Source organism: Rhinolophus hipposideros (assembly GCF_964194185.1).
Source record: "Rhinolophus hipposideros genome assembly, chromosome: X".
NCBI classification, from domain to species: Eukaryota; Metazoa; Chordata; class Mammalia; order Chiroptera; family Rhinolophidae; genus Rhinolophus; species Rhinolophus hipposideros.
In genome coordinates, this window is record NC_138046.1 from 38,664,703 (window position 1) to 38,953,060 (window position 288,358).

At 37.3% G+C, this 288,358-nt stretch overlaps 1 protein-coding gene across 7 annotated transcripts; it reads left to right on the forward strand.

Annotated features, from left to right (window-relative positions):
* The first annotated feature begins 44,872 nt into the window (after positions 1-44,872).
* On the forward strand, positions 44,873-233,217 carry LRCH2 (leucine rich repeats and calponin homology domain containing 2). Of its 7 annotated transcripts, none has more exons than XR_013992931.1 (21): positions 44,873-45,227; positions 104,583-104,727; positions 108,502-108,628; positions 111,752-111,857; positions 111,941-112,077; positions 124,628-124,761; positions 129,571-129,658; positions 130,515-130,626; positions 130,807-130,904; positions 131,001-131,059; positions 132,751-132,852; positions 184,003-184,051; positions 184,130-184,246; positions 200,259-200,303; positions 209,083-209,133; positions 211,410-211,467; positions 212,228-212,340; positions 212,512-212,649; positions 212,803-212,880; positions 221,084-221,162; positions 228,425-228,536. XR_013992931.1 is itself a non-coding variant. In XM_081042437.1 (21 exons), exons 1-21 carry the CDS (start codon positions 44,888-44,890, stop codon positions 228,542-228,544), a joined length of 2,283 nt encoding a protein of 760 aa, XP_080898563.1. In that variant the 5' UTR covers positions 44,873-44,887; the 3' UTR covers positions 228,545-233,217. The 7 variants fall into 7 exon arrangements, 4 of the variants coding, with proteins under 4 accessions (XP_080898563.1, XP_080898564.1, XP_080898561.1 ...); XM_081042437.1 differs by lacking the exon at positions 221,084-221,162 and adding an exon at positions 174,057-174,122 and having other exon boundaries at positions 228,425-233,217; XM_081042438.1 differs by lacking the exons at positions 209,083-209,133; positions 221,084-221,162 and adding an exon at positions 174,057-174,122 and having other exon boundaries at positions 228,425-233,217.
* The last annotated feature ends 55,141 nt before the right edge of the window (positions 233,218-288,358 follow it).

The following is a 288,358-nucleotide window of genomic DNA, read 5'->3' on the forward strand; positions in this document are numbered from 1 at the left end:
TATGGACCTTGACACCTTATGACAAACTCCCCTGAGAGCTGACCCAATCATACAAAGTGAACGTTGCTTATCAGATCCACAGCCTATTCGTCTGTTCTTTAGATGCACTCTGGTAATGCCGTCTGGTTGGCAGAATCCAGCAAGAATATTCTCACTGGTCATAAAACCAAGCTCTCAGGACATAGAACGAGACGAGAGGAAAACCTCATCTAGTTTTTCTTTTCTATGTGCACATTAACAGCTTTAGCTAAGCCTTGGGTGTCTCAGAAGCAAATTAATACTTTAAGAAGGATGTGCTGCTGTGTTGCAGATTGAGTGATGTTTTGCAGTGCACCTTGTTGCATGGAAATTTTCTTGAGGTTGGTGGGTGACCTAGTATCAATCTAATGGGTTCCACGACCAACTTATTCTAACACAAGAGTCTTAGAATTAGGTGACAAATGCTATAACAGCTTTTAAGTACTTGACATAGGTCCAGCAATTTTGTGGCTTTTGGCTTCTGAGATTCCCGTTGCCAATAGCCTTCACCTCATGTATACATTAACCCACAGCAATGTTTGTTAAATAGTTGCCAGTGTGGTGAGAACTGTGAATTCACCAGTCTATGAGGCTGGCTTGAATGACAGGCTTATAGAACCTATCTCTGCATCCTACCCTATGGTTTTCCTCCTTATCACAAACAACACAAAAGACAATGGCAAAGAAAAAACCAATGACCTCTCTTTCTGGGAGGAAAGAGATCAATAGAAAACAAGAGTACTCATAACAAATCTTTACCAGAATCATTATTCCCAAGGAACTAGTTCACACAAATATTATCTCCTGCTAATCTAAATTTAGAAAAAGAAAAGGACTCTCACCACTCTCTCCTCCACCAGACCCTGCAGGCAAAGATCTGAGAGACTGTTGTGGTGATAATTCTTACCTTCCACCAGTTTTTGTCAGAGGTCCAATATCTCTCAGCTGCAGTACCCCTGGTGCAAGTAGTGTACAGTTGGTGAATTTTATCCTGCCAAGTACCCCAACTATGGGGAGGAAAATTTTTCCTTCTACCCTTCTAGGTTCTTTGGCTGGTCTAATAATCAAATTACAGAACACAGATTAACCGGAGAAAAACGAATTTAATTGCATACAGACAGGAGCCCCACAAAGACAATGAGACCCAAGGAGGAGTTTGGCAATTGAAGTATATATGCTACCCTAAGCTAAGGAATGGGATAAGAGCCTAGAGTTTCAAAAGGGAGGAGGGCAATTCACAGGATAATAAGAAATGCAGATGTTTAATAATTAGATGCTTGTCCTGAATGGGTAGGTCATTCAGATAAAAATTTATTTCTCTTTTTCTTAATAGCTCTTTTTCTGGGCCCAGCCCCTATCTAAATTCTTTTAGGTAATTAAGGGAGAGGTAAAACGATTTTTTTTTCTGTTTTTTTTTTTTTTTTTAAGTTTGCTGGGTCTTGATTTTCATCATCTCAAAACAATCCACATGTCAAAGTGGGACATTTTGGGGAGGCTCATTCTGAACCCCTTTAGTGGAAAAGCAATTCTGCATCAAATAGTGATACAGATAAATATCACATTTGCCATCTAAATGTTTTCAACAGTGTTTTGTACTTGTAAAAGAAGGGGCCGTTTAATGAAAAAATTTTAAATCTTCCTCAAAATGGAAGCATTCTGAATATTATCAATGGCATTACAAAATAATGTAATTATACACTACAAAGTGAAAGGAAGTTCAAGAAATTATATCTCTTATGTGCATTTATGTATATTTGGATAATTCAAGCCTACAATGTATTTTCCTGACCTAAATTGTGTTAGGTTAGCTACAGGCATGGTCAAAGCGGCCAGGAGCCAAGTCATATCCCTCTGCCAAGTCAGACCCTTCCTCGCATAACAGAAACTGGGGCCCCTGGCATTTCCCAGAAAAGGCAGCAGACCACTGGTGCGATAAGCAACTCCGGACACAGCCACTGGTGCCCGATCTGCTCTGGGGGGCCTGCTCATCTGCCACCTCACTCAGCCAACCCCCACCCCAAAAATCGCATATATGCCTCCCTCCCTCTACCCTGGGAGTGATTTCACCGGCCCCTGTCTTCGGACCGGTGAACCTCGCCCGGAGCACAGAATAAAGCTCTCACTTTTCTCAACCAACCTGACTCTCTTAGCTTCATTATCTCGCCGCACGCCTTACATCTGGTGCCGAAACCTGGGAAGGAGCAGCCGACTTACTGACCGTCCTCCTTTCCTCCCTTGCGGCTTAGGACCTATGACCTTCTGTCTCTTGGCCCCAGTATGATTTGGAAAACAGGTCAAAGTGCCTAAAACCGGGACTTTCGATTTCAATATTCTCACCGACCTCGATAATTTCTGCCAATGAACTGGGAAGTGGTCTGAAGTCCCCTATGTTCAGGCTTTCTGGGACCTGCGCTCCTGTCCCTCCCTCTATTCCACTTGTTCCACAATCCAAATCCTCATAGCCTGCGAAAAACTGAAACCCACTGTCTCTATCACTCGTCCTCTCCCCTCTCCTCTCTCTGAGCATCCTGAAAACCTGTGTTGCCCCCCTTCCCCTCCTCCGCCATACCCAGGGCTCGCAACACCTCCACCCCCACTCCTCCTGTGTTACCCTTACCTCCCTCTCCTACTCCATCCCCACCTCCTTCCCTGCTCGCGTCGCCTGTCAGTAGCCATACCCGTTCTCACGATCTTCCTCCTACCACCTCTGAGCACCCACTTGTCTGCCCACTCCGTGAAGTTGCAGGGGCTAAAGGGGTAGTCCGAGTTCATGTCCCCTTTTCTCTCACCGACCGGTCACAAATTGAAAAGCGCTTGGGGTCCTTTTCCTCAAACCCCACTGCCTTTACCAAAGAATTCTGATATATAACCCAGGCATATGATCTTACCTGGCAAGATATTCACATCATCTGCTCCTCTACCCTAACTGCAGATGAGAGAGAATCTTTGAGGCAGCCACCCATTATGCAGACCAGGTCCATCTCACAGATGGTACCATGCCCGTTGGGGCCCAGGCAGTCCCCCGCCAAGAGCCAGGCTGGACCTATCAAATAGGTACCACTGAAGGTTGAGATGGGCGTCATCATAGGGATCAGATGCTCCAATGTCTCCTGGTAGGCATGCAGGCAGTATTCCACAAAGTTGTCAATTTTGACAAGTTTAGGGAGATTACCCAGAGTCCAGACGAGAATCATGCAGTCTTCCTTAATCAGCTGACTGAGGCCCTTATTCAGTATACCCATCTGGACCCTGGGTCCCCTGCAGGCACCACAGTACTGGCCACCCATTTCATTAAGCAGTCAGCCCCTGACATCCAAAAGAAATTAAAAAAGGCAGAAGATGGCCCTCAGACCCCAGTCCGAGATCTAATGAATATGGCTTTTAATTGTTTTTTAATTATTATTATTTTTAATTTATTGCATAAGACCTGACACAATAAACTGCATAGAAGAAAACATAGGTACTAAACTTATGGACCTTGGGTTCAAAGAGCATTTTACGAAGTGGAAGTAAAAGCTAAAATAAACAAATGGGACTATATGAAACTTAAAAGCTTCTGCACAACAAAAGAAACCATCGACAAAATAAAGAGGCAACCAACTAAATGGGAGAAGATTTTTGCAAACAGTGCCTCTGATAAGGGGCTAATATCCAAAATATACAAGGAACTCATGAAACTCAACAACAAAAAAACAGACAACCCAATTGAAAAATGGGCAGAAGACCTGAAGAGACATTTCTCCAAAGAGGATATAGAAATGGCAAATAGACATATGAAAAAATGCTCAACATCACCAATCATCAGAGAAATGCAAATGAAAACCACAATGAGATATCACCTCACCCCAGTCAGAATGGCTATCATCAACAGGACAAATAGTAACAAGTGTTGGAGAGGTTGTAGAGAAAAAAGAACGTGTGCTCCAATGTTCATTGCAGCTTTGTTTACGGTGGCCAAGACATGGAAACAACCAGTGTCCTTCGATAGATGAATGGATAAAGAAGTTGTGGTATATATACACAATGGAATACTATTCGGCAGTAAGAAAAGATGATATAGGAACATTCGTGACAACATGGATGGATCTTGAGAGTATAATGCTAAGCGAAATAAGTCAGACAGAAAAAGCAGAGAACACTATGATTTCACTGATATGTGGTATATAAACCAAAAACAACAAAAGAACAAGACAAACAAATGAGAAACAAAAACTCATAGACACAGACAATAGTTTAGTGGTTACCAGAGGGTAAGGGGGGTGGGGGGAGGGAGATGAGTGTAAGGGGGATCAAATATATGGTGATGGAAGGAGAACTGACTCTGGGTGGTGAACACGCAATGGGATTTATAGATGATGTAATACAGAATTGTACACCTGAAATCTATGTAATTTCACTAACAATTGTCACCCCAATAAACTTTTTAAAAAATTACGAACCCAAGCCTTGGTAGCAGCCCTGCCCCTAAAGGCAGCCGTGCGCAACCCCAGGGGACCTATGCATGGTGGGGGTTCACCGGGGGGACAAACATCACCAGGAGCCTGCTTCAAATGCAGAAAAGATGGTCACTGGGCGAGGCAATACCCCCAGCCTTGGGCCCCCACGAGGCCCTGCCCGGCGTGTGGTCAGAGCAGCCACTGGAAAAGTGACTGCCTCTGGAAGAATGATGGACTCTCCGCACCTCAACGCAGAGGGACCATTCTTCCAGGGAACGACCTGCCGTTGGCCCTGCTGGGATTGGCTGAAGACTGAGGGTGCCCTGACTCGACGACCCCCATCACCCTCGCCGAGCCCAGGGTAATGCTCCAGGTAGGGTGTAAGTCAATCTCCTTCCTGGTTGACACAGGGGCTACCTAGTCTGTCCTGCCCTCCTTTTCAGGCCCCCTTTCTCCTTCCATGATCTTGGTCATGGGTATTGACAGCAAGCTCACTTGCCCGCTAGCCACTGCACCCCTTACTTTTCTCCTAGAAGGCAAGTCCTTAACCCACTCATTCCTAGTTCTCCCTTCATGCCCAGTCCCCGTCTTAGGCCAAGACCTCCTTACCAAGGTTGAGGCCACGCTGCAGTTTCCCCTCGACTTCCCTACTCCTTACTCTCCTCCCCTCCCCTTCTCCCCACAGAAATCCTGACCCCCCTCTCTCTCCATCTTTAGTTGCCCCGGCAGTCTGGGACACCTCTACTCCTATAGTAGCAAGACATCATGTCCCTGTAAAAGTTACTCTTAAAGACCCAACTTCCTTCCTCTCTCGTCCTCAGTTCCCCGTCTCTCTTACACACCACCAAGGGCTCAAGCCCCTCATCATCCGGCTACTTAGTCAAGGACTCCTAATACCCACGAACTCCCCTGCAACACCCCAATCCTCCCAGTCAAGAAACCAGACGGGACCTATAGGCTAGTTCAAGACCTCCGACTAATCAATGAGGCTGTCATTCCTATCCACCCAGTGGTTCCAAAACCCCTACACCCTCCTTTCACGTGTCCTGCCTGGTACCACCCACTTTCACGGTGTTAGATCTCAAGGACGCCTTCTTTACCATCCCTCTCAATCCAGACTCCTACCACCTTTTTGCCTTTATCTGGGAAGACCCTGACACGCAGACTTCCCAACAATTGGCCTGGACAGTTTTGTCTCAAGGCTTTAGAGACAGCCCTCACCTATTTGGCCAGGCCGTGGCAAAAGCCCTTCTGCAATGCCCCTTAGCTCCCAGCACCCTCCTTCAATAAGTAGATGATCTCCTCCTTTGTAGCCCTTCGCTGGACATATCCAAAAGGCACACAGCAGCCCTCCTTAATTTCCTAGGGGACAAAGGGTACCGTGTTTCCCCTGTCAAGGCAACTGTCCAAGCCCACTGTCACCTACCTAGGAATCTGTCTCACTCCCCATTCCTGAGTTCTAACGGTAGACCGGACACAGGCATTACGGGACCTTCAGCCTCCCACCTGTGCTGAACAGATATTGTCCTTTTTAGGACTTGTTGGATTTTTCCGGCATTAGATTCCAAATTTTGCCCTACTGGCAAATTCTCTTTACCAAGCCGCTAAAGAGACGCCTGTCGGCCCTCTTTCACCCCCCTCTACTGTCTCTAAAGAGTTTTCCCAACTCCGGGACACCCTCCTAAATTCACTCCCCCTCTCTCTGCCCAATATCAACAAACCTTTTCATTTATATACTGATGAAAAACAAGGTAATGCTTCGGGGGTCATTACCCAACCCTACCTTAACCCCAGTAGCTTACCTGTCCAAACAACTCGATCCCACTGTCCAGGGGTGGCAGCCTTGCCTCTGTGCCCTGGCTGCAGCAGCTGTTCTCACCAAGGAGGTCCAAAAATCAGCCTCCAACAACCATTGCAGGTATTTTCCACCCATTGGCTACAGGACTTGCTGTCCCACCGCTCTCTCTCTCTCATTGCCTCCCCCCGGACACAAGAGTTCCACCTCCTATTTCTGGAGAATCCTGATATTACCCTCACCCAATCTCCCTCTCTTAATCCGGCTACCGTGCTTCCCACTACCCCTACAACTACGCTTCCCTCGCACTCTTGCACTGAAATAGTTGAAGCCTTCACTCAGCCCCGAGAAGGACTCTCAGACCAACCACTTTCAGCACTAGACCTAACGCTCTTTGTCAATGGAAGTTCTTACCTTGATCCCCAAGGCCGCCGGAGAGCCTCCTATGCAGTAGTTACCCATGAGCAGACTCTAGAAGCTGCCCGACTCCCAGAAGGGACCACCTCCCAAAAGGCTGAGCTCATCGCCCTCACCTGTGCCTTACACTTAGCACAGGGAAAAAGGGTAAACATCTACACAAACTCCAAATACTCCTTTCTTATCGCACACTGCCATGCAGCTATTTGGAGAGAGAGAGACTTTCTTTCTACCAAGGCCTCCCCTATCATCAACGTCACCCTCATCACTCGCTTACTTGAAGCTCTACAGCTCCCAGCCCAGGTAGCCATCATACATTGCAGGGGTCACCAAACTGATTCCTCCCTTATCACGTAAGGGAACATCAAGGCTGACGCAGTAGCCAGAAGCCTAACCCAAGGTATTAAATCCCCAGCCCCAGTCCTCTTCTTGTCCATTCCCTCCCTCAAACCACAATACACTGAAGCTGGAAAGAACAAGTTATTACAGTTTGGTAGTACCCCAGGCCCTGACGGATGGATTTTCTTAAATAACAAAATTGTTCTGCCTCAAAGTCAGGTCAGAACGATAGTACAACAGGTCCATCAGTCACTCCATATCGGAGCTCTCCCTCTTTACAGGTTTCTCACCCCGCTTTTTACCTCAGCAGCTTTGCGAGAAACGGTCAACACCGTCTGCTCTTCCTGCCATACCTGTGCTGCCGTCTCACCCCAAGGGGGACTACGCCCCACCTTCCCTACCCATCAGATGAGAGGCCACCTCCCTGGCCAAGACTGGCAAGTAAACTTTACTCACATGCCTACCCACAAAAAGACCAGATATCTGCTTACCTTGGTTGACACACTGACAGGGTGGGTCGAAGCTTTCCCAACCTGCTATGAGACCTCAGCAGTAGTAGCTGAGGTCCTTCTGACGCACATTCTTCCCCGGTTCGAACTCCCCAACTCGCTACAATCAGACAATGGTCCTGCCTTTATCTCAAATATTGTCCAACAAGTCAGCTCTTCCCTAGGCATTGCCTAGAAACTCCATATTCCCTACCGCCCCCAATCTTCCGATAAGGTTGTGAGAGCTAACGGCCTCCTCAAAGATCACTTAACCAAATTGTCCTTAGAAATCTGGAAATCATGGCCTGAGCTCCTGCCCATCGCCCTGGCCAGGATTCAGGCCACCCCCAGAAGCCCTACCTTCCTAAGTCCCTTCGAACTGTTATATGGGAGACCCTTTCTGCTTAATCACCATCTTCCCACAAATCCTCCACCATTGGCCGACTACCTCCCTTACCTGTTGCTGCTCAGGCAACTTCTCCACGAACACGCTGACAGGTATTTACCCAAGCCAGGAACAACACAACACGGAGCCCAAGGACTGACTCTACAACCAGGAGACTCGGTCCCCCTCAAGAATCTACACCCCAAGACCTTAGAGCCTCAGTGGACAGGGCCCCATACAGTCATCCTTACAACTCCCACTGCAACCAAGTTGCTCGGCGATCCTTCTTGGCACCACTTATCCAGACTAAAGAGAACCCCAGAGCAGTATGACCTCTACACCTGTAAGATGCTGGGCCACACCAAGGTTCACCTTAGTCGCCCTAACCCTAACCCTACCGTCCTCCCAAGAGCCCCGTTCTCCCATTAACCCATATGTATGGTGGTTTTATATAACAGAATCATACCATAACAATAATAAAGCCTCCACCCACATTCTGGGAACCGGGGATTGCAAGCCTGAAGGATGCCAGCAACAGGTATCCATTATCATTCCACCCAACACCTTCAAATCTATCACTTGTTGGTCTTCTGACCCGGCTGTTTGCTTTCTCCATAACCAAATCCACGACTACTGCCACCAGTGGGAAGACACATATGGTGGATGCCCCTACACTTCTTGCTACATAAATACCGTCAACCGGAAATCGGGGTTCTTTTTTGGTAACGGCAAAGGCCAATACACATTCAGGAATAAAGACCCCTAGGATCAAAGGTGGGCATCAGGAGTTAAAGGAAAGCTCTACCCATGGGCTCTCTTCAAAGCCCGTAGCAACACTATGTTTACCGGGCGTACATCTGAGTTATCCCTCTACAACTTCAACAATTAAAAGACATGTCCCAAAACATCCTCCAGCAGGAACAGGCTATAAAAACCCAACTACAGCCTGCAGGACAGATCAAGAGCTCAGATCCACCCACCCCATTCGCCTGGCTAAAAATAATACAAGAAGCTGCCTCCTTCCTTAATATCTCTGGGGTTCCTAACATAACTGATTGTTTTCTCTGTGCATCTCTGCAACGCGCCCTTTTGGCAGCTATACCTTTAACACAGTTCACTCCTAGTGACAACTCAGGACAGTGCCCTTCCCCCATCGCCAAGATACCATTATACCTTCCCCCACCTAACCTCATCTTACCCATATGCTACGGTGGTTCTAACCAGTCCTTTTGCAATACAACCCGACTGCTCTCGACCACTCTTCAGGCTCCCTCTGGCACATTCTTCTGGTGCAACAAGACACTCACCAAGTGTATAAATACCTCTTCCCCTACCCCCTGCATTCCGACAACCGTAGCCCCCCAACTAATGCTCTACAGCCAAGCTGAATTCACAGAACTGCAGCCTCACTATGAGAAAATTTCCACTCCTGTTCAAAAGAGGGCTGCTTTCCTACCCCTTATCCTAGGGGTTTCCCTAGCCTCCTCCTTTGTAGCTGCCAGTTTAGGCGCTGGTGCTCTCGGGCAGTGTTCACTCTGCCCAGGGCTTGGAGACACGCCTACAGGTTGCCATAGAGGCCTCCTCAACCTCCATCACATCGCTCCAGTGACAACTAACCTCTGTAGCCCAAGTTGCCTTGCAGAACGGACGGGCTCTGGACTGCTAACCACTGAGAAAGGAGGAACCTGCCTCTTCCTCCAGGAAGAATGCTGTTACTACATCAACGAGTCCGGATTGGTCGAGGAAAACGTGCAGACTCTGAATAAGTTACAAGAGGAGCTCCAGCACCGAAGAGGGTCTACCAACCCTCTCTCAGATTGGTGGCAATCACCACTGACTACATGGGTAATGCCACTAATAGGCCCACTCGTCCTAATCAGTCTCCTGTTTCTAATGGCCCCCTGTTTTTTAAAATTTCTACAGAACTGCCTCCATGAGATGTCCAGAGTTACAGTGAACCAGCTTCTACTCCACCCATACTCCCGGCTGCCCACGAGCCCTCCCGTCGCTGACCAGGCCTACTACCCCTCTCCGCCCCATTGTCAGCAGGAAGCAGTAAGATTGACCTTTTATAACCAAAAAGGCTGGAATGTTAGGTCAACGACGGGCATGGTCAAAGCGGCCGGGAGCCAAGTCATATCCCTCTGCCTGGTCAGACACCTCCTCGCATAACAGAAACTGGGGCCCCTGGTGTTTCCCAGAAAAATAAGCAACTCCGGACACAGCCACTCAGGCCCGATCTGCGCTGGGGGGGCCTGCTCATCTGCCACCTCACTCAGCCAACCCCCAACCCAAAAATCGCATATATGCCTCCCTCCTTCTACCCTGGGCGCAACTTCACCGGCCCCTGTCTGTGGACCGGTGAACCTCGTCCAGGAGCGCAGAATAAAGCACTCACTTTTCTCAACCAGCCTGACTCTCTTAGCTTCATTTTCTCACCGCAAAGCCTTACAAATTGTTGATGTTTTAACTCATTTTCTTCCAACTCTTTCTTTTGTTCTATACCAAGTAAGTGCAGCTCAAAAACAGAAAAGAAGTATAGAATTTTACATGGAAAAAGAGATCTGAGGATGGTCTAGTCCAAACCTGTCATTTGAGAGACAAAGAAACTTAGCCCCAGAGAGGTTAGCTATTTGTCCTACAAAACACAGGAATTAGCCGAGCAAGACTCGAGAACTAGTTTTTCTGACTTGCATTATGTTGCCTACAAAGGTAACTGGGCAAGAAGAAGGTAGTGAGGTATTTTAATTTTTAATTGTCAAAACATCTTAAAATTTAGAAACTTGGCTAAGAAGTTCAAATTTGGGATTATAGTTTTGCTATCATATTGAAACACCTACTCTCAAATAAGTAGAAGGTAAAAGAGCATCCAAACAATGAAATTGGGCAAACAATCAGTTAAACTTGTTCCCTTTCTTATCCCTTGTGTTTTATTCTGTGGCATTAAAAAATATACATTTCATAATCATATTTGCTAAATCAATTCACAAATCTTCACGATGTCACCATAAGGTTTTTAATAAGCAACATGCTTCACATGTTCTTATCTATTTAAAGCTATTGTATTTGCCTCTTTTCTCTTTCCACTACATTGGACATGTTGCCTCTCCTCCCATGCCCCCTGCCTTTTTTCTTTTTCTTTTTGTGTAATCTCATTTAGGATTGCAGGTTTATGAGTTCCAACATGTAAGCTCAAACAGAGACAAGAGATGTAACTGAGGTCCTTCCTAAAGAGTAGAGCCCAGAAACTGCATTTTCTTTTCTTTTCTTTTTTTTTTTTTTTTTTTGGTTTTGGTTCTTCATCTTTCCCATGAAATGAGTAGGAATAGTTTGTGGCTGATTCCCCGTGCTCACACACTCTGATACACAGCTGGTGAATTGTTTAGCGCTCAGCATGTAGCCTGACCTATACCAACACCCAGAGATGTGGCCAGAGCACAGAGCTTCTGTCACAGCTGCATGAAAAAAATGCACAATTCTAAATTATGAAAGTGAGAAAAAGAATAAAAATGTCTAAGTATCAAATATTTGAATCCCTTTCTGTTGATCCACTTTCATTATATATGGGAAATCTTACATTCTTATTAGTCACTTAACTACAACTTCCAGTTCATCAACCAGGGTATTTGGCTGTCTTCCACTTGGAATCAAAAATGAAACATCACGATAAACCTGTTGTCAGAGATTTGTTTTTCTTTTTGTTGATAAAACAAGTAAACAAACACACAAATTCACGTTCTATATCTAGACTACTGGAGAATGATTATTGTTCAAAATGATAATCCAAACATGCACCACATGTTCAAGTATAAAAAAAGCTTAAATTGTGTTTTTTATTAATCCAATTCAATTGAATTTTGTTTTATATATTCAACAGAAAAATAATATCCTTTAGAATATTTCTATTGAACAAAAATTAGAACAAAAATGAATTTAGCTATATTTCATCAGAAAATTGATTTGGTCAAGACAGCTTATTCCTTGAATAAGCATTTTTGTTCAGGTTCCATACATTTATATCTATCCCTGAAGCTATCTTTCAGACATGGTGTTTAAAAAAACTTCATTTCTATAAAATGTAAAGAAACATATATTTTTTCAAACAGAAAATATATTTTTCGGGCCGGCCCGGTGGCTCAGGCGGTTGGAGCTCCGTGCTCCTAACTCCGAGGGCTGCCAGTGTTGCAGAATCCAAGACTGGAAAGAACCCAAGCGGCACTCAGAGATTTAGGAGAGTCAACTTTATTATGCCAGCGGGCTCAGGAGGATCCTTCCCAAAATACTGAGCCTCTAGGAAGGTTTTGAGCAGGTTTTTATGGGTTGGAGACTTCCTTGAGTTGGGGAAGGGGTAGGTGTCATCTGGTGATTGGATCAAGGTGTGGCTTGGAGGGGGTTATGCGGAAATGGGCTGGGGCTTACGCTGGGGACTTCTCTCTCCGCTGGGGCCACCATTTAACTCAGTTCCACGTGGCAGGGAACCATTCTAAGGTCAGTTTCCCCATCACTGGTTCGAGTCCCACATGGACCGGTGGACTCTCAACCACAAGGTTGCCAGTTCTACTCCCTCAAGGGATGGTGGGCTGCGCCCCCTGCAACTAGCAATGGCAACTGGACCTGGAGCTGAGCTATGCCCTCCACAACTAAGACTGAAAGGACAACAACTTGAAGCTGAACGGCACCCTGCACAACTAAGATTGAAAGGACAACTTGACTTGGAAAAAAATTCTGGAAGTACACACTGTTCCCCAATAAAGTCCTATTTCCCTTCCCCAATAAAATCTTTAAAAAATATATTTTTCAGTTTTGCCATATTTTTCAACTGTGATATCAAACATCTTATATTTTCTTGGTAAAAAAAATGCATTTAGTAAGAGATCTATACCTCTCATTAATGTGACTGCTTTACTTTCTGGGCTGAATCCTGTCTGTTGCTCTTCTGTATTCAGATATTCAGACAAATCATCTACTTTCACAACTTAGTGAAGTATTACTGAAACAGATTAGTTAGCATGTTGCTAGGTAGACAGGGTGAAATAAACAAAAAGCAGCCATATACTGAAATGCCAGGTTCTGGAATGTCTCCTTCACTCCAGGCCAAAGATATGAATGCGCCTTGAGGTTAGTAGATAATCTCAAATCCCTTCTGGCCGGACAAAGGATCAGATCTAGTAGATAGGAATGGGTTAGTTCGTTAATCCCTTCAGGATGGGCAAACACGACGAACCTGATAGATGAATTCAATTAGAAGGCTCCCCAGGCCCCTTCCCTAAACAGGCAAGGGAAGGTATAAAAGAGCTTTTGCCTCAGTCACTTGGCTTCCCAGTTTTGGGTACCACCCTCCCACTAGAGAGCTGCAACCTCTTCTCCTGCCTCTAATAAACTATCTTCCTTTACAACTTTTTTGCCTCTCCCTGGTCCGTGTGCCCATTCTTGGGCTTCGATCCTGGCCCACACCCAGAAACTGTCAACAGATCCAACATCATTTACATCATTTGGGGACTCACAGAGAAATATTCCTACTTTATTACTAGCTATGTACTTAGGCATGTTCAGCAACTCTGAAATTTTCTTAGGAATATATGAACTCTTTGTTAAGAACCTTCTGCAAATGAATAGGAGGGAACATTTTGCAGTTTCTCTGCTATTATATAAAATACCACATAATAATTACATTTAGTTTTTTCTTTTATTAAACATTTCACTGAAAATCCATTCATTCTCAAGTACTCTGTTAAGTAGCATTCACCATTATTTTTTCTGATTTTTAATACAAAAAGTGTTTGCCATAATTGCAACCTTACATACCAAAGTGATGTTTTAAGATAGTTGCAAGGTCTTCTGGTTTTCTTATTTCACAACACAGAAACAGGTAAAAAATAAAGGAACTGCACCACCTTTAAAAGATATCAAATCGACACCTTCACCTTTAGCTTTTGTATTTAGCTTTAAAGTCCCTTGGGCTTATTCTTTTGTGGACGGAAAAGGGGCCACATATTAAACCTGTCAAGTTCAGGAGACTGAAAATAACAACATAAGATGGCGTGAGCATAAAAAATTTCAAAACTAAGTGGACCATGGCGGGAAGTCACATCTTTAGCTTCCTTCACAAAGTTAATCTATGCCTTTAAGTGGGCCTGTCTGTTGTCTTTTTGCACCTAAGAAAACATCTTTGGAATGTCAGTAATCCTTTTTCCTGACCAGAGCTGGAAACTGCAAAATTCCTCATTATTATGCTTGTCTCCTGGTTACCATTCTATGTGCTGTAAAAACCGAACTGTTAACTATCCAGCACCCACCTATATAAAAGAAGTACTTGTCTCTCCAATTTACTTTTATCCAATCCCAGAGATCTCCCTGCTTTGCTTTCTCCCACCCCCTTAATCTATCACCAATGGATTTCATGTAACCTTCCTCCTTTGATTTTATGTATAAAATAATCTGTAAACCACCATTTCGTGGAGTATTTTCCCTGCAATTGTTGATAGGTTGGCTCAATTAAACTCATTAGCTTTCTCTTAGGCTGGATGTTTTTCATCGACACTTTGGTATTGATACGAGCCAGTGCTTGCTTTTCAGATGTTGCTATTGCTTTACATTCATGACTCATAATTGCAGTGACATTCGTAATGCTATTTGTGCACATACTTTGGTAATAGTACAACCTAACTGGTAAATGAGAATGCAGTTTCTAGGACATAGCAAAATACTACCAAGTCCCCATCACCTGCAAAGGTTCTTATAGACTTGCCTTTTCCCCTAAAAACAGTAGAATGTTTACAGCTACTACAGGGGAGGAAAAACAATTTTCCCTCTACTTTTCTGATTTCTTGGCTGAGAACCCCTGTAATAAAAAACACATGAACAGGAAGAGAAAAACAAACAACTTTATTAACAGCTTGTTATGCAGATTTAAGTCATTGCTAGAGTCACCCTTCTCTTCCTGGTACAGAGAGACATCCTTACAAATGGAGATTTCCTTTATAAATGTAAATTTCCCTTACAAAAGGGCAACTTTGTTTTCAGAGTTTCTCCTGTGTCTGCTGTTTCTAAGAATAATTAGCTTAAAATAATCCTTAGGCCAAAGAGGCCTACTTGGGGTATGGATGGAAAAGGGGCCACATGTTAAACCTGACAAGTTCAAGAGACTGAAAGTAACCACACAGGATGGCGTGAACATAAAAATTCATGACTAAGGTGGGCCATGGCAGGAAGTCACATCCTTGGCCTGTGGCTTCCTTGACAGAGGTCAATCTTAACCTTAAATGAGGCTGTCTGTTGTCGTTTTGCCTCTAAGGTAACATACCCTTGGAATGTCAGAGTAATTTCTTTTTCCGGACCCCCCAGCAGGCACACCCACCACACCAGAGCAGGAAACTACAAAATCCCTCATTGTTATCTTGTTCCCCAAATATCATCTCTATATGCTGTAAAATGCTATTATCTATCCTGTACCCACCAAAGTAAAAGAAGTGTGTGTCTCTCCATTTTGCTTTTTATCCAATCCTAGAGAGTTCCCCGCTTTGCTTCCTCCCACCCCCTTAATCTACAAGCAATGGATTTCAGGTAACCTTCCTCCTTTAATTCTAATGTATAAAATAAGTTGCAAAACGGCCATTTTGCGGAGCATTTTCTCAACGCGTTGAGACTTTGTTTCCCGACAATTGTCGTCAATTTGGCAAAGATAAACTCTTCTAAGCTTCCTCTTAGGCTGGATGTTTCTTCATCGACAGGGGTGGCACGTTCTGGTACGCTAAACTATGTTAGTTCAGTTTGTGTGGTAGAATGTGGACTATATTTAACTCTGTATGAGTTTGACTACCTTATGTGATCCGTATATCAATTTTAAATATGTAACTGTAAATGTTTATTTGAATATTTTGCATTCAAATGAAAAGCCTGTACACACAGAATCACTATATGTATACCAGTTTTTTCAGCAAACAAAAAGAAAAAAATAGTCAGTGAGTGATTGAACTGTACCCCTTGAACAGGAATTCAGCTCCCAGAAGTCTCCATTGCTCTGTATCCGGAAGTAATAGAGAACAGAGTCTCTGGGTGTATATACTTCAAAATGAGAGGGAATCAGTGGTACAGAATCTCTTAGAGATGGTACAGTTGTAAAACTACAATTGCACATTTTATTTGTTAATATTAATATAGGAAGACAAAATACAGAACCACTTAGTACTATAATGAAAGTGAGGATCCTGATTTAATGTATGATTTTGATTTAACATGTAGCTTCTGCACTCTAATTCAGTATCTTTACAGAATTCCCTCATCCCTTCCCCTTACATTTATTAACTCCCTAAGGCAGCAAGAAATGATGGCCAGGCCCTGACTAATGGTCACAAGGTGTGGGTTTTGTTAAGCTTGAAGATAACATCATGCCCTAAGTTGTACTTCAGCTCCTGAGCCCTAAAGCCAAATGACCCCCTGACCACATCCCCATGAAACCAGACTGAGGGATGCCACAGCTGACCTTAAACCTGAAATCAGGATTTACTGCCCTTACTTCACTCTTGACCAATCAGTTTCACCCATGAACCCAAATCCCTTACTCATAATGACTTATGATTTTTTTTTGTTAATTTTTATTGTGTAACTGTTTTTTCCAGGAGCCATCCCATGCGGGAATCCAACCAGCAACCCTGTCACTAAGAGCACCTGCTCTAACCAACTGAGCCGTCAGGCTGCCCACCTGCAGCTCAGCAGCAGCTCAGCTCAAGTCATTGTCTTCAATCTAGTTGTGGAGGGCACAGCTCATTGGCCCATGTGGGAATCCAACCAGCAGCCCTGTTGTTAAAAGCACGCGCTTCAATCAACTGAGGTAACCAGCCGCCCAACTTATCATTTTTGCTTCATAAAACCTCTTGTCTGTAAAACATCGGAGAGTTCATATTTTCCAGCACAAGCTGCGCATTCTCCACTGTGTAGCACTATACAATCAACACCATTTTCTTTCACTGCACCCGGGTGTCAGCTTAATTGGGTATCTGTAGCATCAGGTGAACAAAGTGTTTGGTTACAATAGAGACAGAAGTTAGCAGCTTGGATTGCCATCAGAAGCAAATATGTAAACAAAGTACACTATAGTTCACAGTTGTTAGATGCTCCACATAGTCAATGTCTAAAAGCAATCAAGGTGCTGTGTCTGGTCTTACTAAACTTTTGGATGATTTTCAGAAATATGCTTAAGAATAATGCCTAGTGGTAAAGGGAAAGAAGAACCTACAGAATGTTATTTCCATACTAAGATATATAGAAAGGAATGTTCTCAGCCAAAAACATTGTTTCATGTGCTTCATTCATTCATTTATTCATTCAACAAATACATATTCAGCCAGATACTGTTATAGGTTGTGTGGATACAGCAGTGAATAAAGAACAAAAAATCCCTACCCTCATGGAGCTTACATTCAAGTGAGGACAGATGGGCTATAGGCAAAACAAGTAAGTAAAATACATTTGTAAGTGATAAATGCTATGGGGAAAAATATATATAATGAGGAAGTATAGGAAGCTGTGTGTGTGTGGGAGGTTGTAGTATTAAACAGGGTGGTTACGAAACACCTTGATGAGAAGTGACATTTGAACAAAGGCCTGAAAGAGAAGAAGGCATCAGCTATGGAGGAATCTGATGGACAAGTGTCACAGGGAAAGTAAATAACCAAAGACAAAGGCCCTGAGGTTGGGAGAGTAGCTAGTGCATTTAGGGAACAGATTAAAGTAGACTGAGTAGAGTGAGAGAGAGGGGAAAGTAAAGGAACATGGCATCAGAGTAGAAGAGCAGAAAATAGAAACTTGTTTATGGGTCTGAAGGAGCCATCATCAAATTTTTGGCTTTTTATGTGACTAAGATGGGAAACCATTTTCAGGGTTTTGAACAGAGGAGTAAAGTGGTGATTTGAGTTATGTTTTAAATATGAATCACTCTGGATGCTATGTTGACAAAGGACTATAGGGGGAAAAACTGGAAATAGGAAATAGGGAGACCTATTATGTGCTATTGCAATAATCTAGGTCAGAGATGATGGTAGCTTGGAACAAGATAGTGGAACGTGGTTGAATTTGGAGTAAATTTTGAAGGAACAAAATTAGATGTAGAGTGTGAGAAAATGGAGATACCAAGATTGTCAAATGTTCTACATATTTTTACGTTATTCCTCACTTTAAGTATTAGAAACATCTTTTAAAAGTTGTGTATGTAACTAGTTCACTTTTAAAATCTATTAGAGTAATTTATTATTTGCAAGAAACATACAATGAATCTATTACATTTGGCATTATACTTGGTATATAGTTATCCCTTTTAGTACTAACAACAGTGGATGCCTGTGGGGAGCCATAATTTCTTGTTTCCCTGGAAACTTGTGGCCTGGCTCATGATTAACTTGTTTCAGGTCCCGAGGCATTGTTCTACCTGTGCCTCTGGGGAGTTTGCAAGTTGCTGAGGAATGAGGTGGGAGTGGCCATTTTCCCGGACACAGATAACTGGTGGCTATCAGGACATTTGGTAGTCTCTTTCATATGATAATTACTTTGGGGAATTTTGTAGTGACTTTGTAGTTTCTTTGAAGTTAGAAATTTACTTTCTGTAAGATAACACATGCCAGTGAGTGTTAAACTGCACGTACTCAAAGGATATAAAATGGTGAAGGAAAATAAACCGGGCGCTTCAGCATCCCTGGAGACCGGCCGCATCATCATTTGTGTGAGTGTCTCTTTTTCATTCCCACTCCCCCCTTCGGGAACCGTTCGACTCGTGGCGGCTGGCCCGCCACAGATGCCAGAGACCCCATTTTATGGATTCACTATTCAATTAACAAATATTAAAGATAGCTGTGAGTTAGTAATCAGAAAGCAGGTGGTAGTCATAAGAAACTGCACCAGAGATCAAAGCTAGTTGGACACTAGATAAGCAAGTAGGGTTACAGGACATTGCTGCTGAAAGTCAGAGCAAGAGACTGTTCTGTTTACTAAGTAAATTATCAGAAAACCAATTAGTCAAATGGGATGAGTGCATCTTAATGTACACTTTATCATTATTACAATTCATTGGTTCACAAAAAATATATAAAACAACACAAACAAATGAATAAAATATCTGAACATTTTCAGTATTCTTTGCAGGCACTTTTTTTCTCATCTGGTAGGTTAGTTGTTTGTTTTCGCAGGGATTCGTCCTAGATTCTCTTCTCACTTAATGTATAGTTGGCCCTCTGTATTCACAGGTTTCACAATCATGGATTCAACCAACCATAGATCAATAATATTCAGGAAAAAAAATCCCAGAAAGTTCCCAAAACCAAAATTTGAGTTTGCCATTGTATCTCTACAGACTAGCACAGTGTTCAGCATACACCAGTTGCTCACAAATGAATGTTAACTAAAGGAATGATCAGAGACCAGGTTATCAACTTTGGAGGCCATGGCATAATCTTAATTGTTTTAAAGCTTGCTGTATAAATTCATTATATGTACTAGCTAGAACTCTAGGGACTCAAGAAATCACTTTGTTCAAACTTCCACTCAATGTAAGAATCCCCACTAGGTTATCCTTTAATGAGAGCCCTCTATCCTTTCTAAATGAACACTTCCAGGGATGGAAAATTAGTTATTTTGCAAGACAGTGACGCTTACTGATTGCTACTATGTCTTATTGTTTACAAAATATCTTCCTCATATTTGAACACTTTCTGCTATAGCTTTCATATATAGTTTAAATTCTGCTTTCTTGAGCAACACGAAACAATTTTTTTCCTTTTTTGAGCAACTCAAAATTACCCTTTTCCTTTTTCCCTTTAAAAGCCCTTCCAAACAGTTGAAGGCCATTATTATGTACTTTCTGAATAATTAGTTCCTAACCTTTACTGTGCAACAGAATTGTCTAGAGCACATGTTAAAAATGTAGATCTCCTGGTTCCATACCCAGAGACTCTGATTCAATAAGTCTGAGATGGAACTTAGGAATCAGATTTTAACATGCATCCCAAAAAATTCTGGTGCAGATAAACTATAGATTATTTTTCAAGAAGCACTGCACAGGAAAATATATATATACAAATATATATATAAAAGATATATATACTATATATATGTGTGTGTGTGTGTGTATATATATATATATATATATATATATATATATATATATTAGTTTATTGGGGTGACAATTGTTAGTAAAATTACATAGATTTCAGGTGTACAATTCTGTATTACATCATCCATAAATCCCATTGTGTGTCCACCACCCAGAGTCAGTTCAACTTCCATCACCATATATTTGATCCCTCTTACCCTTATCTCCCATCTCCCACACCACTTACCCTCTTGTAACCACTAAACAATTGCCTGTGTCTATGAATTTTTGTTTCTCGTTTGTTTGTCTTGTTTTTTGTTGTTTTTAGTTTACATACCACACATCAGTGAAATCATATGGTTCTCTGCTTTTTCTGTCTGACTTTTTTTGCTTAGCATTATACTCTCAAGATCCATCCATGTTGTAACAATTGTTCCTATATCATCTTTTCTTACGCCTAACAGTATTCCATTGTGTATATATACCACAACTTCTTTATTCATTCAACTATCGAAGGACATTTTGGTTGTTTCCATGTCTTGGCCACCTTAAATAAAGCTGCAATGAACATTGGAGCACACGTGTCTTTATGTATAAATATTTTCAGATTTTTTTGGTAGATACCCAGGAGAGGGATTGCTGGGTCATACAGCAATTCTATTCGTAATTTTTTGAGGAACCTCCACACTGCCTTCCATAGTGGCTGCACCAATCTGCACTCCCACCAACATGTGTGAGGGTTCCTTTTTCTCCACAGCCTCTCCAACACTTGTGACTATTACTCTTGTTGATGACAGCCATTCTGACTGGGGTGAGGTGACACCTCACTGAGGTTTTTATTTTCATTTCTCTGATGATTAGTGATGTTGAGCATTTTTTCATATGTCTATTTGCCATTTGTATGTCGTCTTTGGAGAAATGTCTCTTCAGGTCATCTGCACATTTTTCAATTGAGTTGTTTGTTTTTATGTTGTAGAATTTCATGAGTTCCTTGTACATTTTTAATATTAGCCCCTTATCAGAGGCACTGTTGGCAAAAATCTTCTCCCATTCAGTTGGTTGCCTCTTTATTTTTCCATGGTTTCTTTTCCTGTGCGGAAGCTTTTAAGTTTCACATAGTCTCATTCGTTTATTTTACATTTTACTTCCCTTGCCTTTGAAGTCAAATTCATAAAATGCTCTTTGAACCTAACATCCATAAGTTTAGTACCTATGTTTTCTTCAATGAAGTTTATTGTGTCAGGTCTTATACTTAAGTCTTTGATCATTTTGATTTAAGGTTGGTACATGGTGACAGACAGCAGTGCAGTTTAATTATTTTGCACGGGGCTATCCAATTCTACCAACACCATTTATTGAAGAGGCTGTCTTTCCTCCATTGTATGTTTTTTGCTTCTTTGTCAAAAACTTTCTGTCCATATTTATGCGGTTTTATTTCTGGGTTCTCAATTCTATTCCATTGGTCTATGTGTATGTTTTTCTGCCAAACCATGCTGTAGCCATGTAGTACAAGCTAACGTCAGGGAGTGTGATACTTCCAGTATTGTTCTTTTTACTTAAGATTGCTTTGGCTATTCGGGGTCTTTTGTGGTTCCAAACAAATCTGGTGATTTTTTGTTCTATTACTTTAAAAAATGCCACTGGGATTTTGATGGGGATTGCATTAAGTCTGTATATTGCTTTGGGAAATATGGCCACTTTAACTATGTTGATTCTTCCAATCCATGAACATGGAATGTCTTTCTATTTCTTTGTGTCTTCTTCAATTTCTTTTAAAAATGTCTTATAGTTTTCAGCACATATGTCTTTCACATCCTTGGTTAAGTTTATTCCTAGGTATTTTATTCTTTTTGCTGCAATTGCAAAAGGAATTGTTTTTTCTATTTCTTTATCTGGGATTTCATTGTTAGTATATAGGAATGCAATGGACTTTTCTACATTGATTTTGTAGCCAGCAACGTTACTGTACTCGTTGATTGTTTCTAATAGCTTTTTGGTAAAGTCTTTATGGTTTTCTATATATAGCTTCATGTCATCTGCAAAAAGATACAATTTAACTTCTTCATTCCTAATTTAGATGCATTTTATTTCTTTATCTTGCCTGATGGCTCTCCCAAGGACTTCCAACACTATGTTGAAAAGCAGAGGTGATAGGGGACAGCCCTGTCATGTTCCTGAACGCAGAGACAGAAGCTTCAGTTTTTCACCGTTAATTATGAGATTAGCTTAGGGTTTGTCATATACAGCCTTTATTATGTTAAGGTATTTTCCTTCTGTACCTATTTTATTAAGTGTTTTAATCATAAATGGATGTTGTATCTTGTCAAATGCTTTTTCTGCATCAATTGATATAATCATATGATTTTTGTCTTTTATTTTGTTTATGTGATGTATCACAATGATGGATTTGCGGATGTTGAACCATCCTTGTGCCCCCGGGGATGAACCCCACTTGGTCATGGTGAATAATTTTTTTAATGCATTGTTGTATTCGATTTGCTACAATTTTGTTTAGGATTTTTGCATCTGTATTTATCAAAGATATTGGTTGGTAGTTTTCTTTTTTTTGTGTTGTCCTTACCAGGTTTTGGAATCAGGGTAATGTTGGCTTCAGAAAATAAGTTAGGGAGTACTGTCTCTTCTTCAATATTTTCGAAGTATTTGAGCAGGATTGGTATTAGATCCTCTTTGAATGTTTGGTAGAATTCACTAGTGAAGCCATCTGGTCCCGGACTTTTGCTTTTGGGAAGGTTTTGGATGACTGATTCAATTTCGTTACTGGTGATCGGTCTGTTTAGATTTTCCAGTTCTTCATGATTCAGCCTTGGAAGGCTATGTTTCTAAGAACTCGTCCATTTCTTCTAGGTTATTGAATTTGGTGGCATATAGTCCTTCATAGTATTCTTGGACGATCCTTTGTATTTCTGTGGTGTCCATGATAACTTCCCAATTTCGTTTCTGATTTTGTTAATTAGTGTCTTCTCTCTTTTTATCTTAGTGAGTCTAGCCAAAGGTTTATCAATTTGGTTAATCTTTTCAAAGAACCAGCTCTTTGTCACATTAATATTTTCTATTGTCTTTTTGTGCTCTATTTCATTTAGTTCTGCTCTGATTTTTGTTATTTCCTTTCTTCTTCTGACCTTGGGTTTCGCTTGTTCTTCTTTTTCTAGTTCTTTAAGGTGTAACATGAGGCTATTTATTTGCGATTTTTCTTGTTTCTTGAGATAGGTCTGTAATTACATAAATTTCCCTCTTAAAACTGCTTTCGCTGTATCCCAAAAATTTTGGTACGATGCATTTTCATTGTCATTTCTTTCTATGTATCTTTTGATCTTTTCCCTAATTTCTCCTTTGACCAAGTCGTTATTTAAAAGTACGTTGTTTAATCTCCATGTATTGGTGTTTTTTCCTGCTTTCTTTTTGCAGTTGATATCCAATTTCAAAGCCTTGTGATCAGAGAATATGCTTGGTATGATTTCAATCTTCTTACATTTGCTGACGCTGATTTTATGTCCCAATATATGGTCTATCCTTGAGAATGTTCCATGTACACTTGAAAATAATATATACTCTGATGCTTTAGGATGAAGTGCTCTATATATGTCAATTATGTCCAATTCATCTAATGTGTCATCTAGGGCTGCTATTTCGTTATTTATTTTCTGTTTGGATGATCTATCCACAGCTGTCAATGATGTATTTAAGTCCCCTAATGTAATTGTGTTTTGGTCAATTTCTCCCTTTAGTTCTGTTAGTAGTTGCTTGGTATATTTCGGTGCTCCCTGATTGGGGGCATAGATATTGATGACTGTTATGTCTTCTTGTTGTATAGTGCCCTTTACCATAATGAAATATCCATCTTTGTTTCTTGTTATCTTTTTCACCCTGAAGTCAGTTTCACCTGATATCATTATGGCTACACCTGATTTTCTCTGGGTACCATTTGCTTGGAGTGTCATTTTCCACCCTTTCACTTTGTGTCTATGCTTGTCCTTGTAGATGAGATGTGTCTCTTGGAGACAGCATATGGTTGGGTTTAGTTTTTTGATCCAATCTGCTACTCTGTGCCTTTTTATTGGTGAGTTCAGTCCATTTACATTTAGGGTGATTGTTGATATGTGAGGATTTCCTGTCATTCTATCTTTAGTTTTCTGGTAAGGCTGTGTCTCCATTGTTTCTTTGCATTTTTGTTGTAGTCTATTATTTCTGTGTGGTGGTATTCTATGATGTTTCCCTCTGTTTCTTCTTTTATTACAGTACACATTTCAGTTCTGGATTTTTTTTGAGTGGTTACCCTTAAGTTTATGTAAGTAAGTTTGATATTTAGAGTATTCCATTTTCTTCAGTACGTTTAGTTTCTCCATTCCCATATTCCGGTTCAGGTCTTTACTCTCCCTCTTTTTATATTTGTTTGCCACAAATTTTCCCTGTTGATGGTGGTTGAATAGCCTCCTTTAGTATTTCTTGTACTGCATATCATGCATTAGAAAGTTCCCTCAGCTTCTGTATGTCTGGAAAGGTCTTTATTCCTCCTTCATATGTAAAGGAGATCTTTGCTGGATATATTATACTTGGCTCATAATTTCTCTCTTTCAATAGTTTGAATATTTGTTTCCACTCCCTCTGGCTTGTAGAGTTTCTGCTGAAAAATCTGATGATAATCTAATGGGCTTTCCTTTGTAGGTTACTGTCTTCTTTTCCCTGGCTGCCTTGAGGATTCTTTCTTTGTCGTTGATTTTAGACAGCTTCAATACAATGTGCTTTGGAGAAGGCCTGTTGGGATTGAGGTAATTAGGTGTTCTATTTGCTTCTTGGATTCGAGGATCCAGTTCTTTCCACGAGTTTGAGAAGTTCTCATCGACAATTTGTTTGAATATATTCTCTGTTCCCTTCTCTCTGTTCTCCTTCTGGTATGCCCATTATTCTTATTTTGCTCTTTCTGATGGAGTCAGAAAGTTCTTGTAGAGTTCTTTCATTCCTCTTAAGTCTGATGTCTCTTTCTTTTTCCATCTGTGTAATTTCCAGGTTTCTATCTTCGATATCATTGATTCTTTCCTCCATCTCGTCAACTCATCTACCTAAGCTGGTTATTTCATTCTTAATTTCTTCTATTGAGTTCCTAATCTCCAGAAATTCTATTTGGTTCTTTTTTAAAATTTCAATCTCTTTCGTAAAATGCTCATGGTGTTCTTTATTTGTGTTTCTGAGTTCATTAAAGTGTTTTTCTGTGTTTTCTTGCATCTCATTGAGTATTTTCTGAACTGCAATTTGAATTCTCTGTCATTTAAATCACATATTTCCATATCTTTAAGTTCCTTTTCTGGAGACTTTTCACTTTCTTTCTGAGCTGTCTTGTTGCCTTGGTTATTCATGGCAATTCCTGATTTATTATTTCTCTTCCTAGACATCTATAGGAGTGGCTTCTGCAATAGGTTGATAGGAAAATGCCTTTCTTTTGTTTTCCAGTACTTGTTGGTAGGATGTTTTATTTTTTCTCTGACTGCAGTGTTTTTTTTTTCTCTCTCTCGCACGGTAGTGCTGTTTTCTTTGCACTATTCCAGCTTCTCACACAATGGGGGGATTCCCTGGGAGATGGGCTTCGCCTCTGTTAATAGTTCGCCTATGTCACAGGGCGCAGTGTCTGTGTTGGTGTGCGGAGAGCTTTTGAAGTTCCAAAGCTCTTCCTGCACCAGATTCAGAGCCCGTATGTTTCAGCTGTTCTGTTTACTCCTGCAGGGATCCGTCCAGATTGGTAGGGTTAGGGGCGGGGTGAGTTGTGAGAGGTGGCCCAGAGCTATGGAGGTGACCACTACCATAGGTGGTCCTGCTTCCACAGCTCCCTCCCCTTTGCCGGAACTAGTTGTGCTGCGAATCTGTGTCTGCGGTCCACAGTTCTCAGAATAGCAGATATTTTGTCCTTTTGATCAGACACTGCTACTGTTCCATTTCTAGCACCAGGCAGGTGGTGGCGGGGCCAGCTCTGGGAGGGTAGGGATGGGTGGCTAGTTTCAGTTCCTAAGACTTCCGTTCTCTGCTTGGCAGTGAGCGCTTAAATCGCTGTTTTCAGCCTTCTTCCCTCAGTCTTTTCTCTGAGGTCTCTGCCGTGAACGTTGGGTTCAGCCATATTATATGCTGACCCCTCAGCCCTGTCGGCCATAAGCAGAGCCTTAGCAGTCTGAGTTCTTCCCTTCCCGCAGCTCCAGTATTTCCGGGATGCAGCGAGCTCAGAGCACTGTGGTAGGTCTGCGTCCTGCTCTGGGGCATCCCCGTCTACGCACTTCTCCTCTCCCTCCTCCCCTGCACGGGTGATTCTCCCACCTGGAGGTGAATTTAGCAGTGGGCCTCTTCCTGTTGCCTGTTTGCTGTGCAGGGAGTCCTTTGTGGAGTTATTGTTGTTCGATTAGTTGTAAATTCCATGGGAGCTTTACAGAGGCTCACCTCATGCCGCCATTTTGATGACGTCTCTATAGACCCTTTTTTATTCTAACATTTTGACATGTTTTGGTAGAGTAGATATTTGAACCTTAAGGATATATTGATTTCTTGCTTATATGTACAAACATTACATTTGAATTATATTTCACTGATTATTTTTTTTATTGTTATTTTTTTTCATTTGCTTTTTGGGTGAGGATATTGTATTTTTTTTTTTATTAGTTTCAGGTGTACAAGACAAGGTAATACTTAGATGTTCATCATTTATATCCTTGGGGAACTTATTCACTGATTATTTTTGTTGAGAAAGTATATTAAGTGTAATCTCAACTCACCCAATATAATTATCTGATTGATTTCCTACTAAATGATTTTAAAACATTTAAATATTTTCTGTATTAATTTTTTTTACTGAAATTTTAATCTTAAACAATCTTCTCCATGTTCATTTTACAATGAATATTTATCAATTTTAACAATTTTATAGTGGAATAATTGACATACAATAAACTGCACACTTTGAAAGTGCACAATTTGATAAATTTTGGCATGTGGAGACACCCATGCAACCATCACCACAATTTAAATAGTGAAGATACCCTTCAGCTTCAAAAGTTTCCTTGTGCCTCTTTGTAATTTCTCTCCCCACATGACCCCCAGAAAACCACTAATCTGTCTTCTGTCTGTAGAGATTAATTTGGATTTTTTTAGAGTTTTTTGTAAATGGAATCATACACTATGTACCTTTTTTATGTCTTTTTTCACTCAGCGTGTTTATTTTGAAATACATCCACATTGTTACATTATCATCAATAGGTCATTCCTTTTATTACTTAAAGGTATTCCATTGTATGGACATAGCTAATTTGTCCACTCTGCTACTGATGGATATTTAGCTTGTTTTCAGTTTTTGGATATTCCAAATAAGTATGCTATTAACATTCATGGTTAAGTCTTTTTATATACATGAGCTTGCATTTCTCTTGAGTAAATACAGTAAATCCTCACTTAACATTGTCAGTAGGTTCTAGGAAACTGCCACTTTAAGCAAAATTGTGTTATAACGAAACAAATTTTACTACAGGCTAATTGATAGAAATAGGAGTTAAGATCCTATGGCATATTTCTGGTCACAAAAACATCGCTAAATTTCTAAATAAAGACCCCAAAACACTTCTAATATTAAATATTGAAGTAAATGTGAGTAATACATACATTACTCACAGGGAAAAAAGGGGTTAATAAAAGTGAGCCTGAAGGGGGACTGCCAAGGCCTGCATCCCCTTCCCAAGCACTGCCCAGGCTCATCCCCTAGAAATAAATCTAAGATGTCTAAACCCTCATAAAAAGAGGAGATAAGACCCAACTGGTTTTAACCGGTTCTTCAGACATGCGTAAACTGCCAAAACCTGTCCGTTGGTTGAACTCTAGCCTAATTATAATGCAATTAGAATGGAATGAACATTAAGGCTTGGCCTCCCCATGGGTTTTTCTGTGTACATTCTGGGTAAGAGCATGCGCAGAAAGAAACTAGTTATATAACCAACATATGTCAATCAAATGACCTCAGTCTATAAGTCACATCTCCTGCCATAAGGAAATTTATCTACACTTTCCTATATAAGAAAAAGCTAACCTAAAGTTAGGTGCAGTCCTCTGCCCTGGCAACGTCTAGGCTGGCTTCTTTCTTCTTGAATGAATTTACTTTCTTGCTCTCCTCATTTCAGGTTGAGTCTGTGAATTCTTTTCACCTTTTGCGAACGACCAGGGGTTAATGCTAATGACATACCATTTTGCACATTTTTTATTGGGTTGTTTGTTTTCTTATTATTACTTGTAACTCATAACTCTGTAAAGTTATATACACAGTATAGATACAGGTCTTTATCACATATATATGACTGGCAAATATTTTTTCTCATTCTGTGGTTTGTCTTTTCATCCCCTTAACAGTGTCTTTCAAAGAAGCAGAGGTTTATAATTTTGATGAAGTCCAACTTACCAATTTTCCTTTTATGGATTGTGCTATTGGTGTCATACGTAAGAAATCTTTGCTTAACTCAAGGCCACAGATACTTCCTCCTGTGTTTTATTTTAAGCTTTAGGTTTACATTTAAGTCTATGATGCATTACTGGTTAATTTTTATATGTCATGTGAGGTATGGATATAGATATTCAACTGCACTAGCAGCATTTGTTGAAACTCTTTTTTTCACTGGCTTGTATTTACACCTTTGTCAAAAGCCATTTGTCATGTGTATCAGTTTATTTCTAGACTTTCTCTTTTGTGCCATCGATTTATTTCTCTATCTTTACACCAGTACCACACTGTCTTGAATAGTGTAGCTTTGTAGTAAGTCTTGCATTTTGGTAGTCTTAGTCTTCCAACTTCATTTTCTTTTTCCAAATTGTTTTCACTATTCTAGACCCTTTGCATTTTCATATGAATTTGAAAATTAGCTTGTTAGTTTCTACAAAAATGCCTGCTGTGGCTTTAAGAGAACTGACATCATAACCGTAATACCTTCTAACCCATGAAGATGATATATCTCTCCATTTTTTAATGTTTTATTTAATTTCTTTTAGCAATGGTTTACAGTTTTCAATGCACAGTTCTTTCACATCTTTGTCAGATTTTCTATCCTGCAACTTTGTCAAATTCACTTATTTATTCCTGTAGCTTTTCGTTGTTGTTCTATTGTATTTTGTGCATAGATGATCACACATATGACCTTGAACAAGTTACTTTATTTCTCTGAACCTTGGTTTCCTCAGTTGTAAAATAAAGGTAATAATAATGCCTACCTCACAGAACTCTTGTTCAATTAAAAGATAATTTACCTTTCAGTGCTAAATATTACTAGCAAGTAGAGTATGTTAATGATAATGACAATGAGAATGATACCAACTAATAATGTTCTTTGAGTACTTACTATGTGCTAGATACTCTTCTAGGTGCTCTACATATATATCATGAAATTCTAATCCTCACGAAATCATTATAAGGTAGTTAGTATTAGCATTCCTATTTTTCAGATAAGAAAATTGAGGCACTAAGAGGCTCAAGGCTACATAATTATTAAGTGGTAGAGTAGTAGAAGCAGAAAGGCCAGTTAGGAGGCTACTGTAGTAGTTCAGACAAAATAGGGACTTGAATTAAGGTTATGGAGTGGGGATGATGCTAGTAGACAAACAGTATGGTACATTTGTGTCTAGTTTTGCCAAACTATCAAAAGGCTACTGCCTATGACCAGTAGGAGAAGCCATCGTCAGCTAAGAATGTTTTAAAGTCCTCTGGAACTATATGCATGTATACTGAAAAAAAAGTTTTAATGTAAGTAGAGGTACTAAATAAAGATTTTAAGGAATGTTTAAGACATACAAAATGGAAGTGATGAAGTCACCAAGGATAACCTAGTTGTTTACTAATTAGTACCTTTGATTTATCTCTTCCATTATTTAATGACTGTGGTTAGCTGTCTTAATAAACAGACTTTTAAAATTACAAAAGAGTGAGAAAGTATGTTATTTCCTACACTAACTACACCTGTTAGAGCCTGGAAGTATGAAACATGAGGTCATTACAACCCACATATTTTCTCCTGCTTTGTGGAATCATACCATAAATGTAGACAAAATACTTAAGCAGAAATAAATATGTTCCTGAGGGTTAGCATTGCCAACCTAAACCTATAATGTAAGTGAAAGCTGAAATTTCTGACTGCCTCACCAAAACAAAACACATCTAAAATATCTTACAATATTTGATCACACAGTCTCTTGTTTAGGGAACAAAGCTTTGAACCTTTATTCTAACAACCTACAAATAGGCTGACTGAGGCCATGATCATGATCATGGTCAAGAAGAAACAGTCCTGTTGCCACAAAGAGAGAAAAATTGGACTTTAGGATCATGTGTGACCTAGTTATCACTTTAGAGCTTTAGATTTAAAGAGTCAGTTCTTTAAAAAAAATTTCATCGTCAATCAATCCCCACCCTAAAAAAAAAAAAACCCAAAAACCAACTTGTAATTTGGTTACACTGCTACCTGGTCCACAGAGTCATCTCAGTCACAGACCCACGGAGACATATGTAGTACGTTTATTTGATTGGGAGAAAGAAACCAAAAAAACTTCAACCTGTAAACCAGTCACACTTTACATGAAATAAATTATATATAATGATGATTTGCGGCAAAATTTAAGGCAAACAAATATAATTAGACATTGGTAGCCGCCCAACTTGATTATTCATTATTGCTTTCCAACCTCCATTTTGTATACAGATTGTGGTCCAAATGTTTTTATGTCATTTCTTTTTAAGGTAATACCGAATCTAAACCCTCTGGGACTTGTGTTTTCTCTGGGGTTTTTAATCTAGCTTGATTGTCATAATTCCTTTAATATGCTTTCTTGAAATGCCATTAATGTCTGTTTTTCTCTCTTAAAGGTATAGCTTGTTTAAGGTAGCATATAGTGGCTTAGGTTTTCCTTTTAGGAATTTGGATTTTGTTTGAAAAGGTCCTATTTCATCATTCTCTCTCATATACTGCTAGAATAGGAAGATAATTAATTATACAAGACAAGCTTACCCAAAAGGCAAAAGGCATGTTTCCATGTTTATATATAAAGAGGAGGCTTTCCAAAGTAATACTAAAGACTAAAAAATCTTTCTCAACATTATGGTTTCTAGCTGGACATAACAGGTTTAATAATTTTATGTGATGTTTTATTTACTTTCTTTTGGTTAAACTAGCAAAATTCAGCAATCTGTAGCTTTTACAAACTTCACTGTATTCGTTTATGTATTTGTTTTCTAATAAGAAAGCTCTTCAGAATTTTTAATTGTCCTTTGTCACTTACACAGACCAAACCATTTAAGATCTATTTTTAAGGAGGATTTGGAACAGATATTTAAATGGATTTCATGATATCAGGTAAACAGTCCAGAAACACAGAGGTCAAAATCTGGGATTGCATTAGAGACAGTACACAGGAATTGAAATCAGGTGATTGGATCAGAGTGAAAAGAGTGAAAAGTTAGGAGAGGTAGAAACTTGGGGAAAGTTAATAAGAATGTAACTTCAACAATAGCACAGAGGAAAATATCTATTAGCACTGGTAGCACAATAGTGCACAGGAATTTAAAAATCGACATGCTGATAATTCATGGTTCACTCAGCTCATTGTTCTATAGGCAAAGTAAACCTAGAAAAAAGTAATAATGAGCATTATAATATGCTAGGTGTTTTGTATAATTATCTCATGTAATCCTCACTACAATCCTATGAGATAGCTAATAATGTTATGATCTCAGGTTTATAGATGAGGAATCTGAGAGTTTGAGAAGTTAAATGACTTGTCCATCTCGTATCTTGTAAGTGACATGGCAGAATTCTAACCAAGATAGAATATAATAGTGCTTGTTGACATCAACATTAAAGATTAGATATGTGAGAATATTCACATCGGGAAAAAAAAATGGCGGCGTGAGGTGAGCCTCTGTAACGCTCCCCTGGAATTTACAACGAATCGGACAACAATAACTCCACAAAGGACTCCTTGCACAGCAGACAGGCAAGACAAAGAGGCCGACTACTGAATTCACCTCCAGGTGGGTGAATCGCGCGAGCAGGGGAGGAGGGAGAGGAGAAGTGCGGAGACGGAGCCGCGCGGGCGCAGGACACAGACCTAGCTCAGTGCTCGGAGCCCGCTGCGCCCGGATCTTCCGCACCTGTGGGAGAGAAAAGGACTCGGACTGCTAAGGCTCCGCTTACGGCCCACAGGGCTGAGGGGACAGCATACTAAACCGCTGAACCCAACGCTCGCTCACGGCAGACCTCGGAGCAAAGACTGAGGGAAGAGGGCTGAAATCGGTGGTTTAAGCCCTCACTGCCGAGCGGAGAACGGAAACCCTAGGCACGGAGACTAGCCGCCCCCTCCCTACCCTCCCAGAGCTCGCCCCGCCCCCACCTGCCTGGTGCTAGAAGCGATAAAGTAGCAGTGTCGGATCAAAGGTCAGAATATTTGCTGCTCTGAGAACTGTGGACCGCAGACACAGATTCGCAGCTCAACTAGTTCCCGCAAAGGGGAGGGAGCTGTGGAAGCAGGACTGGCTGTGGTGGTGGTCGCCGCCATTGCTCTGGGCCACCTCTCACAACTCACCCCGGCCCTGGCCCCACCTATCTGGGCGGATCCCTGCAGGAGTAAACAGAACTGCTGAAACAAACGGGCTCTGAATCTGGTGCAGAAAGAGCTTTGGAACTCCAAAAGCTCTTCACATACCTATCAACCTGTTGCAGAAGACACTCCTGTAGATGTCTAGGAAGAGAAATAGTAAATCAGTGATTGCCATGAATAACCAAGGCAACAAGATAGCTCAGAAAGAAAGTGAAAAGTCTCCAGAAAAGGAACTTAGAGATATGGACCTTTGTGATTTAAATGACAGAGAATTCAAGATCGCAATTCTGAAAAAACTGAACGAGATGCAAGAAAACACAGAAAGGCAGTTTAATGAACTCAGAAACACAATCAAAGAACACCATGAACATTTTACAAAAGAGATTGAAATCTTGAAAAAGAACCAAATAGAATTTCTTGAGATTAAGAACTCAATAGAAGAAATTAACAATAAAATATCCAGCTTAGGTAGTAGAGTTGACCAGATGGAGGAAAGAATCAGTGACATCGAAGATAGGAACCTGGAATTTACACAGAGGGAAGAAGAAAGAGACTTGAGACTTAAAAGAAATGAAACAACTCTACAAGAACTTTCTGACTCCATCAGAAAGAGCATTATAAGAATAATGGGCATACCAGAAGGAGAAGAAAGAGGGAAGGGAACAGAGAATATATTCAAACAAATCGTCGATGAGAACTTCCCAAACTTGTGGAAAGAACTGGATCCTCGAATCCAAGAAGCAAATAGAACACCTAATTACCTCAATCCCAACAGGCCTTCACCAAGGCACATTGTATTGAAGCTGTCTAAAATCAATGACAAAGAAAGAATCCTCAAGGCAGCCAGGGAAAAGAAGACGGTAACTTACAAAGGAAAGCCCATTAGATTATCATCAGATTTTTCAGCAGAAACTCTACAAGCTAGGAGGGAATGGAACCAAATATTCAAACTATTGAAAGAGAGAAATCATGAGCCAAGAATAATATATCCAGCAAAGATCTCCTTTAGATATGAAGGAGGAATAAAGACCTTTCCAGACATCCAGAAGCTGAGGGAATTTTCTAATACACGACCTGCACTACAAGAAATACTAAAGGAGGCTATTAGACCACCATCAACAGGGACAACTTGTGGCAACCGAAACATAAAAAGGGGGAGCGTAAAGGCCTGAACTGGAATATGGGAATAGAGAAAGTAAGCGTACTGAAGAAACTGGAATACTCTAAATATCAAACTTTCTTTTACATAAACTCAAGGGTAACCACTCAAAAAACATCCAAATCTGAAATATATACTGTAATAAAAGAAGAAACAGAGGGAAACATCATAGAATACTGCCACACAGAAATAACAGACAACAACAAAAAGGCAAAGAAACAATGGAGACACAGCCTTACCAGAAAACTAAAGACAGAATGACAGGAAAACCTCACATATCAATAATCACCCTAAATGTAAATGGACTGAACTCACCAATAAAGAGACACAGAGTAGCAGATTGGATCAAAAAACTAAACCCAACCATATGCTGCCTACAAGAGACACATCTCAGCTACAAGGACAAGCATAGACTCAAAGTGAAAGGGTGGAAATTGACACTTCAAGCAAATGGTACCCAGAGAAAATCAGGTGTGGCCATAATGATTTCCGATGAAACAGACTTCAGGGTGAAAAAGATAACAAGAGACAAAGATGGACATTTCATAATGGTAAAGGGGACTATACAACAAGAAGACATAACAGTCATCAATATTTATGCCCCCAATCAGGGAGCACCGAAATATACCAAGCAACTACTAACAGAACTAAAGGGAGAAATTGACCAAAACACAATTATACTAGGGGACTTAAATACATCATTGACAGCTATGGATAGATCATCCAAACAGAAGATAAATAACGAAATCGCAGCCCTAAATGACACATTAGATGAATTGGACATAATTGACATATATAGAGCACTTCATCCTAAAACATCAGACTATACATTCTTTTCTAGTGTACATGGAACATTCTCAAGGATAGACCATATATTGGGACACAAAATCAGCCTCAGCAAATTTAAGAAGATTGAAATCATACCAAGCATATTCTCTGATCACAAAGCTTTGAAATTGGATATCAACTGCAAAAAGAAAGCAGGAAAAAACACAAATACATGGAGATTAAACAACATACTTTTAAAGAACGACTGGGTCAAAGAAGAAATTAGAAGAGAGCTCAAAAGATACATAGAAACAAATGACAATGAAAATACATCCTACCAAAATTTTTGGGATGCCGCGAAAGCAGTTTTAAGAGGGAAATTTAGATCATTACAGGCCTATCTCAAGAAACAAGAAAAATCCCAAATAAATAACCTCATGTTACACCTTAAAAAACCAGAAAAAGAAGAACAAGCGAAACCCAAGGTCAGCAGAAGAAAGGAAATAACAAAAATCAGAGCAGAACTAAATGAAATAGAGAACAAAAAGACAATAGAAAAAATTAATGTGACAAAAAGCTGGTTCTTTGAAAAGATTAACAAAATCGACAAACCCTTGGCTAGACTCACTAAGATAAAAAGAGAGAAGACACTAATTAACAAAATCAGAAATGAAAAAGGGGAAGTTATCACGGACACCACAGAAATACAAAGGATTATCCAAGAATACTATGAAGGACTATATGCCACCAAATTTAATAACTTAGAAGAAATGGACAAGTTCTTAGAAACATATACCCTTCCAAGGCTGAATCATGAAGAACTGGAAAATCTTAACAGGCCGATCACCAGTAATGAAATTGAATCAGTCATCAAAAACCTTCCCAAAATCAAAAGTCCTGGACCAGATGGCTTCACCAGTGAATTCTACCAAACCTTCAAAGAGGATCTAATACCAATCCTGCTCAAACTCTTCCAAAAAATTGAAGAAGAGTCAGTACTCCCTAACTCATTTTATGAGGCCAACATTACCCTGATACCAAAACCTGGTAAGGACAACACAAAAAAAGAAAACTACAGACCTATATCTCTGATGAATACAGATGCTAAAATCCTAAACAAAATTCTAGCAAATCGAATACAACAATGCATTAAAAAGATTATTCATCACGACCAAGTGGGGTTCATCCCCGGGGCACAAGGATGGTTCAACATTCGCAAATCCATCAATGTGATACATCACATAAACAAAATAAAGGACAAAAATCATATGATTCTATCAATTGATGCAGAAAAAGCATTTGATAAGATACAACATCCATTTATGATTAAAACACTTACTAAAATTGGTATAGAAGGAAAATACCTCAACATAATAAAGGCCATATACGACAAGCCCTCAGCTAATCTCATAATTAATGGTGAAAAGCTGAAGCCCTTTGCTCTACGTTCAGGAACACGACAAGGTTGTCCCCTATCACCTCTGCTTTTCAACATAGTGTTGGAAGTCCTCGCGAGAGCTATCAGGCAAGAGAAAGAAATAAAAGGCATCCAAATTGGGAATGAAGAAGTTAAATTGTCACTCTTTGCAGATGACATGATGCTATATATAGAAAACCCTAAAGACTCCACCAAAAAGCTATTAGAAACAATCAATGAATATAGTAAAGTTGCTGGCTACAAAATCAACGTACAAAAGTCCATTGCTTTCCTATATACCAACAATGAAATCTCAGAAAAAGAGATAGAAAAAACAATTCCTTTTGCAATTGCAGCAAAAAGAATAAAATACCTAGGAATAAACTTAACCAAGGATGTGAAGGATTTATATGCTGAAAACTATAAGACATTTTTGAAAGAAATTGAAGAAGACACAAAGAAATGGAAAGACATTCCGTGCTCATGGATTGGAAGAATCAACATAGTTAAAATGGCCATATTACCCAAAGCCATATACAGATTTAATGCAATCCCCATTAAAATCCCAATGGCATTTTTTAAAGAAATAGAACAAAAAATCATCAGATTTGTTTGGAACCACAAAAGACCCCGAATAGCCAAAGCAATATTAAAAAAAAAGAACAATACTGGAGGTATCACACTCCCTGATTTTTCCTTGTACTACAGGGCTACAATAATCAAAACAGCTTGGTATTGGTGGAAAAACAGACACATAGACCAATGGAATAGAATTGAGAACCCAGAAATAAAACCACATAAATATAAACAGATAATTTTTGACAAAGAAGCTAAAAACATACAATGGAAGAAAGACAGTCTCTTCAATAAATGGTGCTGGCAGAATTGGATAGCTACGTGCAAAAGAATGAAACTGGACTGCTATCTGTCACCATGTACCAAAATTAATTCAAAATGGATCAAAGACTTAAGTATAAGACCTGACACAATAAACTGCTTTGAAGAAAACATAGGTACTAAACTTATGGACGTTGGGTTCAAAGAGCATTTTATGAATTTGACTCCAAAGGCAATGGAAGTAAAAACTAAAATAAACAAATGGGATTATATTAAACTGAAAAGCTTCTGCACAGCAAAAGAAACTATTGACAAAATAATGAGACAACCAACTGAATGGGAGAAGATTTTCGCAACCAGTTCCTCTGATAAGGGGCTAATATCCAAAATATACAAGGAACTCATGAAACTCAACAACAAAAAAACAAACAACCCAATTGAAAAATGGACAGAGGACCTGAAGAGACATTTCTCCAAAGAGGATATACAAATGGCAAATAGACATATGAAAAAATGCTCAACATCGCTAATCATCAGAGAAATGCAAATGAAAACCACAATGAGATATCACCTCACCCCAGTCAGAATGGCTTTCATCAACAAAACAAATAGTAACAAGTGTTGGAGAGGCTGTGGAGAAAAAGGAACTCTCATACACTGTTGTTGGGAATGCAGACTGGTGCAGCCACTATGGAAGGCAGTGTGGAGGTTCCTCAAGAAATTACGAATAGAATTACCATATGACCCAGCAATCGCTCTCCTGGGTATCTACCCCAAAAATATAAAAGCATTTCTCTATAGAGATACGTGTACGCCAATGTTCATTGCAGCTTTGTTTACGGTGGCCAAGACATGGAAACAACCAAAATGTCCTTCGATAGATGAATGGATAAAGAAGTTGTGGTACATATGCACAATGGAATACTATTCGGCGTTAAGGAAAGATGATATAGGAACATTTGTGACAACATGGATGGATCTCGAGAGAATAATGCTAAGTGAAACAAGTCAGACAGAAAAAGCAGAGAACCCTATGATTTCACTGATATGTGGTATATAGACCAAAATGAACAAGACAAACAAATGAGAAACAAAAACTCATAGACACAGACAATAATTTAGTGGTTACCAGAGGGTAAGGGGGTGGGGGGTGGGTGATGAGGGTAAAGGGGATCAAATATATGGTGATGGAAGGAGAACTGACTCTGGGTGGTGAACACACAATGGGATTTATAGACGATGTAATACAGAATTGTACACCTGAAATCTATGTAAATTTACTAACAATTGTCACCCCAATAAAATTAATTAAAAAAAAAAAAGATTAGATATGTAATCGCTACTTTTAAGTAATAGTGATCACTCATACATTTGTCCAAATCCCTTTTGTGTTAATACATATTAACCTTAGGGTTAATGAGTTTGTTAGGATTAGTCAAAGCGGTGCAAATAATTATCTGTAGAGGTAGATCCAAGGACAAAAAAGGGAAGGAGGATCAAGGCTGTCACATACAGTGTGCTATAAATTATGCTAAAATAACTTAATGTATAGTCCTCTGAAGTTCCCATGCCAGAACAGGGATTTTGGAAGCGACTGAAGATGAAGTTACTAGAGAAATGAGGGCCAAGTCAGCTTCCCCTTCCCCCATTTTTCTATCATTTTAGTTGTACTACTGAGGACTTTGTTTAATTCAGCACTTGTGCTGAGAACTGGAGTGAGCAGAACTGCACATCTCATTCTAGTGGCAGCTGTGGAACAGTTCAGTGTGGTGTAAATTAATATTTTTTTAGGATTTCTGATATGTCTTGATGATACCCAACATTTCACTCCCTCCACCCCGACTTTAGCATTTAATTGAGCTGATATTTTCAGGGAACAAACTGCAGAAACTTCCATGTCCCTTTCCTGAATCCTGATTAGGATTGAAAAAAAATTCATATTACAGTGTGATCTGTTTAATCCCCAAGGCCATTGCCTTGTTCTAGATCCTGAGATAAAACATACCTCACTTTTAATTTATTTATATAATAGACAGGTAAGAACATCCTGTAGTCTAGCCCAGTAATCTTGATCTATAATAGAAGAATTTGGAGCTTTGAACTATGCCTTTCTTCCTCTACATTATTTATAAATGTTGGGTAACTACCAAAGTGATTAGAAGAGTGGTAACTATAAACTGGCCTGGAATTTCAGAAGTCCCCTCTAGAGTTCTTCTGAATACAAACTACATTTGTAGTCTGCCAGTACTTTATTTAATGGAGGCTGTATGTTTTGTTTTCCTTCTATAATTTTAATATATGTCATCTAGGCCTCGTGATTTATCAACATTCAGTTTGTAAGTTTGGCTTGGAATTCAGAGTATTGACTGTAATTTAACCAACTACTAACGTGTCCATATCAGGAATAACATTGAAGTGGTAATCATTGTAAAACATCCTCTAGTATAGGCTGAAACAAAAAAATTCGTGCAATAAATGATGTTATTTATTTACCTGCAGTTATCAGAGAATTAACTGATTTCTCCTTTGGCTTCCTCCATTTTGTATATTCTTTATTATTTTACTATTTTCTTGACACGGAAGGGATGTAGTGGATAAAGAGTGTAACATCTGTTGAACACCTACCTGTTCCTGGCACAGAGTAATTACTCAATAAATATTTACTAAATGAATGAAAGAATGCCAGGTATTGTGGCATCTCTTTACATTTGTGATTTTATTTATTGTTACAACAATCTTATATGAAGTATATACTAGTATTCCTCATCCATGAAATGGAAGAATAATAGTACTTATTTTATAGGATTTTTATGAGGATTGAATGAGTTAATATGTAAAGCAGTTAGATTAGTTCTTAGTAAATAGTAAGCACTGATTACCGTGTTTCCCCCAAAATAACACCAGGTCTTATATTAGTTTTGCTCCAAAAGATGCATTAGGGCGTATTTTCAGGGGATATCTTATTTTTTCATGTAAAACAATCTATATTTATTCAAATGCAGTCATGTCATCTTATGGAACATTGTCATAATGTACTAGATATGTCCGTCTGGATGATGATCCTAACTGGGGCTTATTTTCGGGGAAACATGGCATTATTATTATTATTATTATTATTATTATTATTGTTATTATTTTCCTCAGTTTCCTATGAGGAAACTGAGATTTAAAGTCACTTTTCCATACCTTAATATAATAAAGGCCGTATATGACAAGTCCTCAGCTAATATTAGGTAGGTGCAAACGTAATTGCGGTTTATGCACTTATTTTTAACCTTTTAAACAGCAATTCCTTTTGCACCAAAGTAATATCATAATTAATGGTGAAAAACTGAAGCCCTTTGCTCTACGTTCAGGACTGTCCCCTATCACCGCCGCTTTTCAACATAGTATTGGAAGTCCTCGCCAGAGCAATCAGGCGAAACAAAGAAATAAAAGGCATCCAAATTGGGAATGAAGAAGTGAAATTGTCACTTTTTGCAGATGACATGATGCTATATATAGAAAACCCTAAAGACTCCACCAAAAAGCTATTAGAAACCATAAACGAATACAGTAAAGTTGCCGGCTACAAAACCAATGTACAAAAATCCATTGCATTACTATACACTAACAATGAAATCTCAGAAAAAGAAATGAAAAAAACAAATAAACAATTCCTTTTGCAATTGCAACAAAAAGAATAAAAAAAGGTAGAAATAAACTTAACCAATGATGTGAAAGACCTATATACTGAAAACTATAAGACATTTTTAAAAGAAATAGAAGAAAACACAAAGACATGGAAAGATATTCCAAGGTCATGGATTAGAAGAATCGACATAGTTAAAATAGCCATGTTACCCAAAGCAATATACAGATTTAATGCAATCCTCATCAAAATCTCAATGGCATTTTTCAGAAAACAGAACGAAAAATCATCAGATTTGTATGGAACCACAAAAGACCCCAAATAGCCAAAACAATCCTAACAAAAAAGAATAATGCTGGAGATATCACACTCCCTGACTTCAGCTTGTACACAGGGCAACAATAATCAAAACAGTACTATATTGGCAGAAAAACACACACAGACAAGGGGAATGGAATTGAAAACCCAGAAATAAACCCATATAAATATAGACAGATAATTTCTGAAAAGAAGCCAAAAACATACAACGGAGAAAAGACAGCCTCTTCAATAAATGGAGCTGGGAGAATTGGAAAGCCATGTGCAAAAGAATGAAACTAGAATGCTATTTGTCACCATGTACCAACATTAACTCAAAATGGATAAAAGACCTAAACATAAGACCTGAAACAATAAAATGCATAGAAGAAAACATAGGTACTAAACTTAGAGACCTTGGGTTCAAAGAGGATTTTATGAATTTGGCTTCAAAGGCAAGGGTAAGTAAAAGCTAAAATAAATGAATGGGACTATATCCAACTAAAAAGTTTCTGCAGAGCAAAAGAAATCATCGACAAAATAAAGAGGCAACCAACTGAATGTGAGAAGATATTTGCAAACAAAGCCCCCGATAAGAAGATAATATCCAAAATACATAAGGAACTCATACAACTCAACAAAAAAACAAGCAATCCAATTAAAAAATGGACGGAGGACCTGAAGAGACATTTCTCCAAAGAAGACATATAGATGGCCAATAGACATATGAAAAGATGCTCTACATCACCAATGATTAGAGAAATGCAAATAAAAACCACAATGAGACATCACCTCACACCAGCTAGAACGGGTGTCATCAATAAGACAAATAATAACTGTTGGAGAGGCTGTGGAGAAAAAGGAACCCTCACACACTGTTGATGGGAATGTAGATTGGTGCAGCCACTAGGGAAGGCAGTGTTGAGGTTCCTCATAAAATTGAGAATAGAATTATCATATGACCCAGCAATTGCTCTCCTGGGTAGCTATCCAAAAAATCTGAAATCATTTATCCGTAAAGATATATGTGTTCCGATGTTCATTGCAGCTTTATTTATGGTGGCCAAGACATGGAAACAAATGAAGTATCCTTCAATAGATGATTGGTTATAGAAGATGTGGTATACATACACAATAGAATACTATTCTGCCATAAGAAAAGATGAAATACTGCCATGTGACAACATGGATGGATCTTGAGATTTTATGCTAAGCAAAATAAGTCAGACACAAAAAGTTGAGAACCATATGATTTCACTGATATGTGCGATATAAAACTGAAAGCAACAAAAGAACAAAAGAAACAAATAAACAAAGAAAAACTCATAGACATAGACAATAGTTTAGTGGTCACCAGAGGTCAAGGGGGGAGGAGGGTGGTAGATGAGGGTGAAGGGGATCAAATATATGGTGATAGAAAGAGAACTGACTCTGTGTGGTGAACACACAATGTAATATATAGATGCCGTATTACAGAATTGTACACTTGAAAGCTATGTAACTTTACTAACCATTGTCCCCCAATAAACTTTAATTTAAAAAAAGTCACTTTTCTGAATATTACAAAGGCAATTAAGGGGATGGAACAAATTTCTAAATTTCTTGCTCTTCTAAATCCTTTATGTACTGTTAAATTGATGAAACAAGGAGGGCATTAGACTGAGGTGGCTCTAATGTTCTGATGGTGTATGGTACATAAGCCAACCACAATCTAAGCCTGTAGTAAATGCCTCAAGGTTATGTAATCAAAATGCTAAGGACAATCAATCATGAACAGCCAACTATACTTTAAGTTCTAGCCAATCAAATAATTTCCTTTCATTGCTTCCTTACTTTTACTGTATGTCTTTCCCCTGGTTACTGTCAGCAGAGCACTCATAACCACTTCTAGTTTAGCAGTGTCCAATTCCAATAGATAAATGTTGAAATAAACTCTTAAACATTTGAATATGCCTTAGTTTGTCTTTTAACACTCCTTATGGCCTTGGTATTGTTGTCAAATGTGTTATTTTGCCTGATTTTCATGTATACCTAGCTTATTAGTTTTCCTGCTTTTTTACCTAGACTATCTTTTAATTCTTTGAAATATTACTTTCGTTTTTAAATTTGGTTGTATATGGCCTTTTTCACCTCACAGGTATCCTGATCCCGAAGGCTCATTTTTCCTGGAGTCTAGTGCATTGTTTTAAATAATCACAGAAATTCTTATTTGCTAATTATTAAAATAGTATCTTTCCTAATATTTCTTCTAAGGAATTTAGTTTCCCTTTTTACTCCTCTTGATTCTGGAAGTTCTCAATTAATGTTTGATTTGATGTTTGATTATAAGGAAGATGAAATATAAGGTACAACATTTCTTTCTGACACCAGTAGGTTTAAATAATTTGATTTCACTTGCTAATTCATTGTAGAGTCTGGTTTTCAGTTTTGTTCCTTCTGTGTGTCATGCATATGGCAAATGTAATTTTGAAACTGGAGGCGCAACGAGTCCAGGACTCGTTGCTCAGCCAATAGATGGACACAGGAGTTGGGTCATAGAATAAGCTTTTATCATCAGTTTATTATCGGAGCACCAGTGGTCTGAGAATGCAGTGGGTTAACACCTCCAAAAACTGCTTTAACATTCTCGGACCAGCCTGGGATATTTAAGGGAAAATCTGGACATTCCTCCAGAGGCCACGTGATGTTCCTAGGGTCTGCATGGAGTCTTCCCTCAGGCGATGTAGCTCTCCAATGTGGTCATCAACCCAGGAGCAGTGATGACAGTAACCTGGAAAGAATCCTAGGCCATAGAGATTGTGAGCAGTAAGCAAGGAGTATTGTGATCAGTAAGCAAGGGGTGTTGTGATCATAAGCAAGCACAAGTTTCAGGGTAATTGTCTAAAGCAATGAACTGGACAGGGGACATTTCAAGCTCAAACCGCAAGGAGGGCGTTTTTCAATTGTTAAGCTCTACGGCAGGGAGAGGAGAGGCCAGGGATATTGCAAGGCCTCTTTTGCGGGGGGTCCCAACCGGGCCCTGTTTCAATTTCTTGCAACATGATCATTTTCATTAACCTGTATGGGCACAAAGCAATTTAGACAAGTTGTAAATCATATATATGTGTGTGTGTGTGTGTGTCTGTATACATATATATAACATATATACATGTATATACACATAAAATATACACATTATATATATATAAATTTTTTCCGAAGTAGAGTCTATGGCAGATAAACTTTTGTGGAGGTTTTGCTAAAACATGAGATTGTTGACAGCTTTATTCGGTAACTTTACTGGCTATTTGTGAAAATGATTTGGTTGGGTTCAGGTTCTGAGATTGAACTCTTAAAATCCAAGATTGATAAGTTTCATATCCCCAGTGTTGAATCTTCAGAATTCCACCTAAAACCAAAACCTGTATTTGAAAAATAAATTTTAAGGTTGTTTCATGATCAAAGAGTTTTCCACCAGCTATACAGACATGATGGGAAGAAATTGATGGGAAGAAATTCGAGATATTTTGGAGATTTTGGCACAACTTCAAAGAATGATAGAACAGAATGCAGAGAACTTTTCCAAGCTTTGGAAGGCAGAGATCCACACACACTGAAACGAGAGGCTTTCTTGACAATATTTAAAAAGCCTTTTCTTCTTTTGGAATTCTAAATTATGGCAAAACTCATACATACTTAAAACTCAGTTCTGCACCAGTTTTCCTCCCCAAGTGTTCCAGTTATTTCTCTCCGTATTAACACTGATAAATGATTCTTGAGGCATTTGCGGTAAGCGTTTCAATAAGGTGGCTGTTAATCCGAAATGCTGTTTCAATATATTCTGAAACGAATCCCTTTCATCCCTATCTAATGCATTTCCCTTTGTTTCGCAGAACGAAAAAGGGGAAGAAACTCAGAGATTGGGGTACACATCGCTAATGACGTATAGTTAAGCTGGTGTCACTTCAGCAAGATGTTGGTACCCAAAGCAGCGGAACCAGGATTCAGCATCCTTCCTCTGATCACACATTTCTTAAAGCAATCGTTTTGCACATTTCGACAACCTCTCTTCCCTCCCCAACACCTCCTCCAAGCCCGCCCCCTGGTTCCTTCCCCCTCCACCTCGCCCCCGCCACGCTGCCCCCAATTTGCGCATGCGTTCTAGGAATCCCGTACACTCACGGCGCACGCTGAGTATTGTCGGGGGCTATTCTCTCTCTCAGGAACATGGCGGCGAGTCAGGGAGGTGGTGGTTGCAGTGGGGGCGGCGGTTGTGGTGGAGGTGGAAGTAGCGGTGGCGGTGGAACCGCCGGAGGAGGTGGTGGAGCCGGAGGGGGAGGCGGCGGCGGGACCCTGGTGGTGCCCATCCCGGTACCGACTCTTTTCGGCCAGCCGTTCCCTAACGGGCCGCAGTGGAACCCGGGGAGCCTGCAGCCTCAACACACCGCGAGGAGCCTGGACCGGGCCCTGGAGGAGGCGGGCAACTCCGGCATCCTCAGTCTCAGTGGTAGGAAACTCCGAGACTTTCCCGGCAGCGGCTACGACTTGACCGACACCACCCAAGCAGGTGACAGGACGGGCACGGGGTGGTGAGGCGACGCTGGGCTGAGAACAAGGAGGTGGAGGGAGTGGGTGAGTGGGTGGCTGCGTGGCTGCGTTGTTGGACTCTGCTGGTCTGGGCTGGTGCGTGGGGGAAGCGAGACTGACGAAGTCGGAGCTGCCTGTTCTGAATGTGGGGGGCAGACAAGGGAATAGGGGAGTGGGGGAAGGAAGCGGATTGAAGGATGTGTGGAAAGCCGGTGGGCTGTGAGGGGTGAAAAGAGCATTATTGTTAAAGCGAGGTTGAGCAGTAAGGGGTGGGGAGGGAGGTAATGACACCTTCCTTAACGCACTTCTTCAACTCCCCTGAATGTTCCCATCTTTCCCGGAGGGGGGAAAAAGTGTGCATAAAATCAAAATCTTTGCATATTATATTCTTTAAAGGCATACGTGCCTGCAAGAATGGTATATCGCTTTTCATAGTACAGCAGCAATATTGCCACGATTTTTCTGTATTCTTATTTTGTGTGTTTTAATCATTTTAGAATATTCTTACCTTCTTGTCACGTATGCCTTGAAGACTGAGATTTTTCATTTTCCTGGTGTTGAGAAGGTAGTGGTGGTTAAATTAGTATTTGCTGCAGTCAAATTAAATCATCAATCATTTAGGTGTCTCCTTACACAGGGCAAGAATCCTTGTTTTGAGTTATGTTAGTGTTAATTTTTATAGCAGAAATAGCCAGAAATTTTAAGGGCATTTTTGAGAAACATAATTAACTCTCTTCTCTATGGAGTTGTGGGTTAATGGTTTATCATTTTGGATGAGAAATTGGCTATTGTAATGTTCTTCAAATACTCTCTGGGACTCGTTGTGGATAGCATTTTTTTGTTACGAACACATTCCCCTCTGACTTATAAACCAATGCTGATAATTTTAGGTGTGTTTTGGTGTTACGGAAGGGTTTTTTGCTTTTCATATCTTTAAATTTGCTATTCCTATGTCTATTTTCATCTGCTTTGCTGAAACAAATCATGGACAAAATTATTTCAATAGATTAACATAAGTTTGAAACAATATAGTAAGTAAATTCACCCATAATGAGAAGTTAATAAAAGGCTTCTTATTCTCAGAATAACACTATTTCAGTATATGCAATTGTGGGGACAGAACCCCAGAAAGCAGTTTCCAGGCTCTTGGTCTCACATAGAAAGGTGCTGGCTCAGGTAGTAAATGGTCATCAACTGTGATCAGATGGCCATCAGCTGTGGCTAGTTGGCCATCAGCTGTAACCAGTGAGCCATTGGCCACTAATATAACTGCTGTGGCTATGCTAGCAGAAAGAAATGGGGGCTAGCAAGAAGATGGTGGCTGGCAAGCGCGGACTGCTGTTAGGACAGCGGGTTGCAGATGATGTAGATCCTGCTTCTTGTGTCTCCAGTCCAGCCGCCAGCGAGAATATATTGGTTTGACTCCCCTATTTATGGCTTCGTGGGTGTTCCTGTTTGGCCTCACCATATCCTGCATTCTGGTGCGGGGAACGGGAGCAGAGACCCTGCAGGCCGTCCTGCATGACACATGGCGTAGTCGGCAGGATATGGTGTCGGCCAAAGCTCTCCGAAGGGCAGTGGAGCAGTTTGTGCGTATGAAAGCTCAGTCTGAGGAAGACCAGGAGGAGCAACTGCCGGAGAGCTCGATCCCCATGGAGGGGTGGAAAGATGTGGGTGGTTCCCCAACCAGCAGAAGCCGAAGAAAGCTAAGGTTGTTGCTGCCCTGTGGGCTGGGAAGTGCTTGCTGAGGCAGCCCGGATGCAGGACTTGTAGTCCCAGGAGGAAACGCTTGCTGAGTCCTCCTGTGTCCTCCATGGGAGATGAGGGTGAGGTCAAGGTCGTCCCTCACCCCCAGGACAGCCCTGGCAAGTGACTATGGACTATGGGGAATTGCCTTCCATCCCTAATTTAATGGACCACTTGACTGTTTGGGAACATACCACCATGTAGTGGAACTGGCGGATGTTTGCTTTTGTGTCTTGACTGGCCGCCATCAAGAATATGTAAGCACCTTGACTGTGAGCTGCTGTTGTTCCAGCACGGTACCCTGAGAGGCCCAGAGAGAGTGGCAGTGCCCTGAGAGCCCTGGCTGAGTCCAGGAAGTCTGGCTGAGCCCAGAGAGAGTGGCAGTGCCCTGAGAGCCCTGGCTGAGTCCAGGAAGTCTGGCTGTGCCCAGAGACAGTGGCAGTGCCCTGAGAGCCCTGGCTGTGTCCAGAGAGAGTGGCAGTGCCCTGAGAGGCCCTGGCTGTGCCCGGGGAAACAGGTGGTACCCTAAGAAGCCCAGGAAGTCTGGCTGTGCCCAGAAGTACTGGGGTGGTGCCCTGAGAAACCCTGGCTGTGCCCGGGGAGACAGGTGGTACCCTAAAAAGCCCAGGAAGTCTGGCTGTGCCCAGAAGTACTGGCGGTTCCCTGAGAAACCCTGGCTGTGCTCAGAGAGCCTGGCTGTGTCCAGGATATTGCATTCACCTCCAGACTCTTTGCACAGGGCCCAACGCGGAAGACGCTTGTCACGTAGATTGTGAGGCGAGACCCTGTAGGGGTGGACTGTGGGGACAGAACCCCAGAAAGCAGTTTCCAGGCTCTCGGCCTCACATAGAAATGTGCTGGCTCAGGTAGTAAATAGCCATCAACTGTGATCAGATGGCCATCAGCTGTGGCTAGTTGGCCATCAGCTGTAACCAGTGAGCCATTGGTCACTAATATAACTACTGTGGCTATGCTAGCAGAAAGAAATGGGGGCTAGCAAGAGCGGATTGCAGAGAGGCGGATTCCACCGGCTAGAATATAGTGATATGACTCCCCTACTTATGGCTCCGTGGGTGTTCCTTTTTGGCCTCACCATATCCTGTGTTCTTATGTGAGGAGCGGGACCAGAAACCCCGCAGGCCGCCCCGCACGACAGCAGTTTCTGGATTTTACATCAGGTATGTGTTTGGAGGAGGGTGGGGAGGAAGAAAACCTAAAATTGAAGCCTTCCACCCAACCATTCTTTTAGGAATTGTCCTAAGAACTATGAATGCATAATTGATCACTGATTTTGTGGTATTTGGAAAGCATGCTTGAGTATTTACTCCTTTACTCTGAACAGATTTCCTAAACAATACGTTTACATGTTCATGAATACATTGGCAAGATATTATACTACTTGGTATGTTCTTCAAAGGCTTCAAGAAAAATGGTTTCAGACTGCATCATTATTGGGATATATTGTTTTGCTTATTTTTTTTCATAACCTATAATGGATCTCCCTAGGACAAAGTTTAAGCATCCTACCTTGGCATTCAGGGCTTTCACTGTTTCTGGCTCAAATTTATCACCGCAACCTTACCTTCCCCAGAGCTCTTACATAGAACCCTCTGTTACAACTAGGTCTACTCCCTGTCTCTCAAATATATTTTCTGAATTTCTGCTTCATTTTTGTAGAAGGACATCCACATGCATCTGATTTCCTTCTTTTCTTGACCTGTTCAAGACCCAGCTTTTCCAAGAAGCTGTCTCCAAATCCTTTAGACGATAGCAGTCTTCTGTTTCTTTGAATTCCCATGGTACTTATTGCCTTTACTGCTTACTTGCTAGTGCTGGCTTTATTTTCTTTTTATGTTTATCTTACTGTTCCTGAGAAGATGGGTAGCTCCTTAAAGGCAGGGAATAAGTCATATACTCGGTCAGTCTTTTCATTATATGTTTATATTGTACTTGATAATATTTTTCATAAATATGAATATCATGTGGTTATAATCTTTCGCTTTTAAGCCTTCAGTTGGAGGCAAGCATTAACAGAACGCAGAACCATGTTTGTTCTTGGTAAAGCATTTGTTCATCATAAACTTTATCATGATCTACAGTAACACAGGAATTTTTGAGATAAGTCCACTTCATTTTACTTTTTTTTTCCCAGTTGAATGTATGTTCCTTGTGGGAACACTTCAAAATTTAAATGAGAAATCTGAGGGACTCATATGCCATTTTTGGACAAACTTCAGCCATGAACTGTTTAGGGGCAATGTTTTGGTATCTAAAGAGAATCGTATCCATTATGTATAAATGAAGGTAGGTACACTGGAATTGAAGAAAAATGGAGCATGTCTGAGATTATACATACATACAAAGACATACAAACATATACATACATATATACTTGTGCATTGCATATCCTTTGATGAAAATAGTTTCTTGTTCATGGTGTTATACTTAAAATGACTCTCAGTGCGATAATGTTTCAGATTAGACAACCATATAATGGTTTATTGGCTTGGGAAGAGACTGGAGGAAGGAAAAATAGGTAGGAAGCTATTTTATTAATCTAAGTGTGAGGTGGTGAGAATCTGGGTTAAAACAAAATTGGTAAGAAGGGGAAATTGATAAATTTCAAAGGAAGTGGGGAGGGCTTTTTGCATTATTTTGCTGCTCCTTACATATACATAAGATGAAATAGGCCAGTGGTTCTCCACTTTGGTTGCACATTAAAATCTCAAGGAAGTGTTTTTAAAAAACCTGTGCCTGGGCCCCACCCCGGACCAATTAAATCAGTCTCAGGGGCCAAGAGTCTTGTTTTGTTTTTTTTTAAAGTCTTCCCAGGTGTTTCTAATGAGGAGTCAGGGTTGAGAAACTAAAATAGCTCACTTTTAGGCACTCAAGGAATATTTATTGTTTGAGTGATTGAGAACATTGTTAAAAGTTTAGTGACTAACATAAAGCCATTTGTCAAGAGAGTCAAAAACCCAGACTAGGAGCTAAGTATTCAAGTTCTAGTTCAATATTCTTTCTAATAGACTTGTGTGAAGCAGAGACTCATTTTATTTTCCATCATATTATGTCGATAGTGAATAGAAACATACCAGGAAGCTATAGTTCCTTCAGTTCCCCTGTATTACTCTGGTTTACATATAATACTGTTTGATAAATCTGCATTAAGAAAATAATGCCTCCAAAACATGTAGCAGCAAAATCTTGTTTTCTCTACTATTAACAGACTTCCTGTGAGTTAAAATGGATAGTAGGTAGCAAATGGATAGATGGCAAAATTTATCTCTTTGGTGTCTTTTACCTCTTTTTGCATTTCTGGTGTCTGTTCTTCACCTGCACCGTCCCTCCTCCTGCTGCTGTCCTTGTTTCTTTTTTTCTCTTCAGCCTCACTGCCCCTTCCTTTGCTGGGATGGAGCTCACAGATAATTATGACAGTCTTTCCAAGAGATGAACATTTAAAAGGCAGAGTTTGCTAATTTACTTGAATCTCCAGTTGGTGGTTTGTGTTTGTGACATTTTTGAATAGATCTGCTTTTCAGATACTTTTTGATTAAAATCCTCACCCATATAAAGACATAAAAACAGAGATTAGAAAGTTGGTAAACCATTTCAGAAAAGTAGCTGACTCTTGCTGTAATGTCTTGCCTTTGATGGTCTGTAAATAAGCTTGGCAAGACAAAGGGAAATTGCCTAGATTTTTTTTTTTTTTTTTTTTTTTTAGTTTGTCTGGATACTGTGATAATTTGTTGACTTTAAGAAAGCTTGAAAAAAATTTTAATGACTACGCTAACAAATCCTGAAACTTCATATTTGACTGTGTCACCAGTGCTACGAATAAGTCTCAGCCTACTTGCAGCTGTGCCATCTGCTTCTTTTTTTTTAATATATTGGGGTGACAATAGTTAGTGAAATTACATAGATTTCAGGTGTACAATTCTGTATTACATCATTTATAAATCCCATTGTGTGTTCACCACCCAGAGTCAGTTCTCCTACCATCACCATATATTTGATCCCCCTTACCCACATCTCCTACCCCCCCATCCCCCTTACCCTCTGGAAACCACTAAACTGTTGTCTGTGTCTATGAGTTTTTGTTTCTCATTTGTTTGTCTTGTTCTTTTCTTGTTTTTGGTTTATATACCACATATCAGTGAAATCATAGGGTTCTCTGCTTTTTCTGTCTGACTTATTTCGCTTAGAATTATACTCTCAAGATCCATCCATGTTGTCACAAATGTTCCTATATCATCGTTTCTTACCGCTGAATAGTATTCCATTGTGTATACATACCACAACTTCTTTATCCATTCATCCATGGAAGGACATTTTGGTTGTTTCCATATTTTGGCCACCGTAAACAAAGCTACAATGAACATTGGAGCACACATGTCTTTATGGATAAATGTTTTCAGATTTTTTGAGTAGATACCCAGGAGAGGGATTCCTGGGTCATATGGTAATTCTGTTCTTATTTTTTTGAGGAACCTCCACACTACCTTCCATAATGGCTGCACCAGTCTGCATTCCCACCAACAGTGTATGAGTGTTCCTTTTTCTCTGCAGACTCTCCAACACTTGTTACTATTTGTCTTGTTGATGATAACCATTCTGACTGGGGTGAGGTAATATCTCATTGTGGTTTTTATTTGCATTTCTCTGATGATTGGTGATGTTGAGCATTTTTTCATATGTCTATTTGCCATTTGTGTGTCCTCTTTGGAGAAATGTCTCTTCAGGTCCTCTGCCCATTTTTCAATTGGGTTGTTTGTTTTTTTGTTGTTGAGTTTCATGAGTTCCTTGTATATTTTGGATATTAGCCCCTTATTGGAGGCACTGTTTGCAAAAATGTTCTCCCATTCAGTCGGTTGCCTCTTTTATTTTGTCGATGGTTTCTTTTGCTGTGCAGAAACTTTTAAGTTTCGTATAGTCCCATTTGTTTATTTTAGCTTTTACTTCCATTGCCTTTGGAGTCAAATTCATAAAATGCTCTTTGAACCCAACGTCCATAAGTTTAGTACCTATGTTTTCTTCTATGCAGTTTATTGTGTCAGGTCTATGTTTAAGTCTTTGATCCATTTTGAATTAATTTTGGTACATGATGACAGATAGCAGTTCAGTTTCATTCTTTTGCACGCGGCTATCCAATTCTGCCAGCACCATTTGTTGAAGAGGCTGTCTTTCCTCCATTGTATGTTTTTAGCTTCTTTGTCAAAAATTATCTGTCCATATTTATATGTTTTTTTTTCTGGGTTTTCAATTCTATTCCATTGTTCTGTGTGTCTGTTTTTCTGCCAATACCGTGCTGTTTTGATTATTGTAGCCCTGTAGTACAAGCTAAAGTCAGGGAGTGCAGTACCTCCAGTATTGTTCTTTTTTCTTAAGATTCCTTTGGCTATTCGGGGTCTTTTGTGGTTCCAAACAAATCTGATGATTTTTGTTCTATTTCTTTTTAAAAATGCCATTGGGATTTAGATGGGGATTGCATTAAATCTGTACATTGCTTTGGGTAATATGGCCATTTTAACTATGTTGATTCTTCCAATCCATGAGCACAAAATACCTTTCCATTTCTTTGTATCTTGTTCAGTTTCTTTCAAAAATGTCTTATAGTTTTCAGCGTATAGGTCCTTCACATCCTTCGTTAAGTTTATTGCCATCTGCTTCTTCATACCTTTTTATGTTGATAAACAATAGGTCTGTGAAACAGATTTAGGAATTCTTACATGTATCAGATTTTGCTGTGTCCTGGTTAATCACATGTTTTCCTATAAACCAGGAGTGAACTCTAGTGTTTCCTACATGTGCTGGTTCACCTCTTCAACTGTGGGGCATGGTGCATTCATTGTATCAGGTGGTAAAATGGAGCCAGATAAACTTTGCTGCATCAGATATGTTTTTAAAAATTGACCTTGTTTTTTTTAGAGCAGTTTTAGGTTTACTGCAAAATTTAGCAGAAAGTACAGAGAGTTCTCATATATTTCCTTTTTCTACACATATATACCCTCCCCCATTATTTACATCACCCACCACAGTGGTACATTTGTTACAACTTATGAACCTATATGGACACATCATGATCACCCAAAACTTTTGGTTTACATTATGGCTCACTCTTGGTGTACATTATATGGGTTTGAACAATACATGACAACACGTATTTACCATTAAGTGTTAATATGAAATAGTTTTACTGCCGACAAAAATCCTCCATGCTCCTCCTGTTGATTCTTTTTCTCCCTTGGCCCCCAATCCCGGCAATCACTCATCTTGTTATTGTTGCAGCATCTGATTTCTTTACATAGGTGAAGAGTCTCTCAGTGCATTCAGTGGAATGAGTTTGTGACTGTGATTTTGTGCCCTGATTCAAGTATCTGCCTTCCTTTATGTGATAAATGTCTTTTTGAAAAATCGAATGTGAAGCATATTTTTGACAGTTGACTCATATATTTTTTTTAATTGATTTTATTAGGGTGAAAATTGTTAGTAAATTTACATAGATTTCAGGTGTACAATTCTGTATTACATCGTTTATAAATCCCATTGTGTGTTCACCACCCAGAGTCAGTTCTCCTTCCATCACCATATATTTGATCCCCTTTACCCTCATCACCCACCCCCCACCCCTTTACCCTCTGGTAACCACTAAATTATTGTCTGTGTCTATGAGTTTTTGTTTCTCATTTGTTTGTCGTGTTCTTTTTGGTTTATATACCACATATCAGTGAAATCATAGGGTTCTTTGCTTTTTCTGTCTGACTTATTTCACTTAGCATTATTCTCTCGAGATGCATCCATGTTGTCACAAATGTTCCTATATCATCTTTCCTTAACGCCAAATAGTATTCCGTTGTGTATATGTACCACAACTTCTTTATCCATTCATCTATTGAAGGACATTTTGGTTGTTTCCATGTCTTGGCCACCGTAAACAAAGCTGCAATGAACATTGGCGTACACGTGTCTCTATAGAGAAATGCTTTTATATTTTTGGGGTAGATACCCAGGAGAGCGATTGCTGGGTCATATGGTAATTCTATTCGTAATTTCTTGAGGAACCTCCATACTGCCTTCCATAGAGGCTGCACCAGTCTGCATTCCCACCAACAGTGTATGAGAGTTCCTTTTTCTCCACAGCCTCTCCAACACTTGTTACTATTTGTTTTGTTGATGAAAGCCATTCTGACTGGGGTGAGGTGATATCTCATTCTGGTTTTCATTTGCATTTCTCTGATGATTAGCGATGTCGAGCATTTTTTCATATGTCTATTTGCCATTTGTATATCCTCTTTGGAGAAATGTCTCTTCAGGTCCTCTGTCCATTTTTCAATTGGGTTGTTTGTTTTTTTGTTGTTGAGTTTCATGAGTTCCTTGTATATTTTGGATATTAGCCCCTTATCAGAGGAACTGTTTGCGAAAATCTTCTCCCATTCAGTTGGTTGCCTCATTATTTTGTCAATAGTTTCTTTTGCTGTGCAGAAGCTTTTCAGTTTCATATAATCCCATTTGTTTATTTTAGTTTTTACTTCCATTGCCTTTGGAGTCAAATTCATAAAATGCTCTTTGAACCCAAGGTCCATAAGTTTAGTACCTATGTTTTCTTCAATGCAGTTTATTGTGTACGGTCTTATGCTTAAGTCTTTGATCCATTTTGAATTAATTTTGGTACATGGTGACAGATAGCAGTCCAGTTTCATTCTTTTGCACGTAGCTATCCAATTCTGCCAGCACCATTTATTGAAGAGGCTGTCTTTCCTCCATTGTATGTTTTTAGCTTCTTTGTCAAAAATTATCTGTCCATATTTATGTGGTTTTATTTCTGGGTTCTCAATTCTATTCCATTGGTCTATGTGTCTGTTTTTCCGCCAATACCAAGCTGTTTTGATTATTGTAGCCCTGTAGTACAAGGAAAAATCAGGGAGTGTGATACCTCCAGTATTGTTCTTTTTTTTTAATATTGCTTTGGCTATTCGGGGTCTTTTGTGGTTCCAAACAAAGCTGATGATTTTTTGTTCTATTTCTTTAAAAAATGCCATTGGGATTTTAATGGGGATTGCATTAAATCTGTTTATGGCTTTGGGTAATATGGCCATTTTAACTATGTTGCTTCTTCCAATCCATGAGCACGGAATGTCTTTCCATTTCTTTGTGTCTTCTTCAATTTCTTTCAAAAATGTCTTATAGTTTTCAGCATATAAATCCTTCACATCCTTGGTTAAGTTTATTCCTAGGTATTTTATTCTTTTTGCTGCATTTGCAAAAGGAATTGTTTTTTCTATCTCTTTTTCTGAGATTTCATTGTTGGTATATAGGAAAGGAATGGACTTTGTACGTTGATTTTGTAGCCAGCAACTTTACTGTATTCATTGATTGTTTCTAATAGCTTTTTGGTGGAGTCTTTAGGGTTTTCTATATATAGCATCATGTCATCTGCAAAGAGTGACAATTTAACTTCTTCATTCCCAATTTGGATGCCTTTTATTTCTTTCTCTTGCCTGATAGCTCTGGCGAGGACTTCCAACACTATGTTGAAAAGCAGAGGTGATAGGGGACAACCTTGTCGTGTTCCTGAATGTAGAGCAAAGGGCTTCAGCTTTTCACCATTAATTATGAGATTAGCTGAGGGTTTGTCGTATATGGCCTTTATTATGTTGAGGTATTTTCCTTCTATACCAATTTTAGTAAGTGTTTTAATCATAAATGGATGTTGTATCTTATCAAATGCTTTTTCTGCATGAATTGATAGAATCATATGATTTTTGTCCTTTATTTTGTTTATGTGATGTATCACATTGATGGATTTGCGAATGTTGAACCATCCTTGTGCCCTGGGATGAACCCCACTTGGTCGTGTTGAATAATCTTTTTAATGCATTGTTGTATTCGATTTGCTAGAATTTTGTTTAGGATTTTAGCATCTGTATTCATCAGAGATATAGGTCTGTAGTTTTCTTTTTTTGTGTTGTCCTTACCAGGTTTTGGTATCAGGGTAATGTTGGCCTCATAAAATGAGTTAGGGAGTACTGACTCTTCTTCAATTTTTTGGAAGAGTTTGAGCAGGATTGGTATTAGATCCTCTTTGAAGGTTTGGTAGAATTCACTGGTGAAGCCATCTGGTCCAGGACTTTTGATTTTGGGAAGGTTTTTGATGACTGATTCAATTTCGTTACTGGTGATCGGCCTGTTAAGATTTTCCAGTACTTCATGATTCAGCCTTGGAAGGCTATATGTTTCTAAGAACTTGTCCATTTCTTCTAAGTTATTAAATTTGGTGGCATATAGTCCTTCATAGTATTCTTGGATAATCCTTTGTATTTCTGTGGTGTCCGTGATAACTTCCCCTTTTTCATTTCTGATTTTGTTAATTAGTGTGTTCTCTCTTTTTATCTTAGTGAGTCTAGCCAAGGGTTTGTCGATTTTGTTAATCTTTTCAAAGAACCAGCTTTTTGTCACATTAATTTTTTCTATTGTCTTTTTGTTCTCTATTTCATTTAGTGCTGCTCTGATTTTTGTTATTTCCTTTCTTCTGCTGACCTTGGGTTTCGCTTGTTCTTCTTTTTCTAGTTTTTTAAGGTGTAACATGAGGTTATTTTTTTGGGATTTTTCTTGGTTGTTGAGATAGGCCTGTAATGATATAAATTTCCCTCTTAAAACTGCTTTCGTGGCATCCCAAAAATTTTGGTAGGATGTATTTTCATTGTCATTTGTTTCCATGTATCTTTTTTTTTTTTTTGTATCTTTTGAGCTCTCCTCTAATTTCTTCCTTGACCCAGTCGTTCTTTAAAAGTATGTTGTTTAATCTCCATGTATTTGTGTTTTTTTCCTGCTTTCTTTTTGCAGTTGATATCCAATTTCAAAGCTTTGTGATCAGAGAATATGCTTGGTATGATTTCAATCTTCTTAAATTTGCTGAGGCTGATTTTGTGTCCCAATATATGGTCTATCCTTGAGAATGTTCCATGAACACTAGAAAAGAATGTATAGTCTGATGTTTTAGGATGAAGTGCTCTATATATGTCAATGATGTCCATTTCACCTAATGTGTCATTTAGGGCTGCGATTTCGTTATTTGTCTTCTGTTTGGATGATCTATCCATAGCTGTCAATGATGTATTTAAGTCCCCTAGTATAATCGTGTTTTGGTCAATTTCTCCCTTTAGTTCTGTTAGTAGTTGCTTGGTATATTTCGGTGCTCCCTGATTGGGGGCATAAATATTGATGACTGTTATGTCTTCTTGTTGTTTAGTCCCCTTTACCATTATGAAATGTCCATCTTTGTCTCTTGTTATCTTTTTCACCCTGAAGTCTGTTTCATCGGAAATCATTATGGCTACACCTGATTTTCTCTGGGTACCATTTGCTTGGAGTGTCAATTTCCACCGTTTCACTTTGAGTCTATGCTTGTCCTTGTAGCTGAGATGTGTCTCTTGTAGGCAGCATATGGTTGGGTTTAGTTTTTTGATCCAATCTGCTACTCTGTGTCTCTTTATTGGTGAGTTCAGTCCATTTACATTTAGGGTGATTATTGATATGTGAGGATTTCTTGTCATTCTGTCTTTAGTTTTCTGGTAAGGCTGTGTCTCCATTGTTTCTTTGCCTTTTTGTTGTTGTCTGTTATTTCTGTGTGGTGGTATTCTATGATGCTTCCCTCTGTTTCTTCTTTTATTACAGTATATATTTCAGATTTGGATGTTTTTTGTGTGATTACCCTTGAGTTTATGTAAAAGAAAGTTTGATATTTAGAGTATTCCAGTTTCTTCAGTACGTTTACTTTCTCTATTCCCATATTCCAGTTCAGGCCTTTACGCTCCCCCTTTTTATGTTTCGGTTGCCACAAGTTGTCCCTGTTGATGGTGGTCTAATAGCCTCCTTTAGTATTTCTTGTAGTGCAGGTCGTGTATTAGAAAATTCCCTCAGCTTCTGGATGTCTGGAAAGGTCTTTATTCCTCCTTCATAACTAAAGGAGATCTTTGCTGGATATATTATTCTTGGCTCATGATTTCTCTCTTTCAATAGTTTGAATATTTTGTTCCATTCCCTCCTAGCTTGTAGAGTTTCTGCTGAAAAATCTGATGATAATCTAATGGGCTTTCCTTTGTAAGTTACCGTCTTCTTTTCCCTGGCTGCCTTGCGGATTCTTTCTTTGTCATTGATTTTAGACAGCTTCAATACAATGTGCCTTGGTGAAGGCCTGTTGGGATTGAGGTAATTAGGTGTTCTATTTGCTTCTTGGATTCGAGGATCCAGTTCTGTCCACAAGTTTGGGAAGTTCTCATCGACGATTTGTTTGAATATATTCTCTGTTCCCTTCCCTCTTTCTTCTCCTTCTGGTATGCCCATTATTCTTGTATTGTTCTTTCTGATGGAGTCAGAAAGTTCTTGTAGAGTTCTTTCATTTCTTTAAGTCTCAAGTCTCTTTCTTCTTCCCTCTGTGTAAATTCCAGGTTCCTATCTTTGATGTCACTGATTCTTTCCTCTATCTGGTCAACTCTACTACCTAAACTGGATATTTTATTGTTAATTTCTTCTATTGAGTTCTTAATCTCCAGAAATTCTGTTTGGTTCTTTTTCAAAATTTCAGTCTCTTTTGTAAAATGCTCATGGTGTTCTTTGGTTGTGTTTCTGAGTTCATTAAACTGCCTTTCCGTGTTTTCTTGCATCTTGTTCAGTTTTATCAGAATTGCAATCTTGAATTCTCTGTCATTTAAATCACATATTTCTATATCTCTAAGGTTGTTTTCTGGAGACTTTTCACTTTCTTCCTGAGCAAACTTGTTGCCTTGGTTATTCATGGCAATCACTGATTTACTATTTTTCTTCCTAGACATCTATAGGAGTGGCTTCTTCAACAGGTTGATAGGTATGTGAAGAGCTTTTGAAGTTCCAAAGCTCTTTCTGCACCAGATTGAGAGCCCGTATTTTTCATCAGTTCTGTTTACTCCTGCAGGGATCCGCCCAGATAGGTGGGGCCAGGGGCGGGGTTAGTTGTGAGAGGTGGTCCAGAGCAATGGCGGCGTCCACCAGCACAGCCAGTCCTGCTTCCACAGCTCCCTCCCCTTTTCCGGAACTAGTTGAGCTGCGAATCTGTGTCTGTGGTCCACAGTTTTCAGAGCAGCAATTATTCTGTCCTTTGATCTTACACTGCTACTTTATCGCCTCTAATACCGGGCAGGTGGGGGCGGGGCGAGCTCTGGGAGAGTAGGGAGGGGTGCGGCTAGTCTCTGTGGCTAAGGTTTCCGTTCTCTGCTTGGCAGTGAGGGCTTAAACCACCGATTTCAGCCCTCTTCCCTCAGTCTTTGCTGCCGTGAGCCTTGGGTTCAGCCGTGTTTTATGCTGCCTTCTCAGCCCTGTGGGCCGTAAGCAGAGTTCTAGCAGTCCGATTCCTTCCTTCTCCCGCAGCTCGGAAGTTCCTGGATGCAGTGAGTATGGAGCACTGAGCTAGGTCTGCGTCCTGCCCCTGCGCGTCTCGGTCTCTGCACTTCTCCTCTCCCACCTCCCCGGCTCGCGCGATTCACCCACCTGGAGGTGAATTCAGTAGTGGGCCTCTTCACCTTGCCTGTCTGCTATGCAGGACGTCCTTTGTGGGGTTATTGTTGTCCGATTCGTTGTATATTCCAGGGGAGCGCTACAGACGCTCACCTCACGCCTCCATTTTTTCCCCTCTCAGGCATATCATTTTCAAAGTCTGTCCCATTAGCCCACACTAATGGATGCTTAAACTGTGTCATGCCCACCCTCTTTCTACAGAGGCTATTTATCATCGTGTCTTATAAGGGGAAATTTTTTAGTTTTCTCTTTTTCTCTACACTTTGCGTATATTTAGATACTTCTTGAAGCATTGTTAATACTCTTAATCAGTTCTTTTTTTTAAATTCAACAAGTGAATATTTGCTATCTATACCTAGTGTGCTATTAAATATTAGGTTGGTGCAAAAATAATTGCGTCTTTTGCTTTTATTTTTAACCTTTTAAACTACAACTACTTGTTTTTTTTTTTTTTGCAAGGAATTAAAATATTTTATTGATAATGTGCACTTGTCATGGATTCTTATTCTGAGTATAACGACCAGGGACGTTTAATAAATTTAAACAGAAACATATATTGTCTATTTAATAGATGATTTGACATATTTCATTCTATAAACTTTTCAATTTGTATTAGTAACATACGCATAGCTAGAAAAAGAAATGAAATAGCCTTAAAATCAAATAGCCTTAAAATAGCCTTAAAATGACTAAATAATATTCTTAGGTCACACACCCTCCTTACTTCCCAGCTCAGCTTCTTAGGGGCAACTGCTTATACTTTTTTATTTGCTTCTTTTGGTAGTTATTCCCAAATATACAAATAATATGCTATTTGGCTGCTTCTTGATCTATTAGTTTTAGACATCATCTATTAACCAACTTCCTTATAATTATGTCAGATGAGGTTGTGGTTCTTTTAAAAAGACAGGCACACCTCTTCTACTACTATCCTTCCCAAACAATCATATCATAGCTTTTAAATTAAATTGATAATGCATATTTACTAGGAGGTTAAGAAGAATATTTTTACACATTTATTTTCTTATACAGTTTTTTTCTTGAGTCTATTGTTTACCGCTGCGCTGCATGTTTTCCCATTTTTATATGTTGATTTTTTTCAAGTGAGGCATTATATAAGGTTATTTCAAGTCCCTATTTTTTGGTTAGCAATGCCCTTTTCCTCCTGGTCTAAATTGGACCTCTTATGCACTTGGCTTGCTGCACAGCTGTGTTCTTGGGACTTCACTTTTTGGATTTGCTTTTTCTTCTATTCTCTCTTTCTTAGTTTATGTCCTTATTTTGTTGGACACATCCTCCAATAACTTCCTAAGAAGGAGCATGCATGAGATTAAGTTTTGAGTCTTTGCATGACGGCATTTAGTAAAAAAAAATTCCACGTGAGTGGCTGAGTATCGAGTTTTAAGATAAAAATAATTTTTTTTAGATGTTTATCATTTATATCCCTCACACTGTGTGGACCCCCTTCCCCCATCCACTACCCCTCTGACATCGCACCGAGCCATTACATTCCCACTGGTTCTATTCCTAATGCTGTACTCCGCTTCTTGTAAGTATATGCATACATACACACACACACACACACACACACACACACACACACATATATATATATATATATATACATATATATAAAATTATAGTTGGCATTCATTATTGTTCAGCTTCAGATGTACAGTACAGTGATCAGACATCTACATCATCCATGAGGTGGTCTCCCAAATGGGACCTGTGTCCATCAGATACCCTACAAAATCTTTACAACATTATTGATTACGTTCCCCAAATTAATTTTCAAAACCCCGTGGCCATCTTGTGGTACCGACTGTTTTCTAATCCCCTCACCTTCCCCCTTATCCCCACCCCCCCGCCCATCTAGCAACCCTCAGTTTTTCCTCTGCCTCCAAAACTGTTTCTGATTAGTTCATTCACTTATTCTTTTCTTTAGATTCCACATATAAGTGAGATCATGTGGTATTTGTCTTTCTCTTTCTGACTTATTTCACTTAAATAATGTTCTCTAGGTTTATCCATGTTGTTGCAAATGGTAAGATTTCTTCTTTATGGATGCGTAATACTCCATTGTATAAATGTACCAGGTTTCTTAATCCAGTCATCTACTGATGGCCATTTCAGTTGTTTCCATGTCTTGGCTCTTGTGTATAGTGCTGCAATAAACATAAGAGTGCATACAGATTGTTGAATTGGAGTTTTGTATTTCTCTGGATAGATACCTAGGAGTGGAATTGCTGGATCATAAGGCAGTTCCATTTAATGATTTTTCAGATACCTCCATGTTGTTTTCCATAGTGGCTGCACCAATGTGCAATCCCATGAAAAGTGTACAAGTGTTCCCTCTTCTCCACATCCGCACCAGTACTTGTTGTTTGTTGATTTATTGATGATAGCCATTTGACTTGGGTGAGGTTATATCTCATTGTGGTTTTTATTTGCATTTCTCTGATGGTTAGTGAGGTTGAGCATTTCTTCATATGTCTGTTAGCCATCTGTATGTGCTTTTTAGAAAAATGTCACTTCATGTCCTCGGCGAATTTTTTAAATGGATTGTTTGTTTTTTTGGAGTTCAGTTGAGTTTTTTATAGATTTGTGATATTAAAACAATTATCAGATATATCATTGGAAAATATCTTTTCCCACTCAGTAGGGTCCCTTTTTGTTTTATTGATGGTTTCCTTTGCTGTGAAAAAACTTTTTTGATGTAATCTCACATGTTTATTTTTTCTCTTACTTCCTTTGCGCGAGGGGATATATCAGTAAAAATCTTACTCCGGGTAATGTCTGTGAAGTTTCTTCCTATATTTTTCCTTGTTACTATTTGTCTTGTTGATGACAGCCACTCTGACTTTGGTGAGGCGATAGCTCATTGTGGTTTTTATTTGCATTTCTCTGATAACTAGTAATGTTGAGCATTTTTTCATATGTTTATTTGCCATTAGTATGTCCTCTTTGGAGAAATGTCTCTTCAGGTCCTCTGCCTATTATTCTTTTTTTTTTTTTATTTTAAACCATGTGGATTTTATTCTTAGTGTAATTTTAAATTGTAAAATTTTAAATAAGGTATGACAGGGGATGAGGTATTTATGTTTTTTTGGTATAATTTATTGGCGTGACAATTGTTAGTGAAATTACATAGATTTCAGGTGTACAATTCTGTATTACATCATCTATAAATCCCATTGTGTGTTCACCACCCAGACTCAGTTCTCCTTCCATCACCATATATTTGATCCCCCTTACCCTCATCTCCCTCCCCCCAACACCCTTTACCCTCTAGTAACCACTTAACTATTGTCTGTGTCTATGAGTTTTTGTTTCTCATTTGTTTGTCTTGTTCTTTTGTTGTTTTTGGTTTATATACCACATATCAGTGAAATCATAGGGTTTTCTGCTTCTTCTGTCTGACTTTTTTCGCTTAGAATTATACTCTCAAGATCCATCCATGTTGTCACAAATGTTCCTATATCATCTTTTCTTACCGCGGAATACTATTCCATTGTGTATATATATCACAATTTTATCCATTATCTATTGAACGATATTTTGGTTTTTTCCATGTCTCGGTCACCGTAAACAAAGCTAAAATGAACATTGGAGCACAGGTATTTTTATGGATAAATATTTTCAAATGTTTTGGGTAGCTACCCAGGAAAGGGATTGCTGGGTCATATGGTAATTCTATTCGTAATTTTTTGAGGAACCTCCACACTGCCTTCCATAATGGCTGCACCACTCTGTATTCCCACCAACAGTGTATGAGGGTTCCTTTTTCTCCATAGCCTCTCCAACACTTGTTACTATTTGTCTTGTTGATGATAGCCATACTGACTGGGGTGAGGTGATATCTCATTGTGGTTTTTATTTGCATTTCTATGATGTTTAGTGATGTTGAGCATTTTTTCATATGTCTATTTGCCATTTGTATGTCCTCTCTGGAGAAATGTCCCTTCAGGTCCTGTGCTGATTTTTTAATTGGGTTGTTTGATTTTTTGTTGTTGAGCTTCATCAGATACTAGTATAGTATGGATATTAGCCCCTTATCGGAGGCACTGTTTGCAAAAATCTTCCCCATTCAGTTAGTTCCCTCTTTATTTTGTCGATGGTTTCTTTTGCTGTGCAGAAGCTTAAAGTTCCATATATTCCCATTTGTTTATTTTAGCTTTTACTTCCATTGCCTTTGGAGTCAAATTCATAAAATGCTCTTTGAACCCAAGGTCCATAAGTTTAGTGCTTATGTTTTCTTCTATGCAGTTTATTGTGTCAGGTCTTTTGCTTAAGTCTCTGATCCATTTTAAATTAATTTTGATACATGTGACATATAGCAGTCCAGTTTCATTGTTTTGCACGTGGCTATCCAATTCTCCAGCACCATTTATTGAAGAGGCTGTCTTTCCTCCATTGTATGTTTTTAGCTTCTTTGTCAAAAATTATCTGTCCATATTTATTGGTTTTATTTCTGGGTTCTCAGTTCTATTCCATTGGTATATGTGTCTGTTTTTCTCCCAGTACCATGCTGTTTTGATGATTGTAGCCCTGTAGTAGAAGCTAAAGTCAGGGAGTGCCATACCTTCAGTATTGTTCTTTTTTCTTAATATTGCATTGGCTATTCGGGGTCTTTTGTGGTTGCAAACAAATCTGATGGTTTTTTGTTCTATTTCTTTAAAAAATTACATTGGGATTTTGATGGGGATTGGATTAAATGTGTACATTGCTTTGGGTAATACAGCCATTTTAACTATGTTGATTCTTCCAATCCAAGAGCACGGAATGTCTTTCTATTTCTTTGTGTCTTCCTCAACTTCTTACAAAAACATTCTATGGTTTTCACGAAATTGGTCCTTCACATCCTTGGTTAAGTTTATTCCTAGGTATTTTATTCTTTCTGCTACAATTGCAAAAGGAATTGATTTTTGTATTTCTTTTTTTGAGATTTCATTGTTAGTATATAGGAATGCAATGGACTATTGTACGTTGCTTTTGTAGTTAGCAACTTTACTGTAATCGTTGATTTTTTCTAATATGTTTTTGGTGAGTCTATAGCGTGTTTTATATATAGCATCATGTCATCTGCTTTGTTTTGTTTTCTGTTTCAATTTTTTGCTTTGTTTTTGTTTGTGTTTTTGTTGGTTTGTTTGTTTTGTTTTGCTTTGTTTTGTCTTTATTTCTTTGATATCTTTGCCTGTGCTGAGTGGGGGTTGTCGGTCGTTTTTTTACATGTGAATGTACTTGATTTTTTTCTTTGTTGTGGTTGTTGTACTTGGTAATTTGCTTTGTTCTAAACTGCCCTACCAGGGCACAGCTTAAGAGACACAAGATTCAACATATCCAGAAGCCAACTCTAGACTAAACCAGAGTACTAGCGTGATGGGCCTACAAGTCACAAATTCAGAGGGAATTCTCTGAAGGCACAAGAGCCCATAGAGGCCAAAGCTCATTTAAGTGGTCAACCCCCACCTAGCAGAACACCCTTCGGTGGGCAGAGCCAAGTCTCACAACTAGTCAGCCTAGGAGTTAAACCCACGTACTCACAAGCAAAAAGCAATTAAAGTTCTTTTTGAAAAGGACAATATAAACAACACAAGAGTCACCTTTGGAGCACACGCAGAGAAGAAGAACGATGTAGTCCAAGACAAATGTAAACGACACATAGTACATAAGATAACAAAGCAAGAAGTGAGAACTCTAGGGAATCTTCCTAATACCTCAAAGCAAACACAGAGTGCCAGTCAGAATGGGGAGACAAAGATGTCCCAAATAAAAGAACAGAAGAAACCTCCACAACTGGAACCAAATGAAGTAGAGATAACCAACTTCTTGAAGACACAGTTCAGAATACCGGTGATAAGAATTTTTGAGGAGCTTAGAGAAGACATAAAGGATGTAGAAATCATAATGAACAACCAGTTAGAACTAAAGAACACAATTACCGAAATTAAGAACTCATTTGAAGGAATTACCAGCAGGTTAGATGAAGCAGAGGATCGAATCAGCGTCTTAGAAGCCAAGTTAGCAGAGTTCACCCAAACATAACAACGGAAAGAAAAAAGGATAAAATAATGAAGATGGTTTGAGAAACCTCTGGGATAACATGAAGAGCAACAACATGCACGTCATAAAAATACCAGAAGGCGAAGAGAGGAAGCAAGGGATTGAGAACATATTTGGAGTAATAATGTCTGAAAACTTCCCTAACCTGATGAAGGAGAGCAACATACAAGCCCAGGAAGTGCAGAGAGTTCCAACCAGGATAAATTCAAACAGGTCCACACCAAGACTCATTACGGTTAAAATGGCAAAGCTAAAAGATGAAGGGAGAATCCTAAAACCAGCAAGAGAAAGACAGAAGGTTACATACAAGGGAACTCCCATAAGACTATCAAATGACTTTTCTACAGAAACATTGAAGGCCAAGAGGGCGTGGCAGGAGATACTCAAAGTGATGGAACACAAAGGCCTACAACCTACATTGCTTAATTCAGCAAGGCTATTATTTAAAGTTGATGGAGAGATAAACAGCTTCCCAAAAAAGAACAAACTGAAGGAATTTATTACCAAGCCAGTATTGCAAGAAATGCTAAAAGGACGTCTGTAAATAGAAGAAAGATGAAAATAATCTAACTGCAAATTTACAAAATGGCAATAACTATGTACCTATCAATAATCACTTTAAATGTAAATGGATTAAATGCTCCAATCAAGAGACATAGGTTGGCTGAGTGGATAAGGAAGCGATACCCTTGTATGTGCTGTATATAAGAGACTCACCTCAGATCAAAAATCACACACCGGCTGAAAGTGGAGGGTTGGAGTAGGATATTTCATGCAAATGGAAGCGAGAAAAAAGCTGGAGTTGCAATACTTGTATCTGACCATATAGACTTTAAAATGAAGAACATGTTAAAAGACACAGAGGGGCACTATATAATAATAAAGGGGTGTATCCGACAAGAGGACATAACCATAGTAAACATCTATGTACCTAACATAGGAGCGGCTAAATATATAAAACAGGTACTGATGGACATAAAGACAGAGATCAATAGTAACACTATCATAATAGGGGACAAGAGAAAATCAATATGGAAACAGCCTTAAATGATGCTTTGGACCACTAGGATTTAATTGATATTTTCAGAGCATTTCACCCCAATGCTACAGAATACACGTTCTTCTCAAGTGCACATGGAACATTTTCCAAGATAGATCATATGTTAGGCCACAGAACAAGTCTTGATAAATTTAAGAAAATTGAAATCATACCAATTGTCTTCTCTGACCACAGTGCTATGAAATTAGAAATGAACTACAGGGAAAAAACTGGAAGACACACCAATTCATGGAGGCTGAATAACATGTTACTAAATAATGAATGGGTCAAGTAGGAGATAAAGGAAGAAATCAAAAGATATCTTGAGAGAAATGATAATGAGAACACAACGTTCGAAAATCTATAGGATGCTGCAAAAGCAGTCCTAAGAGGGAAATTCATAGCACTGGACGCCTACCTAAAGTAACAAGAAACATTACAAATTTACAGTTTATCTTCACACTTAAGGGATTCGGAAAAAGAACAGCATAATAAGCCCAAACGGAGCAGAAGGAAGGAGATAGTAAAGATCAGAGCGGAAATAAATGAAATAGAAACCAGAAAAACAATACAAAATATCAAGGAATACAAGATTTGGTTCTTAGAGAAGATAAACTGACAAACCTTTAGCCAGACTCATTAAAAAAAGGTGAGAGAGGACCCAAATTAATAAAATCAGAAATGAAAGAGGAGAAGTGACAACAGACACCGGAGAAATACAATAAATTGTAGGAAACTACTATGAGCAACTATATGCCAACAAATTTGACAATATGGAAAAAATGGACAGTTTTCTAGAGGTGTGCAACCTTCCAAGGCTAACTCAAGAAGAAACAGAAAACCTGAATAGACTGATTAGCACCGGGGATATTGAATTAGTAATCAACAGTTTCCCAACAAACAAAAGCCCTGGACCAGATGGCTTTACAGGTGAGTTTTTCAAAACGTTCAAAAAAGAATTATCACCTATTCTCCTCAAGCTCTTCCAAACAATACATAAGGAGGGAAGACTCCCAAACACTTTTTACGAAGCCACTATCACCCTGATCCCCAAAGCAGACAAAGGCACCACAAAAAAAGAAAACTATAGGCCGATACTTCTAATGAAAATAGATGCAAAAATCCTGAACAAAATATTAGCAAACAGGATTCAGCAATACATTAGAAAGATCATATACCATGATCAAGTGGGATTGATTTCTGGTATGCAAGGGTGGTTCAACATCTGCAAATCAATTAATGTGAAACACCACATTAACAAAATGAAAAATAGAAACCACATGGTCATATCAATAGATGCAGAAAAAGCAATTGATAAAATTCAGCAACCATTTATGTTAAAAACCGGTAAGAAAGTGGGAATATAGGGATCATATCTCAACATAATAAAGGCCATATATGACAAACCCACAGCTAACATCATGCTCCATGGGGAAAAGAAAACCATTCTCCATAAAATCAGGAGGAAGGCGAGGTTGTCCACTATTTCTACTTCTGTTCAACATAGTGCTGGAAGTTGTAGCCACAGCAATCAGACAAGAAAAAGAAATAAAAGGCATCCAAATTGGTAACGAAAAAGGTAAAATTATCATTATATGCAGATGATGTGATATGATATGTAGAGAACCCTAAAGATTCAACCAAGAAACTATTAGAGCTGAGAGATGAGTTAAGTAAAGTAGCAGGATACAAAATTAGCATTCAGAAATCAGTTGCCTACGTATATACCAACAATAAAACATCAGAAGGAGAAATTAAAAAAGCAATCCCATTTTCAATTGCTCCAAAGACTATAAAATGCCTGGGAAAAAAATTTAAACAAAGAAGTAAAAGATCTGTCCTCAAAAAATTATAAGACACTAAAGAAAGAAAAGAAAGAAAACATAAATAGATAGAAACACATTCCATGTTCATGGATGGGAAGAATTAATATAGTTAAAATGTCCATACTGCCTAATGCAATATACATATTCAGTGCAATTCCTATCAAGCTACCAACGACGTTTTTTACAGAAAGAGAACATAGAATCCTAAAATTTATATGGGACCATAAAAGATCCCTGATAGCCTCAGCAATCTTGAGAAATAAAAACAAAGTGGGAGGTATAACAATACCTCACTTCAAATTATAATACAAGGCTACAGTAATCAAAACAGCATGGTACTGGCATAAAAATAGACACATAGATCAATGGAACAGAATAGAGAGTCCAGAAGTAAATCCATGCCTATATGCCTATCTAATCTACGGCAATGGAAGCAAGAATGTACGATAGGGTAAAGACAGTCTGTTCAATAAATGCTGGTGGGAAATCTGGATAGACACATTGAAGAAAATGAAGCTGGACCACCCACTTACACCATATACAAAAATAAATTCAAAATGGCTTAAAGACTTAAATGTAAGATCTGAAACCATGAAATATCTAAAAGAAAATATAGGAAGAATCTTCATAGACATTACCCGGAGTAAGATTTTTACTGATATGTTCCCTCACGCGAGGGAAGTAAGAGGAAAAATAAATATGTGGCATTACATCAAACTAAAAAGTTTTTTCACAGGAAAGGAACCCATCAATCAAACAAAAAGGTGTCCTACTGAGTGGGAAAAGATATTTTCCAATGATATATGTGATAAGGGGTTAATATCACAAATTTATAAAAAACTGACTCAACACAAGTCGAAAAAAACAACCCAATTGAAAAATGGGCAGACAGGGAAAAGAAGACAGTAACTTACAAAGGAAAGCCCATTAGATTATCATCAGATTTTTCAGCAGAAACTCTAAAAGCTAGGAGGGAATGGAACAAAATATTCAAACTATTGAAAGAGAGATATCATGAGCCAAGAATAATATATCCAGCAAAGATCTCCTTTAGATATGAAGGAGGAATAAAGACCTTTCCAGACATCCAGAAGCTGAGGGAATTTTCCAATACACGACCTGCAATACAAGAAATACTAAAGGAGGCTATTAGACCACCATCAACAGGGACAACTTGTGGCAACCGAAACATAAAAAGGGGGAGCGTAAAGGCCTGAACTGGAATATGAAAATAGAGACAGTAAGCGTACTGAAGAAACTGGAATACTCTAAATATCAAACTTTCTTTTACATAAACTCAAGGGTAATCACACAAAAAACATCCAAATCTGAAATATATACTGTAATAAAAGAAGAAACAGAGGGAAACATCATAGAATACCACCACGCAGAAATAACAGACAACAACAAAAAGGCAAAGAAACAATGGAGACACAGCCTTACCAGAAAACTAAAGACAGAATGACAGGAAATCCTCACATATCAATAATCACCCTAAATGTAAATGGACTGAACTCACCAATAAAGAGACACAGAGTAGCAGATTGGATCAAAAAACTAAACCCAACCATATGCTGTTTCCAAGAGACACATCTCAGCTTCAAGGACAAGCATAGACTCAAAGTGAAAGGGTGGACATTGACACTCCAAGCAAATGGTACCCAGAGAAAATCAGGTGTAGCCATAATGATTTCCGATGAAACAGACTTCAGGTTGAAAAAAATAACAAGAGACAAAGATGGACATTTCATAATGGTAAAGGGGACTATACAACAAGAAGACATAACAGTCATCAATATTTATGCCCCCAATCGGGGAGCACCGAAATATACCAAGCCACTAATAACAGAACTAAAGGGAGAAATTGACCAAAACACAATTATACTAGGGGACTTAAATACATCATTGACAGCTATGGATAGATCATCCAAACAGAAGATAAATAACGAAATAGCAGCGCTAAGTGACACATTAGATGAAATGGACATAATTGACATATAGAGTGCACTTCATCCTAAAACATCAGTCTATACATTCTTTTCTAGTGTACATGGAACATTCTCAAGGATAGACCATATATTGGGACACAAAATCAGCCTCAGCAAATTTAAGAAGATTGAAATCATACCAAGCATATTCTCTGATCACAAAGCTTTGAAATTGGATAGCAACTGCAAAAATAAAGCAGGAAAAAACACAAATACATGGAGATTAAACAACATACTTTTAAAGAACGACTGGGTCAAAGAAGAAATTAGAGAGGAGAGCTCAAAAGATACATAGAAACAAATGACAACGAAAATACATCCTACCAAAATTTTTGGGATGCCGCGAAAAGCAGTATTAAGAGGGAAATTTATATCATTACAGGCGTATCTCAAGAAACAAGAAAAATCCCAAATAAATAACCTCATGTTACACCTTAAAAAACTAGAAAAAGAAGAACAAGCGAAACCCAATGTCAGCAGAAGAAAGGAAATAACAAAAATCAGAGCAGAACTAAATGAAATAGAGAACAAAAAGACAATAGAAAAAATTAATGTGACAAAGAGCTGGTTCTTTGAAAAGAATAACAAAATCGACAAACCCTTGGCTAGACTCACTAAGATAAAAAGAGAGAAGGCACTAATTAACAAAATCAGAAATGAAAAAGGGGTAGTTATCACGGACACCACAAAAATACAAAGGATTATCCAAGAACACTATGAAGGACTATATGCCACCAAATTTAATAACTTAGAAGAAATGGACAAGTTCTTAGAAACATATAGCCTTCCAAGGCTGAATCATGATGAACTGGAAAATCTTAACGGGCCGATCACCAGTAACGAAATTGAATAAGTCATCAAAATCCTTCCCAATATCAAAAGTCCTGGACCAGATGGCTTCACCAGTGAATTCTACCAAACCTTCAAAGAGGATCTAATACCAATCCTGCTCAAACTCTTCCAAAAAATTGAAGAAGAGTCAGTACTCCCTAACTCATTTTATGAGGCCAACATTACCCTGATACCAAAACCTGGTAAGGACAACACAAAAAAAGAAAACTACAGACCTATATCTCTGATGAATACAGATGCTAAAATCCTAAACAAAATTCTAGCAAATCGAATGCAACAATGCATTGAAAAGATTATTCATCACGACTAAGTGGGGTTCATCCCTGGGGCACAAGCATATACAGATTTAATGCAATCCCCATCAAAATCCCAATGGCATTTTTCAAAGAAATAGAACAAAAAATCATCAGATTTGTTTGGAACCACAAAAGACCCCTAATAGCCAAAGCAATATTAAAAAGAAAGTACAATACTGGAGGTATCACACTCCCTGATTTTTGCTATACTACAGGGTTACAATAATCAAAACAGCTTGGTATTGGCGGAAAAACAGACACATAGACCAACGGAATAGAATTGAGAACCCAGAAATAAAACCACATAAATATGGACAGATAATTTTTGACAAAGAAGTTAAAAAAACAATATGGAGGAAAGACAGCCTCTTTAATAAATGGTGCTGGCAGAATTGGATAGCTACGTGCAAATGAATGAAACTGGACTGCTATCTGTCACCATGTACCAAAATTAATTCAAAATGGATCAAAGAGTTAAGCATAAGACCTGACAAAATAAACTGCATCGAAGAAAACATAGGTACTAAACTTATGGACCTTGGGTTCAAAGAGCATTTTATGAATTTGACTCCAAAGGCAATGGAAGTAAAAACTAAAATAAACAAATGGGATTATATGAAACTGAAAAGCTTCTGCACAGCAAAAGAAACTATTGACAAAATAATGAGGCAACCAACTGAATGGGAGAAGATTTTCGCAATGCCTCTGATACGGGGCTAATATCCAAAATATACAAGAAACTCATGAAACTCAACAACAAAAAAACAAACAACCCAATTGAAAAATGGACAGAGGACCTGAAGAGACATTTCTCCAAAGAGGATATACAAATGACAAATAGACGTATGAAAAAATGGTCAACATTGCTAGTCATCAGAGAAATGCAAATGAAAACCACAATGAGACATCACCTCACCCCAGTCAGAATGGCTTTCATCAACAAGACAAATAGTAACCAGTGTTGGAGAGGCTGTGGAGAAAAAGGAACTCTCATACACTGTTGGTGGGAATGCAGACTGGTGCAGCTGCTGAGGAAGTCAGTGTGGAGGTTCTTCAAGAAATTACGAATAGAATTACCATACGACCCAGCAATCGCTCCCCTGGGTATCTACCCACAACATCTGAAAGCATTTCTCTATAGAGACACGTGTACTCCAATGTTCATTGCAGCTTTGTTTACGTTGGCCAAGACATGGAAACAACCAAAATGTCCTTCGATAGATGAATGGATAAAGAAATTGTGTTACATATACACAATGGAATAATAATCGGTGTTAAGGAAAGATGATATGGGAGCATTTGTGACAAAATGGATGGATCTTGAGAGTGTAATGCTAAGTGAAATAAGTCAGACAGAAAAATCAGAGAACCCTATGATTTCACTGATATGTGATATATAAACCAAAAACAACAAAAGAACAAGACAAACACATGAGGAACAAAAACTCATAGACACAGTAATTTAGTGGTTAGCAGAGGGTGAGGGGGTTCGGAGTGGGTGATGAGGTTAAGGGGGATCAAATACATGGTAATGGAAGGAGAACTGACTCTGTGTGGTGAACACACAATGGGATTTATGGAATGTAAAATACAGAATTGTTCACCTCAAATCTATGTAAATTTACTAACAATTGTCACCCCAATAAATCTAATTTAAAAAAAAAAAGATATCCCTCTATTCCCACTTTCTTAAGGGTTTTTATCATAAAAGGTTGCTGTATTTTATCAAATGCTTTTTCTGCATCTATTGATATGATCATGTGATTTTTATTTTTCCTTTTGTTAATGCGGTGTATCGCATTAATTGATTTCCGGATGTTGAACTACCCCTGCATACCAGGGATGAATCCCACTTGATCATGGTGTATGATCTTTTTTTTTTCTTTTTTTTTTTTTAATTAATTTTATTGGGGTGACAATTGTTAGTAAATTTACATAGACTTCAGGTGTACAATTCTGTATTACATCGTCTATAAATCCCATTGTGTGTTCACCACCCAGAGTCAGTTCTCCTTCCATCACCATATATTTGATCCCCTTTACCCTCATCACCCACCCCCCACCCCCTTACCCTCTGGTAACCACTAAATTATTGTCTGTGTCTATGAGTTTTTGTTTCTCATTTGTTTGTCTTGTTCTTTTTGGTCTATATACCACATATCAGTGAAATCATAGGGTTCTCTGCTTTTTCTGTCTGGCTTATTTCACTTAGCATTATTCTCTCGAGATCCATCCATGTTGTCACAAATGCTCCTATATCATCTTTCCTTAACGCCGAATAGTATTCCATTGTGTATATGTACCACAACTTCTTTATCCATTCATCTATCGAAGGACATTTTGGTTGTTTCCATGTCTTGGCCACCGTAAACAAAGCTGCAATGAACATTGGCGTACACGTGTCTCTATAGAGAAATGCTTTTATATTTTTTGGGTAGATACCCAGGAGAGCGATTGCTGGGTCATATGGTAATTCTATTCGTAATTTCTTGAGGAACCTCCACACTCCCTTCCATAGCGGCTGCACCAGTCTGCATTCCCACCAACAGTGTATGAGAGTTCCTTTTTCTCCACAGCCTCTCCAACACTTGTTACTATTTGTTTTGTTGATGAAAGCCATTCTGACTGGGGTGAGGTGATATCTCATTGTGGTTTTCATTTGCATTTCTCTGATGATTAGTGATGTTGAGCATTTTTTCATATGTCTATTTGCCATTTGTATATCCTCTTTGGAGAAATGTCTCCTCAGGTCCTCTGTCCATTTTTCAATTGGGTTGTTTGTTTTTTTGTTGTTGAGTTTCATGAGTTCCTTGTATATTTTGGATATTAGCCCCTTATCAGAGGAACTGTTTGCGAAAATCTTCTCCCATTCAGTTGGTTGCCTCATTATTTTGTCAATAGTTTCTTTTGCTGTGCAGAAGCTTTTCAGTTTCATATAATCCCATTTGTTTATTTTAGTTTTTACTTCCATTGCCTTTGGAGTCAAATTCATAAAATGCTCTTTGAACCCAAGGTCCATAAGTTTAGTACCTATGTTTTCTTCAATGCAGTTTATTGTGTCAGGTCTTATGCTTAAGTCTTTGATCCATTTTGAATTAATTTTGGTACATGGTGACAGATAGCAGTCCAGTTTCATTCTTTTGCATGTAGCTATCCAATTCTGCCAGCACCATTTATTGAAGAGGCTGTCTTTCCTCCATTGTATGTTTTTAGCTTCTTTGTCAAAAATTATCTGTTTATATTTATGTGGTTTTATTTCTGGGTTCTCAATTCTATTCCATTGGTCTATGTGTCTGTTTTTCCGCCAATACCAAGCTGTTTTGATTATTGTAGCCCTGTAGTACAAGGAAAAATCAGGGAGTGTGATACCTCCAGTATTGTTCTTTTTTTTAAATATTGCTTTGGCTATTCGGGGTCTTTTGTGGTTCCAAACAAATCTGATGATTTTTTGTTCTATTTCTTTAAAAAATGCCATTGGGATTTTAATGGGGATTGCATTAAATCTGTATATGGCTTTGGGTAATATGGCCATTTTAACTATGTTGATTCTTCCAATCCATGAGCACGGAATGTCTTTCCATTTCTTTGTGTCTTCTTCAATTTCTTTCAAAAATGTCTTATAGTTTTCAGCATATAAATCATTCACATCCTTGGTTAAGTTTATTCCTAGGTATTTTATTCTTTTTGCTGCAATTGCAAAAGGAATTGTTTTTTCTATCTCTTTTTCTGAGATTTCATTGTTGGTATATAGGAAAGCAATGGACTTTTGTACGTTGATTTTGTAGCCAGCAACTTTACTGTATTCATTGATTGTTTCTAATAGCTTTTTGGTGGAGTCTTTAGGGTTTTCTATATATAGCATCATGTCATCTGCAAAGAGTGACAATTTAACTTCTTCATTCCCAATTTGGATGCCTTTTATTTCTTTCTCTTGCCTGATAGCTCTGGCGAGGACTTCCAACACTATGTTGAAAAGCAGAGGTGATAGGGGACAACCTTGTCGTGTTCCTGAACGTAGAGCAAAGGGCTTCAGCTTTTCACCATTAATTATGAGGTTAGCTGAGGGCTTGTCGTATATGGCCTTTATTATGTTGAGGTATTTTCCTTCTATACCAATTTTAGTAAGTGTTTTAATCATAAATGGATGTTGCATCTTATCAAATGCTTTTTCTGCATGAATTGATAGAATCATATGATTTTTGTCCTTTATTTTGTTTATGTGATGTATCACATTGATGGATTTGCGAATGTTGAACCATCCTTGTGCCCCGGGGATGAACCCCACTTGGTCGTGATGAATAATCTTTTTAATGCATTGTTGTATTCGATTTGCTAGAATTTTGTTTAGGATTTTAGCATCTGTATTCATCAGAGATATAGGTCTGTAGTTTTCTTTTTTTGTGTTGTCCTTACCAGGTTTTGGTATCAGGGTAATGTTGGCCTCATAAAATGAGTTAGGGAGTACTGACTGTTCTTCAATTTTTTGGAAGAGTTTGAGCAGGATTGGTATTAGATCCTCTTTGAAGGTTTGGTAGAATTCACTGGTTAAGCCATCTGGTCCAGGACTTTTGATTTTGGGAAGGTTTTTGATGACTGATTCAATTTCGTTACTGGTGATCGGCCTGTTAAAATTTTCCAGTTCTTCATGATTCAGCCTTGGAAGGCTATATGTTTCTAAGAACTTGTCCATTTCTTCTAAGTTATTAAATTTGGTGGCATATAGTCCTTCATAGTATTCTTGGATAATCCTTTGTATTTCTGTGGTGTCCGTGATAACTTCCCCTTTTTCATTTCTGATTTTGTTAATTAGTGTCTTCTCTCTTTTTATCTTAGTGAGTCTAGCCAAGGGTTTGTCGATTTTGTTAATCTTTTCAAAGAACCAGCTTTTTGTCACATTAATTTTTTCTATTGTCTTTTTGTTCTCTATTTCATTTAGTTCTGCTCTGATTTTTGTTATTTCCTTTCTTCTGCTGACCTTGGGTTTCGCTTGTTCTTCTTTTTCTAGTTTTTTAAGGTGTAACATGAGGTTATTTATTTGGGATTTTTCTTGTTTCTTGAGATAGGCCTGTAATGATATAAATTTCCCTCTTAAAACTGCTTTCGCGGCATCCCAAAAATTTTGGTAGGATGTATTTTCATTGTCATTTGTTTCTATGTATCTTTTGAGCTCTCCTCTAATTTCCTCTTTGACCCAGTCGTTCTTTAAAAGTATGTTGTTTAATCTCCATGTATTTGTGTTTTTTCCTGCTTTCTTTTTGCAGTTGATATCCAATTTCAAAGCTTTGTGATCAGAGAATATGCTTGGTATGATTTCAATCTTCTTAAATTTGCTGAGGCTGATTTTGTGTCCCAATATATGGTCTATCCTTGAGAATGTTCCATGTACACTAGAAAAGAATGTATAGTCTGATGTTTTAGGATGAAGTGCTCTATATATGTCAATTATGTCCAATTCATCTAATGTGTCATTTAGGGCTGCGATTTCATTATTTATCTTCTGTTTGGATGATCTATCCATAGCTGTCAATGATGTATTTAAGTCCCCTAGTATAATTGTGTTTTGGTCAATTTCTCCTTTTAGTTCTGTTAGTAGTTGCTTGGTATATTTCGGTGCTCCCTGATTGGGGGCATAAATATTGATGACTGTTATGTCTTCTTGTTGCATAGTCCCCTTTACCATTATGAAATGTCCATCTTTGTCTCTTGTTATCTTTTTCACCCTGAAGTCTGTTTCATCGGAAATCATTATGGCAACACCTGATTTTCTCTGGGTACCATTTGCTTGGAGTGTCAATTTCCACCGTTTCACTTTGAGTCTATGCTTGTCCTTGTAGCTGAGATGTGTCTCTTGTAGGCAGCATATGGTTGGGTTTAGTTTTTTGATCCAATCTGCTACTCTGTGTCTCTTTATTGGTGAGTTCAGTCCATTTACATTTAGGGTGATTATTGATATGTGAGGATTTCCTGTCATTCTGTCTTTAGTTTTCTGGTAAGGCTGTGTCTCCATTGTTTCTTTGCCTTTTTGTTGTTGTCTGTTATTTCTGTGTGGTGGTATTCTATGATGTTTCCCTCTGTTTCTTCTTTTATTACAGTATATATTTCAGATTTGGATGTTTTTTGAGTGGTTACCCTTGAGTTTATGTAAAAGAAAGTTTGATATTTAGAGTATTCCAGTTTCTTCAGTACGCTTACTTTCTCTATTCCCATATTCTAGTTCAGGCCTTTACGCTCCCTCTTTTTATGTTTCGGTTGCCACAAGTTGTCCCTGTTGATGGTAGTCTAATAGCCTCCTTTAGTATTTCTTGTAGTGCAGGTCGTGTATTAGATAATTCCCTCAGCTTCTGGATGTCTGGAAAGGTCTTTATTCCTCCTTCATATCTAAAGGAGATCTTTGCTGGATATATTATTCTTGGCTCATGATTTCTCTCTTTCAATAGTTTGAATATTTGGTTCCATTCCCTCCTAGCTTGTAGAGTTTCTGCTGAAAAATCTGATGATAATCTAATGGGCTTTCCTTTGTAAGTTACCGTCTTCTTTTCCCTGGCTGCCTTGAGGATTCTTTCTTTGTCATTGATTTTAGACAGCTTCAATACAATGTGCCTTGGTGAAGGCCTGTTGGGATTGAGGTAATTAGGTGTTCTATTTGCTTCTTGGATTCGAGGATCCAGTTCTGTCCACAAGTTTGGGAAGTTCTCATCGACGATTTGTTTGAATATATTCTCTGTTCCCTTCCCTCTTTTTCTCCTTCTGGTATGCCCATTATTCTTATATTGCTCTTTCTGATGGAGTCAGAAAGTTCTTGTAGAGTTCTTTCATTTCTTTTAAGTCTCAAGTCTCTTTCTTCTTCCCTCTGTGTAAATTCCAGGTTCCTATCTTCGATGTCACTGATTCTTTCCTCCATCTGGTCAACTCTACTACCTAAGCTGGATATTTTATTGTTAATTTCTTCTATTGAGTTCTTAATCTCCAGAAATTCTATTTGGTTCTTTTTCAAGATTTCAATCTCTTTTGTAAAATGCTCATGGTGTTCTTTGATTGTGTTTCTGAGTTCATTAAACTGCCTTTCTGTGTTTTCTTGCATCTCGTTCAGTTTTTTCACAATTGCGATCTTGAATTCTCTGTCATTTAAATCACAAAGGTCCATATCTCTAAGTTCCTTTTCTGGAGACTTTTCACTTTCTTTCTGAGCTATCTTGTTGCCTTGGTTATTCATGGCAATCACTGATTTACTATTTCTCTTCCTAGACATCTACAGGAGTGTCTTCTGCAACAGGTTGATAGGTATGCGAAGAGCTTTTGGAGTTCCAAAGCTCTTTCTGCACCAGATTCAGAGCCCGTTTGTTTCAGCAGTTCTGTTTACTCCTGCAGGGATCCGCCCAGATAGGTGGGGCCAGGGGCGGGGTGAGTTGTGAGAGGTGGCCCAAAGCAATGGCGGCGACCACCACCACAGCCAGTCCTGCTTCCACAGCTCCCTCCCCTTTGCCGGAACTAGTTGAGCTGCGAATCTGTATCTGCGGTCCACAGTTCTCAGAGCAGCAAATATTCTGTCCTTTGATCCGACACTGCTACTTTATCGCTTCTAGCACAGGGCAGGTGGGAGCGGGGCGAGCTCTGGGAGGGTAGGGAGGGGGCGGCTAGTCTCCGTGCCTAAGGCTTCCGTTCTCCGCTCGGCAGTGAGGGCTTAAACCACCGATTTCAGCCCTCTTCCCTCAGGCTTTGCTCCGAGGTCTGCCGTGAGAGAGCGTTGGGTTCAGCGGTTTTGTATGCTGCCCCCTCAGCCCTGTGGGCCGTAAGGGGAGCCCTAGCAGTCCGAGTCCTTCCCTCTCCCGCAGGTGCGGAAGATCCGGGCGCAGCGGGCTCCGAGCACTGAGCTAGGTCTGTGTCCTGCGCCCGCGCGGCTCCGTCTCCGCACTTCTCCTCTCCCTCCTCCCCTGCTCGCGCGATTCACCCACCTGGAGGTGAATTCAGTAGTGGGCCTCTTCGTCTTGCCTGTCTGCTGTACAAGGAGTCCTTTGTGGAGTTATTGTTGTCCGATTCGTTGTAACTTCCAGGGGAGCGTTACAGAGGCTCACCTCACGCCGCCATTTTTCTCCTCGTGAGATGTGTATGATCTTTTTAATGTATTGCTGAATTCTCTTCGGTAATATTTTGTTGAGAATTTTTGCATCTATGTTCATTAGAGATATCGTCCTGTGGTTTTCTTTTTTTGTGGTGTCTTTGTCTGCTTTTGGGATCAGGGTGATAGTGGCTTTGTAAAAAGTGTTTGGGAGTCTTCTCTCCTTCTGGATTTTTTGGAAGAGCTTGAGGAGAATAGGTGATAATTCTTTTTTGAACGTATTGAAAAATTCACCTGTAAAGCCATCTGGTTCAGTGCTTTTGTTCTTGGGAGATTATTTTTTTTTTTTCGGTGAATTTAGATCTTTATTTCCATGTAAAAAAATGTACATAATATATGATACCTAATTATTATCAAGAGTAGATGTATTGACTAAATTGCTCACCCAGAATTCTGCAGGCCACTAGTGTATCTTGGAAAACTGTCAAAGATTTCCAATACCTAATTTGCCTCTGTTAGCAGTAAAGCAGTTATTGCTTCCCTTTCCCCAAAAGAAAATTATAATGTGACCAAAATCCTGGCAAGAATAAGAAAGAAAGACAGTTAAAATGAAAACACAATTCATATAGATAACTGGAAGTGTTTTGGCTTTTTGCAAAGGATTGGAGTTGGCAGACAGGAGGCGGCTGCTGCAAGCATAACTGAAGGCTTCATGTCTGTCAGCCATACCTTGGAGATCAAGGCCAGAAACCTGGTGCTCTGGCCAAATGTACCCATGCCTTATCCAAATTATAGCATTTACTTATCCATATTCCAGGGTTCCCAGAGCTTATTTCCTTATTTTACACCTTCTATTCTGAGCTATGTGGATGTCTTCAGTCTCACTAACAATGTCATTCTCAAAGGTAAGGAGTATAATTGACCTTGTAGGTCATAGTAATTTTATTTTATTTTATTTTATTTTATTTTTCAGTTCCATATAATAGTTCTTTTTTTTAATTTATTTATTAGTTTCAGGTGTACAAGACAATGTAATACTTAGACGTTCATCATTTATATCCCTCACACTGTGAACCCCCCTCCCCCAATCCACTATCCCTCCGACCTCACACTGAACCATCACATTATATATATAAAATTATAGTTGGCATTCATTAATGTTTAGCTTCTGGTGTACAATGCCATGATCAGGTATCCACAGTATCCCTGAGGTGGTCTCCCAAATAGGATGCATGTCCATCGGATACCCAACAAAATCTTTACAACATTATTGAATACCTTCCCCAAATTAATTTTCAAAAAAACCCTGAGGCCATCTTGTGGTTACCAGCTGCTTACAAATCCCTTCACCTTTCCCCTTATCCCCAACCCCCCCCCCGCCCACACCCATCTAACAACTCTCGGTTTTTTCTTTGTGTCCCCAAAACTGTTTCTGATTAGTTCATTCACATAGTCTTTTCTTTGGATTCCATATATAAGTGAGATCATATGGTACTTGTCTTTCTCTTTCTGACTTATTTCACTTAACATAATGTTCTCTAGATCCATCCATGTTGCTGCAACTGATAAGATTTCTTTCTTCTTTATGGCTGCGTAACACTCCATTGTATAAATATACCACAGCTTCTTAATCCAGTCATCTACCGATGGGCATTTCGGTTGTTTCCATATCTTGGCTATTGTGTAAAGTGCTGCAATAAACATAGGAGTGCATACAGATTTTTGAGTTGGAGTTTTGGATTTCTCCGGGTAGATGCCTAGGAGTGGAATTACTGGATCATAGGGTAGTTCCATTTTCAGATTCCTGAGATACCTCCATACTGTTTTCCATAGTGGCTGCACTAATCTGCAATCCCACCAACAGTGCACTAGCGTTCCCTTTTCTCCACATCTGCGCCAGCATTTGTTGTTTGTTGATTTATTGATGATAGCCATTTTGACTGGAGTGAGGCGGTATCTCATTGTGGTTTTTATTTGCATTTATCTGATGGTTAGTGAGGTTGAGCATTTCTTCATATGTCTTCTTGCCTTCTGTATATCCTTTTTAGAAAAATGTCTCCTCAAGTACTCTGCCCATTTTTTAATTGGGTTGTTTTTTTTTTTGGAGTTGAGTAAGTTTTTTATAGATTTGTGATATTAATCCCTTATCAGATATATCATTGGCAAATATCTTTTCCCATTCAGTAGGATCCCTTTTTCTTTTATTGATGGTTTCCTTTGCTGTGAGAAAACTTTTTAGTTTGATGTAATCCAACATGTTTATTTTTTCTCTTACTTCCCTCGCGCGAGGGGATATATCAGTGAAAATCTTACTCTGGGTAATGTCCATGAAGTTTCTTCCTATAGTTTCTTCTAGATATTTTATGGTTTCAGGTCTTACATTTAAGTCTTTAAGCCATTTTGAATTTGTTTTTGTATATGGTGTAAGGAGGTGGTCCAGCTTCATTTTCTTGCATGTGTCTGTCCAGGTTTCCCAACACCCCTTATTGAACAGACTGTCTTTACCCCATCGTGCATTCTTGCTTCCATTGTCGTAGATTAGATGGGCATATAGGCATGGATTTACGTCTGGACTCTCTATTCTGTTCCATTGATCTATTTTTATGCCAGTACCATGCTGTTTTGATTACTGTAGCCCTGTAGTATAGTTTGAAATGAGGTATCGCTATACCTCCCACTTTGTTCTTATTTCTCAAGATTGCTGAGGCTATCCAGAGTCTTTTATGGTCCCATATAAATTTCAGGATTATATGTTCTATTTCTCTGAAAAACTTCGTTGGTAGATTGATAGGAATTGCGTTGAATATGTATATTGCCTTAGGCAGTTTGGACATTTTAACTATATTAATTCTTTTTATCCAAGAACATGGAATGTGTTTCCATCTATTTATGTCTTCTTTCATTTCTCTCTTCAGTTTTGTATAATTTTCTGAGTACAGATCTTTTACATCTTTGGTTAGATTTATTCCCAGATATTTTATAGTCTTTGGAGCAATTGTAAATGGAATTGTTTTTTTAATTTCTCCTTCTGATATTTTATCATTGGTATATACAAATGCAACTGATTTCCGAATATTAATTTTATATCCTGCTACTTTACTAAATTCATCTATCAGTTCTAATAGTTTCTTGGTGGAGTCTTTAGGGTTCTCTATATATGGTATCATATCATCTGCATATAATGATAATTTTACTTCCTCCTTACCAATTTGGATGCCTTTTATTTCTTTCTCTTGTCTGATTGCTGTGGCTAGAACTTCCAGCACTATGTTGAATAGAAGTGGAGAAAGTGGGCAACCTTGTCTTGTTCCTGATCTTAGGGGGAATGGTTTTAGCATTTCCCCATTGAGTATTATGTTAGCTGTGGGTTTGTCATATATGGCCTTTATTATGTTAAGATATGTTCCCTCTATTCCCACTTTCTTAAGGATTTTTATCATAAAAGGTTGCTGTATTTTATCAAATGCTTTTTCTGCATCTATTGATATGATCATGTGATTTTTATTTTTCATTTTGTTAATGTGGTGTATCACATTAATTGATTTGCGGATGTTGAACCACCCCTGCATACCAGGGATGAATTCCACTTGATCATGGTGTATGATCTTTTTAATGTATTGCTGAATTTTGTTCGCTAATATTTTGTTGAGAATTTTTGCATCTATGTTCATTAGAGATATCGGCCAGTAGTTTTCTTTTTTTGTGGTGTCTTTGTCTGCTTTTGGGATCAGGGTGATAGTGGCTTCGTAAAAAGTGTTTGGGAGTCTTCCTTCCTTCTGTATTTTTTGGAAGAGCTTGAGGAGAATAGGTGATAATTCTTTTATGAACCTTTTGAAAAATTCACCTGGAAAGCAATCTGGTCCAGGGCTTTTGTTTGTTTGGAGATTATTGATTACTGATTCAATTTCCCTGGTGGTAATCAGACATTTCAGGCTTTCTGTTTCTTCTTGTGTTAGCCTTGGAAGTTTTGCGCCTCTAGAAAAGTGTCCATTTCTTCAAGGTTGTCAAATATGTTGGCATATAGTTGCTCATAGTAATTTCTTAATTTTTTTTGTATTTCTGTGGTGTCTGTTGTCACTTCTCCTCTTTCATTTCTGACTGTATTAATTTGGGTCCTCTCTCTCCTTTTTTTAATGAGTCTGGCTAAAGGTTTGTCAATTTTGTTTATCTTCTCTAAGAACCAGCTCTTGGATTCATTGATCTTTTGTATTGTTTTTCTGGTTTCTATTTCATTTATTTCTGCTCTGATCCTTATTATCTCCTTCCTTGTGCTCACTTTCGGCTTATTTTGCTGTTCTTTTTCCAGATCCCTTAAGTGTGAAGATAAACTGTCAATTAGTGATGTTTCTTGTTTCTTTAGGTAGGCCTGCAGTGCTATGAACTTCCCTCTTAGGACTGCTTTCGCGGCATCCCATAGATTTTGGGTTGTCGTGTTCTCATTCTCATTTGTCTAAAGATATCTTTTGATTTCTTCTTTTTTTTTTTTTTTAAAGATTTCATTGGGGAAGGGGTACAGGACGTTATTGGGGAACAGTGTGTACTTCCAGAAAGTTTTTCCAAGTCAAGTTGTTGTCCTTTCAATCTTAGTTGTGGAGGGCGCAGCTCAGCTCCAGGTCCAGTTGCCGTTTTCTAGTTGCAGGGGGCACAGCCCACCATCCCTTGTGGGAGTCAAACAGGCAACCTTGTGGTTGAGAGGACGTGCTCCAACCAACTGAGCCATCTGAGAGCTCAGCGGCAGCTCAGCTCAAGGTGCCGTGTTCAATTTTAGTTGCAGGGGGCGCAGCCCACCATCCCTTGCAGGAGTTGAACCGGCAAACTTGTGGTTGAGAGCCCACTGGCCCATGTGGGAATCCAACCAGCAACCTTGGCGTTAGGAGCACAGAGCTCTAACCACCTGAGCCACCAGGCCGGTCCCTGATTTCTTCTTTGATCTGCTGCTCGACCCATTCATTATTTAGCAACATGTTATTCAGCCTCCATGAATTGGTGTATCTTCTTGGTTTTTTTCACCTGTAGTTCATTTCTAATTTCATAGCACTGTGGTCAGAGAAGACAATTGGTATGATTTCAATTTTGTTAAATTTATCAAAGCTTGTTTTGTGTCCTAACATATGATCTATCTTGGAAAATGTTCCAAGTGCACTTGAGAAGAACGTGTATTCTGCAGCATTGGGGTGAAATGCTCAAAATATCGATTAAATCCAAGTGGTCCAAAGCATCATTTAAGGCTGTTGTTTCCATATTGACTTTCTGTCTGGAGGACCTGTCCCTTGTTTTCAGAGGTGTGTTGAAGTCCCTTACTATGATAGTGTTGCTTTCGATATCTGTCTTTATGTCCATAAGTACCTGTTTTATATATTTAGGTTCTCCTATGTTAGGTGCATAGATGTTTACTAGGGTTAGGTCCTCTTGTCGGATTGATCCCTTTATTATTATATAGTGCCCATCTTTGTCTTTTAGTAATTTCTTCATTTTAAAGTCTATTTTGTCAGATATAAGTATTGCAACTCCAGCTTTTTTTTTGCTTCCATTTGCATGAAATATGTTACTCCAAGCCTTCACTTTCAGCCTGTGTGTGTCTTGATCGGAAATGAGTCTCTTGTATACAGCATATACAAGGGTCTTGCTTCCTTATCCACTCAGCCACCCTATGTCTCTTGATTGGAGCATTTAATCCGTTTACATTTAAAGTGATTATTGATAGGTACATAGTTGTTGCCATTTTTAAATTTGTAGTAAATTGTTCTCATCTTTCTTCTATTTACAAAAGTCCTTTTAGTATTTCTTGCAATGGTGGCTTGGTTGTAATAAATTCTTTCACTTCTTTTCTGGGAAGCTCTTTATCTCTCCATCAACTTTAAATGATAGCCTTGCTGGATAAAGCAATCTAGGTTGTAGGCCTTTGTGTTCCATCACTTTGAGTATCTCCTGCCACTCCCTCCTGGCCTTCAATGTTTCTGTAGAAAAATAATTCGATAGTCTTATGGGAGTTCCCTTGTATGTAACCTTCTGCCTTTCTCTTGGTGCTTTTAAGAATCTCTCTTTGTCTTTAAGCTTTGCCATTTTAACTATAATGTGTCTTGGTGTGGGCCTGTTTGGGTTTATCCTGGTTGGAACTCTCTGCACTTCCTGGGCTTGTATGTTGGTTTCCTTGATCAGGTTAGGGAAGTTTTTGGACATTACTACATCAAATATGTTCTCAATCCCTTGCTTCCTCTCTTTGCCTTCTGTTATTCCTATGATGCGCATGTTGTTGCGCTTGATGTTATCCCAGAGGTCTCTTAACCCATCTTCATTGTTTTTTATTCTTTTTTCTTTCTGTTGTTCAGTTTAAGTGATCTTTGCTAACTTGTCTTCTAAGTCGCTGATTCGATCCTCTACTTCATCTAACCTGCTGGTCATTCCTTTAAGTGAGTTCTTAATTTCGGTAATTGTGTTCTTAATTCTAGCTGGTTGTTCGTTAAGATTTTTACATTCTTTTTTAGTTCTAACTGGTTGTTCTTTATGATTTCTATATCCTTCTTTATGTGTTCTCTAAGCTCCTTAAACATTCTTATCACCAGTGTTTTGAACTCTGTCTCTGACAGATTGGTTACCTCTGCTTCATTTGGTTCCAGTCGTGGAGGTTTCTTCTGTTCTTTTATTTGGGACATGTTTCTTTGTCTCCCCATTCTGACTGACTCTCTGTGTTTGCTTTGATGTATTAGGAAGATCCCTTAGAGCTCTTAGTTCTTGCTGGGTTATCTTATGTAGTATGTGACCTTTACATTTGACTTGGACTACTTCATTCTTCTCCTCTGCATGTGCTCCACAGGTGGCTCGTGTGTTTAGTATATTGTCCTGTTCAAGAAGAACTTTAATTGCTTTTTGCTTGTGAGTAGGTAGGTTTAACTCCTAGGCCATCTAGTTGTGAAACTTGGCTTTGCCCACTGCAGGATGTTCTGCTCGGTGAAGGTTGGCTACTTAAATGAGGTTTGGCCTCTATGGGCTGTTGTGGCTTCAGAGAATTTTCTCTGGGTGTGTGACTTGTAGTTCCAACCCTGTAGTACTCTGGTTTGGTCCAGAGGTGGCTTCTGGATATGTTGAATCTTGTGCCTCTTAAGCTGGGCCCTGTTAGGGCAGTTTCAGCACAAATCAAGTTACCAAGTACAACAACAACAACAACAACAACAAAGAAAACAAATCAAGTACATTCACATGTAAAATGCAACCAACAATCCCCACTCAACATAGGCAAAGATACCAAAGAAATAAAGACAGAACAAAGGAAATCACAACAAGCAGAAAAAGACAAAAGAAAAAAAAAAAAAGGAACCCCAAGCAAAGGAAAATAGAAAGCAGCACCACTCTTGGCTTAAGCCCACCAAGTAATCTCCAGGTTGTCCTCCGCTGTGCCAAAGAGTTCCCTGCCTATTGCGCAGGCAGCGCTGGTCACCTGGTGCCCAGAGTGAATTTGGGAGTGTAGATTTAAATGCAAGGGGCTGAGGGGTCTGGATGACAGTTTTCAGAGAGACCGTGCAGTTTCTGTCCTTTCTTGCACAAATGCACGCTGAGAGTAGCTCCACCAGCCCTGTGCCCAGTACTCCTGAATCTAGGGTCCTCCTTCCGTGGGTGTGTGGGAGGGGGCGGGCGGGAGATCTCTAATCTGCTGAAAGCCGGTGCTGCGGTCTGCCGCTTACTGATGAATTCAGGGAGTGCTTCCGCGGTTGCCCTTGCCCCGCCCCATGCCAGCCAGAAAGTGTGGGGTCTGGGGATGGAGGGGTGTTCTCTCTCCCAGGCCAGCCACGTCACACTCCTCCCGCAGGCTCGAAAAGGTGGTGGCTGGGGGTGTGGGAGTCTCTTCTGTCCTCGTCCAGCGAAAATCCCCTCCTCCCAGCCTCTTCCGAAGGTCAGAGCTGGCTGCCAATCTTCCCAGCGCCTGAGCACAGACGCCCCTCTGTAATCTGACACTACTCCTCAGTTCAGGGGTCAGTTTAAGTCTCTGGAAGGGTGGGGGGAGGATTCAAAAAGTGGGGTGAGTGGCCCAGGTATGGCATCTGAGTTCTTTGTCTGCCCTAGGGCCCACGAGCTGCCCGCCCCGGCGGGAGCGATCAGCTGTGGGACGCAGGGAGAGCCCACCTCCTGGACCTTGCCCTCTCCGCTGCACCCTGGGCTCCCATGGGACTTTAGAGCCCCGGGTGCTGCCTGCCACTGCTGCTGTGGGCACGCTGCAGGGCCGCGGCTCTACCGTGGGGGGTGGGGAGAGTGCGGCGCGTTTCCTCTTGCCCTCCTCGCTTCTCCCCCGCTGGCCCACCTAGCGCACCCCAAAGCAAACCTTCCACGAGTTTCCGCTCCGTCCTGGGAGTCGTGTAGCAGTCGCCGTCTGGCCTGGGCTCTGCCGTGGAGGGGGGGTGTGTTTCCACTTTGTGCCTCTCTCTCCTCCCCCACTTGCCCAACTAGCACACCCCAAAGCTAACCTTCCTGGAGTCTGTGCTATGTCCTGGGCGCTGGGCGGTGGTCGCCGTCAGGCCTCTGCTCCGCTGTGGCGGGGGGGTGGGGGGGTGGGCGTGCTTCCACTTCGTTGTCCTGCCTCCTCCTCTGCTCACAACCAGCGCGCACCTTCAGGTAATTCCTCCACGAGTCTCCCCGCTGTTTTGCGTGATGAGCAAAGGACTCCTCAGGTGTTCTATATGTCCAGATTTCCAGAAAATCTGGGGGAGGATTCAAAAAGAGCGCCCAGCTGCTGCCGTTCCCATGACGTCACCCTGTGAAAAAACTCTTTAGGTTGATGTAATCCCATATGTTTATTTTTTCTCTTCACTTTCTCAAGGGGATATATCAACAAAAATATTACTAAGGGCAATGCCTACAAATTTACTTCCTATATTTTATTCTAGGAGTTCATAGTTTCAGATCTTACATTTAAGTCTTTAATGCATTTTGAATTTATTCTTGTATATGGTGTAAGGAGATGATCAAGCTTCATTTTTTTTGCATGTCTTTCCAGGTTTCCCAGCACCATTTATTGAATAGACTGTCATTACCGAAATGTAAATATTTGCTTCCATTGTCATAGATTGAATGCCCATATAGGCATGGATTTATTTCTCGCCCCTCTATTCTGTTCCATTGATCTATGTTTCTGTATTTATGCCAGTACCATGGTGTTTTGACTACTATAGCCTTGTAGTGTGATTTGATGTCAGGTATTTTGATACCTCCTACTTTGTTCTTATTTCTGAAGAGTGCCGTGGCTATTCAGGGTCTTTTATGTTTCCATATAAATTTTAGGATTATATGTTCTATTTCTGTGAAAAATGTCATTGATAGTTTGATAGGAATTGGATTGAATCTGTATATTGCCTTACGCAGTATGGATATTTTAACTAAATTAATAGTTCCTATCCATTAGGATGGTATGTGTTTCCATTTATCTGTATCTTTTATAATTTCTCTCTTCAGTGTCTTATAAGATTCTGAGTTCAGGTCTTTTCTTTGGTTAAATTTATTCCTAAATATTTTATAGTTTTTGAAGCAATTGTAAGTGGAACTCTTTTCTTAATTTCTCCTTCTGAAATTTTATTACTGGTGTATACAAATACAACTTATATTTGAATGTTAATTTTGTATGCTGCTACTTTAGTAAATTCATTTTTCAGTTTTCTGGTGGAGTGTTTGGGGTTCTCTATGCATAGCATCATGTCATCTGAATATAATGACAATTTTGCCTCCTCTTTTCCAATTTGGTTGCCTTTTATTTCTTTTTCTTGTCTGATTGCTGTGGGTAGAACTTCTAGAACTATGTTGAATAAAAGTGGAGAAAGTGGGTAACCTTGTCTTGTTTCTGATCTTAATCAGAATGGATTTAGCTTTTCCCCATTGAGTATGATGTTAGCTGTGGTTTTATCATATATTGCCTTTATAATGTTGAGATATCACTCTATTCCCGCTTTGCTAAGAGTTTTTATCATGAATAGTTACTGGATTTTATCAAGTGCTTTTTCTGCATGTTTTGATGTGACTATGTGATTTTTATTTTTCATTTTGTTAATATAGTGTATCGTATTAATTGATTTACTCATATTGAACCAACTCTGCATTCCATGAATGAATTCCACTTGATCGTAGTGTATGATCTTCTTAATATATTGCTGAATTCTGTTTGCTAATATTTTGTTGAGGATTTTTGCATCTTTGTTCATTAGGGATATTGGCCTGTAGTTTTCTTTTTTGGTAATGTCTTTGTTTGATTTTGGGATCAGGGTGCTAGTGGCCTCTGAAAAAGAGTTTCGGAGCCTTCCGTCTGTCTGGATTTTTTGGAGTAATTTGAGGAGAAAAGGGGATAATCCTTTTTTGAATATTTTGTAAAATTCACCTGTAAAGCCATCTGGTCCAGGGCTTTTGTTTGTTGGGAGTTTGTTGATTACTGATTCAATTTCACTGGCAGTAATCAGTCTATTCAGAGTTTCCCTTTCTTCTAGAGTTAGCCTTGGAAGTTTGTACGCTTCTAGAAAATTGTCGATTTCTTCCAGATGGTCTAATTTGTTGCCATATAGTTGCTCATAGTAATTTCTTAAAATTTTTAGTGTTTCTGTGGTTTCTGTTGTTAGTTTTCCTCTTTTATTTCTGATTTTATTAGTTTGGATCTTCTCTTTCATATGAGTCTCGCTAAAATTTTTTCTATTTTGTTTGTTCTCTCAAAAAAACAGCTCTTGGATTCATTGATCTTTTATATTGTTCAGTTGGTATCTGTTTTTTTTTTTTTATTCCTGTTGTGATCTTTATTATCTCCTTTGTTGTATACCCTTTGGGCTTATTTTGCTTTTTTCCCACCAATTCCTTTAGGTGTAAGGATAAACTGTTGATTTGAGATTTTTCTTGTTTCTTGGGTAGGTCTGCATTGCTATGAATTTCCCTCTTAGGACTGCTTTTGCTGCATCCCATAAATTCTGCATTGTTGTGTTTTCATTTTTGTTGTCTCAAGGTATGTTTTGATTTCTTCCTTGATCTCATTGTTGTCCCATTCATTATTTAGTAACATGTTATACAGCCTCTCTGTATTTGTGTGTTTTCCAGTGGTTTTTTTTTTTTTGTAATTGATTTTTAATTTCATAGTACTGAGGTCAGAGAAGATGCTTGATATTTCAATTTTCTTAAATTTATTGAGACTTGTTTTGTGACCTAATATGTCAACTATCTTGGAAAAAGTTGCATGTTCTTTCTAGAAGAATAGATATTCTGCAGCTTTGGGGTGAAGTGCTCTAAAAATATCGATGAAAATCCAACTTTTCTAATATGTCATTTAAGGTCACTGTTTCTGTGTTATTTTTCTGTCTGGAGGATCTGTCCCTTGTCAGTGGTGTGTTTAAGTCCCCCTGCTGTGATAGTGTTACTGTTGATCTCTGTCTTTATGTCAGTCGATATCTGTTTTATGTATTTGGGTGCTGCTATGTTGGGTGCATAGATGTTTATTAGGGTTAGTCCTTTTGTTGGATTGATCCCTTTATTATGTAGTACCTTTCTTTGTCTTTTATCATATTCTTCATTTTAACGTTCATTTTGTTAGATATAGGTATTGCTACTCCATATGTTTTCTCATTTCTAGTTGCATGAAATACCTTACTTCATCTCTTCACTTTCAGCCTGTGTGTGTCTTGATCTGAGGTGAGTCTCTTGTATACAGCATACTTAAGGGTCTTGTTTTTTGATGCACTCAGTCACCCTATGTCTTTTGATTGGAGCGTTTAATGCATTTACATTAAAGTGGTTATTGATTGGTATGCAGTTATTGCCATTTTGTTATTTGTATTTATGGTTTTCATTAGTTAGTTATCATTTTTCTTTTGCTTGAAGAAGGCCTTTTAACATTTCCTGCAATGCTGACTTGATGGTAATGAATTACTTTAGCTTATTCTTTTTTGAGAATCTCTTTTTCTGTTCTTCACTTTTAAGTGATAGCCTTGCTGGATAAAGGAATCTAGATTGTAGTCCTTTGTTTTTCATCACTTTGAATACCTCCTGCCACTCCCTTCTGGCCTGCAAAATGTCTGTAGAGAAGTCTGCTGATAATCTTATGGGAGCGTTCTTGTAAGTACCTTGCTCTCTGTCTCTTCTGCTTTTAGGATTCTCTTTTTGTCTTTAACTGTTGCCTTTTTAACTATAAATGTGTCTTGATGTGGGCTGGTTTTTGTTCATCTTGGTTGGAATCTCTACACTTCCTGGGCTTGCATGTCAAAATTCTTTCACAAGGTTAGGGAAGTTTTTCATCATTATTACTTCAAATATGTTCTCGATCCCTTGTTCGTTCTCTTCTCCTTCTGGTAGTCCTATGATGCGCATGTTGTTTGGCTTGATGTTATCCCAGAGGTCTCTCAAGCTATTTTCATTGTTTTTTATTCTTTTTTCTTTTTGTCATTCCACTGGGGTGGTCTTTGCTATCTTGTTTTCTAAATCACTGATTCGATCCTCTGCTTCATTTAATCTGCTGGTAATTCCTTCAAGTGTGTACTTTATTTCAGTTAGTGTATTTTTTATTTCTAATTGTTTTTTTTATGATTTCTGTATCCTTCTTTATGTTCTCACTAAGTTCCTTAAACATTCTTGTCATCATAGTTCTAAACTCTGTCTCTGATAGGTGCAGTACCTCTATTTCATTTAGTTCAAATTCTGGATGTTTCTTTTGTTCCTTTATTTGGGACATGATTCTTTGTTTTCTCATTCTGACTGACTCTCTGTGTTTGCTTTGATGTGTTAGGTAGATCCCCTGGGTCTCTCAGCCTTTGCTGGGTGAAGTTATGTAGTATGTGTCCTTTATCTTTGAATTGCACAGTGTCCCTATTCTCCTGTGTGTGTGTGCTCCAGAGGTCCCTTGTGTTGTGTGTATTCTCCTGGTAAAGTTGAGCTTTAATTGCTTTTGGCTTGTCAGTAGGTAGGATTGTCTCCAAGGCTGCCTAGCTGTGAGAATTGGCTATGCCCACAGTGCATGAGCTGCTGTGTGAGGGTTGACCCCTCAGACGAGGCTTGACCCCAATGGGCTATTGTGCTTGTAGAGAATTTTCCTTGGGTGTGTCTTTTGTAGATCAAACCCTGTAATGCTTTGGTTTGTTTTGGAGTTGGCCTCTGGGTGTGTTGATTCTTGTGCCTTTTGGGCTGGGTACTTCAGGTAATCCTCATGTGAGTCTCTTAGCTGTTCTTTGTGATGAGCAGAAAAGCCTTAGATGAGTTATAGATGTTCAATTTGTGGTAATTTCCAGGGGAGAATTCAAGAAGTCCACCTCATTGCCGCCATTTCTATGACGTCTCTTTCAGAAGTGATGCTTTTACCTGCTCTTAACATCTGTCTCACAGGAAATACATAGAACACCTGGAAGCATCATAGATGAGAAACACTGGAGCAGAATATAGCCGGTAGTGCTGACTGTCCAATAATTTTGGTAGGATGTATTTTCATTCTCATTTGTTTCTGTGTATATTTTGATCTTTCCTCTTATTTCTTCTTTGAGCCAGTTGTTCTTTGAAACCATGTTGTTTAATCTCCATATATTTGTTGTTTTTCCTGCTTTCTTTTTGCAGTTGATATCCAATTCCAAAGCTTTGTGTTCAGAGAATATGCATGGTATGAGTTCAATAGTCTTCAATTTGCTGAGGCTAGTTTTATGTCTGAATATATTGTCTATCCTTGAGAATGTTCCGTGTACACTAGAAAAGAATGTATAGTCTGGTGTTGTAGAATGAAGTGGTCTATAAATGTCAATTTAGTCCTTTTCATCTAATGTGTCATTTAGGGCTGATATTTTCTTACTTATTTTCTGTTTGGATGATCTATCCATAGCTGTCAATGATGTCTTTAGCTCCTCTACTGTAATTGTGTTTTGGTCAATGTGTCCCTTTAGTTCTGTTACTGTGTTTCCCGAAAATAAGACTGGGTCTTCTATTAAGTTGTGCTGCAAAAGACGCATTAGGGCTTATGTTCAGGGGATGTCATCCTGAAAAATCTGTTAGGAGTTATTTTCTGGTTAGGTCTTATTTTGGGGGAAACACAATAGTTGTTTCTTTGTATATTTTGGTCTTCCCTGATTATGAGCACATATATTGATAAGTTTTATGTTTTCTTTTTTTTAAAAATTAAATTTATTGGGGTAACAGTGGTTAATAACATTGTATAACTTTATGTAATTAAATAATACAAGATTATAACTGGACATCTGTGTACCTTGTTGCATGCTCTGCAAACGAAGTCTAGTTTCCTTCTGTTATCATACATTGACCTCTTTTACTCACTTTTCCTGCCCGCCACTGTCTTTCCCGTGTGGTTAACACCATTCAGTTGTGTGTGTTTATGATTTTGTTTTTGTTTGTTTAATTATTTTATTACTTTTTTTGTATTCCACATGAGTGAAGTCATATGGTTTTTGTCCTTTTCCATTTGACTTATTTCACTTAGGACAATACCCTCCAGATTCATCCATGTTGTCAAAAATGGTAATATTTTTTTTTTTCTGGCTGAGTAGTAGTCCATTGTATATATGTACCACAACTATTTTATTTAATAATCTGTCAATAAGCACTTAGGTTTTTTCCCATGTCTTGGCTTTTGTAAATAATGCTGAAGTGAACATAGGGCTACATACATCTTTAAGAATAACTGTTTTCAGGTTTATGTTTTTTTTTTTGTTGTATTGTCCCTTTTATCATTATGAAATGTCCATCTTCATCTCTTGTTGCCTTTTTTTATCCTGAAGTCTGTTTCATCTGATATAAGTTATAGCTACATCCAATGTTTTCTGGATACCAGTTGCTTGTAGTATTGATTTCCAACCTTTCACTTTTAGTCTGTATTTCTCCTTGCTCTTGAGATGTGTCTCTTGGAGGCAACATGTGATTGGGTTTTGTTTTTGTTTTTTTAACTTTTTATTGGGGAATATTGGGGCACAGTGTGTTTCTCCAGGGCCCATCAGCTCCAAGTCATTGTCCTTCAATCTAGTTGTGAAGGGCAAAGCTCAGCTCCAAGTCCATTTGCTATTTTCAACCTTTAGTTGCAGGGGCACAGCCCACCATCCCATGGGGGAATTGAACCAGCATCCTTGTTGTTGAGAGCTTGCACTCTAAACAACTGAATCGTCCGGCTGCCCCTCCGGAAGCTCAGCAGCAGCTCATTGTCTTCAGTCTAGTTGTGGAGGGTACAGCTCACTGGCCCATGTGGGAATCGAACTGGCAATCCTGCTGTTCAGAACTTGCACTCTAACCAACTGAGCCATCCGGCCGCCCCTGCATTTTGTTTTTTTGATCCAATCTACTGCTCTGCACCTTTTTATTGGTGAGTTCAGTCCCTGTACATTTAGAGTGATTTTTGATATATGAGGATTTCGTATCATTCTGTCTTTGTTTTTCTGGTAGGTCAGTGTCTGTATTGTTTCTTTACCTTTTTTGTTGCTGTCTGTTATTTTAGTGTGGTGGTATTCTATACTTTTTTCTGTTTCTTTTGTTATATATCTCAGTTCTGGATTTTTTTGATTGGTTGTCATTAAGTTTATGTAAAAGAAAATTTTATAAATACACTAGTCCTTTATTTTTCAGTATTCTTCGTATCTCCACTCTTCTTAGAAGATTGAGATCTTTACTCTCTTCCTTTTTATGTTTTTGTCACAAGATATCCCTACTTATGCTGTGAGTTGATTTCTAAGTTGGAGTGGTAAATTGTCATTTCATTTTATGTTTTATGTGTATAGTGCTCTATTTTGTGTTGGGATTGCCATTTCCTGCTCCTGTTCTCTGTTCAGAATGTTGCTCATGGTTTTGTATTCTTTTCCTTTTTTTGTGTCAGGTCGAATAGCCTCTTTCAGTGTTTCTTGTAATGAAGGTCACGTGTTAGGAAATTCCCTCAGCCTGTGTATGTCTGGAAAGGTCTTTATTCCTCCTTCATGTCTAAAGGATATCTTTGCTGGATATATTATTCTAGGCTCATAATTTCTCTCTTTCAATAATTTGAATATTTGATTTCACTCCCTTCTGGCCTGTAGAGTTTCTGCCTAAAAGTCTAATGATTGTCTATTTGGGCTTCCCTTTTAGTTTACTGCTTTTTTTCCCTGGGCCGCCTTGAGAATATTTTCTTTGTCATTAATTTTTTTTTTTTTTTTACTTTTTTAAAAAAGTTTATCAGGGTGACAATTGTTAGTAAAATTACATAGATTTCAGGTGTACAATTCTGTATTGCATCATCTATAAATCCCGTTGTGTGTTCACCACCCAGAGTCAGTGTCATTAATTTTTGACAGGTTCAATAAAGTGTTCCTTGGAGAAGACTTGTTGGGATTGAGGTAATTAGGTGTTTTGTTTCCTTCTGGATTTGAGGATCCAGTTTTTTCCACACGTTTGGGAAGTTCCCATTGACTATTTGTTTAAATATAGTCTGTTCCCTTCTCCTTCTCTTCTTCCGGTATGCTCATTATTTTTATGTTCCTCTTTGTAATGGAGTCAGAAATTTCTTGTGAAGTTCCTTCATTTGTTTTAACTGTCAAGCTTCTCTCTTGTTTCATCTGTGTCATTTCCAGGTTTCTATCTTCGATATCACTAATTCTTTCCTCCATCTGATCAACTATATTACCTAAGCTGGCTATTTCATTCTTCATTTCTTTCATTGAGTTCTTCATCTGCAGAAGTTCTACTTGGTTCTTTTTTAAAGTATCAATCTCTTTGGTAAAACATTCATTTTTTTCTTTGATTGTGTTTGTGAGTTCATTAAACTGCCTGTCTGTGTTTTCTTTCATCTCGTTGATTTTTTTCAGAACAGCAATCTTGAATTCTCTGTCATTTAAGTCACATATTTCCATGTCTTTAAATTTGTTTTCTGGAGAGTTTTCATTTTCTTTCTGAGCTGCCTTGTTATGTTGGTTATTCATGGCAATTAAAGAATAATTTATCTTTTTGGGTATCTACAGGAGTGGTTTCTGTAGCAGTTTGATATGAAGAGCTCCTTGTTTTGCTTTGCAGTAGGTGTTGCTAGAATGTTTTATTTTCTCTCCCGCCTCAGCCTTTTATTTTCTCTCGTAGTGTAGCATTTTATTTTCTCTGGCACTATTCCAGCTTTCCTCATAGGCAGGTTTCTTAAAAGTGGGCTTCTCCTCTGTTTGCTGGTTGCCTGAGTGCCAGGGTATTGCCTTCGTTGGGGGATGTGGTGGGTGATAGAGTTCTGAGCTTCTGAAATCCCAGTGCTGCCCCTGCAGCCGGATGCAGAGCCTGTGTCTCAGTGACTCTGGTTGCTCCACAGCAGTCTGCCCAGAAAGATGGGAGTGGAGTGGGCTGTGAGTGGCAGCTGGTGCATTTGTGGTTCTTTGCGACTACCAGCCCACAGCTGTCTCATCCCTGCAGCTCTTTCCCTGTTGCCAGAATTAGTCTGTTGCGTGGTGCATCTACTAGTGGAGGCCATCACTCCAGTTCCTAGTGCTGTAGGTATTCTGTTGTTAATCTGACACTGCTACCGTTTCTTCTGGAGCCTCTTTCTAACAGTGGGAGAGTTGTGGGTTGAGCTCTGGGAGGGTCAGGGTTTAGTCAGCCCTGCTGTGGGTCTTTCTTTTCTGTTTTCTGCCTGGCAGTAGGTGTTAAGCTACAGTTCTTACCCAAGGTCTCTGCCCCGAATGCTGGGTTCAGCTGTATTGCATGCTAATCCCTCAGGCAGAACTGTGGGCCACAGGGAGTGCACCTGCATCCTGAATTCTTCCCTCTCCCAAGACCACACTGAGCTCTGGACTGGGGCCTTTGGCCTGCATCTCTGCACTTCCCCCTTCACTCCTTCCCTGCTCACCCGATTTGCCCACCTTCAGATGATTCAGTGTGCAGATCTCTCAGACATTCTTGTGTGTTGCTTAAGGTATCCTTGTTCTATTGCTGTTCAATTTGTTGTAACTTATAGGGGAGATTTCACACTACCATTTCTATTATGTAATCTCAATGTTAGCTTTTCTGATGGGCCATTCTTGAACCCTCTTTTTAACTCAGTTATTGTGATGTTAGGAGAAGTCTTCCATTTCTATGATTTTACAGTACTAACCATATTCCTACAACTTTCAATGTTATATATTCATCCAAGACATTACTTCTGATATCCAGCATCATCTGACTAAAAATTTAACCACCACTCCATTAGATCTTTTTCAGATCTCTCAGTGTTTTACAAATATAAAACTGAACCCTTGATTATAACCTCTGCTTCAAAAAACAAAACAAAACCCCCAATAGCAACAACCACAACAAAAATTCTGTTCCACTTCCTACTCCTCTGCTGAACAGCATCTTTTAGGGGCGTAGGCCAGAATCCTGGGTGGATCCTTCATTCTTATCTCTTATTTATACATGTAGACCATCACTTGCTCAATTCCTATAAGTACCCATATCAAAATATAGTTGAAATTCTATCTACTTTTCTTGTCCCTATTCTTTTTTAAAAAGATTTTTGTTAAAAATATCGATAACATACAACATAACAGTTTCAGTTGTACATCCTAGTTATTAAAACATGTATATACCTTTAAAGAAGTGGTCACTATGATAAGTCCAGTAACCATCTCACACCATACCGTGCTATCACAATATTATTGACTATGTTCCCCATTCTGTACATTATATCCACATGACTTACTTGTTTAACACCTGGAAATTTGCACCTCTTATTGCCCTTCACCTTTTCCCCACCTTTGTCAATTTTTCTATTACAGTTGGTATTCAATTTATTTTATATTTCAGATGTACAACATAGTGGTTAGGTGTTTATATAATTAAGAAGTGAACCCCTGACTGTCACTATACCTCGTCACTTCCGTTTTATTAATTATATTCCCTATGCTTTACTTTACACCCTCATGGCTATTTTGTAACTACCAATTTGCAGTTCTTAATCCTTTCACCTTTTTCACCCTGTCCCCAAACTCCCCTTCCATGTATCAGCCTGATAAGTCCAGTACCCATCTGACACCATACATATTTATTACAATATTATTGACTACGTTTCTTATGCTATACCCTGTGACTAATTTGTCACAACCAGTTTGTAATTGTTAATTATTTCCCCCTTTTCACCCGCCCCCTCAAACCCCTTCTCATCTGGCAGCCATCAAAATGTTCTCTGGATCTATGAGTTTGTTTCTGTTTTGTTTGTTTATTTTCTTCTTTAGATTCTACATATAAGCATTGCATCTGTCTTTCACTGTCTGACATACTCCATTTGGCACAATACCCTTCAGGTCCATCCATGCCGCTGCACATCCAACAACACATTATCTTCCATGGCCGAGCAATATTCAATTGTGTATATATATATCACCTACTCTCTATCCATTTATCCATTGATGGACACCCAGGCTGCCCCCACATCTTGGCCACTGCAAATAATGCTGCAATGAACATATGGATGCACATGTCCTCTCGAAGTAGCATTTTGGATTTCTTCAGATAAATACCCAGAAGTGAGATTACTGGGTCTATCTTTCTCTGTGTTATAGCCTTTGTTTTAAAGTCTATTTTGTCTGGTGTAAGTATTGCTAGTCCAGCTGTTTTTGGTTTTTCATTTCCATTTTCATGAAATAACTTTTCCAACCCTTTACTTTCAGTCTCTGTGTGTTTTTCCATCTGAAGTGAGTCTGTTTTGGCAGCACATGTAAGGGTTTTATTTTCTTATCCATTTAGGCACCCTGTGTTTTTTTATTGGAACATTTAATCCATTTACATTGAACATAATTGTTGATAGGTAGTATAGTTATTGCCATTTTATTATTTATGTTTTTGAATTTTTCTTATTTTGGGTCTTAAAGATATCCCTCTACCATTCTTTGTAATACTAGTGGTGGTGATGAACTCCTTTAGGTTTTTCTTGTCTGGAAAGCTCTTTATCTCTCCTTCAATTTTAAATAATAGCCTTGCTGGGTAGACTACTCTTGGTTTCAGGTCATTGATTTTTGTCACTTTGAATATTTTGTCCCAGTCCCTTGTGGTGTGGAAAGTTTCTGTTAAGAAATCAGCTGACAGTCTTATGGGAGCTCCTTTGTAGGTAACTAATGGCCTCTCTTGCTGCTTTTAAGATTCTTTGTCTTTAACCTTTGCCATTTTAAATGTAATGTGTCTTGATGTGGACCTCTTTGGGTTCATCTTGTTTGGGACTCTCCGTGCTTTCTAGGCTTTCATGTCTATTTCCTTCCCCAGGTTAGGATAGTTTTCCGTCATTATGTCCTCAAATAGGTTTACAATTTTTTGCCGACTCTCTTTTCCTTGTGGTACCCCTATGATGCAAATGTTGTTATGCTTGATGTTGTCCCAGAGGTCACTTAAACTATCCTCATTTTTTTTTAATCGTCTTTTCCTTTTGCTGTTCCAGTGGGTGTTTTCTGCTATGTTGTCTTCCAAATTTATGATTCGATCCTCTGCTTCATCTCATCTGCTGGTGATTCCATCTAGTACATTCTTCATTTCAGTTATTGTATTCTTCATTTCTGACTGGTTTTTTTTAATGGTTTCTATATCCTTTTTTATGCTCGCTATCTCTTTTTGAAGTTCTAAGTTTCTTGAGCTTAGAATTAGTGTTGTGAACTCTGCATCTGGTAGGTTGCTTGCCTCCATTTTGTTTAGTTCTTTTTCTGGAGTTTTCTCTTGTTCTTTCATTTGGGATGTATTTCTTTGTTTCCTCATTTTGGCTGCCTTTCTGTTTGTTTCTATGTATGAGGTAGATCTGTGATGTTTCCTAGTTTTGCCAGGTGGCCTTAGGTAGTAGGTGCCCTGTGGGGTCCAGTGGCACAATCTCCCTGGTCACCTGTTCTGGGTGCTCCAGGAGTGTTCCCTGTGTGGGTTGTGTGTGTGTTCTTGTGATAGTTGAGTCTTGAGTGTTATTGGCACATCAGTGGGTGGGATTGACCCTCAGTCTGACTGGCTGTGGGGTTTGGTCATGTCCACAGCTTTTGGTGTGCTGTGCCAGTGGTTTACCTCACTGAGTGGGATTAGACCCAGCTGGCTCTGGTGCCTGTTGAGACTGCCCTTCGGTGTGTCACTTGTGGGGCTAATTGGGTGATCCTGTGCTATGGTCTGAAGCCAACCTCCAACTATGTTGATTCTGGGGCTTCTTTGGAGCGTCTCCAGTGCAGCATAAGATCAGCCACTCCCTATGACTGGCTGGCAACTGTGTGGTAGGAGCTACAAAGCAATACATGGCTGGTCGCTGCCTGTATTGGATCTGGAGGCAAGTGGGAGAGGCCACACTGGGAACCGAGGATGGCTGCCACCAGTTCCGGGTCTGGGATAGCTCCGCAAAAAGACAGGACATTTTGAGGTCTGCTACTAGCTGCTGCATCTTGTAAGTTTATGCTGCTGATAAAGACTTTTGGGGTAAGCAATTGGGTGTGGCAAGATCTCAGTGAGTCACCAGGGTATAGCAAGCAGACCTCACCAGACCAATTTAGGTTTAGAATTGGCCATGGGCATGGGTAAGGGGCTCAACACAGGAAAGATGGCACCTGCCTGCTGGCTACATGGGAGAAGGACGGCACACAGGGAAAATGACAACTGTCCCTCCAATCCTCACTGTGTAGCCAGACAACTCAGTCTTCCTTTGTATGTCTCTGACGCCCCCAAGTCACTGTGACTCTGCTGGAGCCCAGGGTGAGCGCCTGCAATTGAGTGAGTCTGTGTGCAGCCCTTGTAAGAGAATGTCTGGGTTAACCACAGCATTCCCTTTTACCCAGAGGGTTGGAATCCTCACTGGTTTTCACAGCCAGATATTGTGGGGGCTCCTTTTCCTAGCACCAATACTCTGGGCTGGAGAGCCTAATGTGGGGCTGGGGTCCCTCACTCTTCTGGGGGTAACCTCTGTGACCAAGGCATCCCTCCCGATTTTCAACCACCACACGGAGGTTTGAGGCCAGTTCATTTTGTGTCTGCCCCTCCTACCAGTCTCCATGTAGCTTCGTTATACCTTTAGTCATTAACCTTCTGTTCAACTATACTTCAGATGATTCTCCAGGTTGATTGTTCTATAATTTGGTTATAATTTTGATGTGTTCACAGTATGTGGGAAACACAGTGTTTACATACTCTGCCGTCTTGGATCTCCCCATATTGGCTTTTTATCTCTATTCTTGCTATCTTAATTCAAGCTACTATCATCTATCTCTAGGACCATTGTGTTATTTATGGGTACTTAATACTAGATATTATACAGAATAACGAACTGGGCATAATTTTGTTTTAGGATTGCAAATTCATTGTAAGCAGTAATTTTTGACTCCCAGGATTCTGAGTTTACAAGACTGAGAGTCAAAACCCTGAATGTAAAAGAAACATCCTAAACTAAAAAAAAAGCAAAAAAAGAAAAATGACTTAATTTTCTCCTTAATACAACTGCATGATGCTTGGGTATTTAGAGGAGGTAAGAAAGGATGTTGAGAAACTTCTATTTCAAATTCAGATTTTGGTTTCTTGTTATTCTATCGTTTTATTTAGTTATTCAGAATCTTATGGTATAAGAAAGAAAAATCCAAGTTAATTTATATACTATATAATCATAACTAATATTTTCTTTTGCCAATTATAAAATTTTGCATTAGGTGCCTGTGTATTTGTGTATGTATATACACATATGTAAAGCATGTATTAATACCTGTGTATTAATATTCCAAGTGAGGAATTTACTATATTGCTAAATAAATGGGACTCATCCCTCAGAGTGAGGAAGTTGAGCATTTGTAGGAGGCTGTTCTTATTAGGACATACCAGATGCTACATGAGGTACAGTGGGCTGAGCTATACCCTAGATGTTCTCCCTGACAGAGGTAAATAATAATCTTATGTTTTTAACCAAATATAATGAACTATTGTCAGCTAAGTATATTACTATGATAAGGTAGCTAGCTAGTTTGATAATTCTTTAGGCAGTGGTTCTCAACAGAGGTAGGGGGATTTCTATCCCATGGGACATATTTTGGTGCTACCATCACTAGAGGATGTTACTGGCATCTAGTAGGTAGATGCCAGGGATGCTGCTAAATATTCTACAATGCCCAGGATACCCCCACACAACAAACAGTGCTATAGCCCAAAAGGTCAGTAATGCTTTGGATGAGAAACTCTTTTAGGGTATTTTTTTCGACCTGCCACATGATATCCTAAATATTTTTCAAAATTTCATTTAACAAATAAATAATGATTTTTGTGAAAACTTCAATGAATGGAAGTATATTTGTGTGTACTTGGAACAATTTTTTTTATTAAATTTATTGGGGTGTAAATTGTTAGTAAATTTACATAGATTTCAGGTGTATAATTCTGTATTACATCATCTATAAAGCCCATTGTGTGTTCACACCCAGAGTCAGTTCTCCTTCCATCACCATATATTTGATCCCCCTTACACTCATCACCCACCCCCACCCCCTTATCCTCTGGTAACCACTAAATTGTTGTCTGTGTCTATAAGTTTTTCTTTCTCATTTGTTTGTCTTGTTCTTTTGTTGTTTTTGGTTTATATACCACATATCAGTGAAATCATAGGGTTCTCTGCTTTTTCTGTCTGACTTATTTCACTTAGCATTATACTCTCAAGATCCATCCATGTTGCTTGGAACAATTTTTGAGAAGAAGGAATAAAGGATGAATGCCAAGTTTCTGGCTTGAGCAACTCACCATTATCTGAGATGAGAGAAATAAATGTGTGGAGTAAAATCTTCAGTTCAGATTTTACACTTGTAGAATTTGAAGTGTCTGAGAGATATCAAGAGGAAGTCCTGAAGATCAGAACTTAGTTTTTCAGACATATCTTTAAATTGAAATTTGTCAGTATAGGAATATAAATTACCCCTTGGATTGGCAGAGTATCTTAAGAAGGAAAGAGTACCACATATCATAGCCCTTAGGAGCACCAACATTCATAATATGGGTAGAGGAGAATCTAGCAAGATTGTAAGAAGTAGCCAGAGAGATAATAGGAAGTGATCCAGAATTGTAGACTTCCAAGCCAAGAGAAGAGAAATGTTTCCAGGTGGGTAAGTGATTATTGATATGGATGCTGTTGCTGACTTTGGTGGAGTGACTGGAAACCTAATTACAGTGGGTTGAGAATTCCACTGTAAGTAAGAAGTTTAGTTGTGTTGTAGATTTATGTCAATTTGGCTGTGAAGGAAGAAGAGGTCTTGGAGGAGGATGTGAGATCAGGAGAGGTTTTTTAACAAAATATTTTTAAGGATCACAGAGAATTCCTTATTGGTATTTGAAAAGATATATTTTAAAGATATTAAAGCATATCAAGTATAATTTGTTAATGAGCGGACTTTCCATGAATGTATTTCTTCTTTTTTTTTTTTTTAAAGATTTTATTGGGGAAAGGGAACAGGACTTTATTGGGGAACAGTGTGTACTTCCAGGACTATTTTCCAAGTTAAGTTGTTGTCCTTTCAGTCTTAGTTGTGGAGGGCGCAACACAGCTCCAGGTCCAGCCACTGTTGCTAGTTGCAGGGGGCGCAGCCCACCATCCCCTGCGGAAGTCGAACCGGCAACCTTGTGGTTGAGAGGACACTCTCCAACCAACTGAGCCTTCTGGGAGCTCTGTGGCAGCTCAGCTCAAGGTGCCATGTTCAATCTTAGTTGCCGGGGGTGCAGCCCACCATCCCTTGCCGGACTCGAGGAAATTGAACTGGCAACCTTGTGGTTGAGAGCCCACTGGCCCATGTGGGAATCGAACCGGCAGCCTTCGGAGTTAGGAGCATGGAGCTCCAACCACCTGAGCCACTGGGCCGGCCCTCCATGAATGTATTTCTGTATGTTTGTTTGTTTTTTACCTTCAAGGTCATGGTGAATAATATTTTAAATAATTACTTGGATTCTAAGTGATTCAGCAAGTATGAAAATAGTTCTGTTTATTACATTAGATATAAGTGTATATTTAACACTCAAACATTACATTTGTTTTTCAGATCTTTCAAGAAATCGTTTTACAGAAATTCCTTCTGATGTCTGGTTATTTGCACCTCTTGAAACATTAAATTTATATCATAATTGCATCAAAACCATTCCTGAAACCATTAAAAACCTGCAGATGTTAACATACCTTAACATTAGGTAAGGAAGAATTTTTTGGGGTAAAATTTTTTATCATAGTTCTAATCCTTTTTAGTAGCAAAGGAATGTGTTTGGTTTGGCTATGTAGCCTATATTTATCTTAATGGTATCGTATATGAATTTTTTAATATGTCCACACTACTTTATAAGCCTTTGGTCTTGTTGTTGAGAGTAGTGCTTCTCAAACTAATGTGCACAGGAATTATCTGAGGATTAAAATGCAGACTCTCTCCCCATATGTCTGCAGTGGAACCTGCATTTCTAATAAGCCTCCTGGTAATGCCCATGCCTGCTGGTCTTTAGATCATTTTGAATAGCAAGGCTTCACATCAGAAATATTTTACTGAAATCATAGCACCACAATACGGATTTATTTATATGCATCCTCAGTTAAAGTGAAACATTAAAAAGAAACAGTTCTTGAGTTATATTTTCACACTCTTGTGACTTTTTGTTGCTACCTCAAGGATGGATAGATTGGATAGATTGGGATGGGAGTGTTGGAACATTAGGACGTGGATGATAGTTAATGGTAATACTGAATAAGTGCTTACTATGTTCCAGGCAGTGTTACAGATACTTTACACATATTACCTCGTCTTCACAACAGCATTTTGAGATATGTACTTTTATTATCCCTCCATTATGGATGAGGAAACTGAAGCACAGAGAGGTTAACTTTTCACCCAAAGTCATACATATAGGTATATGTCATGGTAGAGCCAAGATAATAATCAAAGCAGTATGGCTGTGAAAGTTACCTGTTTAAATTCCCATATAGGAAAGGAGTAAATATAATTAATATAATTAATATACATAAGTAATAATGCTCATTTCTTGCTGTGATGTATTAATTCTTATCCTGGCAGTACATCCTATTTTAACTGAAACCATTTTACACCTTAAAATACGTGAGAAGAATTTCCTTCATTAGATGTCAGTCATTTGGGTTTCTCCTTTCTCTAATTGCATACATAACTCCTTGGCCTGGCTTGGGAAGGATTTGAGGAAAGTGAGGTATTTTTGTTTGTTTCTTTTTGTTCTTTTATGGAAAAAAAGTGATTTCTCCAAAATTGAATTACATTTCTATATTAACATGTATGGCATATCTTAGGGTACAGACACACCTCAGTGATATTGCAGGTTCAGTTACAGATCACTGTAATAAAGGGGGTATTGCAATAAATAGAGTTGTAATCTTTTTGCTGGTAGAGGGTCTTGCCTTCAATTTGTAAAATACACAACACTTGTGAAGCGCAATAATAATGTGAAGCACAATAAAATGAGGTATGCCTATAGTTTTATTAAAACTTTCTCTGATTCTTTCGTGGTTTTATCTCCAAAAGTTAACTTCTGAGTTTTGTTTGCAGTCACAAAAATTGTTGAACAAACTATATTGAAATAGTAATTGTTCTAGTGACTGACTTCCTTTGACTATCTCTAAAACATGGCAAAAATGTAAAGATTAATGACTTACCAGCTATGTATAAAGAAATCAAATTCTAGAGAAAGCTGACTGTATTCATTCAATGAACCTGCTTCTTAAGGGAAGAACATAAGCCAATTTTGAACTTTTTTGAGCTGAGGGAGATTAGGATGTGTTTGTAACATGCTTTTCTTTTTCCTATTTATTTTGTTTTTCATTTTGGTTAAATATCTTGAGGAACTTGTAAGACGATTTTTCAGGCCTGGCCAATATTCTTGGTTTAGGGAACATTGTCTTTTTTCTTCTTCTTTTTTTTTTTTTAAAGTCTGTGCCAGGTCTAAAGCCAGTCTAGTGTTTCTGGATATCCTCTGCAGGCGTAAAATGGGGTGAAAGGTCTTGAAATCTCCCTTGGGGTAAGGTCTTGAAATCTCTCCTGGGCCTTTACTGTGCACGTTTCACAAAATGATATGTACATACAGGTTTATAAATGTCACTTTGAAAAACAGGAAAAAATAATAATTCATTGCTTATGACTACTTGGTATAGTATGTAAATGTAATGGTAGACTTCATATATTTTGGTATTAGGAATGTCTTAGTCCATTTGGGCTGCTATAACAGAATACCACAGACTGGGTGGCTTATAAAACAACAGAAATTTATTCTTCATAGTTTTGGAGGCTGATACGTCCAAGATCAAGGTGCTGGCAAATTTAGTGTCTGGTGAGGACCCACTTCCTGGTTCATAAATAGCTGTCTTCTAGCTGTGTCCTCACATGGCAGAATGGGCAGGGAGCTCTGTGGGGCCTCTTTTATAAGGACTGAATCCCATTCATGAGGGCTCTGCCCTCATGACCCAATCACCTGATATCAACACGTTGGGGATTAAGTTTCAACATTGTAATTGTCGTGGGAAACACAAACATTCAGTCTATAGAGTTAGTCAGTCTGTATTGGCATATAAATTTGACTGCAGCAGTTTGTGGGTAAGGGACCCAGAGCTAGATCACCTGGTTTTGAATGCCCACTTAACTAGCTGTGTGACTTTGAGCAGTATATTTAATCTCTTTTTGACTGTTTCTTCATCTGTGAAATGGGCATCATGATAGTATCTATTTTCCTAAAGTAGGTTGTGAATGTTAGTCGAGTTAACTCATGTGAGGTGCTCTGAACATGCCTGCAGATAGTAAGCACTCGAGAAATGTTAGTTGTTGTTATATTTAAGTGTCTACAGACATAGGACTGTTGTATTAACTTTGAGATGAGATAAGGCTGCTAGTAGGCTGTTTTACCAGAAACTTGTAACAAAATGGAATGTGTTAAGGTTATTACATGTTTTTGAAGATATAATCCTATTCATTCTTTCATAAATTTGAACATAGTGCATGCAAATTTATCCTTGGAGCCTTTCCCCCTAGTTAGAGGCATGGAGCTATTGAATATAGTGAAATTACAGTAGAGAGCCAGGTTCTGGTATTCATTCTCTAGCTCAGAAGATGATTCTGGGTTTTGAGAATTGGTGGTTTGTAGAACAATATCATAGGTAACAGCACAGGCTTTGTAGTTTGCTGTGCCTGGGCCAGTCACTTAACTAGTTGTTTTCTTATTTGTATAATGGAGCTAATAACACTACCTATCTTGTGGGGTTAATGTGAGGATTAAATGAGATAGTTAGTGTATGTAAAGATTTTAGCTTGACCACTTCTTGGCTTTTTGGCTAAGATCAAGTGAAGATTTTATCATGATACAAAGTAAGCACTCGTTAAATGATAGTTATTTTTTAGTCAAAGCTTCCTTTTTACTTTTTTTTTAAAGATTTTATTGGGTAAGGGGAACAGGACTTTATTGGGGAACAGTGTGTACTTCCAGGACTTTTTTCCAAGTCAAGTTGTTATCCTTCGATCTTAGTTGTGGAGGGCGCAGCTCAGCTCCAGGTCCAGTTGCTGTTGCTAGTTGCAGGGGGCGCAGCCCACCATCCCTTGCAGGACTCGAGGAATTGAACTGGCAACCTTGTGGTTGAGAGCCCGCACTCCAACCAACTGAGCCATCCGGGAGCTCAGTGGCAGCTCAGCTCAAGGTGCCATGTTCAATCTTAGTTGCAGGGAGCAAAGTCCACCATCCCTTGCAGGACTCGAGGAAATTGAACTGGCAACCTTGTGGTTGAGAGCCCACTGGCCCATGTGGGACTCGAACCAGCAGCCTTTGGAGTTAGGAGCATGGAGCTCTAACCACTTGAGCCACTGGGCTGCCCCCCTTCCTTTTTACTTTTGAGGTGATTTGTTCTTTTTCAGTATAAAATGTCAGGTTTCAGACATATTTCTCATAATGAAACTTTCTTATTCTTTTCAGTCGAAATCTTTTATCAACATTGCCAAAATACTTATTTGAGCTTCCCCTTAAAGTTTTGGTCATCAGTAATAATAAACTGGTATCCATTCCAGAAGAAATTGGGAAGTTAAAAGGTTTAATGGAATTGGTGAGTAAAATAGTTCTATTGATTGTATATAATATGCATAATATATACCTTTATGTTTTGGAAGACTACTCATTCTTTTATGTAATTTCACTGTAATTTTTTAAAAAGAATAAGTTGGTATATGCCTAAGTTCACTTTAGGAAAATTTTGAGATACCATTGCTTATGTCTGATTTTAATTCACAGCCACAATAAAAGCCTGGTTGTTCCTTAGTCCTAGTGAAGTCAGAGGCTTGCTTATAAGTCTTAAGAAATCCTTTTCAAACAAATAAGAATTTGTCTATCCATTTTATGGAAAGTAAAGGTCCTACCAGGAAAATACAAGTTTTCTTTAAGGTTTTTAACAGGGCTACTATGAGAGCCTCAGAGAAAAGAAAAGAATACAATGACAGAGAAAAAGAAGAGAATACAATGACAGCAAACAGTAGAATCAACAAAGTAACCCTTCCTGTCCTGTGTACTTATGTGATTTTATAACACTTTTGGGACCAAGATAAATGGAAAGAGGCCATTATATACAATTGATTGTAGGACTACTGTGTCTCTCTGAAAATAAGACCTAGCCGGACAATCAGTTCTAATGCGTTTTTTTTGTTTTGTTTTGTTTTGGTTTTTTTTGGAGCCAAAATTAATATAAGACCCAGTCTTATTTTACTATAAGATCGGGTCTATAACATCACATTGCATCACATCACATCACAGCATATAACATACCGGGTCTTATATTAATTCTTTCTCCAAAAGATGCATTAGAGCTGATTATCGGGCTTAGGTCTTATTTTCAGAAAAACACGGTACTGATTCTGTGGGTGTTATCTGTCATTGTAATATTTTGCCATGGCACTATTCTACAAGAATGTGGTAACCAACTGCAGTGAAATTCTGTCATTAGCAGCTTAGGAAATACTCTCAGAACTCCAATCCCTATCAGAGTGCTTTGTGGAGTAAGTACCCTTTTTTTGGGTGGATCAGTTTCCTGTGCCTGGGTTTATTTCTTCTGGGAAATAGCAGTTACCTATCAAATTGCTATGGATTTTCTATATGGAAATCTTCAATATTAGACACATCTGGGAGGAAGCAATAAAGTATTTAAAGGGCATTTTCCCAAAGTGTTATTATCTGTCATTTTGATAATAGCCTGTTTTCAACATAGCAGCTAAGTTGCTCCTGTGAAAACATAAGTCAGGTCATGTCATACCTTTGTTTAAAAGTTTCTGGTTCCTGCCCACATCTCTCTGAGTAAAATCCCAAGTCATACCCTTCCCCATCTTAGTCTTCCCCTTGCCTGCTACCCTCTAGTTACACGGGATTCTTTGCTGTTCTTAGTACATGTCAGGCATGCTTTGCCTAAGTGCCTTTACATTTATTGTTCCTGCTGTCTGGAATATTCCTTTCTATATATTGGCATGGCTCACACTATCAGCTCTGACAACACTACTCAAATAACAGCTTCTCCATGTGACAATCGAAATTGCTAATATTCCTCTCCAATACTATTAGTATCACTGCCATTTTCCTTTATTCTGTGTGTGTGTGTGTGTGTGTGTGTGTTTCAATAGTACTTAACACCTTCTAGCATATTATATAACCTACCCCCCTTGCTAGAATGTAAGCGCCATATAAAGTTGTAAGGGCAGGAATTTTTGCTTAATGTATCCTGTGGGGGAGGGAGAAATTTTCCTCTACCTTTAAAGTTCTCCTGGATTGTCTAATAATCAAATAGACGTGAGACAGGTTAGCAACTGAAAATAAGCACATTTAATACACAGATATGTATGGGGACCCCATAGACATGAGAGAGTCACAGACCCCACAGGCACAAGAGATTCAGAGACAGAAAGGGAACATGGGTATATAAGCCATTCTGAGCTAGGGGTGCGGTAATGAACCTTAGGGCTTCACTGCAGGTAGAGCATGTGTTCAGTAATTATTAGTTTGACCTGCCATATAGATAGGTAAAAAAAAGTCTGCTGATAACTCTGGTGATAACTCTTACTATGGCCCAGCCTCCTACTTTAAATTCTTCTAGAAAGTTAAGGTGGGGGGGGCAAAACTTTCTCTTGATCCTGCAGTGTCTTGGTTGCCTTTAGCTCAAAATAATCCACATACCACTGAGCCACATCTCAGAGTACTCGTTCTGAACCCCCACAATTGTTGGTTGAATGAAGATGTCTTAGATATACGACTAGTTTTAAAGAAATATGTAGGATACATTTTTTTGAATCATCTGTGGATCAGATGATTAGATATTCTTTTGAATTTACCTTCCTGCCTTTTTTACTTTTGATAAGACTGTATATATGTGCCATTCCTCTCTCTCTAAGCTAATGTAATTTCCAGTGAAATTTGGACATTGGGGTCAGTTGCGGTGGAATGCGAATTTCATTTGCAATATGTATGGAATGAGTGCTGAGATCTTGTTGCAGTGTTTTTCTTCCACTTTGGTTGATGTAATAATAAGAAAGGGGAGGGAGAGGATTGCACAATTAACTCAAGCTGTTCTTTATCCTCTTTTTATGGAAATGAGGCATAGTTTATCTTTAAATCAGGGCTTGCATTTTAACTTAACTCTGAGACATTTCCGATTCCAATGTCCTAGAATGTCTTTGGGTTGTGAGCCTCAAAACTTTGTGCTTGTAACCCCTCATATTTTGCATCCTTTTGAGGAAGAGGCTTATTAGTTAATTTGATCCTGGCCATAGTCTTTAGTTCTTCAGCTCATGTATAAGTCCTGGACTTTTCTCAGCTTCTGCCCAAGTATCTCAAAACAACTACTATAATTGGTAGATTATCAGTGATTGATAGTTTTGTTTTACCTCTGAATGAAGAGCACTTGAATCCTTTTGGTTTTAGTCGATTAGAGTGGTCTTCATTGCGATTTTCAGATGGCAGACTTATATAGTACTAAGTTATAACCTCAAATTTTTGCACAGAAAAATTTATGTCAACTGTATTAGGTTGACTTCATGATGTAATACAAATAGAAATCTTCCAGATAATTCATCTTTAGAGAAATGACATTAAAGGTAACTTTTGCTAGCTATTGGCTATGCACTTTAAGAATTGAATTATATCTGTATTTCTCAGTTTGTTTGTTACAATTTTATTTTCTTGTCTTCCTTAGGATATCAGCTGCAATGAGATTCAGGTCCTTCCTCAGCAAATGGGAAAATTACATTCACTTAGAGAGCTAAATATAAGAAGAAATAATCTTCATGTGTTGCCACATGGTAAGATGCTCACTGTTTTTACTGACATGAATGAAAAAGTAACTATGTAAAACTGAATTTAATTATTTTTCATTTCTGAACAGAATTAGGAGATCTTCCCTTAGTCAAGCTGGATTTCTCTTGTAATAAAGTGACTGAAATTCCAGTTTGTTACAGGAAGCTGCATCATTTACAAGTAATGATTTTGGATAATAATCCATTGCAAGTACCACCAGCACAGGTTTGTAATAAAAATATGATATTGTTTCTTCTATTTTTCTTCAGAATTATATCTGTTACTGATAAATCAAAAATGCATCAAAATTAGGAGTTAATTTGCTGTTGAAGCATTGTCTAAAGGAGTTTTTCTAAGAAGTGGCTTTTTTACTTTGGTAAGCGTTTTAGCTTTTGGTAGGAGTTTTAGCTTAGCTTCTACAGAATAGGGTTTAGAAAACCCAAGTATCAACTTCCGGCTTGTGAACTGATAATTCTGGTTGTCAATGTTATTTTGAAAGGATAAACTATGGAGTCTCTCTACCTCTGTCCTACTCAGGTATATATATATATATATATATATATATATATATATATATATATATATATATATATACACACACACACTTTAGATTTGTTGTGTGATTGATTGAAGTACATTCTTAACACTGATAGATGGAATCATAACAGAAAGAAAAGTGTAAAATGTTAATTTAGTCTTTTAGTTTGTGGATTAAATTCATGTGGAAGCTACTGAAATTATATTAAACGCATACACTAAGACATAAACCAATATGGACAAAGAATGAGAGAGAAGAGGATAGCGGGAGAAATGGCAACAGAATTTTGGAGAATGGGAAATAGATGGACTAATGGTAACCAGGGTCTCTACTTACACTACACAAGAGTATCTGGCTGAGGGAGACCACTTCATGGACGGTATAGATGCCTGCCTGACCACTGCAGCGTACACCTGAAGCTGAAGCTGAATACTACTGAATGTCAACTATAATTTAATATATATAGTCACAGGATGTGGAATATACAGCACAGGGAATAGAGTCAATGGAATAGTAACAGCTATATACGATGTCAGAGGGGTAGTAGATTGGGAGAAGGGAATTATCACTTTGTGAAAGGTGTAAATGTCTAACTAGTACGTTGTTTTATACACCTGAAACTACTACTACTACTACTACTACTACTACTAATAATAATAATAATAAAAGAGTATCTGGCCGAGGAGGCATGTGGCAGTGAAACTCCAGTCTGTACTCTACTTCCAAGCTATGTGCCCTGACATAGGGTTTGTATACATTCAGAAGAAGGGTTGAGCTTTTCCTCCTACAAAGGTACATTCCACTCATTCCAATGGAGGTACCTTTCCTGATTCAGATAAAGGCTGGTAGGGGTCCTTAGAAGGACAAGGAAAGCTGAAACTTGTTTTTGCTATGGGAGAAGGCAACAAGAAACAAATTGATTTACTGTGTTAAACCTGGGAATGGCTTGCATATTTTTTTGTTGTTGTTTGTTAGAGGAAACATGTAACTCTGAATACAGGGATGAAAGACTGAAAACACGAAGGTTGGTAGAATGTCTAAGGCACTGATGTCCAGTTTCTGAATGATGGTATGTGGGAGGAAAAATAATTTTCCTTCTACCCTTCTAAGTTCTTCTCTCTGGTCTAATAACCAAATTGACATGAGATAGATTAACAGGAAAAAATAGCCAAATTTATTATGTATGTACACCTGGAGGTTCTGTAAGAATATGGGACCCAGGACAAATCCAGCAGTTGAGGCTTATATGCCCTCTTAAGGAGAACAGAGGTAATGGTTTGGACTTCAAAGGGAAGGTAGGCCATTCACAGCTAGATGAGAAGCAAACATAAGGTAAACAAATTCTTGCCTGGCTACCAAGACACAGACTGGAGTCTAACAGACTTTGTAGTTCCTGTCTGCCACATTTAGTTCATATTATGCTAAGGAGATCTCCCTTCTTGGAGCAGTCTTTTTTATCTGGATTCTTTTAAACAGATAAGGCAGAGGTAAAAGGACCTTTTTGAGTCTTTTGTTTCTTAGAAATAACTAGCTTAAAATATTATCCCCAAAAGGCATATTTTGGGATGGTAAACTCTGTACGCCCCCCCCCCCCCTTATGGGAATGTTCTATAATCTGTGCTGTCCAGTACCATAGCCACTTGCCATGTGTGGCTACTGAGTACTCAAAATATGGCTAGTATGACTAAAGAATGAACATTTTAATTTTATTTTGATTCATTGAAATTTAAATAGTTTCATATGATTAGTGGCTCCCATATTGGACGACAGGTCTAAGATTTACACCCTCAGATTCTTGCCCTTAGCTCCACAGCCACATGACTGCCCCTCATTTGCATTAGCAGAAGCCTGGGGTTTACTCTGAGGGTAAATAGATTCAGATTCTCTCCCTCAGCTCATTAGCCAAATGATTATCACTTCTTGCCTCAGCAGAAATCTGGCATTTACTCTTTAGAGCAGCACTGTCCATTAGAACTTTTTGAGGTGATAGAAATGTTCTGTATCTGCATTGTCTAATATGGTAGCCACAGGTGGCTATTGAGCACTTGAAAGAACATAGTGTGACTGAAGATTTGAATTTTTAGTTTTATTTAGATGTAATAAATTTAAATAGCCACATGTGGCTAGTAGCTACCATATTGAAAAGCACAATCATAGAGATACTGAAAACCAGAATCAGGGGTCCAGGTACAGCTATGGGCAGGAGTGAAACCCCATACTGAAAACAGTGAATGCTTATATACTGAGTGTTGGGACCCTCAGGTAGACTTGTCTTGCTTGGCTCTCAGAATGCTTTTAACCTGTCTTATTTATCTCAGGCAGGATTGGTGGATTTCTGATTGAACTAGAGAAGTACACACACACACACACAAACACACACACACACCACCCCCCCCCCCTTTGGGAGGTTCTCCTAATGTAATGGCCAGGTTCTCCTGATGTAATGGCCAGTCCCAGTCTGATCACTAGACAGTGAGTCTCACCATTTGTAAACTTCCCCCTCATATACAGAGATTCTAGTTGGCCTCTTACTGCTTTACTTTTTTTTTTTTACACTGCTTCACTCTTAAAAATGCAGATAGCCATGGATCACTAGACATTTGCAGGAATAATCTCTAATATGAAAGACAAGACCAAAAGACTGAAAGGCTTCCACAAAAACAAAATGGATCACCTTCATAGGAGTGATAATCAGAATTTCTCAGCAGCAGCACAGGAAACTGGAAGATGTTAGAATCATACCTTCAAAGAGTGAGGCAACATTTCCATCTTTCTATACTCAAACTATCAGTCAAGTGTGAGGTAGAAAAAAGACCATTTCAGACATGCAGGGTCTCAGAAATTTTAACTCTCATGTACCCTTTATTAGAAAGCTAGCAGAGGTGGTGCTGTATCAAAATGAGAGAGTAAATTAAGAAAGAGGAATTCTTCTTGTCCAAGATTGACAAGTATGCATAGGCCTAGAGAGCAACCATCATTTTGGAATACGGGGGTTGTCTCCAAAAAGAAAAAAGAAAAAGAAGAAAGATGGGTGGACGATTTGATGTATTTGTCAATATGGAGAGAGTTTTATAGTTCTGTCAGAGAGTCAGGCGTTAATTAGTAATAGACATACAGAAAATTATGCAAAGGAAAAGATGGGGTAATTAGTCACTTTAGAAAAAAAAACTTATAGCAGAAAGGAAATGTAACTGTCGAGGAAAAACATCCAGCCTAAGAGACAACACGTAAGAGTTTATTTGAGCCAAACTGACTACAGTTGCCAGGAAGCAAAATCTCAACAGATTGAGAAAATGCTCCACGAAATGGCAGTTTGCAGCTTATTTTATACATAGAATCAGAGGAGGAGGGTTACATGAAATCCATTGGTGATAGATTAAGGGGGTGGGAGAAAGCAAAGCAGGGAGATCTCTGGGAATGGAGTGACAGGTACTTCTTTCATATAGGTGGGTACAGGATAGTTAATAGTTCACTCACAGATGTTAATTAAGGTACAAGAATAATAATGAGGGATTCTGTACTTTCCTGCTGTAGTCCACAAAAAGGGATTACTGACATTCCAAGGATGTCCTTTTAGGTGCAAAAAGACAATAGACAGGCCCACTTAAAGGCACAGATTAACTTTGTGATGGAAGCTAAAGATGTGACTTCCCACCATGGCCCACTTAGTTTTGAATTTTTATGTTCACACCATCTTATGTGGTTATTTTCAGTCTTCTGAGCACTTGTCAGGTTTAACCTGTGACCCCTTTTCTGTCCTCTTAACTAACCTATGTGGTTCATCTGTGAATATTTTCTTAGTCATAATATTGTAAATACTGGATTTTGATGTAATGAAAAATTGTGACATAGTTATAATAATAGTAAAGATTTATATAACACTTACTGTACTCCAGGCACTATTGAAAATGCTTTGCATGCATTAACTCATTTCTTACAGCAACCCTATAAAACAGGTACTGTCATTATACCTCATTTCATATAGGAAGAAACAGAGACATAGAATTTAAATGACTTGTCAAAGGTCACATGGCTTGTATGCAGTAACGTCAATTTCAAACTAAGGCAGTCTGACTCAAGTTTATGCTCTAACCACTATCCTATGCTTCTGGAGAGGGAGGAAGTATGTTTATGTGAATTTATGGGGTTGGAGATGGGAGGATGGTAATAGTGGTATATGTGAAAGTGGTGGTAGTGGTAATGTAAGAAATCTAAGTCCTCTTCTTCCTTAGTAAGACCTTAATAAATAATACCTATATGTGAAAAATAAAAATAATAGAACCATGTTATTTATAAGTATGAAGGTAAATAGCAGAAAAACAACTATGAGTTGAATAAGGTACTGGGTCTTAGAGATTGAAAGGGGTGGAAAGGGGGATTGATTTTTTGTTATCAGTTTTAGAATTTTCTATGACTTAAAACTATGTACATAAGTTACTATGAAAAAATTAAATTTACAAAAGAAAATCAGGATTTAATTTAGTAATGAAAGATAATATTTTACTTTGGACAGATAATGGATACATTTTAATTGGTAATGTGATACATAATTGGTCATGTATTTATATCCTAATAGCTCAAAAGTTTTAATTTTACTTTCAAATGAAATTTTCCAGTGGTGAAGTCAGACATGGTGTCTATTATAATTATCTTAAGAAACATTTTTCCTTTATACTTGAAATGATAATTGCTTAATATACTTTTCCTTTTTCTTTGTTGATTAATTTTTGCATGTTTTGCTAGGTTATGTGAGCCCATAACACAAAATATTTTTATTATAAGTTTTGAGAAATATTTATTTGACATCACTTATGGTGACTGTAGTTAACCTTTGTGAAACTGACTTATTTCTTTACTGCTCATTAACTAACTTTTTTATATAGACTACTTTCTTCCACATGGTATTTTACCCTTCATTATTCCTTTTCTCTATCGCCAGTGAAAATAACTTTTCAGGATACTATCTTAGTTGAATTTACCATTTTTAAAAATTATTTTATCCTGATTGGCCTTTCAACAAATTCATGTTTCCTACACTTAAATTCTTTTTCTTCCAATAAATAATTAATTTTATTTAGTATTTTTTTAAAAATAATTGTTTTATTTTTTAATTACAGTTGATATACAATAGTATATTAGTTTCAGGTGTATAACAGTGATTAGACATTTGTATAACTTACGAAGTGATCAAACCAATAAATCTAGTACCCATCTGATACCATATATAGTTATTACAATATTACTGACTATATTCCTTATGCTATACCCTTCATCCCCATACCTATTTGCACTTCTTAATCCCTTCACCTTCTTCACCCTGCCCCTAGACCCTCTCCCATCTTTTACCCCAACAAATCTAGTATACCTCTGACACCATACATATTTATTACAATATTATTGATTATATTCTTTATGCTATACCCAACATCCCCATAACTACTTATATATATATAATTATAGTTGAAAACCCCTTGGCCATCTTCTGGTTACCGACTGTTTTGTAATCCCCTCACCTTCCCCCTTATTCCCACCCCCCCGCCCATCTAACAACACTCAGTTTCTCCTCTTTGTTTCCAAAACTTTTTCTGATTAGTTCATTTACTTATTCTCTTCTTTAGATTCCCCATATAAGTGAGATCATATGGTACTTGTCTTTCTCTGTCTGACTTATTTCACTTAACATAATGTTCTCTAGGTCCATCCATTTTGTTGCAAATGGTAAGATTTCTTTCTTCTTTAGGGCTGCATAATACTCCATCGTATAAATGTACCACAGTGTCTTAATCCAGTCATCTACGGATGGGCATTTCGGTTGTTACCGTGTCTTGGCTATTGTGTATAGTGCTGCAATAAACATAGGAATGCATAAACATTTTTGAATTGCAGTTTTGGATTTCTCCGGATAGATACCTTGGAGTAGAATTGCTGAATCATAAGGTAGTTCCATTTTCAGATTTTTGAGATACCTCCATACTGTTTTCCATAGAGGCTGCACCAATCTGCAATCCCACCAACAGTGCACAAGTGTTCCCCTTTCTCCACATCCCCGTCAGCACTTGTTGTTTGCTGATTTCTTGATGATAGCCATTTTGACTGTTGTGAGGTGGTATCTCATTGTGGTTTTTATTTGCATTTCTCTGATGGTTAGTGAGGTTGAGCATTTCTTCATATGTCTGTTTGCCATCTGTATGTCCTTTTCAGAAAAATGTCTCTTCATGTCCTCTGCCCATTTTTTAATGGGTTGTTTGTTTCTTTGGAGTTGAGTTGAGGGAGTTTTTCATAGATTTGTGAAATTAACCCCTTATCAGATATATCATTGGCAAATATCTTTTCCCATTCAGTAGGATCCCTTTTTGTTTTATTGATGGTTTCCTTTGCTGTGAAAAAACTTTTTAGTTTGATGTAATCCCACCTGTTTATTTTTTCTCTTACTTCCCTAGCTCGAGGGGATATATCAGTAAAAATCCTACTCTGGGTAATGTCTGTGAAGTTTCTTCCTATATTTTCTTTTAGGTATTTTATGGTTTCAAATCTTACATTTAAGTCTTTAATCCACTTTGAATTTATTTTTCTATATGGTGTAAGGAGGTGCTCCAGCTTCATTTTTTTGCATGTGTCTGTCCAGTTTTACCAGCAAAATTTATTGAATAGACTATCTTTACCCCACCGTACATTCTTGCTTCCATTGTCCTAGATTAAATGGTCATATAGGCATGGATTTATTTCTGGGCTCTCTATTCTGTTCCATTGATCTCTGTGTCTGTTTTTATGCCAGTACAATGCTGTTTTGATTACTGTAGCCTTGTAGTATAATTTGAAGTCAGGTATTGTTATACCTGCCACTTTGTTCTTATTTCTCAAGATTCCTGAGGCTATTCGGAGTCTTTTATGGTCCCATATAAATTTTAGGATTATATGTTCTACTTCTGTGAAAAACGTTGTTGGTAGTTTGATAGGAATTGCGTTGAATATGTATATTGCCTTAGGCAGTATGGACATTTTAACTATATTAATTCTTTCTATCCATGAACATGATATGTGTTTCCATCTATTTATATCTTCTTTCATTTCTTTCTTCACCGTCTTATAATTTTCTGAGTACAGATCTTTTACTTCTTTGGTTAAATTTATTCCCAGGTATTTTATAGTCTTTGGAGCAATTGTAAATGGGATTGTTTTTTTAATTTCACCTTCTGATGTTTTATTATTGGTATATACAAATGGAACTGATTTCTGAATATTAATTTTGTATCCTGCTACTTTACTAAATTCATTTATCAGGTCTAATAGTTTCTTGGTGGAGTCTTTAGGGTTCTCTCTATATAGTATCATATCATCTGCATATAATTATAATTTTACTTTCTCCTTACCCATTAGGATGCCTTTTATTTCTTTTTCTTGTCTGATTGCTGTGGCTAGAACTTCCAACACTGTGTTGAATAGAAGTGGAGATAGTGGGCAACCGAGCCTTGTTCCTGACCTTACGGGGAATGCTTTTAGCTTTTCCCCACTGAGTATGTTAGCTGTGGGTTTGTCATATATGGCCTTTATTATGTTAAGATATGTTACCTCTATTCCCACTTTCTTAAGGGTTTTTATCATAAATGGCTACTGGATTTTATCAAATGCTTTTTCTGCATGTATTTATATCATCATGTGATTTTTATTTTTCATTTTGGAATGTGGTGTATCACATTATTTGATTTGCGGATGTTGAACCACCCTTGCATACCAGGGATGAATCCCACTTGATCATGGTGTATGATCTTTTTAATGTATTGCTGAATCCTTTTTGCTAATGTTTTGTTGAGGATTTTTGCATCTATTTTCATTAGAGATATCGGCCTGTAGTTTTCTTTTTTTGTGGTGTCTGTCAGATTTTGGGATCAGGGTGATTGTTGCTTCATAAAAACTGTTTGGGAGTTTTCCCTCTTTCTGGATTTCTTGGAAGAGCTTGAGGAGAATAGGTGATAATTCTTTTTGAACGTTTTGTAAAATTCACCTGTAAAGCCATCTGGTCCAGTGCTTTTGTTTGTTCGGAGATTGTTGATTCAGCTTCCCTGATGGTAATCAGTCTTTTCAGGTTCTCTGTTTCTTCTTCAGTTAGCCTTGGAATGTTGTACACCTCTAGAAAATTGTCCATTTCTTCCAGATTGTCAAATTTGTTGGCATATAGTTGCTCATAGTAATTTCTTAAAATTTTTTGTGTTTCTGCAGTGTCTGTTGTCACTTCTCCTCTTTCATTTCTGATTTTATTAATTTGGGTCCTTTCTCTCTTTTTTTTTAATGAGTCTGGCTAAAGGTTTGTCAATTTTGTTTATCTTCTCTAAGAACCAACTCTTGGATTCATTGGTGTTTTGTATTGTTTTTCTGGTTTCTATTGCATTTATTTCTGCTTTGATTTTTATTATCTCCTTCCTTGTGCTCCCTTTGGGCTTATTTTGCTGTTCTTTTTCCAGATCCCTTAAGTGTGAAGATAAATTGTTGATTAGTGATGTTTCTTGTTTCTTTAGGTAGGCCTGCAATGCTATGAATTTCCCTCTTAGGAATGCTTTTGCGGCATCCCATAGTTTTTCGGTCGTCGTGCTTTCATTTTCGTTTGTCTTGAGGTATCTTTTGATTTCTTCCTTGATCTCCTGCTTGACCCATTCATTATTTAGTAATGTTATTGAGCCTACATGAATTCGTGTGTCTTCCAGTTTTTTTCCTGTAGTTCATCTTTAATTTCATAGCACTGTGATCAGAGAAGTCAATTGGTATGATTTCAATTTTCTTAAATTTATCAAGACTTGTTTTGTGGCCTAACATATGGTCGATCTTGGAAAATGTTCCATGTGCGTTTGAGAAAAACGTGTATTTTGCAGCATTGGGGTGAAATGCTCTGAAAATATCAATTAAATCCAAGTGGTCCAAAGCATCATTTAAGGCTGTTGTTTCCATATTGATTTTGTGTCTGGAAGACCTGTCCCTTGTTGTCAGAGGCCTGTTGAAGTCCCCTACTATGATAGTGTTACTGTTGATCTCTGTCTTTATGTTAGTCAGTACCTGTTTTATATATTTAGGTGCTCCTATGTTGGGTGCATAGACGTTTACTAGGGTTATGTCGTCTTGTTGGATCGATCTGTTTATCATTATATAATGCCCATCTTTATCTTGTAATATGTTCTTCATTTTAAAGTCTATATGGTCAGATACAAGTATTGCAACTCCAGCTTTTTTCTCGCTTCCATTTGCATGAAATATCTTACTCCAATCCTTCACTTTCAGCCTGTGTGTGTCATTTGATCTGAGGTGAGTCTCTTGTATACAGCATATACAAGGGTCTTGCTTTCTTATCCACTCAGCCACACTATGTCTCTTAATTGGAGCATTTAATCCGTTTACATTTAAAGTGATTATTGATAGGTACATAGTTATTGCCAGTTTTAAATTTGTAGTTAGATTGTTTTCATCTTTCTTCTATTTACAGAATTCCTGTTAGTATTTCTTGCAATGCTGGCTTGGTGGTAATAAATTCCTTTAGCTATTCTTTTCTGGGAAGCTCTTTATCTCTCCAACTTTAAATGATAGCCTTGCTGGTGAAAGCAATCTAGGTTGTAGGCCTTTATTTTCCATCACTTTGAGTATCTCCTGCCACTCCCTCCTGGCCTTCAATGTTTCTGTAGAAAAGTCATTTGATAGTCTTATGGGAGTTGCCTTGTATGTAACCCTCTGTATTTCTCTTCCTGCTTTTAGGATTCTCTCTTTGTTGTTAAGCTTTGCCATTTTAACTATATTGTGTCTTGTTGTGGACCTGTTTGGGTTTATCCTAGTTGGAACTCTGCACTTCCTGGGCTTGTATGTTGGTTTCCTTCATCAGGTTAGGGAAGTTTTCGGACATTATGACTTCAAATATGTTCTCAATCCCTTGCATCGTATCTTCACCTTCTGGTGCGCATGTTGTTGCGCTTAATGTTATTACAGAGGTCTCTTAAACCATCTTCATTGTTTTTTGTTCTTTTTTCTTTCTGTTGTTCTGTTTGCGTGATCTCTGCTAACTTGTCTTCTAAGTCACTGATTCGATCCTCTGCTTCATCTAACCTGCTGGTAATTCCTTAAGAGAGTTCTTAATTTCGGCAATTTTGTTCTTCAGTTCTAACTGGTTGTTCATTATTATTTCAACATCCTTCTTTATGTCTTCTCTAAGCTCCTTAAACATTCTTATCACCAGTGTTCTGAACTCTGTCTCTGATAGTTGGTTACCTCTGCTTCATTTAGTTCCAGTTGTGGAGGTTTCTTGTGTTCTTTTATTTGGGACATGTTTCTTTGTTTCACCATTCTGGCTGACTCTCTTTGTTTGCTTTGATGTGTTAGGTAGATCCCCTAGAGTTATGAAGTATGTGTCCTTTACATTTGACTTGCACTACTTCTTTCTTCTCCTCTGCGTGTGCTCCAAAAGTGACTCTTGTGTTGTGTATATTGTCCTGTTCAAGAAGACCTTTAATTGCTTTTTGCTTGTGAGTAGGTGGGGTTAACTCCCAGGCTGACTAGTTGTGAGACTTGTCTCTGCCCACCGCAGGTTGTTCTGCTGCATGAGGTTTGACCACTTAAATGTGGTTTGGCCTCTATGGGCTCTTGTGCCTGCAGAGAAATCCCTCTGGGTGTGTGACTTGTAGGTCAAATACAGTAGTACTATGGTTTCGTCTGGAGTTGGCCTCTGGATATGTTGAATATTGTGCCTCTTAAGCTGGGACCTGGTAGGGCAATTTCAAAACAAAGCAAATCACCAAGCACAACAACAAAGAAAAAACCAAATACATTCACATGTAAAACCACCTGATCACCCCCACTCAACACAGGCGAAGACATCAAAGATATAAAGACAAAACAAAACAAAGCAAAACAAAAAGCAGCTCCAGTCTTGGCTTCAGTCCACCAAGTAATCTCCAGGTTGTCCTCTGCTGTACCAAAGAGTCCCCTGCCTCTTATGCAGGCGGAACCGGTCATCTGGTGCCCAGAGTGACTTTGGGACTGTAAATTTAAATCTGTGGGGCTAGGGGGTCTGGATGATAGTTTTTATAAAATCAGTGCAGTTTCTGCCCTTGCCTGCACATATACACACTGAGCATAGCAACACCAGCACTGTGTCCAGTACTCCTGAGTCTTTGGGCACTTCTTCTGTGTGTGTGGGAGGGCGCAGGCGGGAGATTTCTAAGCTGCTGAAACCTGGGAGCTGTGTCTGTGGCTTCCTGCTGATCTCTGGGAGTGCCTTTGCAGTTGCACTTGCCCCACCCTAGGCAGGCCAGAAAGGGTGGGGGCTGGGGATGGAGGGGTCTTCTCTCTCCCAGCCCAGCTGCTTCACAGTCTTCCCGCAGGCCAGAAAGGGTGGTGACTGGGGGTGGAGGAGTCTCTTCTCTCCTAGCCCAGCCAAAATCACACTCTTCCCAGCTTCTTCCCTGGGTCAGAGATGCCTGTCAGTCTTCCCAGAGCCTGAGCACTATGGCCCCTCAGTAATCTGACAGTACTCCTCAGTTCAGGGGCCAGTTTAAGTCTCTGGAAGGGGTGTAGGATTGGAAGAGTGGGGGGAGGGGCTGTGGTATGCAGTCTGTGTTCTTTGTCCACCCTAGGGCCCACCAAGCTACCTCCCCCCCCCCCCGCTCAGGCAGGTGATCCGCTGTGGGACGCAGGGAAAGAGCCCACCTCCTGGCTTTTGTGTTCTCTGTTCTGCCCTGGGCTCCTGTGCTTCTTGCCTGCCATGTTACCTCCGCCACTGTCGCCAGGTGTGACTCCCCCGCGGGACCACACGTTTCCACTCCGCTCCCTTCCTTCTTCCCCTGCTCGCCCAATTTGCACACCTTCAAGTAATCCTTCCACGAATCTCTTAGCTGTTCTGCGTGATGAGCAAAGAGTTTTGATGGGTTATATGTCCTGTTTGTAATAAGATCTGGAGGAGAACTCACAAAGTGTGTCCCGCTGCCGCCATTCCTATGCGGTCACTCCCTACACTTAAATTCTTTTTATTCACTTTTTTCCAGTTTAGACCAAACAACTTAGTTATTCTGATGAGATTACTTTAAAGAATTACATGGATAATGTTTTTTTCTGTTCTCACCAGTCACAAATTATTCAAATATGCAAAGTGTCTGTCATGATTTTGATGTCTCAGCGTAATTTGAAATTATTAAAATGTATAAATAAATTGGAACATGACATTTTTATTTGGACCTATATGATTAAATATTCATTATTTATTGACAGATATGTTTAAAGGGTAAAGTACACATATTTAAATACTTAAATATCCAAGCATGTTGCAGAATGGATAAGAAACCAGATTCCCTGGATCTTCCATCATTGAGTAAAAGGATGCCCTCCCAACCTTTCACAGACAGGTAATGCAATATTCTTACAGTGTCATTTCATGATTGCTGTATTCTCTCTATATAAAAGTTATTTATTTCCCACAACTGAAAGCAGCAGGCGAACAAGACATCAAAAACTCATAGACACAGACAAGTTTAGTGGTTACCAGAGGGTAAGTGTGGAAAGGGGATGGTAGAAAAGGGTAAAGGGGATCAAATACATGGTGACAGAAGGAGATTTGACTTTGGGTGGTAAACACACAATGCAAAATACAGATAATGTATGATAGAACTGTATACTTGAAACCTATATAATTTTACTAACCATTGTCACCCCAAAAAATTAAAAAAATAAAATAAATTTATTTTGTGTACTGAATATGTTTTGGCTGATTGGCTCTGTGTTAAAATCAATAATTGGCTGAAGTGAAATATCACAATCATAGAATGGACTTCTATGATACTAGAATCAATTTGGAATTTTCTCAAAAAGTATTATTAAAGCTTTAGTAGTATAGTGTAAACATTTGACATTATGTTGAAGAAGCACTAATTTCTCAGCACTTGACAACTATTAATTTAATACTGTGATCACTCTGTTGTACATTTGTAGTAACAAGTAGAATTTGACTTTAAACTGAGTTTAGTGGAAGAGCAATATATTTTGGGGAACTTTCTTACTTCATATTCTTTATATCCTTTATGTCTAGATCAAAGATGATTTATCATTGATGTTTTGTGTGATATTGGTGTTTTTCTCTTCATGAGATTTTGAAGTGGTAGATTTGATATTGTTTTCAATTCATCCTTTCAATGTATATAGATTGGTCTGATTTTATGAAAACATAATTTCATCCAGGATTATGAAAAATAATTGGAATGGGGTGAGACAACAGAAAGGGAGACTATGCCCCCACTTAAAATATTTAAAAGTTTGTCATTGTATTAACGATAGAGTTTAGACTAGTTGGAAAAGCAGTATTGTGAGTACTGTTAATAGTGCAAGTTCTGGAATTCCCAAATAGAACTTTTTCATGAATAATTTCTGTTGCCTAAGTAGAATTAAATATCTAAACATTAAATTTAGTTCCTAAAGGTTCTTTGTCTACTATTATGAATGATAAGTATACCAAACATTTCTACAAAAATTAGATTTGATTCATATTTTGATCTGTATTAGTCTGCTTTATATTTATTTAAAAATGAATTTACCATAGTAACAGCATTTATTTATTTTACAAATACCAGTTGGGTGCCTACTGGTAGGTTCAGGTATGTTTTGTTGAATGACATACCCATTGGTCTCAGCCTTCATGTAGCTCACAGTCTGATGGAGGAGGAGTCAGTGAACAAAGCAAGGGAATAGAACACACACTTGCACAATTTCAAATTGCTGTGAGTGCTGTGAAGGAAATGAACGTTTCAGGAGTACAGTTAAGGAATGTCTCCTTGGGGAGGTGAGGGTTGAAGTCAAGACCTGAATGGAGAAAAGTGAACTATGTAAAGAGCAAAGGGAAGAACATTGCAGGCAGAAAGAATGACATGTGCAGAGGTCTTAAGTTAGAAAGAAACTTGGTATGTTTAAAAAAAAGCAGAAAGGAGGCCAGCATGTTTGATACAGAGTGACTGAGGGTAGAATGATACAAGTTGATGTTGGTTAGTCAGGGCTCAAGTCATGTGGGGGCTTTGGAGGCTGTGATAAGGAGTTTGAATTGTGTTTAAAATACAGTGGGAAGTCAGTGGACATTTATACGCAGGGGAAATACATGATCTGATATATGTTAAAAAAAACAAACCTATTTGTCTCTTTTAGGGAGAATAGATTGGGAGTAAACAAAAGTAGAAGCACAGGGACTAGTTAGGTTGTTGCAGTACTGCCAAGAGATCAAGGGGTCCTGAATAAGGTGATTGCAGTAGAGATGAAAATGAGTGCACAACATCTAGGTGTATCTTGGAGATGGTCTTTAGCAGTGCTCTCCAATAGAAATCAAATGTGAGCCACATAAGGGATTTTAAATTTTCTTGTAACCCATTTTTAAAAAGTGAGAAAGAAATAGGTGAAATTAATTTTATAATGCATGTTATTTAACCCAGTATATCCCAAATATCATTTCAACATGTAATTAAATATAAAAAATTATTGAGTTATTTCACATTCTTTTTTTCCTATTAAATCTTTAAAATCTGGTGTGTATTTTACATTTATAGCACATCTCAATTTGGACTAGCCACATTTTAAGTGCTCAATAGCCATATATGGTTAGTGGCTACTGTATTGGACAGTGAAAATCAATAGAGTTTACTTATGAGTTGACTCTTAGTTGTGCTAGTCTCCCACTCATAGCCTGTATTGAACTACCTAGAAAATTATCCTATGTACTTTTCACTTTCACATTCATGCCCTTGAGAATATGGTTCTTACTACTTAGTAGAATATGCTTCCACGCCGTGACTATTTTGTAAACTCTTCATTCCGTATAGATAAGCATTACAGTAGTTAAGTATATCAGCTTCTGGTGTCAGACATAATGTGCCTGTGAAACTTCTCTGACTCTTAATAACTGTATGTCTTTGTGTCACAATGTCTCTGGTGCTCAGTTTTCTTTCTTTCTTTCTTTCTTTTTTTGATCCTTGCTTTTCTTATGTGTAAAAAGGAAAATAATCATTTGGATGATGTCAGGATTAAATGAAATAATGCATATAGAGTTCTTAACACAATGCCCTACCCATAATAATTCCTCAACAATAGCTTATTATTATCATTGTCATCTGTTAGAAACACAGGGATGTATTTTAGTATAGTACATAGTGTTATTGTGCAGTGGAGTCAGATGGATTTTGGTTCTAATCATGATTTAACCTCTTAATTTCTCTGTGGCCTGTGTAAATTATTTAATCTCTCTGAGCTTGTTTCTTTATTTAAAATGTTGCCAATACCCACTTCATAAGCTTGTTGTGAGAATTAGATGTGTGCTTGGCAACTAGTTAATAAATGATAGTCAGTAAATGTTATAATTTTTCTGCTTGGAAAATTAACTTTTATAAGACTTATTATCCTCATTTGTAAAAAGAAATAATGCATAAATTGCAGAATTTAAGGATTATAAATAAAATATGAGGTGCACCTGGCACAGTACCTAACGCAGTGTAGACACTCAACAAATGCTAGCAATTATTGCCTCTTTTCATCCTTCAAGACTAAGCTCAAATGCTTGAGGTTGAGGCTTTTTCTAACCTAACCAGGGAGAATTAGTTAAATCTCTCTTTTCTCACAGCACTTTTATATTTACCTTTGTCAGAGTCTTCAAAACATATGAACGTATTCATATTTCCTCTGGGCTGATAGCCCTTTGAGAGCAAACATTTTTAATTCATCTCCTCTCAGGCATTCAGCATAGTGCCAGACACTTGGTAATTGCTTCCCTAAGTTTATTGATATACTGCAGAAAAGTATAAAAATCAGTATTGGGGGAGGAAATACAGTAATTAACATCAGGGACTTGAGTGTTAAATAATATTGGGATCAAATTTAGATTTCCATTTGCGAGTTGCGTGTCATTGGGTAAATTGTTCAACCCCCTCCCGGCTTCAGTTTTCTTATCTATAAAATGAGAAAACAACCTGCTAGAGTTTTCACAAGGAATGTATGAGGCATGGTCTTTAAAATACTTATCCCAATTCCGGTCATATAAAGTATTCAATGTAGAGTGTATGGTAAATTTGCAAATTAAAGTGAACAGTACTTTGCAACCTGAGTGTCATACTGTGTAATTCAGAAATTTGCAAGGACAGCTCCGACCTCACACCAAAACAAGTGTTTATTCAATTCTTTGCAGACATTTTTTTGTGTGCATATTCTCTTAATTATGAAATGGGCATTAGTTGTAAAGCTAAAGGATATGAAGAAGAAACTGTATGAATTAAAGTTAAAAATATTTCAGCATTCTATGATGAAATTTGTCAAACCAATGAGCAAAACAGAAAGTGGTTATCAAGATGATTTTCTAACAAGGTTATGCACTTTTCTGAGTCTCTCAGAAGAAATAATAGGCTATTAACAATTGACACTTTACAACAGAGCACGTGAAGGAAAAATATTTCATGAGGAACATGAGTAAAGTGTGTGCGGGCTAAAAAAATTTAATACTTTTCCTTCCACCTTCTAAGTTCTTGCTGGGCTAATATTCAGAGACAGATTAACAGGAGAAAAATTACAATTTTAATACATGCTCATGGGGAATTCATATATGCATGAAAATTCTAAAGACAGTGAGGCGACATTGGGTATATAAGATATTTTTGACAAAGGAGAAAAGGAGGAAGGGGGCAAGGTCTTAGATTTCAGAAGTGAGAATTGTTGATTTATACGTAGTTGAGGAATTGTTGAACACACCTGGCTGGAAAATTCTAGCTAAACTCAGAAACAATGGGAAATGGGATATATAGGTAACAGACCCCTGCCTAAAACCCTCTTATTTACCCTACTTAGATTCAAATCAGGCTGAGGCAACATCCTAAGATTTACTTCCTGAAGCAGTTCTTTCTGCCTGAATCTCTTGGGCAGGAAAGGGGGGAGGGTCAAAGGTTCTTTCTGAGTCTTTTGTTTCTTAAGAAACAGCTTAAAATCAATATCCCAAAAAGGCAGCTTCAGGGTGGCAAAACTTTGGTTCCCTTTAAGTATTTTGTAGAAAGATGTCCGATATTTCCCCACTTATGTCCGTAAGGATGTTAGATATCAAAAGTAAATATTCTTTATTATCTAGGGAAATTTTAGGTCAAGTCTGTATTATCTATTTAAGAAGAAAACCCTAACTATCCTTAGAATTTCTATTTCCATAGTATGGAAGACTTTTATCCAAATAAAAATCATGGCCCTGACTCTGGAATTGGAAGTGATAATGGAGAGAAACGATTATCTACAACAGAAGTGAGTATTTTTTTATTGCAGATCTATTTTAAAAATTTATTAAAACTTTGAAATAAACACTTGCACATAATTTATTTTGCTTAAAAATATAATCATCATTGTATTTGATGACTTCAAATGAAAACAAGACATGCACATTTTTAAAAGCAGGACATTAAACCTTCATATAAATTTTTGGTTTGAAAACTGGAGATGTATCTTTGCAACATTATTGATTATATTCCCCATACTGTATTTCACATCCCTGTGATTACTTTGTGGCTACCAATTTGTACTTTCTAATCCCTTCACCTTCTCCCCAATCCCCACCCCCTCCTATCTAGCAACCATCAGTCTTTTCTCTATATCTCTGAGTCTATTTCTGTTTTGTTTGCTCGTTTATTTTGTTCTTTAGATTTCACATATAAGTGAGATCATATGGTATTTGTCTTTCTCAGTCTGACTTATTTCACTTAGCAGAATATGGGTACTGGACTTCTCAGGGGCACCACTTCATAGATGGTGTAGATGCCTGGCCAATGTGCTATACATCTGAAGCTGAAGTAGAATAAGTATTGAATGTCAACTATAATTACATATATATGTATATATATTTTCGTGGGATATAAAGTACAGCATAGGGAATGTAGTCAGTGATAACAGCTGTATACGATGTCAGAGGGGTAGTAGATTGGGGGGTTATTACTGTGAGGAGTGTAAATGTATAACTGTTGTGTAGCTCTGTACATCTGAAACTAATTTAAAAAAGAACTAGATATGTAAAGCAAATAATTCTACACTTCATATGTGAAATTAAAGCAATGTAATCCTTAATATGTATAAATGCCTCATTTGTTCTCGGGCTTATTTCTTTCAGCCATCGGATGACGACACAATCAGCCTTCACTCTCAAGTCTCAGAATCAAATAGAGAGCAGACATCAAGAAATGACAGTCACACAGTAGGAAGTAAACCTGATTCTCAGAAAGGTAATTCATATGGTGTTTTGCTATTATTTCATGGACATAGCCCTTGTTGAAAATGGGCTTTGAAAAATTATATTATTTTTGGCAAGCTGTTTTATTAATAAAATGTACTTTTTCCCTAAGCAGTGTCAGAGCACACTGTGTACTATTCATATTTTCTAATAAATATTAATCTGTACTTAGACCAAGAGGTGTATGATTTTATTGACCCCAACACAGAAGATATAGCAGTTCCTGAACAAGGTGATGCACATATTGGATCCTTTGTCTCTTCCCATAAGGTAAAGAAAACTTTGAAACAATATTAATAATGTGTTCACGTTAATCTCACAAAAATGGACCATACAATTTAAAATGATAATTTTCTTTTATATAAGGGAAAAGAAAAACGTCCTGAAAAATCTCAGAAAAATGAAGAATTGGGAGGTGAAAGAAGGTAAGCAAACATGAATTTTCAAATTGAAATGTTACCAATAAATATTTGAAATACTCATTAGATATTTACTTGAAAGGGTACTTGAAAGAATATAATTTTTTGTTCATTTACGTGTTATGTTCTGATAGTTAATTTGTAAATAGTTCATCTGCCTGCATTCTTCAATCAAACTGAAAATTATAGTAAGCATTTAAATTTGAGTGTCATATACACACTGTTTTTCCCCTAGAAGTGTAATAATAATGTCTCCGATGATTATTGCTGAGAAGGACTGTACCTTCACATACATTGCTTAATTTGATCTATTTAACAGCTCTTTAAAATAGATGGTATTGGCATTATTTGACCAATAAGGAAACCCAGCTTTTCAAATATTTGCAATTCAGGTGTTCTGACTCTTAGTCTAACTCTTTTATTGAGAAACTATACTTTCCATTTCATCACACTGGTTATGGTAATTGTAAGGGTATTTGCTTTCATATTTTATTAAAATAATAGTACTTTGGATATTTCATGTATCATTTATCTTAGGAAATGATGGAATATGACATTTTCAGTCACATTTTTCTGTCACTCCTTCCAGTTGCTTCATAACTGCAGGAAGGAAGGAAGGAGCATTTGTTGAATACCTATTATGTACCAGAATCTGTGCTATGTGCTTTCCCATGTTTCTTGTTTAATTTTCACTAAATCCTGCAGGATAGATATTGTCCATTTTTACAAAGGAGAAAGGGGAAGCTTGGAGACTCTAAAGTTTCTTGCCACAACCACTTAGATAGTGTATGTAGAACCTAGAGTATGAACCTAGCTCTCTCTGATCCCTGAACTTTTTTCTTTTCTCTACATGTGCTTTCTCCAAATGACCTCATTGATAACTTTTTAAACAGTCATTAATTAATCATCTTTCGTATCCCATAGGAGGTACACTGCTTTGTCTTGTACTCTGTATATTTCATTCTTTTACTTTCTCACCTTATCTTATGAAGACAGTTGCCTGAACTTGACAGTCACCAGTGGCATGCAAAATATGGTAAAGATACAGTCTTAGGGCTTGATACTGTTTTATAAATTAAATATCTTTGGGATAAAATTACTAGAGTTTAGAGAACGGTTTATTATAAAATTTCTCTGTTCTCTTTGAGTGATAAAAATTATATATTTTAATGAGTAATTTTTTGGCAAGTTTGCCAATCTTATCTGAACATATTTTGCATTTCCTCTACTTGAACATTTTATATAGAGATTTTTTTATATCAAAATGAACTGATAAAAGCAGGGTAGTTTAATAAAATGTAATTTTCATAACATTTTAAATTTATTCATAAAGAGAGGCCACACAGAACTCTGCAGTTTTTACTACACTCAAGATTAGGGACTATTCATTGTTAACTTACTATGGCCATTACACATTTTGGAAATTACAAAATGGTAATACTACAGTTCACTTTGCTAGCCATTATTTATATTAATATAACCAGTATGCCACATTTTCTGTTGAGTGGAGAGAATAGGTATGTTGTTATATTCCTTAAATGATCCTATGTTTTACTTTAAATTTTTAAATACTAGGACATTAAGATTTTAGCTTTCCCCTTATATTAAAAACAAAAAAATTGTTTCTCTTTTTGCAAGCTGGCATAAAATATCTCCTGCCTTACATTTTAGTTAGCCATGTTTGTATCATCTTTCAGACTGGGGAAAGAACAGTTACTTGCAGAGGAAGAGGATGATTTGAAGGAAGTAACTGATTTGAGGAAAATAGCCGCTCAGTTATTGCAGCAAGAGAAGAACAGGTATTTTTTTCAGTAATGAGATTTAAATTAGCAAATTGTATAATCGTTAAATCTGATTATTTAGATTATCAAATAAAGTATGTGAAGTTTCCAGTAAACAATAAGACCATCTTATTATTTATTTCAAGTTACTAACTGCTAAAACACAATAGGAAATACTTAGGAGAGGACTGTGAAGTTATATATACAATTAAGAGAATGTACTCACATTGTCATATTTAATTATTTCTCTGGTATCTTTTTAATTCCTATGTACTAAATAATAATAACTGATTTATTTGTACATATTCATTTTAGATCACAATAGCGTTAGATATGTTATAAACATTTTTTCCCAGGCATGTGTCATAAGTATATAGTGTGTTTCTCATCAGATTCCAAATTCTTTGGGATATGGGTAAACTCCTTAGATTTGGATTGTATAATGGTTGATTAAATCAGTGTGATGATGTGCTGGTCACACATTCACTTTGGTCTGTTTCTTGGTCAGCAAGCATTTCTCCCTCTGGCTAGGATTTCTCCACATGCATGTCTTTGGCAATGGGAAGGACAGTGTGAATGAGTATAATATCAGTGCAAATTCATTTTTTCTTTAAGATTTTTAATACAGGAAAAGTTCTGTGTGCTTCTTAGGGTCAACTATTATTGCCATGTTCATGTACTGAGAGTATCACATTTTTGGTTATGAAATAATAAAGGAGATTATTTATGGGAGGTTTGGGTGGGGGTCTGGGGGCAATGGGTGAACTGCCTTTCTTTTAGTTAAATTGAATACAATTTTTTTAAAGGGGAGCGTTAGTATTTATAGGGAAGACCTAACAGGAGTACCTGACAAAGGATTATAAACCTCATAATAATATGCTTGTTTTTGATGTGAATATTGTTGCTTAGTTCAACCTAAACAAACAAACAAACGAAAAAGATCTGAAATGTTTTTTTGTTTTAAGAAAAATTAAAAGAATAATTTTGGTATCTTTAATATGGATAATTAGTAAGAGTTATTTACTTCACTTACTCAAAACAATAAATATTTATGGAACACATGACCACGCTTTGGGACGTTTAAAATTTAAGCGTACTGGCATTTGCTTAAATATGCTTTGAAAAATAATTACTGTTAAAACTTATCAAATGACAAATCTGTGGTTTTAGGGGCCATTATTTTTCTAATAGTCATTCGTGTCTGTTTTGCACAGCTACTACATTTATAGAATTAAAAACTAATGTGCCCTAATTCCCAGTTCACCCTTTTCTTCTACCATAACACTCTATCACCCTTTTCTGTGACGTTTATTTTTTCAGCTTCTATGATCCTTTTCTAACGGGCCTTTTAAAAAAATTGGCTACTTATGGTTGTGTGTGTTTCCGCCCCCCCACGAATATAATCAAAGTATTGTTTGCTCTCATGGTTGAAGAGATTTGATGAAGCAAGCCATCATTCACTCTGTGTAGCTTGCAAAATAGTTGAGTTTCCATCTCCTCTACCTGCAGGTGAAAGAATTGTAGTTATCATTATACACAAAGAATATTAATTGTGTAAGAATCCACAACAATGTCCATTACTCTGAATTTATTAAGAATAGCATTTAAGTGCATAATTCTCGACTTTAACATTGTCATATATAACATTTCTATATTTTCAAATTTTTGCTATTGTCATATTAGTTTTTCATGTATCCCTGTGACTTGAATTATTCTTCCTACCCTAGATACAACATAAAGTAATGTTTCATGGGTCTTATTTTTGTGATAGTTTGGTAATCAGTACAAAATAGCACCTGGCATTGTGCCTTGTACATAGTAGATACTCAGTAATACTATTATTGGTTAATTGATTGCTCAAAAATGAGATCAAAAAATTTAAAGCGCATACGAGCCGTTAATTTAGGTAATATGTTCTCTCTAAGTAATTTCTGTTTTTTGAGACACACGGAAAAAGTAACTTTTGTCTTTCTCTGATGTTTTCATTTTCCTTTTCAGGTGATAGTACATGTAAATATAAGATCTTTTTAGATTAAATGTTACTATGCAGTGTCATTAATGTAATAATTGCCTAATTTTTGAAGGCATTAAAATACTTGTCATATATGGTTATAATATAAGGAGCACATTTTACTTTAAAAATTTATAATCTATTGACAATTTAAACTAGATACCTAGCCAGATCTGTTCATGGCTGAACTTAAATTACCTCACAATATTTATTCTGAATCTAGTGTTTTCTCCATGAAATGATCATTTCCCTCCTGTAATATATTGCTATTGCTCACATGTCTTCAGTGTAGATGATTATAAATTTTGATTACTGTCAAAATACTAGAATTTGAGTGAGTACGAAAACTCAAAAGTAGTCTTGAAAAAGGATATAATCCTTAGACAATTTGATGCAATTTGTGGATTTTTCCCTTTCAGGCCATGGTGCATTTTAGATTCTAACTTTATTAATGAAGACTGTGAAATACTATTTAAAATTGCAACCAGGAGTTGTAACTTGTCTTTTTTCGTTTTCACACAGTCTTTGTAATGTTTTTGTTTCTTATTAGTCTTATTTTAAAATAATTTACTTGGACTAAGATTACCCTTGCGAAAGTACTACCTAGAACTCCTACTATGATTGCCTACTGCTTTACTGTTCTTTAGCTACCTACTGCTGGAAGGTAAATGTACTGTTAGCGCACAGCTTAAAGAAGCCATGCATGTAGTCCAAAATTAGTGGCAATTAAAAAACTGCTTATGTTGAGTTCAGTTATTTGTTTTTATTAACCTTTATTGGGGTGACCATTCTTAGTAAAGTTACATAGATTTCAGGTGTACAATTCTGTACTACATTATCTATAAATCCCATTGTGTGTTCACCACACAGAGTCAGTTCACCTTCCATCACCATATATTTGATCCCCTTTACCCTCATCGACCATCCCCCTCCCCCTACCACTCTGGTAGACACTAAACTATTGTCTGTGTCTATGAGTTTTTGTATCTCATTTGTTTGTCTTGTTCTTTTGTTTCTTTTGGTTCATATACCACAAATCAGTGAAATCATATGATTCTATGCTTTTTCTGTCTGACTTATTTCTTTTCTTTTTTTTCTTTTTTTATTTATTGGGGTGACAGTTGTTAGTGAAATTTCATAGATTTCAGGTGTACAATTCTGTATTACATCATCTATAAATCCAACTGTGTATTCACCACCCAGAGTCAGTTCTTCCATCACCATATATTTGATCCCCCTTAACCTCATCTCCCGCCCCCCACCCCCTAACCATCTGGTAACCACTAAACTATTGTCTGTGTCTATGAGTTTTTGTTTCTCATTTGTTTGTCTTGTTCTTTTGTTGTTTTTGGTTTATATACCACATATCAGTGAAATCATAGGGTTCTCTGCTTTTTCTTTCTGACTTATTTCACTTAGCATTATACTCTCAAGATCCATCCATGTTGTCACAAGTGTTCCTATATCATCTTTTCTTACTGCCGAATAGTATTCCATTGTGTATATATACCACAACTTCTTTATCCATTCATCTATCAAATGACATTTTGGTTGTTTCCATGTCTTGGCCACCATGAACAAAGCTGCAATGAACATTGGACCACACGTATCTTTATGTATAAATGTTTTCAAATTCTTTAGGTAGATACCCAGGAAAGGGATTGCTGGGTCATATGGTAATTCTATTCGTAATTTTTTGAGGAACCTCCACACTGCCTTACATAAGGGCAGCACCAGTCTGCATTCCCACCAACAGTGTATGAGGGTTACTTTTTCTCCACAGCCTATTCAACACTTGTTGCTATTTGTCTTGCTGATGATAGCCATTCTGACTGGAGTGAGGTGATATCTCATTGTGGTTTTTATTTGCATTTCTCTGATGATTAGTGATGTTGAGCATTTTTTCATATGTCTATTTGCCATTTGTATGTCCTCTTTGGAGAAATGTCTCTTCAGGTCCTCTGCCCATTTTCCAATTAGGTTCTTTGTTTTTTGGTTGTTGACCTTCATGAGATCCTTATGTATTTTGGATATTAGCCCCTTATCAGAGACACTGTTCGCAAAAATCTTCTCCCATTCAGTCAGTTGCCTCTTTATTTTGTAGATGGTTTCTTTTGCTGTGCAGAAGCTTTTAAGTTTCACATAGTGCCATTTGTTTATTTTAGCTTTTACCTCCATTGCCTTTGGAGTCAAATTCATAAAATGCTCTTTGAACCCAAGGTCCATAAGTTTAGTACCTATGTTTTCTTCTATGCAGTTTATTGTGGCAGGTGCTATGCTTAAGTCTTTGATCCATTTTGAATTCAGTTGGTACATGGTGACAGAGAGCAGTCCAGTTTCATTCTTTTGCACGTGGCTATGCAATTCCGCCAGCACCATTTATTGAAGAGGCTGTCTTTCCTCCATTGTATGTTTTTAAGTTCTTTGTCAAAAATTATCTGTCCATATTTATGTGGTTTTATTTCTGGGTTCTCAATTCTATTCCATTGGTCTATGGGTCTGTTTTTCTGCCAATACCATGCTGTTTTGATTATTGTAGCCCTGTAGTACAAGCTAAAGTCAGGGAGTGGGATACCTCCAGCATTGTTCTTTTTTCTTAACATTGCTTTGGCTATTCGGAGTCTGTTGTGGACCCAAACAAATCTGATGACTTTTTGTTCTATTTCTTTAAAAAATGCCATTGGGATTTTGATGGGGATTGCATTAAATCTGTATATTGCTTTGGGTAATATGGCCATTTAACTGTGTTTATTCTTCCAAGCCATGAGCACGCAATGTCTTTCCTTTCCTTTATGTCTTCAGTTTCTTTCAAAAATGTCTTATAGTTTTCAGCATATAGGTCCTTCACCTCCTTGGTTAAGTTTATTCCTAGGTATTTTATTTTTAATGCTGCAATTGCAAAGGGAATAGTTTTTTGTATTTCTTTTTCTGAGATTTCATTGTTAGTATATAGGAATGCAATGGACTTTTGTACATTGATTTTGTAGCCAGCAACTTTACTGTATTTGTTGATTATTTCTAACAGCTTTTTGGTGGAGTATTTAGGGTTTTCTATATATAGCATCATGTCATCTGCAAAGAGTGATAATTTAACTTCTTCATTCCCAATTTGGATGCTTTTTATTTCTTTCTGTTGCCAGATGGCTCTGGCAAGGACTTCCAACACTATGTTAAAATGCAGTGGTGATAGGGGACAGCCCTGTCATGTTCCTGAACATAGAGCAAAGGGCTTCAGTTTTTCTCCATTAATTATGAGATTAGCTGAGGGCTTGTCATAGATGGCCTTTATTATGTTAAGGTATTTTCCTTCTATTCCTATTTTATTAAGTGTTTTAATCATAAATGTCTGTTGTATCTTGTCAAATGCTTTTTCTGCATCAATTGATATAATCATACGATTTTTGTCCTTTATTTTGTTTATGTGATGTATCACATTGATGGATTTGCGGATGTTGAACCATCCTTGTGCTCCGGGGATGAACCCCACTTGGTCGTGATGAATAATATTTTTAATGCATTCTTGTGTTCGATTTGCTACAATTTTATTTAGGATTTTTGCATCAGTATTCATCACAGATAATGGTCTGTAGTTTTCTTTTTTTGTGTTGTCCTTACCAGGTTTTGGTATCAGGGTAATGTTGGCCTCATAAAATGAGTTAGGGAGTACTGTCTCTTCTTCAATTTTTTGGAAGAGTTTCAGCAGGATTGGTATTAGATCCTCTTTGAAGGTTTGGTAGATTTCACTAGTGAAGCCACCTGGTACCGGACTTTTGCTTTTGGGAAGGTTTTGGATGAGTAATTCAATTTCGTGATCTGTCTGTTTAGATTTTCCACTTCTTCATGGTTCAGCCTTGGAAGGCTATAAGTTTCTCAGAACTTGTCCATTTCTTTTAGTTTATTGAATTTGGTGGCATATACTTCTTCATAGTATTCTTGCATGATCCTTTATATTTCTTGGTGTCCGTGATAACTTCCCCTTTCTCATATCTGATTATGTTAATTAGTGTCTTGTCTCTGTTTATCTTAGTGAGTCTAACCAAGGGTTTGTCGATTTTGTTAACCTTTTCTAAGATTAACTCTTGTCACATTAATTTTATCACATTAATTTTCTGTATTATATTTTTGTTCTCTATTACATTAAGTTCTGCGCTGATATTTGTTATTTCGTTTGTTCTGCTGACCTTGGGTTTCACTTGTTCTTCATTTTCTAGTTCTTTAAGGTGTAACATGAGGTTATTTATTTGGGATTTTTCTTGTTTCTTGAGATAGGCCGGTAAAGATATAAATTTCCCTCTTAAAACTGCTTTCACTGCATCCCAAAAATTTTGGTAGGATGTATTTTCATTGTGATTTGCTTCTATGTATCTTTTGATCTCTCCTCTAATTTCTTCTTTGACCCAGTCGTTCTTTAAAAGATCCACATGTATTTGTGTTTTTTCCTGCTTTTGTTTTGCAGTTGCTATCCAATTTCAAAGCTTTGTGATCAGAGAATATGCTTGGTATGATTTCAATCTTCTTAAATTTGCTGAGGCTGATTTTATGTCACAATATATGGTCTATTTTTGAGAATGTTCCATGTACACTCGAAAAGCATTTATAGTCTGATGTTTTAGGATGAACTGCTCTGTATATGTCAATGATGTCCATTTCATCTAACGTGTCATTTAGGGCTGCTATTTTGTTATTTATTTTCTGTTTGGATGATGTATCCATACCTGTCAATGATGTATTTAAGTCCCCTAGGATAATTGTGTTTTGGTCAACTTCTCCCTTTAGTTATGTTAGTAGTTTCTTGGTATATTTGGTGATCCCTGATTGGGGCCATAAATATTGATGACTGTTATGCCTTCTCGTTGTGTACTCTCCTTTACCATTTTGGAATGTCCATTTTTCTCTCTTGTTATCTTTTCACCCTGAAGTCTGTTTCATCTGATATCATTATGGCTACACCTGATTTTCTCTGCGTACCATTTGCTTGGAGGGTCAATTTCTACTGTTTAACTTTGAGTCTATGCTTATCCTTTTAGTTGAGATGTGTCTCCTGGAGACAGCATATGGTTGGGTTTAGTTTTTTTATCCAATCTGCTACTCTGTGCCTTTTTATTGGTGAGTTCAGTCCATTTACATTTAGGGTGATTTTTCATATGTGAGGATTTCCTGTCATCTAACTTTAGTTTTCTGGTAAGGCTGTGTGTCCATTGTTTCTTTGCCTTTTGTTGTTGTATCCAATTTCTGTGTCATGGTATTTAATGATGTTTCCCTCTGTTTCTTTTTGGCTACAGTACATATTTCAGTTCTGGATTTTTTTTGAGTGGTTACCTTTAAGTTTATGTAAAAAAAAGTTTGATGTATAGAGTATTCCATTTTCCACAGCACTCTTACTTTCTCCATTCCCATATTCTGGTTCAGGCCTTTACTCTCCCCCTTTTTTTGTTACCACAAATTGTACCTGTTGGTGGTGGTTGAATAGCCTCCTTTAGTATTTCTTGTAGTGCAGGTTGTGTATTAGAAAATTACCTCACCTTCTGTATGTGTGGAAAGGTCTTTATTCCTCCATCATATCTAAAGGGTATCTTTGGTGGATATATGATTTTCGGCTCATAATTTCTCTCTTCCAATCGTTTGAATATTTTGTTTCACTCCCTCCTGGCTTGTAGAGTTTCTGCGGAAAAATCTGATGATAATCTAATGGGCTTTCCTTTGTAGGTTACTGTCTTCTTTTCCCTGGTTTCCTTGAGGATTTTTTCTTTATCATTGATTTTAGACATCTTCAAAACACTGTGCCTTGGAGAGGGTCTGTTGGGATTGAGGTGATTAGGTGTTTTATTTGCTTCTTGGATTTGAGGATCCAGTTCTGTCCACAAGTTTGGGAAGTTCTCATCAACAGGTTCTTGGAACATAATTTATCTGTTCCCTTTCTCTCTTTCTTCTCCTTCTGGTATGACCATTATTTTATATTGCTCTTTCAGATAGAGTTAGAAAGTTCTTGTAGAGTTCTTTCATTTCTTTTAAGTCTCAAGTCTCTTTCTTCTTCCTTCTGTGTAATTTCCAATGTTTCTATCTTGAATGTCACTGATTATATCCTCCATCTGGTCAACTCTACTACCTAAGCTGGTTATTTTATTCTTATTTTTTTTGTATTGAGTTCTTAACCTCCAGAAATTTCTTTTGGTTCTTTTTAAAAATTTCAATCTTTCATGAAATGCTCACGTTGTTCTTTTATTGCATTTCTGAGTTCATTATCTTTCTGTGTATTCTTCCGTCTCATTGAGTTTTTTCAGTACTGCAATCTTGAATTCTCAGTCATTTATGTCACTTACTTCCATATCTTTAAGTTCCTTTTCTGGAGAATTTTCACTTTCTTTCTGAGCTGTCTTGTTGCCTTGGTTATTCTTAGCAATTATTGATTTATTATTTCTCTTCCTAGACATCTACAGTAGTGGTTTCTGCAACAGGTGATAGGAGGAGGTCTTTCTTTTGTTTTCCAGTACATATTGGTAAAATATTTTATTTTCTCTCCGACTGTAGCCTTCTTTTTTCTCTCTCACACAGTAGTGCTATGTTTCCTCTGCACTATTCCAGCTTCTCACACAATGGGGGGATTCCCTGGGAAACGGGCTTCTCCTCTATTAACAGTTCTTCTGGTTTATAGGGCGCCATGTCCCTGTGGGGATGCGGAGAGCTTTTAAAGTTCCAAAGCCCTTTCTGCACCCGATTCAGAGCCCGGATGTTTCAGCAGTTCTGTTTCCTCCTGCAGGGATCCGCCCAGATAGTTGGGGCCATGGTGGGAGTGAGTTGTGCGAGGTGGCCCAGAGCAATGGCTGCGACCACCAACACAGCCATCCCGCTTCCACAGCTCCCTCCCTTTTGCCGGAATTCGTTGAGGTGCGAATCTGTGTCTGCGGTCGATGGTTCTCAGAACAGCTAATTTTCTGTTCTTTTATCTGACACTACTACTGTTCCGCTTCTAGCACGGGGCAGGTGGAGGCGGGGAGAGCTCTGGGAGGTTAGAGAGGGGGCGGCTAGTCTCAGTGCCTAAGGCTTCCATTGTCTGCTCAGCAGTGAGGGCTTAAACCCCCATTTTCAGCCTTCTTCCCTCAGTCTTTTCTCCGACTTCTCTGCCGTGAGCGTTGGGTTCAGGCGTGTTATATGCTGCCCCCTCAGCCCTGTGGGCTATAAGCGGAGCCCTAGCAGTCCGAGTTCTTCCCTCTCCCGCAGCTGCGGTAGTTCTAGGTTGCAGCGAGCTTGGAGCACTGAGCTAGGTCTGTATTCTCTCCCGCATGTCTCTGTCTCTGCACTTCTCTCTTCCACCCTCTCCCACTCGCTGGATTCTCGCACCTTTAGGTGAATTCAGTAGTAGGCCTCTTTGTCTTGCCTGTCTGCTGTGCAGGGAGTCCTTTGTGGAGTTATTGTTGTTTGATTAGTTGTAAATTCTAGGGGAGCTTTACAGCGCTCACCTCACGCCTTCGTTTTGATAGATTTTCCTGTCTGACTGATTTTACTTAGCATTATAATGTCAAGATCCATCCATGTTGTCACAAATGTTCCTATTTCATCTTTTCTTGCGGCCGGATAGTATTCCATTGTATATATATTCCACAACTTCTTTGTCCGTTCATCTATAAAAGGACATTTTTTTTTTCCATGTGTTGACCACCGTAAATAAAGCTGCAGTGAACAATGGAGCACCTGTGTCTTTATGGATAAATGTTTTCAGATTTTTTGTGTAGATACCCAGGAGAGGGATTGCTGGGTCATACAATAATTCTATTTGTAATTTTTGAGGAACCTCCTCACTGCTTTCAATAGCGGTTGCACCAGTCTGCATTCCCATGAACAGTGTATGAGGGATTCTTTTTCTCCACAGCCTCTTAATACTTGTTACTATTTGTCTTCTTTATGATACCCATTCTGACTGGGGTGAGGTGATATCTCATTGTGGTTTTTATTTACATTTCACTGATGATTAGTGGTGTTAAACATTTTTTCATATGTCTATTTGCCATTTGTATGTCCTCTTTGGAAAAATGTCTGTTTAGTTCCTCTAACCACTTTTTAGTTGGGTTGTTTGTTTGTTTTTTGTTGTTGAGCTTCATGAGATCCTTGTATATTTTGGATATTGTCCCATTATCTTAGGAACTGTGTGCAAGAATCTTCTGCCAGTCAGTTGGTTGCCTCTTTATTTTGTTGATGGTTACTTTTGCTGTGCAAAACTTTTAAGTTTGATATAGTCCCATTCATTTATTTTAGCTTTTACTTTCCTTGCCTTTGGAGTTGAATAGATCAAATGCTCTTGAACCCAAGATCCATAAGTTTAGTATTTATGTTTTCTTCTATGCAGTTTATTGTGTCAGGTCTCATGCTTAAGTCTTTGTTCCATTTTGAATTAATTTTGTTACATGTTGACAGATAGCAGTCCAGTTTCATTCTTTTGCACGTGGCTATGCAATTCCGCCAGCACCATTTATTGAAGAGGCTGTCTTTCCTCCATTGTATGTTTTTAGCTTCTTTGTCAAAAATTATCTGTCCATATTTCTGTGGTTTTATTTCTGGGTTCTCAATTCTATTCCATTGGTCTATGTGTCTGTTTTTCCGCCAACACCAAGTTGTTTTGATTATTGTATCCCTGTAGTACAAGCAAATTCAGGGAGTGTGATATCTCCAGTATTGTTCTTTTTCTTAAGTTTGCTTTAGCTATTTGGGGTCTGTTGTGGTTCCAAACAGATCTGATGATTTTTTGTTGTATTTCTTTAAAAAATGTCATTGGGATTTTGATAGGGATTGCATTAAATCTATATATTGCTTTGGGTAATATGGCCATTTTAACTATGTTGATTCTTCCAATCCATGAACACAGAATATCTTTCCATTTCTTTGTGTCTTCTTCAATTACTTTTATAAATGTTTTATACTATTTAGCATAGAGAGAAGTCTTCCGCATCCTTTGTTAAGTTTATTCCTACGTGTTTTATTTTTTTTACTGCAACTGCAAAACAAATTCTTTTTGTCCTTTTATTTCTTTTTCTGAGATTTCATTGTTAGTATATAGGAATGCAATGTACTTTTCTCCGTTGATTTTGTAGCGAGTAACTTTACTGTTCTTCTTTATTGTTTTAATAGCCTTTGGTGGAATCTTTAGGGTTTTCTATATATAGCATCATGTCATCTGCCAAGAGTGATAATTTAACTTCTTCATTCCCAATTTGGATGCCTTTTATTTCTTTCTCTTGCCAGATGGCTCTTGCAAGGACTTCCAACTCTCTGTTGAAAAGCAGACGTGATAGGGGACAGCCCTATCATATTCCGGAACTTAGTGCAAAAGCCTTCAGTTTTTTCCCCATTAATTATGAGATTAGCTGATGGTTTGTCATATATGGCCTGTATTATGTTAAAGTATTTTCCTTCTCTACCTATTTTATTATGTGTTTTAATCATAAATGGATGTTGTATCTTGTCCAATGCTTTTTCAGCATCAATTGATATAATGATTTGATTTTTCTCAGGGTAACGTGACCTCGTAAAATGAGTTAGGGAGTACTGTCTCTTCTTCAATTTTTTGGAAGAGTTTGAGCAGGATTGGTATTAGATCCTCGTGGAAGGTTTGCTAGAATTCACTATTGAAGCCATCTGGTACCAGACTTTTGCTTTTGGGAAGGTTTTGGATGAGTAACTCAATTTCGTTACTGGTGATCTGTCTGTTTAGATTTTCCAGTTCTTCATGGTTCAGCCTTGGAAGTCTATATGTTTCTAAGAAGTTGTCTATTTCTTCTATGTTATTGAATTTGGTGGCATATAGTCCTTCATAGTATTCTTGGAGGATCCTTTGTATTTCTGTGATGTCTGTGATAACTTCCCCTTTTTCATTTCTGATTTTGTTAATTAGTGTCTTCTGTCATTTTATCTTAGTGAGTCTAGGCAAAGGTTTGTCAATTTGTTAATCTTTTCATAGAAGCATCTGTTTGTCACATCAATTTTTTCTATTGTCTTTTTGTTCTCTGTTTCATTTAGTTCTGCTCTGATTTTTGTTATTTCCTTTCTTTAGCTAACTTGTTTTCATTTGTTTTTTTTTCTAGATCTTTAAGGTGTAACGTGAGTTTATTTATTTGAGATTTTTCTTCTTTCTTGAGATAGGCCTGTAATGATATAGGTCTTCCTCTTAAAACTGCTTTCGCTGCATCCCAAAAATTTTGGTTGGATGTATTTTCATTGTCATTTGTTTCTATGTATCTTTTGGTCTCTCCTCTAATATCTTCTTTGACCTGGTCGTTATTTAAAAGTATGTTGAAGAAGACGTCGTAGGAATGGCGGCAGCGGGGCGCACTTTCTGAGTTCTCCTCTGGATCTTGTTGCAAATGGGACATATAACCCATCGAGGAGTTCTTTGCTCATCTCGAGGAGTTCTTTGCCCAGCTGAAGAACAGCTGGGAGACTCGTGGAAGAATTTCTTGAAGGTGCGTGCTAATTGGGAGCAGGGAAATAGGCAGGACAGTGAAGTCCAAACGTGCCACCCTCCCACGTTGGAGCCACAGCCCCCGAAGCTCCCGGTACGCGCGGGACTCAGGGCGGAACGGAGAACACAAGAGCCAGGAGAACAGCTAAGAGACTCGTTTAAGGTTTGCTTATGGTTACGCTAGTTGGGTGAGTAGGGGAGGAGAGAGGGGCCCGAAGTGGAGACTGGCACTCCTCTGGTGGAGACACTCACTCTCCCAGTAAAGTTGCGGCCTGGCAGCGTGCCGAGAACAGCAGCAGCAGAGCAGCACCCGCAGTTCCAGGGACATACGGGAGCCCAGGGTGGAATGGAGAGCACAGAAGTCAGTAGAACAGCTAAGAGACTCGTGGAAGGTTTGCTTAGGGGTGCGCTAATTGGGCGAGCGGGGGAGGAAAGAGGAGGGCGAGAGGAAATGCGTGGTGCGCCCCCCCCCCATGGTGGAGCTGTGGCCCTGCAGTGCACCGACAACAGCAGCAGTGCAAGAGCCCAGGGCGGAACAGAGAACACATAAGACAGGAGGCGGGCTCTTTCCCTGTGTCCCACGGCTGATATCGCCCGCCGGGGCAGGCAGCTGGTGGGCCCTAGGGCAGACAAATAACACAGACTCCACACCTGGGTCACACCCCCTGCTCTTCCAATCCTAACCCCGCCCTTCCAGAGACTTAAACTGACCCCTGAACTGAGGAGTAGTGTCACATTACAGAGGAGCCTCAGTGCTGAGGCTCTGGGAAGATTGGCTGCCAGCTCTGACCCACGGAAGAGGCTGGGATGAGTGGGATTTTTGCTGGACGAGGAGAGCAGAGACTCCTCCACCCCCAGCCACCACCTTTTTGGGCCTGCGGGAGGAGTGTGACTCGGCTGCCCTGGGACAGAGAAGACCCCTGCATCCCCAACCACCACCCTTTCGGGCCAGCCTTGGGCTCCACAAGTGTAACTGTGGAGTTAACTCCCTGAGATCAGCAGTAAGCGGGAGAGACAGCTTCTGCCTTTCAGCAGCTCACAAATCTCCTACCTGCCCCCCCCCTTACAAACACACGAACGAAGTGTCCTAAGTCTCAGGAGTACTGTTCAAAGTGCTGGTGGTACTACTCTCAGTGTGTATATGTGCAGGCAAGGGCAGAAACTGCCCTAACTCTCTAAAAACTGTCATCCAGACCCCTCAGCCCATCGCATTTAATCTATACTCCCAAATTCACTCTGGGCACCAGGTGACCGTTGCTGCCTGCGCAATAGGCAGGGGACTCTTTGGCACAGCAGAGGACAGCCTAGATATTACTTGGAGGACTTAAGCCAAGACTGGTGCTGCTTATTGTTTTGCTTTGCTTTGTTTCTTTTTTTTCTTTTACTTTTTGTTTTGTTTTGTTTTTTGTTTTGTTTTTGTTTGCTTTTCCATTTGTTTGTTTTGTATTGATTTGTTTTTATTTCTTTGACATCTTTGCCTGTGTTGACGGGGGTTTTCGGTCGTTTTTACATGTGAATGTACTTGATTTATTTTTCTTTCTTGCTGTTGTTGTTATTGTTGTGTGTGTTCATGAGCTTCGTTCTGAAACAGCCCTACCAGGGCCCACCTTAAGAGGCACAAGATTCAACATATCCAGAAGTCAACTCCAGACCAAACAAGAGTACTACCGGGTTTGACCTACAAGTCACACAACCAGAGGGATTCTCTGCAAGGACAAGACCCCATAGAGTTCAAACCTCATTTACGTGGTCAACCCTCACCCAGCAGACCACCCTGCGGTGGGCAGAGCCAAGTCCACTAGTCAGCCTAGGAGTTAAACTAACCTACTCACAAGCAAAAAGCAATTAAAGTTCTTCTTGAACAGGACAGTATACTTAACACAAGAGTCACCTTTGGAGCACATGCAGAGGAGAAGAAAAAAGCAGTGCAAGTCAAATATAAAGGACACATACTACATAAGAATACCCAGCAAGAACTAAGAACTCTAGGGGATCTACCTAATATATCAAAGCAACACAGAGAGTCAGTCACAATGGGGAGACAAAGAAAGATGTCCCAAATAAAAGAACAGAAGAAACCTACACAACTGAAACCAAATGAAGCAGAGTTGACCAACCTATCAGAGACAGAGTTCAGAACACTGGTGATAAGAATGTTTAAGGAGCTTAGAGAAGACATAAAGAAGGATGTAGAAATCATAACAAACAACCAGTTAGAACTAAAGAACACAATTACCAAAATTAAGAACTCACTTGAAGGAATTACCAGCAAGTTAGATGAAGCAGAGGATCGAATCATCGATGTAGAAGACAATTTCACAGAGATCACCCAAACAGAACAATAGAAAGAAAAAAGAACAAAAAACAATGAAGATGGTTTAAGAGACCTCTGGAATAACATCAAGCGCAACAACATGTGCATCATAGGAATATCTGAAGGTGAAGAGAGGAAGGAAGGGATTGAGAACATATTTGAAGTAATAATGTTTGAAAACTTCCCTAACCTGATGAAGGAAACCAACATTCAATCCCAGGAAGTACAGAGTTCCAACTAGGATAAACCCAAACAGGTCCACAACAAGACACATTATAGTTAAAATGGCAAAGTTTAAAGACAAAGGGAGAATCCTAAAAGCAGCAAGAGAAAGACAGAGTTTTACATACAAGGGAGCTCCCATAAGACTATCAAATGACTTTTCTACAGAAAAGTTAAAGGCCAGGAGGGAGTGGCAGGAGATACTCAAAGTGAAGGAACACAAAGGCCTTGCTAGATTGCTTTCTCCAGCAAGGCTATCATTTAAAGTTGATAGAGAGATAAAGAGCTTACCAGAAAAAAACAAAATGAAGGAATTTATTACCACCAATCCAGCACTGCAAGAAATTAAAAGGACTTCTGTAAATAGGAGAAACATGAAAACAATCTAACTACAAATTTAAAAAGGCAATAACTATGTACCTATCAATAATCACTTTAAATGTAAACTGATTAAATGCTCCAATCAAGAGACATAGGGTGGCTGAGTGGATAAGGAAGCAAGACCCTTGTATATACTGTATACAAGAGACGCACCTCAGATCAAAAGACACACAGAGGCTGAAAGTGAAGGGTTGAAGTAAGATATTTAATGCAAATGGAAGCGAGAAAAAAGCTGTAGTTGCAATACTGATATCTGACAAAATAGACTTTAAAATGAAGAACATTAAAAGACAAAGATGGGCACTATGTAATAATAAAGGGATCAATACGACAAGAGGACCTAACCCTAGTAAACATCTATGCCCCTAACATAGGAGCACCTAAATATATAAAACAGGTACTGACTGACATAAAGACAGAGATCAACAGTAACACTATCATAGTATGGGACTTCAACACACCTCTGACAACAAACGACAGGTACTGCAGACAGAAAATCAATATGGAAACAACAGCCTTAAATGATACATTTGAACACTTGGATTTAATCGATGTTTTCAGAGAATTTCACCCCAATGCTGCAGAATACACATTTTTTCTCAAGCGTACATTGAACATTTTCCAAGATAGATCATATGTTAGGCCACAAAACTAGTCTTGATAAATTTAAGAAAATTGAAGTCATACCAATTGTCTTCTCTGATCACAGTGCTATGAAATTACAAATGAACTACAGGAAAAAAGTGGAAGACACACCAATTCAGGGAGGATGAATAACTTATTACTAAATAATGAATTGGTCAAGCAGCAGATCAAGGAAGAAATCAAAAGATATCTCGAGACAAATGAGAATGAGAACACGATGACCCAAAGTCTATGGAATGCCGTGAAAGCAGTCCTAAGAGGAAAATTCATAGCACTGCAGGCGTACCTAAAGAAACAAGAAACATCACTAATTGACAGTTTATCTTCACACTTAAGGGATCTGGAAAAAGAACGGCAAAATAAGCCCAGAGGGAGCGCAAGGAAGGAGATAATAAAGATCAGAGCAGAAATAAATGAAATGGAAACCAGAAAAACAATACAGAAGATCAATGAATCCAAGAGTTGGTTCTTAGAGAAGATAAACAAAATTGACAACCTTTAGCCAGATTTATTTAAAAAAGCAGAGAGAGGACCCAAATTAATACAGTCAGAAATGAAAGAGCAGAAGTGACAAGAGATACCGCAGAAATACAAAAAATGTTACGAAACTACTATGAGGAACTATATGCCAACAAATTTGACAATCTGGAGTAAATGGACAATTTTCTAGAGGCGTAGAACCTTCCAAGGCTAACTCAAAAATAAACAGAGAACCTGAATAGATGATTACCATCAGGGAAATTGAATCAGTAATCAACAATCTCCCAACACAACAAAACAGGATTCAGCAATACATTAAAAAGATCAAACACCATGATCAAGTGGGATTCATCCCTGCTATGCAGGGGTGGTTCAACATCCCCATATCAATTAATGTGATACACCACATTAACAAAATGAAAAATGAAAATCACATGATCATATCAATAGATGCAGAAAAAGCATTTGATTAAATCCAGCAACCATTTATGATAAACACCCTTAAGAAAGTGGGAATAGAGGTAACATATCTCAACATAATAAAGGCCACATATGAAAACCCCGCAGCTAATATACTCAATGGGGAAAAGCTAAAAGCATTCCCCCTAAGGTCAGGAACAAGGCAAGGTTGTCCACTATCTCCACTTCTATTCAACATAGTGCTGGAAGTTCTAGCCACAGCAATCAGACAAGAAAAAGAAATAAAAGGCATCCAAATTGGTAAGGAGGAAGTAAAATTATCATAATATGCAGAGGATATGATATTATATAGAGAGAAACCTAAAGACTCCACCAAGAAACTGTTAGAGCTGGTAGATCAATTTAGTAAAGTAGCAGGATACAAAATTAATATTCAGAAATCAGTTGCATTTGTATATACCAGTAATAAAACATCAGAAGGAGGAATTAAAAAAACAATCCCATTTACAATTGCTCCAAAGACTATAAAATACCTGGGAATAAATTTAACCAAAGAAGTAAAACACCTGTACTCAGAAAATTATAAGACACTGAAGAAAGAAGTGAAAGAAGATATAAATATATGGAAACACATTTCATGTTCATGGATAGGAAGAATTAGTATAGTTATAATGTCCATACTGCCGAAGGCAATATACATATTCAACGCAATTTTTATCAAACTACCTACGGCATTTTTCACAAAAATAGAACATATAATCCTAAAATTTATATGGGAACGTAAAAGATTCTGGATAGGCTCAGCAATCTTGAGACATAAAAACAAAGTGGGAGGTATAACTACACCTGACTTCAAATTATACTACAAGTCTACAGTAGTCAAAACAGCATGGTACTGGCATAAAGATAGACACATAGCTCAATGGAACAGAATAGAGAGTCCAGAAATAAATCCATGCCTATATACCCATTTAATCTACGACAATGGAAGCAAGAATGTACGGTGGGGTAAAGACAGTCTGTTCAATAAATGGTGCTGGGAAACCTGGACAGACACATGGAAAAATATGAAGCTGGACCAGTCCCTTATACCATATACAAAAATAAATTCAAAATGGCTCAAAGAGTTAAATGTAAGATCTGAAACCATAAAATATCTAGAAGAAAATATTGGAAGAAACTTCACAAATATTATCCGGAGTAAGATTTTTACTGATATATACCCTCACGCGAAGGAAGTAAGAGAAAAAATAAACATGTGGGATTACATCAAACTAAAAAGTTTTTTCACAGCAAAGGAAACCATCAATAAAATAAAAAGGGATCCTACTTAATGGGAAAGGATATTGTCCAACGATATATCTGATAGGGGATTAACATCACAAATCTGTAAAAAACTTAACTCCAGAAAAACAAATAACTCAATTAAAAAATGGGCAGAGGACTTTAGGAGACATTTTTCTTAAAAGGACATACATATGGCAAACAGAAATATGAAAAAATGCTCAACATCACTAACCATTCGAGAAATGCAAATAAAAACCACAATGAGATACCACCTCACCACAGTCAAAATGATTATCATCAAAAAATCAACAAACTACAAATGCTGGCACGGATGTGGAGAAAAGTGAACAGTGATGCACTGTTGGTGGGATTGCAGATTGGTGCAGCCACTATGGAAAGCAGTATGGAGGTATCTCAGAAATCTGAAAATCGAACTACCGTATGATCAGGTAATTCCACTGCTAGGCATCTAGCCTGAAAAATCTGAAACTCCCATTCAAAAATCTTTATGCACTCCCATGTTTATTTCAGCACGATACACAATAGCCAACACATGGAAACAACCAAAATGCCCATCGGTAGATGACTGGATTAAGAAGCTGTGGTGGGGACTTGCGGAAAAAATGGCGGCGTGAGGTGAGCCTCTGTAACGCTCACCTGGAATTTACAACGAATCGGACAACAATAACTCCACAAAGGACTCCTTGCACAGCAGACAGGCAAGACGAAGAGGCCGACTACTGAATTCACCTCCAGGTGGGTGAATCGCGCGAGCGGGGTAGGAGGGAGAGGAGAAGTGCGGAGACGGAGCCGCGCGGGCGCAGGACACAGACCTAGCTCAGTGCTCGGAGCCCGCTGCTCCCGGAACTACCGCCGTTGCAGGAGAGGGAAGGACTCGGACTGCTAGGGCTCCGCTTACGGCCCACAGGGCTGAGGGGGCAGCATACAAACCGCTGAACCCAACGCTCGCTCACGGCAGACCTCGGAGCAACGACTGAGGGAAGAGGGCTGAAATCGGTGGTTTAAGCCCTCACTGCCGAGCGGAGAACGGAAGCCTTAGGCACGGAGACTAGCCGCCCCCTCCCTACCCTCCCAGAGCTCGCCTCGCCCCCACCTGCCCGGTGCTAGAAGCTATAAAGTAGCAGTGTCGGATCAAAGGACAGAATATTTGCTGCTCTGAGAACTGTGGACCACAGACATAGATTCACAGCTCAACTAGTTCCGGCAGGGGAGGGAGCTGTGGAAGCAGGACTGGCTGTGGTGGTGGTCGCCGCCATTGCTCTGGGCCACCTCTCACAACTCACCCTGCCCCTGGCCCCACCTATCTGGGCGGATCCCTGCAGGAGTAAACAGAACTGCTGAAACAAACGGGCTCTGAATCTGGTGCAGAAAGAGCTTTGGAACTCCAAAAGCTCTTCGCATACCTATCAACCTGTTGCAGAAGACACTCCTGTAGATGTCTAGGAAGAGAAATAGTAAATCAGAGATTGCCATGAATAACCAAGGCAACAAGATAGCTCAGAAAGAAAGTGAAAAGTCTCCAGAAAAGGAACTTAGAGATATGGACCTTTGTGATTTAAATGACAGAGAATTCAAGATCGCAATTCTGAAAAAACTGAACCAGATGCAAGAAAACACAGAAAGGCAGTTTAATGAACTCAGAAACACAATCAAAGAACACCATGAGCATTTTACAAAAGAGATTGAAATCTTGAAAAAGAACCAAATAGAATTTCTGGAGATTAAGAACTCAATAGAAGAAATTAACAATAAAATATCCAGCTTAGGTAGTAGAGTTGACCAGATGGAGGAAAGAATCAGTGACATCGAACATAGGAACCTGGAATTTACACAGAGGGAAGAAGAAAGAGACTTGAGACTTAAAAGAAATGAAAGAACTCTACAAGAACTTTCTGACTCCATCAGAAAGAGCAATATAAGAATAATGGGCATACCAGAAGGAGAAGAAAGAGGGAAGGGAACAGAGAATATATTCAAACAAATCGTCGATGAGAACTTCCCAAACTTGTGGACAGAACTGGACCCTCGAATCCAAGAAGCAAATAGAACACCTAATTACCTCAATCCCAACAGGCCTTCACCAAGGCACATTGTATTGAAGCTGTCTAAAATAAATGACAAAGAAAGAATCCTCAAGGCAGCCAGGGAAAAGAAGACGGTAACTTACAAAGGAAAGCCCATTAGATTATCATCAGATTTTTCAGCAGAAACTCTACAAGCTAGGAGGGAATGGAACCAAATATTCAAACTATTGAAAGAGAGAAATCATGAGCCAAGAATAATATATCCAGCAAAGATCTCCTTTAGATATGAAGGAGGAATAAAGACCTTTCCAGACATCCAGAAGCTGAGGGAATTTTCTAATACACGACCTGCACTACAAGAAATACTAAAGGAGGCTATTAGACCACCATCAACAGGGACAACTTGTGGCAACCGAAACATAAAAAGGGGGAGCGTAAAGGCCTGAACTGGAATATGGGAATAGAGAAAGTAAGCCTACTGAAGAAACTGGAATACTCTAAATATCAAACTTTCTTTTACATAAACTCAAGGGTAACCACTCAAAAAACATCCAAATCTGAAATATATACTGTAATAAAAGAAGAAACAGAGGGAAACATCATAGAATACCACCACACAGAAATAACAGACAACAACAAAAAGGCAAAGAAACAATGGAGACACAGCCTTACCAGAAAACTAAAGACAGAATGACAGGAAATCCTCACATATCAATAATCACCCTAAATGTAAATGGACTGAACTCACCAATAAAGAGACACAGAGTAGCAGATTGGATCAAAAAACTAAACCCAACCATATGCTGCCTACAAGAGACACATCTCAGCTACAAGGACAAGCATAGACTCAAAGTGAAAGGGTGGAAATTGACACTCCAAGCAAATGGTACCCAGAGAAAATCAGGTGTAGCCATAATGATTTCCGATGAAACAGACTTCAGGGTGAAAAAGATAACAAGAGACAAAGATGGACATTTCATAATGGTAAAGGGGACTATACAACAAGAAGACATAACAGTCATCAATATTTATGCCCCCAATCAGGGATCACCGAAATATACCAAGCAACTACTAACAGAACTAAAGGGAGAAATTGACCAAAACACAATTATACTAGGGGACTTAAATACATCATTGACAGCTATGGATAGATCATCCAAACAGTAGATAAATAACGAAATCGCAGCCCTAAATGACACATTAGATGAATTGGACATAATTGACATATATAGAGCACTTCATCCTAAAACATCAGACTATACATTCTTTTCTAGTGTACATGGAACATTCTCAAGGATAGACCATATATTGGGACACAAAATCAGCCTCAGCAAATTTACGAAGATTGAAATCATACCAAGCATATTTTCTGATCACAAAGCTTTGAAATTGGATATCAACTGCAAAAAGAAAGCAGGAAAAAACACAAATACATGGAGATTAAACAACATACTTTTAAAGAACGACTGGGTCAAAGAAGAAATTAGAGGAGAGCTCAAAAGATACATAGAAACAAATGACAATGAAAATACATCCTACCAAAATTTTTGGGATGCCGCGAAAGCAGTTTTAAGAGGGAAATTTAGATCATTACAGGCCTATCTCAAGAAACAAGAAAAATCCCAAATAAATAATCTCATGTTACACCTTAAAAAACTAGAAAAAGAAGAACAAGCGAAACCCAAGGTCAGCAGAAGAAAGGAAATAACAAAAATCAGAGCAGAACTAAAAGAAATAGAGAACAAAAAAACAATAGAAAAAATTAATGTGACAAAAAGTTGGTTCTTTGAAAAGATTAACAGAATCGACAAAACCTTGGCTAGACTCACTAAGATAAAAAGAGAGAAGACACTAATTAACAAAATCAGAAATGAAAAAGGGGAAGTTATCACGGACACCACAGAAATACAAAGGATTATCCAAGAATACTATGAAGGACTATATGCCACCAAATTTAATAACTTAGAAGAAATGGACAAGTTCTTAGAAACATATAGCCTTCCAAGGCTGAATCATGAAGAACTGGAAAATCTTAACAGGCCGATCACCAGTAACGAAATTGAATCAGTCATCAAAAACCTTCCCAAAATCAAAAGTCCTGGACCAGATGGCTTCACCAGTGAATTCTACCAAACCTTCAAAGAGGATCTAATACCAATCCTGCTCAAACTCTTCCAAAAAATTGAAGAAGAGTCAGTACTCCCTAACTCATTTTATGAGGCCAACATTACCCTGATACCAAAACCTGGTAAGGACAACACAAAAAAAGAAAACTACAGACCTATATCTCTGATGAATACAGATGCTAAAATCCTAAACAAAATTCTAGCAAATCGAATACAACAATGCATTAAAAAGATTATTCATTACGACCAAGTGGGGTTCATCCCCGGGGCACAAGGATGGTTCAACATTCGCAAATCCATCAATGTGATACATCACATAAACAAAATAAAGGACAAAAATCATATGATTCTATCAATTGATGCAGAAAAAGCATTTGATAAGATACAACATCCATTTATGATTAAAACACTTACTAAAATTGGTATAGAAGGAAAATACCTCAACATAATAAAGGCCATATACGACAAGCCCTCAGCTAATCTCATAATTAATGGTGAAAAGCTGAAGCCCTTTGCTCTACGTTCAGGAACACGACAAGGTTGTCCCCTATCACCTCTGCTTTTCAACATAGTGTTGGAAGTCCTCGCCAGAGCTATCAGGCAAGAGAAAGAAATAAAAGGCATCCAAATTGGGAATGAAGAAGTTAAATTGTCACTCTTTGCAGATGACATGATGCTATATATAGAAAACCCTAAAGACTCCACCAAAAAGCTATTAGAAACAATCAATGAATACAGTAAAGTTGCTGGCTACAAAATCAACGTACAAAAGTCCATTGCTTTCCTATATACCAACATTGAAATCTCAGAAAAAGAGATAGAAAAAACAATTCCTTTTGCAATTGCAGCAAAAAGAATAAAATACCTAGGAATAAACTTAACCAAGGATTTGAAGGACCTATATGCTGAAAACTATAAGACATTTTTGAAAGAAATTGAAGAAGACACAAAGAAATGGAAAGACATTCCGTGCTCATGGATTGGAAGAATCAACATAGTTAAAATGGCCATATTATCCAAAGCCATATACAGATTTAATGCAATCCCCATTAAAATCCCAATGGCATTTTTTAAAGAAATAGGACAAAAAATCATCAGATTTGTTTGGAACCACAAAAGACCCCGAATAGCCAAAGCAATATTAAAAAAAAAGAACAATACTGGAGGTATCACACTCCCTGATTTTTCCTTGTACTACAGGGCTACAATAATCAAAACAGCTTGGTATTGGCGGAAAAACAGACACATAGACCAATGGAATAGAATTGAGAACGCAGAAATAAAACCACATAAATATGGACAGATAATTTTTGACAAAGAAGCTAAAAACATACAATGGAGGAAAGACAGCCTCTTCAATAAATGGTGCTGGCAGAATTGGATAGCTACGTGCAAAAGAATGAAACTGGACTGCTATCTGTCACCATGTACCAAAATTAATTCAAAATGGATCAAAGACTTAAGCATAAGACCTGACACAATAAACTGCATTGAAGAAAACATAGGTACTAAACTTATGGACCTTGGGTTCAAAGAGCATTTTATGAATTTGACTCCAAAGGCAATGGAAGTAAAAACTAAAATAAACAAATGGGATTATATGAAACTGAAAAGCTTCTGCACAGCAAAAGAAACTATTGACAAAATAATGAGGCAACCAACTGAATGGGAGAAGATTTTCACAAACAGTTCCTCTGATAAGGGGCTAATATCCAAAATATACAAGGAACTCATGAAACTCAACAACAAAAAAACAAACAACCCAATTGAAAAATGGACAGAGGACCTGAAGAGACATTTCTCCAAAGAGGATATACAAATGGCAAATAGACATATGAAAAAATGCTCAACATCGCTAATCATCAGAGAAATGCAAATGAAAACCACAATGAGATATCACCTCACCCCAGTCAGAATGGCTTTCATCAACAAAACAAATAGTAACAAATGTTGGAGAGGCTGTGGAGAAAAAGGAACTCTCATACACTGTTGGTGGGAATGCAGACTGGTGCAGCCGCTATGGACGGCAGTGTGGAGGTTCCTCAAGAAATTACGAATAGAATTACCATATGACCCAGCAATCGCTCTCCTGGGTATCTACCCCAAAAATATAAAAGCATTTCTCTATAGAGACACGTGTACGCCAATGTTCATTGCAGCTTTGTTTACGGTGGCCAAGACATGGAAACAACCAAAATGTCCTTCGATAGATGAATGGATAAAGAAGTTGTGGTACATATACACAATGGAATACTATTCGGCGTTAAGGAAAGATGATATAGGAGCATTTGTGACAACATGGATGGATCTCGAGAGGATAATGCTAAGTGAAATAAGTCAGACAGAAAAAGCAGAGAACCCTATGATTTCACTGATATGTGGTATATAAACCAAAAAGAACAAGACAAACAAATGAGAAACAAAAACTCTCTTATAGACACAGACAATAATTTAGTGGTTACCAGAGGGTAAGGGGGTGGGGGGTGGGTGATGAGGGTAAAGGGGATCAAATATATGGTGATGGAAGGAGAACTGACTCTGGGTGGTGAACACGCAATGGGATTTATAGACGATGTAATACAGAATTGTACACCTGAAATCTATGTAAATTTACTAACAATTGTCACCCCAATAAAATTAATTAAAAAAAAAAAGCTGTGGTATATTTATACAATGGAGTATTACGCAGCCATAAAGAGGAAAGAAAACTTACCATTTGCAACAACATGGATGGACCTAGAGAACATTATGTTAAGTGAAATAAGTCAGAAAGTGAAAGACAAGTACCCTATGATCTCACTTATATCTGGAATCTAAAGAAAAGAATAAGTGAGTGAACTAATCAGAAACAGTTTTGGGGACAAAGAGGAAAAACTGAGTGTTGGTAGATGGGTGGGGTGGTGGGGATAAGGGGGAAGGTGAGGGGATTAGAAAACAGTTTGTAACCACAAGATGGCCACGGGATTTTGAAAATTAATTTGGGGAACCTAATCAATAATGTTGTAAATATATTGTAGGGTATCTGATGGACATGTGTCCCATTTGGGAGACCACCTCAGCGGTGCTGTAGATGCCTGATCACGGCACTGTACACCAGAAGCTAAACGATAATGAATGCCAACTGTAATTTTATATATATAATGTGATGGCTTGGTGCAATTTTGGAGGGATAGTGGATGGGAGGAGGGTTCCAAGTGTGAGGGATATAAATTATTAACTTCTAAGTATTTCCTTGTCTTGTGCACCTTAATCTAAAAAAAAAAGCAAAAAACAAAAAAACCGAATAAGATAGTAAAAAATAAATAAATAAAAAGTATATTGTTTAATCTCCATGTATTTGTGTTTTTTCCTGCTTTCTTTTTGCAGTTAATATCCTATTTCAAAGGCTTGTGATCAGAGAATATGCTTGGTATGATTTCAGTCTTCTTAAATTTGCTGAGGTTAGTTTTATGTCCAATATATGGTCTACCCTGGAGAATGTTCCATGTACACTAGAAAAAAATGTATAGTCTGATGTTTTAGGATGAAGTGCTCTATATTTGTCAATTATGTCCATTTCATCTAATGTGTCACTTAGCGCTGCTATTTCGTTATTTATCTTCTGTTTGGATGATATATCCATAGCTGTCAATGATGTATTTAAATCCCCTAGTATAATTGTGTTTTGGTCAATTTCTCCCTTTAGTTCTGTTAGTAGTTGCTTGGTATATTTTGGTGCTCCCTGATTGGGGGCATAAATATTGATGACTGTTATGTCTTCTTGTTGTATAGTCCCCTTTACCATTGTGAAATGTCCATCTTTGTCTCTTGTTATCTTTTTCACCCTGAAGTCTGTTTCATCTGATATCATTATGGCTACACCTCATTTTCTCTGGGTACCATTTGCTTGGAGTGTCAATTTCCACCGTTTCACTTTGAGTCTATGCTTGTCCTTGTAGCTGAGCTGTGTCTCTTGGAGATAGCATATGGTTGGGTTTAGTTTTTTGATCCAATCTGCTATTCTGTGCCTTTTTATTGGTGAGTTCAGTCCATTTGCATTTAGGGTGATTATTGATATGTGAGGATTTCCTGTCATTCTATCTTTAGTCTTCTGGTAAGCCTGTGTCTCCATTGTTTCTTTGCCTTTTTCTTGTCCATTATTTCTGTGTGGTAGTATTCTATGATGTTTCCCTCTGTTTCTTCTTTTATTACAATATATATTTCAGTTCTGGTGTTTTGTTTTTTTTTTTTTGATTGGTTACCCTTAAGTTTATGTAAAAGAAAGTTTGATATTTAGAGTATTCTATTTTCTACAGCATGCTTACTTTCTCCATTCCCGTATTCCAGTTGAGGCCTTTACTCTCCCCCTCTTCATGTTTTGCTTGCCAAAAATTGTCTTTTTGATGGTGGTCGAATAGCCTCCTTCAGCATTTCTTGTAGTGCAGGTCATGTTTTGAACAATTCCCTCAGCTTCTGTATATCTGGAAAGGTCTTTATTTCTCCTTCATATCTAAAGGGTATCTTTGCTGGATATGTTATTTTTGGTTCATAATTTCTCTCTTTCAGTCGTTTGAATATTTGGTTCCACTCCCTCCTGGCTTGTAGAATTTCTGCTAAAAAAATCTGATGACAATCTAATGGGCTTTCTTTTGTAGGTTCCTGTCTTCTTTTCCCTGGCTGCCTTGAGGATTCTTTCTTTTGTGTTAATTTTAGACAGCTTCAATACAATGTGTCTTGGAGAAGGCCTGTTGGGATTGAGGTAGTTAGGTGTTCTATTTGCTTCTTGGATTCGAGGATCCAGTTCTGTCCACAAATTTAGGAAGTTCTCATTAACAATTTGTTTGAATATATTCTCTGTTACCTTCTGTCTTTCTTCTCCTTGTGGTATGCCCATTATTCTTTATTGCTCTTTCTGATAGAGTCAGAAATTTCTTGTAGAGTTCTTTCATTTCTTTTAAGGCTCCAGTCTCTTTCTTGTTTCATTTGTGTAATTTCCAGGTTTCTATCTTCGATGTCACTGATTCTGTCCTTTATGTGGTCAACTCTACTACCTAAGCTGGCTATTTCATTCTTAATTTCTTCTATTGAGTTCTTAAACTCCAGAAATTCCATTTGGTTCTTTTTTAAAATTTCCATCTGTTTTGTAAAATGCTCATGCTTTCTTTGATTGTATTTCTGAATTCATGAAACTGCCTTCCTGTGTTTTCTTGCATGTCGTTTAGTTTTTTCAGAACTGCAATCTTTAATTCACTGTCATTTAAGTTACGTATTTCCATATCTTTAAGTTCATTTTCTGGAGACTTTTCATTTTCTTTCTGATCTGTCCTGTTGCCTTGGTTATTCATGACAGCTAATGATTTATAATTTCTCTTCCTAGACATCTACAGGAGGGGTTCTGCAACACGTTGATAGGAAGAGTTCTTTCTTTTGTTTTCCAGTACGTGTTACGTGTTGGCAGAATGTTTTTTTTTTTTCTGTCCGATTGCAGCCTTTTGCTCTCTCTCACACAGTAGTGCTATGTTTTCTCTGCAGTATTTAAGCTTGTCACTCAATGGGGGTCGGGCTTCTTTTCTGTTAACATGTCACCTGTGTCACAGAGCGCAGGGTCTGTATGGGTATGCGGAGAGGTATTGAAGTTCCAAAACTCCTCCTACACCAGATTCAGTACTTATATGTTTCAGCAGTTCTGTTTACTTCTGCAGGGATCTGCTCAGATAGGTGGGGCCAAGGGCGGGGTGTGTTATGAGAGGTGCTCCAGAGCAGTAGCAGCAACCATCACCACAGCTGGTCCTGCTTCCAGAGCTCCTTCCCCCTTGCCGGAACTAGTTGGTCTGCGAATCCGTGTCTGCGGTCCACAGTTCTCAGAACAGCAAATATTCTGTTCTTTTGATCTGACATGCTACTGTTCCGCTTCTAGCACCGGGTAGCTGTTTGCGCGGCGAACTCTGGGCGGGTAGGGAGGGGGCGGCTAATCTCAGTGCCTAAGGCTTCCTTTCTCTGCTGGGCAGTGATGGCTTAAATCACTGTTTTCAGCCTTCTTCCATCAGTCTTTTCTCCGAGGTCTCTGCAGTGAGCTTTGGGTTCACCTGTGTTATATGCTGTCTCCTCAGCCCTGTGTGCCTTAAACGTAGCCCTAGCAGTCCGAGTTCTTCACTGTCCAGCAGCTGCGGTAATTCCGGGATGCAGCACACACGGAGCACTGAACTAATTCTGCGTCCTGTCCCTGCGCAGCCCGTCTCCGCACGTCTCCCTTCCCCCCTCTCCTGCTCACTCGATTTGCCCACCTTTAGGTCAATTTAGTAGTAGGCCTCTTTGTCTTGCTGTCTGCTGTGCAGGGAGTCCTTTGTGGAGTTATAGTTGTTCCATTTGTTGTAAATTCCAGGTAAGTTTTACAGAGGCTCACCTCACTCGGCCATTTTGATGACGTCTCCGGATTACTTGTTTTTTGTTGTTGAGTTTCATTAGTTTTTTGTTTTTAAATAGATTTTGTATGTTAATCCTGTATGAGATGTATCATTGACAAATCTCTGCTCCCATTCAGTAGGCTGTGTTTTGGTTTTATTGATGGTTTGTTTGCTGTGCAAAAACATTTTAGTTTCATGTAGTCCCATTTGTTTATATTTTTATTTTGTTTTCTTGCCTGAGGAAATATATCTGTAAAAATATTACTAAGGGTGATGTCTGAGAGTTTACCGCCTATGTTTTCTTGTAGGAATCTTACAGTTTTGGGTCTTACACTTAAGACTTTCATCCAATTTTAGTTTATTCTTCTATGTGTCATAATTAGGTGGTCCAGTTTCATTTTCTTGCATTTATCACCATTTATTAAATAGGCTGTCGTTACCCCAGTGTAAAGTCTTGCTTCTTTTGTCATAGATTAAATGACCATACAGGCATGAATATATTTCTGGGCTCTCTATTCTATTCCATTGATCTTTATGTGTGTTTTTATCCCAACGACATGGTGTTTTGGTTACTGTAGCCTTGTCATATAATTTGATATCACATAATGTGATGCCTCCAGCTTTGTTCTTTCTGAGGATTGCCATGGCTGTTTGGGGTCTTTTATGGTTCCATATAAATTTTAAGATCATTTGTTCGAGATCTGTGAAAAATGCCTGTGGTATTTTGATAGGGATTGCATTGAATCTGTAGATTCCTTTGGGTAGTATGGACATTTTATCTGTATTAATTCTTCCTATCCATGAGCATGGTATAGGCTTTCATTTGTTTGTATCTGCTTTAATTTCTTCAATGTTTTATAATTTCCTGAGTAGAGGTCTTTTACTTCCTTGATTAAATTTATTCCTAGATTTGAGAACAGTTTTTTAAATGAAATTTATTTGGGTGACATTGTTTAGTAATATTATATTAGTTTCAAGTGTTCTTTTTTATTAAATTTATTGGGGTGACATTGGTTATTAAAATTATATAGGTTTCAAGTGTACTTTTCTATAATACATCATCTATATATTGCATTCTGTATTCACCAGCCTGAGTCTGTGCTTCTTCAATCACCACATATTTGATCTGCTTTTTCCTGTTCTACCACCACCCATCTTCCCACCGGTAACCACTAAACTGTTGTCTGTATCTGTGAGTTTTTGTTTGTCTTGTTCCTTTATGGCTTTCAGTTTTATATCCCACATATGAGTGAAGTCATATGGTTCTTTTCGTCTGATTTATTTTGCTTAGCATGATAATCTCAAGATCCATCCATGTTTTTGCCAATGTCAGTATTTTGTCTTATGGCAGAATAGTATATCATCGTGTATATATACCACATCATCTCGATCCAATCATCTATCAAAGGACACTTTGATTCTTTTTGTGTCTTGGCCACCCTGAATAATGCTGCAGTGAATGACAAGGTACATGTTTCTTTATAGATAAATGTTTCCCAGTTTCTTGGGTAGATACCCAGGAGAGGGATTGCTGGGTCGTATGGTAATTTTATTCATTTTTTTCAGGAACCTCCATAGAGTTTTCTGTAGTGGCTTCACCAATTTACATTCCCACCAGCCATATATGCGGTTCCTAATTCCTTATAACCTCTCCCACGTTTGTATTACTTGTTTTGTTGATAATAGTCATTCTAACAGGTGTGAAGTGGTATCTCATTGTGGTTTTGTTTTGCTGTTCCATAATAGCTAGTGAATTTCAGCATTTTTTCATATATCTGTTGCCCTTTTGTATGTCTTCTTGGGAGAAGTGTCTGTTCCATACAAATCTGATGATTTTTGTTGTTGTATTTCTTGAAAAAAAATACCTTTGGATTTTTGATGGGGTGGGGGTGTTACCTTAAATATGTATATTGCTTTGGGTAATGTGGCCATGTTAACTACACTGTGTGGATTCTTCCAATCCATGACTATGGAATATCTTTCCATTTATTCGTGTTTTCTTCCTCTCTCATCAAAATTCTTATAGTAATGGCTTATACTTTTCAGTGTATAGGTCCTTCACATCCTTTGTTAAGTTTAGTGCTAGGTACTTTAAATTTTTTTTTTTTTGGCTGTAATTGCAGAAGGAATTTTTTTATTTCTTTTTCTGAAGTTTTGTTGTTAATGTATAGGAATGCAATGGATTTTTGTACACTGATTTTGTGTTCTGCAACTCTACTACATTTGTTTTTTGTTTATAAAAGTATTTTTGGTAGAGTCTTTAGGGTTTTCTATATAAAGACAATGTCAGCTGCAAGAAATGACAATATAACTTCATTCCCAATTTGGATTTTTATTTCTCTCTCTTGCTTGATTGCTCTGGCTAGGACTTCCAATACTATGTTGAATAACAGTGGTGACTGTGGCATCCCTGTCTTGTTCCTGATTTTAGAGGAAAAGCTTTCAGTTTTTAACCGTTGGGTATGATATTAGCTGTGGGTTTGTTGTATATGGCCTTTATTATGTTGAGGTACTGGTATACTCATTGATTTTAAAATAAATGGATGTTAGCAGCAATGAAATCAGAGAAGGGTCCGATGTGCCTGCATTGTTGGCTGGAAGATGGAGGGAGCCATGTGCAAGAACGGGAAGGTGGTATCTATAGGGGACTCCTGGCTGACAACCAGCAAGGAGAAAGAACCCCATCCCACAGCTGCTTGGAATTGCATCCTGCTAACAACCTGCAGGATCCTGGAAGTGCATTTTCGCTAAGCCTCCAGATGAGAGCTCAGTGGACACCTTGATTCTGGGCCTTGTGAGTCCCTGAGCTGGGAACCCCGTTGAGCCCAACTGGACCTCTGACCTACAGAACCATGGGCTAAGGTGGGGTTGGTTTAAGCTGCTAACTTGGTGTAATTTGCTAGTTTGGCAGCAATAGAAATCGAGTACACTAAGCATGCCTTTCCCTGCCCCTTTTCATTTTGGGGAAACACTGTGTACTAATGAGTAAGTCTCCCTAGTTGTGGGGTTCAGTGTCAGGAAGCCACATAGCGAAACCATGTCCAAAAATCCTATCAGTGATAAAGCCGATATTTTAATCCCTATCTGCTTGACTCTTTGGTCTATCTCACAGTTGGTTCTGGATCATTGGGGAGCAAGGGTGTTTTTTATGGGGCTCTTCACTGCCAACTGTATCACTGTCTATTCTCTTCTGACTCACTCTCACCCCCACACAATCACATAACCACCACACTGGAACACCTTACCTATAAGGCTGTCTTACTGCTGTTTGAATCCCCATATGGCAGTGCATGAACTGAATGTGTTTCTGAAACCTGATCTGGTTAAGTGCAGATTCTGACTCAGTAGGTTTGTGGTGGAGCCTGAGACCCTGCATTTCCAACAAGCACACAGTGCTGCTGCTGTTGGTGGTCCAAGGACCACACTCAGAGCTGGCAAGGGCAACTGCTCAGTATCCATCAAAAAAAAGAAATAAATAAATAAAATAAAAATAAATGGATATTATATCTTGTCAAATGCTTTTGCTGCATCTATTGATGCCATCATGATTTTTATCTTTAAAATTGTTTATGTGGTGTGTCGCAGTGATCAATATGCACATGTTGAATCATCCTTGTGCTCCTTGAATGAACCCTAGTTGATCGTGATGTATAATGTTTGTAGTACATTGTTGTATTTGATTTACTAGTATTTTGTTTAGGATTTTTACATCTGTGTTCATCAGCGATATTGGTCTGCAGTTTTCTTTTTTTGTGTTGTTCTAACGTGGTTTTTGTATCGGTATTATTGGCCTTACAAAATTATTTAGGAAGTATTGCATCTCCTTCACTTTTTTTTAGAATAATTTGAGAAGGACAGGTATTAAATCTTTGAATGTTGGGTATAATTCACTAGTGATGCCATGTGGTCCTGGACTTTTCCTTTTGTGGATGTTTTGGATGATTGTTTGAATTTTCTTACTCTTGATCAGTGTATTTGGATTTTCCAGTTCTTCGTTATTCAGTCTAGGAAAGGTATATGTTTCTTATAACGTGTTTATTTCTTCTAGGTTGAGTTTGTTATTATATAGTCATTCATAGTATTTGTTTGTAATCCTTTGTATTTCTGTGATACCTGTTGTAATTTCTCTTTCTTTTTAGTTTAAAGTAAAGTTTATTGGGTGACAATTGTTAGTAAAGTGACATGGATGATGTATTACAGAATTTCTCCTCTTTCATTTTTTATTTTATTAGTGTCTTTTCTCTATTTTCCTTAACTAGTGTAGTGAAAGGTTTGTCAATTTTATTATTCTTTTCAAAGAACCAGCTCTTTGTTGCATCTTTGTTTTCTATTGCTTTTTCTCTATTTTATTTAGTTCTATAAATATTTTCTTTCTTGTTAACTGTTATATCCTGAAGTCTGTTTTGTCATATACACAAGGTGTAATCACAAAATATCGTGAATGTTTAAATTTTAATAAAATTATTACAGTAGAAGACACATTGCCATTAGTCCCTCTCAAATTACTTCCCCTCTCATCAAACACACTCATGCCATCCTTCTTGCCACTTTCTGAAACAGTTCTGGAAGTCCACTTTCGTGAGTATCTTTACTTCATCCTTTATCATGACAATGCTCCGTTTCACACATCACTTGTTGGGCAATTTCTGTCGAATAAAAACATTACAGTGTGTCCTCTTCCACCTTATTCACCAGATCTGGCACTGTGCGACTTCTTGCTCTTCTCCAAAGTCAAAATAACCATGAAAGGTCAGCATTTTGAATCAATTCAGGAGATTAACGCAGCCATGACAGCGCAAGTAAAGAAACTCACGAAAGAGTACTTCCAGAAGTGCTTCAGAAAGTGGCAAGAGTGATTGAATAAGTTTTCAAAGTGAAGGGTGGTATTTTGAGGGGTATTAGTGGCAATGTGTCGTTTTCTTCAGTAATTTTTTAAAAAATATAGGCAATCACCATAGTTTTTGATTAAACCTCGTAAGTATGACAACAACCGCTTTCCTCTGGATGCCATTTGTTTGGAGTATCGTATTCCACCCTTTCACTTTGAGTCTGTATTTGTCCTTGTAGCTGAGATGTGTCTCTCGGCAGCAGAATATGGTTGGGTTTTGTTTTTTGATCCAATCTGCTACTCTGCTTTTTTTTTATTGTGAATACAGTCCATTTACTTTTGGGGGTGATTATTGATAGATGAGCATTTTCTATAGCCATTTTACCTTTTGTTTTCTGGTAGCTTAGTGTCTTCATTCTTTCTTTGCCTTTTTGTTTCTCTCTGTTATTTTAGTGTGGTGGTATTCTATGATTTTTTTCCCTCTATTTCCTCTTTTATGTTATGTGGGTCAGTTCCGGATTTTTTTTTTGAGTGGTTTCCATTACATTCATGTAAAAGAAAGGTTTATATATACAGTAGTCCTATTTTTCAGCATGCTTTTTATCTCCATTCCACTTTGCAAAGTCAGACCTTTAGTCTCTCCCCTTTTATGTTGCTGTCACAAATTATTCCTATTTATGCTGTGAGTTCATTTCTGAGTTGCAGTCGCAAATTGTCTTGTTTTATTCCTTTTTGATGTTTTCATCTTTTTACCCTTCATGTTATGTTTCAGTGTACAGTGCCCTATTTTGTGTGGGGGATGACATTTCCTGCTTTTGTCTGTCTGTTAGTAATCTTGCTGATGGTTTTGTATTCTTTTGTCTTTATGTTTCACGTCAGATAGCCTCCTTCAGTATTTTTTGTAATGCAGGCCTTGTGGTAGAAAATTCTCTCAGCTTCTGTATGTCTGGGAAGGTCTTTATTATCTAAAGGATAACTGCAGGATATATTATTTTCACTCATAATTTCTCTGTTTCAGTAGTTTGAATATTTGATTCCACTCCATCCTGGTTTAAGAGTGTCTGCTGAATAGTCTGTTCATAATATAATGGTCTTACCTTCCTAGGAGAAGGCCTGTTAGTACTGATGTAATTAGGTTTGTGTTTGCTTCTGGAATTCAAGGATCTAGTTCTCTCCATAGTTTTTGACGTTCTCATCGATAGAGACTGTTTGAATAGTCTCTCTGTACCCTTCTCCCTCTCTTCTTCTGGTATACCAATCATTATTATATTACTCTTTTTGATGGAGTCAGAAAGTTCTTGTATAGTTTTTTTGTTTCTTTTAACTTTCAAGTCTGTCTCTCTTTTTCCATCTGTATCATTTCCAGATTTCTGTCTTTGATATCACTAATTCTTTCCTTCATCTGGTAAGTTCTATTTCCTACCCTGGCTATTTCATTCTTCCTCTCTTTTATTTAGCTCCTTAGCTCCAGAATTTCTATTTGCTACTTTTTAAATATTTCAGTATCTTTGGTAAAATATTCACTATGTTCATTGATTTTTATTTCTGAATTCATTAATCTGCCTATTTGAGTTTTCTTGCATCTTGTTGAGGTTTTTCAGAAATGGAATCTTGAATCCTCTGTCTTGTAAGTCACATATTTTCTTGTCTTTAAGGGTTTCTGTGTTTTTGATATTTTCAATTTTTTTCTTGAGCTGTCTTGTTTCCTTGTTTATTCATAGCAATGGATGAATTATTTTTTTTCCTGGGCATCTGCACAAGTTGTATGCAGCAGGTTGATATGAAGAGCTCTTTCCTTTGCTTTCCAGTAGATGGTGATGGAGCATTTTATTTTCTCTCCTCTCCTGTTCCAACTTCTCCTTGGTGGAACTTTTTCTGGAGAGGTGGGCTTCTCCTCTGTGACCAGTTTGCCTTTGTTTCAAGGCACCACCCCCATGGGATGATGTGGTGGGTGATGGGTTTCTGAGCCTCTAAAATCCCTGTGCTACTCCTGCAGCCAGATGCAGAGGTGTGCGTTACAGCAGTCCTTGGTGCTTGCGCTGTGATCAGCTGGTAAAGGAGGGGGCGAGTTTGGCTGGGAATGTGGTGGGCACATCTGTGGCCCTGCTCTCTTTCAAGCACTGGCCTCCGCCAGACCACAGCTGCCTCCATCATAGAGCTCTTTCCCTGTCACCAGAATTAGCTGCACTGTGTGTCTGCCAGTTAGGAAGTGTCTCCATTTTCCAGGGTTGTAGATATTCTGCTCTTAAGTCCTACACTGCTATCTCTCTCTTTTTTCTTTCTTTCTTTCTTTCTGGGGCTTGCTACCAGCTCTGGGAGGGTACCATGGAGGGACCTCTAGGAAGGTGTTAATCGGTGGCCAGACATTGTAGCTTTGTTTTCTACCTGACAGTTAAGGCTGTTACACCACAGTTATCAGAGCCCTTCTATATTTGGTTTTTGCCCCATCACATATATGCTGATTCCCTCAGGTAGGATTTTTGGGGCCACAGAAGGTGCTCCTGCACTCAATCCTCCCTTTTCCCAGGACTGCAGTGGGCTCTGGTCTGTGTCCTATGACCCCTGTCTCTGTACTTTGCCTTCCCTCCTTCCATGTGTGCCCCAATTCACCCACCATAAAAAGTATAGATTCGCAGAACTCTGAGACGTTTGTGTGTTGTATTGGGAATCCTTTGTTGAAATGTAGCTGTTCATTTTGTTGTAACTTCTAAGGGAGATATCAAGGAGTACCCCTTAATCATCATGTTTTTGACATCTGGTATTTTATTTTTTTGATGCAGTTATAAATGGGATTGTCATCTTAATTTCTCTTTCTGATACTTCATTATTGGTGTTTAAAATGCAACCAGTTTCTTAATAATTCATTAATTGCCATGAATAACCAAGGTAACAAGACAGCTCAAAAAGAAAATGAAAAGTCTCCAGAGAATGAACTTAAAGACATGGAAATATGTGACTTCAATGAGGGAATTCAAGATGGCTGTTATGAAAAAACTCAAGCAGATGCAAGAAAACACACAAAGTCAGTGTAATGAACTCAGAAACACAATCAAAGAACAAAATGAACATTTGACCAAAAAGACTGAAATTTTATAAAAGAACAAAATAGAATTTCTGGAGATTAAGAACTCCATAAAAGAAATGAAGGATGAAATAGCCAGCTTAGGTAGTACAGTTAACCTGATGGAAAGAATCAGTGACATCGCAGATAGAAATCTGGAAATGATACAGATCAAAGAAGACAGAGACTTCTTCTCTGTGTCTTCTAGACAGAGACTAGAGTTAAAAGAAATGAAACAACTCTACAAGAAATTTCAGACTACATCAGAAAGAGCAATATAAGAATAATGGGCATACTAGAAGAAGAAGAAAGAGAGAAGGGAACAGAGTGTATGTTCAAACGAATAGTCAACGAGAACTTCCCAAACTTCTGGAAAGAACTGGAACCTCAAATTCGAGAAGCAAATAGAACCACCTAATTACCTCAATCCCAACAGACCTTCAACGCACATTGAATTGAAGCTGTCAAAAATTAACTACAAAGAAAGAATCCTCAAGGCAGCCAGGGAAAAGAAGACGGTAACCTACAAAGGAAAGCCCATTAGATTATCATCAGATTTTTCAGCAGAAACTCTACAAGCCAGGAGGGAGTGGAATCAAATATTCAAACTATTCAAATAGAGAAATTATGAGCCAAGAATAATACACCCAGCAAACATACCCTTTAGATATGAAGGAGGTATAAAAACCTTTCCTGACCTATAGAAGCTGAGGGAATTTTCTAATGCATGACCTACACTACAAGATATACTGAAGGATGCTATTCAGCCAGCATAAAGAGGGATAATTTGTGACAACCAAAACATAAAAGGGGGAGAGTAAAGGCCTGAACTCTAATAAAGGAATGGAGAACTTAACCATGCTGAAGAAAATGGAATACTCTAAATATCAAACATTCTTTTGCATAATCTTAATGGTAACCACTCAAAAAATCCAAACCTCAAATATAGAACATACTGAAAGAAGAAACAGAGGGAAGAATCATAGAATACCACCACACAGAAATAACAGACAACAACAAAAAGGCAAAGAAACAATGGAGACACAGTCTTACCAGAAAACCAAAGGTAGAATGATAGGAAATCCTCACATATCAATGATCACACTAAATGTAATTGGAATGAACTCACCGATAAAAAGGCCCAGAGTAGCAGATTGCATCGAGAAACTAAACCCAATCATATGCTGCCTCCAAGAGACACATATCAGTTACAAGGATAAACATAGATTCAAAATGAAACTGAAAATTGACACTCCAAGCAAATGGTATCCAGAGAAAATCAGGTGTAGCTATACTGATATCAGATGAAACAGACTACGGGATAAAAAATGTAACGAGACAAAGGTGGACATTTAATAATGATAAAGGGAACTATACAACAAGAAGACATAACAGTCAATATTTATGCCCCCAATCAGGGAGCACCAAAATATACCAAGCAACTAGTAACAGAACTAAAGGGAGAAATTGACCAAAACACAATTATACTACATTGTAAATACAACATTGACAGCTATGGCTAGATCATCCAAACAAAAAAATAAATAAACAAATATCAGCCCTAAATAACACATAGGATGAAATGGACATAATTGACATTTATAGAGCACTTCATCCTAGAACATCAGACAGTATATTCTTTTATAGTGTACATGGAACATTCTCAAGGATAGACCATATACTGGAACATAAAAGAAGCCTCAGCATATTTATGAAGATTGAAATCATACCAAGCATATTCTCTGATCACAAGGCTTTGAAATTGGATATCACCAAGATATTGGAAGAGAAAACAGGAAAATCCTCAAATAAGTGGAATTAAGCAACATACTTTTTATGAAGGACTGGGTCAAATGAGAAATAGGAGGAGACATCAAAAGATGCGTAGAAACAAAGGTGAATGGAAAATACATCCTACCAAAATTTTTGGAATGCAGCGAAAGCAGTTTTAAGAGGGATATTTATATCATTACAGGCGTATCTCAAGAAACAAGAAAAATCCTAAATAAATGACCTCACGTTACACCTTCAAGAACTAGGAAAAGAAGAACAAATGAAATCCAAAGTCAGCAGAAGGAAGGAAATAATAAAAATCAGAGCAGAACTAAATTGAGAACAGAAAGACAATAGGAAAAATTAATGCAGGAAAGAGCAGTTTCTTTGAAAAGATTAATACAATTGAAAAACCCTTGGCTAAACTCAACTAAGATAAAAAGAGAAAAGACACTAATAAGGAAAATCAGAAATTAAAGAGGGGATGTTATCACAGATACCACAGAAATACAAAGGATCATCCAAGAATACTATGAAGAATTATATGCCACCAAATTCAATAACCTAGAAGAAATTGATTAGTTCTTAGAAACATATAGCCGTCCTAGGCTGAATCACGAAGAATTGGAGAATGTAAATAGACCAATCACCAGTAAGGATATTGAATCAGTAATCTGAAAACTTCCCAAAAGCAAATGTCCGGGACCAGATGGCTTCACTAGTGAATTGTACCAAACATTCAAGGAGGATCTAATACCCGTCCTACTTAAACTCTCTCAAAAAAATTGAAGAAGAGTCCATACTTCCTACTTCATTTTACGAGGTCAACATTACCCTGATACCAAAACCTGGTAAGGATAACACAAAAAAAGAAAATTACAGACCAATATCTCTGATGACATATGTGCTCCAATGTTCATTGCAGCTTTATTTACAGTGGTCAAGACATGGAAACAACCAAAGTGTCCTTTAATAGATGAATGGATAAAGAAGTTGTGGTATATATACACAATGGAATACTATTCAGCCATAAGAAAAGATAAAATAGTACCATTTGCAAAAACATGGATGGATCTTGAGATTATAATGCTAACTGAAATAAGTCAGACAGAAAAAGTACAGAATCATATGATTTCACTGATGTGTGGTATATAAAATTGAAAACAACAAAAGAAGACAAACAAATGAGAAAACAAAAACTCAGACACAGACAATAGTTTAGCGGTTAACAGAGAATAAGGGGGAGGGTGATTATTGAAGAGGGTAAACGGGGTCAAATATATGGTCATGCAATAATTTAGTGGTTACCAGAGGGTAAGGGGGTGGGGGGTGGGTGATGAGGGTAAAGGGGATCAAATATATGGTGATGGAAGGAGAACTGACTCTGGGTGGTGAACACACAATGGGATTTATAGACGATGTAATACAGAATTGTACACCTGAAATCTATGTAAATTTACTAACAATTGTCACCCCAATAAATTTAATAAAAAAATATATATATATGGTCATGGAAGGAGAACTGACTCTGGGTGGTGAACACACAATATGAGATATAGATGATGTACTACAGAATTGAACACCTGAAATCTATGTAACTTTACTAACAGTTTTCACCCCAATAAACTTTAATTTAAAAAAATGCAACCAATTTCTGAATTTTAATTTTGTATCCTGCTATTTTTCCAGATTTATTTATCACTTCTAATAGTTTTTTGGTGGAATCTTTGGGATTCCCTATCTGCAGTGTCACGTCATCTGGAAATAATGATAGTTTTACTTCTTTCTAATTTGTATGCATATTGTTTCTTTTTCTTGCCTGATTTCTGTGGCTAAGGACTTTCAATAGTATGTTGAATAAAATTTGTGAAAGTGGTCGTCCTTTTCTTGTTCCTGATCTTAAGGGGAATGCGTTTAGCTTTTCCCCATTGTGTATGATGTTAGCTGTGGAATTGTCATATATGGCCTTTATTATGTTTAGATATGTTCCTTGTATTCCTACTTTAATGAGAGTTTTTATCATAAATGGATGTTCGATTTTGTCAAGTGCTTTTTCTGCATCTATCGAAAGAATCATGATTTTTTTTTCTTCTGTTCATGTGGTGTATCGTATTCATTTATTTGCCGATATTGAACCAACCTTGCATACCAAGAATAAATCCACCTGGAGTATGGTGTATGATCTTTTTAATGTATTGCTGAATTTGGTTTAGTAACATTTTGTTGAGGATTTTTGCATCTATGTTCATTATGGATATCAGCCTATAATTTTTTTTTTTTTTTGGTAATGTCTGAGTCTGGTTTTGGAATTAGGGTAACGGTGGTGGCCTAATCTTGTGGGATTTTTAAAAAAAATAGTTGAACTTTAGTACTATCTTTGCATTCAGAATTAATGTTTATTATTTGACTTTTGGTAGAATGATTGTTTATTATATTTATATAAACCTATCATTTGCATTGGTGGGAAAATTAAATCCGCCATGATGGTACCTAAACGATCTGCATCTCTGTATCTTCTCTCTCAGCAAAAGTTAGAAATACACAGGACAATAGCATGGCCAGAAGATTTCCAAGCCCCGAGAAAGGGTTTATGAAAGAATATACATGTAGGCCTGTGTGAGGTTAATTTCATTATAATAGCTAGTGTGCTCATGGGCATGTGATCTAAATAATATTTATACATGTTTTCTTGTAAAGATCATGGACCAGATGTAGTTTTTGTGGCAATCTTTATATCATGTGTATACACTATTCTCTTTAATATGTTTTGGAATTAATGTGTTAATTTATTTCTAGGATTCTTAATCATTTAAATTATGTTACAAGAAGCAAGCCAAAACAAACTGTGGATTGCATAAAGAGGTATAAAAATATCTTAGTCCTTACATTTAGTAGTCTGCCATGATGAAGTAACCACTTGAGCTAAAACCGACTCAATATTTAATATTTTATATTGAGACTTGATCCTCCGACAGTGCTCTTCCTGTATATGGGATTTAGTTGAATAATTGATGTTGATTTAATATAACTACATAATATAACTACATAAATCATGTTGATTTAATATAACTACATAATTGATCTCTTTTAGTGCTCATACCTGTATTTTGTCTTGATGGTAGAATTATTTATTCATTTATTAATTCAGCAAACATTTATTTTATTACTATTACTGCTAGGAATAATGTGTTTCTTTATCATTGATTGTGTTTATTCTCTATAGTTTCCTTTTTTATTTAAATTGGGTATTACTAAATTCTTCTATATGAATACATGGTCTAAGTCCACATATTTTAATTGTAGAGAAGTATAAAATTTGTGTTCATTCTTTTGGTGGGTAGATAAGTACACACAGAAAGAATTAACATTTGTTTAATGCTTGTTACGTGTTTACTTTTCTGAGTTCTTTAAATGTGTTTTCTCATTTAATCCTCACAATAACTATGAGTTGTTATCCCTATTTTGTGAGAAGACTGAGACTCAGAAATTATCATAACTTGCTCCAGGTCATACAACTAGTAAGTGGTACAGTGAGGATTCAAACCCATTTGTTTGGCTCCAGACCCCCAAGTCTGAACATGGTTCTAAGAACACTTTGCTTCTTCCACTTCCACACTTCCCACTGATGCCTTTTCCTATATACCTCATAGTCGAAACTGAACTTCCTTTTCCCCAAACCTATTTTTTGTCCTCTGTGGTTGCTTGAGTGAATGTAACAGTATGTAGTCACTCAAGTGACTTTGGAGCAATTTTGGAATTATCATGTATTCCTCTCTCTTATGCATCCCCCCATCCAGTCAGTCACAGATAATTATTGCTTCTTAGCATTACTTGCATCTGTTTCAACCTCTTGTTTTCTATTGCATTTATGTTGGTTCAGGCCCTATCTTTCCCCACCTGGATTACTGCAACAATCTCCAGACATTTCCTTTCTTCACTTTTGCTTACCTTTAAATCTGTATTCTGCACTGATGTAAGAGTGATAGGTCTACAACACAAGTCTGCCTACGTGGCTCCCATTTATTATCTTTTAATGGTTCTTTCTTTTAGGATAAAGCTTAAAATTTTTGGCGTAACCCATAGGATTGAAGCGAGTTTCTGCCTACCTCTAGAGCCTCATCTCATGAACTCTTCCACTGGCACCTTTTGCACCTAGGAATACTCCTTTCTTTATTCCAGCATAGTTTCACATCTTTGTGTTCTGTATGGTCTCTATGCTGGGACTGCCTTCTTTTCTTTTTCACTTAGGCTTTCAGAATTCAGTTCAAGCACAAGATGATTTTTTATATCCATGTCTAGAAACATTCATCTATGTCAAATTTCATTTAACTGGATTTAACCCATCTCCCCTTTTGAACACTGATTCTGTTATCTTACATATCTCCTTAATGTTTCTGTTGTTACCTTCACTCTCATTTCCTATCATTACCATCTTAAGCTTCCTCCCTAGGTTCCTCATATTCTCTAGAAAGACACCGCTACCTCAACCTCAAAACTGTGATATCCAATCCTGGTCTTTTTTTCACAGGGTATTACTTCAACTCATTTTCAAAACAATCACCCAATTTCTTATTTAAAACAAATATACTTTAATTATTTCTGATGATAAGAGTAGTATAGCTTTATTGTTGAAAAATTGGAAAATTTAAATACAAGAAGAAAATAAACAAATAAACATCACCTATTATTCTATTCCTCAGAGATGACAAGTCATAGTATTTTGGTAATTTTCTCTTTAGATCTTTTATTCTATATATGTGCATGTATATTTGCATGTGCATGTGTGTGTGTGTGTGTATATATATATGTGTTTATATATATATACACATATATATATACACACACACACACAAAATGCAGAACTATATTACCTGTTGCCCATTCAACACTCTCCCATTGATGTACAATAGCCCCTCCTTTATTGTGGTTTCACTTTCTGCAGTTTCAGTTATCCACAGTCACCAACAGTCTGAAAATGTTAAATGAAAAATTTCAGAAAGATGTGATTCATAATTGTTAAATTGTTTGTTGTTCTGAGTAGCATGATGAAATATTGAGCCGTCCCCTTCCATCCTGCCTAGGATGTGAATCATCTGTTTGTCCAGTGTATCCATGCTGTATATGCTACCTTCTCATCAGTCATGTAGTAGCTGTCTCTGTTATCAGATCAAGTATTATGGTATTGCAGTGTTTGGGTTCAAGTAACCCTGATTTTACTTAATAATGTCCCAAAGCGCAAGAGTAGTAATGCTGGCAATTTGGATATGCCAAAGCCATAAAGTATTTCCTTTAAGTGAAAAGGTATGTATGTAAAGGAAAACCTAACAGCAGTACTATCTGCTGTTTTAGGCATCCACTGTGCGTCTTGGAATGTATATCCCGTGGATAAGGGGGAACTACTGTATAATAGGCACATGAAACTTAACTTTCTCAAACCACACTCTTAATCTCCCTCCTTGTACCTCTAAACATGTTCATCCTGCATTTTTTCCCATTTTAGAAAATGTCAACTTCAACCTTCCAGTTGCTCAGGTCAGAATCCTCAGAGCCATCCTTAACTTGTCACTTTCTTTCACAGCCCATGTCTAATCCTTAGCCAATCTTATTGATTGTACTTTCAAAATATACCCAGAATCTGATTACATCTTAACCACCATCTCCACACCTACCACCCTAGCACTAGCCCTCTTTTACTTCAGTTATTACAAAGGAGCCTCCTAACAGGTCTCCTTTCTGCACTTGATTTCCTTTAGTCTGTTTTCCAAAAACCATCAGATTGATATTTTTTAAATGTAAGTCAGATCATGTCATTCTTCACAAAATTCTCTAATGACTTCTCATCTCATTTAGGATAAAAACTAGAGTCCTTTAAGGATTTGTAAACTTCTACATTATTTGGCTCCCTACCCTCTTCCTCTCTTGCCTCATTCTTCCTGGTTAGTTCTCCAGCTCTACTGGTGTCCTTGTGAATCTCAGTACACCAGACATTTTTGCCCTCCTCAAGAATTCTGCCCTTGCCTGGAATGATTTTCATTCCCAGATAAACATATGGCCTATTCCCTTGCCTTCAGGTTTCTGCTCCAATGTTACTTCATCAGCAAGGTATTCCATGAGCAACTTACATACAAGAGCATGCCTCCCCCATGCCTTTGTCCCTTTTTCATACCTTGTTTTATTTTTCTCCGCAGAGCATAATAATGTCTGACATTCTGACATTCTAAATGTATACTTTTGCCATCTGACATTCTGAATGTATACTTCTTTTTATTGTTTATCATTACCACACACCCCCCAGGCACACTACAATGTTGGCTTTATCAATTATTAAGACTACTAAAATCTCCAAAACTACTTGTGGATTTCTCCTTCTTAAAGTTCTATCATTTTTCCTTTATCAATTCTGAAGCTGTTTTTGATATAGGATTCTGATGTCTGGTTTTTGTGAGCGCCTGTAAGGGCATTCGCCACATTTCAGTCTATTACTGAAAGTCAAGGGGACATTAACCCCTCTGCAGGGCCCTACGTCCCTGTGTGGTACTCTTGACGTGAATGGGGAACAGAGTCCCTGCACACAGGTTCACATAGAGTGAGTAACAGCTTTATTTGGGAGCCAATGTCCTTCCAGAGGCCAATGCTCTGGTAAGCACAGAAGGTTATACAGAATAGAATAAAATTTAATAACGAACCAAGTCCCAGAGTCAATTGAGGTGGTGAAGGTCCCTGGTCCGGCAGAGGCGACTGGGCCCACCACAGGTCTGAGGCGAGCTGGTCTTGCAAGGAAGAACTTCAGAGAGTCCCGGAGTTTCATGGTTTGCCCCTTGCAGATGACTGTCGGATAGTGTCTCACTCAGAACCTCTCAGAGGATCTTAGCCGGAGCACCCAGTCAGATTACTCACAGCATTGTTCTGGAGTTCTGCTTTTATCCTATTTTCCTTGGACTTGTTTACTTCTTACGTGATAACCAGAAGTGGTTTTCCAGGAGTTGTTTATTTCTTAGGTGATAACCAGAAGTTGTTTGGAAAATGTGTTTATCACTCAATTTTGTTATGCTCAGTTTCACACAAAAACATGTTTTTTATTTAATTCTTATACATGTGTGGCTATAGTCCTGTCCCTACTAGTGAACAACTTGTTTTGCAGACCTCAATCCAACATATATATTTTATATGCTCATATACTGGTGCCTGGAGTTCGTAGTCTCACGTACTCGAAGAATGAGAATGCGGACTTGGAGAGGTAAATTTAAGCAGTATACAGTCTTATTGCAAAAGCGAAAAGCACTAGAGTAGAGCTCTCCGAGTAGGCGGGGGAAGTAGGGGGAGATCCGAATGGAATGCCCTACAGGCTGAACTGCACCCGGAGACTAGGGGACTGTACGTCCTTGAGTCTGCAATTTTTAAGTTGTTTACCAGAAGTAAAAGCTGATTGCCCCCCACCCCGCACCCCACTCGCCTTCACCTGGACTGGTGCCTTGACTGACTCTGCAGTCTGATGCAGTATCCCCTAGTTCCCTTCGCTACATTTTTTTTTCCTGTCAGCTACTGTTCTCTTTGGCCTTGAGGTCCTCCGCCATGTGTCATGACTGCCTATGATTTCCCTATCTCATTATCAGATACATAAATGTTTAGGATTGTGATGTCATCTTGGTGAATTTACACCTTTGACATGATGAAATCACTTTCTTTATATTCCTGGTAATAATCTTTGCTGTGAAGTCTATTTTTCTGATATTAATATATTCATACCAGCTTTCTTTTGAATAGTGTTAATAATTTTCTCCATCCTTTTATTTTTAATCAGTGTGTGTCATTATGGAAAAAGTGGGTTTCTTGTATTTAGTATATAGTAACTTTTTTTTAATCAAATCTGCCAATCTGACATTTAATTGCGATGTTAAGATTGTTTATATTTAATGTGATTATTGATATTAATGGGTTTAAATCTACTGTCTCATGTGTTTCCTTTTAGTCTTATCTATTCTTTATAGCTGTCTTTTCTCTTTTTCTGCCATCTTTTAAATTATATTTTAAAATTCCTACTTATTGGAGTGATTTCAAGATGGCAGAATAGGTGAACGCTAAGCCTGCCAATTCCCAGGATCACATTACAATTACAATTAAATTATAGAATATGTCTGACTGAGAAAGACAAACACCATATGATCTCACTTACATGTGGATTGAAAAGAACAAAATACTTGAACAAACAAAACAGAAACAGTCTCATAGATAATGATTACAAACTGATGGTTACCAGATGGGACGGGGGTGACAAATGTGAATGTATTAAGAAGTATAAGTAGGTAGTTATAGAACAGACATGAAGTTGTAAAGTAACGTATGGGGTATATAGTCAATAATATTGTAAGAGCTATAATGTCAGAGGGGTGCTACTTATTTGGGGGATCACTTCATAAATTATGTAAGTGTCTAACTGCTATGGTGTACACCTGAAACTGATATAAAATAATATTGAATATCAAGTATAATTGAAAGAAAATAGTCATGGCAATGTAAAGTACTGCATAGGGAATATAGTCAATAATGTAATAACTATGTACAGTGTCAGGTGGCTATTAGACTTACTAGGGTTATCACTCTGGTGTATAAATGTCTAATCACTATAGTGTTTTGTACACCTGAAACTTCTGTAATATTGTATGTCAATGGTAATCGAAACATAAATTTTTAAAAATTAACAATGTAATAAAATTTCTATTTACTTTCTGGCCTCACTCACTATAACATTGTTATGTTAGTGATTGTTTTAGGGTTTAAAGTATAATATTTAAGTTTTCACAGTGTACCTTCAAGTACTATTATACCATTTCATATATAGTATAGGAACCTTCAGTATATTTCTATTTCTTTTCCTCTTGGTCTTTGTTGTATTTTTGCCTTATCTTTTACTTCTGTATATATTACAAATGCTACAGTGTCTTATTATTTTTGCTTTAAACAGTCATTTGTTTCTTTAAAGATATTTAAATAATTGGAATAATGTCTTATGCTTCACTTCCATAGTTACCATCTCCAGTACCCTTTATTCCTTTGTGTAGGTCTATGTTTCCATGTACATTATTCCCCTTCTATCTGAAAGAGATACTTTATCATTACTTTCACTGCTGGTCTGCTCATGTTGAGTTATTTCAGCTTCTGCATGTCTGAAGTGTCTTTATTTTGCCTTCAATTTTGAAAGATACTTCTGCTAGTACAAAATTCTAGGTTGACTTTTTTTTCCTTTCAGTACAGAACTTTAAAGAGGTTTCTCCATTGTCCTCTGGGTTGTGTTGTTTCCAGTGAAAACCGTGTTGTCAATATCTGTTTTACTGAACCTAATGTGTCTTTTTCTGGCTGCTTTTTCCATTTTCTTTTTATTGTTTGTTTTTAAGTAATTTGATTATTATGTATCTTTGTGTAGTTTTCATGTTTCTTTTGCTTGGAGTTCATTGAGTTTCTTGAATTTGTGGGTTTATTATTTTCACGATATTTGAAAATTAGGGGCTGTTATTTTTTCAAATATCTTTTCTGTCACCCGAGCTATGCTTCTGGAACCCTAATTATATGTATATTAGGCCACTTGTAGTTTTCCACAGAACACTGATGTTCTTTCTAGTCATTCTTCTTCAGTATTTTTCTTTCTGTATTTGATTTTTGCTAGTTCTTTTATGATGTCATTGTGTTCACTGATCATTTCTTATGAAATGTCTAATTTGCAGTTAATCCCATCCGGTTTATTTTTAATTTCCAATGTACTTTTTATCACTTGAACTTTGATTTTTATCTATTTTATATCTGTCATGTCTGTGCTGAACATGTTCAGTCTTTTCCTCTAGCTTCCTGAACATTACCCGGTTGAATTTTTGATTGGATACCACATATTGTGAACTTTACCTATGTTGGTACTGGATATTTTAGTATTGCTATAAATATTCTTTAACTTTTTTTCTGGGATGTGGTTAAATTATTTGGCAATAACTTTATATTTTGGGGACTTGATTTTATGACTTGTTATGTGGGATCACATGACAAGTGATTACATTGAGGTCTTAGTCTAGGACCAGATTTGCCCCCACTGCTGTGGTAAGACCTTGCTTAATATTCTTACCCTGATGCCCCTATGAACTATAAGGTTTTCTACTCCGGTTGGTAGAAACTGGTATTACTCCTAGTCCTCTGTGATACTGAGAATTACTCTCTCATCTTTCTGGTAATTCTTTTGCCTAGGGTAGTTTCCTCACACATATGGTCAGCAATCATTCCTTAAGTGAAAATTTGAAGGATGCCTCTGTAGAGCTCTTAAGTTCTTTCTCTGTGCATTGCTCTTTTCTTTGCTGCTTTCTCCTATTAACTCCGTCCTTTTTCTCCTTGGCTCCCAGCTTTGTTTCCTCAATTCAGAGAGCCCCCTGTCCCCGCCTTTGTTCCCTCTCTCTGGCCTGTGGCCTGGAGACTCTCTTCCTGCAGCAAACTGACTCAATTGTGGGGTTCACCTTGTTTATTACTCATGTCTAAGGGATAAAGTCTTTTTTCTTCTCCCTGATATTCAATGTCTTAAAAAGTATAATTTTATATATTTTGTCTGTTGTTTATTGTTTTCAGCTAGGGTATAAATCTGGTCTCTGTTAATTCTGTCTTGGCCAGATGTAAATCTGATTTTTACATTTTATGTAGTTCATCAGTGTTTAATTGTGATTGTTTCTTTCATATGCCCTCTCTACCATAACATATAAAAAAACTACTGACCACAGTTTTCATATACTTATATGATTTCATCTTTTATTTATATTTAAATATTTCAGTCCATTAATTTTGGTATTTAATATGCCGTAAGAAATCTAATTATTTTCCTTCCTCTCTTCCTCTCTTTTTCCTTCATTTTCTCACTCCCTCACCTTCTCTCCCTCTCTTTTTCTTTTTTCTTTCAGTATATATTTTACATTTGGTTAACCAGTTGTCTCAACACTAGGGTTTCTAGGCGGGAATTCCCTCCCATTCTCAGGAATTTTTTTTCTCTTTCCCATTCCCGAATCCCGAGATACAAACTGTTTTCTGTTCTTTAAAGTGAATCATTTCCACAAAGTGACAGCTGAAACTACAAACCACCTAGGTTCAAGGATCTGATTTTCGCGATTTCCCGACCAACTTTTCTTGGGATTCGGAACGAAAAAGAAAAAAAAAAAATTCCCAGGATCAGGCGGTAATTCCCTCCTGGAAACTCTAGAGATAAATAGGAAAAATGTCTAAGAGATACATTGTGAGTAGTATGTGTATTTCCCACTGTGGGTGTTACTGGGTTCAAGGATCTGATTTTCCCAATTTCCCAACCAACTTTTCTCGGGATTCAGGAATGGGAAAGAAAAGAAGTTCCTGAGAACGGGAGGGAATTCCCCGCCTGGAAACCCTACTCAACACTATTTGTTACATAATCTATCATTTCCACAATAATTTTAAACTTCATTTTTATCTTAAGTTGTTCTACTTATAGTCCTGTATTTCTCTTCCATTTGAAAATCTACAGATTCTGGAGGTAGTACTAATTTATTTCTGTAATTTATTAGATTATGTGTAATTTCCCATTAGGGAAGTCCCCTTTATTATATAACTTTTTCTTCTTGATTATCTATTCTTTCAAATAACTTTGTAACTCTTTTATCAAATTTCTAAAACAAACCCAAAAACACTTCTTAGGGTATCTTCTTTTAACTATAGTCTATTTCAGCTATCAGTTTGAAGGAGAAGTTATAATATTTAATTTTTCTGTCTGAGAACTTTCTAGTCATTCAAGTCTCTTACTAGACATTTGTAGTTTTTTCTTGTAGTTCTTTTGCATGTGCAGTTAAGTTTCTTCCTAGGTATTTTTTACTTTTCCTTCCTTATATAAATGAGATTTTTTTCCTAATCTATTTTATTACTTGTTATAGGTGATATATAGGAAAGCTACTATCTTTTATATTTTTTTTCCTGTAACTGCTAACCTTTCTTCTCTTAATAGACTTTTTGTGTTTTATTTTCCTTGGGTAATCATATTTTCTATAAATTTGGGGAATTTGTTTCTCTCTAATTTTTAAATATTGTTTTCTTACTGTACTGTAGAGAAGTTCCACAGTAGTATTGAATCATACCAGCTCTAGTGGACATTTTGTTTGTATATTTATTCCAACGGAACTTCTTGTTCAAATTTGTTATCTAACAATAGCATGTATGGTTTATCTTACTCCACAAACACTGGATGGAAAGAATTTCTACCATTGCCCCTGTGTGTCAGAATTAAAGGTTAGAGACTCATAATCAGTAATTCACAGGTAGAAAAGAATTAACGCCCCTAAGCTCTTCGGCATTTAGACTCAAACAAATTTGTCTAGAGAAATTATTAGTTGTTTCTTTTTTTTTCCTTTTTTTAGTTTTGGGTACTGGTTTTAATATAATAAATATCCTGTCTGTTCTTTGACTGTAGGTCTCTAGATATTTCCTTTGGCCTCTAAAAAGTCCTTGGAATAGTCCTATGCATATAGGGTGATATTAAATAAGCCCATTTTGATATTTTTTTAAAGCAACATAATTGATTGGGGACTTAGGTATATTTTTGTCAACTTTAAGTTTTATGTTATTAGTTCAAGGCACAGGCAGGGGTAAATTCTCTAAATTTCTAGTAAAACAAAGAGACAGCTTTATAATATAATATTCATAATGTATACCTAAGGGTAATTCTAAATATTTTAACATATGAAGCCATCTTTTTTAGTGTCTCTGCAGATGAAGTTGATTCACCATTATCACCTCTCACATGGCAGGTAAGAGGAAATTAAATTACTACTGTATCTAATATTTTGTTCTCATTTATTTAGTTAAAAGAAATTATTTCATTACAGCCCTTAGAAAATCAGAAGGATCAAATAGATGAACAGCAGTGGCCGGAATCTCAACCTATAATCTGGCAGAGTGAAGAAAGGAGGCGGAGCAAGCAGATTAGAAAAGAATATTTCAAGGTACTTTATTAAAATTGTAAAATTACTTTGTAATTATTAGTTTTTATCAGTTTTGTGTTAACAAAGTAGAATATAACTCTAGTTAAATATAGTAAATGTGTTATTTTATCTTGATTTCCCACATATGTGTAGTATAAATAACATGATCCAGTTATATCCATAAAATTTGAGCAATTCAGAATAATTAAGAATGAGCTCAGTCTGAATTGTGATTTCCTAAATACTTTACAAGAAATATTAATGTTTGCTACAATGCTAATTGTACTAATATGTAGTAATGTTTTAAAAGATTTGCCTAGAAAAGGTCTTTCATTGGATTTCTTTCAATAAGTAGTTAACACATATTAGCAATTAACATATAACTGTTTCTTTGTAAATATATGCCATTTATGTGGTTCTAAAAATGATTGAAAGCATTTTCCCTGCCATTTTTTTTTCTTGTTATTACATTAGTAGATTTCTTATAGTGGTCGTTGATCTTAACTAAATTAAAAGCTCAGACCATCTGAATTATCCCAAATTTCTAGTAGTTAGCATATTTCTAATGAAATATTACTGTATAGACCGTTGTAAATATTGTAATATTATCTATTTATGGTTAAGGTCTGCTATATTTACAGATGCCATTCATTGGAATTGAAATAATCTTGAGTACTAATCAGAATCAATCACTGGCATTTCTGACTCAAATGAACAATGCAAACAATGTAGCTCCTGATCCATTAGTAGCAAAATCTGTTGTCTTTGTGCACCTTTTCTATTCAAAAGTCCAATTTTTATTTAATAATAATGCTTTCATCTGAATAGTTAGTTTTAAGTTAAATTATAGGTAATTTGAGGTTTATATCACTAATAAATAGGAACATATTTCATGTTTTTCTCTGTTTGCTGGAAGTGGGTCCTTATGCACATTGATCTGGTTTCTTATACGGGAGTATAACATATTCAGATGTAGTATCATATGTTACTCCAAAAATGTTATATCTCTTAGCAAGTCTGTGATAAATTTAATCTTTCAACAAATAACTATTGAATCTTTCTTTTAAAGATTTTATTGGGGAAAGGGAACAGGATTTTATTTGGGAACAGTGTGTACTTCCAGGATTTTTTCCAAGTCAAGTTGTTGTCCTTTCAGTCGTAGTTGTGGAGGGCGCAGCTCAGCTCCACGTCCAGTTGCCATTGTTAGTTGCAGGGGGCGCAGCCCACCATCCATTGCGGGAGTCCAACCAGCAACCTTGTGGTTGAGAGGACGTGCTCCAACCAACTGAGCCATCCGGGAGCTCAGTGACAGCTCAGCTCAAGGTGCTGTGTTCAATCGTAGTTGCAGGGATCAGAGCCTGCTATCCCTTGCGGGAGTCAAGGAGTCAAACCAGCAACCTTGTGATTGAGAGCCCATCGGCCCATGTGGGAATCGAACCGGCAGCCTTCGGCGTTAGGAGCACGGAGCTCCAACTGCCTGAGCCACTGGGACAGCCCTACTGAATCTTTTGAATGAGTCTCATGTCAATATGAGAGGTAACGAAGAAATTAAACACATAGGGAAAAAGGGAAGGACATTCTAATCAAGAACCCTGGTCATTAGTGGTGTAAGTCTATTATCCCAATCCTTTACAGATTTGCAGTTATGTTCCTATTCTGGCATTTATTTTAAAGTCCCCTTTTTTAGTTTATGGGGCCTTGAACAAAGGCACTGAATAAACTTTGTTAATAGATAAAACTTGATGAATTACTGATGATGTGGGGGGAATTTTAGTATTCCTAACTAAGAAAAAAGATTTTAATATTTATTTTGTCTTCTGGTATAGTAAAAACAGACAAAGTCTATTTATCAAAACACTTGCATAGCACTTACTAAGTGCCAGGTACTGTTCTAAGTACTTTGGAGTAAACACAATTATTGTCATTTCTATTTTACAGATGGGGAAATTAAAGAACAGGGAGGCAAAGTAATATGCTTCACATCACTTTGCTAATAAGCAGCTGAGTCAAGATTTGAACCCAGTGCCTATGCTATGTTGCCTGTTTACCTACTGTAGGTAGCCTAATATCAAATGAACAAACACTTTCAAATCAATACAGTTTTATTGTTTTTTAAATATTTTACAGTAACTCAGGTGAACTTCTCAATAATGTCTTAATAGAGGCCTCGGTGACCCTTTAAAAAATAGGTTGATTTGATAGCATCATTTGTTAATAAGCATTTTATTTTTATGGCTTAAACATATGTTCTATACTATTGCTATTTTATAAGTTGCTATGAGATCATCTCTGAAGTGTCCATTACGTAATCATCGTTTGACAGATGTTAATTTCTTCCATACTGAGTAAAGTGGGTACAAAGATAAGCTTCAATGACTGGAAAATGTTTTAAGGAGATACGTAGTTCTGCTCAATAATCAGAAGATGTCAGTGTTAGGACACTTGAGAAAAATTGAATGTCAACAATTTTTTTCCCTAAAATGTGAAAAATAAATTATAAAGTTGAGATACTGCTCTCTAAATTAAGTCAAAACCGTTATTCAGCATTGCCAGTATTTTCATGATTAAAAATCAGCGATTCCAATGAAATGATGTTCTTTCAAAATGAAAATTTCTCTTAATTACCTGTCACCTAACATGCAAACTGATTATTCATAGGATGTGTTACTGAACTTAATCTGGACATTAAACGTTAAAATCTACTACTCTGGAAATTTATATCAAAATATCTCTGAGCTTGCTCAGCGATGACTCCTTTAGCTTTGCTTTATTATGAAACATACAGAGCTATTGTGCAATTTTATCCTAACAGGTATAAATGACTGAGCCATAGGATTTCTTTGTGTTTCATGATAAATTGTTCATGATGCTATTATTCAGTATATTTATCAAAAGTGTTTGTATGTGTGTATGTGTGTCTCTGTTACTGCTTCTTAGTTGACAAGATTAATTTTGGTTAGTATGTTTTTCAGGCAAGCCCCTGAAAATAAGTAAAAAATGTTTCAACATATTGGCCAGATTACGTGAGCAAAAGAAGATAAACTAGGTCAGATTATATTAGGAAGTAAATCAATTTAGGAGAGTTAACATTAATTCTTCTAGACTCCCCTGCCACTGTCGTGTTGATTACTACTCTAGTAAATAAAATTTAATGTCCTTGTTGTCAAAATAAAATCACTGCATTTCTCAAAGTAAAGGTATTCCAGGAAATACACTACTTATTAAAAATCTTTTTACAGAAATGTATTAATATTATTTTAATAAGATATACAACAAAATATAAAAATCTAACCGGTTGATAAATTGTACAATATAAATTAGTAGCTTTAATTTCTGGTAACAATAATAGCACATGAATTTCTAAATGCATTTCGCAATTGATTTCTAAACCAGAAAAGTTAAAAAAGCATTAGAATAACTATACCAAATTAATTTTAAGGATTATTTGATTTATTGAAATGTCATATGTAATTGCCTTCAAACGTATCTCATTACTATTGTGATAAAACATTGTGACTTACAATACTCATCTGATTTTATAATATAGTACAATATTTTAATTTCAAGGCTAACCCCAAAGGAAAATATTTTATGTATTTTTTATTTTCATGGTTAATTTTATACTGGAATAAGGAAGCCAACTGGGCTTGTGAAATTACCTGATTTGTTCTGAGTCAGAGTTTGTCCACAGTTACTGTCTTTCCTGTGAAATTAATAAAATCTTCAGAGATGAACTGACATTTTTGTTTCTGAAGAAGCCTTTATTGTGGTATTTCAATTTAGATGTGATAAAACTTTAGTTATTCAGACTAATATTAATTGAGGACAGCAGACTTCAATTACTAAAAAGATTGAACTTATACAATACATTAAAATCTATATATATATTAAGTTTTGGCTTCTAGGACCTTTAAATATGTGCACTAATGCAAACTAAGTACTGTATTTCCCTTAAAATAAGATCTAGCCGGATAATCAGCTCTAATGTATCTTTTTTTTTCCTTTTATTGGGGTGACAATTGTTAATGAAATTACATAATTTCAGGTGTACAATTCTGTATTACATCATCTATAAATCCAATTCTGTGTTCACCACCCAGAGTCAGTTCTCCTTCCATCACCATATATTTGATCCCCCTTACCCTCATTTCTTTCCCCCCTCCCCCCTTAACCTCTGGTAACCACTAAACTGTTGTCTGTGTCTATGAGTTTTTCTTTCTCATTTGTCTTGTTCTTTTGTTGTTTCTGGTTTATCTACCACATATCAGTGAAATCATACGGTGCTCTGCTTTTTCTGTCTGACTTATTTCGCTTAGCTTTATACTCTCAAGATCCATCCATGTTGTCACAAATGTTCCTATATCATCTTTCCTTAACACTGAATAGTATTCCATTGTGTATATATACCACAACTTCTTTATCCATTCATCTATCAAAGGACATTTTGGTTGTTTCCATGTCTTGGCCACTATAAACAAAGCTGCAATGAACATTGGAGCACACGTGTCTTTATGTATAAATGATTTCAAATTCTTTGGGTAGACACCCAGGAGAGGGATTGCTGGGTCATATGGTAATTCTATTTGTAATTTTTTGAAGAACCTCCACACTGCCTTCCATAGCAGCTGCACTAGTCTGCATTCCCACCAACAGTGTATGAGGGTTCCTGTTTTTCCACAGCCTCTCCAACACTTGTTGCTATTTGTCTTGTTGCTGATAGCCATTCTGACTGGGGTGAGGTGATATCTCATTATGGTTTTTATTTGCATTTCTCTGATGATTACTGATGTTGAGCATTTTTTCATATGTATATATGCCATTTGTAAGTCCTCTTTGGAGAAATGTTGCTTCAGGTCCTCTGCCCATTTTTCAATTGGGTTGTTTGTTTTTTTGTTGTTGTGTTTCATGAGATCCATGTATATTTTGGATATTAGACCCTTATCGGAAGAACTGTTTGCAAAAATCTTCTCCCATTAAGTCGGTTGCCTCTTTTATTTTGTTGATGGTTTCTTTTGCTGTGCAGAAACTTTTAAGTTTCATACAGTCGCATTTGTTTATTTTAGCTTTTACTTCCATTGCCTTTGGAGTCAAATTCATAAAATGCTCTTTGAACCCAAGGTCCATAAGTTTAGTACCTATGTTTTCTTCTATGCAGTTTATTGTGTCAGGTCTTATGCTTAAGTCTTTGATCCATTTTGAATTAATTTTGGTACATGGTGACAGATAACAGTCCAGTTTATCTTTTGCACATAGCTATCCAATTCTGCTAGCACCATTTATTGAAGAGGCTGTCTTCCCTCCATTGTATGTTTTTAGCTTCTTTGTCAAAAATTATCTGTCCATATATATGTGGTTTTATTTCTGGGTTTTCAATTCTATTCCATTGGTCTATGTGTCTGTTTTTCTGCCAATACCATGCTGTTTTGATTATTGTAGCCCTGTAGTACAAGCAAAAATCAGGGAGTGTGATACCTCCAGTATTGTTCTTTTTTTTTTAATATTGCTTTGGCTATTCGGGGTCTTTTGTGGTTCCAAACAAATCTGATGATTTTTTGTTCTATTTCTTTAAAAAATGCCATTGGGATTTTTATGGGGATTGCATTAAATCAGTATATTGCTTTTGGTAATATGGCCATTTTAACTATGTTGATTCTTCCAATCCATGAGCATAGAATGTCTTTCCATTTCTTTGTGTCATCTTCAATTTCTTTCAAAAATGTCTTATAGTTTTCAGCATATAAATCCTTCACAGCCTTCGTTAAGTTTATTCCTAGGTATTTTATTCTTTTTGCTGCAATTGCAAAGGGAATTGTTTTTTGTATTTATTTTTCTGAGATTTCATTGTTAGTATAAAGGAATGCAATGGACTTTTATGTGTTCATTTTGTAGCCAGCAACTTTTCTGTATTCGTTGATTGTTACTAACAGCTTCTTGGTGGAGTCTTTAGGGTACTCTATATATAGCATCATGTCATCTGCAAAGAGTGATAATTTAACTTCTTCATTCCCAATTTGGATGCTTTTTATTTCTTTCTCTTGCTTGATTGCTCTGGCAAGGACTTCCAACACTATGTTGAGAAGCAGAGGTGATAGGGGACAGCACTGTCGTGTTCCTTAACGTAGACCAAAGGGCTTCAGTTTTTCACAGTTAATTATGAGATTAGCTGAGGGCTTGTCATAGATGGCCTTTATTATGTTACGGTATTATCCTTCTATACCTATTTTATTAAGTGTTTTTATCATAAATGGATGCTGTATCTTGTCAAATGCTGTTTCTGCATCAATTGATATAATCATATGATTTTTGTCCTTTATTTTGTTTATGTGATGTCTCACATTGATGGATTTGCTGATGTTGAACCATCCTTGTGCCCCAGGGATGAACCCCACTTGGTCATGATAAATAATCTTTTTAATGCATTGTTGTATTCGATTTGCTAAAATTTTGTTTAGGATTTTTGCATCAGTATTCATCAAAGATATAGGTCTGTAGTTTTCTTCTTTTGTGTTGTCCTTACGAGATTTTGGTATCAGGGTAATGTTGGCCTCATAAAATGAGATAGGGAGTACTGACTCTTCTTCAATTTTTTGGAAGAGTTTGAGAAGGATTGGTAGTAGATCCTGTTTGAATGTTCATAGAATTCAGTAGTGAAGCCATCTGGTCCCTGACTTTTGCTTTTGGGAAGGTTTGGATGACTGATTCACTTTACTGGTGATCGGCCTGTTTAGATTTTTCAGTTCTTCATGGTTCAGCCTTGGAAGGCTATATGTTTCTAAGAATATGTCCATTTCTTCTAGGTTATTGAATTTGGTGGCATATAGTCCTTCATAGTATTCTTGAATGATCCTTTGTATTTCTGTGGTGTTCGTGACAACTTGCCCTTTTTCATTTCTGATTTTGTTAATTAGTGTCTTGTCTCTTTTTATCTTAGTGAGTCTAGCCAAGGATTTGTCGATTTTGTTATATTTTTCAAAGAACCAGCTCTTTGTCAAAGTAATTTTTTCTATTGTCTTTTTGTTCTCTATTTCATTGAGCTCTGCTCTGATTTTTGTTATTTCCTTTCTTCTGCTGCCCCTGGGTTTCACTTGTTCTTCTTTTCTAGTCTTTAAGGTGTAACGTGAGGTTATTTATTTGGGATTTTTCTTGTTTCTTGAGAAAGGCCTGTAATGATATAAATTTCCCTTTTAAAACTGCTTCCGCTGCATCCCAAAAATTTTGGTAGGATCTATTTTCATTGTCATTTGTTTCTATGTATCTTTTGATCTCTGCTCTAATTTCTTCTTTGACCCAGTCGTTCTTTAAAAGTATGTTGTTTAATCTCCATGTATTTGTGTTATTTCCTGCTTTCATTTTGCAGTTGATATCCAATTTCAAAGACTTGTGATCAGAGAATACGCTTGGTATGATTTCAATCTTCTTAAATTTGGTGAGGCTGATTTTGTGTCCCAATATATGGTCTATCCTTGAGAATGTTCCATGGACACTCAAAAAGAATGTATAGTCTTATGTTTTAGGATGAACTGCTCTATATATGTCAATGATGTCCATTTCATGTAATATTTCATTTAGGACTGCTATTTCGTTATTTATTTTCTGTTTGGATGATCTGTCCATAGCTGTCAATGATGTATTTAAGTCCCCAAGCATAATTGTGTTTTGGTCAATTTCTCCCTTTAGTTCTGTTAGTAGTTCCTTTGTATATTTTGGTGCTCCCTGATTGGGGGCATAAATATTGATGACTGTTATGTCTTCTTGTTGTATAGTACCCTTTACCATTATGAAATGCCCATCTTTGTCTCTTGTTATCTTTTCCACCCTGAAGTCTGTTTCATCTGATATCATTATGGCTACACCTGATTTTCTCTGGGTACCATTTGCTTGGAGTGTCAATTTCCACCGTTTCACTTTGAGTCTATGCTTGTCCTTGTAGCTGAGATGTGTCTCTTGGAGACAGCATATGGTTGGGTTTTTGATCCAATCTGCTACTCTTTGCCTTTTTATTGGTGAGTTCAGTCCATTTACATTTAGGGTGATTATTGATACGTGAGGATTTCCTGTCATTCTATCTTTAGTTTTCTGGTGAGGCTGTGTCTCCATTGTTGCTTTGCCTTTTTGTTGTTGTCTATTAGTTCCGTGTGGTGGTATTCTATGATGTTTCCCTCTGTTTCTTCTTTTATTACAGCATATATTTCAGTTCTGGATTTTTTTTTTTGAGTGGTTACCCTTAAGATTTTTAAAAGAACGTTTGATATTTAGCGTGTTCCATTTTCTTCAGCAAGCTTACTTTCTCCATTCCCATATTCCGGTTCAGGCCTTTGTTCTGCCCCTTTTGATGTTTCGGTTGCCACAAATTGTCCCTGTTGATGGTGGTCTAATAGCCTCCTTTAGTATTTCTAGTAATGCAGGTCGTGTATTAGAAAATTCCCTCATCTTCTGTATGTCTGGAAAGGTCGTTATTCCGCCTTCATATCTAAAGGATATCTTTGCTGGATTTATTATTCTTGGCTCATGATTTCTCTGTTTCAATAGTTTGAATATTTGGTTCTACTCCCTCCTGGCTTGTAGAGTTTCTGCTGAAAAATCTGGTGATAATCTAATGGGCTTTCCTTTGAAGGTTTTGTCTTCTTTTCCCTGGCTGCCTTGAGGATTCTTTCTTTGGTGTTAATTTTAGACAGCTTCAATACAATGTGCCTTGGAGAAGGCCTGTTAGGATTGAGGTAATTATGTGTTCTATTTGCATCTTGGATTCGAGGATCCAGTTCTTTCCACAGATTTGGGAAGTTCTCATTAACAGTTTCTTTGCATATATTCTCTGTTCCCTTCTCTCTTTCTTCTCCTTCTGGTATGGCCATTATTCTTATATTGCTCTTTATGATAGAGTCAGAAAGTTCTTGTAGAGTCCTGTCATTTCTTTTAAGTCTCAAGTCGCTTTCTTCTTCAATCTGTGTAATTTCCAGATTTCTATCTTCGATGTCACTGATTCTTTCCTCCATCTGGTCAGTTGTACTACCTAAGTTGGTTATTTCATTCTTAATTTCTTCTATTGAGTTCTTAATCTTCAGAAATTCCATTTGGTTCTTTTTTAGAATTTCAATCTCTTTCGTAAAATGCTCATGTTGTTCTTTGATTGCGTTTCTGAGTTCATTAAATTGCCTTTCTGTGTTTTCTTGAATCTTTTGAGGTTTTTCAGAACTGCAATCTTGAATTCTCTATCATTTAAGTCACATATTTCCATATCTTTAAGTTCCTTTTCTGGAGACTTTTCACTTTCTTTCTGAGCTGTCTTGTTGCCTTGGTTAATCATGGCAATTACGGATTTATTATTTCTCTTCCTAGACATCTACAGGAGTGGCTTCTGCAACAGGTTGATAAGAAGAGGTCTTTCTTTTGTTTTCCAATACTTGTTAGAAAAATGTTTTATTTTCTCTCTGACTGCAGCCTTTTTTTTTTCTCTCTGACACAGTAGTGCTATATTTTCTCTGCTCTTTTCCAGTTTCTCACACGATGGGGGGATTCCCTGGGAGATGGGCCTCTCCTCTGTTAACAGTTCACCTGGGTCATTGGGCACCACGTCCCTGTGGGGGTGCGGAGAGCTTTTGAAGTTCCAAAGCTCTTTCTGCACCAGATTCAGAGCCCGTATGTTTCAGCAGTTCTGTTTTCTTCCCGGTAGTTCCGGGAGCAGCGAGCATGGAGCACTGATCTAGGTCTGCGTCCTGCGCCCGCGCGGCTCTGTCCCCGCATTTCTCCCTTCCTTCCTCCCCCACTTGCGCAATTCGCCCACCTGGAGGTGAATTCAGTAGTGGGCCTCTTCGTCTTGCTTGTCCGCTGTGCAGGGAGTCCTTTGTGGAGTTCTTGTTGTCCGATTAGTTGTAAATTCCAGGGGAGCTTTACAGAGGCTCGCCTCATGACGCCATTTTGATCATGTGCTCTCTAATGTTCTTTTGAAGCAAAAATTAATATAAGATCCAGTCTTATTTTACTATAAGACCAGGTGTTATGTATTATTAATTTTTGCTATATCAATTTTTGCTCCAGAAGATGCATTAGAGCTGGTTGTCCGGCTAGGTCTTATTTTCGGGGAAACACGGTATCTTTCTAAATTTTCATGTGTAATGGATATTTTTAATTAGAAGAGTAGTTGTGTACCAATAATACAAGTCTTGTTATCTAAGTTACTGACTGCATCATCCTGTTTCTTTCCTTTATCAATTATCCACTCACGCTTCTTTATCCTTTGTATCGCTTTACTTTCCGTGCTCAGACCTCTTCCATTATCCCTGATTCCCCTTTCAGCTGTTGCCTTATCTCTTTGCATATATTTAAGGCCAAATTTTCCATTTCTATGTCTCCAGCGTCTTATCACTCCTTAACCCACTACAGTCTGGCTTTCACTTCCATTTCTCCATTGAAGTAGCCCCTCACTAGAGCGTTACATATGGCAAAATCCAGTGTAGCATATGACGGTGATGACCATGTCTTTCCTCTTGAAACTCCTTTCTTGGTTTATGCCTCACATTTTTCTTCCCTAATTCTTCTGTTTTCTTTTTGATGTTCTTGTCTCACTTTTCTTCTGCTTGCTCTTTAGGGTCTCATCCTCTCTTTCTTACTCTAAAAACTCTGAAGCTTTTATGAATCCAGAGGTCTCTTATATTCATCTGGCTCTGAATTTACATCCCATAATTTTTTTTCTGGTTTCCAGACCTGTGTTTCTAATTATCTAGATGCCCGACATTCATTTAACATTCAGTATTTCTCCCTTTCCTGCCCATCACCTTTTTTCCTATTCTTAATTTTACTTAATGGTAGTGGTATCTGTTCTATTGTCTGAGCTTTATAACTCACTCTTTTTCAGTTTTCCTTCTCTCATTCCCCTTATCTAATTGGTCACCAGGATGTTGATTATACGTCTTTTCTGCAAATCATCACCTCTTCTCCATCTCTACCACCCTGGCATTTGTTGGAACCCTCAGTAATTTCTTGTCTGGGCCATTGCAATAACTTAATTTTATTATATATTTTAATTAAACTTTATTGGGGAGACAATTGTTAGTAAAGTTACATATGTTTCAGGTGTACAATTCTATAATACATCATCTATATCTCACATTGTGTGTTCACCACACAGAGTCAGTTCTCCTTCCATTACCATATATTTGATCCCCTTTACCCTCTTCTACCACAGCCCTCCCCCCTTACCCTCTGGTAACCACTAAACTATTGTCTGTGTCTATGAGTTTTTGTTTCTCCATTTGTTTTTCTTGTTCCTTTGCTGTTTTCAGTTTCATATCCCGTATATCAGTGAAATTATATGGTTCTCTACTTTTTCTCTCTGAGTTATTTCAGTTAGCATAATAATCTCAAGATCCATCCATGTTGTAGCAAAAGGTACTATTTCATGTTTTCTTACAGCAGAAGAGTATTCCATTGTGTAAATATACCACACCTTCTTTATCCAATCATCTGTTGGTTGTTTCCATGTCTTGACCACCTTAAATAAAGCTGCAGTGAACATTGGAGCGCACATATCTTTACGGATAAATGTTTTCAGATTTTTTGGGTATATACACAGGACAGGGATTGCTCTGTCATATGGTAATTCTATTATTAATGTTTTGAGGAACCTCCACACTGCCTTCTATAGCGGCTGCACCAAAAAAAAAAGCGGCTGCATTCCTACCAAAAGTATATGAGGGTTCCTTTTTCTCCACAGCCTCGCCAATGCTTATTATTTATCTCGTTGATGATAGCCATTCTAACTGGTGTGAGGTGATATCTCATTGTGGTTTTCATTTACATTTCTCTGATAATTAGTGATGTTAAACATTTTTTTCATATGTCTGTTGGCCATCTGTGTGTCCTCTTGAAGAAATGTCTCTTCATGTCTTCTGCCCATTTTTCAATTCGATTGTTTGTTTTTTTGTTGTTCAGTTGTATGAGTTGCTTGTATATTTTGGATATTAGCCCTTTATAGGAGGCGTTTACACAAATATCCTCCCAATCGGTTGGTTGCCTTTTTACTTTGTCGATGATTTCTTTTGCTTTGCAGAAGCCTTTTAGTTTGCTATAGTCCCATTGATTTATTTTAGCTTTTATTTCCCTTACCTTTGAAGCCAAATTCATAAAACCCTCTTTTACCAATAAACAGTAAGTAAGTTGAATCAGTCATCCGAAACTTTCCCAAAAGCAAAAGTCCGGAACCAGATGGCTTCACTATGACCCTACCAAACATTCAAAGAGGGTCTAATACCTGTCCTACTGAAAGTCTTCCAAAAAAATTGAAGAAGAGACAGTACTCCCTAACTCATTTTATGAGGCCAACATTACTCTGATACCAAAACCTGGTAAGGATAACACAAAAAAAGAAAACTACATACCAATATATCTGATGAATACAGATGCAAAAATCCTAAACAAAATTCTAGGAAATAGAATGCAACAATGCATTAAAAAGATTATACATCATGGCCAAGTGAGGTTCATCCCAGGGGCACAAGGAAGGTTCAACATCCACAAATCCACCAATGTGATACATCACATAAAATAAAGGACAAAAATTACATGATTATATCAGTAGATTCAGAAAAAGCGTTTAACAAGATTCAACAATCATTTATGATTAAAACACTTTATAAAATGGGTATAGAAGGAAAATACCTCAACATAATGAAAGCCATATATGACAAACCCTCAGCTAATCATAATTAACGGTGAAAAACTGAAGCCCTTTGGTTTACGTTCTGAAACTTGACTGGGCTGTTCCCTGTCACTCTGCTTTTTAACATAGTATTGGAAGTCCTCACCAGAGCAATCAGGCAAAAGAAAGAAATAAAAGGCATCCAAATTGGGGATGAAGAAGTTAAATTGTCACTCTTTACAGATGACATGATGCTATAGATAGAAAACCCTAAAGACTCCATCAAAAAGCTATTAGAAACAATGCAGGAATACAGTAAAGTTGCCAGCTACAAAATCAACGTACAAAAGTCCATTGCATTCCTATATAGTAACAATGAAATCTCAGAAAAAGAAATGAAAAAACAGTTACTTTTGCAATTGCAACAAAAAGAATAAAATACCTAAGAATAAACTTAACCAAGTATGTGAAAACTGTAAGACATTTTTAAAAGAAATTGAAGAAGACACAAAGACGTGGAAAGATATTCCGTGCTCATGGATTGGAAGAATCAACATAGTTAAAATATCCGTATTACCCAAAGCAATATACAGATTTAATGCAATCCCCATCAAAATCCCAATGGCATTTTAAAGAAGTACAACAAAAAAATCATCTGATTTGTATGGAACCACAAAATACCTTGAATAGCCAAAGCCATTCTACGAAAAAAAAAATCCTGGAGCTGTCACACTCCCTGACTTCAGCTTGTACTACAGGGCAACAATAATCAAAACAGCATGGTATTGGCAGAAAAAACAGACACACAGACCAGTGGAATAGAATTGAGAACCCAGAAATAAAGCCACATAAATATGGACAGATAATTTTTGACAAAGAAAACATACAATGGAGAAAGGACAGCCTCTTCAATCAATGGTGTTAGGAGAATTGGAAAGCATCGTGCAAAAGAATGAAACTGGACCGCTATCTGTCACCATGTTCCAAACTTAATTCAACATGGATCAAAGACCTAAACGTAAAACCTGACACAATAAACTGCATAGAAGAGAACATAGGTAATAAACTTACGGACCTGAGATGCATGCAGTAACTTAGATTTTAAGTTAAAGTATATTTTACTGTGATAACTTCTTAATGGTCCTTCTTCAGTTTCACAGCTTTCGCATAGATCCCAGGCTTAAATTTCTTTATTGGCTTCCCATTTTTAATAACATAAAGTTGGGACATCTTAAAAACTTCATCGACTGTATTTACTTCTCTAAGTTTTATTACCTGTCACAATTCGTTCTCCTCAACTAACCACTTTATTCTTTCTTTTTTACATAGGCTGAGGTTTTTCATTCCGTTGTGTTTTCCTTTTTCTGGGAATGCCCATTAGCTCTTTTATTCTTTGTGAATTCCTACTATTTATTCAGAACTTAGAGATGGGAATATAGCATACTGGTTAAGAACCTGGGCTTGTAGAATCAAACTTGGGTTCTAGCCGTTACTTGGAATATATACTAATTGTTTGACTTTGGGAAATTACCTCACCTTATTGAGCTTAAATTTTTTTAATCTTCAAAGGACTCTAATAGTTGTAAGGATTGTTATAACTATTGAATGATTTAATGTAAAGTGCTTAGTACAGCACTTGCCAGAGGGTATGCACTTAATAAATATTAGCTTATTATTCACTCAAATGACATTGTTTTGTGTTTGTTTGTTGTACCAATCATTTATTGAGTATTCTCAAATATGATATGAAAGGATTTCGCAAAGATTAGAGGTACTGGGCAAAGAAGGTCATGGTCAGGAATAACTGTGCCCTCCACACTGGGCCCTCTTCATTGGTACTTGTGTAGCTGTCACTGTTGAGTTCCTCGCAAGAAAGACAGTAGTTCAAAAGCCTATAAGATGCCAGCACTATACAAACCCCAGTGATGCTCCCTTTCTTCACATTGACATACTTGTAATACTGATCAATAGTAACCTCTTAGAACTTCTTCAACAGTGCCTTTAGGGGTAAAATCCCGCATTAGTTTCTAGCTTGGCAGCTCCCCTATTTTGACATCCATGAGTTTCTTCTTCTTTACTGGTATGACTGATTCCATCTTGGAGTCCTGGTGTCTGCTGTCCAAATGTCACTCTTGTTGAAGTAGAATAGAATGAAGAATAGGTGCCGTAAGCCAGCATTTGCCTAGGGATAACAGATAGGTTTATTCACACATGCCAACTCCATTCAGTGGCTGCCTAGAATATTGGATTGAAAGCAAATTGAGGCTATGTTTGGGATTACTTGTAAAGGGCACCCTGGCAGGTTAGTTGTCTTAAATCACAGGAGACACAGTGGAGGAACTTAGGTTTTGTATTTGTCATTCCTAATACTGCTTAGACCCTAATTTGTGGTTGATCTATCAGATAGGTTATCTGTTTTTCCAAGAGTTATGGAAGATAAAGCTGCATAAGTAAAAGGAGCTGTTAAATAGCACCTTGAATGCCAGGCAAAGAAGTTTGGACATACCAGAAGTTAGTAGGTTTTTCAACCAGAGAGTAAGGAGTTGCAAGTAGTGTTTTGAGAAGGCTAGTCTGCCACTGATTTACAGGATTATTTGTAGTGAGCAAGAATCAGAAGTAAGCATTCTAGTGGTTGTCATACTGTATTTCCTTGATTCTAAGAAAACTCATTTTTTCACATACTAGCCATTTTGATATTGACCATATTACCTCTGCATCTCAGTATAAAGTAAAGATAGTAGTACTCGTATTTACCTCAGGGTTGTTATGCAGATTAAATGGGTTAATACATGTAACACACTTCAATCAGTGCCTTACCTGTAAGACGTTTCAGTCAGTGCCTGATATATAGTAAGCTCTAGCATAAGTGTTAGCTATTACCACTATTACTACTAATGTATAGTCAATATATACGTTTAATATAGTATTTTTTTAAACTGAAATCAGTAGGTTTCATAATAATAGACATTTTTGAGTGGTGAGATTGCAGACTAGGTGTGAAAGAATGGGGGCCTATGATAGGGTGAGAGTTGTGAGAATTCAGAAGAAGTCTGAGATAACAAAATCAATTGACTTGATGTATTAGATATAACGGATTAAGAAATAGGATTTCAGACAACCATCACATTGCAGAACTGAGTGGAAAATGGACTGATTTAGGGAGGAAATGTTAATAGATACATGTAAAGTCCTTAAAATTATGCCATGCATATAGAAAGTACTGCATGTGTTAGCTATTAATAAGTAGTAGGATTCTTTATAAACTGGTTATATATTTCAGCATACTATCAGGTAATTTAATAAAAATACCAAAATATGAATAAACCTCACGTATAATTTGCTACTAGAGAATTCATATGTTCAAGAAAAAATAAAGTATGTGTTTTAAATATTTTTCAGTATAAATCATCAAAGAAGAGTTCAAGTGGCCATGAAAACCATGAGGTGAGAAAAGAGGATAATATTAGCAATTACTTCAGATATTTACTTTTCATTTGTAGTTGGCTCAATCGGAGTAAAACGTAGTCCATATTTTAGTTTCTCTGGTGTTGATTCAATGCTGGGTTTTCTTCAATAATAAAAACTGAGGATCATCATATAATTATTAATTATTTTTAAATTAAGGTTTATTGGGGTGACAATGGTTAGTAAAGTTACTTAGATTTCAGGTGTACAATTCTGTATTACATCATCAAAGTATCACATTATGTGTTCACCACATATATGACCCCGTTTACCCTCTTCTAGAACCCCCCCTTGCCCTCTAATAACCACTAAGCTATTGCCTGTTATGACATTTTGTTTCTTTATTTGTTTGTCTTGTTCATTTGTTGTTTTCAGTTTTGTATAACACCTATCAGTGAAATCATAGGGTTCTCTACTTTTCTGACTTATTTCGCTTTGCATTATAATTTAAGGGGGATGGGGGGAGGGAGATGAGGGTAAGGCGGGTCAAATATATGGTGATGGAAGGAGAACTGATTCTGGGTGATGAACACACAATGGGATTTATAGATGATGTAATACAGAATTGTATACCTGAAATCTATGTAATTTCACTAACAATTGTCACCCCGATAAATTTAAAAAAAGAAAAAAGAAAAAAAAGATCCATTTAAGATGTCACAAATAGTACTATTTCATCTTTTCTTATGGCAGAATAGTTTTCCATTGTGTATATATACCAAAACTTCTTTATCCATTCATCTATCAAACAACATTTTGGTTGTTTTGTGTCTTAGCCACTGTAAATAAAGCTGCAATGAACATTGGAGCACATATATCTTTATGGATAAATGTTTTCAGATTTTGGGGGTAGATACCCAGGAGAAGGATTGCTGATTCCATTGTTAATTTTTTGAAGAAGCTCCACACTGCCTTCCATAGCAGCTGCACCAATCTGCATTCCCACCAAAAGTGTACAAGGGTTCCTTTTTCTCCACAGCCTCTCCAACACTTGTTACTATTTGTCTTGTTGATGATAGCCATTCTGACTGGGATGAGGTGATATCTCATTGTGGTTTTTATTTGCATTTCTCTGATGATTAGTGATGTTGAGAATTTTTTCATATGTCTACTTGCCATTTGTATGTCCTCTTCGAAGAAATGTCTCTTCAGGTCCTCTGCCCATTTTTTAATTGGTTTTTTTGTTGTTGTTGTTGTTCAGTTGTATGAGTTCCTTATGTATTTTGGATATTAGCCCCTTATCCGAGGCGTTTGAAAATCTCCCATTCAGTTGGTTGTCTCTTTATTTTGTCAATAGTTTCTTCTGCTGTTCAGCAGCCTTTTAGTTTGATATAGTACCATTCATTTATTTTAGCTATTAGTCCTCTTGCCTTTGGAGTCAAGTTGATAAAATCCATTTCGAACACAAGGTCCATAAGTATGCTAACTATGTTTTCATCTACGCAGCTTGTTTCAGGTCTTATGTTTAGGTCTTTGATCCTTTTTGAGTTAACTTTGGTACATGGTGGTAAAAACAGCCTAGTATCATTCTTTTGCTCGTGCCTTTCCAATTCTCCAAGCACCACTTATTGAAGAGGCTGTCTTTTCTGCACTGTATGTTTTTGGCTTCTTTGTCAACAATTATCTGTCCGTATTTATGTGGGTTAATTTCTGGGTTCTCAGTTCTATTCCATTGGTCTGTGTGTCTGTTTTTCTGCCAATACTATACTGTTTTGATTATTTTTGCCCTGTAATACAAGCTGAAGTCAGGGAGTGGGACACCTCCAGCATTGTGCTTTTATCTTTGGATTGCTTTGGCTATTTGGGGTCTTTTGTGGTTCCATACAAATCTGATGATTTTTTGTTCTATTTCTTTTAAAAATGCCATAGGGATTATGATTGCGTTAAATCTGTGTATTGCTTTGGGTAATATGGCCATTTTAACTATGTGGATTCTTCCAATCCATGAGCCTGGAATGTCTTTCCATTTCTTTGTGTCTTCTTCAATTTCTTTCAAAAGTGTTTTATAGATTTCAACATATAGGTCTTTCACATCCTTGGTTAAGTTTATTCCTAGGTATTTTATTCTTTTTATTACAATTGCAAAGAGAATTGTGTTGTTGTTTTTTATTTCTTTTTCTGACATTTTATTGTTAGTATGTTGGAAAGCAATAGACTTTTGTACGTTGAGTTTGTAGCCTGCATCTCTACTGTATTCGTTTATTGTTTCTGATAGCTTTTTGGTGGAATCTTTACCATTTTCTATGTATAGCATGATGTAATTTGGAGAGTGACAATTTAACTTCTTCATTCCCAATATCAATGCCTTATATTTGTTTCTATGCATGATTCCTCGGGCAAGGGCTTCTAACACTATGTTGAAAAGCAGAGAGGGTACGGGACAGGCCTGTCATGTTCCTGAATATAGAACAAAGAGCTTCAGTTTTTCACAGTTAATTATGAGATTAGGTGAGGGTTTGTCATATATGGCCTGTATTATGTTAAGGTATTTTCCTTCTATACCTATTTTACTGTTTTAATCATAAATGGATATTGTATCTTGTCAAATGCTTTTTCTGCATCAATTGATAGAATCATATGATTTTTGTCCTTTATTTTGTTTATGTGATGTGTCACATTGATAGATTTGCGGATGTTGAACCATCCTTGTGCCCCAGGGATGAACCCCACTTGGTCGTGATGAATAATCTTTTTAATGCATTGTTGTATTCGATTGGCTAGAATTTTGTTTAGGATTTTTGCATCTGTTTTCTTCGGAGATATTCGTCTGTAGTTGTCTTCTTTTGTGTTGTCATTAACAGATTTTGGTATCAGGGTAATGTTGGCCTCATATAATGCGTTAGGGAGTACTGTCTCTTCTTCAGTTTTTTGGAAGAGTTTGAGTAAGACAGGTATTAGATCCTTTTTGAATGTTTGGTAGAACTCACTAATGAAGCCATCTGCTCCCGGACTTTTGGTTTTGGGAAAGTTTCAGATGACTGATTCAATTTCCTTACTGGTGATCTGTCTATTTAGATTTTCCGATTCTTCGTGTTTCAGACTAGGAAGATTTTATGTTTCTAATAACTTGTCCATTTCTTCTAAGTTATTGAATTTGGTGGCATGTAGTCCTTCATAGTTTTCTTGGATGATGATTTGTATTTCTGTAGCATCTGTGATAACTTCCCCTCTTTCATTTCTGATTTTATTCGTGTCTTTTTTTTTCTCTTACTGAGTCTAGCCAAGTGTTTGTCAATTTTATAAACCTTTTCAAAGAACGAGCTCTTTGTCACATTAATTTTTTTCTATTGTCTTTTCGTTCTCTGTTTCATTTAGTTCTGCTCTGATTTTTATTATTTCCCTTCTTCTGGTGACCTGGATTTCATTTGTTCTTCTTTTTCTAGTTCTCTAAGGTGTAATATGAAGTTATTACCTGGGATTTTTCTTCTTTCTTGAGATAGGTCTGTAATGATATAAATTCTCCTATAAAACTGCCTTTCCTGCATTCCTAAAATTTTGGTAGGATGTATTTTCATTCTCATTTGTTTCTATGTATGTTTGAATCTCTCCTCTTATTTCTTCTTTGACCTGTCTTTCTTTAAAAGTATGCTGTTTAATCTCCACATATTTATGGTTTTTCCCACTTTCTTTTTGCAGTTGATATCCAATTTCAAAGCCTTGTGATCAGAGAATATGCTTGGTATGATTTCAGTCCTCTTAAATTTGCACAGGTTGATTTTATGTCCCAATATATGGTTTATCCTTGAGAATGTTCCATGTACAGTAGAAAAAAATGTATAATCTGATGTTTTAGGATGAAGTACTCTACATATGTCAGTCATGTCCATTTCATCTAATGTGTCATTTAGGGCTGCTCTTTAGTTATTTATTTTCTGTTTGGATGATCTATCCATAGCTGTCAATGATGTATTTAAGTCCCCTAGTATAATTGTGTTTTGGTCAATTTCTCCCTTTAGTTCTGTTAGTAGTTGCCTGGTATATTTCGGTGCTCCCTGATTGGAGGCATAAATATTGATGACTGTTATGTCTTCTTGTTCTATAGTTCCCTTTATCATTATGAAATGTCCATCTTTGTCTCTTGTTACTTTTTTGACCCTCAAGTCTATTTCATCTGATATCAGTATAGTTACACCTGGCTTTCCCTGGATACCATTTGCTTGGAGTGTTAATTTCCACCCTTTCACTTTGAGTCTATTTTTGTCTTTGTAGCTGAGATGTGTCTCTTGGAGGCAGTGTATGGTTAGGTTTAGTTTTTTGATCCAATCTGCTACTGTGTGCCTTTTTATTGGTGAGTTCAGTCCAATTACATTTATGGGAGTATTAATATGTTAGGATTTCCTATCATTCTATGTTTGGTTTTCTGGTAAGACTTTGTCTCCATTGTTTCTTTGTTTTTTTTGTTGTTTTGTTGTTTTCTATTATATTTGTGTGGTGGTATTCTATGATTTCCCTCTGTTTCTTTATTACATTATATATTTCAGTTCTGGGTTTTTTTTTAATTTATTGGGATGACAATTGTTAGTAAAAGTATATAGATTTCAGGTGTACAATTCTGTATTACCTCATCTATAAATCCCATTGTGTGTTCACCACCCAGAGTCAGTTCTCCTTCCATCACCATATATTTGATCTCCCTTACCCTCATCTCCCACCCCCCCCCCCACGGTTACCATTGAGTTTATGTAAAACAAAGTTTCATATTTAGAGTATTCCATTTTTTTTAGCATGCTTACTTTCTCTGTTTCTATATTGCCGTTCAGGACTTTGCTCTCCCCTCTTTTATATTTTGGTTGTCACAAATTATCCCTATTTATGCTGATTGAATAGCTTCCTTCAGTATTTCTTATAATGCAGGTCATGTGTAAGGAAATTCCCTAAGCTTCTGTATGTTTGGAAAAGTTTTTTTCCTCTTCCATTTCTAAAGGATATCTTTGCTGGATATATTATTCATGGCCCATAATTTTACTCTTTCAATAGTTTGAATGTTTGCATCCATTATCTCCTGGAATGTACATTTTCTGCCCAAAAATCTGATGATAATCTAATGGTCTTTCCTATATAGGTTACTGTCTTCTTTTCTGTGGCTGCCTTGAGGATTCTTTCTCTGTAGTTAATTCCTGACAGCTTTAATACAATGTGTGTTGGAGAAGGCCTGTTGGGATTGAGGTAATTAGGTGATTTATTTCCTTCTTAGATCAAGGAAGCAGTCCTTTCCACAAGTTTGGAAAGTTCTCGTCAACTCTTTGTTTGAATATACTCTCTGTTCCCTTCTACCTTTCTTTGCCTTCTGGTGTGCCCATTAATTTTATATTGCTCTTTCTGATGAGCAATATGATGAGTCATAAAATTCTTGTAGAGTTGTTTTATTTGTTTTAACTCTCAAGTCTCTCTCTTTTTCGATCTGTGTCATGTCCAGATTTCTATCTTTGATGTCTGTGATTCTTTCCTCCACCTAAGCTGGCTATTTTGTTCTTCATTTTTTCAATTGAGTTCTAAATCTTCAGAAGTTCTATTTGTTTTTTGTTCTTTTTAATTTCATGTGTTTGGTAAAATGTTCATTTTGTTCTTTGATTGTGTTTCTGAGTTCATTAAACTGCCATTCTGTGTTTCTTTACGTCTCATTGAGTTTTTTCAGAACAGCGCTGTTGAATTCTCTTTCATTGAAGTCACATATTTCCATGTCTTTAAGTTCATTTTCTGGAGACTACTCATTTTCTTTCTGAGCTGCCTTGTTACCTTGGTTATTCATGGCAATTAGTGAATTATTATTTCTCTTCCTAGGCATCTACAGGAGTGGGTTCCGCAACAGGTTGATAGGAAGAGCTGTTTCTTTTGCTTTCCTGTAGGTGTTGGTAGAATGCTTTATTTTATTTCCAACTGCAGCCCTTAATTCTCTTTCACGCTGTAGTGTTATATTCTCTCTGCACTTTTCTGGCTTCTTACACAGTGGGGTTTTCCTTGGAAGGTGTTCTTCTCCTCTGTGAGTAGGTTGCCTGGGTCTCAGGGTACCGCCTCCGTTCAGGTATGTGTAAAGCTTCTGGAGTTCCGAAGCTCTTGCTGCGCGGGATTCAGGGCCATGTGTTTTAGCGGCTCTGTTTACCCCTGCAGGTATCTGCCCAGATAGGTAGGGGCTGGGGCAGGGTGGGTTGTGAGAGGTGGCTATGAGTAATGGTGGCGACCACCAGTACAGCCCATCCAGCACCCGAGTCTCCCTCCCCTTTGCCAGAAGTAGTTGGGCTGAGAGTCCATGGCTGTGGGCCACAGTTCTCAGCACTGTAAATATTCTGTTCTTTTGATCTGACACTGCTACCATTCTGCTTCTAGCACTGGGCAGGTGGCGGTGGGACAAGCTCTGGGATGGTAGAGAGGGTCGACTATGCTCTGTACCTAAGCTTCTGTCCTCTGCCTGTCAGTGAGGTCTTAAACCGCTGTTTTCACCTTTCTTCCCTCAGTTTTTGCACCGAGGTCTCTGCCTAGAGCATTGGGTTCAGCCATGTTATATGCTGATCCTTCATGCAGGACTGTGGGCCATAAGGGGAGAGCTAGCATTCTGAATTTTTCCCTCTCCCGTGACTGTGGTAGCTCTGTAATGCAGAGATCGGAGTTTTCAGCTAGGTCTGTGTTCTGGGTCCCATGTCTCCACACTTGCCCCTTCCCTCCTCTCCTGTTTGCCCTATTTGTCCACCTCTAGATGATTTCAGTTGCTCGTCTCTTAGTCTTGCTTGTCTGCTGTGCAGGGAGTCCTTTGTGGAATTATAGTTGTTCAATTTGTTGTAAGTTCCAGAGGAGATTTCAGGAGGCTCACCTCATGCTGCCATTTCTGTGACTTCATCTATGTAATTATTAATTTAATCATATAATTTCCATGTGTCTTTTATTTAGAACAGACTTTTCATAATTCAGTTTTAGAATTTTATTAATATTATTCTTGAAACTGTAATTCATGAATTCAGAATTTTTACATTTTCCCATCTTTTTTCTTCCTATATCAACCTGGTGGGCAGTTGAGGTTTGTTTGTAATTTATTAATCTCTTTCCACAAATTCTCTGTAGTACATTTAAAATTAGATTTCTACGGTTTGTGCATTTTTAATCTTTTTGCTTTTGACCATTTTAAGCTATGCAGCTTCCCAGTATTTTTCAAATGGTATATTCTCATCACCACAAATACTGTATCTTTCTGTATTTTTGTTTCAAGGGATTGGTAGTTAATTTAATATTTCTTCTTGGCAAAGCTTCTGAAAATTCCTTTAATTTTGGGAAATGGAATCACACAGAAAACATTTGCTGAACCCTGAGCTTGAGGTTCAGCTTGGCTGTTCTCCCTGTCCCTTTACATTTTATATCCACTTTTGTCCTGCCTACTTCAATATCTAATCATTTAGCAAGACCTACTTTTTTTTTCTTTTTTGATACTGAAATATTTTGAATATATCCCCCATCTGCATTTCTGATATTTCTGCCCTGGCACAGGCCCTCATCACTTCTGGCCTGTACTACTGCAGTAGCATCCTTGCTCTTCTTTCCCTTTCTCCAGTCCACTCTCCCTGCAGCCACAATGATTATTTCAAAGAATATAAGTATGATCAGGCCATTCCCTTGCTTTGAAATCTTCAGTGTCTCCTTATCACTTACAACGTAAATTCTAGGTCTGTCTTGGTCAATCCCTTGTGGTAGATCAGCCTCAACTCCAGATTTGCTGTCCTTTCACTGAACTCTCAGCATTGCAGAACTGCTCAAAGTATTCTACACTCATCCTTTCATTTATTGCTCCTGTGTTTTTCTTGTCCTCTCATCTTGGAATTTTGTTCCCTTCTTTTTTCTAGTACATACTTACTCAGTTTTTGCTTTGTCAGGAAACTTGCCTTTCTCTACCACTCTCACCATTTCCCCTCATGCCCTTTATCTGTGTCTTGTTATTGCCATTCAAGGCTCTGTTGTTTTACTGAGAAGGTTGTATTACCTATATAAATGAATCTGTTTTTCCTCTAGACTGAGAGATCCTTGACTGGATGATATTTTACTAAATTTCAATATTCCCTATGTCTAGCACAGTACCTGACATATAGTAGGAAGTCAGTAATCATTTGTTGAATGGTGTGAATAAATGTACTATGTGGTATACATATTCAAGATTAAATATTAAGATTTTTGTGTTAGTTTGTTAGTAGTCATTCAAAAAAAAAAAACATGGGACATTTAATATTGTTTTATGCAATTAAATTCTGTTTAATTATTTCTAAGTGTATGTTAGACACACATAATTTTCCAGGTAAACACTCTTATTTGGAATAATGGAATTTTTACATACTTCCAGGTACCTGCCTCAGATTGTAATGTATTGTTGTCATTTCCCATCAGGAATTAATCTGAACACATGGATCTTTCTAAGAACTATAAAAAGTTTTTCTTTTGTGATATTTAAAGGAAATAAATTTATAGAAAAATATTTGGTGTGAGTAGATAGTACTTCTAAAACTTTTACATGATTATGAATCACCTGGAGATCTTATTGAAATACAGATTCCTATTCAGTAGGTCTTGGGTGAGACCCGAGATTCTGCATTTCTAACAAGCTCCCAGAGGATGCTGATGTTGCTGGTTCACAGACCACACTTAGAGTGGCAAGGTGACAAATGGTATTTTCTAGATTCTTCCTTTAGCAGTTGATCAAAACAATTTTCAGTTTTCTTTTTATATGTCTAAATCATCGTCCATGTTTTAATTTCATGTTTTTTCTTTTTTTAATATATTTTAGCAAGAGGGTGATAATGCTAATATGTCACCACAATCTCCAGTATCATCTGAGGTACAAGTTCCATTTTTATATGTGTTTATATAAGTTTCTTTCTTGTCTCTTCTCTAAACTCATCTTTCTTTTTTTTTTACACTAATTTATTCACCCACATTTAAAAATCCACATAGGTTAATTTATACAAACCTAACCTATAAAAAATTCTCAGAACACCATCTGTTTGTACAAATATTCATAATAAATATAACTTGTTACTCATTGGAAATTTCTGATAGATCACAGAAAAGAATTGATTTTACGTAATTTATATTTTGTTGACTTAATCCATATTTTCAAATAAATGATAGAAACAGCTTTAAATTTTTAAATTTGAAAAAAGTACTTCAGCATTGTGCAATGACCTTTGGTTTTTCTCATAACCATTTAGGTCTGAAAGCAATGCAAGAGAAACTTCCTTTTTCCACGAGAAACAACCCTGTAGTGGGTTGTTCCTATCGACAGGAGGGTACACATTTCCTAGTGTCTTAGATATGGGAGGTCATGGGAAGAAGGGGTAGATGAGTTTTTGTGAGATCTCAGCCAAATACTCTGATGGTTTGAATGACTGGTTTTTGAAATTTAGTTAAATCTACTGTTTTACAACAAGAGATAAATTTTTAAAATTCTAAACAATATCTTTACTTCAGATTACCTTATTTATTATTCTACAACTATATTGGTATTAGTAAATAAATGAGTATACATTCATTTGGTGAATTCAGGACTTTGTCTAAATGTTTGAATGATTCAAATTCACCATTTGTTAATTAGATAGTATTTCATTTTATATAGGTAGTGTTAAATATTTTTAAAAGCTAGGATTATTTGTCTATTGAGTTAGTTGTATTATAAAACTTTTAGATAGACTTGGACATTAGTTTTATAAGCATGTTTCTAAATTATTTATGGCAGATAAAGTGGTTTACATTCTTTTAGAAAATAATTTAGGATATCCTAAAAGTAATCTTTGTCATGCTTTTGTAAGTCTTTTACTTTCAGTTACAACAAATATAAGCATCTAAGTGACTACTTATTTGCCTAGTAGCTTTGTGATTTTATGATCTGTGATCATGGGTAGAATATTAGTGTCAGTTTTCTCAAGGAAATTATATACTAATATACTAGTAAATACTAGTTGCTTATATACTAATGCATTTTGCTTGCATTTGGATAAGTAAAGTTTTTGTCAGAAATTCATAGCATTTGAACCAAAATAATGAAGAGAAACTGGGGCTTGTAGATGGATAGGGTGGTGGGCATGTGTTTTGGTAGCTCAACTAACATTCAGCTTGAACTGCCTACCTTATCTTAATCAGCAGAAGATTCGAGATTCAGCATAATTCTGATTGCTTCAATTTTATCTGTGAAAGGAAAAATGATAAAAAATAATTCATGCTTTACTACTAACAAAGGCTTACCTGTACATGTACCTATGAGCAGTCCCATGAACTGGGTATTATCCTCATTATTTCACAGCTGAAGAGACTGATAACTTTGCCCAAAGAACTCAGTCAATAAATGGTAGAAAACTGACTGAAACCTGGACTTGAGCTACGTCATGGTTGTTGCGCAGATCAAATAAGATGCTGCTAAAATTATATTATCCTACCACTTTACATTTACAATGTGCTTTCTTTTATTTATTTCAATTAATCTTTACAACACCCCATTTTAAAGATGAAGAAACAGTAACAGAAATTAAATGTGTTGTTCAAGACTTAGCCTAAGCTTTCTGACTCCAATTTCAGATTTTAAAAAATATACCACAGTTTTTTCCACAGTGTACAACTAACTGTGTGAAAGCACTTTGAAGCAATGTGCATTCAAATAGAAGACATAATAATTTATCACCTATCATTCTGCAGCCCCTATTAGTATGAATGTGTAGATTTCCCTCAGATTATCCACTGTCAATTCCATGATAGATACTGAGTACATGTTGCTTGTTTCACTTACCTTTTCATTGAAGTTTACTTCATTTTTAGAGATACTTTAATTTGGTTTTTCACTCAAAAATAATATCTATTTATATACTTCAATAATTTTCTTTTTCATTTTTCTTAGGCTGTGAGTGAGAAGTATTAAGTATTTAAAGGCTTATGTAGTTAGGTCAATTAGAAAATATTTATAGACCTTATAAAAGTGAAATTATTAATTTGAGTTGAAGCAGTTTACATTTCTCTACTTCATTAATCATGAAAAAATAAATACTTCTCAAAATTGGAATTGATATAAATAACTACCTTGATTATTTTGAAAGAAAAGAGGTTTTATCTGTTTTCTGTTTTTAGGAATATGATAGAACTGATGGTTTTTCACATGGTCCTTTTGGCTTGAAGCCTAGATCAGGTAAATACGTATTTTGTAAATAAAATTTTTGCTTATAGTATATGAAACTAGAGTTTCCCAGCTTAAATGGGACTTGATTCCACAGTTTTAAGTATACATAGATTATTTCCCTTCTCCTAAAAGTAATTTTCTCTTAACCTTATTTGTCTTTCCAATTCCCATTCCCCATTTCTTTCTTCCTCTTTACCTTCAAGCTCCTGAAACCTCAGCTTTTTGCCTTAGATATACTGCAGTCTTATTTCTACTCTACTGTGACTGCTATTAGAATGACCACTCTGCCAGCAGACCAAACACTGTTTGAAATTATAGCACTCCATTATATTGTGGTTTTAAAAGGGGATCTTTTCGCATTTGGCAAGTCCAAAAGAAAATGGATCCATGTTACTTGGCAAGGTATTGAATTATAGTTTTTATTCCTGAATAACTGTATTGACCTTCAAGATTAATTTCCTTTTTCTATAAAGATAATAAAGGCTAACTTATATTCAATAATATTTTTAACCTGGATCATACATTTTTAAAAACATTTATTTAAATAAGAACATATATAGGTGGGAAAAATCATTAAATTTGTCTTCCCTGTTGTTGCTTTCAATTATGCAGATAAGTAGATTTCTATTATATTCTGTGAAAAATATTTAGAATGTATTAATAAGTAATGGTGTTTTATGTAGTTTTGATTCTTTTTATCATGCCTCTTTCCCTATCGATGGTTGATCCTATTAGCTTTGTAATAAGGTGGAAATTTCTGTTTTTGTAGCTTTTAGCCGCTCATCTTGCCAGGAATATGGGGCAGTAGATCCCGGATTTACAATGAGAAGAAAGATGGAACATCTACGGGAAGAACGAGAGCAAATAAAACAACTTCGCAACGTAAGTCAGATGGCCTTTTCAGATCCGCTTTGCAGAAATGGGTTTAACTTGGAAAATTAACAACATATGTGGAATTTGTTTTCAATGTTCTTTTGGGTTATGTAATGATTAGTAATATAAATATATAACAGTTAGGTATAATATCTGTGATTTATACCCATTTCTTTATAGAATCTCGAGTCCAAGTTAAAAGTAATTTTGCCTGATGACATTGGAGCTGCACTAATGGATGGGGTTGTTCTCTGCCATTTAGCCAATCATATAAGGCCGCGCTCCGTAGCTAGTATTCATGTACCATCACCAGCGGTGGTAAGTTTTCGCTGCAATTTGTTGTTTCTCTAAAGGAAGATAGAGCCTCTTCAAACTGTCTTAAATAATATACCTACATAAATTAAATTTTCATTTTGATTAATTTCTATATAAGTATGTCTGAAAATATATCTTTTTTTCCTTACTTCACAGCCTAAACTGAGCATGGCAAAATGTCGAAGAAATGTAGAAAATTTTCTTGAGGCTTGTAAAAAGTTGGGTGTCTCACAGGTAATTGTTATTTTTCTATCAAAATGATCATTTAAATATTAATTTATTACATGCACACTGGGGTTCTTACTCTTCACAGTAGGGATGAATAATGCTTTTTGAACATGAAAATGAATACCTTTTGAAAATGAATACATCGGTGCCTTTTATTGAGTTCCAGCTTTAACTGTAGCAGATCTCTAATGAATATTTTTAAGCTGCTTTTTGAAAGTCATTTCCAAAACAGCTACATATATGGGAAAATTTACTCATCATACACATCATTAAATAAAATAATGTAGTGGACATATTACAACTTAGTTTAAATGTCATTGCTCCTCATTTTTCCTGGTGGAGGACATTTGGATTCCTTTGCACAGTAAATCCATGGACAGACTCTGGAAAATTTACATTCACCTTGAACAGTGTATTAAACTTGAGTGGTGAGCACAATGCAATATGCAGATGATGTATTATAGAACTGTATACTTGAAACCTGTATAATCTGATTAACCAATATCACCCCAATAAATTTATTAAAATTAAAAATAAAATTTATTTAAAATGTCAAATTAGAAATCTTAGTAACATTATAATATTTCACTGGGTAAACTTTGAAAATTGTAGGCATTGGTTTATGTTTCATATAATAGTTTTAATACTATAAAATTGACAATTACAGCTATATTGTAAATGTTCATGAAAATGCATAATCAAAACATTGTTTTTTGGAAAACATAAGCCTAATATCAACGTGATTAACTACTGAGAGGACATGACATTGGTAGCAGATCACAATCTAGTTGTGCTTTTCTAAATTTAATTTAATTTTAAAATTACTTTTTATTGAGAAATAATTGACGAATACCATTGTGTAAGTTTAAGTTGTGCAGTGTGTTGATTTGATACACATATATAATGAGTTGTGCTTGTTAAGCTCTCTTTTTTAACAGTGTCATAATCGTTTGGTCTGAATATTTCACTCTAACCTCTTTCTTCAAGTGAATAAATATAATTTATATAGAGAGAATCAGTTGAATTTGCTGTATAATTTGGAAACTATATCTTTTTTTTAATTTATTGGGGTGACAGTTGTTAGTGAAATTACATAGATTTCAGGTATACAATTCTGTATTACATCATCTATAAATCCCATTGTGTGTTCACCACCCAGAGTCAGTTCTCCTTCCATCACCATATATTTGATCCCCCTTACCCTCATCTCCCTCCCCCAACCTCCCTTACTCTCTGGTAACCACTAAACTATTGCCTGTGTCTTTGAGTTTTTGTGGAAACTATATCTGGTTCTCTAATTATATCTTTTCTGTGCTTTACATGTCTGAAAAGTTTAATTGTTAACCTTTTTTTTTTAACCACTAATCATTAGAGAAATGCAAAATTTCTTAACCGCTTTTATGTTCTTTCTTTTTTGTACTCTTAATCTCTTAGAATATATAAAAATTAGGAAGGTTTTTTTTCTACTTATTGTATTACATACATTTTCCTGTTTTGCCATTTTTAAATTTTTTTGGGGGGGGAGAGTTCTCAATAAACATTTATTAAGTGAATTCATGTTTTACACATGAGGAAACTGAGGCACAAACAGCTTTGGGAACTTGTCCAAAGTCACACATTTAGTAAACAGGGGAGCCATGCTGTGAACCCAGGTGGTCTAACTGCAAAACCTATCCTCTAACTTGGATATTCTTTATTTCCGTTTTTTTTTACATGAAAGAAAAGACAGTCCAACATACTGCAGACACTTTTTTGATACAATAGGCAAGAAGCATAAATGGGAACGTCTTACAAAACTATTCTTAGTACTCTTAGTACTCTTGTCTTCTCTCTCCAGTTTATTCTAGGGCAAGGTTAGTGCACCACCCATCCTCACCATAAGGGGAGCTATGGAGGGATCAGTCAACAACTCCCTTTTTTCTAAACTAGCTACTGGCAGTGAGGGGAGTTTTTTTTTTTTAGCTTCAATTTGCTATCCCCTGATGTAGAAATAGTAATATTTAGTCAGTTTTTTCATTTACTTTTTTTATTTTACGATATTTTTGTCAATTTTAACAATTTTATTAGGTAAATTAATATACAATAAAGTTCATATAAATGAAATGTACAATTTGATAAGCTTTTACATGTGCATACACCATGAGAACATCACCATAGTCAAGGTAATAAATGTGCACATCACCCCTAAAAGTTTCCTTGTGTGCCTTTGCAATCCTTCCTTTCCCCAAAAGCAATAATCTGCTTTCTATTATTATAATTTAGTTTGCATTTTCTATCTAGAGTTGTATATAAATGGAATGATAAAATATGTGTAATTTGTGTAACTTCGTACACTCAGTAAAATTATTTAAGACTCAATGTTGTTGCATGTATAAATAGGTCATTCCTTTCTATTGCTGAGTAGTATTTTATTATATGAATGTATCAGAGTTTGTTGGTCCATTGATTGGTTGATGGCCATTTGCACTGTTTCCAGTTTTAGGGATCTCTACAAATAAGGAATCTGTGAATATGTATATACAAGTCTTTGGATATATGCCTTTATTGCTTTTTTTATTTCTTTTTTTTTTAAATTAACGTTTATTGGGGTTACAGTTGTTATTAAAGTTACGCAGGTTTCAGGTGTACAATTCTATAATAGATCATCTATATGTGTGTTCACCACCCAGTCAGTTCTCCTTCCATCACCATATATTTGATCCCTTTCACCCTCATCTACCACCTCCCTCCCCCATAACACTCTGGTAACCACTAAACGATTGTCTGTGTCTATGAGTTTTATTTCTTCATAATGTGTGTCTCTTTCCTTTGTTGTTTTCAGTTTCATATCCCACATATCAATGAAATCATATGGTTCTCGACTTTATATGTGTGACTTATTTCACTTAGCATAATAATCTCAGGATCCATCAATGTTGTCACAAAAGGCATTATTTTATATTTTCTTATGGCAGAATAGTATTCCATTGTGTATATATACCACATCTTTATCCAGTCATCTATTGAAGGACATTTTGGTTGTTTCCATTTCTTGGCCACGATAAATAAAGCTGCAGTGAACATAGGAGCACATATATCTTTATGGATAAATGTTTTTAGATTTTTTTTGGTAGATACCCTATAGAGGTATTGCTGAGTCATATGGTAATTCTATTCTTAATTTTTTGAGAAACCTCCACACTGCCTTCCATAGCAACTACACCAATCTGCATTTCCACTAACAAGTATTGCCTTGTTGATAATACCCATTCTAACTGGTGTGAGATATGTCATTGTGGTTTTTATTTGCATTTCTCTCATGATTAGTGATGTTGAGCATTTTTTCATGTGTACTGGCCATTTGTATGTCCTCTTTGGAGAAATGCCTCTTCAGCTCCTCTGCCCATTTTTTAATTGGATTGTTTGGTTTTTGTGGCTGAGTTGTATGAGTGCCTTATATATTTTGGATACCGTGTTTCCCCGAAAATGAGACCTAACTGGAAAATAAGCCCTAGCATGGTTTTTCAGGATGACATCCTCTGAACATAAGCCCTAATGGGTCTCTTGGAGCAAAAATTAGTATAAGACCAGGTCTTATTTTCAGGGAAACATGGTATTAGCTCCTTATCAGAGGTGTTGTTTACAAAAATCTTCTCCCATTTGCCTCTTAATTTTGTCGACGGTTTCTTTTGCTGTGCAGAAGCTTTTTAGTTTGATATACTCCCATTCATTCATTTTAGCTTTTACTACCCTTGCTTTTGAAGTCAAATTCATAAAATGGTCTTTGAACCCAAGGTCCATATTTTTTCCAGTATGCAGTTTATTGTTTCAGGTCTTATATTTAAGTCTTTGATCCATATTGAGTTAATTTTGGTACTTGGTGACAGATAGCAGTCCGGTTTCATTCTTTTGCATGTGGCTTTCCAATTCTCCCAGCACCATTTATTGAAGAGGCTGTATTTTCTACATTGTGTGTTTTTGGCTTTTTTGTCGAAAATTGTCTGCCCCTATTTACGTGAGTTTATTTCTGGGTTCTCAATTCTATTCCATTGGTATGCTGTGTCTGTTTTTCTGCCGATATCATAGTGTTGTGATTATTGTTGCCCTGAAGTCAGGGAGTGTGATACCTCCAACATTGTTCTTTTTTCTTAGGATTGCTTTGGCTATTCCCGGTCTTTTGTGGTTCCATACAAATCTGATGATTTTTTGTTGTATTTCTTTAAAAAATGCCATTGACATTTTGACGGGGATAGCATTAAATCTGTATATTGCTTTTGGTAATATGCCCATTTTAACTATGTTGATTCTTCCAATCCATGAACACAGAATGTCTTTCCATTTCTTTGTGTTTTCTGCAATTTCTTTTAAAAAATGTCTTATAGTATTCAGTGTATAGGTCTTTCACATCCTTGGTTAAGATTATTCCAAGGTATTTTATTCTTTTTGTTGCAATTGCAAAAATTTTTTTTTAATTTATTTCTTTTTCTGAGATTTCATTGTTAGTATATGGCAATGCAATGGAATTTTGTACATTGAGTTTGTAGCTGTCAACTTTACTGTATTCGTTCATTGTTTCTAGTAGCTTTTTGGTGGAGTCTTTAGGGTTTTCTTTTTTTTTTAATTATATTGGGGAATAGTGTGTTTCTCTGGGGCCCGTCAGCTCCACGACCCATCAAGTTGTTGTCCTTTAATCTGGTTGTGTACAGCGAAACTCAGCTCCAAGTCTAGTTGCCGTTTTCGATCTTTAGTTGCAGTGGGCGCAGCCCACCATCAGATGTGGGAATTGAACCAGCAACCTTGTTGTTGAGAGCTCACGCTCTAACCAACTGTGCCATCATGCCGTCCCTAGCATTTTCTATATATAGCATCGTGTCATCTACGAAAAGTGACAATTTAACTTCTTCATTCCATAATCGGATGCCTTTTATTCCTTTCTCTTGTTTGATTGCTCTGGCTAGGACTTCCAATACTGTGTTGAAAAACAGAGGTGATAGGGGATAGCCCTGTCGTGTTCCTGAACGTAGAGCAAAGGGCTTCAGTTTTTCACTGTTAATTATGATATTAGCTGAGGTTTTGTCATGTGTGTCCTTTATTTTGTTAAGGTATTTTCCTTCTATACCCATTTTATTAAGTGTTTTAATCATAAATGGATATTATATCTTGTCATCTGCTTTTTCTGCATCTGTTGGTATGATCACATGATGTTTATTCTTATTTTTATTTTGTGTATCACATTGATCGATTTGCGTATGTTGAACTATTCTTTTGACCCCGATCGTGATGTATAATCTTTGCAATATGTTGTTGTATTCAATGTGATAGTATTTTGTTTAGGATATTCATGTTTGTATTCATTGGAGATACTGGTCTGTAATTTTCTTTTCTGTGTTATGCTTACCAGGTTTTGGTATCAGGGTAATGTTGGCCACATAGAACAAGTTGGGAAGTATTCTGTCTTCAAATTTTTGGAAGAGTTTGCGAATAACACTTATTAAATCGTCTTTGAATGTTTGATAGAATTCACTATTGAAGCCACTTAGTCCTGGACTTTGCTGTTTGGGAGGTTTTTGATAATTGTTTTAGTTTCCTTACTGGTGTCCATTCTAAATAGATTTTCCAGTTTTTCATGATTTAGTCTAGGAAAGTTTTTATTTGTAAGAACTTGTCCTTTTCTTCTAGTTTATTGAATTGGTGGCATATAATCTTTCATAGTATTCTTGTTTGATCCTTTGTATTTCTGTGGTACCTGTCATAACTTCTCTTTCATTTTTTATTTTGTTTGTGTCCCTTCTCATTTTTCCTTAGTGAGTCTAGACAAGTGTTTGTCAATTTTATTAATCTTTTCAAAGAATCAGCTTTGTTGCATTAATTTTTTTCTATTGTCTTTTTGTTCTCTCTTTCACTTAATTTGTCTCTGATTTTTATTATTTCCTTCCTTCTGCTGACTTTGAGTTTCACTTGTTATTCTTTTTCTAGTTCTTTAAGATGTAATATTATTTTGCTTATTTTGAATTTTTCTTGTTCCTTGAGCTAGGCCTGTAATAATATAAACTTCCATCTTATTACTGCTTTTGCAGGATCCCAAGAGTTTTGATATGGTGTATTTTAATTCTCACTTGTTGTTATGTGCCTTTTGATCTCTCCTTTTATTTCTTCTCTGATCCAGTCATTTCTTTAGGAGCATGTTTTTAAATCTCCACATATTTTTAGTTTTCTCTACTTTCTTTTTGAAGTTGATCTCCAATTTCAAAGTATTGTGGTTCAGAGATTATGCTTGATATGGCTCAGTCTTCTTAAATTTGTTGAGACTAGTTTTGTGTCCCAACATATGGTCTGTGTTTGAGAATGTTCCATATGTATTATAGAAGAATATATAATCTTGTGTTATAGGATGACATGCTCTGTAAATGTCAATTTTGTCCCTTTGGTCTAATGTGTCATTTAAAGCTGATATTTTCTTATTGATTTTCTGCTTGGATGATCTATGCATATCTCTCAATGGTGTATTTAGGTCCCCTGCTAGAATTGTGTTTTTGTCACTTTTTCCCTTCAGTTCTGTTAGTAGTCGCTTTTTTGATACTCCCTGATTTGGAGCATATATCGTGTGACAACTAAGTTCACAAACTTGTTGCAGCGATGTTGCTAACCTTTTTTTGATATCAGAGGGATTGTTCATTAATAATTTGTACCAACTGGACAAACAGTTAACCAAGTTTACTATTTGGAAATTGTGAAACGCCTGCGTGAAAAAATTAGACGACCCGAATTTTTCGCCAACAATTCATGGCTCTTACATCACGACAATACATGAGCTCATACGGCACTGTCTGTGAGGGAGGTTTTAGCTATTAAACAAATAACTGTATGGAGCACCTTCCCTACTCACCTGATCTGGCCCCCAATGAATTCTTTCTTTACCATAAGATAAAGAAAATATTGAAAGGAAGACATTTTGATGACATTCAGGACATCAAGGGTAAAATGACAACAGCTCTAATGACCATTCCAGAAAACGAGTTCCAAAATTGCCTTGAAGGGTGGAGTAGGCACTGGCATCAGAGCATAGCTTCCCAAGGGGAGTACTTTGAAGGTACTGATATTCATCAATGAGGTATGTAGTACTTTTCTAGGATAAGTTAGTGAACTTAATTGTCAGACTTTGTATGTTGATAACTGTTACGTGTTCTTCACGTATTGCCCATTATCATTATGAAATATGCATGTTGTCTCTTGTTACTTTTTTTATCTTGAAGTCTGTTTCATCAGATGTAAATATGGCCACACCCGCTTTCCTCTGGATGATATTTGCTTGGAGTATCGTTTTCCACTTTCAGTGTATATTTGTCCTTGCAGGTCAGATATCTCTTGAAGGCAGCATATGGTTGGGTTTAGGTGTTGTTGTTTTTTTAATTTATTGAGGTGAAAATTGTTAGTAAAATTACATAGATTTCAGGTGTACAATTCTGTATTACATCATCTATAAATCCCATTGTGTGTTCACCACCCAGAGTCAGTTCTCCTTCCATCACCATATATTTGATCCCCCTTACCCTCATCTCCCTCCCTCTACCCCCCTTACCCTCTGGTAACCACTAAGCTATTGTCTGTGTCTATGAGTTTTTGTTTCTGGGTTTAGGTTTTTAATCCAATCTGCTACTCTGTGCCTTTTTATTGGTGAGTTCAAACCATTTATATTGAGGGTAATCATTGACATATGGGACTTCACATAGCCATTTTAGCTTTTGTATTCTGATAGCATGGTGTCTCCATTGTTTCTTTGCCCTCGTGTTTATGTCTGTTGTTTTTTGTTTGGTGGTATTCTATGATTTTTTTCCCTCTGTTTTCTTTTTTTCATATTAGTGTCTTCGTTCTGGAATTTCTCTGTGTGTGTGTGTTTACCAATAAATTTATTTTATAGAAACTTTCATATTTACAATAGTCTATTTCCTCTGCATGCATCTTGTCTCCATTCCCTTTGGAAATTCAGACCTTTATCCCCTCCTGTTTTATGTTTTTTGTTGTCACAAGTTATCCCTATTTATGATGAGTTCATTTACGAGTTCCAGTAGCTATTGTCTTCTCTCTTTTTTTTAATGTTTTAACCTCCATTAGCTTTTATGTTATATTCATGTGTATAATGCCCTATTCTGAATAAGGGTAGCTAGTTCCTACTTCTGTTTCCCTGTGTGTCATCTTACTGGTTTTTTATCCTTTTCCCTTTTTCTTTCAGATCGAATAACCCCCTTGAGTATTTCCTGAGTGCAGGCCTTGTGGTGGAAAATATTCTCAGCTTCTGTATATCTGGAAAGGTCTTTATTCCTCCCTCATATCTAAAGGATAACATTGCTCAATACATTATTATTATTTTTTTTAAATTAAAGTTGCTTGGAGTGATAATTGTTAATAAACTTACAAAGATTTCAGGTATACGATTCTGTATTACATCATCTATAAATCCCATTGTGCGTTCACCACTCAGAGTCAGTTCTCCTTCCATCACCATACATTTGATCCCCTTCACCCTCATCTCCCTCCCCCCACCCCCCTTACCCTCTGGTAACCACTAAATTATTGTCTGTGTCTATGAGTTTTTGTTTCCCATTTCTTTGTCTTATTCTTTTGTTGTTTTTGGTTTATATACCAGATATCAGTGAAATCATATGGTTCTCTGCTTTTCCTGTCTGACTTATTTTGCTTAGCATTATAACCTCAAGATGCATCTATGTTGTCACAAATGTTCCGATATCATCTTTTCTTACTGCCGAATGGTATTCCATTGTGTATATATACCACAACTTCTTTATCCATTCATCTGTGGAAGGACATTTTGGTTGTGTCCATGTCTTGGCCACTATAAACAAAGCTGCAATGAACATTGGAGCACACATGTCTTTATGTATAAGTGTTTTCAATTTTTTTTGGGTAGATACCCAGAGGAGGGATTGCTGAGTCATATGGTAATTCTATTTGTAATCTTTTGAGGAACCTCCTCACTGCCTTCCATAGTGACTGTACCAGTCTGCAGTCCCACCAACAGTGTATGAGGGTTCTTTTTTCTCCACAGCCTCTCCAACACTTGTTACTGTTTGTCTTGTTAATGATAGCCCTTCTGACTGGGGTGAGGTGATATCTCATTGTGGTTTTTATTTGCATTTCTCTGATGATTAGTGATATTGAGCATTTTTTCATATGTCTATTTGTCATTTGTATGTCCTCTTTGGAGAAATGTCTCTTCAGTTCCTCTGCCCATTTTTCAATTGGGTTGTTTGTTTGTTGTTGAGCTCCATGAGTTCTTTGTATATTTTGAATATTAGCCCCTTATCGGAGGCACTGTTTGCAAAAATCGTCTACCATTCAGTTGGTTGCCTCTTTATTTTGTCAATGGTTTCTTTTGCTGTGCAGAAGCTTTTCAGTTTCATATAGTCGCATTTGTTTATTTTAGCTTTTACTTCCTTTGCCTTTGGAATCAAATTCATAAAATGCTCTTTGAACCCAAGGTCCATAAGTTTAGTACCTATGTTTTCTTCTATGCAGTTTATTGTCTCAGGTCTTATGCTTAAGTCTTTGATCCATTTTGAATTAATTTTGGTACATGCTGACAGACAGAAGTTCACTTTCATTGTTTTGCACGTGGCTATCCACTTCTCCCAGCACCATTTATTGAAGAGGCTGTCTTTCCTCCATTGTATGTTTTTAGCTTCTTTGTGAAAAATTGTCTTCATATTTATGTGGTTTGATTTCTGAGTTCTCAATTCTATTCCATTGGTCTGTGTCTGTTATTTTTGCCAATACCATGCTGTTTTGATTATTGTAGCCCTGTAGTACAAACTAAAGTCAGGGAGTGTGATACCGCCAGTATTGTTCTCTTTTCTTAAGATTGCTTTGGCTATTCGGGCTCTTTTGTGGTTCCAAACAAATCTGATGATTTTTTGTTCTATTTCTTTAAAAAATGCCATTGGGATTTTGATGGGGATTGCACTAAATGTGTGTATTGCTTTGGCTAATATGGCCATTTTAACTATGTTGATTCTTCCAATCCATGAGCACGGAATGTTTTTCCAATTCTTTGTGTCTTCTCAGTTTTTTCTAAAAATGTCTTGTAGTTTTTAGCATATAGGTCTTTCACATCCTTGGTTAAGTTTATGCCTAGGTATTTTATTCTTTTTGCTGCAATTGCAAAAGGAATTGTTTTATTCATTTCTTTTTCTGAGATTACATTGTTAGTTTATACGAATGCAACGGACTTTTGTACATTGATTTTGTAGCCGGCCACATTACTGTATTTGTTGATTGTTTTTAATAATTTTTTGGTGGAGTCTTTAGGGTTTTCTGTATACAGCATCACATCATCTGCAAAGAGTGACAGTTTAACTTCTTCATTCCCAATTCGGATGCCTTTTATTTCTTTCTCTTGCTTGATTGCTCTGGCTAGGACTTCCAACACTATGTTGAAAAGCAGAGGTGATAGGGGACAGCCCTGTAGTGTTCCTGAATGTAGAGCAAAGGGCTTCAGTTTTTCACTGTTAATTATGAGATTAGCTGAGGATGGCCTTTATTGTGTTAAGGTATTTTCCTTCTATACCTATTTTATTAAGTGTTTTAATCATAAATGGATGTTGTGTCTTGTCAAATGCTTTTTCTGCATCAATTGATATAATATGATTTTTGTTCTTTGTTTCATTTATGTGATGTATCACATTGATGGATTTGCAGATGTTGAACCATCCATGTGCCCCTGTGATGAACCCCATTTGGTGGTGATGAATAATCTTTTTAATGCATTGTTGCATTCGATTTGCTAGAATTTTGTTTAGGATTTTTGCATCCGTATTCATCAGAGATATTAGTCTGCAGTTCTCTTTTTTGGTGTTGTCCTTGCCAGCTTTTGGTATCATTGTAATGTTGGCCTCATGAAATGAGTTAGGGAGTACTCTCTCTTCTTCAATTTTTTGGAAGAGTTTGAGCAGGATTGGTATTAGATCCTCTTTGAAGGTTTGGTAGAATTCACTAGTAAAGCCATCTGCTCCCAAACTTTTGCTTTTGGTAAAGTTTTGGATGACTGATTCAATTTCATTACTGGTGATCAGTGTGTTTAGATTTTCCAGTTCTTCATGGTTTAGCCTAGGAAGGCTATATGTTTCTACGAACTTGTCCATTTCTTCTAGGTTATTGAATTTGGTGGCATGTCCTTCATACTATTATTGTATGATCCTTTGTATTTCTGTGGCATCTGTGATAACTTCCCCTTTTTCATTTCTGATTTTGTTTATTAGTGTATTCTCTCTTTTTATCTTAGTGAGCCTAGCCAAGGATTTGTCAATTTTGTTAATCTTTACAAAGAACCAGCTCTTTGTCAGATTAATTTTTTCCATTGTCTTGTTGTTCTCTCTTTCATTTAGTTCTGCTCTGATTTTCATTATTTCCTTTCTTCTGCTGACCTTAGGTTTCATTTGTTCTTCTTTTTGTTCTTCTTTAAGGTGCAACATGAGGTTATTTATTTGGGATTTTTTTGTTTCTTGAGATAGGTTTGTGATGATATAAGTTTCCCTCTTAAAACTGCTTTTGCTGCATCCCCAAAAATTGGGTAGGATGTATTTTCATTGTCATTTCTATCTATGTATCTTTTGATCTCTTCTCTAATTTCTTCTTTGAGCCAGTTGTTCTTTAAAAGTATGTTGTTTAATCTCCATGTATTTGTGTTTTTTTTGTCTTGCTTTCTTTTTGCAGTTGATGTCCAATTTCAAAACCCTGTGATCTGAGAATATGCTTGGTATGATTTCAGTCTTCTTAAATTTGCTGAGGCTGGTTTTATGTTCCAGTACATGGTCCATACTTGAGAATATTCCATGTACACTAGAAAAGAAAGTATGGTCTGATGTTCTAAGATGAAGTGCTCTATAAATGACTATTATGTCCATTTCATCTAATGTGTTATTTACGGCTGCTCTTTATTTATTTTCTTTTTGGTTGATGTGGCCCAGAGCAATGGCGGTGACCACCACCACAGCCAGTTTTGCCTCCACGTTTCTAAGACCTGCAAATATTCTGTTCTTTTGATCTGACACTGCTACTCTTCTACTCTAGCTGTTGGCAGATGGGGGTGGGTCGAGCTCTGGGAGTGTAAGGAGGTGGCATCTAGTCTCAGTGCCTAAGGCTTTCATTCTCTGCTTGGCAGTGAGGTCTTAAACCACCGCTTTCACCCTTCTTCCCTCAGTGTTTGCCTCGAGGTCTCTTCCGTGAACGTTGGGTTCTGCCGTGTTGTTTGCTGTCCCCTTTGCCCTGAGAGCCATAAGCAGAACCATTGCAGTCCGAGTTCTTCCCTTTCCCGCAGGTACAGTATTTCAGGAATTCAGCTCCCTAGAGGACCAAGCTAGGTCTGCGCCCCCGCGACTCCATCACCACACGTCTCCCTTCACTCATCCCCTGCTCGCACAATTTGCCCACCTTTAGGTGATTTTAATTGTGGGTGTATTAGTCTTGCCTGTCTGCTGTGGTTGTTCAATTCGTTGTAAATTCCAGGGGAGATTTCAATAGGCTTGCCTCACGCCGCCATTTTTATGACGTCTCTCTTTTGTTTTTTTTTAATTTGTTTGGGAAACAGTGTGTTTCTCCAGGACCCATCAGCTCCAAGTCATTGTCTTTCAATCTAGTTATGGAGGCTGCAGTTCAGCTCCAAGTCTGTTTACCATTCTTTAGTTGCAGGCGCAGCCCACCATCTCATGCCAGAATCGAACCGACAACATTGTTGAAAGCTCGTGCTCTGAACAACTGAGCCTCTGGCTGCCCCTCTGGAGGCTCGGCGACTGCTCGTTGTCTTCAATCTCGTTATGGAGGGCGCAGCTCACTGTCCCATGTAGGAATGAAACTGGCTACCCTGCTGGTCATAAACTGGCTACCCTGCTGTTCAGAGCTCACACTCTAACCAACTGAGCCATCTGGCCGCCCCTGTACATATTGTTTTGGAGAGAGATCTTTCCTGTGCCCATTTGATAATTTGATTATTTGCTGTTTTATTATTGACTTGTAGGAGTTCTTTATATATTCCAGATACAAGTCCCATGTGAAGTATATGATTTGGAAATGCTAGCTGTTCGTTTTTCGTAAGTTGTCTGTATTAGGTTGAGGAAATTCATTTACATTCCTAGTTTGCTGTGTGTTCTTAGAGGAATTGGATGTTCAGTTTTGTCAAATGTTTTTCTACACCTACTGAGATGATAACATTTATTCTTTCACAATATTGTGAATTACATTGGTTGATTTTTAGTTAACTCAAACGTGGATTCCTGGGATAAACCCCACTTGGTCATAATGGATTTTATTGTTCTTTTTATGTTATTAGATTCAATTTTCTAATATTTCTCTTAGACTTTCAGTATCTATGTTCAGGGGGATATCGGTCTTTAGTTTTCTTTTAAATTTTGGCTTTGATGTCAAGGTAATGCTGACCTAACTGAAAATGTTATGGAGTATTCCCTGCTCTTAACTTTTCTTGAAGATTTTGTATAGAATTGTTATTTTTTTAGAAAACATTTAGTTAAATTCATTTCTGAACCGATCTGGGCCAGAGGTTTTCTTTGTGGGAAGGTTTTTTAAGTACAATTTCAATTTCTTTAATAAATACACAGATATTCTGATTTTTTATTTCTTTTTCCATGAGGTTTGGTATATTTATCTTTCAAAGAATTTGTACATTTCATCTAGTTTGTCAAACTTGTTCTTATAAAGTTATCTATCATTTTAGTACATGTAGACTGCTGTGATGTTACTTTTGTTATTTCTGATATTGGTCATTTGTGTATTTTCTTTTTCCTGATTAATCATGCTAGAGTTTTATAGATTTAAAAACAAAAACAAAAAAAAAAAGAAAAACTTCCAAATGAAATAAAATTTCTTTCATTGATTTCTTTTCCTATTATTTTCTGTTTTATTATTTTATTGTTTTCCACTCTCATCTTCACTATTTCCTTCTTTGTGCTTGCCATTGATTTAATTTGCTCTTTTCCTGGTTTCTAAGGTAGCAGATGAGATCATTGATTTCAAATCTTTTTTCTTTTGTAATATATACTTCAGTGGTTATTTGCATATATAGGGAAAATATTAGTAGGACAACTATTGTTGCAGTGAAAATGGAGACAAAAAGATAGTTTTTCAGAATTCTTTTGATAAATGGGATTTTATCAGTAGTATTTGGTGTATGGGTTATTAGAGTAAGGAAGAAATGAAAGAGTATTATGATTCCCAGGTTTTTGTTGAGAAAGACTGAAAAGTGTAATGTTGAACTGAGGTATAGAATACAGAAGGACAAGTTAGTTTAGTGAGGCAGTAGTTCTATAGTGGATACATTGATTTTGATATGTCTGTTGAACATCTGTTTGGTTGCATCAAGTTCACATTTTTATCTGGAGCTCAATAGAGATCTGGGCAGGAAATTCACTTTTGAAAGTAATCAGGATTAAGGATAGTGTTACTATTCAGGAATAGAGGTCCAGCTTTGCCAAGGCTTTCAGTGTTTAAAGAAGCACTGGATTTTTAAAATAATGGTAATGTTTCTAGAGTTGTAAAACACTGTGCTAGTCAACTAAAACACAGTTATGGACCATACATATGGGGCCTATAGATGGTCTCTTTGCCACCCACTCTGTCCATTACTAGTTTATTTTCTTGAGGTGAATCGTATCCCAACTGAAGCAGTTGACTGCATTGTTTCTTCAAAAATATCTACCAAATTTATTTGATGTTGTGCACATGCACACAAACCTTCAGTTAACCCTTGAAATTTTGATAAGGCTTTGGGAATACCAAGAAGAGGATATAGTGTAAAAAAAGAGGAGGGTGAAGACAGAACACTTGGAAACATTAGGATGTTAGAAGAGGATCAATGAAGGCTAATGAAACCTAATGCAAAGTTGTCTCTAAACATTTCTCATAGAGTTGTGAAGATCAAATGGCACATGTAATGTGCTTAGAAGAGGAGGCAGTTGTTATTTATCAAATCTAGACTACTGGAACTAATAAGCAGCACAACATCACTAGAAGCTGGAGGGAAATACCCTTAAGACAAGAAAAGTACTGGTGTGCTACATATATCAGAGACCACGGAACCTTAGAACTGGTGAACAGAACCAGAATGGCCAATTTTGTACAGGACTGAACAGTTTACAAAGTGCTTCCACATACAGACTGTTTTGTGTGTTTCTCACAGTTTCATCTTCAGGACGAAGAAACTGAGTATCAGGGAATTTTAGTACTTCACATTATATAGCCCTTAGATCTCCTGGCTGGAAATGTCATGCTCTTTCTACTGTAGCACAAGAGCTTAGGATAATATCTAGCATAATTGTCTCACTTAAAAATATTTGTTCAGGTGTATCAGGTCAACCTCAGATCAAAACACACCCTGTAAAATACAATGCCATACCGTAAAGGTCTGCTGAAACAGACATTTTTAATTAGAATTGTGTGCTTTTTACTTGAAGCTTGAAAGCATTTTTTAAAAACTGTTCAGACTTATTTAGGCTTTACTGCAATATTAAAAAGCGAATGTTCAGATATCACTTACTTTGTTTTTCAGGAAAGACTCTGTTTGCCTCATCATATTTTGGAAGAGAGAGGTCTTGTGAAAGTTGGTGTCACAGTTCAGGCTCTTCTTGAATTACCTACAACCAAGGCATCTCAGATTTCTACAGCTTGAAATAACATTTAAAAATCATAAGTATATAGTTTCATTTATTGGAAGTGACTTCAAATATCTCAAATTCATGAATAAGAATGTCTAATCAAAAATAATTTTATTCTATAAGCCTTAGGTTTAACAAAGTTATGTTAAAAATTATGTTAAATTAAATTTTGAATAGCCCAAACTTCCTTTGGGGGAAAACTGGATTAACTTAATAAGAGTTTTTGATAAATTCAAATTCTCTTTTTACGTAGTTGGTAATCTCGATTATTTTTGAAAAATCAAAATGATACTAAATTTAAAATGTGCTTTCAATTTAATAATCTCATTGGGTGTAAATTTTTAATACCATAGCATACTAGTGAACATCTAGATAAGGTAATCTTTTTTACCAATTTAAAACAATTGTATGTTTGAGTTATTTAATACTCTTCTAATTCTAGTTTATACACAATTTCTTTGTTCTTTGGTCTTAGTTTTCTAGAAAGAAAAATGAGTAGAAAATATAGAACTCTGGCTTTATATTAAATTCTTTTAGTATTAGGTTAGTGCCAAAATATTTTCAGTTGTACTGTAGATTGTTTACATGTGAAGTGCCTGTGTAATTGATGACTCTTATATAGTCTTAAGCATTTTTGCAATGTCTTTATATGTATTAATGGAATCAATGAAACTAAAATATTTTAGTAGGTCAGTATTTTAGTAAGGTCAGTGATATGTGAGGATTTAAGTGTGCCTCACATTGTGGTATTTGTGTTTTTTATTTAGTGCATTGCAATTTTCCTTAAATTGGTTATTTCATGTTGTCAAAAAAACAATATTAATATGCTTAATTTATGCTATTTAATTTTGCAAATCTTAATCATCTTTTAAAATGTATTATTTGAAGAGTATTTTATTTCTGTATTGAAAATGTTAAACAAAGCAGTAAGGTTTTGAGAACTAGCAAAGTACTAATTATCAAAGACATTTTGATAAAACTGCCAAAGTTTGGATTTATGTCTTGACTTTCAAGAACATTATATCAGTGTGCTGCCTTTAGTTATATTCCAATTCAGAGAGCAACAATTGAGGAATAGGTTTTTGGCTTTTTGTGGGTATTTTTTTCCACCCGAAATCTGGCCGCTTGTGGGTCCTGTAAATCTTATAATCCTCAACTAACATGATGTTGAATTAAACACAGACCATTCTATAAATATTTTCATAAGTATATTATGTTACATAAAGTCCTTGTTTAATTTGGAGTTGGATGAATTTACATTGGTAGTAGTGCAGGAATTTTTCAAAAACATTACTGAAATGAATAACTTCGTTTAGTAGCCAAACAAGTATCATATCTTAAATATGTGATTATTTGCACTTGTTACCTCTCAGTATGGATGCAACTTATTAAAAATGTTGGCCTCGATGTTTCAAAGGGGATATATAAAAAGTAAAAACTAGTGTGCCAAATGGCTTAATAAGGGCTGATTTAGGAAAAACTCTACTTTTTTTGATCATATGGCGTGAAGCTATATAATTAAATTTTGGCTTTAGAAAACAGATATGATTTTTACATACCCAAGGGGTCAAATTGGAGCTTTTGAAGAATTAAAGTTTTTACTTTATGCAGTTTAAAAATTAAATTATTAGTAATTTATTACTTTTACTATTTGAGCTAATTAGTTACTATTTTTCAGTTGAATCTTTAAGAAAACCTCATTGATATAATACCCCTGGTGAAAACTTGGGTAATAAAGGTAAGAAATGGCAAATAAATACTTTAGTTATTAGTTTTTATTGTAGAAATTTGATAACATTACAAATAAAGTGACCATTAAAAGCGATAGCAGTCATTCATACTGCTTTCCTAGTTATCATGCTATAGGATTCTTCTTATTAATCAGTCTAGATGTTGATTATTTTGTAAGTATATTTTTGTTTCATATCATTGAAATATTAGTGAAATTATAGGCCATTTTCTTATTGCATTTCACTTGGTTGTTAATTATTACTTTGAACAGAAAATACACCAGATCTTCATTGCAGCACTTTTTACTACAAAGCAAAATTCCATTTAGGATGGATCCATCTGAGGTCTATACCATGGCAGTTTATTTACTGTAGTACCAAAAGGCAACACCACCTCTAAGGCAGTTTCACAGCATAGTGCCTCAGAGTACATTATATCAATAAGGCTCTGATGTATTTCTTTTAGTAGTTTTAAATAACTGTAAAATTTATTCTATATGATTTTTATGGTTATTACATATTTACTTCATCAGTTATTGAATTAAGAATGATTATCATTATTTGAGTTGGATATGTTATTTGAAGAGGGTTAAATAATCAAACTAAAATATTTTATTAGGCCCTAAAAATGCAGTAGGTAGCTGCTTCTACACTTTATTACTATATGGCACAAGAAAGAAGTGATATTTGATATGTTAGAATTGAAATAAGGAATAAAAATGCATTTCCATTTGTTTAATAATTATCTTTACAGAATACTAGTTTATTGACTTTTCTAACTGAATTTTTTGAAGAATTCAGTAATGTTTGTATTGGTCACAGATCTATCATGATCGATTTTCTGATGCATTTAAACATAAACAGAACCCTAAATGTATTTTACCGATGCAAACTGTGGATAAAGTTGAAGAAAACAAAGTCTGAGATTTATTTTCTCTTCTACCTCTTCTCTCAACATCATAGCATCCATTTTTGGTAAATAATTGATAGCTTGTGTTTATGTTCTCTAGCATGGAAAAACAGACTTTGACAGGATGTTCAAAGTAAGTTGTTTAAAAGTCCAGATTCTTTTACATCATGTTATTATCAGTATGTAATGCTTTCTTTAAAAAATGGTAATTCCCTAGGATATCTTTTCAAATAATGTCACCTTTATTTAAGATAGACTCTTTATATAAATAAATGTCAGATAAACCTTCGCATAAAATCAAATTGTGATTATTTTTATTGCAGATTTTAGTTTGAGGTATGTGATTTAATTACCCTTAAGCTATTTGATAAAAATTTAATCTATCATTTTCAAGTTATTCTAAATTTTTAAAAATCCACATATTTTATAGACATGACTTGTTTATTCATAATTCTTATCATAAAAGTAGAAAGTTATTCAGGTAAATATTAAAAATAATACTGCCCACTTTATAATTACCCTAAAGTCTCAGATTTAAAGAAGTACTTACATAAGTAAATATTTGGCATAAGTTGTTTGAAAACTGTTCTGAGTTTATCACAGAATTTTGAATTATCTTTAGATAATGGTACTAATCTTGTTATTTGCTTTAGTAAATTTTGATATTCTACATGGAATTGTTCTAAGGTTCTCAGGAATCTATCCCAGCGTTCAGACCACTCCAAGGGACTGGATTCCCTTTGGTACATTACTGTATATTAGATTAATTTCGAAATGCCCAGATATCTTCTATTCCTTAAGGTGTGATCTTTACTTTTCCTGCATTTAAAACATTTTTTTTAAAAAATCCCATGCTTGTGGTGTTTAAATAGCTTAGATCAGGGGTGTCCAAACTGCGGCCCGCAGGCCAACTGCGGCCTGCAATCCATTTTTAATTGGCCCACAGCAAATTCCAAAAATATATTTAGTTTACTTAAATAAACCAGGTGAGGCAATACGTACTTCACCTCGAGTGAGTGGCCCGGCTGTTTGTGTATTTTACCGCATATGGCCCTTGGTGAAAAATGTTGAAAAAAGTTTGGACACCCCTTGCTTAGATTGTCTACAGAGGTGTGTGTGTGTGTGTGTGTGTGTGTGTGTGTGTATGTGTGTGTGTGTGTGTGTGTGTTTAGTGCAAGGCTCTAGCTGTTTTAGCAAGAGAATCATACTGCATTGTGCATTGGAAAACCAGAGTTTAGAAGTTATGAGAATTCTGGTATCAATAGTTTAGTATGGAAAGTTGCTGATTGAATCATTTGAGTGTTACCAAAATTTGTAAAAAGAGGAAACTCTTTAAAATGTGATCTTTTGAAATGTGATTGTTTAAAGATTTAAAAGAAATTGTTGCATCCTATTTTCTTAGACTCTCAAATTTATAATTTAGATTACCCTACCATTTAAGATTATGAAAAATAAATTCGTTTTCTGTACTCCATTAATATGTATCAAGAATCTACCTCAGTGGGTGAGAAATGTATTAGGTGTATATGTACATAAATACATAAATAGCAATAGATTTTTTCATATAGCAAATTGAATTTTGTAAAACTCTTCAAATATCTCAGTCACTTCTAATGGAACGAAGTACAAAGTAATGCTGTATAACATACCAAGTCATAATTAAAACTGTACGTTAGGGAAGTGATTTTTTAGTATGTATATGAATCACCTTATTAACGAAATGCCAATTAATTGATTTTTCAAGGATGAAGTTTGAGATTTGCATTTCTAACAAGGTTCCAAGTGATGCTGATCCTGCTGGCCCAATGACTATCTTGACGAATAAGGCTTTATGGTCATTCAAGCTTCATATTAATACCAGTTTATTGTACAATAGTAGTTCAATATTTTAAGTGATGCTTCAAGGTCTTTACAATAGGTTAACATTTTTGAATAGGTCTCTATTTTACTTTATAATAAAGTTTACTTTGTATATTTTCTTCTAGGAGTTTTATGGTTTCGCGTTTTACCTTTATAATTTCTTAATAAAGAAATGTGTTTTACTTTATTAAGGACTTTGAGGTTTTCTTTTATGGTTCAGAAGATGTGCTTTATGCTCTGATTAATACTGTTTCATAATTTTATTTTATTTTAAACACACATGACCATGTAATTTTAAAGATAAAGGAAATTAGTCACATGAATAATAAGATATGGATTATGAAATGGTAATTTACATTCAAACAAGTTAATATTTCCAATTAGCAAATATTAACGTATAACACCTTCCTCTTTTGGAATACTTACAAAACGACATTAATTTTTTTTTTTTTAGTTCTTTTTTAAAATTTTATTTTAGGTGTACGAAACCATATGGCAATTAGACATTTACACAATTCATAAAGGGATAACCTCAGCAAGTCTACTACCCATCTGATACTGAACATAGCTATTACAGTACCATTGACTATACTCCCTACACTGATAGATAGTTCTCGTTTCCATACAGTGGGAAGCTGTTGTACAAGGGCTGACCCTATGGAGCAGGATTTGTTTTAGCAGAGTTCTGGTGCCCAGTGTGCCTTTGAGTGTTTTGACCCCAGGGGCAGCCGGGTGATGCTCTGGGTTGGTCCAAAGCTGGCCACTGGGCATGTCAGCCTCAGGGGCCCCTCCTCAGGCCAAGTTCAGCTGCAGCCTGTGCCCTGCCCGGGACCATCTGGCATGAGCCACAAAGCAATCTGCAAGGTAGCCACCATTCAAGCTGGGCTTGGAGGTGCCTTGAGAGGTCAAGCAGGAACTGTGTTTGGCTGTCGCTAGTGTAGGCTTAGGGCTGCTCAGCCAGAAGTACGGGACGCACCGAAGCCAGGTGCTGCGTGTGTGGGTTTTGTGAACCTTTGAGAGATTTTAGGAAAGTCTGCAGCATGAGCCAAGGCAGATTGTTTATACGGAAAAGTCACTGGAAGTGACTTGGGTGGGCCCAAAATTTGGGTGGGGCAAAGTCTCAGGGAATCAGGGCCATTCATTTGTTATCTATGTTATCCAGGTTAATGAGGGCTAGGTATGGTGGCTGCCTGCATCTGCATGCCAGGAGAGGGGAGTGCTCGACAAAGAAACAATAGCTTCTATCAGCTCCTCCCTCCGGAAGAAAGCTACCCCTCCAGCCCTCACCCTAAAGTCAGACAATTCAATTCCTCCCTGTATGTCTCTGGCACCTTTCAAGCTGTTGCCCCAGTGCTGGAGCTCAGAGTAAGTAAGTCCTTGCACAGGATCTTCAAGAAGAGTGGCTGGTTCTGCAGCCAAACTAGTCTCACTCAGCCACAGTCTGCTGGTTTTCATAGCCCAAAGTTATGGGGACTTCTTTCTCTGGCAGTGAGACCCTGGGTTGGGATACTGCTGTGGGGCTGGGACCCCTCACTTTTCCAGAGGGACCTCCACAGCTGAGATACCCCTCCCGATTTTTAATGGTCACACATTGTTGTGTGACCAGCCCATTAGGCGTCTCTGCCCCTCCTACCAGTCTCAAATGGGCGTCTTCTGTATGTCCTTTGTTGTAGGGCTTTGGTTTAGCTAGTCTTCAGGTGATTCTCAATGATGGTTCTATAGTTTAGTTATTTTGATATGGTTGTGAGAAAAGAGATAAGCATAGCATTTGCCTACTCCACTATCTTGACCGGATCTGCAGCAAAGAAGGGTTTATGTGGATGGAGTAGAACGGGTCTGTGAGATGGTTGAGGAACTGATGTTTTGAGATTGGTAGAGTGAGAATCCTGAAAATATTGCCAAGTAATATGGTGAGGAAATTTATTTCAGAAATAGTCCTACATGACAAAGTGTCCAGAGTGTTGTCATGGAAGTATGTGGCCTGGAAGTAATGAGTCCAGAAAGAAATCCATCCCTATAAGTTCACTTGATCTATGAAAAAGGAAGCAAGAATTTACATTGGGATAAAGATAGTCTATTCAATAAATGGTGCTGAGAAAACTGGACATATACATGCAAAGAAAAAAAAATAAAACTGGACCACCTTATGCCATGTACAAGAACAAACTCAAAATGGATTAAAGACTTAAATGTAAGATCCAAAATCTTTAATCTGGAAGAAAATACAGGAAGTAAACTCTCAGACATTACCCTTAGTATTTTTACTGATACATCTCCTCAGGAAAGGAAAACAAAAAGAAAAGATGATATAGGAACATTTGTGACAACATGGATGGATCTTGAGAGTATAATGCTAAGCAAAATAAGACAGAAAAAGCAGAGAACCCTATGATTTCACTGATATGTGGTATATAAACCAAAAACAACAAAAGAACAAGACAAACAAATGAGAAACAAAAACTCATAGACACAGACAATAGTTTAGTGGTTACCAGAAGGTAATGGGGGTGGGGGGAGGGAGATGAGGGTAAGGGGGATCAAATATATGGTGATGGGAGGAGAACTGTCTCTGGGTGGTGAACACACAATGGGATTTATAGATGATGTAATACAGAATTGTACACCTGAAATCTATGTAATTTCACTAACAATTGTCACCCTAATAAATTTAAAAAAAATTAAAAAAAAATAAATGGGACTACATCAAACTAAAAAGTTTTTGCACAACAAAGGAAACCATCAACAAAATGAAAAGACATCCTACTGAATGAGAGAAGATATTAACCAATAATACATCTGATAAGGGGTTAAAATCTAAAATTTATTTTAAAAACTCACACAACTCAACACGAAAAAAATCAAACAATCCAATTAAAAAATGGGCAGAGGACCTGAACAGATATTTCTCCAAAGACGTAATACATGTGACCAATTGACATGAAAAGATGCTCGATGTCACTAATCATTAGGGAAATGCAAATAAAAACCACAATAAGATACCACCTCACTCCTGTCAGAATGGCCAACATCAATAAATCGACAGACAGCAAGTGTTGGTGAGGATATGGAGAAAAGGGAACCTTTGTGCACTCTTGATGGGATTGCAAATTGGTACAGCCCCTGTGCAAAGCAGTGTGGATGTTCCTCAAAAAATTAAAAATAGAGCTAACTTATGACCCAGCAGTTCCACTCCTGGGTATTTATCCAAAGAAATCCAAAACAGTAATTTGAAAAGATATAATGCACCCTATGTTTATTGCAGCGCTATTCACAATAGCCAAGATACGGAAACAACTGAAATGCCCATCAATAGACGATTGGATAAAGAAACTGTGGTACGTTTATACAACGGAGTATTACTCGGCCATGAAAAGAATGAAATGTTACCATTTTCAACAACATGGATTGACCTAGAGGACATAATGCTAAGTGAAATAAGACAGAGAAAGACAAATACCATATGATCTCACGTATATGTGGAATCTAAAGAACAATAAATGAGCAAACAGTACAGAAATACTCATAGATACAAACAGCAAACTAATTGTTGCTAGATGCGAGGGGATTTGGGGGGTGGGCGAGAAAGGTGAAGGGATTTGTAAGTACATATTGGTAGTCACAAGGATGTGAAATATAGTATGGGGAGTATAATTAATATGAAAACTATGTATAGTGTCAGATGGGTACTAGACTTAACTGGGAGATCAGTTCATAAATTATATAAATGTCTAAACACTGCGTTGTACATGTGACTCTAACGTTAAATAATACTGAATGTCAACTGTATACATGGAGATGAGGTTGGAAAGGTAGACTAGGATAGGTTATGGAAAACCCCAAACTCCATGATCAGGAATTTAGCCATAATTCTGTAAGTAAATAAACACTAATGAAGGTTTCTAAGCAAAGGAATATTCAGTTTGGACTTTCAGAGAGATGTGTAGATGGCAGTGTGACAGATAGGATAAGAGGAAAGATTGGCAAGAAGTCTGAGAGGCACATTTTTGTGAGAAATGAGGACACAAACTAGGTCAGCGGCAATGTTGTAGTTGAGGAAGGGACTAATATGAGACATTTTTAGGGGTGAAATCAACAGAACTTGATGAGTGGCTGCATTGATGGAGAAGTCCAGAATATTCTAGGCTTTCTGACTTGAATCGTTGATGGTGATGTCATTACCAATATAAGGAGGGTAGTAGGAAAAGCAGATTTAGAATAGGGAAGCTAAGTTCTACGTATATTGAACTTGAGTTACCTAAAGCATACAATTTCCTATTGTAATTTCATTTTATTTTTTACCCCGTTTTTATGAAGCTTTTTTTCTTCTATTTTATTCCAAACATTCCTACTTGGATCACAGAGAGTAACTGGAGTGATACGAAACAACACAAGTTCCAGGTAGGCATGTCAGAGCAAAATACGGCCTTTGACCTAAAGATAACCAGGAATCAATCAATTAATTGTTTCCTTGGCTATATACTGACAGTCTGACTTTGTGATGTTTGAACAAACTTGAAATAAATGTCAACTATAATTTAAAATATATATAGTCACAGGATGTGGAGTACAGTATAGGGAATAGAGTCAATGGAACTGTAACAGCTATATACGATGTCAGAGGGGTAGTAGATTGGGGGAGGAGGGTTATCACTTTCTGAGGGGTGTACATGTCTAACTATTACATTGTTTTGTACACCTGAAACTAATATTTAAAATGGACAAAAGATCTGAACAGACATCTCACCACAGAAGATACATAAATGGCAAGTAGCATATGAAAAGATGTGCCACATTGTGTCATCGGGAAATACAAATTACAGAAACTATGAGATACCACTGCACTCCTATTAGAATAGTCAAAATCCAGCACACTGACAACACCAAGTGCTAGTGAGTTTGTGGAGCCACAGGAACTCTCATTCACTGCTGGTGGGGATGCAAAATGGTATAGCTACTTTGGAAGACAGTTTGACAGTTTCTTACAAAAGTAAACCTACTCTTACCATATGATCCAGCAATCTTGCTCCTTGGTATTTACCAAAGGAGTTTAAAAATTATTTTGACACAAAAATTTGCACATGGATATTTATAGCAGCTTTATTCAGAACTTCCCAAACTAGGAAGCAACTAAGATGTCCTTCAGTAGTAAAAGGAGAAATAAACTGTGATACCTCCACACAATGGAATATTACTCTATGCCAAAAGGAAATCAGCTATGAAAAGACATGAAGCAAACTTAAATATATATTACTAAGTGAAAGAAGCCTATCTGAAAAGGGTACATACTGTATGATTCCAAATATATGACTCTCTAGAAAAGGCATAACAATGGAGTAAAAAGATCAGTGATTGCCAGGGATTATGGGGAGGATGATATGAATATAGGCAGTGCACAGAGGAATTTTAGTGTGCTGAAATTAATACAACGGTACATGTCATTATACATTTGTCCAGTCCCTTAGATTACACGACACGAATAGTGAAACTTAAAGTAATTGGGTGATAATAACGTGGCATGGTAGATTCCCTAATTGTAACAAATGTACCCTCTGGTGAGGAATGTTGATAATGGGCAAAGCTGTGCATGTGTGGGGTAAGAGGTATATAAGAAATCCATGTGCCTGTCTCTCCATTTTGCTGTAAACCTAAAACTGCTCTAAAAAATAAAGTCTTTTAAAAGTTTTCAAAAGTAAAATAAAACCAAAATCCTCCAAGGAAGACCTGTTATCAAATGGTTTGTGTACTTACTCACTGATAATGCTTTATGAAGTCACTTGAGCCATTTACATTTCAGTCAAATGAGAAAAATCAATCCCCAGATTGAATCTTAATTTTTAAAGATCTGCAAAGCTTAGTTATAGATACAATGTTTCTCTTTCCTTAGAAGCCAAGGATTTGTTTTACTATTCCCATCCAACATAAATCAAGTATTTCCTTTTTCTTGAATTTCTTTGTATTTCTGACAAAGCTGTTTTTATTTATTATATCAAATTCCACTGAACTCTGTAATTTCTTTTTTTTTTTATTTATTAGTTTCAGGTGTACAAGACAAGGTAATACTTAGACGTTCATCATTTATATCCCTCACACTGTGAACCCCCCTCCCCCATCCACTATCCCTCCGACCTCACACTGAACCATCACATTATATATATAAAATTATAGTTGGCATTCATTAATGTTTAGCTTCTGGTGTAGAACTCTGTAATTTCAATAGATAATAAAAGTGAATTCCGTAGAGGAGAAAAAATAATGAACAAAGACAGAAAAGAAGCCAACAATATGACATGGAGCTGCATGCACAACTGGCTACAGACTAATAAACAATATCCAAGAAGAATGGGTTCTTAAGAATATTATCCTAATTATGATCATGATCTGTGCCTTCCAAGAATAATATAGCGTGTGCAGTATTTTAACAAGCGTAGAGACACTGGTAACAAGATGTCTATTTTCATTAGAGTTTTTCAGGTCATGACATGTAAACAGAGATTTCTATCTTATATATTCCTAAGAAAGTAGGATAAGAAATTTTTTACATTAAAGTTTATTGGGGTAAAACAAAAAGTTTATTGGGGTGACAATTGTTAGTAAAGTTACATAGATTTCAGGTGTACAATTCTGTAGTACATTATCTATATCTCACATTGTGTGTTCACCACCCAGAGTCAGTTCTCCTTTCATCACCATATATTAGACCCTGTTTACACTCTGCTAGAGTCCCCCTTCCCCTTTACCCTCTGGTAACCCTTATTCTCTATGTCTATGAGTTTTTGTACCTTCATTTGTTTTTCTTGTTCTTTTCTTGTTTTCAATTTCATATACCACATGTCAGTGAAATCAAATGGCTCTCTACATTTTCTGTCTGCCTTATTTTGCTTAGCATTATAATCTTGAATCCATCCATGTTGTCAGAAAAGGTACTATTTCATCTTTTTTTTTTTTTTTTAGACTTTATTGGGGAAGGGGAACAGGACTTTCTTGGGGAAAGTGTGTTCTTCTGGGACTTTTCCAAGTCAAGTTGTTGTCCTTTCAATCTTAGTTGTGGAGGGTGCAATTCAGCTCCAGGTCCAGTTGCCTTTGTTAGTTGCAGCGGGTGAATCCCACCGTCCCTTGTGGGAGTCGTGGAGTCCAACCAGCAACCTTCTGGTTGAGAGCCCACGCTCCAACCAATTGAGCCACTGGGAGCTGAGTGGCAACTCATTGACTTCTTTCTAGTTGTGGAGGGCGCAGCTCGCTGGCCCATGTGGGAATCGAACTGGCAGCTCAGTTGCCCAGAGCTCATACTCTAACCAACTGAGCCACCCGTCCGCCCCTATTTCATCTTGTCTTACTGCCCAATAGTATTCCATTGGGTTTATATACCACAAATTCTTTATCCATTCATCTACCGAAGGACATTTTGGGTTTTGTCCATGTCTTGGCCACTGTAAATAAAGCTTCAATGAACATTGGAGCACACATGTCTTTCTGGATAAATGTTTTCAGATTTTTTTGGGTAGATACCCAGCAGAGTGATTGCTGGATCATATGGTAATTCTATTCGTAATTTTTTGAGGAACCTCCATGCTTCCTTCCATAGTGGCTGCACCAATCTGCATTCCCACCACAGTGTATGACGGTTCCTTTTTCTCCACAGCCTCTCCAACACTTGTTACTGTTTGTCTTGTTGATGATAGCCATTCTAATTGGGGTGAAGTGATATCTTGTGGTTTTTATTTGCATTTCTCTAATGATTAGTGATGTTGAGCATTTTTTCATATGTCAACTTGCCATTTGTATGTCGTCTTTGGAGAAATGTCTCTTCAGGTCCTCTGCCCATTTTTTAATTGGGTTCTTTGGGAGTTTTTGTTGAGTTGTATGAGTTCCTTGTATGTTTTGGACATTAGCCCCTTATCGGAGGCACTGTTTGCAAAAATCTTCTCCCAATCAGTTGGTTGCCTCTTTATTTTGTCGATGGTTTCTTTTGCTGTGCAGAAGCTTTCAGTTTGATATAGTCCCATTCATTTATTTTGGCTTTTAGTTCCTTTGCCTTTGGAGTCAAATTCATGAAATGCTCTTTAACCCAAGGTCCATAAGTTTACTACCTATGTTTTCTTCCATGCAGTTTATTGTTTCAGGTCTTATACTTAGATCTTTGATCCATTTTGAATTAATTTTGGTACATGGTAATAGATCGCAGTCCAGTTTCATTCTTTTGCATGTGGCTTTCCAATTCTACCAGTACCACTTATTGAATTGAAGAGGCTGTTCTCCATTGTATGTTTTTTACTTCTTTGTCAAAAATTATCTGTCCATATTTATATGGGTTTATTTCTGCGTTCTCAATTCTATTCCTATGGTCAGTGTGTCTGTTTTTCTGCTAATACCATGCTGTTTTGATTATTGTTGCCCTGTAGTACAAGCTAAAGTCAGGGAGTGTGATACCTCTAGTATTGCTCTTTTTTCTTAAGATGGCTTTGGCTATTAGGGGTCTTTTGTGGTTCCATACAAACCTGATGATTTTTTGTTCTATTTCTTTAAAAAATGCCATTGGAATTTTAATGGGGATTACATGAAACCTGGATAGTGGTTTGGGTAATACAGCCATTTTAAATATGTTTAATCTTCCAATCCTTGAGCACAGAATGTCCTTCCATTTCTTTGTATCTTCCAAATTTCTTTTAAAAATGTCTTACAGTTTTCAGCATATAGGTCTTTCACATTCTTGGTTAGGTTTATTCCTAGGTGTTTTATTCTTTTTGTTGCAATTTCAAAAGGAATTTTTGTTTTATTTTTCTGAGATTTCATTGTTAGTATATAGGAATGCAATGGACTTTTGTATGTTGATTTTGTAGCCGGCAACTTTACTGTATTTGTTGATTGTTTCTAATAGCTTTTTGGTGGAGTCTTTAGGATTTTCTATATATAGCATCATGTCATCTGCAAACAGTGACAATTTAACTTCTTCATTCCCAATTCGGATGCCTTTTATTTCTTCCTCTTGCCTGATTGCTCTGCCAAGGACTTCCAACTCTGTTGAAAAGCAGAGTTGATAGGGGACAGCCCTGTCATTTTCCTGAACGTAGAGCAAAGAGCTTCAGTTTTTCACCATTAATTATGACATTAGCTGAGTGCTTGTCATATATGGCCTTGATTATGTTAAGGTATTTTCCTTCAAAGAAATCTTTAAGTTATAAAAGGTTGATATTTTTGAAAATATTTTTAAATGAAAATGATAGATTTATGAAACTTTAAATAAGTCCTCAGGATTTCTCAGGAATTTCAAGGTGTGGGTGTTTCCCCCCTCTAATCCAAAGCAGTTTCTTTTGTAAAATCCACTATCAATTTCCTCTTTCTTTAATTTAGGTTATCTGTTTAATGGGCAATGTATATAAGTCAAAATTCCCAGATGCATTTTGTTTTAAAGTTCTCTCTCTGGACTATCTCCTAGTTTATTCTAGTTTAAAGATTGTTTAATGTAATTTTGATTCAAATTGTTACTTGGGGTGAGAAAACAGAGATGGAAGCATTCTAATGGGAAAAAGAGAAAGAGCTGTAATGCCTACTTGCCTATAATTCATATTTTCTCTCTTATGACTTGGTTTTATACTTTTGTATACCTCCTCTATTTGTGCCCAGAACTTTCACAGTGACTTTTTTTCTTTTTCTGTTTTTACACTTTACTTATTTTGATATTCAATATTATTTTGTTTGTTTATTTATTTTTTAAAGATTTTATTGAGGAAGGGGAACAGGACTTTATTGGGGAACGGTGTGTACTTCCAGGACTTTTCCAAGTCAAGTTGTTGTCTTTTCAATCTTAATTTGTGGAGGGCGCGGCTCAGCTCCAGGTCCAGTTGCTGTTGTTAGTTGCAGGGGGAGCAGCCCACCACCCCTTGCAGGAGTCGAGGAGTCGAAGAGGCAACCTTGTGGTTGCAAGGCCTCGTTCCAACCAACTGAGCCATCTGGCCACCTGGGAGCTGTGCGGCAGCTCATTGACTTCATTCTAGTTGCGGAGGGCGCAGCTTGCTGGCCCATCTGGAAATCGAACCGGCAGCCCTGTTACCCAGAGCTCATACTCTAACCAACTGAGCCACCCTTCCGCCCCTTTCAATAGTATTTTAATTTCTCATATACAATGTAATGCTTAGACATTTATATAATTTAAGAAGTGATCTCTCTGATTAGTCTAGTACCCACCTGGCATTATATAAACGTATTACCATATTATTGACGGTATCCCCTAGGCTTTACTTTACATCCCCATGACTATTTTGTAACTACTAATTTGTACTTCTTAATGCCTTTACCTTTTTCACCCTGCCCCTCAAACCCCCTCATCTATCATCCCAATAAGTCTAGTACCCATCCGATACAGTACATAGTTATTACAATATTATTGACTATATTCCTTGTTCTATACCCTACATCCCCATGACTACTTTGTAACAACCAATTTTGCTTCTTAATCCCTTCTCCTTCTTCCCCCCATACCCCAACCAACCAACCATCCGGCAACCATCAAAATGTTCTCCATATCAAAGAGTGTTTTCTCTGTTTTATTTATTTTGTTCTTTAGATTCCACTTATAAGTGAAATCACATTGCATCTGTCTTTTCTGTCAGACATTCTCCACTCAGCACAATACCCTCCATGTCTATCCATGCTGCCACAAATGGCAAGAACCCATTCCCTTCCCTAGTCAAGCATTATTCCATTCTATATATGTACCACGTATTCTTTATCCATTCATCCATTGATAGACACGCAGGCTGCCACATCTTGGCTATTGTAAAAAATGCTGCAATAAACATATGGATGCAGACGTCACTTCGAAGTAGCGTTTTGGGTTTCTTCAGATAAATACCCAGAAGTGGGATTGCTAACTCCTTCTTTGTCTCTTGTTATAGCATTTGTGTTAAACTCTATTTTGTCTGATATAAATATTGCTACCTCTGCTTTTTCGTTCTGTTTTGTTTTCCTTTTGTTTACATTTTCATAAAATATCTTTTCCCCATCCTTTTTAGTCTGTGTGTGCCTTTCAATCTGAAGTGAGTCTCTTGTAGGCAGCATAGGGTCTTGTTTTCTTATTCATTCTTCTGCCACCCTATATTTTAATTGGAGCATTTAAACCATTTACACTTAAAATAATTGTTGATAGATATGTAGTTAATGCCATTTTATTATACATAATTTTTTATCTCTTTTTTGTTTGTTTTAGAAAAGTCCCTCTAACATTCCTTGTACTACTGATCTGGTGGTAATGACTCCTTGAGCTTGTTCTTGTCTGGGAAGCTCTGTCCTTCAATTCTAAATAACTTTACTGGATAGAGTAATCTTGGTTGTAGGTCCCTACTTTTTATCACTTTGAATATTTCATGCCAATCCCTTCGGGCCTACAAAATTTCTGGTGAGAAATCAGCTGATAGTCTTATGGGAGCTCCATTGTAGTTAAACAGCTTAACTCAAGTAGCTTGTCTCTTGCTGCTTTTAAGAATCTCGTTTTGTCTTTAACTTTTGGCATTTTAAATATGATGTGTCATAATGGTGGGCCAGTTTGGGTTCATCTTGTTTGGGACTCTCTGCGCTTTCTGGGCTTGTATACCTATTTCCTTCACCAGGTTAGGGAAGTTTTCTGTCATTATTTCTTCAAATAGGTTTTCAATGCCTGTCTCTTTCTCTTCTCATTCTAGTACCCCTGTGGTATGAATGTTGGTAGAGTCAGTATTGTCCCAGAGACCCCTTAATCTCTCCTTATTTATTAAAAATTCTTTTTGCCTTTTGCTGTTGTTTTTTTTAATTAAAGTTTATTGGGGTGACATTTGTTAGTAAAGTTACATATACTTCAGGTATACAATTCAGTAATACATTATCTATATATCACATTGTGTGTTCACCACCCAAAGTCAGTTATCTTTCCATCACCATATATTTTATCCCGTTTACACTCATGTACCACCACCCTCCCCCCTTAAACTCTGGTACTCGCTAAACTATTGTCTATGTATATGAGTTTTTGTTTCTTCATTTGTTTGTCTTCTAATTTTGTTGCTTTCAATTTTATATACCACATAACAGTGAAATCATATGAGTCTCTACTTTTTCTATCTGACTTATTTCACTTAGCATCATAATCTCAATATCAATCTGGGTTTTCACAAATGGTACTATTTCATCTTTTCTTATGGCAGAATAGTATTCCATTCTGTACATATACCACAACTTCTTTATCCATTCACCTACTGAAGGACACTTTGGTTGTTTCCATGTCTTGGCCACCCTCAATAAATCTGCAATAAACATTGCAAAACACATGTCTTTATGAATAAGTGTTTTCAGACTTTTTGGGTAGATACCCAGGAGATGGATTGCTGGGTCATATGGTAATTCTATTTATAATTTTTTAAGGAACCTCCACACTGCCTTCCATAACGGCTGCACCAGTCTGCATTCCCACCAGCAGTGTATGAGGGTTCCTTTTTCTCCACAGCCTCTCCAACACTTGTTACTATTTGTCTTGTTGAGGATTGCCATTCTAACGGGAGTGAGGTGATATCTCATTGTGGTTTTTATTTGCATTTCTCTGAAGATTAGTGATGTTGAGCACTTTTTCACATGTCTATTGGCCATTTGTATGTCCTCTGTGTACACATGTCTCTTCAGGTCCTCTGCCCATTTTTCAATTGGATTGTTGTTGTTTTTTGTTATTAAGTTGTATGAGTTTCTTATGTATTTTGGATATTAGCCCCTTATCAGAGGTGTTGTTTTCAAAAATCTTCTCCCATTTGGTGGTTGCCTCTTTATTTTGTCTATGGTTTCTTTTGCTTTGCAGAAGCCTTTTAGTTTGATATAGTCCCATTGATTTATTTTAGCTTTTACTTCCCTTGCCTTTGAAGTCAAATACATAAAATACTCTGTGAACACAAGGTCCGTAAGCTCAGTACCTGTTTTCTTCTATGCAGTTTATTGTTTCAGGTCTTATGTTTTGGACTTTGATATATTTTGAGTTCATTTTGGTACATTTTGGTGACAGATAGCAGTCCAGTTTCATTCTTTTGCACATGGCTTTCCAATTCTCCCAGCACCATTTACAGAAGAAGCTGTCTTTTCTCCATTGAATATTTTTGGCTTCTTTGTCAAAAACTATCTGTCCATATTTATGTGGTTTTATTTCTGGGTTCTCAATTCTATTCCATTGGTCTGTGTATCTCTTCTTCTGCCAATATTGTACTATTTTAATTATTGTTGCCCTATAGTACAAGCTAAAGTCAGAGAGTGTGATAGTTCCAGCATTGTTTTTTTTTTTTTCCTTAGGATTGCTTCAGGGTCTTTTGTGGTTCAATAAAAATCTGATGATTTTTGTTCTAGTTCTTTTTTTAAAATAATTGTTTTATTTTTTAATTACAGTTGATATACAATAGTATATTAGTTTCGTTCTAGTTCTTTTAAAAAATGCCATTGGGATTTGGTGGGAATTGCTTCAAATCTATATATTGCTTTGAGTAATACGGCCATTTTAACTATGTTGATTCTTCCTATTCATGAACATGGAAAGTCTTTCCATTTCTTTTTGTCTTCCTAAATTTCTTTTTAAAGTAACTTATTGTTTTCTGTGTATGCCTTTCACATCCTTCGTTAAGTTTATTCCTAGGTATTTTGTTCTTTTTGTTGTAATTGCAACAGTAACTGTTCTTTTTAATTTCTTTTTCTGAGATTTCATTGTTAGTATATAGGAATGCAGTTGACTTTTTTCCGTTGATTTTGTAGTTGGTAACTTTACCGTATTTGTTTATTATTTGTGATTGCTTTTGGTGGAGTCTTTAGGGTTTCCTACATATAGCATCATGTCATCTGCAAAAAGTGACATTTTAACTTCTTCCTTCCCAATTTGGATGCCTGTTATTTTTTTCTCTTGCCTGATTACTCTGGCTAGGACTTGTAAAGCAGAAATGATGGGGAAAGCCCAATTGTGTTCCTGAACATACACAAAGGGCTTCAGTTTTTCACTGTAAATTATGGTATTAGCTGAGGGTTTGTCATATATGGCACTTATTATGTTAAGGTATTTTCCTTCTATACTTATTTTATTAAGTGTTTGAATAATAAATGCGTGTTGTATCTTGTCAAATGCTTTTTCTGAATCTACTGATATAATCATATGATTTTTGTCCTTTATTTTGTTTACATTAATGGATTTGCTTATGTCGAACCATCATTGTGCCCCTGAGATCAACCCCACTTCGTTGTGATGTACAATCTTTTTAATTCATTGTTGCATTCGATTGCTGGAACTTTATGATTTTTGTATCTATATTCATCAGAGACATTGGTCTGTAATTGTCATTTTTTGTGCTATGTTTAGCAGGTTTCGGTATCACGGTAATGTTGGCCTCATAAAATGAGTTAGGGTGTAGTGTCTCTTCTCAATTTTTTGGAAGTTTGAATAGGACAGGTATTAGATCCTCTTTGAATGTTTGATAGAATTCACTCTTGAAGCCATCTGGTCCCAGACTTTTGCTATTGGGAAGGTTTTGGATGACTGATTCAATTTCCTTACTGTTGACTGGTCTATTTAGATTTTCTTATTTTCGTCACCCAGTGCAGGAAGTCTATATGTTTCTAAGAACATGTCCTTTTTTTCTAGGTTATTGAATTTGGTGTCATATAGTCCTTCATAATATTTTTGGATGATCCTTTGTATTTCTGGGACATTTATGGTAATTTCTCCGCTTTCATTTCTGATTTTTTTTTATTTGTATCTTTTCTCTTTTTATCTTAGAAAGTCTAACCAAGGATTTGTCAATTTTAATAATCTTTTAGAAGAATCAGCTCTTAGTTGCATTAATTGTTTCTATTGTCTTTGTGTTCTACATTTCATTTAGTTCTGCTCTAATTTTTATTATTTCCTTGCTTCTGCAGACTTTGGGTTTCATTTGTTCTTCTCTTTCTAGTTCTTCAAGGTGTAACGTGAGGTTATTTATCTGGGATTTTTCTTGTTTTTTGAGATAAGCCTGTAATGATATAAATTTCCTTCTTAAAACTGCTCTCACTGCATCCGAAAAATTTTGGTAACATGTATTTTCATTCTCATGTGTGTCTATGTATCTTTTCATCTCTCCTCATTTTTTTTTTTGATCCAGTCATTCTTTAAAAATATGTTGTTTAATCACCATGTATTTGTGGTTTTTCCTGCTTTCTTTTTATAGTTGATATACATTTCAAAGCATTGTGATCAGAGAATATGCTTGTTATAAATTCTATCTTCTTAAATTTGCTGAGGCTATTTTATTTCCCAATATATTGTCTATTCTTGAGAATGTTCCATGTACACTAGAAAACAATGTATCATCTGATGTTCTAGGATGAAGTGCTATATAAATATCAACTATGTCCATTTCATCGAATGTGTCATTTAGGGCAGCTATTTCCTTATTCATTTTCTGTTTGGATGATCTATCCATAGGTGTCAATGATTTAGGTCCTCTACTGTAATTGTGTTTTGGTGAATTTCTCCCTTTAGTTCTGTTAGTAGCTGCTTAGTGCTCCTGATTGGAGGCATAAATATTGATGACTATTATGTCTTCTTGTTGTATAGTCCCCTTTATCGTTATGAAATGTCCATCTTTTCTCTTTTTACCTTTTTTATCATGAAGTTCATTTCATCTGAATTCAATGTGACTACACCTGCTTTTGACTGAATACCATTTTTTTGGAATGTTAATTTCCACTTTCTCAGTTTGAGTCTATGTTTGTCCTTGTAGCTTAGATGTGCCTATTGGAGGCAACATATGGTTGGGTTTAGTTTTTTGATGCAATCTGCTACTCTGTGCCTTTTTATTGGTGAGTTCAGTCCTTTCACATTTAGGGTGATTATTGACATACATCATTCTATCTCTGGTTTTCTGGTAGGATGATCTCTCCATTGTTTCTTAGCCTTTTTGTAGCTGTCTATTATTTCATTGTGATAGTATTCTATGATATTTTCCCTCTGTTTCTTCTTTTTTTTTTGTTATATATTTCAGTTCTGGATTTTTTGAGTGGTTACCATTTAGTTTATGTGAAGGAAAATTTCATATTTAGAGTATTCCATTTTCTTCAGTATGCTTACTTTCTCCATTTCCTCGTACCAGTTCAGATCTTTACTTTCTCCCTTTTTATGATTTTGTTGTCACAAATTATCCATTTATTCTGAGTTGATTTCTGCACTGCAGTAGCATCATGTTGTTTTTCTCTTTTTTTAATTTTTTTTTCTTCTTTGCCCTGTATGTTATGTTTACATGTATGGTATCCTATTTTGTTTAGGGCTTGCCAATTCCTGCTTCTGTCTGTTCATAATACTACTCATGGTTTTGTATTCTTTTGCGTTTTTGTTTTAGATTGAATAGCCTCTTTCAGTATTTCTTGTAATGCAGGTCGTGTGTTAGAAAATTCCCTCAATCTTAAGAGTATAATGCTAAGTGAAATAAGTCAGACAGAAAAAGCAGAGAACCCTATGATTTCACTGATATGTGGTATATAAACCAAAAACAACAAAGGAACAAGACAAACAAATGAGAAAGAAAAACTCATAGACACAGACAATAATTTAGTGGTTACCAGAGGGTAAGGGGGTGGGGGGAGGGAGATGAGGGTAAGGGGGATCAAATATATGGTGATGGAAGGAGAACTGACTCTGGGTGGTGAACACACAATGGGATTTATAGATGATGTAATACAGAATTGTACACCTAAAATCTATTTAAATTTACTAACAATTGTCACCCCAATAAATTTAATAAAAAAAAATTTAAAAAAAAAAAGAAAATTCCCTCAGGTTTTCTGAACGATAATGAATGCCAACTATAATTATATATATATACATATATATATATATATATATATATATGTATATATATATATACATACGTATGTATGTATGTATGTATATACTTACAAGAAGCGGAGTACAGCATTAGGAATAGAGACAGTGGAAATGTAATGGCTCAGTGTGATGTCAGAGGGATAGTGGATGGGGGCGGGGGGTCCACACAGTGTGAGGGATATAAATGATAAACGTCTAAGTATTACTTTGTCTTGTGTACCTGAAACTAATAAAAAAAAAGAAAAAAGAAAAAAGAAAATTCCCTCAGCTTTTGTATGTCTGGAAAGTTCTTTATTCCTCCTTTATGTCTAAAGGATATCTTTGCTGGATATATTATTCTTGGTTCCTAATTTCTCTTTCAATAATTTGAATATTTGATTCCACTCCCTCCTGGCTTTTAGAGTTTCTGCTGAAAAATCTGATGATAACCTAATGTCCTTCCCTTTATAGTTTAACATGTTTTTTTCCCTCAGTGATTTGAGGATTCTTCCTTTTTGGCTAGTTTTGACAGCTTTGATACAATATACCTCCGAGAAGGCCTGTTGGGATTGAGATAATTAGGTGTTGTATTTCCTTCTTGGATTCCAGGATTCAGTTCTTTCTACAAGTTTTGGAAGTTATCATTGACTATTATTTTCAATATCCTCTCTCTTCCCTTTTCTTTTTCTTCTTCCTGCTGGTATGTCCATTATTCTTATATTGCTCTTTCTGATAGAGTCAGAAAGGTCTTATAGAGTTCTTTGATTTTTTCTAACTCTCAAGTCTCTCTCTTTTTCCATATGTGTCATTTCCATATTTCTATCTTTGAAGTCACTCATTCTTTCCTCCATGTGGTCAACTCTACTACCTGAGCTGGCTGTTTCATTCTTCATTTCTTTTCTTGTATTCTTCATCTCCAGAAATTCTATTTGGTTCCTTTTAAAATTTCAATCTCTTTGGTAAAGTGTTTATTTTGTTCTTTGATTGTGTTTCTGAGTTCATTAAACTGCCCTTCTGCGTTTTCTTGCATCTCGTTGAGTTTTTTCAGAAGTGAAATCTTGAATTCTCTGTTATTTACTCACATATTTCCATATCTTTAAGTTCATTTTCTGGAGACTTTTCATTTTCTTTTTTAGCTGTCTTGTTACCTTGATTATTCATGGCCATTAATGAATTTTGTTTTCCCTTCCTTGACATTTATAGGTGTGGGTTGTGCAGCAGGTTGATAGGAATAGGCTTTTGTTTCCCAGTAGGCATTGGTAGAATATTTTATTTTCGCTCTGACTGCAGCCTTTTATTCTCTCTCACACTGTAGTGTTATATTTCTGTGCACTGTTCCAGATTGTCACAAATGCAGGGATTCCCTGGAATTCAGGCTTCTCCCTATGAACAGGTTGCCTGAGTTAGGGCACCACTTTTGTGGGGGGATGTGGAGAGTTTCTGAAGTTCCAAAGCTCTTCCTAGACCAGTTTCAGACCCTGTGTCTGTCTTTCAGTGGCTCTGTTTACCTCTGCAGGGATTCGCCCAGTGTGGTGGGGACCGGGGCAGGGTGGGTTGTGAGAGGTGGCCCAGAGCAATAATAGCAATCACAAGAACAGCCAGTACTGCACCCAGGGCTCTCTTTCCTTCACCATGCCAGTTGGGTTGCGAGTCTGTGGCTGCAGGCCACAGTTCTCAGAACTGGGAAAAATCTGTTCTGTTGATCTGACACTTACCATTCCACTTTTAGTACTGGGAGTGTGGGGGTGGGGCAAGTTCTGGGAGGGTGGGTAGAGGGAGGCTAGTCTCCATGCCTGTGCCTTCTGTCCTCTGCTTGGCATTGAGGACTTAAATCGCCGTTTTCACCCTTCTTCCCTCAGTCTTTGCTCTGAGGTCTCTGCCGTGAGCATTGGGTTCAGCCATGTTATATGCTGATTCCTCAGGAGGGACTGTGGGTCATAAGCAGAGTACTAGCAGTCCGAATTCTTCCCTCTCCCACGACTGCTGTAGCTCAGGAATACGGCGAGCTCAGATGTCTGAGCTCAGGTCTGCTCCTGTGCCTGCACTGCCCTGCATCTCCGCACTTCCCCCTTGCCTCCTCCCTGGCTCGTGCAATTTGCCCACCTTTATATGATTTCAGTTTTGCGCCTTAGTCTTGTCTGTCTGCTTCACAGGGAGTCCTCTGTGGAATTATAGTTGTTCAATTTGTTGTAAATTTCAGGGGAGATTTCAAGAGGCTCACCTTACTCTGCCATTTTAATGATGTCAACCTACTTTTACTTTTTGCATGTGTGCCCTTGTCTAAGGGTTTATAAATACTACATATGTGATTGTGTATATGAATAGATATATCTAATTAAATTATGATGAAATGCAACTTGTCAGCACTGAATAAATATTTTGAAATAAAGTGAAAGAAATACCCAATAATTACAGTTGGATAAATTATACTTGTTATTTCTGTTTTTCACTTAATGATTTAGCTGATGATTGATGCCTTCACCATTGGCATGTCATACTGCCAATCTGTAAACTAACTACTCCCCAAAGGTTTTGTTCAATTCATTCATTTAGAACATATTTATTGAACAATTAATGTGTCTCAGGTACTGTTTTAGGTACCTGGGTGTCACTAGTGAACAAAATAGACAAAAATATGTGCTGTATAGAGCTCACAGTCTAGAATAGCAGGCCATAAATGACAAAATAACCAACTAAGTGTATATTAAAAGGAAATACATGCTTTGAAAAATATAGAACTAGTAGGTGCTCTGTGTATGTGTTGGTGGGGGGGATTGGTACAGGTTGCAATTCTATAATAAATACAGTGCCTGAAATATAGGTCTTGAGAAGGAGACATTTGAGAACCCAAAAGACCAAGTCAGTTACTGAACCAGACTGATCTTTTAGGGCCCCTCAAATCTCACTACAAAGGTGATACCTATTTTGCCTAGGTGTACTGTAGGTCCCAATTGTAATCCATGTTAGGGTTAAATCAAGAGAACACCATTCTTTTCTCTTGCTGAGAGTCTGATTGAGCAATAGAAGACAGAAACTTTGGAGAGGCCTTAGTTCTTGTGCTATTTTATGTAATATACAGAAAAACAGCTTTTATATTGGCAGTATCTTCATACATTCTAAAAGTTCAAATTTCAAATATACAACATATGGCAATTAGGCCATAAAAATGCACGTTGGGATGCACTATGTAATTCTCCAAAGAACGTAACTTCACAAAATGATGTGGTCTGGAAATGAGGACGAGTATGTAGTGCTCAGCCAAAATATTTCTCTGGTGACATAAGAATTGGAAGGAGCCAATAACTGCATCATCCACTCCAGATTTCTGGCTTCCTTCCATGAGTCTAAACATTTGTTTCTTGAGAAATACCTCTTGAATAATTTCTTGGCTTCTGGACAAGATACCACAAAGTTAAAACTGCATTGAACTTATTTTATTTTGTGAACTGGAGTCAAAACTTCTAATTTTTTAATCTTTTTTTGTACTGTGGTAACGCAGCTGTATTTTGGATATTCTGGGCAGTATTGCTCAATACTATTCTGGGAGATAAAATTTTAGTGAAGGAGCAGATTCTGTAGACCCCGTGAAAATTCTGAAGAGTTTTAGAATGCAAACCATAAAAAGAGAAACTCAAATCCAGGCAGACCTTTCCAGAAACCTGAAGCAAGGCATTTACCTAGAGAAACAGAAGATAGGTCACAGGATATAAGAGATGTACTCTGAGGGGAATGTTGAGGAAACTATATTCATTAACCCAGAAGAAGAGAAACCTGAGGGATAATTTAATAATTATCTTAAAATATCAATGACTCTAATGCAGAGAATGATCAACAAATGTTCTCCCCCCCTCTCTCTCTCTCTCTCTCTCTCTCTCTTTTAGATGATTAAATAGACTTAAGAAAGGCCATGGGAAATTTATTTAGACTTAAGGAGGCATCTTGATTGTGAAACACTGGAGGTGGTCCCTGAGATAAGTTGTGTGGAATCTTTCTAGAGAGGTTTATAAATAGGAGAAAGTCTTGTTTGTCTGTGATAGGTAAAGTGTATAAGCAAAACCTATGCCTCTAAGGTTTCTTCTGTAAAACTACATTTGGTACACCAGCAATTTGGAATCATGTTGCTCTGTATAATGTTGGAGTGTACTGGTATGATTTGCATTTAAACTATTGATTAAGTGATAGTAAAAAAAATCTTCTGTAAAAAAATTATAATCTTTAGTAGTTTCCTTTCATTTCCAAACATCACAACAATCTGAGTCATATCTCAGTATGTTTCTTTACTTTGTCAGTAATAATTATTTGCTTGGTGATGATTAAAATAATGTGAACTATTCCAGTCCATAGACATTCTGTTACCTTAAATATCTGGTAAAAGAAAACAGTCTTTATTAGAATAACATCCATACATATCATCCGGAGGTTACAACATTTAATGTTATTTTTCTATAAGTTAATTTGCTTTTAACTGATATTATTCTCCTTAAATAGGGCTTGTAGAGAGAGTTCACAAGAAATGGCTGGATCTCACACACCTTTGGAAAGGTAACTTTTAATTTTCTTAAAATTTGTAATAAAATTGTAAAAATAAATGTATTTGTAATAAAGCAAAATTTATTTTAAAGTATTTTTTGGAGAATAATTAAAGTTGGATATGACACTGAAGGTTATCAAGATTATTTTAGGGGCGACCAGTTAGCTCAGTTGGTTAGAGTGCAGTGCTCTTAACAACAAGGTTGCTGGTTTGATCCCCACATGGGCCACTGTGAGCTGCACCTTCCACAAGTAGATTGAAACAAGTACTTGACTTGGAGCTGATGGGTCCTGGAAAAACACACTTAAAATAAATTTTAAAAATTTTAAAAGATTATTTTACTATTGAGGAAATTGAGGTCCTGAGAAAAGGAAGTTTGTATCCAATGTAACAGTGGTAGCATGAGGGCCAAAACTCAGGTCCCCTAACTCACAGTCTAGTGCTCTTTACAACACACATCACTAAATCTTTCCCTGTTTTGGTGGTTGTCTGATAAGGTGTTATGGGTATGTGCATGTCTATTAAAACTAAGAATCTGTTGGTCCATAGAAATGTGATACCCATATGGAAATGAGAGATGATTCAGAAGAGTATGTTCTTTAAAGAAGAGGGACACAAGAAAGATTACCATGATAGAGGGAGACTCATATGGAAGATATTTCCTATGACTTTAGAGATAACCTTTTCTTTTGGGACTTCTAGAATAAAGGATGAGGAGGACAAGGGTGAGATATTAATCTACCATGCATGCAAATAGAAACAAATGGTTGGTATCATGGGAATTTGCCTCATATGAAATATCATAGATGATAGTTAAGAAATTAAATGTGGCATATGTTGGCCAGAGCAAAATTACACCAAACCTTTTGAAAAAGGCTTCATAACTATTGAATTCCTCACAGCTATTGAATTTTTTTTCTAAGGTGTGTATACTAAGCAGTATCTATGTAGCTTGGAATTAGATTCTGTCTATGTCATTAAGTATTTGAGTAACATAGCAAATGAGAATTGTCAAGAGTGTGGCACTCTAAAATTCTTATGGTAGTGTGGAAGGCCAGTATCGCTGAAATGTTAAATTTGGGAAAAAGCAGATAACCTAAATTTACACACAATCAAGCTAAATTACCCTAAATAAAAACCATGTTTCATCTCAAGTTCTGCTGTCCCAGACAATTCAAGTTCTCCCTCATATTTTTTCTCCCTCTGACCCTTCCATCCTGGCCCCACCAGATATATATGGTATGTTGGACTCCAAGAACTCAAAGGTGAATAAAAATATATTTCCTTCCCTCAAGAAGCTCACAGTCCAGTCCAAGGAGGTAGAAAGGTAAAGAGATAATTATGATGCAGTCTACTAAATACTGTGATAGCAGGAAGCATTTTTTCATATGTGTTTGTGGAAACCCAGGCTATGGGTTTCAGCAAGAGGATGATGTCTGAGTAGAGTGTTGAATAATAAATAGGAATATCTCAATATCTTTTCCTTGGATTATTGAAAGTATTCACTAGCTGGATTTCTTGCTAACATGCTTGCCCTACTACATTTTGAGGGAGATTCCAGTGCAAAGCAAACAAAGCATAGGAAATTCATGGGATATCTGGGGAAATGGAAAATGTTAGATATGATTTTATTGAGGAGTGAAAGGATCCAAATAAAGAAGCAGAGGCTAAATCATGTTTTGTGGAAATTGAAGAGCAGTAGAATATGTCGTAAGGGGAAGACTAACACAGTCCAATTTACATTTTGATCTTGTGGCTGCTAAGGGGGGAGAATAGGTTGGACGAGGTTAAGTATGATGGCAGGAAGCCCAGTTAAGAGGCATCATGAAGAAGATGAATGACCTCCTCAGCTAGGGCCATGATGATGGGAATAGAGAGAGGTGAAGAGATTCAAGAGGCAATTAGGAAATAGTACTGACAGGACTTCATGTTGGATTCATTGTGATGGATGAAATAAAGGGAGAGAACAAGGATTATTTATCTGGCTTGAACAACTAGATAGCAGTGTCATTCTCTGAAATCTGGAACATAGGAGGAGGATCAATTCTGGGTGGGTGAGGAAGATGACGAGTTCAGATTTGGACATATTGAGTTTGACTTGTCTGTGAGACATCCAGGTGAAAATTTCTAGTAAGCAATTTGATATAATGGTCTGGCGCTCAGGAGAGTAGTATGTACTCTCCCTTCTTTGCCTCTTCTGAATGCCCTTAGAGTCCACCATCGACAACTTAGCCCTTGATTCCATACTGTCCTGAACCCATCCTTTATTTTCCTTTGTTTTCTTCTGCTTACCAAAGGCAGGCATTGTATACCCATCTGTACCTTTTGCAATGCTTACCTGACTTATGGGTATATGAGTGAGGACTTTGTAAAGATTTTTGAAGACTTGCATTTGGCTGCCTCACCACTGTGGTCATTCTGTGAAAAAAAAAGATACTTTAATACTTATTAAAGGGTGCAAAGTATATCTGAGTGTTTATAAATAGCTACAAATATCACAAGTCAGTTTACATGTGTGACCAATTTTACTTAAAAGATTTGTAGGATATTTTCCATTACCCTTTTCCCCTAATTCAGATTTTCCAACCTTTAGAAAGAAGTGGAAATGATAACTGCTTTTCTACACTGGCTTCCTTACAATCCTTATTCTAACTTCTGAGATTCTGCATCCCACTCTGGCACACGGAATTCATAAACTAGGGAAGGGATCTGGTCACTGTTATGTAATGTTTGGAGCCTTACAATTATCTGTGAATGTGGTATCCTGAAACACTCTCTGCTTCATTTTCTCCAAAGGAAAGACCTCTTTTTGTATCAACATTGGAATTTGAGGGATTTCTGTTAATCATTTACAGAAAATGGTTCCTCTTACTTAAAAAGAAAAATACAAGAGGCGTAGGCATAATTGCCAAGTACAAGAATGAAGTCTTTGGTGGCTTAGCAATTCTTGCTTTCCCACCTACTTCCTTTTTGATACTTTTTCATTCTATTTACCCTCCTGCTTCTAGGATTTTTAAAATTTTATTTATGCATGCATCCATGTATTCACGTGTTCATTCCTTATACATCACTAAAATTTACCAGTCCTTAGTCTCTGTACTTTGCAAAATATTCAGGATAAAACATATAATCCTAAAATTTATATGGAACTATAAAAGACCCCAAATAGCCATGGCAATCTTGAGAAATAAGAACAAAAGTGGGAGGTATCACACTGACTGACATCAAATCATACTACAAGTCCATAGTAATCAAAGCAGCATAGTACTGGCATAAAAACAGACACAAAGGGCAAGCCCGGTGGCTCAGGCGGTTGGAGCTCTGTGCTCCTAACGCCGAACGCTGCTGGTTCAATTTCCACATGGGCCAGTGGGCTCTCAACCACAAGGTTGCCGGTTCGACTCCTCAACTGATGCAAGAGATGGTGGGCTGCACCCCCTGCAACTAACAAAGGCAACTGGACCTGGAGCTGAGCTGTGCCCTCCACAACTAAGATTGAAAGGACAAAAACTTGACTTGGAAAAAATCCTGGAAGTACACACTTTTCCCTAATAAAGTCCTGTTCCCCTTCCCCAATAAAAATCTTAAAAACAACAAAAACAAAACAAAACAACAACAAAACAGACACATTGATCAATGGAAGAGATTAGAGAGCCCAGAAATAAATCCATGCCTATATGGTCATTTAATCTATGACAATGGAAGCAAGAATTTACAATGGGATAAAAACAGTCTATCTAATAAAGGATGCTGGGACAGACACATGCAAAAGAAATGAAGCTGGACCACTTTCTTATGCCATATATAAGAATAAATTCAAAATGGATTAAATTAAATGTAAGATCTGAAACCATAAAACTCATAGAAGAAAATATAGGAAATTAATTTGCAGACATTGCCCTTAGTAATATTTTTACTGATATATCCCCTCAGGCAAGGGAAGCAAAACTAAAACTAAACATGTGGGATTACATCAAACTAAAAAGTTTTTTCATAGCAAAAGAAGCCATCAATAAAACAAAAAGGCATCCTATTGAATGGGAGAATGTATTTGCCAATGATACATCTGATAAGGGGTTAATATAAAAATTATTAAAAAAAAAACTCATACAACTCAACAACAAAAAAACAAACAACCCAATTAAAAAAAAACTGGAGACGACATGAAGAGACATTTCTGTAAAGAAGACATACAGATGGCCAACAGACATGAAAAAATGCTCAACATCACTACTTATTAGAGAAATGCAATAAAAACCAGTGAGATACCACCTCACCCTGGTCAGAATGGCTGTCATCAATACATCAATAAATAAGTACTGGTGAGGCTGTGGACAAAAGGGAACCCTCGTGTGCTGTTGGTGAGATTGCCGATCGGTGCAGCTACTATGGAAAACAGTATGGAGATACCTCAAAAACTTGAAAATGGGACGTCATAGGAATGGCGGCAGCGGGGCGCAGTTTCTGAGATCTCCTCTGGATCTTATTACAAACGGGACATATAACCCATCAAACAACTCTTTGCTCATCACGCAGAACAGCTAAGGGACTCCTAAGAGACTCGTGGAAGGATTACTTGAAGGTGTGCAAATTGGGCGAACAGGGGAAGAAGGAAGAGAGCCGAGTGGAAACGCGCGGTCCCTCAGGGGAATCGGCCGGTGGCAGCTGCGATGGCTGCCATGGTGGCGGTAACCCGCAGCTCTAAAGACACAGGGGTCCCCACGGCGGAACAGAGAATACAAAAGCCAGGAGGTGGGCTCTTTCCCTGCGTCCCACAGCTGATCGCTCCCGCCAGGGGGGCAGCTTGATGGGCCCTAGGGCGGACAAAGAACACAGAATCCATACCTGGGCCACACCCCCCACTCTTCCACTCTTAACGCCACTCTTCCACTCTTAACCCCGCCCTTCCAGAGACTTAAACTGGCCCCTGAACTGAGGAGTAGTGTCAGACTACAGAGGGGCCTTAGTGCTCAGGCTCTGGGAAGACTGACTGGCAGCTCTGACCCAGGGAGGAGGCTGGGAAGAGTGTGATTTTGGCTGGGCTAGGAGAGAAGAGTCTCCTCCACCCCCCAGCCACCACCTTTTCTGGCCTGCGGAAAGAGGGTGACGCACATGGGCTGGGAGAGAGAAGACAACTCCATCCTCAGCCCTCACCGTTTCTGGCCTGCCTAGGGGGGGGCAACTGCAACAGCAGAGGCACTCCCAGAGATCAGCAGTAAGCAGCAGACGCAGCTCCCAGATTTCAGCAGCTCAGAAAACTCCCTCCCACCCCCGTCCACACACACATGGAAGAAGTGCCCTAAGACTCAGGAGTACTGGACACAGGGCTGGTGTTGCTACTCTTAGTGTGCATATGGGCAGGCAAGGGCAGAAACTGTACTGACGTTGCAAAAACTATCATCCAGACCCCCCAGGCCCATGCATTTAAATCTACAGTCCCAAAGTCACCCTGGGCACCAGGTGACCAGTTCTGCCTGCACAATAGGCAGGGGACTCTCTGGTACAGCAGAGGACAAACTGGAGATTACTTGGTGGGCGTAAGCCAAGACTGTCGCTGCTTTCTCTTTTGCTTTGTTTTATTTTGTCTTTATATCTTTGATATCTTTGCCTGTGTTGACTGGGGGTTATCGGGTGTTTTTCATGTGAATGTATTCAATTTTTTTCTGTTGCTGTTGTTGTTGTTGTTGTGCTTGGTGATTTGCTTTGTTCTGAAATTGCCCTACCAGGGCCCAGCTTAAGAGGCACAAGATTCAACATATCCAGAGGCCAACTACAGGCCAAACCAGAGTACGACCGTGTTTGACCTACAAGTCACACACCCAGAGGGAATTCTCTGCAGGCACAAGAGTCAATAGAGGCCAAACCACATTTAAGTAGTCAATCCTTACGTAGAAGAACACCCTGAGGTGGGCAGAGCCAAGTCTCACAACTAGTCAGCCTAGGAGTTAACCCCACCTACTCACAAGCAAAAAGCAATTAAAGATCTTCTTTAACAGGATAATATACACAACACAAGAGTCACATTTGGAGCACACGCAGGGGAGAAGAAAGAAGTAGTGAAAGTCAAATATAAAGGGCACATACTACATAAGATAACCAAGCAAGAACTAAGAACTCTAGGGGATCTACCTAACACATGAGAGCAAACACAGAGAGTCAGCCAGAATGGGGAAACAAAGAAACATATCCCAAATAAAGAACAAAAGAAACCTCCAAAAGTGGAACCAAATGAAGGAGAGGTAACCAACCTATCAGAGACAGAGTTCAGAACACTGGTGATAAGAATGTTTAAGGAGCTTAGAGAAGATATAAAGCAGGATGTAGAAATCATAACGAACAACCAGTTAGAACTAAAGAACACAATTACCGAAATTAAGAACTCACTTGAAGCAATTACCAACAGGTGAGATGAAGCAGAGGATCGAATCAGCGACTTAGAAGACAAGTTAGCAGAGATCACACAAAGAGAACAACAGAAAGAAAAAAGAATAAAACACAATGAAAATAGTTTAAGAGACCTCTGGGATAACATCAAGCGCAACAAAATGTGCATCATAGGAATATCAGAAGGTGAAGAGGGGAAGCAAGGGATTCAGAACATATTTGAAGTAATAATGTCTGAAAACTTCCCTAACCTGATGAAGGAAACCAACATACAAGCCCAGGAAGTGCAGAGAGTTCCAACCAGGATAAACCCAAACAGGTCCACACCAAGACACATTATAGTTAAAATGGCAAAGCTTAAAGACAAAGGGAGAATCCTAAAAGCTGCAAGAGAAAGACAGAGGGTTACATACAAGGGAACTCCCATAACACTATCAAATGACTTTTCTACAGAAACATTGAAGAACAAGAGGGAGTGGCAGGAGATACTCAAAGTGATGGAAAACAAAGGCCTATAACCTAGAATGCTTTATCCAGCAAGGCTATCATTTAAAGTTGATGGAGAGATAAAGAGCTTCCCAGAAAAAACAAACTGAAGGAATTTATTACCACCAAGCCAGCATTGCAAGAAATACTAAAAGGACTTCTGTAAATAGAAGAAAGATGTAAACAATCTAACTACAAATTTTTTAAAAAAGCAATAACTATGTACCTATCAATAATCACTTTAAATGTAAACGGATTAAATGCTCCAATCAAGAGACATAGGGTGGCTGAGTGGATAAGGAAGCAAGACCCTTGTATATGCTGTATACAAGAGACTTACCTCAGATCAAAAGACACACACAGGCTGAAAGTGAAGGGCTGGAGTAAGACATTTCATGCAAATGGAAATGAGAAAAAAGCTGTAGTTGCAATACTTATATCTGACAAAATAGACTAAAATGAAGAACATATTAAAAGATAAAGATGGGCATTATATAATAATAAAGGGATCGATCTGACAAGAAGACATAACCCTAGTAAACATCTATGCACCCAACATAGGAGTGCCTAACTGTATAAAACAGGTACTGACGGACATAGAGACAGAGATCAACAGTAACACTATCATAGTAGGGGACTTTAACACAACTCTGACAACAAGGGACAGGTCTTCCAGACAGAAAATCAATATGGAAACAACAGCCTTAAATGATACATTGGACCACTTGGATTTAATTGATATTTTCAGAGCATTTCACCCCAATGCTGCAAAATACACATTTTCTCAAGTGCACATTGAACATTTTCCAAGATAGACCATATGTTAGGCCACAAAACAAGTCTTGATAAATTTAAGAAAATTGAAATCAAACCAATTGTCTTCTCTGATCACAGCGCTATGAAATTAGAGATGAACTACAGGAAAAAATCCTGAAGACACACCAATTCATAGAGGCTGAATAACTTATTACTAAATAATGAATGGGTCAAGCATGAGATCAAGGAAGAAATGAAAAGATATCTCAAGACAAACGAAAATGAAAACACGACGACCCAAAATCTATGGGATGCGGCAAAAGCATTCCTAAGAGGGAAATTCATAGAATTGCAGGCCTACCTAAAGAAACAAGAAACATCGCTAATCAACAGTTTATCTTCAAACTTAAGGGATCTGGAAAAAGAACAGCAAAATAAGCCCAAAGGGAGCACAAGGAAGGCGATAATAAAGATCAGAGCAGAAATAAATGAAATAGAAACCAGAAAAACAATACAAAAGATCAATGAATCCAAGAGTTGGTTCGTAGAGAAGATAAACAAATTGACAAACCTTTAGCCAGACTCATTAAAAAAAAAGAGAGAGAAGACCCAAATCGATAAAATCAGAAATGAAAGAGGAGAAGTGACAACAGACACCACAGAAATACAAAAAAATTTAAGAAGTTACTATGAGCAACTATATGCCAACATATTTGACAATCTGGAAGAAATGGACAATTTTCTAGAGGTGTACAACCTTCCAAGGCTACCTCAAGAAGAAACAGAAAACCTGAATAGACTGAGTACCATCAGGGAAATTGAATCAGTAATCAGCAATCTCCCAACAAACAAAAGCCCTGGACAAGATGGCTTTACAGGTGAATTTTACAAAACGTTCAAAAAAAATTATCACCTATTCTCCACAAGCTCTTCCAAAAATCCAGAAGGAAGGAAGACTCCCAAACACTTTTTATGAAGCCACTATCACCCTGATCCCAAAAGCAGAAAAAGACACCACAAAAAAGGAAAACTACTGGCCACTATCTCTAATGAACATAGACGCAAAAATCCTCAACAAAATATTAGCGAACAGAATTCAGCAGTACATTAAAAAGATCATACACCATGATCAAGTGGGATTCATCCCTGGTATGCAAGGGTGGTTCAACATCCACAAATCAATTAATGTGATACACCACATTAACAAAATGAAAAATAAAAATCACATGATCATATCAATAGATGCAGTAAAAGCATTTGATAAAATCCAGCAGCCATTTATGATAAAAACCCTTAAGAAAGTGGGAATAGAGGGATCATATCTCAACATAATAAAGGCCATATATGACAAACCCACAGCTCATACTCAATGGGGCAAAGCTAAAACCATTCCCCCTAAGATCAGGAACAAGGCAAGTTTGCCCACTTTCTCCACTTGTATTCAACATAGTGCTGAAAGTTCTAGCCACAGCAATCAGACAAGGAAAAGAAATAAAAGGCATCCAAATGGGTAAGGAGGAAGTAAAATTCTCATTATATGCAGATGATATGGTACTATATAGAGAGAACCCTAAAGACTCCACCAAGAAACTATTAGAGCTGACAGATGAAATTAGTAAAGTAGCAGGATACAAAATTAACATTCAGAAATCAGTTGCATTTGTATATACCAATAATAAAACTTCAGAAGGAGATATTAAATCCAATCCGATTTACAATTTCTCCAAAGTCTATAAAATACCTGGGAATAAATTTAACCAAAGAAGTAAAATATCTGTACTCAGAAAATTATAAGACAATGAAGAAAGAAATGAAAGAAGATAAAAATAGATGGAAACACATATCATGTTCATGGATAGGAAGAATTAATATACTTAAAATGTCCATACTGCCTAAGGCAATATACATATTCAACGCAATTCCTATCAAACTACCAATGACATTTTTCACAGAAATAGAACATATAATCCTAAAATTTATATGGGACCATAAAAGGCCCCAGATAGCCTCAGCCATCTTGAGAAATAAAAACAAAGTGGGAGGTATAACAATACCTGACTTCAAATTATACTACAAGGCTACCGTAATCAAAACAGCATGGTACTGGCATAAAAACAGACACATAGATCAATGGAACCGAATAGAGAGTCCAGAAATAAATCCATGCCTATATGGCCATTTAATCTACAACAATGGAGGTAAGAATGTACGATGGGGTAAAGACAGTTTATTCAATAAATGGTGCTGGGAAACCTGGACAGACACATGCAAAAAAATGAACATGGACCACCTCCTTATACCATATACAAAAATAAATTCAAAATGGCTTAAAGACTTAAATGCAACATCTGAAACCATAAAATACCTGAAAGAAAATATAGGAAGGAACTTACAGATATTACCTGGAGCAATATTTTTACAGATATATCCCCTCGAGCTAGGGAAGTAAGAGAAAAATAAACACGTGGGATTACATCAAACTAAAAAGTTTTTTCACAGCAAAGGAAACCATCAATAAAACAAAAAGGGATCCTACTGAATGGGAAAAGATATTTGCCAATGACATGTCTGATATGGGGTTAATATCACAAATGTATAAAAAACTCACTCAACTCAACTCCAAAGAAAAAAACAACCCATTAAAAAATGGGCAGAGGACTTGAAGAGACATTTTTCTAAAAAGAACATACAGATGGCAAACAGACATATGAAGAAATGCTCAACCTCACTAACCATCAGAGAAATGCAAATAAAAACCACAATGAGATACCACCTCACCCCAGTCAAAATGGCTATCATCAATAAATCAACAAACAACAAGTGCTGGTGCAGATGTGGAAAAAAGGGAACGCTTGTGCACTATTGGTGGGATTGCAGATTGGTGCAGCCACTATGGAAAACAGTATGGAGGTATCTCAGAAATCTGAAAATGGAACTACCTTATGATCCAGTAATTCCACTCCTAGGTATCTAGCCGGAGAAACCCAAAACTCCAATTCAAAAATCTTTGTGCACTCCTATGTTTATTGCAGCACTTTACACAAATAACCAAGACATGGAAACAACCGAAATGCCCATTGGTAGATGACTGGATTAAGAAGCTGTGGTATATTTATACAATGGAGTATTACACAGCCATAAAGAAGAAAGAAATCTTATCATTTGCAACAACATGGATGGATCTAGAGAACATTATGTTAAGTGAAATAAGTCAGAAAGAGAAAGACAAGTACCATATGATCTCACTTATATGCGGAATCTAAAGAGAAGAATATGTGAATGAACTAATCAGAAACAGTTTTGGGGACACAAAGAAAAAAACGAGAGTTGTTAGATGGGCGGGGGGGGGGGTTGGGGATAAGGGGAAAGGTGAAGGGATTAGGAAGCAGCTGGTGACCACAAGATGGCCTCAGGGTTTTTTGAAAATTAATTTGGGGAACGTATTCAATAATGTTGTAAAGATTTTGTTGGGTATCCGATGGACATGTGTCCTATTTGGGAGACCACCTCAGGGACACTGTGGATGCCTGATCATGGCATTGTACATCAGAAGCTAAACATTAATGAATGCCAACTATAATTTTATATATATAATGCGATGGCCCAGTGTGAGGTCGGAGGGATAGTGGATGGGGGGAGGAGGGTTTAGAGTGTGAGGGATATAAATGATGAACGTCTAAGTATTACCTTGTCTTGTACATCTGAAACTAATAAATTTAAAAAAATTAAAATAAAAAAAAGAAATACAATCATACGCAAGTCAAGTTATAAGTGTAGTATTACTAAGAATATGTATGTATAATAATTCAAATATTTCATAATATTGTATGTGTACAAAATCAAGGAAAATATATCTTACTGTATAAAATAACAGTTTAGTTAATTAAACTTTCAATATTTTGTCAAAAAAAAAGAAACTGTGGTACATTTACACAATGGAGTATTACGCAGCCATAAAGAAGAAAGAAATCTTACCATTTGCAACAACATGGAACCTAGAGAACATTAAGTTAAGTGAAATAAGTCAGATAGAGAAAGACAAGTACCATAAGATCTCACTTATATGCGGAATCTAAAGAAAAGAATAAGTGAATGAACTAATCAGAAACAGTTTTGGAGACAAAGAGGAAAAACTGAGGGTTGTTAGATGGGCGGGGGTGTGGGGATAACGGGGAAGGTGAGGGGATTAGAAAACAGTCGGTAACCACAAGGTGGCCACGGGATTTTGAAAATTAATTTGGGGAACGTAATCAATAATGTTTTAAAAATTTTGTAGGGTATTCTATGGACATGTCTGCCATTTGGAAGACCACCTCAGGGAAGATGTAGATGCCTGATCACTGCAATGTACACCTGAAGCTGAAGAATAATGAATGCCAACTATAATTATATATATATATATACATATACATATATATATATATATATATATATATATATATATGTATACATATGTATCTATATTCTTACAAGAGGCGGAGTACAGCATTGGGAGTAGAGACATTGTAAATGTGATGGCTTGGTGCGATGTCAGAGAGATAATGGATGGGGGGAGGGTGGTCCACAGTGTGAGGGATATAAATGATAAACATCTAAGTATTACTTTGTTTTGTGCACCTGAAACTAATAAAAAATATTTATAAAACAATTGAAAATGGAACTACCTTATGACCCAGCAATTCCACTCCTATCCAAAGAAATCCAAAACACTAATTTGAAAAAAATATATGCACCCCTATGTTTATTGCAGCACTATTCACAATAGCCAAGGTATGGAAACAACTGAAATGCCCATGGATAGACGATTGGATAAAGAAATTGTGGTACATGAATACAATGGAGCATTACTTGGCCATAAAAAAGAATGAAATCTTACCATTTGCAATGACATGGATGGACCTAGGGAATATTATGCTAAGTGAAATAAGTTAAACAGGGAAAGAAAAATACCATATGATCTCACTTATATGTGGAATCTAAAAAGCAGAATAAACAAACAAAAAAACAGAAATAGACTCAGAGATATAGGGGGAAAAGAACTGATGGTTGTGAGATGGGAGGAGGGTGGGAATGGGGGAGAAGGTAAAGGGATTAGAAAGTACAAATTAGTACTCACAATATAGCCACAAGGATATGAAATACAGTTTGGGGAAGATAATCAAGAATTTTGTAAAGATTATGTAGGGTGTCAGATGGGCACTGTACTCATGAGGGAGACCACTTCACAGACTGTGTAGATGCCTGATCACTGCACTATACACATGAAGCTGAAGCTGAATAATATTGAATGTCAACTATAATTTAAAAAGCACATTTTAAGAAAAGAAAAAACTGTATTAAACTTGTAATACTCAATATATACCAATAACAAAAGATGACTACAAGTCATGTGTATACATTTTTTTGCACCCCTGATACACACACACACACATACATTTGGTCACGGGAGGTGGAGTACAACATAGGGAATATAGTGAATGGAATTGTAAGAGTTATATTCGATGTCAGAGGGATGGTGGAAGATTGGGGGGGGTTATCACTTTGTGAGGGTTGTAAATGTCTAATTATTACATTGTTTTGTACACCTGAATGTAAAAAAAAATTACTCATGCTGTGAAAATGTGAAAGACTAACACATACCTGCTTATTTTCCACACAGACCTCTTGAGTACTCTATGGGACTATCTATGGGTTTTTAGAAAAAATAATTACTGCTTTGGGAGCTCTTCACAAAGGAGTGATGCCAATATTGTGACTCGTAACCCCAGTAGGTGGCAAGGGGTAAATATTGGCAAGTAAATGTATAAGTGGAGTTTTATTTCATTCAACCCCCCCACCCACCTTTCTGATAAAAATCTTCCATCACCTAATTCACACATAGGCTACTGCATGCCAGGCACATAGTACGTGCTTTACACATGTCAATTAATTTAATTCTCACTATAATCCTGTGAAGTAAGCCCTAATACTATCCCCATTTTAAAGATTAGAAAACTGAGACATGGAGATATTTAGTACATTCTCCAGCATTGCACAGCTAGTAAAAGATGGTGCTGATATTCAAATCCAGGCACTCTGACTCCAGATTTAATGCTCTTAGATAATATACTAAGAGATGAACCTGGCACGATGAGTTTAATATACTTATCTTCATTTTTGTCAGCTGTTCTGTGTCTTCTTCTAAATGTGTATCACATGTATATAGTAGAGAGTTGCTCAGGATCAAGGAAGATCGTACACAACTTCACTCTCAACATTTAAACACAGCACATAAGGATTAATGGGGAATCTACCAAAAAAATCAACTGAAACTGGTAGTAATAGAAAATCAGTGCAACAATTTGGTGACACAACAACAAAAAAACGAAGATGTTTCTAAAAACTATTTTTAACAACTTAATGAGGTGTGATTGATATACAAAGCACTGCACATATTTAATGTGTACAATTTGATGAGTTTGGAGGTTTATTTAAGGGTGTCTTTTGAGTCCTGAGATTATGAGTCTTTGAGTAGCTTTCTCTTTAGGGAAATCTTCAATTATTGCCCCTAATTGTCACATGAACACAAAAAAGTTTTTAATTGGTCTTCAAACTTGAATTGAAAAGGAGGGGAATGAGATGTCTAAAACTAAGAAAGTTTCATATTGTAATGTGATAATGCCACCAATCAGGCAAGGAAAAGTTCTTGAAAGTATAAGAGCTTCTGTAATCTAAAAGCTTCTAAAGTGAATGAAATACTATGTGGCTTTTTTTAAAACAACAACAACAACAACAATTATTTATTGCTTACTTATGATTCTGTGGGGTATAGCTCAGCTGGGTGGTTCTTGGCCTGGAACTCTTAGCTGCATATGGCAGGGATCCCCACTGGGGCTGGGACACTCTAAGATGGCTTCTCATCCTCCAGAGCCTCTTTCCATGCTGTGTCTCATTATTTCGTAATTTATCCTGGGCTGTCATGTGGCTTTTAGAAGCTTAATGATTAGCAATGTAGTGTTAACATTCCTAAATCTTTGACTATTTAAAACAACTAAAAATAAAATAAAATAAAAAAATAAAACAACTTAGAATAAGTTTGAAAGAAAAAAGACTGATTCGTTCTAACAGGTGACCATGTGGGATAATATAGTTTTGTAATTGAGAATAAAGGACAAAAAGATTAAAACCAAATGTCATGCAGGGTTTCACGCGAAGTCTGAGCTCCTGCTCCCCGCATAAGAACACAGGACATGGTGAGGCCAACAAGGAACACCCACAAAGCCATAGATAGGGAAGTCATACCACTATATTCTCGCTGGCGGCCAGGTGAGACACACGAAGGAGGGGCCACACGATCTGCAATCCACCGTCTGCCTTTCTGCCTGCCAACCAGCCAAACAACCAATGCAGTCACAGCAGTTACATCAACAGCCAATTGGCCAACCTGCTACAGCCAACAGCCAACCACCACCCAAGCCAGCACGCCCACCACGTGAGGCCAAGAGCCTGGAAACTGCTCTCTGGGACTCTGTCCCCACACCAAATAACATCATTCAGTTTATCTAATGATATTTGATAATTGGTTTAATCAGTAAATGTTCATCTTTCTTTAATGTTGTGTTAATTCTCCAGAGTTCCTAATTTTCTAGTTTTAGAACTACCCATGCCTAAACCTGCTATACAATCCAAACAAGTGTTCATCAGGAAATCTCATTCAGTCTCAGGGCTTTAAGTACCATGTATATACCTTTAACTCTCAAATTTTCTCTCTACTACTGAACTCTTCCCTAAGCTCCAGTCATGTATCCAACCATTTACTCAGCATATCCACTGGGAAGTTTAATGAGCAGGTCAAACTTATCATGTCCAAAACTGAATTCTTCATTACTACACCAAGCCTGCTCCTTCTCCAGTATCCCTCCTTTCAACAAATGACAACACCATTTACTTAGTTGCTTAGACCAGGATCCTTGGCATAATTTTTTATTATCCCTTCTATCGCATACCCCACATCTAATCCTTTAGAAAAACACATCAGCCCTACCTTCAAAATACATTCAGAATATGGCATTTCTCACTATCATAGTGCAAGCCACCATCATCTCTTGTCTAGACAATTGCAAGAGCTTCCTAAGTTATCTTCCTGCTTCCATTTCATACCTATCCAGTTTATTGTCTACTCAGCAGCCAGAGTTATCTTTAAAACATAACTAATTTCATATACTCCCCTGATCAAAACCTTCCAAGGGCTCCCCATCTCAGAACAAAAGTCGAAGTCTAAAATGGCCTATGAGGCACCACACAAACTATCCCCTCTACCGCTCTGACCTTTCCTCCTACTACTTTCTTCCTTTCTTACTCTGTTCCAGCAACACAGGCTTCCTTGTCACAACCCATCAGTCACAGTCCCTCTTCAGGGCCATTGCACTTGCTATATTCCACCTGTCTGAAACACTTTACTTAGTTAACTTCATGACTCCCTCTGTCCTTTTATCAGGTCCTTCTTTAGAGAGGCCTTCCTGATAATTCTTTCTAAAATAACGTCTTTCCCTTCCTCCACCCATCACTATCTAGCCTCTTACTCTGCTCATTAACTAACATGTTTGCTTGTTTGTTTATGGTCTATCTGCATTACTGGAATGTAAGTTCAATGAGGGCAGGGATTTGTCTGTTCATTTATTGTGGTACCCCAATTACCTAGCATAGAACTCAGTAACTATTTGTTGAATAAATGAATGGATGACTGAATGAATAACTCGGTGACAGTAACTGAGGGAGAAAGTAGGTCATAGTCTGAGTAAAGAAATAAAACATTTCTTTAAAGATATACTGCCAATCTAAAATATAGTCACAAGATCATCTCAATATTAACTCTCAAATTTTCCAACTGTTTCCATTTCAGGCGACATAGCCACTTTGAAGTCAAATGTTGATATGCAGTAAATATGATCCATATGATCTGTAGTTTTCTTCTAAATTAAATGTAAAGATTAATAGATGAGATAGTTTTGAAACCCAATTTAGTAACCCATTTAAGAATTTTAACACCCATATGCCACTAACAGTAGGACAACTTGAGAAAATTAAAATGTATTGTTGATCTTCATTTTTCCTGAAATTCTGGTGTGCCCTGGCTCTTACAAATTTTCTTCAGGTTGTCTAGTTTCCAGCTGGGACTTAACTTCCTAATTTTATTAATGCTCAATTCAAGGACACACATGTGTACACTCTGGTTTCCTGCTGGTAGTTCATTAACAAGTTCATTATTTGTTTGTTCCTGTCTCAGCATTATTAAGATACAAATCAGGGAAGATAACAATGTTACAGTAAACTTCTATGATTGTTTCTCTGAGCTCTTTTGATTGAAGAACTATTTACTTTATAATACATTTAGATGTTGAAGGGCATACATGGGAGAGTTGTTTTGTAACCTGTATTTTTGGAAACAATGAATTAGGTAGAAAAGACTCATATCTGGAGCATAGCCTAGTCCGTTTGAATGAATTTATGGAGAAAAGACTATTACCATATTTAATCTATCATTTTCAAAGGATTCAAATAAATTAAAGAGTGATTAATACTAAAATAGCTGTGTGATATAGTGGAAACTGATTCTTATATAGACTGTTACTAACTGAATGACCTGATTAGATCATTTCTCTTAGGACCTTGGTTTCCTTGGCTGTAAAAAGAGGGTATTAGACTAGAGTATTTAAATTGGTTTCAGCATTACCAGTTTAAGATTCTATGAACATGATACTTCCTGATCTTTGAGAGTAGGAATATCAATTCTCGTGATATGATTAATAAGTATTTTATCTTGATAATTTTTGAATGTAGATAATGGATACATGCAGTTTCATTGTAGTATTTTGACTTCTATGTATTTTAGAATATTCTTAAACAATAGCAAATTTAGAAATAAAATTGATTAATAAAATGCTTGATAGCAGATAATATACTACATTCAAACTGATCTTGTGAAGTCTGTTTCATGTTTATGCTATTTTCTTCCATTGTCTTCTGAAACATTTATACAAAATGACAGTTCCTCATCATCATTGCAGAGCAGTTTTCTTCAGTTTTTAGGTAACTGTGCAAAAGTTCAGACCAGATCATCAAATTCCTCCGTGTACATATTTCAAGGTGATGATGGTATGCATTGATCAGGAAGCTAGCAAGATTTTCTTACAAACATGGTATAATTTATATTGATTTGGTAACTCACAACATGTCATTTAGATTGGCTTAATTATCCATAACTCGTTCTTTTTTTTTTTTTAATTAATTTATTTATTTATTAGTTTCAGGTGTACAAAGCAAGGTAATACTTAGATGTTCATCATTTATATCCCTCATACTGTGAACCCCCCTCCCCCCATCCACTATCCCTTCGACCTCACACTGAACCATCACATTATATATATAAAATTATAGTTGGCATTCATTAATGTTTAGCTTCTGGTGTACAATGCCATGATCTGGAATCTTTTTTTTTTTTTAAAGAGTTTATTGGGGAAGGGGAACAGGGCTTTACTGGGGAACAGTGTGTACTTCCAGGACTTTTTTCCAAGTCAAGTTGTTGTCCTTTCAATCTTAGTTGTGGAGGGGGTGCCATTCAGCTTCAAGTTGTTTGTCCTTTCAGTCTTAGTTGTGAAGGGCGCAGCTCAGCTCCAGGTCCAGTTGCCGTTGCTAGTTGCAGGGGGCGCTGCCCACCATCCTTGCAGGAGTCGAGGAATTGAACCGGCAAACTTGTGGTTGAGAGCCCATGCTCCAACCAACTGAGCCATCCGGGGGGCAGCTCAGCTCAAGGTGCGTGTTCAATCTTAGTTGCAGGGGGCAGAGCCCACCATCCCTTGCGGGACTCGAGGAATCGAACTGGCAACCTTGTGGTTGAGCGCCCACTGGCCCATGTGGGATAGAACCGGCAGCCTTCGGAGTTAGGAGCACGGAGCTCCAACCACCTGAGCCACTGGGCAGGCCTATAACTCATTCTTAAACGCAGGCTGAATTTTCCCCTTGCCACCCTACCCAGTACCCAGTACCAGGCCATTTCTAGAAGATAATGTACATTGTACTTAAGAAAGTGTCTTTTGATGTTAAACAATCCTGGGTTCAAATCCCTATTGCAATAGTTTCCCTAAATGTGAGATCTTAGGAAATTTTTTTTAACTTCTCTGAGCCTCGGGTATCTTTTACTTAAAACGGGAATGTCAATAGCAGTATCGATATCATGGGGTAATTGTGAGGGCTAAAGAACATGAGTAATCATTAAACATACTGTCTGACACGCTGTTTAAAATAACAATATCAGCCTATTTTTGTCATTATTATTCTTTGTTATTTAGTTATTGCATTATTAGAATAAAAGTTATGTGTGGAAGAATTAAAAAAAAAGCAAGGGAGGAAATATGGCTGTTTTAATTACCTTCACTAGAAGCATTCAAAACATATTTATTGAACATCTGCTATATTCTAGGAACTGTATTTATACAGGCAAGTAAGGCACACTTCCTGCTCTTAAGGAAATCACATAAAGTAGTTCTTCCGCAACTTCGCTTTCCTTGGTTTCAGTCACCTGTGGCCAATGGCAATCCAAAGATATGAAATGGAAAATTCCAGAAGTGAACAATTCATAAGTTTTAAATTGTGTGCCTTTCTGAGTAATTTGATGCAATCTTGCATTGTCCTTCCCAGGATGTGAATCATCCCTTTGTCCAAGATATCCATGCTGTATATGCTCTTAGTCATTTAATAACCACCTAGGTTATCAGATTAACTGTCATGGTATCCACACTGCTTGTGTTCAAGTCACCCTTATTTTACTTAACAATGGTCCCAAAACACAAGAGTAGTGATGCTGGCAATTTGGATATGCCCAAGAGAAGCTCCTAAAGGACTTCCTTTAAGTGAATAGGTGAAAGTTCTCAACCTGATACAGAAAGGAAAAAAAATCTGTATGCTGAGGTTGCTAAGATCTATGACAAGAATGACTCTTCTATCCATGAAACTGTGAAGAAGGACAAATAAATTTCTGCTAGTTTTCTGTCCCAGCTCAAGCTGCAAAAGTTATGGCCACAGTGCAGGAGAAGTGCTCAGTTAAGATGGAAAAGGCATACATTTGTAGATGGAAGACATGAACAGAAAATGTGTTCTGATAATGGCAACATGTTGCAGCAGAAAGCATTAAGGCTTCAGCAAGGGATCCCCTGAAGTGTGTGACCCCAAGGCATTGGCTCCGAGTAAGGCAGTTACACAGATTCAGGAATGTGTTTAGACTGAAAAATATAAAATGTAGTGGAGAGAGAGAGAGACCACATTCATATAACTTTTATTACAGTATATTGTTATAATTATTCTACTTTATTATTGGTTATTGTTAATCTCTGACTTTACCTAATTTATAAATTAAACTGTATCATAGGTATGTATGTATGTATGTATAGGAAAGAACATAGTATATATAGGGTTTGATATGATCCAAGATTCTAGGCATCCACTGTGGGGTCTTGGAATATATTCCCCGTTGATAAGGGAGGACTACTGTACTAAGGGGAGAAACAGACAGGTGAGAGCTTAGAGTCAGGGCAGAACTTAAAGGAGTGACAGAGCAGCCAATTGCTGGTATGCTGAAATTTAAGGGAGGTATAAACAAAACAACGACCTCTGTCCTGTCACTAGGTCTGAAACACCGTTAGCATATTTTTCTTTTGAACTTTATACATTATTTGATTTGGAATCCATGTGCAAATGCCTTTGGGAAGAGTAATATATTAAGTAATATGAACTGCACTTTAATGAAGATTTATTTCTCTATTATTTAGGGTATATAGCAACAAGGTAATTTGCTATAATTAAGAGACCTCAAAATATTGTGGCTCAAGCAACAAACTAAAGGTGGGCAGGCAGCAGTGCTGCACAAGGTCATCCAAGGTCCTTCTACCTTATTGCTTTGCCATCTCCTAGTATGTTGACTTTGTCTGTGTGGTCAAATATGGCTCCCACAATCATGTCTGTGCTGGATGAGTGAGGGGAAAGAAAGAGGACAAGAGATTTTCTTGTCAAAACATGATCCAAAGGTTGCGCACATCACTGCTGCTTACATATCATTGTCTAAAATGTCATTATATCTTCATACCAAACTTCAAAGGAGTCTGCAGGCCATGGATACAGCTAGAACTCATGAGTTTCTATTACTAAAAGGAAGGGTAGGAGAATGGATACTGAGAAACACTTAGCAGTGTCTGCCATAGTTTAACATGAATTTTTAAGTTTATTGGAATGACAATTGTTAGTAAAACTGATAGATTTCAGGTGTACAATTCTGTATTACATCATCTATAAATCCCATTGTGTGTTCACCACCCAGAGTCAGTTCTCCTTCCATCACCATATCTTTGATCCCCCTTACCCTCATCTCCCACCCCCCTAACAGATGACTTTATTTTGATAAATTTTCTGAAAGACCTAGGCCTTTCCAAATGAGTGGGCTATGTGATAAAGAAACTGTTATAAAGAAGGTTGACTTGTCTGAGGTATTTGCTGACATCGACCAATTACCTGGTCTCAGAATCTCTTGACACCAACTGGTTATCCTACCATTCAATTAAATTCTGACACAAAGTATCTGTAGTTAGCAAAGACCCCACAGATTAAGGGCTTGGTCCCACAAGACTGTCCTGACTTCAGATGCCAGTTGAAGGTTTCAGTATTTCTGACCAACCAGCTATAAATTCAGGAGTTTCCATTACCCAATTCAGGCTTGATAATTTGCTAGACCAACTCAAAGAACTTAGGTGAACATTTTACTTACTATTGAGATAGAAAAATCGGAGGCAGTCAGGGACATGGCCACGGTGGAGGGGATTAGGGCGGAGACCATAACAAAGCCAGAGGAAATAACTTTAATAGCTAACAAAGCCATTCAAGCTGCAGAGCTAGCCAAAACTATCTGCTCAGGTGTAAGGGGGGTGGGGGAGGGCAAGGAGCCAATCAGCTTACATAGCCCACCAGAGTTAACTGCCCAAGTACAGGAGACCAATCAGCTCTGACTCAGAGACATTATAGTTCCTAGCATAGCCCTCTTGCAGCAACATTCCATTTTCAAATCCCCCCTCTCTCCTGAGAGCTTTTTCTCTTGCACTTTACAATGAAACTATACTGCTTAACCCTTGCTTCTCCAGTCTTCATTCTCATTCTTCAAGTATGTGAGACCACAAATCCAGGGAACACACCAGACACCAGATTCCTATATCACTATTACTGGTTTATTATGAAGGCTACAACTCAGGAACAACCAAATGGAAAAGATACATAGGGCAAGGTATTGGGCGTCGGGGTGGGGGTGTATTGCAGTACAGAGAGCTTCCATTCTCTTCCCAGGCATGTTGTCTTCCCAGTACTTTGATGTGTTCACCAGTATGAAAGCTCTCTGCACACAGTTTCGGGTTTTTTATGGAAGTCTCATTACATAGGCATGATTGATTAAATCATTGGCTATTGCTGATTGAACTCAACTTCCGGCGCCTCTCCCCTTCCTGGAAGTCAGCTGCTTGGTTCCACTAGCAACCATCCCTCATCCAGAAGCTATCTAGGGGCTCACCAGTAAGTCACGTCATTCGTATAAACTCAGGTATGGTTGAAAAGGACTCATTACAAATAACAAAAGACACTCCTATAGCTCAAGAAATTCCAAGGGTTTAGGACCTCTGTGCCCAGAACTGGAAACAAAGACCAAATATATATATATTTTTTACTATACCACAAGTTATTATTAGAAGCATGAGTGGTGGCCCCCCAAACCATTTCTGCCTGAACTTTTCACCACAAGTCAGGTAGAATGAGTTGTTCTCTCCTTTGAGTTCCCTTAGCTGCCAATGATTTTATCATAGTATACTATTCTTATCATGCTGTACTGTAATTATTCAATAGTTTCTAGTTTCTGTCCCCCTAACTAGAAGGGGAGCTACATGAGGTAGTATCTGTCGACGGAAAAACATCCAGCCTAAGAGAAAGCGTATTAAGAGTTTATTTGAGCCAAACTGACGACAATTGCCGGGAAGCAAAGTCTCAACAGATTGAGCAAATGCTCCTGAAAATGGCCATTTTGCAACTTATTTTATACATTATAATCAAAGGAGGAGGGTTACATGAAATCCATTGGTGGTGATTAAGGGAGTGGGAGAAAGCAAAGCGGGGAAGTCTCTGGGATTGGATAAAAGTTAATTGGAGAGACAGGTACTTCTTTCACATAGGTGGGTACAGGATAGTTAATAGTTCACTTTTTACAGCACTAGAGATGGTAATCAGGGTGGTGAACACACAATGGGATTTATAGATGGTGTAATACAGAATTGTACACCTGAAATCTATGTAATTTTACTAACAAATGTCACCCCAATAAATTAAAAAAAAAAAAAAAAAAGAAGAAGAAGACGAATGAGGGATTCTATAGTTTCCTGCTCTGGTGTGTTTGTGAGGGAGGGATTACTGACATTCCAAGGATGTCATCTTATGTGCAAAAAGACTAATAGACAGGCTCACTTAAGGTGAAGATTGACTATGAAGGAAGCTTCAGGCTAAAGATGTGACTTCCCGCCATGGCCCACATTAGCTATGATTTTTTTTTTTTATATTCACATCATCTTATGTGGTTATTTTCAGTTTCCTGAATTTGTCAGGTTTAACCTGTGGCCTCTTTTCCATTCACATATCTAACTCACTTTTGTACCCCCAGCATCTAGAGCAATGCTCTGGCACATTGTTGCTCTGTAAACTGTTGAATGAATATGAGTGAATAAAAACCAGAGTCTGGCACTGCTGACCTCTGCCATTGGTGGGTCTGTGTTAAAGCCTGTTTGGTGTTAATTCTGGGCACTGGATCATGATGTTGCTAACTGTATTTCCCAGCTCATGTGGGTTTCCTGAGACTCCCAGCTCTGGGGTCCTGGGGTTGAATCTGTGGTTGTCTGGAGGGGAATTCAGAGTTCATAAATTAATTGGTTTCAGAATAATGAAAATTGGATTTCAGGGAAAGCAGGCAGTCTAGATGTCCTCTGTCTCACAGAGTGTGATCCTTACAGGACATTGTACAGAAGTACAATATGACACCTCTACCAAATAGCTTTTCAAGTCAGTTTTCTGGGGATGTTATGATAGAAAACAAAACAGAACAAGAAACTTAAGAACTTTAGAAGTTTGACATATGCCTGGATGTTTAAAGTTGTTCTTAAATCCAGAGAATTTTGTTAAGAACCGTGTGTATACATATAAACTACGTATATAGCTAATTGTCTTTTCTTTATTTTTTTATATTTATTTTTCTTGTTTTAGCTTCTTTGGTGTCCTTTAACCTTACAAAGGAAATAACACTTTGGGACATTAAATACTGCCTTTGCTGACTGCCTCATTTGAACAGCAGTTCAGGAATACCCATTTCCTGTTTTGATGGTCAACAGAATGGGACTTGGGTGGGGGGGGCTAAAAAAATAATACTTTCCCTCCCACCTTCTAAGTTCTTCTAGCTGGGCTGATAATCAAATGAACAAAGACAGATTAACAGGAGAAAATAAAAGTTTAATACATGTTCATGGGGAATTCACATATGCATGAAAATTCCAAATACAGTGAGGCAACATAGGGTAAATATATGACATTTTGGAAAAAGGAAAAATATGGAGAATGATGTCTTAGATTTCAGAAGTGAGAATGGGTGATTTACAGGTAGTTGAGGAAGAGTGGAACATACGTGGCAGGAAAATTCTTGCTAAGCAACTCAGAAACAATGGGACACAGGGAGTACTTGGTGACAGGCCCCTGCCTGAAGCCCTCCTATTTACCATACTTAATTCAAATCAGGCTGAGGCAACATCCTAAGATTTGCTTCCTGAAGCAGTTCTTTCTGTCTGAATCTTTTGGGCAGGAAAGGGGGGAGGGTCAAAGGTTGCTTCTGAGTCTTTTGTTTCTTAAGAAACAGCTTAAAATCAATATCCCAAAAAGGCAGCTTCAGGGTGGCAAAACTTTGGTTCCCTTCAGAGTTATAGAGCTTTACACAATGAAATAAATATCATGATCCCTGCTAGTCAGCTATTTCAGCTACTGAGGTATCAGGAAGAATCCCAACAGTAACGTGAGTCTGCAGGAAAAACACTAAACTAGGTGTCAGGTCCATCTAGATTTTATTTCTCCTGAATTTTTGACTTTTGGAAAGTAACTTAACCTATTGAAAACTGAGTGATATACATTTGTAAAACTGAAATAGTATCTCCTTAGCTATCTCAGGGGGATAATGGATAAAATAAAGTAAATCTATCTATCATCTATCTATCTATCTATCTATCTATCTATCTATCTATCTATCTATTTATCTATCTATCTATCATCTATCTATCTATTCCTGCTAAAGAGGCCAGGGATAATACTTGTCTATCCTAGGCCCATCCTAGCTTCTTCACTTCATGGTGTCAGCCTAGGAAGTCTCAGTTCTGACAGAGCCCTGGCTCAATGAGAACCATTGTATTTTAGCAGATAGAAGTCTGGGAATAGTCTAGTGTGTGTGTTGCCTCTGGAATTGATTTGGGATCCTGAGAGACTTCCTAAGCATCAGGTTTATTGATGAAAAACATCCAGCCTAAAAGAAAGCTTATAAGAGTTTATCTGAGCCAAACTGACGAACAATTACTGAGAAGAAAAATCTCAATGGACTGAGAAAATGCTCCCTGAAATGCTGGTTTGCAGCTTATTTTATACATAAAATCAAAGGAGGAAGGATACACGAAATCCACTGTTGATAGATTAAGGAGGTGGGAGAAAGCAAAGCGGGGAAATCGCTGGGATTGGAGTGACAGTTACCTCTTTCACATAGGTGGGTACAGGACAGTTAATAGTTCTCATAGAGATGTTAATCAAGGGACAAGAGTAATAATGAGGGATTCTGTACTTTCCTGCTCTGATCCGGAAAAAGGGATTACTGACATTCCAAGGATGTCATTTTAGGTGCAAAAAGACCACAGACTGACCCACTTAAAGATACAGATTAACTTTAGGAAGGAAGCTGAAGATGTGACTTCCCACCATGGCCCACTTAGTTATGAAATTTTTTATGGTCACACCATCTCATGTGGTTATTGTCGGTCTCCTGAGATCTTGTCGGGTTTAATATGTGGCTCCTTTTATGTCCACGGCCTTTAGCTTTTATCTCTTACCCTGCCGTCTGCTTTTGGTTGTTTAATTTGGAAGCTCAACTCTTCCTCCATGTCTCTGTTGAAATTGGGGCCCAGGCTTAAATCTTTTTGCCTAGTTTCTGCTGGCCACCTTCCAGGGACAGACTGTAGACTGCTCTCAGCACCATGTATTCCAACTGTCCTGAAGAACTTTCCCACCCGGAGGCTTGGGTATACCTCTTTATTCTACACTCCTTGGGTGACACTGATCCTGGCCTGCTTCATATGTGGGTTTATACCTTTTCTTGATTTTGGTGTAGACCAGCTTCCAGCTAGGGAGGGACTGCTCCAACTAGTCTTATCCAGCCTCCTTTCTCTGCACCAATAAACCTGCACCAATCAGGTTTATTCCCCAATTTTCTTTTTCTTAGGAGTTGCAACATGCCTTGTATCTGGGGCAGAGTAATAAGTGTAAGGTACAAGCACACAAGTATTATTGGCAACTTCTATTGATGTCACTGGAAAATTATCAAATAGGATTTTTAGTATATTAAAATGAGTTATCTTTTTAGTGTCTTTCTCTTCACACCAAGAAGCAAAGTTCAGCCTATCCTTTCACTGGTTAAGCTATCAAATCTGGGTGGAAGTTCATACCTAATCAACTTTAACATCTGAGGTATGATACATTATTGTTTCTAACTGCATTTTATTAACTATATTTACTTACGTTTTGCATGTTTACAAATAAATGTACCATTTCAAGATACTATAATTCTATTTCTTCAAATTATAATTTTCTATTTTACTATAATGTATGATACAATGAAATATTTGCAAGGGCCAGAAATTTTAGAGGAAACAGGAAGCTTGAAGAAAATTTCTTGGAGAGTTTTTTTTTTCTTTTAATAGAAGAAGATAAATTAGTTAATTGGAATTGCAATCACAGGAAAAGGAAAGGTTTAAATCTAGGTCTCCTTTTTTACCATCATGTCAGCAAATTCTGATTATAAAATACCTCACATAGGCCTGATAATTGATTTCTGACAAAAATGATTGTGAAAGAGCCAAACTAGCTGACATCTGAAAAGCAGATACTAAACTCCTAAACAATTCTCAGTTTCTTCCCACCTTCCAACTTCAATTTAGGGTGAAGCATTAACTATGCAAATGAATAAAAAACAAAAAAGCTCTTGAGATAAAACATAAAGTTAGTAATGGAGAGAAGACTGTATCCACAATCCCCTCTTCATTCACACTCCTTGCTTTTTATTTGTTTATTCACATATGTTGTGTAAAATATATCTTTGGTATCTGAGAGAAGTTACCAAGTTTGAACCTGTGTTCCAAAACAAGGAAGATACTTTTTATCCTTTAGATTATTAGGTGGCGTGTGGACTGAATCAGATCTAAATTCATTCCAGTTTTGGAATAAATCACTGACATCATTTCATCTACTTTAGAAAAGCCTCAAAGTAGTCTGGCTTCTTATGACTTTGCATAGCTCCTGGGCATGGAGATTAAATGATGGGTGGATAAAAACTGTGGAGACTTGAAGGATGAAAAACAATTTGATGGTGACCTGAGTTACTTTATTTAATTATATCTAGGCTGAAATAAAATCTTGTTTGGTTATGTAAAAAATATTTGATAAACTTTCAATGGGAGAAAAAGATGTATGACACTGAATTTTAATTACAGCACCACGGATTTTAGAAATCAGAGAAACCTTAAGGCAAATGAAAAGGCAGTTTTTGTTTGGAATTGAAGGTTGTACTACATGACTTCTGGGGTGTTTTCAATAAATTATTTTAAACTGAAGCCCAAAGATGTTAAGGAAATTGCCCAGGGTCACCTAGCTGATTGTGGGAGGGAGAGCCTATAGTAGAATCCAGGTTTCCAAATTCTTTGTCCATTTATGACTCTTTTCGTACTTAAAGGTATTTGAAACTCAAAACAGTGAAGTACTATGTATAGTGTATTCTGAGGAAACAACATAGACCTGGCAATCGCATACTTACCTTTGGATTATCTGTTAATTCCCAGCGTGGTGAGTCATGTAGTAAAATAACATTGGCATACTGAAATGCTTATCAAGAACTAATTAAAAGGGAAAGAAAATCACTAAGATGAACTTTGTGATTTCCTCTGACTCTTTTGACAAATGCAGCTTTGAATGCTGAACTGCTTTGAATGCAAATTTTCTCCTGACAGTCAGTAAATTTGGTGGATAAAGCAGAGCTCCTCCTACATAAAGACTTCACTTCTAAGGTCACTTAAAATCCATTAAGCTAAGAAGCTGTTCACTGAGAAAGATTTCGGTGGTATTACAGAAGATTTAATTATAACTGGACATATTATTCACTTATATAGTAAGTCTGGAACTTAAATTTGGGGGAGGTAGTATGGGGATGAGAAGTAACTTGTTTTGAATAATATTGTTCCACTTTTTTCACTTTCTAAAAATGGGCTCAAATTTTTTTGTGGAAAAAATAGTTATTTTGATTTGATATATTAATTTGGGAAAATACTGCATTTTTTGTATGAAGCTAATTCATAGGTGTTGGATAATCAGCATAAATAACACTATTGCTTTTGTTTCTTATTGCTTTCTTACTAACCTTTATTTTCTATAAAAATCATACCTCTTACAAGCAAAGCTGGTCCTTTGGAAATGGTAAGTTCCATTTTAGAGTTAAGAGATTTTCTGAGATTCTCTATGTGATTTTTTTTTCTATGAATCAGAATCTTCTACATTGCGGTAACTTTTCTCTCTTAAGCTCAGAAATAACCATAGAGCTCCTCTAAAATTAATGATTTAATTTATCTTTATATGATGTTTTGATTGACTTTATAGAACATGTATATCTTCTATATGTGGTGATTTCATTTACTTGTATATTGTGGTTACAGATATAGTAAGGTTATTAAAATAGTAATTCCAATTTTCACTGCCTTTGCTGTGAAATGAACTAGCATCTTATACATTGGATGCTTGTTTTCCCCTGAAAGAATACATAGTTAACACTTAAATCTAACACTTAAAAACGTATCACTTTTACACATTGCACTAACTTTGGATGCTTCCAGAGTAGCTTTCTTTTTTCAATATGTAAAAGGGTGTCTGAAAACAGGACGTGAATAGAGGATTTATCAGCTGTTTTTTATCAAAATGTTATTAAAATATAGAACATTTTAGAGAGTTCAAGACTTAAGTAAATTGATGGATCTGTTATTATTATTATTCTTATAAAAGAATGAACTAAGGACTATGAAACCTGGTTTTCAGTTCTAGCTCTTTCCCATAGAGCGCTGTGACCTTCGGATGGACATCCCACCTCCTTTCCATCTTAATTTCTTCATCTATGAAACAAGCCAGATGTCCTGACTCTGCCTAATGTTATGAAATGCAATATAAATGTTAGAAGTGATTATTTAAACAGCAGTATTAAACAAAAGAGAGGGAGAACAACTATTAGATTATTTTTATTTTTTGTTTTAGTGTTAAGATCTTACCTGTAAATGAAAAGCTGCTTTCAGGGTATTTTTTTTCTCTTTATTTTGACATTCAGTATTATGTTATATTAATTGCAGGTGGGCAGCATAGTGGTTAGACATGTATATAATTTGAGAAGTGATCCCCCTGACTAGTCTAGTCCGCAACTGACACTATACGTAGTTATTACCATATTGTTTACTATATTTCCTATGCTTTACTTTACATCCCCATGACTACTTTGTAATTACCAATTTGTACTTCTTAATCCCTTCACATTTTTCACCCTGCCCCCCAAACACACTCCCATCTATCACCCCAATAAATCTAGTACCCATCTGACACCATACATAGTCATTACAATATTATTGACTATATTTCTTAAGCTATAGCCTATATTCCCCTGACTACTTTGTAACAATCAATTTGTACTTCTTAATCCATTCCCCTTTTTCACTCAACCCCAAAAAACCCTCCCATCTGGCAACTATCAAAATGTTCTCTGTATCTATGAGTTTGTTTCTGTTTATTTGTTTATTTTGTTCTTTAGATTGCACATATAGGGGAAATCACATTGCATCTGTAGACATACTCCAGTCAGCACAATACCCTCCAGGTTCATCCATGCTGCCTCAGATGGCAAAAACCATTCCCTCCCATGGCTGAGTAATATTCCACTGTATATGTATACTACCTACTCTTTATCCATCTACGGCTACCTCCACATCTTTGTCCTTGTAAACAATGTTGCACACATCCCCTTGAAGTAGCATTTTGGGTTTCTTTGGAACACAGAAGTAGGATTATTGGGTCCTTCTTTGTCTCTTGTTACAGCTTTTGTTTTAAAGTCTTTTTTGTGTCATATAAGTGTTTCTACCTCATCTGTTTTTTTGTTTTCATTTTCATGAAACATCTTTTTCCCATCCCTTTACTTTCAGTCTGTGTGTGCCTTTTGATCTGAAGTAAATAGGCAGCATATATATGGGATTTGTTCTCTTATCCATTCAGCCACTCTACTTTTGAATGGAGCATTTAATTCGTTTACATTGAAAGTACTTGTTGATAAATGATTGGATAAAGAAAATGTGGTATATATACACAATAGAATACTATTCTACCATAAGAAAAGATGAAATAGTGCCATTGGTGACAACATGGATGGATCATGAGATTATTATGCTAAGCGAAATAAGTCAGACAGAAAAAGTCGAGGACCCTATGACTTCACTGATATGTAGGATATAAAATTGAAAGCAACAAAGGAACAAGACAAACAAATAAAGAAACAAAAATTCATAGACATAGACAATAGCTTAGTGGTGATCAGAAAGTAAAGGGGGTCGGGGGGTCGTAGAAGAGGGTTAATGGGGTCAAATATTTGGTGATGGGAGGAGAACTGATTCTGGGTGGTGAACACATAATGTGCTGAATAGATGGTGTATTGCACAACTGTACACTTGAAACCTATGTAATTTTACTAACTATTGTCACCCCAATAAATTTTAATTAAAAAGTAATTTAAAAAAAGAAAATGAAAAGTATCAAAGTAAAAAAAAAGCAAGTACTTATTGATAGATACATAATTATTGCCATTTTATCATTCATATTTTTATGTTTGTATTCTTCTTATTCTTAAAGAACTTCCTCTAACATTTCTCTTTTGTTTGTTTGTTTGTTTCCATTTTTTAAAAATTAGTTACAGGTGCACAAAACAAAGTAATAGTTAGACATTTATCATTTATATCCCTCACTCAGTGACAACCCCCTTCCCCCCATCCACTACCCCTCTGATATCACACACAGCCATTACATTTCCACTCTCTATTCCTAATGCTGTACTCCGTTTCTTGTAACTATATGTATATAGTTGTAACTATATATATATACATATATAAAATTATAGCTGACATTCATTATAATTCAACTTCAGTTTCAGGTGTACAGTACGGTGATCAGGCATCTACATCATCCCTGAGGTGGTCTTCCTAGTGAGACAAGTGTCCATCGGATGCCCTACAAAATCTTTACAAGATTATTGATTACATTCCCCAAATTGACTTTTTTTATTAGTTTCAGGTGCACAAGACAAGGTAATACTTAGACGTTCATCATTTATATCCCTCACACTGTGAATCCCCTTCCCCCCATCCCCCCATCCACTATCCGTCCGACATCGCACCGAGCCATCACATTATATATATAAAATTATAGGTGGCATTCATTACTGTTCAGCTTCAGGTGTACAGTACATTGATCAAGCATCTACATCTTCCCTGAGGTGGTCTCCCAAATGGGACACGTGTCCATCACGTACCCTACAAAATCTTTACAACATTATTGATTACATTCCCCAAATTATTTTCCAAAAACCCTGAGGCCATTTTGTGGTTACCGACTGTTTTCTAATCCCCTCACCTTTCCCCTTATCCCCACCCCCCTGCTCATCTAACAACCCTCAGTTTTTCCTCTTTGTCCCCCAAACTGTTTCTGATTACTTCATTCACTTATTCTTTTCTTCAGATTCCGCATATAAGCGAGACCATATGGTACTTGTCTTTCTCTGTCTGACTTATTTCGCTTAACATAATGTTCTCTAGATCCATCCATGTTGTTGCAAATGGTAAGATTTCTTTTTTTTTATGGCTGCGTAATACTCCATTGTATAAATGTACCACAGTTTCTTTTTTTTTTTCTTTTTTTTTCACCTTTTTTTTTAAAAATTAATTTATTTATTTATTAGTTTCAGGTGTACAAAACAAGGTAATACTTAGACGTTCATCATTTATATCCCTCATACTGTGAACCCCCCTCCCCGCATCCACTATCCCTCCGACCTCACACTGAACCATCACATTATATATATAAAATTATAGTTGGCATTCATTAATGTTTAGCTTCTGGTGTACAATGCCATGATCAGGTATCCACAGTATCCCTGAGGTGGTCTCCCAAATAGGACGCATGTCCATCGGATACCCAACAAAATCTTTACAACATTATAGAATACCTTCCCCAAATTAATTTTCAAAAAAACCCTGAGGCCATCTTGTGGTTACCAGCTGCTTCCAAATCCCTTCACCTTTACCCTTATCCCCAAACCCCTCCCACACACCCATCTAACCACTCTCGCTTTTTTCTCTGCGTCCCCAAAACTATCACTGATTAGTTCATTCACATAGTCTTTTCTTTAGATTCCATATATAAGTGAGAGCATATGGTATTTGTCTTTCTCTTTCTGACTTATTTCACTTAGCGTAATGTTCTCTAGATCCATCCATGTTGCTGCAAATGATAAGATTTCTTTCTTCTTTATGGCTGCGTAATACTCCATTGTATAAATGTACCACAGTTTCTTAATCCAATCATCAACCGATGGGCATTTCGGTTGTTTCCATGTCTTGGCTATTGTGTATAGTGCTGCAATAAACATAGGGATGCATATTTTTTTTTTCTATTAGAGTTTTGGATTTCTCTGGATAGATACCTAGGAGTGGAATTACTGGATCATAAGGTAGTTCCATTTTCAGATTTCTGAGATACCTCCATACTGTTTTCCACAGTGGGTATACCAATCTGCAGTCCCACCAACAGTACACAAGGGTTCCCTTTTCTCCATATTCTCACCAGCACTTGTAGTTTGTTGATTTATTGATGATAGCCATTTTGACTGGGGAGAGGTGGTATCTCATTGTGGTTTCTATTTGCATTACTCTAATGATTTTTTCATATGTCTGTTTGCCATCTGTATGTCCTTTTTACAAAAATGTCTCTTCATGTCCTCTGCCTATTTTTTAATTGGGTTGTTTAATTTTTTTTGGAATTGAGTTGAGTGAGTTTTTAATAAATTTTGAATATTAACCGCTTATCGGATATATCATTGGCAAATATCTTCTCCCATTCAGTGGGGTCTCTTTTTGTTTTATTGATGTTTCCTTTTCTGTGAAGAACCTTTTTAGTTTGACGTAATCCCATGTTTATTTTTTTCTCTTACTTCCCTTTCCCAAGGGGATATATCAGTAAAAATCTTACTCCAGGTAATGTCTATAAAGTTTGTTCCTATAGTTTCTTCTAGGAATTTTATGGTTTCATATCTTACATTTAAGTCTTTAAGCCATTTTGAATTTATTTTTGTATATTGTGTAAGGAGGTGGTCCAGGTTCATTTTTTTTGTATGTGTCTGTCCTAGTTTCCCAGCACCATTTATTGAATAAACTGTCTTTACCCAACTGTAGATTCTTGCTTCCATTGTCATAGTTTAAATGACCATATAGGCATGGATTTATTTCTGGGCTCTCTCTTCTGTTCTATTGATGTATGTGTCTGTTTTTATGCCAGTACCATGCTGCTTTGATTACTGTAGCCTTGTAGTATAATTTGATGTCAGGTGTCGTTATACCTCCCACTTTGTTCTTATTTCTCAAGATTGCCAAGGCTATCTGGGGTCTTTTATGACTCCATATAAATTTTAGGATTCTGTGTTCTATTTCTGTGAAAAATGTCCTTGGTAGTTTGATAGGAATTATGTTGAATCTCTATATTGCCTTAGGCAGTATGGACATTTTAACAATATTAATTCTTTCTATCCATGAGCATGGCATATGTTTCCATATATTTGTATCTTCTTTAATTTCTCTCTTCAGTGTCTTATAATTTTCTAAGTACAGATCTTCTACTTCTTTGGTTAAATTTATTCCCAGGTTATAGTCTTTGAAGCAA

Coding starts and splice junctions, on each gene's coding strand:
- LRCH2 (XM_081042437.1), top strand. CDS start 44,888: ATGGCGGCGAGTCAGGGAGGTGGTGGTTGCAGTGGGGGCGGCGGTTGT. Junction 129,659..130,514: donor AACGATTATCTACAACAGAA/GTGAGTATTTTT, acceptor TATTTCTTTCAG/CCATCGGATGACGACACAAT. Junction 200,304..209,082: donor GTGGCCATGAAAACCATGAG/GTGAGAAAAGAG, acceptor AATATATTTTAG/CAAGAGGGTGATAATGCTAA.